Source organism: Pipistrellus kuhlii, unplaced genomic scaffold (assembly GCF_014108245.1).
Source record: "Pipistrellus kuhlii isolate mPipKuh1 unplaced genomic scaffold, mPipKuh1.p scaffold_m20_p_3, whole genome shotgun sequence".
Lineage (NCBI taxonomy): Eukaryota > Metazoa > Chordata > Mammalia > Chiroptera > Vespertilionidae > Pipistrellus > Pipistrellus kuhlii.
Genome location: NW_023425529.1, coordinates 114,000,171 through 114,288,528, shown reverse-complemented (window position 1 = coordinate 114,288,528; position 288,358 = coordinate 114,000,171). Strand labels below are relative to the sequence as shown.

The following is a 288,358-nucleotide window of genomic DNA, read 5'->3' as shown; positions in this document are numbered from 1 at the left end:
TCTGACCTTGTGAGAAGGTGGTGGAACTTAATTTGCTGTAACTCTCCAGAAAGGATCAAACAATATTGAATTCCGCTCATCAAAGCACCAAGCAAAGGCCAATTTTCCTGCCCATCCAGAGTCACTGCTTTTAAAGTAATTAGAACAGATCCCAAGCCCTCCTGCCTTTGAGAACCATGGTCCGATCCAAGGCAAGAGGAGCAGTTGCCGCCTTTGTTCCTCCTTCATGTAAATGTGAGTCACTCAGAAGGCTTCTTCGCTCATCATGCGAGAAGTACAACTGCTCATGATTTGTAGGCGATTTGAATCTCAATTCTTATGCACTATAACACCTCACTGACCCCCTCGCCGACAGGGGATGAGGTGTTCTGTGAATGTGCTGTGTAATGCAGACTTACCGCTTAAAGCACTGAATCATAAAAATGAACAAGAAGACTGGTTGTATTGCTTATTTTCCCTCTGAAATAAATAGTACATTTCATATTTGCAATTTTATGATTCAAACCATCATCTTGAATGAGGATTATATTGTGTGGTTGTAAATTATATGTGGTAGGTAATAAAACGTTAAAGGGAAGAAGTGATTTCGGTCTGCCCGGCTGATACCTTTAATGTAACAGGATTTCTGAGGTATTACACCTTATTAAATTCTTTTCTGTTTATCTATTCCAGTTTTATCAGGGTTAATGAAGGAAGTGTTAAAAAGGCACAGGGTTAAGGAAGGAAGTGTTAAAAAGAAGCTCCAATACAGAGATTGGAAGCTGTTAGCAAAACATTCCCAGCACAGTCCTGACCAAGGAGACCTAAATAAGTGTTCTTTTATGTGATGATGGTGGTGGCCATGATATGGAGGGACAATATAAGAGTTAAGATTCATTGGTGTAAGCAACAGATACAAACTCTGAGAAACCTGAGCCAGACAGGGGATGTATGGGGAGGATCCCAGTGTGGATGATGATTGTGCTCTCAGGAAAGACTGAATGAAGGTTTCTCCTATGAGCTTTCTACCCTGATGCTCCAAGACTGCTCTCTATCCAATTCCAATGTCTGTATGTCTCCTCTGAAGAGTCAATTCCTGGGAAAGAGATGGTCTAATTGGCCCATTGAGGATCACATTCTATCCCCGTGGTCAAATGGAAAGAATCCTGTGATTGGCAGCTCCATAAAAACCACAGAGAATGAAAAAGGAGCATTACTCCCCCCCCCCCAAAAAAAAGGGGGGTGTTGGGTGGACAAAACAACAACAGATGGCCTCTAGAGAGCCTCAATAATCCAAATCTACACACTGTCATGCTTCCTAATGTCTGGTTGCTCCTGATTTCATATGAAAGTGCCTTCCTGTTTCATATGCCTGCTTCCCGCTGAGAGGCCCTGAGAGGCACAGTGCTCTTCCTCCAGTGAAGACCCTGCCCTAATCCCCAGACTCTGTGAATGGGGGACCTTGCAGATGTGATTAACATAGCAGACTGTAGAGTGTGAGACTAGCCTGGATTATACATGCAGGCTAATGTGGTCAGAGAGATGCAGAAGGAGAAGCTGGAGGAATTCTAAGCAATAGAGACTCAATTCCCTCTTACTAGAGGGAGTCATATGAAGAATCTGAGAATGAATTCAAGCAGCCCCCAGCAAGGATCTCTAATAAAGACAGGTCTCTGACTGACAGCCTTCAAGGAGACAATTACCTCAGTCCTACAACTGCCAGGAATTTAATTTAGCCAACAACTGAATGAGCCTAGAAGTGGGCCCATACCCACAGTTTCCAGAAAGGAACCCTGGCTTGCCCACCCCTGTTTCAGCTGTATGAAGCTCTAAGCAGAAGACCCAGTGAGCCACACTGTGCCTACAATTCTGAACTACAAAATTGCATAGTAATATACAATTGTTCTTTGTTTGTTTGTTTTTATTGATTTCAGAGAGGAAGGGAAAGGGAGAGATAGATAAAAACATCAATGATGGGAGAGAAACATTAATCAGCTACCTCCTGTGCACCCCTACTGGGGATTGAACTGCAACCCAGACATGTGCCCTGACTGGGAATCGAACCATGACCTCCTGGTTCATAGGTCAACGTTCAACCACTGAACACACCAGCCAGGCAAATTTGTGTTGTTTTAAGCCACTGTAGTAATTTATTCTGGCAGTAATAGAAAACCAGCTAGGGGCCATAACCATTAAGACCAGTATCTTTTGATTTTCTTGCTGACCATCCAGGGTGATAAACTCTCTGGGTTTATTCACCAGATCATAATTTTTCTGCATTTTCAACAATAACAACAACAAAAAAGTATTTATTGAACAATGTGATAGGTACATTATAACCATTATAGTATACAAACTTCACCCAAAAACAAAACAAAACAAAAAAACACACGTATTTTACAGATTAAAAAGCTCTTCACATCATTGCATCCTAGGACATAGGGAGAGTAATGACATCTACTTCACCAGACTTTTCTAGTGATTGGATAAGAGCAATAATGTTACACAACTCACCCAAATCACAGAAATAGTAAGTGATAGAGCTGGGATTAAAACGTCATCCTGTCTTATTCTAACCTACACTCTTTCTAGCATGCCACACTGCCTCAACATCCCCAACACCCAAGATAGCATGTAGCGAAACGGACAGCTACCGTGTTTCCCCGAAAATAAGACATCCTCCGAAAATAAGACCTAGGGCATGGAAAAATAAGACATCCCCTGAAAATAAGATCTAGCGCATCTTTGGGAACAAAAATTAATATAAGACACTGTCTTATTTTCGGGGAAACAGGGTAGTACCAGCACTCCCTTGTCTCCAGATTCTCCAACACAGGGCCACTAGACCGGGAGTCACCTGACCAAGGTCTCGCTCTCACTGCCAGTAGATCCGTGTGGAGGTTAGAGAACACATGGAGAGTTGCAGCCAGATCTCAGTTCTCCTTGATTCAAAGTTTTCCCGGGTCTCCGCTGGGTCACCTCCATGCACGAATAATCAGCCAGTTAGTCGGGAGTATGGGGAGAACTTCTTCAGCCTCCCTGGAGCACGCCCTCATTTCCAGGACTTTCCCCATCACATTTTTGGCTGGTCTACCACTCACTCCAACCAAGAAGGAAACCTTAGGGTAGCAAAGTCCCATTCGTTCCCAATTGAGCCCTTTGCTCTTAGCCAGCAAAGCCACAGGTCTACACACACACACACACACACACACACACACACACACACACACCAGTCCAGTGTGAGTGGAGTCTGCCCATTTTGGCAGCAAAGTTGCTCCTTTTCACGGTCAGCCCCACGCTTTTAAAACTACAATTCTGGCCATTTGAGCAGGTGGAAGGGCATGGAAGTAGCTCCTGGCAAGGAGGCTACAGACTCCTGCTGATCCTACCCAAAGCTCTACAGCCGCAGGCAGTCATTTTAAAGAATAAAACCTCTTCAATTTGTTGTCTGCCTTTGGTCAATTTACATTGCTTTGAAGTGGCTGTTTTTAACATCTTTTCCAGTTCTCCGCTTGTTTTGTGGAGAGGAAGTGCCAGCTTTTCATGCTGCTCCCACCAGAAGCTCCTCCCACCGTCTGCTCTGGGGACACTGTGTGAAGCAGGGGAGCACTCCCTCCACTGACACCCTTCTCACTGACCAGACCTCCCAAACCGCCCCCATGGGGCGGGTGTCCTTCAGAGGTCCGTGCCCTCCAGAACCATCTCCCAGAAACTCTTCTCTCTTCCCACATTTCCAGCTCTGCCTGGGGATGGGCAAAATGGAGTCGAAATTTTACAACTTGGGTCCATTCCTGTCGTGTAAATATTATCTAATATCAGAAAACACACAAGTCCGGCTGCCGCAGCTCCGGCTCTGACTGGCACTCTGTTTTTCACTGCAGTTAATGAACCAGAACTGCCTCCAAACACTCTGGCTCTCAGACTGTTGGGGCCAACATTCCTAACTGGGTATCAGTTACCATTACATTTATATGAAAGAACAAGGAAGAGCTTTGTTTGTGTGGTTTTGTTTTGTGTTTTTCTGCTCAAACCTCATTCCTTGAAGCTGAGAGCTTAGCCTGGGGCCATGTTGGAGAAAGGACCAGAATGTTTTAGGCTGCTGCTCCTCTCTGTTTTTGCTACATTACCCCTGCATCAGTTCCCTCCTTTTGGAACTTTCAGGAAATAAAGAAAACCGACCGCCCCCCTCCCCCTGCCATGGTAATGGAAATGGCACTCATCTGCTAAGGTGGTGGAGGTATTGTGAGAGGGCAGGGCGGGGTGAGGGGGCAGGGCAGGGTAAGAGGGCAGGCGGGGCGAGAGGGCAGGTGGGGTGAGAGGGCAGGGTGGGGCGGGTCCAGCTCCAGGTAACTGGACCCTAGGCCTAATCCAACCAATCAGGTCAGCCAAGGTAGCGGCACCACCCTCCCTATAAAACCCATTGATATGTTAAGTTCTTTCTCTTTCTCGCCCATGCCCTCGTTGGTGTAGGTGAGACTGGGCTCTGACTAGTCCGAAATAAATACAGGCTTTCTGCAATTGCATCGGATTCGGCTCCTTGGTAGTCTTTGGGGTTTATGACACTTGGGCATTACAATTGCAAGGTGTTCATGAATCTAAATGCTTCATTATTTGAAGTCTGAACAAATAATATAGGTACAACCACTTTTCAAATGCATGTATATCTCCATTCTAAATTGCTGGAATTCTCTAACATTAGCACATTAGCTATTGAATCTATAACTTCTATGGCATACTGGAAGGGGGCAGGTCTATGAAATGCATTGATGTTGAAAAGTATCCTCATTCTCAAAAAAAAAATTAAAAAAAAAAAAAAAAAAAATATATATATATATATATATATATATATATATATATATATATATATATATATATATATATAAAATCACTGCCCCAGAGAACCTGGCTCCCTAGCCTACAGCATCTCTCCCCCTTTTTGGCCTAGAGATGGGGCAATGTTAGGGACACCACTACCTCTGGCTCATGTTCATGGCATTGGCCAGCTGTTGGGTGTGGTACCCTTACAGAATAGGCAAGATCCTGGACGTTAAAATCTTAAATCCCTCATCTATATTCTTGGGCCTCCATTTCATCTGTAAATGATGTCACTAAATAATGTGAATGAACCTTGCAGCTCAGTCATCCTTTGACACAACGGATTGTAATTCTAGGCACCATATACACATCATCCCATCATAAACCCCAGAATGGCCACAGGCCTTTTATAGATCATTGCATTTCCCCGTTAAGTGCTAACAGCCTCTTCACTTGACTAGTGATCATAAAACAAAATGCTCCTTGTCCTGTCCCAAAGGCAGCCAACATTTCCCGAGCACTTACTATGTGCCAGGCACACTGATAAGCACTGTGTATGTATAAGATCATTTGATCCTCACAACAACTTCATGAGGTAACCTGTTATTTATCACCCTTTATGGGTAAGGAAACCCAGACCCTGCTCTTATCAATTCTACATTTTGTTTGCATCCTTTAAATCATCTTCCCCTTATAAAGAAATAAGTTATATACTTGTTCTTAGAATCCTATCTAATAAAGAGGGAATATACTAATGGACCACCACACCCTCACAAAGATGGAGGTGCCCACAGCCAATAAGGAGGGAATATGCTAATTGACTGTCACACCCTCAAAGATGGTGGCCCCCACAGCCATAAGATGGCAGTGCCTAGTCCCCTCAGCCACGCCAGGACAGCCAGCCCAAGGCACAGGTAAGCCTCGGATGTTGGTTGTCCAGCTACCCAGGATGGGTCCGAGGCACAAGCAAGCCTCTGATGGCAGCTGCTCAGCTGTCCAGGGCCACCCGAAGCTCAGGGACAGTCAAGGCTTGCACTGCCAGCAGTGGCAGCAGCAGAGGTGTGATGTGAATGTCACCTTCCCTTGATTACCAGGTCACCTCCTGCCCCTGAGGGCTCCTGGACTGTGAGATGGGGCAGGCTGGACTGAGGGATGCCCCCTGCAGTGCATGCATGAATTTTCATGCACCAGGCCCTTAGTACAATTCATAAACTCATAAGCCCATCACCGTATGGATTCCCATCATGAAATAAAATAAAGGAAAGAAAATAAAGCTTTGTTTAGCTATTACCATTTAGTATTTCCTTCTCTGAGAGAAGTGTCAAATGTCTATGCAATTATCCTTAATGTTCACTGGGAGCAGGAAGCATTCAGTGATTCAAAGTTTACTACTCCTTCTAGTTCATCTTAAAGGGAAAACACATAAAACAGGGAGGAAGGCTTAACCTGGATGAAGTTCTTGGCAACTAGAAGCCTTGAATGATGAGAGAAATCATGACTTCTACAACTGAGTAAATTAGCCCCATTTCTGACCCTGTTGTTGTCTCGCCAGCATTAAATAAATAAATAAATAAATAAATATAAAAATAAAAAACTGGACTCGCCCTCTATACACTAAATTTAAACAAATATATGCAAAGAATGATAAACCACAGAGTTAGCAACATTGCCATGAAAAGCTATTCTCCATATAGAATCCTTGTATAAATTATATATGTATAAATACCAATTGGTGCACAAGTTCTGGAAAACAATATGACAAAATTAAACAATTGACAGCAACCACACATCTGAGTGTCTATTCCTAAAAAAATATCTTAATAAAAGCAAGAGTCATACATGAAAATGTCTGTTGCAACATTATCTACAATAGCAAAATACTGGAACCAACATAAATATCTACATGCACAAAGAAGACAGTTTTTCAATTTCATTGAACATTTATACCATGCCTCAAGATAAATATGGCTCTCCTTGAGAAATGTGCTGAATAGTGAGGCTATTTTGCCTTGTTTTCATCTGTTTACTTTCAACAATTATGAGCATTCTTTTCTAGCTCTCCTGTATGTCACAGGACTGCAATATTAATGACTACATGGCACCCAGGATCTTGGATATGATTTGCATTCTGCCAATGGAACGTGTTAGCACGAGATTTGAAAGGCAGAAGAGAGGCAAGAGGATTTAGTACTCTCCCTTCAGCACCAACAGTGAACACATGGACTTTGTCAGATGTAAGTTTTTGCAGAAACCAGCAAAGCTCTTGCCAACCATCCACATGGGTGTTGTGGGGCAGCAGGGGCTGATATCACAGTTAGCTAAATATTAATAAGAAAGAAGCAAAAGGAATCGGGCATTGTTGAGCCTAATGAGCCTGTTTGCTTCACCAGGAAGCTACAGCTGAACAACCCTTCCTTCCCCCATGTAAGAAGCAGCTCGCTCTCCCTTACAGGATGGGGGGGGGGGGGGGGGGGGGAGATGAATAGAAGGGGGAAGTCAATGGCAGAGGGAGGGGAAGTGCTTGACCATAGAAGCCTGTCAGTCTAACCTAGGAAAGAGATCATTGGCTAGGAGATGGACCATAAGAAGCCCCAAAAAGCTTGGGAAGTTGACTGGTTATTTTGAAAAAACTATTGGTTAAAACCCCAGGGGATCAAAGAGTTCTTTCTCTGGCCCTCCCAGTAACACACTCGTCCATTTGTTGAGGGCTCTCTTACCCAAAAGCACAAGACCATGCGCGTCTAGCAGCAACCAGGGCCTGCAGACCACGTGGGCTAAGCTGTAATTGGAAGCAGAGGTTGGATTTTGCCCATGGCGTGACAGAGATGAGACATTGGGAACCCAGGAGGGGAACTCCTTAGATTTTGCATCACAAATAAATCATCTTGCCACACCACAATCTCTCGTGCATGGGTCTGTGAAATGTTTTTTATGATCCCTTGAAAGAGTCTGATTTCTACCGACAATAGGGCTATTAGCAGCATTCTCATATGTTTTCTGACCTCCACTCTGAGTATGCTTCCTTTTAGAGTCTCTGAAAGCCAGCAGTCAACCTGAAAGCTAACAGACCCAACCCTTACATACACCTACTGCTGACTTTTGTTCCTCCAGCCCTAGTTTTGTAAGCACCTAATTCCCTGTGTTAAATTACTCTCTTATCAAAATACTAGAGTAATATGTATTTTCCTTGATTTTAACTTATTGGAAAGAGACTACAATCTAGAGCAGCACCATCCAGTAGAAAAATCATATGAGTCACACATGCAAGCCACACATGTAATTTAAATTTTTCTAGTAGCCATATCAAAGGGTGAAAATAAAAAGGTGAAATTAATTTAATAATATATTTATTCAACCACTATGTCTAAAGTGTTATCATTTTAACATGTAATCAACATAAAATATTAATTATACCATTTCCTTTTTGTACTGTCTTCAAGATACAGTGCATATTTTATACATATAGCCCTCCTCGATTCAGACCAGCCACAATTCAAGTACTTTCTAGCTACCTGTGACTATGGCTCCCATTCTTTATAACATAGATCTATATAAGAACGAATGGCACAATATGATTGCAGATCATTTTGCTGTGGTTTAAATGAACTTGGGGGCTTGGCGGGGGATCTTGTTTCTGCTACTACAGTTGGCTCAGCTCTCCACCCAGTCCTTTAGGTGTCAGTCTAGTGCAAGCTGACTCATGCCCAGGTTGAATCGAAGGCAGCCTTTTGGATGGGGAAGAATGGAGATCTGTAAGCACCACCGAAACTACACGGAAAATTCCATCAGACAAAAAGGGGTCAGGTCCCAGGATGCTGAGAGAGTCTGACTTGTGTTGGAGAGACCTCAGCTGCAGGGTAGGAATGGTGCTGTTCCTGAGTAGTGTAGCTCTCTGCTGAAACAGCAGACACACTGGCCTGAGCCCTGCCATCTTGGTCACCAGGAGTGGGTGATCTGACAGAAGAGAGCCAGTGACGTGTTTGGAGAAATGCTAGGCGTGCCCAACAGCATAAGCAATAGACACTCAGCTTTGGAGACTGTACCTTACCAAATATGAATCTGAATCACACACACACACACACCCCAGATGTAAGGATGGATTCTGGAGAAACAATAGTTACCATGGTCAGGTCAAGCCAGGATGACGCAAGATGACTGTGGACTACAAGAACACATTGATGACTCAGTAACTGGAAGGCAGGGAGAGATGGAGAAGCCAGGTATGCCTGCCCAAAGGCTAGAATGGCCTATGGCTACCGATACGTTTCTGCTGGCTGCCTTTGTATAGTTTCAGCCTAAACGGTCTATGCACCGCTGACACGTCAACATAACTAATCCCTTATTTGTGAGTTTTTACTACATGACAGGCACGGCGCCAAGAACTTGGCACACATAATCCCGATCACATCCTCTCTGAGGCCCTATGAGGAAAGCACTACTCTTAGCTCCGTTTTAGAGACAAGAAAACTAAGGGACTCGCCTTCCCTGAGGTCATAAACTTAGTAAATGCAGGATCTGCAATTCAAACTCAGCAACCTGAATCCGGACCGGGCGCCCAAGCGCGAAGCTGTGCTGCTTCAGGAACCGTTTGCTGCTGACTTTCCTTGGACTGGAAAGGGAAAGATGTCAAGGCAGGGGGTAAACGGCTAAAGCCCAGTTTTGCCGAATTCACAAATATTGTGTTGAGGTTGGCCCTGGGCAGGGGACGGAGGGAAGCAGCAGGAACGCCACTGTGGACAGCAGCGGCGGCGCCCTCCAAGCCCCGTCCCAGCACCCACGCCCTTGCCCGCGGGGACCTGCTCGCAGGCGGGGCTGAGGGGAGGGGGCGGGTCGCTGCAGATGCCACACTACATCTGAGAAAAAGAAATTCTTAGTTGGAAAAAGGTGCTGTTGCTACGGCAACCACAGAATGTGGGCCCCATCTAAGGAGAGCTGTTTGAGTGCTAATTTGGAGTCTTGGTTTTCAGGAAAAAAAAGAAAAAAGAAATATATATATATAGAGAGAGAGAGAGAGAAATATATATATAGAAAGAAAGAAAGAAAGAAAGAAAGAAAGAGAGAGAGAGAGAGAGAGAGAGAGAGAGAGAGAGAGAGAAAGAAAGAAAGAAAGAAAGAAAGAAAGAAAGAAAGAAAGAAAGAAAGAAAGAAAGAAAGAAAGAAAGAAAGAAAGAAAGAAAGAAAGAAAGAAAGAAAGAAAGAAAGAGAAAGACCCAGAGGGTCCCTGGGTCACGGCGGCTTCCCACAATGGGGCAGTGTCTCCTCCCGGCTCTAAATCGAAGCAGATCCCGGGCCACAGTGCCAGCCGCTAATGAGAGGCCCGTGCCCAGGGTGAAGCGCGCTTTCATACCTGGCGGCCCGGCCGGGCCTGGCGTGGACGCACCGGGGCGGCTGCCAGAGTAAACGCCCGGCCGGGCCACCTTCCTCCTGGGCAGCCCGCCTGGGCCCTCACAATGCCGGCTTTCTCCTTGCCCGTCAGCCAGCATTTCCCCACCACGCCAAGCCCGGCAGCTCTGGGTCCTCCCTGCTCAGTCTCCCTCAGGTCTGCCTGCAGCTCGGCATATTCCCAAAAGCCCCCCCCCCCCCACAGCCCCCCCCCCCCCGCCCCGGTTTAAACAGAGGCTAGGCTGTAAGTCCTCTCCGAGGACAGCAGCTCACTCTGTCCCCCCTCTAGCTGTTCACTGCCCCCGCCCCACCGGCCGGCACACAAACATGCCCTGTGTGCACATCTGGATGGGCATGCCGAAGTCCTACCTAGGGCCTCCCCTCCCCGACGGGGGGGACCCATCACCATGAATCCACCACCCAGAACTTGTATAAACCAGGTCCTGCTCTTCCATTCTCTACCCCTGCACTGAGGTGCCAGCTAAAGCACTCTGTGCCTAGAATGGGGGAGAGAGAATGCGGGAGAGGGGGGAAGAAAAGCAAGAACAAGAACAAAAACTCCTACCCAAACTCTAAAGCTTCCTGAAGCTCAGAAGGGGTCAAAAATGGTGGAGCCAACTAGTTAGAACTCATTGACAACAGTTCCACAATGCTTTGTCTTTACTTTTTTTTTTTTTTTAATATTTTTATTGATTTTTACAGAGGGAAAGGGAGAGGAATACAGAGTTAGAAACATCAATGAGAGAGAATCATTAATCGGATGCCTCCTGCACATCCCTTTATTGGAGATGTGCCTGCAACCAAGGTACAATGCCCTTGACTGGAATCGAACCTGGGACCCTTCTGTCCGCAGGCGGACACTCTGTTCACTGAGCCAAACCAGTTAGGGCTATCTTTACATTTTAACTCATGAATGAATTATTGAAGCAAGCATTAAACAGAATTCAAACTAAATGAAAGAAAATGTTTATCTCATTGTTTGGATCCCAATGGGGTAAACTATTTTCATTTGTCTACATTCAACTGCTGCTGTGTTTCCATCCAGAGAACTTTTACAATTATATTTCATCTGAGGTTTAATTAAGCACATGAGAAGAACAGAGCAGTCATTATTAACCCACATTCCATAAAAGAAGCCCAGACGGCCTAATCAAGGTCAGGGGCTCAGCCTTTCTCTCAAGGTCAGGACCAGAGCTCAATCTCAGTGAGTCTGGGGCCCTATCCAGCTCCTCAGAATGTCTTCAGCAGGCTCGTGTCCTAGGTTGAACCGAAGCCTGAGTGGATTAGGGGGATAGGTTTACTCTCATAACCAGTAACACAAGTGCCTCTAAGGGGAAGGAGAACTGGGTGGCTGAGGGGGAAGAGGACGTTCTTTTCACAGCACATCTCTTTGTGCCTTTGAACTATGCACCATACGCATGAACCAACCATATAGAAAATAACTAACATTTCATTTTTAAGGTTAGTTATTTAAATTTTAAATTTCCTTTTATAAATCCATTTTACCTTACCCCCAAATTAATGGAATTGAAACATACATTATAATTAATTGATCCTTAAGTCTAGTTAGAGCTACCCCTGAATGGGCCCACAGCCAAGTTCAAAGGAAACAGACTTAGAAGGGAAGTGCTGGACATATCATTACTCTTCTATGTCCAATAAAATAGGCAGGTTCTGATTATCTGTATTAAGGAAGGAAAGTAATGGGGGTAGGTAGTCTAAAATGTAAGTAAAGATTTAAAATTATATTTAATTTATATTCAGCATTGGAATGTGCTTATACACTGGAATATGGACCTGTTTTATTCATGAATTTGCAGCACTGCAAACTAAATAAATCCAAAACACAAAGTATTGGGAAACTGTCCGTATTTTCTCTCTGTATCTATTCTAATGTTTTTGGCTGCAGGAACGAAAAACATGACTGAAGCTGACTTAGATGATAAGCAAACTCACTCCCACAAAACTTGAGAGCCACAGGTTGGGATTTGTTGATCTAGCAACTCAGCATTATAATCATGGCCTCAGATACTTCCATGCCGCTGCTCTGCTGTTCTAAGGACTGGTTGCATCCTCAGACTCATAGCAATATGGCAGCAGGACTTTCAGACATCATCTCCAGACATGACAAGGTAGAGGGGAGAATGAAAAACCATCTCCACAGACAAGGAAACCTCTCCAGACACCACTGCGTGCCTCACTTCATCACCTGCCATTTCAAAACCAATCACTATCAAGGGAATATAATAACTGCAGTGGACTTGGACTAATCAAAGGGAGGAAAATAGTTGTTAGTCAAACACAAGATCCACTGTATACACCATCACTCCCCCCAAGAGGCCCCTTTCTGTGGCTACTTTGTGAGAGGCATCACCAGGGAATCGACTGAGATTTTTGACTAACACAGAGCATCCGTATTACAAAGAAATGCCTTCCTCCCGCCTCCTTCCTTTCAGGTTTACTCCTTCTGAGGAGTGGTGAGAAGCTAACTGTGTGTTTTAGTGTCAAGTTCTTTCTACCTATGTGCTGTATGTGACAGAAATAAGTATAAACAAAGATAATGTTCCCATCACTAAAAGACAGCTTTGACTGAATAAGTGGGAGTTCAGTGAGCCATTAAAAGAAAGAGCCACCATGAGGGAACACAATAATCAGCAGCCAGCCCATGTTCAAGGTGAATATGTCTGTTAGGATAGGTATCATGTTCATTGTTGTCATTTCCAGAAGTCTACCTGAGCCAAAGGTATTTCTCAACACTAATGATCAGATAAAGTGTGTAGGATATGAGTTTCAGGGAAAATTCTCCTTGACTCAAAGGTTCCTTGTGCAAAGGTTTCGTCCTTGGCTTCTGCACCCAACCCAGCAACTCAGAAATAGAAACTTGAGGAGTATTCTCATGAAAGGCATAGAATCCCACAGGAGAAGGGATGGGTTGATGTCACTAACTTGCTGAGATAATAACCACCTAGGCTGCACAAAGCCCCAGTCGGAGGTTAAGAAGAGAATTGCCTACAAGCAATTTACTCAGAGCAGCTAAGAAATAAAACGCATGTCAGATGTGCCTCTGAAAACCAGTGTGGTAGTCTGTTCCATTTTCCCCCCTGGAAAGGAACAGGAGGTACAGCCACTGGCTACATTTATTTTTGGAGCATGGAGAAGGGTGAAGAGAAATACATAGAAAACTATGTAGGCATATGGATTGATATGCTTCAATCCTGAAGAAAAATATCCATCTCAACATGTCAGAGTTATAAGAAGGGCCATAGACTCATGATCTTGCCATCAGAACAGCATAATTTGGTCCTGCTTTTTAACAGCAGAAAGAGAAAGAATGCCAGGATGGGATTATTTTGGACTAAATTTTTTACAAAAAAAATAATAATAATAATAAATACTTGACTTACCTTACACAGCCACTCTGTGTTCTAGAGCAGTGTTTTTCAAGCAACAATGTCATGTGAGTTACCTGGGGACCTTATTCAAATGGATTCTGACTCAGAATGTCTGGAGTGAAACCCAAAATTGTGCATTTCTAACAAGCTCCCAGATGATGCTGATGCACAATTTGGGTAACCATGTTCTAAGTTATATGTGATAGAGCGCAGGGTTTATTGAGTTAGCATAGGTGTGGTTCTTATGTGGTTTTAAGATGTATAAATGTTAAAACAAGAAGGAACCTTCAAAAAGTTCAGCTAACAAGGATAATATCCAGTGTGTGTATGTATCTCCTACCATGTTACAACAATGTCAATTTTAAAATGTGCAAAATTTGAGTTGAAAAGATACATAGATGGCCAATAAGTCCATGAAAATATGTTGAACTTCACTAATCATTAGGAAAATACAATCAACCACAATAATGACATATGACTTCACATTTACTAGGGTGGATATTATAAACAAACAAAAAATAATAAATGTTGGCAAAAATGTGGAGAAATTGGAAATCTTGTGCATTGATGTCAAGAATATAAAATGGTACAGGCTCTAAGGAAAACATATATCCATTTCTCAAAAAAATAAACAGAGGGTTCTGGGATGATGACAGGGTAGGAAGCACAAGGAATTTGTCTCTCCATCAAGACAGCAATTTCACTGGCAGAATCTATCTGATATAACTATTTTGGAACTCTGGAATCTATTGAAGGCTTTCAAGTCCAGGGTGGTAAATTGCAGTTAATTTCTGTCCATTTCAGCTGTTAGCAGCTACCCATTCCCCAACCTCAGCCACATAACAAACAACTATGCATGTGTCCTAGAGCCATTGCACACAGATTACTGGAGCCAAAGTAGGTAAAAAGGACCTTGTCCTCCAAATATCTCCAGGAATCTGTGCTGTGATCACTGATCGATGTTTCTGAGCAGAGGTGCAGACAAAGAGGCAGGTAGCCATTGTTGTTGCACCTCCCCACATTGGTGCAATCCCCTCTCCCTCCAACTTCTAAGTGACATCCAGAGGATCTAAAGGACCAATACTTTCCACCTGCCCCCACCTTCATTTTTATCTTTTTCCCCATTTGGAACCCCGGCATTAAAAAATGAGACTTTTTTTTAAACTTGGGTCAGGGGAGGGGAGGAATTAGAAAGTAATCACTGATGCCCCGGGAAAGACTCAGAAAAAACCTACAAAGTTTTAAGTTTACATCTCACACTGAACTTGAGCACAGAGAAAGCCTAGACTTATCAAAAATAAAACAATAATAAAACTTTGGGTAAGAGGGAAAATATGATTTCTAGAATTACATATTATTAGATTCAAATGTCTGCTTTTCCTCAAAAAGTCACAATGCACACACACAAACACACACACACAAAAAACTGAAACAGCCAAAACTGGTTTGGCTCAGTGGATAGAGCGTCGGCCTGCAGACTGAAGGGTCCCAGGTTTGATTCTGGTCAAGGGCATGTACCTTGGTTGCAAGCACATCCCCAGTAGGGGGTGTGTAAGAGGCAGCTGATTGATGATTCTCTCTCATCGATGTTTCTGACTCCCTATCCCTCTCTCTTCCTTTCTGTAAAAAAATAAATAAAATATATATATTTTTAAAAACTGGAATATATAACCCATTCAAGGGGGGGGAGGGGGGGGGGGGATCAACAAAAATTGTTCCTGAAACAGACCTGATGGCAGATAGGCTAGACAAAGGTTTTAAAATAATTTTCTTAAAGTTGTTCACCGAACTGAAGGAGGTTAACAAACTAATGTCAAGAAAATAATGTATGAATACAATAAAAATATATCAACAAAGAAAAGCTAAAAAAAAAAAAAAAAAAAAAAAAAAAAAAAAAAAAAAAAAAAATTCTGGAGCTGAAAAGTACAAGTGAAATGAAAATTTTAGTAGAGGAATTTAAAGGCAGATTTGAACAGGCAGAAGAAAGAATCAGCAAACTTAAAATAGGACAACAGAATCTGTCAAAGCCACAATGACTGTTGTGGCTCAGTTGATTGGGCATTGTCCCATGTACCAACTGATTGCCAATTCAATTCCCAATCAAAGCACATTATCTGTTTGTGGATAATATGATCTTATATATAGAAAATTCTAAAGATTCCATAAAAACTATTAGTTAATAAGTGAATTCAGCAAGATTCAAAGTCAACACACACAAAATCAGTTGCATTTTTATACAATGAGTAATAATGAACAATCTATCAATGCTAAGAAAAAGGGTAATATGCTAATAAGACCAGACGTCTTCCAGACAAAGCCACAGTGGTTGCTGCTGCGAGGGCCAGGCTGAGGCTCAGGCAAGCAAAGGATGGCAGCTGCTGCTGCCAGGGCTGGGCCAAAAAAGAGATGAAAGTCTTCAATATGCCACAGCATGGATAGACCCTGAGAAAATTATGCTAAGTCCAATAAGTCAGTCACAAAACTGTATGCTTCCATTTATACGAAGTACCTAGAGTAGTCAAATTCATAGATACAGAAAATAGAAGGATTGTTGCCAGGGGATAGAGGCATAGGGGGATGGGATGTTAGTATTTAATGGCTGGGAAGATGAAAAAGTGCTGAAGTTGGATGATAAAGGTTGCACAACAATGTGAATGTACTTAATGCCATTGAACTGTACAACTAAAAGTAGTTAAGGTGGTAAATTTTATGTTTGTATTCTTTACCACAATAAAAATGTCATCTAACTTAACTTTTTTCATATATGAAGAAGGTAAGACAAAGGATTCCTATAAGTGACCAAACAGAGAGGCACAGTTGGCTGGTGACGGAGACCAGATGGAACTCCTGAGACCTAACTCCAACCTTAGAACTCTGATGCCGTGATGATCTGGAATGTGAGGAATTGTGCGGTGAAGAGAGAAGAGGAAGCCGAGATTCTGAGGTAGAGTTCTGCCAGGGCTACCGGTGAAACTTTAGACAAAACCTTGACTTCCCTGGGATTAATCCTCTTGCCAGTAAAATGTGGAGATTGACAACATTCTCATCGGTAAAATAAAGAGAATGTCTCCCAAACTACGTTACTTGGAATATTGGTCTCAAGAGATATCGGGGGAGAAAAGAGGGATATGATTTTATAGTCAAATATTTGGGAAATGCTGTAGAGTGTATTTCCTTCTTGGAAAGTCACAAAGCACATTCCCATGTTAAAGTCTCTGGAAAGTTCTGGAGTAAAGAAATGTGCGCATGATTCTTTCCCCAGTTATCTTATTTGGGGCTCCCCAAACAGATGCTGAGGCAAGGATTTGAAGACAAGTAGTTGATATGGGAAGTGAAAGGAAATATGGTAAGGAAATTGAGAAGCAAGACAGAGAAGGGAAGGCAGCTTGGAAGGCTGCATTATTGAGCCAGCTGCCCCTGGGCACACAGCTGACGCTTAATCCATGGGGAAAATTACAGGAACCAGTGTAGAGCACAGGCCTCAGTTATCACAACTGAGGGGCGAGATTGCTGGGATACGTGTTATACATTCACTCTCACCAGTCATCGTTTAAGAACTGCTCAGGGTGGGAGTCTGGCCCCTGGTACCTTGATTTGTTATGTAAGGACAGACCAGCCCGCAAAGACTTCAGGAAGGGCCTTCGCCAGAGTGATGATAGACACAGGCTGCCCAGAATCCATTTCTGTGCTGGAGTGGGGCACCAGCAGCATCTGCTGCATTCTTTATTTACCAAGTTTACATAACCATGGGACGCCTCCTCCCTTATTTATAAATGCCTAAAAATACCCTGCCAAATTTGGGAACTAGACAATCTCTAAGATTCATTCTTGTTTCAATATTCTAATGTTCTTTGATTTTAAGCTACTTAAAACGACGTATGATGATACAATGGGAAAAGACAGTCTCTTCAGTAAGTGGTGAGGGGGAAACTGGGTAGCCACATGCAAAGAATGAAGCTAGACCATTATCTTACACCATGCTTAGAAATTTACTCAAAGTGGATTAAAGACTTGAATGTAATACCTGAAACCAGAAAATTCTGAGAAGAGAACATAGTCAGTAAGCTCCTTGACACTGATCTAATGGTTATATATATATATAACCATTGCTTATGGAGTCATAAGCAATGGTTATATATATATATATATATATATATATATATATATATATATATATATGACTCTATAAGCAAGGGAAACAAAAGCAAGCATAACAAATGAGATAGACCTCAGCAAACTTAAAAAGCTTCTGCACAGAATAGGAAACCATCAACAAAACGAAAAGTCAGCCTACCGAGTGAGAAAAGATATTTGTAAATCATACATCTGATAAGATGTTACTAACCAAAATATATAAAGAACTCACACAACTCAACAACATAATAACAAACAATCTAATAAAAAAAAAATGGGCAGAGGACCTGAATAAATATTTTTTCAAAGAACACATACAGATGACCAATAGGCACATGACAAGATGCTCAATAACTGTCAGGAAAATGCAAATCAAAACCACAATGAGATATCACCTAACACTAGTCAGAAAGACTATTATCAGAAAGACAAAAGATAAGTGCTAGTGAGGATATGGAGAAAAGGAAACCTGCACACCGCTGTGGGAATGTAAACTGTTGCCGCCACTGTGGAAACCATTATGGAGATTCATCAAAAACTTAGGAGTAGTCTCTCTCTCTCATCGATGTTTCTAACTCTCTATCTCTCTCCCTTCCTCTGTGTACAAAAATCAATAAAATATATTTTTAAAAAAAATTAGATGTAGAATTACCATACAACTGGCTCTCCCACTTCTAGGTATTGATCCATAGAATACAAAGACGCTAATTTGAAAAGATATTTGTATCCCTATGTGTTGCAGCATTATTTATAATAGCTAAAATATCAAAACAACTAAGTTCCCTTCTATGGATGAATGGATAAAGAAAATGAGATAAATATATCACTTTTTCTTTCGTGTCTCTGTGTGTGTGTGTGTGTGTCTGTAAATTACTACTCAGCCATTAAAAATAAGAAAATCTTGCCCTAGCTGGTTTCACTCGAGCATCAACCTGCAGACTGAAAGGTCCCAGGTTGGGTTCCAGTCAAGGGCACATGCCTGGGTTGTGGGCTTGATCCCCAGTAGAGAACATGCAGGAGGCAGCCAATCAATGATTCTCTCTCATCATTGATGTTTCTATCTACAATATCTTCCCCTCTCCTTTCTTCTCTGAAATCAATAAAGATTTATTTTTTAGAAAATCGTATCATTTATGGCAGCATAGATGGACCTCCAGTGTTTTATTCTAAATGAACTAAGTTAGAAGAAAGACAAATACTGCATGATTTCACTTATATGTGGAATCCAAAAAACAAACAAACACACATACACAAAATAATACAAAAAACAAACCCCCACCCCGATCTGGGGCCCCTTTCAGGGCAGGCCAGCTGACCCCCACCCATGCACCAGGCCTCTATCCTATATAATAAAAGGATAATATACAAATTGACCCTAACAGCAGAATGACCAGAATGACCGCTGACCAGTCACTATGAGGCACACTGACCTCCTCTTGGTCCCTTTCCCTGGCCATCAGGCTTTGATCACCGATGTTGAATGGGAACAAGCAGTGGGTGGCAGGGGGTGGGGAGGACCAGCTGGGGAAGATGGCCCTGATCGCAGGCCAGGCCTAGGGACCTTACCCATGCACTGATTTCGTGTGCCGGGCCTCTAGTCAAATTATAATGTTGTACATCTGAAATATATATAATGTTGTATACCAATTTTATATACCAAAAATGATTATATCGATAAGTTTCTGTTTAAAAATAAAATAAACAAATAAATAAATTTACAATGCCTGTTCAGGGCTGAATTACCATTCTATTTCTAAGCCTTTGCCCTACTCTCACGTGCTAGGCAAGGCTGACCTCCTGCCAGAGCCAGTGTAGAGATGGACTCCGCCCACCTTGGCAAGTGGGAAACCTGTACCTGTCCCTGTCCCTGTCCCTGTCATTCCCAGATCCATGGCTGTCTTTCTTCCCAAAGATGAATGGAGAAAGGTGAACGTTAGTCTCATCTTTAAACACAACCAGGCCTTTAAAACAGAGTTCCCTTCTATGTTCCCAAGTTTGTCTATTTGACTTTACTATTTCCAGTAGCAAATGAACCATCTGAAATATGTTCTTGTGTTCAAAAACGAGAACTCTTGTCTGAACCTGTGGAAAATCTGAGGTCAGGGACCAGTACTCAGGTCAAATACCATAACTATTTGTAACGAAGAAAAGGAAGGACAAAGCCTTCTCCAGGAAGCGTGGCCAGCCCTCCGGGAAGCGGGCTGTCTTTAACGAAGCTGGCAATGAGTAGGGCCCCCTCCCACCCGCTGCTGTCTCCTCTCTCGTGGCCAGAGAATGAAGGCTTGCTTCAGGTGGAAGAATTGCACTGGCCTTGATTCAAGCCTCCTCAATCTCTTTAGGTGACAAGTCTTAAAAAAGAAATCAACGCCCAGAAAGAGTGAGAGACTTGCCTATATTTTTTTTCCTCACTTTCAGAGGCTTTACTGCTTCTAGGCTTTATCTTGAACTTCCATTTTCAATCTCTTTCTCCCTGAATGAACCTATTAGTAATGGTCCCACTATATACACACACCTGAACTCTATTTACAAAATGCATGTTATCCAGCAAAACATATTAAAACCTTAAACAAACTTAAGGATCTTCATGTGCGACAACAAACCAGTCTATTTCTAAATGCCAAAGCGGAGGAGAAGTCACTCCAAGTCTGTTCAGCCAAGAGCCTGGCGCTGCGCTGGGCGCTGAGGAGAGAGCAGGCAGGACGCTGCAGAACTGCTGTTTTCCTAAGCCCGTGGTCGGCAAGCTGCGGCTCTCGAGCCACATGCAGCTCTTTGGCCCCTTGAGTGTGGCTCTTCCACAACAAGTGGCATTAGAAGAAGTTTAAGTTTAAAATTTTTGGCTCTCAAAAGAAATTTCAATCGTTGTACTGTTGATATTTGGCTCTGTTTACTAATGAGTTTGCCGACCACTGTCCTAAGCAAACAAAGTTCAGCTATCGGCAATTAAATATGGTTCAACCTCATACAGAAATAAGTGACACAAACCCTAGGTTTGAGGAGTTTATGATTCAGGAGGAAAGATGAATATATTAGGACCCCAAGATTGAAACAAAAATTTTTAAAAAGTAGAAGCAATGTGCTGAGGATTGACATGGAGATGCCCTAAGGAGGTAGATTTTTTGCCTTTTGTAAAAAAATAATCAAATATTACAAAAGTATTGAAAAAGGAAAAAGTCCCTTATAGTCTTACCCTTCAAAGGTAATTTATGTTATCAATACTTTAGTGTAGGGCAGCTCAGAGCCTCTGGCTGGTGGGCGGGCGGGAGCGGGAGGGGCAGGTTTTGAGTCCCATCATGGCTATCACACAGTTTCGGTTATTTAAAGTTTGTACCTGCTTAGCAACATTATTCTCATTCCTGAAGAGATTAATATGCAGAACTGGCAGAGGATGGAAATTAAGTGGAGACCAAATAACTTTGCCAACTACAGTTGATTATTCATCAGTTCCAAAACAGACAGATGTTAAAGAATGGACTTCCTGGGATGAAGATGCTCCCATAAGTATAAAGATTGAAGGAGGGAATGGGAATGTGGCAACACAACAAAATGCTTTGGAACAACTTGAACCTGACTATTTTTAAGGACATGACACCAACTATGAGGAAAACTCAGAAAATCATTATTAAGAAGAGAGAACCATTAAATTTTGGCATCCCAGATGGTAGCACAGGCTTCTCTAGTAGATTAGCAGCTACGCAAGACATGCCATGTATTCATCAATCACCTGAATTAGGTGACTTGGATACCTGGCAGGAAAATACCAATGCATGGGAAGAAGGGGAAGATGCAGCCTGGCAAGCAGAAGAAGTTCTGAGGCAGCAGAAGATAGCAGACAGAGAAAAGAGGGCAGCGGAACAGTAAAGAAAGAAAATGGAAAAGGAGGCACAGCGGCTAATGAAAAAAGAGCAAAACAAAATTGGTGTGAAACTTTCATAACAAATGTTGTTCAAATGTCATAGTGCCAGTGGAAGAAATACAAAATCCACAACCCAACCAACATTTGTATGGATCTAAGAGTATTTCCCGAATACAAACACACTCTTTGATTTAATGCATTCATCAGGCCATTCAGGATACTAGGATTCTGTCAAAGTTCCTTGAACTTGTAAGTGATTAAAACTCAAAGGAACAGAAAAGACTTATAAGACAATATTTTCTTCAACATGTTCCATTATAGGACAGTTGGTTGCTGTAAGCATATTATTACAAATGGAATATGCCAGTACCTCTTCAAGTTGGTGTTTCTAGCTGAATAAATGGGTGTAAATGATTTTGTGGTGGAAAGAACTCTGTCATATGTAATGTTCATTGTGCATAACAATAAAATAAATAATTTTAAATATTAAAAAATACTTTAGTATATTTCTAACTTTTCCTATGCCTGTTTTTTTATTTATTAATTTTTAAGAAAATTTATTCATACAACCCATATTGATTTTCAACCTTCTTTTTCTCCACTTAACCATATATCGTGACTATCTTTCCGTGCTATACCAATTTCATTTTTTCCAACCTGCTCCATTGTGAAGGCATCATAATTTCTTTCACTCTCTCCTATGAATGAGCATGTAGGTTGTTTCCACTTGACATTTCAAAGTTGTCGTGAACATCCTTGACCTTGTATTTTTGAATCCTCATTAAATTTTGTTCTAGTTTAGAAACCTAGAAGTGAAATTGCTGAGTCCAAAGATACAGTTTGCATCTAACAAACGATGTCAGGTTAGAGGGGAAATTTTAAATTGACCTTGAGGATCAGGAGGAAGAGGGGAATGGGTTTTCAGACTTAGTGCATTAGGAAGAATGGAGCTGTAGGAGTAAAGTGGCAAGCTGATTCATGTGGCCTACACTTTAGAACAAAGGCAGATGAAGCCAAAAATGTAGTCTGGAAGCTGATTGCATTTGGAAGACCCAGGCAGCCACAGGTCCTCATTGCATCTGTTTCCATCCCTGTGTTTTTCCCTCAAACTCATACCCATTCGAAGGACAATGTATGAGGCTGTGGCCCTGTGTGATGTAGTTCTCCATTCATGAGGAGGAGCCCACGCCAATCCCTCTACCTATCCTGAACCTCCATCCCCAGAGGACTGGCCCTTGGCTATCTAGCCTACAGCAGAAGGTGAGGGCTTAAACTTCCGTTCCAACACTCACTTCCAGTGTGACCTTAGGCAAGCCATCTCCCTCCCCTGTGCCTTGACTGATGTGTGGGATAATGATAGCATCACACTCCACAGTGTTGCCATGAGGGTGAAATGAGGTCGCACCTATAAAGCCTTCAGAAGAGGGCCTGCTGCCTGCAAGCGCTCCAGGATTTTCAGTTCATGTGACTGTTATTAGTCTGTGGCAGGCCATCCTCAGCCTCTCTCCTTTTTCAGACAGTGGTTCAACACCCTTCAATTTGAGGTAAAGGGGAGAACATGGGCTTCAGAATCCAGTGGCCTCAAATGTAAAATATAGATAATAGTCTTTACCTTCAGGGTTATTGTGTAATGCAAGATGAGGTGTGTGAAGGCTGGTGCACCCAGATGGAACTCAATAGCTATTCGCTGTTAATAGTACAATTGCCAATGTTATTGGGAATGCCCCTTTGCCAATACACCTGCACCCAAGTCTTCAAAGGGCATGAATTCCCTGAGCCTCTCTGGGGCGGCAGACAGAACCAAAGTCTGCATGTGATGATGATGATTGAGCAACACAGCCAGCGGTGCTTCAGGTGGACAGGAGCAGGCTAGAGATCCAGGAGTCTGTGATGGAATAGAAGTGGAGGTAGTGGAGGTACAATGATTACTTTCTATGTGTTGACTTGCCTGGGCTAAGGGATTCCCAGATGGCTGGTAAAGCATTATTTCTGGGGGTGCGTGAGAGGTGTTTCTGGAAGAGATTGGCATTTTGAATTCCTCCAATGCAGGTGGGCATCACCCCATCCTCTGAGAGCTTGACTAGAACAAAAAGGCTGAGGAAGAGTGACTTTGCTCCCTTGCCTGGAGCTGAGAAGTCTTCTCCTGCCTGCCTTCAGACATTGGACATTGGCTCTCCTGGATCCTTAGGCCTTTGGACTCAGAACAGGGCTCTTGGCCTTTGGACTTGGACTCACTCCCCCGGCTTTCCTCGTCCTCCAGCCAGCAGAGGCCAGATCATAGGACTCCTGGGCCTCCATCCTCTCATGAGACAATTCCTATAATAAAGATCCTTTTGACCTTTCAATACCTATATATCTATATTATTTTGATTCTGTTCTCTGTAGAACCTAATACTAAAGACAGAGGCAATGGAAACAGAGTTAACAGATGTTGAGAGAGAAAGGAATGCCCTCAAATGCAGAGAATATAAGACAAACGTGTGTGGAGAGCAGCAGATTGGGGAGCCTGAGCCCTGGGCTATGCAAGGGCTTTCCAAAGACTATGTGGGCACAAAAGATTTAGAGGGAATTAACTGCCATGTCTCCATTTCCATGAAAATTCTGTCCTACAATGCATCTGCCTGAGAACATGTCTGTGGCCAAATGTTTTGGAAATTTTCCTTCCCCAATAATCTACCTTCCATTGTTTTGTTGATGCTGCTGTTGTTGTTGTTAGCCATTCCCTATGTGCATTTGTTTTCTATATTGGAGCACAATTTTACCCAGAGGGGTGTCTTCATGACTCCTATTGGAAGAGCAAGGGAAGAATCCTCTCTGTAAATGTCAAGAAACCAGAAGAGGCCCTCGGACATCCGGTGCGGTGAAAGACAGATCAGGCTTTTGTTACACTTTGTCTGATCAGTGTATCTGAAGGGATCCCAACACGCGATGGGCTGTATTTTGTAATCGATGGGAAGTTGTCAAAAGTGATTTTTAAATGAATTGCTTAGCCAACATTGGGCCTTGAGAAAAATTGCCCTATCTTCAGAAAAATCTCATTTTTTTGGAGAGGCAATTTCAGTAGCTAAATATTTGAAAGTAGTTAAATATTTACAGATTCACAACATTAAATATTTAGGTTACCTCTGATAGACATAGGTTATATATCATCAGTCATAGCCTCACAGATTTAAGTATCGCTTGTACCTGCTTCTTTAGTTATTCTTTAAGCCAGTTCAAGTCATCTAGTTGCTCCTATTAATGACAAGGCCTGGCTCCCAATGCTCCATGCCTAGAGCTAGAAGCCTAGTACCTTAACCTTCCCTGTCCTTGGTCCTTTGCCTACCCCACTCCCTGCTTCCACCATCACAACTAACCATCACCAGCCCCAGCCTGAGTTCTCTGCTACTTGTTTCTCCTGAAGTTCCTACTCTCTTCTCCACCTGAAAAAGGAAGGGACAGGCTGCCCTTGTAGGTCTCCTTCCACTGCAGGAGCCAGAGGACACCATTAGGGGCTCTGGAGATTATCTTATAAACTGTTTGAGTCAAAAGTCTTAAGTTGATGCTCAACCACTGAGCAACAACTGGGATCTACTATTTTTCTGTTTCCCCTTGTCCTAGTCCTCTGGCTGGAATGCTCTTTTTCATAATATTCACCTGCTAGAATCCTGGCTATCCTTCAGGATCTAAGATGGTTCTTTAGTTTGGGTCAAAAGTAATAGGACTTCCCTGACCAGTTTTTCTCAGTGGTTAGAGTAGGGGTGTCGAACTCAATCAGAGAAGGGGCCAAAATCTAAAATCCAGCCTAAATCGCGGGCCGAATGGTTTACTGAACAGTCATAAACTGTCATTGTGATGGAAACGCAGCGGAGTGCAGTGATGACAGCGCGGTGCAGGCCACATTGCAAGGCCTGGCGGGACGGATTTGGCCCGCGGGCCTTGTGTTTGACACATGTGGGTTAGAGCATCATCCAGTGGACCAAAGGGCCAAGGATTTGATAGCCGGTCAAGATCACATACCTTGGTTACAGATTCAATCTCTGGCACCAGTCAGGGAGTGAGCAAAAGGCAACCAATCAATGTGTCTCTCTCACATCAATGTTTCTCTCTCTGTCTCTCTCCCCTTCCTCCCTCCCTTCCACTCAGTCTAAAAATCAATGGGAAAAAAATATCCTCAGGTGAGGATTAAAAAAAAAAAAAAAAAAAGTAATAGGACTGAGATTGTCACCCACTTAATCACATTATTTAATCATATATGGCCAAAATAAGTCCTCCCACACACCTTCATCCTCACAACTCATCTTCCCACCCTGATATTAAATATAACTCCTAGAGAGAAACAAAATGAGTTGCAAATAAGGTCTGCACTGCACGCAGAGCTGTGGATTCCAGTCCCTGAGGTCCTGGAAACTACCCTGGTTTTTTTACCTTTCATTTTGCAAATTCATAGCCTTTCAATAATCTTTTTCTTTTTAACTAAGCTTCTTTGAGTTGGGTTTCTGCTCATACGTGGCACACTATAATAATCAGTGGATGTGTATGCAATGTATAAACTTAGATTTCTTTGTAATCGCACTAGAATATCTAAGGAGCTTCAGTTTATTTTTCCATAAAATAATAAGGCCCCTCTGATGTGTACTTCCTGCCAGCAATACACAGATGGGTAAAGTGCTCATTCACCAGATTCAGCAGACCTTTTTATTGAGTGCCTATGTAAGTCACAGCCCACCTGAGCTTGCTGTCCAAAGAAGCTACTCACAGCTAATTATGACAACTGTCATAAGAGAGGAAAAAAAATATTTGCCATGATGGTTCAGGATGAGGACAATGACAACCCATTCTGGGGACAGGGAGAGCTTTACAAAGGAGGAACCATCTTAGTCAGATCCTGAAGGATAGCCAGGATTCCAGCAGGTGAATATCAAAACGAGCATTCCAGCCAGAGGACTAGGACAAGGGGAAAACAGAAAAGCAGTAGATCCCAGTTGTTGGTGCTCAGTGGTTGAGCATCAGCTTATGAACCAGGAGGTCATGGTTCCGTTCCAGGCAGGGGCACATGCCAGGGTTGTGGGCTCAATCCCCAGTTAGGGGGCATGCAGGAGGCAGCCGATCAATGATTCTCTCTCATCATTGATGTTTCTATTCCTCTCTCCCTCTCTCTTCCTCTCTGACATCAATTAAAAAAACATATTTTTAAAAAAGAAAGTAAAGCAGGAGAGTGCTGGGCAAGCTCGAATGTTCACTGTGGGGTGTGTCCATGTGAGCTGTGGAAGAAAACTCAGGAAGAAGTGCAGCCACACTGTGTGGGGACCTGCCTTGCAGAAGGCCAAGAGTGTCCTCTTAATGTCATAGACAACAGGAAGAAGTCACAACACTTTTCTGAGCCAAAGAATGACATGGTCTGAGCTATACTTTAAGAAGATTAGTCCAGCAGTCTTACGTGGGATGATTTTAAAGACAGAGGGAATGGGGGCAGAGGAACTAGTGAGAGAGCAAACAATCATCTCAGGCAGGAGACAGTGAGGGACTGGGCTCAGGTGGTAAAGATGGGAAGACGAGGATTGATGGCTGGGAGAGATACTGCAGCGGTAGAAAACTGACAGGATCTGACAACTCTAAATATAAAATCCTTCACAACAGTGTATATCATCCTTATTTGGTGTTACTGGAGGTAGCCAAGATTTGCAGACCATCTGTCATTGATGCTAAGAAGTCAGATTTTATCCCCATTTAAAGCAGATTGGCAGAAACCCCAGGGACCCCATACTCACAGGGATGAGTTGAGGCTCATCAAAGTGTAGTTGAATAATGTCACAGACAGGCATTGCTGGGGCCAGTCACCCAGTAGCGCAATGCCTGAGACAACATTAGGCTCCTATACACCCCACACCTCCCTAGTGGAACGCCTCAGTAGGTATGTGAACTACCACGTTGTTCATGAGTTGCCCAGGGGTCCAGTAGGACTGCACTGAACTCAGGGACAAACCTTCAGAGCTCCCACTGGGAGGGCAGGGACAGAGGATCAGCTTCAGAAGACAGGAAGCAGAGCTGCCTGCTTCTCCCCTGCACCCTCAGCCCCAGCATGGAGCTTGGCATGTAAATGCACAGTAAATGGATGAAGGAATGAGTGAATTACAGGATTTCCAAAGTGTCCAAGCATTCATTCTATGGAGGCCCAGCTTCTGCCATCTCTCTCTCTCTCTCTCTCAGTCCCTGCTCCTCTTCTGAGGCAGAAAAGCTAAGCTCTCCTGCTGTGGCCACAGCCTGAAGCAGGTGACGGAGGGGTGGGGGGGAATAGAGGGATGAAGTGGAGGGGAGGCGGGGGGGGGGGGGGGGGGGGGGAGAGAGAGCGTTGGGGAGAATGACCTCTACTCTGAGGAAAGGAGAAGCAGGGCAGATAAGCGTGGGGGAGGAGGCCTTGCAGAGACATGAATCCAATGCTACTCCACCCTCAACAACTTGGAAGGCCACAACTGCTTGCTCTCTCCAGAGGAGACAGAAAAACTGACTTCATTAAATAATCATTTTTAATTTAAGTCAGTAAAGCACTTGGGAATATCAACAGTGTAACAACTCTCACAAATAAATAACATTCAAGGCACCCACCACAGTGACTTCTAATGTCTCAACACTTGTTTCCCTCCTTATCATCTCTCTATTGCTTCAAGCCATAATTTGATGAATTTCTGTGCCAGGGAAAAAAAATCTTATTAAAATTATGTTGTCAAATTGTTGTAAATTTACTTTACCTTACTTTTAGCTCTTAAAAGAATATTCCCTTCCCAGTCCTAAGCTTGGAAACAACACTTGCCTCAGGTCCTTCTGGTGTTTTGTTATGTTTTGTGCAAACAGAAGTGTTTTATATAATATTGGGGTCTACAAAGGTCCTAAGAGAGAAATCTCTTGCTGTTCCCCCTTCCTCTGACTATATGTGTGAGGCATTCTGAGATTGAGAAATTAAAGCAATCAGAATTCTGCCTGCCCCCCACCACACACACACATGCTCTCTCTCTCTCTCTTTCTCTCTCTCTCTCTCTCTCTCTGGCAAAAGCTTTGACCTCTATTGAGCTGTGGCCATGTCAGTGATCTTGGTCCTGCAGATGAGCTAAACGGAAGAACTTCAGGAACTTCTAATGTGACCCCATGCAATCCTGGACCATGGAAGGTAGGGGCCTGCCAGTCTTCTTCAGGTGAGAGAGGGCCATCATCGTGGAGTGCGGGTGCCCTCCCCAGAGATCAAGTGGCCACTGGTGAGCCTGGGCCTTTAGACTTTGTGACCAGTGAACCTAAAACTACGCAGAGGTGGGACCAGCCTCAAGAACCAGCTGGTGAAAACACCTCTGGGAAACCTGCCAGCCATCGACAGGAAAGGAAACCAGAGGCTTGGGGCTGCGTGAGCGACAGCACCAAACTAGTTGGCGGCAGAACTTCAGTGAAACTAAAATGAGGAATCACCACTCTGTCTCATCTGTCTCCTCAACCCTTGTATTTCTGTTATTGCCTTGGGTTTCTTTTCCATGCATTACCTAATAAGACACCTTTGAGGAAAGCCCAACCACACTGCAGCTGAATGGAGGGATGAAGGACGCAGACAGCTGGACCAGTTAGCCAATAGCAATCAGGCCATTCCCCAGCCATGTGGAGCAGTGTTGGCCTTAGCAGCAGCTCAGGTGGAAGCAAGGCAGGCTGGGTACGAGAAAAGAGCAAAATGAGGGACCTGGAGGTTAAAAACCCTGTGCCCTCTCACCCACTTAGTTCCTCAGTTTTTTATCTTTGACTGCACTGAAGGATGTGGGGCTGGGGCTGGGGAGGGAGAATAGTGTGAAGACCAGGGACTTTGCATTCGGGCAGAATTGGGCTCAATGACTAAGCTATGCCACACTTGGCTGAGTGACCTTGGACATCATATTGAATATTTCTAAGCCTCAGTTTTTTCATTTGTTGAAAGGAAATAACAATAGTATTTACCTCGTTGTAGGTGTTGCTGGAGCTAAATGAGATAATGTATGTAAAAGTTGTGTCGTATTTTATTGTTCAGTCAGCTTGTCATCCCCATCTTCTCTGGGAAAGCACCCTCCTCTTTCAGGGAACTGTTCTTCCCTCACACCTTCAAATGGTAGCCATGTGGGAGTTGCTAATTTTTTATATGACCTTGACCACAGTACATGATCAAGAGGTAATCACCTCTTCCAAGGTATGCTGAGCACAGTAGACCCCCACAAGCACAGTCATTGTCCAGGGATGGGCATGTGTCCTAAGCACACCACTGGGATGCCTCCCAAGGAACAGGGAGGTGGATGTTAAAGTCCCAACTTCAATCACCCTGTCCTTCGTGGATTGGCTATATGCTAATTCAGATTGTGTTTGTGTCACATGCAACCAGAAGAATCTTGTATAAACCAGAAGTGGGATTTTTAAAGTGACAGATCCCAAAATGTGGCATTTGCTGAGTTAAGCTCAATTTGGTGGTTCTAACATATGCCTGCAAATTCTTCCATCAAAATGTAGAATCTGATCCCTCCTCTTGAAACTTGGCAGGCCTTGGTGGCTGTCTCGAAGAACAGAAATGTAGTGGAGCCTGGCCAGAGTGACTCAGTGATTGAGCATCGACCTATGAACCAGGAGGTCCAAGTTCAATTCCTGGTCAGGGTACATGCCCGGTTTCAGGTTTGATCCCCAGTGTAGGACATGCTGGAGGTAGCCAATTGATGATTCTCTCTCATCACTGATGTTTCTATCTTTCTTTCTTTCTCTCTTCCTCTCTGAAATCAATTTTTTTTTAAATGTTTAATGAAATGTGGTGGAAATGACACTGTATAATTTCTGAGATTAGGATAGAGCTTCTGCTAGTTTATCTTGGGACACTCATGCTGAGAGCCTTCAGCTACCATGTAAGAAGTTGAGATCTCTGAGGCTGCCATACGGAAAAACAAAGAAGAGGGAGAGCTGCCGAGGAGCCCCAGAAGTTCCAGCTCCACCCATTGGAGACTTTCCAGCCCCAACAACCCTTCATGCGATGAAGAAGCCTTTGAGAAGAGCCCAGCCCCAGCTGCTGTCTGAGACACGAATGAGAACTACCTAGCTGAGCCCAGTCAACCCCAGAATCAAGAGCAAAATAAATTATTGCTATTGTCTTAACCACTATTTTGAGGTGGCTTGTTGCGAAGCAACAGATAACCAGAATAACATAGAAAGCAATCAGGATCACTGCATTCTGATAGCAACCTTCAGTAAGAACCAAACTATATGTTAAATGATCACCTGCCATGTCTAAGGACTCGGCCCACTGAGACCACAGCTTCAGGGACTTGAGTGAATTGAGAACAATTAACTGTTCATATTGCCTAAATGTTGTAGGATCATAAGAAGCTACATCTGGAACTGATAAAAAGGAATAGATGTCACCAAAGATGCAAAATTGTGTCTAAAAGTTGGACATGACTTTAGAACTCTTCAGGAATGCTGAGGAAATAAGCATGTTTGTGATTTTGCACAGGATGGCTACAATATATTTGATGAGAGGTTTTGAAACTGTCTCAGAAGGAGAGAGAGAAGCCGGGCACAAACGCGAGTGTCTGTGAATGTGTGTGTGTTTGTGTGTGTGTGTGTGTGTGTGTGTGTGTGTGTGTGCGCACGCGCACGCGCGCATAGCCAAGGGAGTGAACAGTAATGGATCTACTTTTCCCTTTACCCAGGACCCCTCCCTTTTTCTGAGAATAACACTCTCCCCCTCCTCTCTTAGGAGAACTATCCCTCCCTCTTTGCTATAGGTCTGAGGCCGCTATCATTTCACAATAACCCACCTCGCTATCATGATTGACCAAGAGGTGAAAACCTGGCCCAGGCTAGCCACTGTGGGCCTTCTCCAGCACTGTTCATACTTGAGCTGGACACGGAAAGTGGGGTTGGAAGGAGAGACCCTTCCTCTCTAGACTAGAATCTGGAAAGATGTAAGGCAAAATCTGACAGTGAAATGGTCTAGCCTCATGAAGAATGATGCCAGCACACTGAGAAAAGGCTTGGTAGAAGATCTGGGTGGGGGGTGGCTCTGAATGCCATTAGAGTCTCTGCGTTTTCCACTAATATTGACATTGGGCAAAGATGCCCTGCCAGAAAGGTCTGATTCCATCACCTGCAACTGAAAGAATCCTTAACACAGTTCCAGGGACATAGGAAACAGCCAATGAATGCTCTCCACACTCAGCCGTTTCCTACTGCTGTGCAAGTAGAGAAACCAGCTGTGCTTGAGAAAAGAGTTCAAAGCCATGTTCCACTGGGTCTCCATGGGCCAAGAAGTCTGGCTCACCCCATCACCTTGCTTGGAACGCTTGAAATGTAGGAAAGACCAGATCCCACCCAGGCTCCTGAATGTGAATCTTTAGCTATAGGGCCTGGGTGCCTGTATATTGTTAAAATTCCATGCATGTACTTCTGATTTAATAAACACAGGTGTTTATCTCTACTTCCTCCTAAACCTGATGAAATGACAGCAAAAGAATTAAAGAGCTAAAAATATACCAAAGCAAAAAAGGGGGGAGGGGATAGGGGTGAGAACAACAGATGAGAAATCTCAATAACATTTTGTGACATGGAAACTATTTTAGGGAGGCAACAAACAGCTGGGTCTCAGTGCATACAGGGGAAGACACCAGAAGAAAGCCTGTCTGTGCCCCAGGACTCCAGAAAGGCTTAGGACTTGAAAACACTAGGTCTCCCTGAAGGCAGAGGTACACAGTAGGGCTGCAGATGGAGGACTGACTGAAGCCTGTAAAGAAGCAGTTTGTACCCAGGTGCCTGCTCCATCCATGTAGCCAAGTGACAGCCTCGACTTTGCCAGAGTGAAGATAAGGTTTATTCTTGAAGGATCAATAAGCCAGGTGCTAGAAGCTGGAGCTAAGGCACAGGTGAGGACAAGATGGGGTGCTTCTAAGAAAATGAGAACTAAAGAAAATACTGCGCGCTAAAGGTTAGAACTTCCTGCCCCCTTCCCTTCTTGCTCACAAATGCTAAAACTAAAGACAAGAGCATATGGAGAATTCCTCTCTGAGAAAACTAATAAGGCCCGAGGGAGAGATACAGATAAAAAGCATAGAGCAAAGCCCCCACCTGTTGACTTCACCATTCCTAATCCTACCCAGGCACGCAGAGATGTTTAGGGTCTCACACTTAAGCGTCAATGACCACCAAGGATCCCAGACAAGGGAGGAAAACCACTGCAGGGAAAGAAAGACCAAAACCAACACATAGGACAGGGAAACATGGAAGAAATAGAGACAATGCAGGGAATAGAAGAAAACTTCTTTTTAAAAATATAATGAAAAGCTTCACATATATAACAGCAGATATTACATTAATGAAACTAGAATAAAATACTATTTTTAATAACCATTTGAGCCCAGCTGGTATGGCCCAGTAGTTGAGCATTGACCTATGAACCGGGAGATCATGGTTCAATTCCAGTCAAGGGCACATGCTTGGGTTGCGGGCTTGATCCCCAGTAGGGGTTATGCAGGAGGCAGCTGATCAATAATTCTCTCTTATCATTAATGTTTCTATTTCATCCTCTCTGATATCAATAAAAATATAACTTTTAAAAAAAGAAACATTTGAGAACAAAAAATATATAATAGCATAATAAAAGAAGGAGAAGACAATGTTGTGAAAAACTCCCAGAAATAAGAATTTTTTTAAACAGGAAATAAGAGAGAAAAGATGAATACCCATTCAAAAGATATCCCAAAGCATGAAAAGATGGGAACGAAATTAACCCCCCACCCTACCCCCACCCCCAAAGAAAGAAACAAAGAAGAAAAATGTTTAGAACTAAAGGGCACATGTTTCCCTTATCTGATGGTTTGGAGGCAGAAAACCCAGTCTCTAAACCCAAAACACACTGGGTGACTGCTCACTTTCTCTTTACAGTACTTACATTCACAGGCAATACATGTATCACCGAGGGCTTGCTCTGTGCCAGGAAGCAGCTGCATTTTACATGCCTCCTATCTTATGTAGTCTTCATGGCAAACTGTGAGGTAGCTACTACAATTTTTCCTACTTGCAGATGAAAAACAAAACTCAGCCTCAAAGAAGTTAACTTTGGGGGCTATAAATTCAAGCCAAGACCGCCTCTCCTCCTAAACACTATGCTATTCTGCCTCTTGTCTGTAATTGCCAATGACAGTATGCTCGTGCATACACACATGAATACATGTACCATCCCTTTGCTTACTTCTTGGGTAGCTGCTAACAAGTTTTATTATTTGCCCGTTCTGGCTGTTATTTTACTTCTCAGAAAGACTTAGTCCATTGCACTGCTACACATTCTCAAATTTTAACTAAATTGACCATATTCTGTTTTTCATTTGGGTACTTTCCATACTGAAATGTAGAAAATAGGTCAGTCCCTGGAATTGTCAGCTCCTTTGGCCCTTTGACCTCCCAGTTATTCTTTGTAAGTCATGATCTCCCGCGAAAGAAAAAGCCCCATTTGATTAAGTGAGGACGAGCTAAGGAAGGACTTTGCAGGGATGTGGAAGAGTACAGATGCTTGTACTTCACATCCTCTGTCAAATGTAAAGACCAGCTTGGAAGCGCGTACTGATAGATCTTTGGAATAGGAATAAGACCGCATTTCACTAAAGAATGTTTTATTTGAAATTGCAAAGATAACGTCAACAGTGTCTGTCTTTGGGCTTCCCTCTAAAGAAAAAGAAAAAGTTATAGATTCAGCGAGGCTGAGCCAACCATCCATGAATAAAGGCGATGACAAAAACTTTCAAGATATGTTGGCTCTTGTGAGAACATCAGCGTGCATTGGTTCTAAAAAGCCTCGCAAAGTTCATGAAAGAACTCAACGGCTGCAATGCTGCTGCACAGCGAGAAGAGGACTTTCTTCAAACAGGCACCGCTTACAATTCCCTATGTTTTCTCTCCATCCAGGTGTTCTGAGGCGTCCATTTCCCCGGTGCCTCTGAGGCTCCCCTCCCGCGCTGCGAAGGTTCTGCATAACCGATGCCTAGCTTCTCACAGAGGTCACCTCCTCTGAATCGCAAAAGGTGAAAAGAGCACTGAGGGAATCAGAGTTGGCTCCAGCCCAACAGGTGCCAGCTGTGCCCTGCTGAAGCAGACAATAGAGAGACTAGAAAACAGGGGAGTGAACACGACAAAAGGAGAAAGGCGGGTGCAATGATGGGCCAGCTTTCACCAGAGGGGTGTCTCATGAAGTAGTTGAAAACAATTCCGTTTGCTAACATGAGAAGATTATTTTCTTAAGCCACCAAATGCTGATGATGCCACTGGCTACTTAAGGGATTATTAGACTCTTGGAAATCACCTATGGATAGAACGAAACAAATAGTAACATTCAACCAGGCATAGAAATAATCAAATCATTCCAAAGTGGATAACACTTGAGCCTTTTAAATTAATTTTTATAAGTTGGCAAAATAATAAAGTATTTTTTTTAACATCATTTCATTTTGAGCTTTAAGGTACCTTTATGGATGAATAAGTTGTCATGGCTCTCACTATTTTACAAAGAAGGAAACCAAGATCAGGAAAGCTAAGAGGTTTGTCCAAGGGGCCCCACAATTAGTAAGAAGAATGGCTAAATTAATACAGTGCTTTATAAGATACAACACACTTTTAAATAAATCATATCCCATGAAACCCTCCTTAAGACAAGAGTATATGGAGGGAGGGGATGGGGATGAAAACAACAGATGAGACTCTTGTGAGGATAATGTTATTAGTAGGCCCATTTCTCAGAAGTAAACTGAGGCTCTGAGAGGTGAGTTTTTCACAGTTGGTAACATTGTTCCATCGTAGACCCACATCCCAAATTCCAAATCTCACCTTCTTTCAGCTTGAATTCAAACCCAGATGTATTAACTACAAATCCATTGTACTTTCTGCTAACCCACCTGCCCTTAAAGAAGAAGGATAAATAAGTTCTTTCTCTTCTTGATTGGTATCTGTTGAGCCCAGATATTTTGAGAGCTTTAGCATCCTTGGGATCTATGTTGATTCTTTTTTTTTTTTTCTTAAAGATACTTTTTATTGGTTCCAGAGAGAAAGGGAGAGGGGAGAGAGAGGTAGAAACATCAATATGAAAGAGAATCATTGATGGGCTGCCTCCCACACATCCCCTACAGGGGATCAAGCCCACAACCCGGGCATGTACCCTGGACCCTTTAGTCCGCAGGCCAACACTCTTTCCTTTGAGCCAAACAAGCTAGGGCTCTATGTTGATTCTTGCAGCTCAGTGAGTGTTAGAGCAAGGGTCTACCCAATAAAGTCAGTTTGAACTGATTTACAAATAGAAGATGCCCTGGAAACTAGAGAAGTCTGAATATGTCCATATGTAGCACAACATTTGGTATTTTAAATCCAGCCAAGAAAGGCCATGGCTTTAGGACAGCAATGTGTCTTGGTGGCCTGTCACTAATCCCTGAGTGAGGCCAATGTACTTGAAAATATATAGGTAAGGTCGTATCAAATAATGTGACACTCAAGCGGCCATCTACAAAATGTCCAGTTGTCCTGTACACTCTAAACAACCCCCTTTCAGAGTGATCTAAGTCAGAGTTTAATGTGGGAGAGGAGAGTATGTCTACTAACAAAGCCCAAAGGTTATTAGCCTTCACTTGGCATTCTGTCACTTCTCGTTTTTTTCCATTCAAAGTTTACCTTATTTTGGCATTGATTTTGGTGTCTAATATAATTTCATTTTCAAGCAAAATTTAAAGACTGTCATTTCCACACACTTGCACCCAATGAGAAACAACTTTGGTGACAACCTTTTTTATTAAGTTTCCTCATGACCAAACAATAGTGTTTCATTCATCTGAATTGAAAGACAAGGTTGTCAGAAAAATCTGTACTCTTTCCACACCAATCCCCCAGAGCTGTGAATAGAGGCTCTGTCCAGCCCCTCCTGCAGCCTGGCCTCAGCACAAAACTTGGCTCAGTAGGCTTCATAAAATCAATCTTCAGATGCCGTAAATGCCCAGCGGGTTTCGTGTTGACTCTGGATTTACCATACGCCGTATTTAATCTTTTCATGCGACATGCCCATTAATTTAGTTTCCACATTCCTAAAATATTAGAAGTTCCTTGTGTGCTCAGAATGTATACTTTTGAGAAATCAAAATGGCTTATTGCTTTAACAGTTTTATACAAAATAAGTACTACTTTTCCTTTCAACATTTTTACTTTCCTAAACAAAGTGAAGGTAGGGGTGAAAAAGGAAAAACCTAGCATTGGGTTGCAAAAGTCCAATTTTTTTGTTTGTTTCAATTTACTAAATTATGATAATAATTTATAACTGTCCCTGGCCAGGTAGCTCAGTTGGTCAGAGCATTTTCCTGATATGCCAAGGTTGCAGATTCAATCACAAATTGATGTCTCTCTCTCAATAAAAAATAATAATAATAATAATAATTAATTAATTCTTGTGTAACTATGAAGATGGTCTTTGAATTAATACTGAATCTTGATGTCAATTGAAATCTTGGTCCCAGGAGACCTGCTGGGGACTTAAAACAGAAACTAGTTGATACGACGCATGTGACTGGCATGAATCTGGGGCGCAGCTCCTAGGGGAAACTTCCCTTTGAACTGCAGCATGAAAGGCTGGTCTGGTTTTTACCAACAGGATCTTAATAAGAAAGAGCAGGTACAGCAGGTGCCTGTGGTGATTCTCGGATTATGCATTTGATTTTTTGCAATTAAATAAAAAGTTAGGAGCCTCTTAATTGCTCACGTTTGTTTTTGTTATAGCTGCTCCCTGGAGAAACAACATTTTCTCACCTGTGAACTAGCAGTAGCCCAGCTTTTCTCTATGTTGCCCCATGTTATCAGCAGTTTTCTATTTCTTGTTTACTCAATATGCTCCTTTAAATCTCTGGTTGAAGCTAATATAGTATTGTATGTCAACTGTAATTGAAAAATAAATAAATAATAAAATAAAATAAAACTACCTAATTTTTCCTGTGTTTCTGTGTGTTAAGCCCCCCAGCTTGCCTCGGTCTGTCACTGCTGTGTGTCTCCATTTCCCTTTTACTTCAGCATCTACTACGTGCCTGCTCATTTACAACCTCTCAACAACCTTCAGGGATAATTTGTTTGTTTTTATTCTCACTGGAAGGCATGCTTACAGAAAAGGAGAGAGAGAGAGAGAGAGAGAGAGAGAGAGAGAGAGAGAGAGAGAGAGATATGGATGGATCAGCTGCCTTCTATAGGCACCTCAACAGGGGATTGAACCTGCAACCCAGTGATGTGCCTGGATGGGAAATTGAACCGGCAACCTTTCAGACACTGGGTGACATTCAATCAACTGAGCCACTCTGGCCAGTCCAGGGATAGGTTTTGATGTCCCAGTTTCACAGATGACAAGTTCAGGGAGATAGAAAGTGACTAGTCCACAGTCACAAAGCCTACCAGTGAGAGAACTGGGATTTGATGGGTTTGTTCCAGTGTGCTGCTCCTTAAACCATGTGCCACCTCTGCCTGGAGCAGGAGAGGGCTATGAACAGCTAAGAGCCTCAACCCTGTGTGTGTGTGTGTGTGTGTGTGTGTGTGTGTGTGTGTGAAGGTCACAGGGACCCTGAGTGAGACTCAGATTCAGCAGGCCCTCGACATCGTCCAGTGATTCCCTCTACTACGTCCAGCTACCGTTCCCCAGCCTGTGCTTGAGTTTTTATTGTTTTGCTTTCCTTGCGGTAAATGGCTGTGGATCACATTTACGTATGAATATTCACCCAGCGGTTGGGTTTCCACAGCAACGTTCTATTTGGTAACAACTGTGCAAACAGCTGTTCTCAGTGTGGATCGGAGTATTCCCACCAGCAGCGCCAGGCACCCAGGAGAGACCGCAGGGAGGTGTCATCAGGAATTGCGTCCTTGTTGCTGTTGATGTGCTTTCCTGGGACTGACAGTCTTGAAAATGGTCCCCAAAAGGGTTGAATGGCATCCTTTTAAGCTGCACAAACAACGTGAAAAACATAACAGAAATTCGGAAAGAAGAGAAATCCCTCACAATCCCATCAGCAGAACTAATCATCTGTTTTCCTTCTCTTGCTTCCTGCTAGTCCTTGCCCACATGTAAACATGATTTTTAGAGTTGTAATCAAGTATCTATGCAATTTGCTATTCCGCTTTGGGTGCTTAACACTATGTCATAAGCATTTTCTGTTGCTACACAGTGAGCATGATTATAATTGTTAGCAACTATATGCTAGTCCATCTAATTGACAAAACATAATTTACTTAAGTACTCACTCTTAAATAGTTCCTAGTTTTTTCTTTATTATAAATTAGCCCACAGTGACCAATCTTTACTTTTATTGACTTTTTCCCCTTCTTTTGGATTATCTCCTTGGAGTCAATTATTGGTATATTTGTTAAAAAATAAAGTCAGTGGAAATAGATTCTGCTTTTAATTTTATGGTATACAAATACCCAAGTCCTTGGTAGAATTAATATCAGGTGTGGCTGTTCCTTCACATATTACTTAGTATTTAGGTGTCTAACAACTTTGTGTCATAAAGAGATAAAATTCTGCTCTCAAGGAGGTTACTTTCTAAAGAAAGTAAAAAATAGTTGTTTTGATGGTTTTTTGTTTATTTTTTCTATACTTGCAATTACAGCTTTACAACAACACGAATGCACCAGCCAAAGGAAACGCTGCATCGGGTGAGATCTGGATGACACCAGACACAAAGCTCCCATTGTCCTCTCCCTGTGAATTCAAGTAAAGTTTTTTTAAAAGAGTAAAACAAATTTTCAAGTCTCCATCTCAAAGAATTTTTTTTTGTTGTTTTTCTGGGGAGTTTTTTGTTTTTTGGTTATTTTTTCCTTTTTTATGTCTACCACATTCATCTCACTAAAGCTCTTCAAATGCGGGTTTTCAGGCAGGCGGTTGGGGGTCATTGGATATGCCATTCAGACAGATCACATGGGCCCCATCATGGACGGTGGCCTGGTCAGGGTAGAGGAGTAGCAGAGGTCCAGGTAGGGGAGACCCAGCAATAGTCTAGGCAGGACAGGTGGGGCTCTGTGGTGTTGTGGCAGGTGGAGCAGGGATAGGCAGGAGGGGTAGATGCAGGGGACACTTTTTAGAATGATCGGGGCTTGAAGATCAACACAAGTGCACTTATTGGCCAGCTCTTTGAAGATTTTCAGAAAAATGATCCTGCCCCGGGCTTAGGTGTAGGAAAGATAGACTCCTGCCAAGTCCGCGTCCCTTGAGGTACTCCAAAATCTCTGCGCTCACCTGCCAAAACTGCCCCGGACATGAGTCATTCATTTAAGTTGACATCCTGCCTCTCCACCGGCCTCCAGTTACAAGGTGATCTGCTCCTGGATGATGGGCACATGATGACATTATCCACAAGGTGCAGACATTTATTTTTCCTGGTTCTGGAAGCTGTTCCCAGATTTGACTCCTGATAAGACTATTTCATGGCTTGCAGATGGCCCCGTGTCACTGTGTCCTCACCTGGTGGAGAGAGGTCTGGTCTCTAAGATCCACTTTTATAAGAACATGAATCCCACAATGGGAGCCCCACCCTTACAACCTCATCTAAACCCGACTGCCTCCCAGAGGCTCTTCCTTCATACAGCATCCCATGGCGGGGCAGGGCTTCGGCATATATGAACTGGGGGTGGGGAGCACAACACTCAGTCTACAACGGAGCTCTGGGGAACAGAGCACTGAGAGGAACAGGCCTGGATGGGAGGCTGTTGGGGCTCTGAGAACCCAGAGGAAGGTGCTTAAGGATGGTGTGAGCGAGGGTGTGAGTCCTGGCTCTGTCACTTTCTAGAGCTGAACAACCTGGGCAGGTGACTAACGTTGTCACCTCTCAGCAGCCTCCTCTAAAATGAGGAGTCATGATGTTTTAATAAAGTTGACTTAGTGAAAATAAAATAAAATAAATAAAATAAAATAAAATAAAATAAAGTAAAAATAAAATGAGGAGTCGTTCATTCATTGACCAGATACATGGTCATGTGCCAGGACCAGCTCTGGGTGCCGGGGGTAAAAGGGTGAACAAGACGGGCCGGGTCCCTGCCCTCGGGGAGTGTAGGCCCCTGGGCAATGCTAAGAGCATCCTGTGCGTTTGCTCTGAGCAGTGCGTGGCATCATCTGCGTGGCACAGTGCCGAGTGTGTGCTCTAGGATTGTTAGCTGCTATTACCATCTGTTTCGCCATTTTTTTTTTTCCAGAGCTGGCCCTGTTAAGCTACTACATGAATAGAGCAAATGAATAGAAATCAGGGGCATTAACGCAGAGGTTCATTCATGCATCGCATCTGTTGTATTTGCTGCTGTGGATAGAACTTTCAGGGTCACCCCACACTGCTCACGGGAGAAGAGAGCCATGTAACCATTGATCAGTGCTGTTTAACCGTCCTCTGGGCTCCCTTCTCTGATAAGTTCAGAAGAGCATTGCTTATTTAGGAAATCGCATGTTTCGAGTTATTAATACATTCCAAGTATTAAAATTTCAGTTGATGCCCTGGAAAAAATTATGGCCAGATCATAATTTAGGGAGACCAGGTGGCTAATGAATGCCTGGTGCCCAGGAATATCTTGATTCCTCTGCCCCTCTCTCTCAATTAACAAAAGCACTGATGATCTCAGGGCTGTTTCTGGCCAGCTGGGATAAATCAGCCAGCTGGCAGCTGCCCAAATGATGTATTTTAAGGGTACAGGCCATGTGGCTCTCTATCGCAAAGCAATTGGGGTCACTGTGTTTGCATATGGATTAACTTGCTGTGCAGGGATCCTACCCGCTTACTGTGCCCATCTCAGGTTGATGTGCAATAGCTACTCAGTGATGATAAAGAGAGGCAGACCTAATGACCCTTCAGAATGGCCCATCTCCATTTCTCTCCATTCCTATCTTTATTGCTTTCAGCAAAGAGAATTCAATTAGCTTTTCCTGTCTATTTTCACAGTCCCTGATCTTTGAAGGAATTTCCCGCAATTGACAGGAAAAGGTATCTGGATGCATATGGATGGAGAAAAGCATAAAAGCCCATTAGAGAAGGGAATTGAACATTATCAATGTGGCCCGTTTGCCTTAGCGATTCCAAGGCAAGATGCTTGAAGTTATAGTTATTTTGAATAAACTGTTAATTGGATGAGCTGTTCTCTGGGGGAAACCCAGGACAAATTCTAATAATTGCAGTAAGGTGGTCATTGCTCTGTCGTGATTAGTATCTAGAAGTTCTTGAATATTCTGCCTCTCTTCCCTTGAGCAATCATGTGCAACAACAGGGAGATAACTTAGTCCCTATTCAATCATTCAATAGCCGTTAACCAAGGACCTACCATGTGCAATACACCATACAGAACATTCGAAGGGTCCAAAGATGAAAAACAGTCCCCAGCAAGTGTTGGTGTCCTACAAGAGGAATTAGGAATTCACAAGGTAATTTCAACAAAAGGTCGGTTTAGATGCCAACTGCCCTTTGATGCTGTAATCTGTAATCATCGGTCCTGGTTTTCTGCAGCAGTTCTGACACTTCATCCCCCGTGTCCTTGTCCCCGCACACCATTAACGTCCTCCAATTGTCAGAATCCAAATGGCTTTTCTCAGATGACTTCCTCTACGTGGGAGCAAGGCAGAAATCCTCTGTCAACCCAGGAGTTCTGACTTTTAGCTGAAAACGAGGGTCACCATAAAGTGACCATTCACAATTCTGCAAAGGCCACTAACAAGCAGCACGAGCCTTCAGCAAGTTTTTCTGGGAAAAACTTGGGCCTCCTTCCAGCAGGCCCCTGCACTGCTTTTGATTTATTAATTAATTATGCACCTATCAGTGACTAAGACATTGTCCTCCCAGAAGTGTGTGTGACTGGTGGGGAAACGACAAGTGGATAAGCAAAGAGGCAACTGGGAAAGTGGCCAGACCCTCGGATGAGCTTTGGAGGCGTGTGGTCTTTACTCTGACGGCACTGAGTGGTCTCAGGCAGGTGTAGAGGGAGCAAGGCTGGACGGAGGCAGGCAGAGCTGACGTTCCTGTCTTATCTCAAGGACTGGGGACCACATAATGCTCCACTGAGGAGCTTCAGTTCTGAGAGAGGCAGGGTCAGATGTAGCCCACAAGCCGCCTGGAGGGGCTCAGGGGCTGCTGCAGCTCCCGAGATTCACACACCGTCTGCACCACTACACTCTGCACGCCCCTGCACACGCCGCCGTTCAGCTGAGAAGGAGGCAGCGTGGGGACAAGCGGTCAAAGGCAAATGAAAGTTCGTCTATCTTGTGGACTGACATAAATGTAAAAGACTCAAAGTCAGCCAGCCTAAAGGGAAGAAACCCTGATCTGAAAATCCCAAAAGGCAAATAATAAACCAACCCCTGGTGTTTAGTCCTGGGAGGGGACTTTTTTTCTGAAGTGTATCCGCCATGAATGCAATGTTTTTCATTTTGCAAACATAAAATATTCTCTGCACTAGCTCCAAACTGGCTGGACGGCAAGAAGTGGGAACGGAAAAGCAAGCAGAACCCATGCCCAGCCCGGCCCAGCCCGTGGGCGCGGGACGCAGGGCCTCCGCAGACGGCGTTCATCTCCTGTGGAGGGCGCTCCGCGATGCGCTTAGTCCCCCGCATTGTGGACATCAGTGTCGCCATCAGAAGGTCCAGGAAGACTCCCGCTGCCTGAGTGGGGGACTGTGTGTTAGTGACTCTGGGATCCCCTCTCTTTTTTTCTAATTTATTGAGAAACAATTAGCATACATCACTGTATAGGCTTACGGCATACAGCATAATAGTTTGATTCACATATAGTGTGAAATGATTACCACAATAGATCCAGCTAACATTTATCTTCTCAGATAAACACAATGGTGATAAAAGAAAGAAGACAAGAAAGAAAGGAAAAAATGTATACTTGGGATGAGAGCTCTTAGGACTTACATACACACACACACACACACACACACACACACACACTGAGTGGCCAGATTATTATGATCTCTGAACGCATAATAATCTGGCCACTCAGTGTATATCCTATATAATAAAAGGCTAATGTGCAAACTTACTAGTTTGACCAGGAGTTCGACTAGCAGGCAGGCCGGCCAACCGCTCATGTCCTTACATATACACCCTGAATGGCCAGATTATTATGCGTTCAGAGATCATAATAATCTGGCCACTCTGTGTATATATATTTATTGACTTCAGAGAGGAAGGGAGAGGGAGAAAGATATAGAAACATTAATGGTGAGAGAGAACCATTGATCGGCTGCTTCCTGCATGTCCCCTACTGGGTATCAAGCCCGCAACCAGGACATGTGCCCTTGACTGGAATTGAACCCGAGACTCTTCAGTCTGCAGGTTGACACTCTATCCACTGAACCAAACCAACTAGGGTAGGATTTACTCTCTTAACAACTTTCCCATGTATTATAAACCATAATTCCCATTACATCCCTATTACTCATTTATCTTATAACTGGAAGTTTGTGTTTTTGACTACCTGCCTCCATTTCCTCCTCTCCTACCCCCTGCCTCTGGAACCATAAATCTGGTCTCCTTTTCTGTGAGTTTGGTTTTGGTGTTTTGCAAGTTTTTTTTAGATTTCACATATAACTGAAATCATACAGTATTTGTCTTTCTCTATCTGACTTCTTCACTTAGCATAATGGCTTCAAAGTCCATCCATGTTGTCACAAATGGTAGGATTTCCTCTTTTTTATAGATGAATAATGTTCACAACTTGTTTATCCATTCATCCATCAATGGACACTTAGGTTATTTTCGTGTCTTGGTTATTGCAAATAATGCTGCTATGAACATAAGGGCTCTTTTGAGTTACTGTTTTTGTTTTCTTTTGGAACCCCCTCTTTTATCTTTAACCACTTTATCCGTAAGCTGGAACCCTTCTCAACTAAATGCTGGTTGTACGAAAGTAGTCGTGATAGAAACTGTGTGAAAATAGTTACATTAATGGTACTAATGCTGGAGCTCTGCAGTGATTCCCCATCCCTCCCCTGGGAGTGGGGCGGGGGAGTGTCCGTGCACATGGGTTGGAGAAAAGAAGCTGTCCTCCACTGTCCATTCCAGGCCTCGGGCTCACCCTCTTGGAACAAAGTTTACACAACCATTCATACTCGGGAGCACCATGCAAAACATGTCCCCACTTTCTTGTACAATTTCTGCAGTTCCCTCAGTTTTTCTTTCCATCACATCCCTATCATGCCTCCCTCAACTTCAAAATCCACACTATTCTGACACCCTGACCTCGATATCCTCAACTCCTAGAATTGGCATCATCTTCACCCCCTTCTGTCATTAAGTCCACACTTTAGACCATGTTTCTACGCAGAACCTGTCCACTTCTAAGATCTCAAATCCTGGATTTCCCTCTGATTACAGCTCCACAGCCTTGCCTCTCCCGCCCCTTCAGCCACCACCATCACCACTCCTTCCCTCTTCCCCAAACTCATCAGCCCCTCCCTTCTTCCAGGACCTTCCTTCCCAGATGGTGCCCTAGTCTCACCCAGCCCTGGCCTTCTTTCTGCCCTTCCCAAGACCAGATTCAGTATCCAACGTGAAGGTTATTTTTCCTCTTCCCTCCACCCCCAGCTTCATTGAGGTATAATTGGCGTATAAAATTGTAAGATTATTTAAAGTACACATTATGGTGAGTAATATATATATATATATATATATATATATATATATATATATATATATATATATATATATTCCCCCATCTAGTTAATGGTCAATTTTTTAAAATATATCTTCACTGATTTCAGAGAGGAAGAGAAAGGAAACATCAATGATGAGAACCATTGATCAGCTGCCTCCTGCATGATCAAGGATGGAGCCTGCAGCCTGGGCATGTGTGAGCATGTGCCCTGACTGGGAATCAAGCATGACCTCCCAGTTCATAGGTGGATGCTCAACCACTGAGCCACCATGGCAGGGCATGGTGGTTAATTTTGTGTGTCAATTTGACTGGATTACGGAAGGTCCAGATGGCTGTTAAAACATTGTTTCTGGGTATCTGTGAGGGTATTTCCGGAAGAGATTAGCATTTGAATTGGTAGACTGAGGGTGGGTATCTGTAATCTGTTGAAGCCCAAATAGAACAAAAGGGTGGAGAAAGGGCAACTTCCCTCTCTGTGTAAGTGAGATGCCCACCTTTTTTTGCCCTCCATCCCTGCTCCTGGTACTCTAGCTCATTGGACCCCAATCGGGACTCACACCACCTGATTTCCTGGGCCTCAGCTTACAGATGTAGGCTGTGGGATTTCTCAGCCTCCATAATCATGTGAACCAACCCCTCATTTATATATATGTTCTGTTTCTCTGAAGAACCCCAACAGTCACCTCCGACATCACCCAGAGCCATCTGTCCTGCTCTGAGTCGGTCCAGTGCTGTGGAGAGAATTGGCAGCTTCAGGTTCTCCAGCCCAAGTGGTCACTGCTCTTGTAAATGCCATAACCTATTTCTCAGACAACTGCTATGAACTCTTGTCATGCTTCCCGGACCCTACTCGCCCCCTGGCCTCTCTGTCTCAGCAGATGGCCCTTTCTGCTTCTTCGCGGACACCACCAAGCACATCGCCACCTGACCCCTGCCTCTCCCACATGCCTCGTGCTCAATCTCCAGAGTGTGTTGATTCTACCTCCAAGGTAGATCTCACACCCCTTCATTCCTTCCCATCTCCTTCATTTATAATCTTCCTAGTTCTGACAACCATCATCTCTCACCTGCTCCACTGGAAGAGCCTCATAAAAAAGCTGCCCCTTTCATTCATGCCTCCCCCAGTGGAATCATTTCACCACACGGTGGCCAAAACCGTGTTTTTAAAATGCAGGCTGATCGTGCCATTTCACTGTCAATGCCCTTGATGACTTCCCAATACTCTGAGGAAACATTTTAAAGTCCTTACCCTGACCGAGACCCATTTTCGAGACACTGCCTCTCTGCAGCCTCATCTCCCGCCGTTCTTCCTGTGGCTCTCTCTTCCTTCCAATGGCAAGCTCTTTTCCACCTCAGAGCCTTCTGACACACGGTCCCTCCATTTTCCCCCACCCCGACGCTCCTCTCCACCTGGAAAACTCCTGTTCTTTCGGTTCTCAGCTGAAATGGCACGTCCTCAGGTGCTGACCCTTCCCCGCCCGGAGTAGATTACATGTCATATGACAGGGCACCCTGTGCATTTTCCTCCTGTCCTTTACCACAGGGAAAGTAACACCCTTACTCTGTGACTACCTGTTAATGGCTGTCTCTGTGAGCTCCTCAAGAGCAGGGACCATATCTGTGTGCTTGCTGCTGTGTTTCCAGAGCTGGCACAGAACCTGGCATGAGGATTCTACGCTCTTGGGAGTGAGCCTCTGGATTGGGTCCACCCAGAGAGTGGGCCGACGGGAGCGAACTGAGACATGGGCCTTCCTGCTTCCTTACTGCTGCCCTTGTTTGTCTTTTCATAACTCTTACCATCATCATGGAGATATATTATCTTAACATTGTTGAAAATAGGCCAACTTTAGGGAAATGTGCTCAGAGGATGCAACTGGTCTCCCTGCCCCCCCCCCCCCATCCTTGTGCCCAATCAGCCACTGCTGTGCTCTGCTCCGCTTATACTCATCTTCCCCTCAATGCCAAAGCTCTCGAGAAAACGGTCTCTGCAGCAGTCACTTCCTGTCCAGCTACCCACTGATATTTATTCTTTTAATTCACTCATTTTTGAGAAGTTAATGCATGTTTATAATATAGTGTTCAAAACGTCCCAGAAGGTACACAATGAAACATCTTCCTTCCATTGTGTCCCCAAGCCCCACCCTGCTCCTCAGAGGCAAGCTGCTACCACCATCCCGGCTCTCTTTCCAGAGAGCGAATGCCCACGCATATCCTTGTTTGCGCTTTGTTTTCTTTTGTTTTACACAAATGGAGAGGTTTATGCACATTTCCTACCCTTGGTTTTTTTCACTTAACATATCGTAGCGAGTTCTACATGAGCGAATCCAAAGCGGCCTCGTTCTTTTCAATGGCTGCCAAGAACGCTCTGCGGGCAGGTACCATGCATGCTCCCTGTGGACATGGAGGTGCTGCCGCCCTCGGTTCCGGCAGGCATGCTGCGAGGACTCTCCCTGCACATCGGATCTCTCCGCCCTGTGAGCGCGTCTGTGGGCTAAGTCCACAGAAATGAAATTGCATTTGCATTCTGGAATTAAATTGCTCTCCATAAAAGTTGTACCCATTCCCCCACCACAGCAATGTATGGGAGGGCCTCATTTCCCATCAGACCCTCAACAGATTGTTTTAACGAGTGTTTTTATTTTTGCAAGTCTGATAGCTGAGAAAGAATACTTTCAGTTTGCCTTTCTTTTCATGAATGGGGTCAAGCGTTTTTCTTACGTTTAAGAGTCATTTAAATTTCTCCTGCTGTGCATTGTCTGTTCCTATGTCTTATTACATTGTTGGTCCTCTAAGGAACCCTAAGAACTCTCTGTGCAAGACAATTAGTTCCTTGACTGTGCTATGGGTTGCAAATATTTAAGTCACTCTACCACCCTTTGCAATATGTCTTCTGTGCCAATAAAGCATGCAAAACTGTGGTCCTGGTTCCTGTGCACGCCCAACCCTGAACCCAGCGGCCTTCTTGCTTGCATTTGACACTGCTGACCCATCCTTCCCAAACTCTCCTTTTTTCTCTCATCATGACTTTGTCCTGGATCATCTCCCAACCCCTCTGTGACTTCCGTTTATCCTTCTGAAATTCCCATGACAAGTGCCATGGGGAAAAGATGTCTTTGAACTCTGCCCTGGCAGTGCCCTGGGCACCATCTCTTACTGAGTCCTCCTGGAGTTCCCAGCACCTTACACCTAGCGGGATGTGCAGACTAGTGTCGGCTGGTCTGAACCCGAGGCAGGCTCAGGACATCCCGCCCCCTTTCTCCTCCCCTTCCCCCCCAGTCAGGGATCAACATGTCTAAAACCAATCCTACAGTATCCACTCTCTCAAAACTGCCCCTCACAACATCCGCATCTCCCCTGGATTCCTATCACTGGCCCAATCCTCCTAGGGCTTGAGGGGGAGCAGAATTTGCCACCCCAAAAGATGTCTTCTGGGATAGTATTTTAAACTGGCTGTTTTCAAGAAACAAAAGATTCCAGGAAAATGTTTTACCCTCCCCAGCAGCCTAAACCATTAGCGAGAAGGCCTGCTCCAGTAAGGGCAATATCACCATAGATAGCCATAGTTTAAGATAAACTAAGTGTGGTAGACGGGGGGGGGGGAGGGGCCTCATAAGGCCATTTTATTTTATTTTATTTTATTTTATTTTATTTTATTTTATTTTATTTTTTAAAGTTTACCTTTATTTTGTTTTTGTTAATCCTTGCCCCAAAATATTTTTCCATTGATTTTTAGGGAGAGTGGGAGAGGGAAAGAGAGAGAGAAACATCCATGTGACAGAGAGAAACCCATTGATTGGTTGCCTCCTGCGGGAGCCCTGTCCAGAGCCAGGGGAGGAGCTTCTAACTGAGGTGCAAGCCCTTGACTGGAGTTGAACCTCGGACTCTTTGGTTTACAGGCCGATGCTTTATCTGCTGAGCCAAACCCCTAGGGCCAATGACCTTTTAATCAAGTCCTCTCTGTGTCCCATTGTACAAGATGGTGCAGCAAATGTGTTTACCATTTGATTTTCCCATCTCCATGTGAATTGCCATCCTGCCCTTTTGAAGTCACAAACCACGATATCACACACACACACACACACACACACACACACACACCTCCTTAGCTCCAGATGGCATAGACGCACCAACTGTCCCATCTGTTTCCATATTCTTATAGAATCCCCGAATATGCAGACATGTTTTTAAAAAAGTGCTTATTTTCTCCTGATAATCTTTCTCTAGTTCATTTAATTATTAGTCAATCTAGAAGAACTTAGAAATGTGGGAGCCTAAAGCCTCAGTATCCCAGCCTGGTGCCTGCTGAGTCCTGTGGATTCTCCTGTGGAAGGCTTCCTCTCCCCCCACCCAGGGTCATCCTGCTTGTCACAAGTCCTCCCTCTCACGGACATCCACCCCCAAGCAACACTTCCTCCTGCCCACCATCTCCCTCTGCTCAGAAACAGCCCCTCCCACGCACCCCCACCCACCCCACCCCCTCCTTCTCATCAGCAGAGGACTCTGCACGAGCCAGAAGCCAGACTGAATTAATGAAGCGTGGACCCAAAGGAGGTGCCATGTCCTCCTAGTGTGGCAGATTGCATCTCCTGTTACATCCGAAGGAATATATGGAGTTATTCCTTTGGACATACAGTATCAGTGTTTGCAGAAAAGGTTCTGCCACTGTTGTTGGTTTAACTTAGACAATCAACCAGGATGCCCTCTATTCCCGTCTCCCCACTCCTTCCCTCTGCTTGGCCCCACTTTTGCTGCCGCTGTACTGCCCCCTAAGCCTCCTAGAGAAGCTGGTAACCAGGAGCCATCTCTAAGACGTTCTAATAGCAGGGGCCACCCAGCCATTCCAGGCTGGTGTGAACCTGGCACACCTAGGCCAGCGCCCCTGTCCACCTGCAGGACCCTGCTCTCCCCTCTGTCCTGTCCCACCTGCGCCGCCGGTACAGAGACACAGCCGGGAGCACCGCGGAGCCCTCGGACGTTTATTTAGGAGATCCTTGGACAGGAGAAAGAGTCCTGGCAACTTAGCATTTCGTGGCGGAGCACACAGGACTCGGCATCCTGGTCTACGCACCCACCTAACCCCCATCCCCACCCGGAACACATTCTGGTTTGCTGGAATGTGGTTGTTGGGAGGGGAGGGGGGTCAGTAGACAAGAAGGAGAGAAGGTGTGCCCTGGCTGCAGGGACAGGAGGGAGGGGAGCGGGAGGCTCTGAAGGGGTGGGCCCGCTGGGCTGTCCCGGGCGGGCGGACGGGGAGTTGAAAAGCCCGCACGTCGGGGCAGCGGGCAGAGCCAGGGCGCGCGCCGGCCTCGCAGGGTCCCCTCCTGTGACCGCAGCCATGGCGGAGAGCTCGGACAAAGTCCCCATCGCCCTGGTAGGGCCTGACGACATGGAGTTCTGCAGCCCCCCGGTGAGTCCCGGGGGTCCCCGCCCGCGGCCGGGGTAGTCCACTCGCAGGGGAAGGGCGTCAGGGGTTTGCGCCACCGACTGTGGGCGCTGGGAGCGAGGTGGGTGGTGACGCCCCACGAGAGTGGGGAGGGGGGCGCGTGTGCAGGGGCCACCGGGCCCACAGGCAGGTGTGAGGGGAGGGTGACAAGGGTGTCCGGAGGGGCGTCCTGTGGCCGGCGGCGAGTGCAGATCCACGGGGTGGCGGGTGGCCCTGCACCGCGGAAAGCTGGGTTCTCGGGGGGCATCCACGCCTGAGTGCCAGGGAGGGAGCCCGAGAGGGGGCGCCCCCTGTCCTGGCTGGGGGGGGGGGGGGGGGAGGTGCGGCGCGGGGACCTCCGGGTGCGGGCGGCGCAGATGGGATCGGTCCCCTCCGTCCCCGCCCGCAGGCGTACGCCACGGTGACCGTGAAGCCCGCCGGCCCCGCGCGGCTGCTCAAGGTCGGAGCTGTGGTCCTCATCTCGGGGGCGGTGCTGCTGCTCTTCGGGGCCATCGGGGCCTTTTACTTCTGGAAGGGGAGTGACAACCACGTAAGTCTGGGGGGACTTAGCGCAGGGCCAGGGCGGGGAGGCGCGCTGGACCCCAAGGCGCGCGGGGCGGTGGGGTCCTCCCTGTCACGCTCCTGTTCCCCGCTAGGTGGCGCCAGAGGCCGGGCCGCGCGGGGGGGCCACTGGTCCAGGCGTCTGCTTTCCTCTGGTTTTCGGGGCACCTTCTGCCCTCCGCCTTCCAACTCCGCTACTCTGCTTTCTGCTCTCAGGACACATTGCAGAAAAGCAAGTCAGGGCTTTAAAGGACAATATTAAAATGTACCTACTAGCCCTGACTGGTTTGGCTCAGTGGATAGAGCATCAGCCTGCGGACTGAGAAGTCCCGGGTTCCATTCCGGTCAAGGGTATGTACCTTGGTTGTAGGCACATACGCAGTAAAGGGTGAGCAAGAGGCAGCTGGTTGATGGTTCTCTCACATCAATGTTTCTAACTCTCTATCCCTCTCCTTTCCTCTCTGTGGAAAATCAATAAAATATTATTCCAGGAAGGCCCCCTGAGGAGGGCTGTGACTTTAAGAACCTGGGACAAAAATAGTGAAGACCTAGTGTTTGGGAACAAATTTGACCTTCCAGGAGTTTTTGTTTGTTTGCTTATTCCTTTGCGTGTGTCCCATTCGGTAATGTGCTTTTCCACCCTGCTCTGCTCTGAGATGTGTGTGTGTGTGGGGGGGGGGGGGGGGGGAGTAGGGGAGGGGAAGGTTTGGATGTGTAACTTCCTTTAAAGTGGCAAATCTCTTTAAAAATCCATTCTGGCCTACTAGCCTAGTCACGTGTGTTTTAATGGTGACTGTTTCACGGACTGCCGTCCTGCTTTCTTTGCTTGCAACTATTTATTTTAAAGCTCCAGGGCCCTCGAGGATCATAAAAGGTGCTTCTAACTTGGCCGGGCAGAGTTACAGTGTGTTTTCTAAGCAGCCTGAATTTTGTTCACCTATGGAAAGGGGGGCATTTTATCTCTATGACCATCGCCAGGGCTGGCAGAAGCTTATCTGGACTGATGGAAAAAAACTTCATCTCCGGGGCACACACAAAAGGCAGGTTCTTAATCACTGCCCTCACAGGATCTGTGACTGCTGCTCCCCCCCCCTCTCCCACCGTGAAATTCAAAGCGTGAACGAATTCCAGTACTTAGAGAAAATGGTGCTGAAAGCAATTCAACCATTTTACGCATAACATCTTCTGCAGTCCCCGCCTAATTTGTATTTTTAACTCAAATGCCTAATGTAGATAAGCATGCCATTTAGCGTGGAGTCTGTTTTAGAGACTATATCAAATTTACCAGCATCGATTTGTGAGATCAGAACTGCACAGTATTTTGTGTACATTTGAAAAGTGCCTTAATGTATTTGTGTTTTAAATATGGAAGCCGGGCCAGATGCTCATATTTGAAAGCAGCAACTGAACATGGGAACGATTTCAATATCTACATCTCCATTAATAGCAGAGCTTAGATTGTCATCCCTTGGGAAGTTGTATAGTATTTGATGCTATCATTTAAATGACAAAGCCTCAATGCTACAGGTCACTTGGGGATAAAAATAGCTTTGGGATTTTTTTTGTATGTGTGTGGTTTTATTTTTATTTTTTTATTTTTTGGTAAAGATTTTGGTCATGTGATATATGTAAATGAATATCTTTGGCATTCAAGGCAAACACAGCTAACTGACAAGCTTCTAAAAAGAGAGATTGAAAGATCTTACTGAATAACTGGACTCCCTTTTTTCATATCTTTTACTTCCTTGCAAGACAGTTGATTATCTGGTTCAAGAGAGCAGTATTAAATTCTAAGAATACAGAGGAATAGTGTACCATATTTTATTGCCGACAATCAAAGTTATCACTGTTTCCTAGACAAGCAGGAGAATGAAGAACACTGCAGTGGTTTGTTTTCTTTTGTTTTGTTTTTCACTTCGATGCAGATCCAGATTACTTAAGTCTGAAAAACAAATCATAAAATACTAAATACAACAAATTTGGCACCATCTATGCCCAGCATATGCACAGGTTGCTTTCCCTGGATACAAATCTAAGTAGCCCAAACAAAATGTAATAAACAAAGGCAGGTCTCTGTCAACCAAATGGACTACACAATTCTTAGGGATTATCTCTGTTCTTCTATTTTGTTTTTAATACATATTTTTACTGATTTCAGAGCGGAAGGGAGAGGAAAGCGAGAAAGAAATATTATCAATGATGAGAGAGAATCATTGATTGGCTGCCTCCTGCATACCCCCTACTAGGGATCAAGCCTGCAAACCAGACATGTTGCCCTGACCAGGGATTGAACCTAGGACCTTCTGTCTGCGGGTCAATGCTCTATCTACAGAGCCAAATTGGCCAGGGCTGCTCTTCTGTTTTGACTTAACCAGCTGTAATTCACCTTCTATCTCTTTCATATGGGTAAATCCTAAGAGGACAGGTTTACATACTTGAAGTCAGCTGGAGACTATGAAGAATCCAAGTGCTAATAATTAGGGACAAGTGTCTAGGCTCAAATACTGAGGCCATGTTTCAGACATAGAACATTATTGTACACAGAACGAGGCATTGATGTATGGGCAATTCCCACCCATATGAGATAGCTGACAACCCTACCCTGTGGGATAGGGAGTGAGATCATTGCTGGGGCCTTCCTTCTCAGACTGATTTTTCTAGACATTGTCCTAAACATTATGTAATTAATCTCAGAGAAGCCAGGCTTTATTAGAAACTCATTAGCAGGTATCCTTGGCTGCAAAAGGCACCATATCGAGCAGGATTTTGGCAAATAATAAACTTCATTGTGCTTGGATAGAAATAGCCTTAGGTGCCTGCAGCGCCATCAGTGTAGAGGGAATAATGTGATTACTGCTTCTTCAGCCCAGCCTCCTTCTGAGCTCGGGGCCCAGTGCTTTGGAAATAATTTCAGACTGTTTACCACCACTGCCCCATAGCCTCAGGGGGCACAGACCTCCCGCTGCCGCCCCACGCAGGCTGTGGGCTGCGTATAAAGGATGGACTGGAGCTGCAGGAGAAAGGATGCAATGCCTGTGCTTGGCCAGGACGCCTTTGATGGGCCAGGACGCCTTTGATGGGAGGAAGGTGACACAGGGAGTGGTGGAGGGAAGTGAAATTTATGACCACAAGCCATTCTTCTAGTGTGGAAATCTTGTCTCCTTCAGACCTGCTAAAAGGTGGACATCACTGATTCCTTAAGTTTGGCCTTGCTTCCCCAGTGAAGCTTATGGTGCAGTGCTTTCCAGAAAAGAGCCTTGTGGGCCTGAGTGAAGGACGCGGTGCCGGCAGGAACAACAGAGTGCTGTCTGCCGCAGTAGCTGCTCAGAGAACACAAGGGCAGGGCGATCTGCTGTCTAAACCTGAAGAAGGCACTGGCTCAGCCAGAGAAAGCAGGTTTTCCAAACGGGGCTGATCGCATAGGCCACCTGAGCTGCCAAGTGAAACCAGGGTGGTGGGCTCGGCTCCCGCTGCACTAAACCAGAACCGGGGAAGTGGCTCTCTCCTGGGCAGCCCCAGGGGGGCCCTGAGCTGCAGGGAGGAGCTCCGTGGTGGAGCTAGCACGCAGCAGCTTCTGTTCTGAGGAATGAAGGCTGCGGCCTGGAAGGCTACAATCTCTGCATTTGCACTGATAAAATGAAAGCATGGCCTGTGGGTCTTGTAATAATGAGTTCCCCACAAGTCATGATCCAATCACAGCAGATCCTTTCCCTGTGTTTGTTCATGTAGCAGTCATTCTTCACAAGGAGAAACAAAATCAGACTTGAATTGGATCTGAGCTATTTGTGGTAATGACCTACTGACAGTAGCAAATGTCTTTCATCAGTTCTCATCCCTTCCCCCTTTAAAGAATTTATATATTGCATCCTATATAATGAAAGCCTAATATGCAAATTGTCCCCTCTGGCGGTCATTCCACTGGGAGTTCAACCACCAGGGGGCAGCACAGAACATGACAAGGCTCTGGCAGCAGGTGGCAGTGGAGGCCCTGCTGGCCCTGATGGGCCCCGACAAGAGCCGGACCATGGCGGGATGGTGGAGCAGGTGAGCGGGCAGAGCCAGGCCAAAGCAGGTGCAAGCAGGGGCCCAGGTGCTGCCCAGGTCCTGAGGTCAGCTGGGACCTGTCATACCATGCTAGACGCTCGCACTTCAATCACTGGCCAGGCCTAGGGACAACACAAATGCACAAATTTTGTGCATTGGGCCTCTAGTATCATACAAGAGCTATATTATATATAAAATATATATATATACATAGCCGAAACCAGTTTGGCTCAATGGATAGAGCATCGGCTTGGGGACTGAAAGGTCCCAGGTTCGATTCCGGTCAAGGGCTTGTACCTGGGTTGCGGGCATATCCCCAGTAGGGGGTGTGCAAGAGGCAGCCAATCAATGACTCTCTCTCATTGATGTTTCTAACTCTCTATCTCTCTCCCTTCCTCTCTGTACAAAATCAATAAAATATATTAAAAATAATAATAATAAATAAAATAAAATATATATACATATATATGCCTCTAAGTCAGAAAAAGTAAGGAAAGAAGAAAAGAAACCCGCCTACCATTCCACAACTCAGAGAACATTCTAGCAGGCAGCAGCACACTGAGCAGGAATTATTTTTTAAAGTAGAGTACTACCACAACGTCTAACCAAGAGAGTCCTTGGAATCATCTAATTTAGTGGTAAAGGTTTTTTGTTTTTGTTTTTATTTTCTTAAGATTGTACTCAGAAATCCAATAAGTAAAACAGAAGCTGAGTGGCTCTGCTTAAATTGTAGCTGAGCGGGAAGAAAGGAGACTCACAGTCCCACCTGCTCTGCCACCCTCAGCTCTGGACCACCTCTGAAACCTCGGAGCTTTAAAGTCATAAATGAAAAACCACCTATGAGGCCCAACATTTTACACTCAGGGAGACTCCCAAGACCCAGGGATGGGTGGTGTGGCCACCTGTCTTTCTAATTCCTGGACCAGTGCCCACCTACAGTGCCAAGCCTTCCCCCTCCCCCACATATCTCATAACAAAATGCCCTACAACCCCATACGCCCGCACCACCGAGTCATTGAAATGAGTAACTCCCACTTTGAGCTGAAACAGATGTGCACATTGACCTTGCTCCCTGCAAAGGCTGCTCTATATGAGGCAATCCCAGTCTGGTCTGCAGTCCTTCCTATATACCACATCCCATGCCAAATCTTAACCAAAAGATATTTTTTAAACTTTCAAATTGTGCCTCGGCAGACTTGTTCACTTATTCACTTAATATCCAAGTTAACCCTCTACCTCATCCATTTCCATTTATCCATCAACTCTAGCTGCATAGTGGAATTTTCTCTGAGAGAGAGAGAGAGAGAGAGAGAGAGAGAGAGAGAGAGAGAGAGAGAGAGAGAGGAGAGATCTGTGCCCAGGCCCTAACCCTATGGATTCTGATTTGACTGGCCCGAAGGAACCACAGGCACGGTAGCTGGAGATTCCACTCAGATGCTTCTACGCAGAGCCAGGATTGCGAGTCACCAACCTATCTGAATTAGTATCAGAGACTGTCAAAGGTTTTACTTCTTTTTTTAAAATGTGTTCTCTGTGGGAGTTTTTTATTTGCTTTAATATGGAATTTGTTTCATGAATTTGTACATCACCCTTGCTTAAGGGCCATGCTAACCTTCTCTGTATAGTTCCAATATATATAATAAAGAGCTAATATGCAAATGTTGTCACTCCCTCACATTGTAATGGCTCAGACACTCAAAACTGGGGAGAGAGGAATGGGGACCAGCCAGGCTGCAGCCTGGGAGAGGGACAAGCTGCCCACCCAAGGTCCCCTGTGGCCAGCCCGGACAAAGCCAGCCCAGGTCCTGGGTGCCTACAGCTGGCCAGAGGGAGGGAAGCATGGGTCCTGGTATCTATGACTGGCCAGAAGAGGGAATCCTGGGTCCTGGGTTCGGGGCAAGGTAGAGGCAGTTAGGGGAGATCAGGTCAGCAGGCGAAGAGTTAGGGGCAATCAGGCAGGCAGGCAGAGGTGATTGGGGATGATCAGGCAAGCAGGCAGTCAAACATCTTCTGAGAGATCCCAGGTTGGAGAGGGTACAGGCTGGGCTGAGGGAACCCCTCTCCCCTCCCCAATGCATGAATTTTGTGCACCGGGCATCTAGTTTTAGTATATGTGCTACAGAAGCAAGCACTTTTTAAGGTGTTCTTAAAGAATTCATTGTATTAAATTATTAGTATGTAGGTAAGTTCTCATATACAAATATGTTTCTCTCAAGGATGATTTGGTGTATCTCTGGCAAATGTGAAAGCTACCTCATTTACTGCAGGTCCAGAGATAGTCCCTGAGTTGCTCTGAAAGGAAAGCTCACTAGTCGTATGTTCACTTCCAGATTTACAATGTCCATTACACCATGAGCATCAATGGGAAATTACAAGATGGGTCAATGGAAATAGATCCCGGAAACAACTTGGAGACCTTTAAGATGGGACATGGAGCTGAAGAGGCCACTGAAGTCAATGATTTCCAGAATGTGAGTATTGTTCCTGCACTTAGAGAGTTTGACCAGGCAGCCTGGGGGCTTTGCTCACCCAGGGAGAAGCACCTCTCACACACATCCTGTCGGTGACCGGTTCTCATGGCAGATTCTCTCTGAGAAAGGGTTGCTCTTTGTTTTTAATCTTTTCAAAATGGAAAAAAAAACAACAACAACAAAAAAAAAACACTTTGGCATTGAAAAGAACAGTTCTTGGAACTATATGAAGTCTTGGCAGAAACACATACAAGAGCTATTTATTTCCAAGCAGTTATCCACAACACGGTGAATAAAGTACCCACACTATCCGATAGTGGCAAACTCTTTTTTTGAACTTATAGAGAGGATGGAGATTTTAATGACCTAATAATCAAATACCGGTAGAGCCTATCCTATGCTTTTCTCAATTTTGTAGTTTTCCCATTTAATCTATAAAATTAGCATTTTATGTTTTTCATCATAAATTTTCTGATTACTGCCTATAACAGATAGCACATTCTGGTCTCTTTTGAAAAACTCAGCCATGTTTGTTTTAAAAAATTCAGCTTACAGGCAATTTGAGACACTGAGCTAAGCGTCGATGCTTCAGTGTCCATCTGCAAAGCAGTTTGTCACTGCAGGCCGACTTTTCTGTTTGCCGACATAAATACCCTCTTCTCTTTCACGCTCTAAGATAAGGAAGCACGCCGATATTTGTGCTCTCCTGTTAAACCTGCAGCTGGAATAGGTGAATCTTCATAATGAAGACTTGAAAAATAATGTTTCTTCTGATCATTTATTGGTCCACAATCATCTCACCCAACAGTCTTCTTCTGATTGATGAGGAAAACTAGAGGTGATTTTTATCATCGGAATGAAAGAACTCCCCTTGTTGATACCAAAACACATTTCACAGGCCCTTTTGAATACCACACAGATGCCGCATTAGATCCCTGGTGAGGTTAGATATTATCTGATAACGAGCTCTGGCTGTGCTCAGGCGGCTCGGCCCTGGGACGGCACCGCAGCCCTATGGGCCCAGCTGCTCCTCGTCCAGTCAGAGCTTTGCAGTCAGTTCTGCTCAGTGCACAGCGGTAATTTCTCTGGACGTATTAAAGGCTTTTACTGCAAGACGCAGAAAAAGGTAACAGCATTTTTCTTTCTATTACTCAACATAAAATTATAAAGTGTGACTCCCATACACGCATTATTCAATTCAAAACAAAATTGAACACGTATGATGTACCACAATACCAAGATATGCACAACTGGATAAAAAAGGACCCATCTCTATTAAGAAGTATATATATATATATATATATATATATATATATATATATATATATATATATTAGCAATAGACTTTTTAAATATTTTAATTCAAAACCTACACCTCTGTTTTCTAATCCTTTGGTTCTGATAATGGTTCTCTGAGGCCAAAAGGGCCAAACATATTTTATAAATTGATCAATTCTGTTGGATAGCTTCCACATTTCTCTAGATTTTTGTGATGAATAGAACCTCTTCTGGGTTTAAACAAGCCTGGACTTCTTGTTGTTGATCCTCACCTGAAGATATTTATTCATTTTTAGAGAGAGTGGAAGGGATGGAGTGGGAGGGTTTTTGAGAGAGAGACAGGAACAGAGCCATAGATGTGAGAGAAACACAGTGATTGGTGATAGATTAAATTAGGGGTGTCGAACTCAATCAGAGAAGGGGCCAAAATCTAAAATCCAGCCTAAATCGCGGGCCGAATGGTTTACTGAACAGTCATAAACTGTCATTGTGATGGAAACGCGGAGTGCAGTGATGACAGCCCTGTGCGGGCCACGTTGCAAGGCCTGGCGGGACGGATTTGGCCCGCGGGCCTTGTGTTTGACACATGTGGATTAAATAGAGAAGGTAGACCGGGGACTGGGATGGCAGGACACACGGGCTTCATTGGAGGGAAGGGTATCCCTGCCGGCTGCTTCCATGGACAGGAGCGGAAGAGCAAGCGAGCAAGGGGCTTACAAGCACCTTTAAGGATAGAGGGTGGGGCTTAGGGCACTCAGCACATGCTGATTGATTAGGGACCTGGGGACTTAGGAATGGGGGCTTAGGGTATTTGGCAGGTGCTGATTGGTGGTTCAGAGCTCAGGAATGTCTGGCCGCAGGTGGGGTCAGATGCTGACCCTCAACAGCATCGGTGCTGTTGGTGTACACGATGTCTGTCCATCAATTGAGGGAAGGGAGGATCTATTAATTGGTTGCCTCCTGTACACACCCAATAGGGGTCAGGGATTGACATTCGTGCCCTTGAATGGGAATCAAACCCGAGACCCTGTGTTGTGCTGGCCAAAGCTCTGTTCACTGAGCCACAATAGCCAGGGTAAGCATGGACTTTTGAAAACACATGAATCCACCACTATGGTAGCTGCATAACTCCCCAATATTTTAAACCAAATTCAAGAAGCATTTATTGGGACCTACTGTGTGCAAGGGATGCAAAGACGACTGACACTTGTCTCCCACACATACACACACACACACACACACACACACACACCAAAGACCTTCCATTCCAGCCCAGGAGGCAGACACCCACTCAGAGGTGGCCAAGGAAGCGCTCTGACTGAGCATGGAGCAGAGAGCTGTGAGAGCAGAGGGGAGGCAATCACTGCTGATCAGGGGCTGGAGCGGGTTTTACAGAGGGGGCGAAGGTTGGACCAGGTCTCCAAGAATGATTAGGATCTCAGTCAGCAGAAAAGGAGGGGCAGGCCTTTAAGAATGCTGCATGCAAATTCACAGGCCTGCCCTGGAGTTCTACGGAACCCAATGTGCTGAAGGTGGGGAGGGGAGGGGATAGGGTGCAGGTGGGACCAGGTTGGAAAAGGTTCTGAGTTGTAAGTGAACGGCTTCCCTGCTCACTCAGGACCCTGCCGGGATTTTAGTAGAACTGGAGGTAAAAAAAAAAAGACCTCCTGAGAGAGAACAGCACAGAACAAAGGGCTGCAGGTTCTGCGCCATTTAAGAAAAAGCAACTCAGAACATTTGTTAGAGAAGGTGAGGCAGGTTTTATTCAAGGAGAGCTATTGCTGTGGGGTTTGTAGTAGAGGAGAAGGATTGGGCTCAACTCTAAACACAATATAGAAAAATCAGGTTCACAGCCAGAGGTTGGTAGGTGGAAAATTACTAAGAGGTAGACTAATTCTTCACTAAACTGGCCTAACAGGATTTTCTGCTAAAGGCAGGCCAGGCTGATCAGATATCAAGGGTGCTCAGACCAAGGCTGACCCAGCAGGATTCTGGAAAAAAATGGAATAAGCAGGCCAAGGCAGAGCCCACGGTCAGCTCAGTCACAAGGAGGACTCAGGAGCCTGGCAAGAGCCTGTCAGGGAGTCTTCGCCAAGGCCCTGCGGACACAAACGCTGGTTAGTTCATCGCGGGAGAGCTCCCTTCTAGGCAGTGAGACCCCCGACAGCATCGGTGCTGTTGGTGTACACCGGTCCTCTCAGGCCTTGTTTCTGTAACAAAGATCTCGGTTAGAAATCAAGACAGAATAAGCATTTATTCTGTGGATAAATATGGGTGTTCGCTATTCAATTCCTTTAACTGTGTGATATTTGAAATTTTTGTTTAAAAACTAGAGGAGAGACAAGAATCCAAGATGGCTGCTCGGGAAGGCAACTAGCCGCAGCCGCACACAACAATTTCAACAAAATACAACTAAAATATAAAATGGACATTATCCAGAACTACAGGAAAGTCGACTGACTGGAAATTCTACAAGAAGCAAGGAGAAAACCAGAAGGAAGCGCGGAGGAGCTGTAAAAGCCCAAGGTACGGAGACACGCGGCACACGTGGAGACGACAGAGCCGGAGAGGAGGGAGGCCGCGTGCCTGGCTGGCGGTCCCAAGCGGGAAGGAGAGAAAAGCTCCGACTGTGCTGGGCCCAGCTCCAACTGCTCTGAACCCCAATTCTAGCCCAGACCCCGGGGACCCAGGCTCATCCTTAGGGAGCCGGGCTGTAAGGCGGGACTCCAGGGAAGCTGCGAAAGGAGGTCCCGGAGGCGCGCACACTGCGCGCAGAGAAGGGCCGGCCGGCTGTGCCGCGGGATTGCCCTGACGGGAAGGAGACAGGGGCTCCAGACTGCTCTGAACGCCACCTCCAATCCCACTACCAACTGAACTGAACCCCAATACTGGACTCATTGGGGGAGAGCATAGACAGTTTGGCAGCAGGCGAAAATCGAGGGCACCTTTCTCTCAGAGGCGCTCTCAACAAGTACTGAAGGACCCTTGAGTCTCAGGAGTCGCATAGGGCGGGGCTGACGGAAGCCAAGGCTGTAGGCTCCACCCTGAAACCCCGCCTCATCAGGAAAGCTGCCTGCGAAAATGCCTAAACCAAATAGATCACAAACGAAAGAAATGGAGGACAAAAAGCGACTGGATATAGAGTTCAAAACCACACTTATAAGGTTGTTCAAGAATCTCCTAGAAAAGGCCGATAAAATAAACAAGACCTATGAGGATATGAAAAGGGATCAACTAGAAATAATAAGGGATCAACAAGAAATAAAGAACACATTGTCTGAAATAAAAAATATTTTATGGAGTCCTAAAAACAGAATAGAAGATCGCAAGAATCAAGTCAAAGATTTGGAACATAAAGAGCCAGAAGACACTCCTCCGCAGATGCAAGAAGGCCAGAGAATCCAGAAAGTTGAAGATAATGCAAGAAACCTCTGGGACAACTTCAAGCGAACCAACATCAGAATTATGGGGGTCCCAGAAGATGAGAGAGAGCAAGATATCGAAAACATACTGAAAGAAATAGTGACAGAAAACTTTCCCCATCTGGTGAAAGAATTAGACTTACAAGTCCAGGAAGCGCACAGAACTCCAAACAAAAGGAATCCAAAGAGGACCACACCAAGACAAATCATAATTAAGATTCCAAGAGCAAAAGACAAAGAGAGAATATTAAAAGAAGCAAGAGCAAAGAAGGTAGTTACCTATAAAGGAGCATCTATACCACATGTGTCAAACACAAGGCCCAAGGGCCAAATCCGTCCCGCCAGGCCTTGCAATGTGGCCCGCACCGCGCTGTCATCACTGCACTCCACTGCGTTTCCATCACAATGACAGTTTATGACTGTTCAGTAAACCATTCGGCCCGCGATTTAGGCTGGATTTTAGATTTTGGCCCCTTCTCTGATTGAGTTCGACACCCCTAATCTATACGATTGTCAGCTGATTTCTCAACAGAAACCATGCAGGCCAGATGGGAATGGCAAGAAATATTCAAGGTGATGAATAGCAAGAACCTACAGCCAAAGATAATCTATCCAGCAAAGCTATCACTCAGATTCGAAGGTCAGATAAAGAGCTTCACTAATAAAAGAAAGCTAAAGGAGTTCATCACCACCAAACCAGAATTATATGAATTGCTGAAGGGGGTTCTTTCAGAAGAGAAAGTAAATAAAGATAAAAATTATGAACAACAAATACGTAACTATCAACAAGTGAATCTGAAAACCAAGGAAACTAAAAAAAAATCTGAGGAACAATATTAACTGTTGAATATAATAGAATCAGAGGTATGGAAGGGGAGTGAACTGTTTATTCTTGGGGAAAGGGGGAGAGGGGGATGTGGGAAGAGACTGAACATAAACTGTGCACCTATGGATGAGGACAATGGGGGGTGGGGAAAGGGCAGAGGGTGGGGTGAGAAGGGGGGGGAAAGGAACATTTGTAATAATATGAACAATAAAAATTTATTAAAAAAAAAAAAAAAAAACTAGAGGAGAATAAAAGATAAACTACCTACCAGGTTTTATTCAAAAATCATTATGGCCCCCAACGATAAAATAAAGAAATAATAAAATGGAATTCATGTTTTTGTTCTGGGAGTCGAATCACTGTCACTACCAACAGCTGAAAATGTGTGCTGGCAGATTAAATACCAGGTAATCTTCTCAAACTGTGAACAAAAACACCATTTTCTCTCTGTTTTCACAGTAATTGCATTCCCAGGAAAGCTATTGTACATTAAAACTATGTCAAAAATCACTCTGCGTTAATGTGTAAAACTGTGGCAGGTTCTAGGCACAGACACTTCCAACCAGGTTTCCACCAGGACCCACGGCGGTCAGTTCTTCAGGCCCTTCTGGGCTGTGCTCGGGGACCAGCCTCCCTGGGCCGTGGCCACCAAAGGCCTGGGTTTCTGCAGTGTCCCTTGGGGGTAGGACCCCTTGCCCTCCTTGGGAACTTCTGGTTTAAGCCACAAAAATAGATGAGATCCCCTAGAAAGAAAAAATATGTGACTAATGTGAGATTACCTGACTGTAGGTCAGCCCAGGCTGGCTGGTTCAGTTAGTTGGAGCGGCATCTGTGTACCAAAAGGTTGCGGGATTTGATTTTCAGATGGGGCACGTACTGGAAACAAAGGATCAATGTTTCTCACATCAATGTTTCTCTCTCTCTCTTTCTCTTTCTCTCTCTCTCTCTCTCTCTCTCTCTCTCTCTCTCTCTCTCTCTCTCTCTCTCTCTCACTCTCACTCTCTCTCTCTCTCCCTTTCTCCCCCCCCCCTTCCTCTCTCTAAAATCAATAAACTTTATCTCTGGTTGAGGATAAAACAAAGTTAGGTCATTGGACTCTTCATTCGTTGTCTTTGTTAGCAAATTTCTTCATTATCACCAGCCTTGTTTGTTTGCAAAACACAAAAGGTTTGCTTGGCTTTCTTGTGCTTTTCTGTTCCCTCTGTTTACTGTCTTATTATATCTGGCTGCTTGATAAGGATTTGTAGCTGGACGTGTGGTTATTATGTGCGAGTTCTCTCCCACAGAGCCCTCCCTAGGTGTCTCAGTTCTCTCGCCCAGTGCAGACCCTCAGAACTAACTCACTCACTCACAGTCCAGGCTGAGAATCCTTGAGCAGAATCTGCTCTCTCCTTTGGGGACATGCAGTGGCTACATGGTGTTTCATGTGGCCCATCTCACATCCAGGGGACATGAGGGTTTGCAGTTAAGAGGACACATGTGGCAGTTCTCTCCCTCCCCTGCCTTCTGTTTTTCAAACCAGGCACCCCAGATTTCCAAGCAGAATAAGAGCAGTAGACCTTCAGGACAGGCCCAGGAGAGCAGCAGTTCTGAGTGTGTTCCTTAGGCAGCAGCACCTAAGAGCTTGTTAGGAATGCAAAGGGGAGCCCCCCACTCCTGACCGAGTGACTGATCAGTTCCAGGAGTGGGGCCCAACGCTGTTTCATTTAACAAGGCCTCCTGGTGAGAGGGGGTCATGGGAAAGCCTGGGATCAACTGGTACAGAAGAAACTGGGATCCAAAGGCTGTGTCCTAGGTCCACTGGGCGACTTCTAAACAGAAAAGGGTTTCTCGCAGTTCTGGAGGCTGGGAAGTGCAAGCTGAAGGCGCCAGCAGATTGGGTGTCTAGTGAGGGCCTGGTTCCTGGGTCCTCTTTCTCACTGTGTCCTCAGAGCAGGTCCTTTTATAAGGGCCCGAATCCCACTCAGGAGGGCCTCACCTCCCAAATACATCACCTCCAGATGCCACCACACCTCAGGGATAAGGTTTCAACATATGAATTTTGGGGTGACATGAACATCAGTCACTTAAAACTTTAATCCCCTGAACACGTTCCTTCCCCCTGAACAGGTGGTCCACAGCCTGGCCTGGCCTGATCAACAGGTGGGGAACTTTTAAGCACACCAGGGTCTGGGCACACCCCAGCCAATTCCATGGGCATCTCTGGGGAGAGGCCCAGGCACCTGTGTGTTTAAATTCTCTCCAGGCGCCTACGGGGCAGTGAGTCGAAAACCTCCGCGGTCAGCCTCTGAAAAGTGGGCATCAGGCCGCCGCCTCTGGGTGAGAGGTGACTCTGGGAGAAATGGGGGGGGGGGGGGGTGTCACCTGTGGGTACATGGCCAATTAGGTCCCAAGGCAAATCCATGAGGAGCTGTAGGAAGCATGAGCTTTTCCTTCTCCGTTCTCAGAGCGCCACCTACCAGCGTCTGTGGGGCCGCTGGCTCTGAGGTTACCCAGGGTGTCACTTTCCATGGAGACGGCTGAATCCTGAGCCAGGATTCTGGATTTCTAAAGGCTGATCTTCCCCCCCCCCCCCCCCCCCCCGCACTCCTTGGCATTGACATTGGAACAAGTTCTCATCTTCTCAACTCAGCAGGATACTGAGAGGAGCAATCTACATTATTGTGGCAAAAATTTGTAGACCTTTAATGCTGTTCTGGCCACTCGCTAGTGCTGAAGCTGACAGCAGGTGGAAGCCAGCACTCTGGGGACAATGCTGAGCTGCCCCACAGGCTCCAGGCGAGTCAGCGCTGCTGTCAGCCCAGAATGAGCCCGAGGGGAGGCGCCCCCTGAGGCCGGTCCCCACGCAGGCGAGGAGACACTGTTTCTATCTCACAGGGGACAAAACAAAACACCGCGTCCTTGGGTAAGGTCTGGCAGCAAAGCTGAGCTCCTGGGTGTTGTAGAAACCTTTACTATTTACTCTGGGCTTGGTAACTTAGGAGAAATCTGAATTTGTGGAATTAATTCACCGGACCAACATCTTTTGGGAATCTTTGTGAAATTTACCCAAAAGAAAGAGCTAAGATTCAGGTAGCAATCTCAGGAAGCTTATACCTGAGAGGACATTGACAAGGAGCTACCATAGAGGCACTGGCACTGAGCGCCAGGGGAGGGATGAAGACATGGGGTTGCGGGAGGGGGTCAGAAGTCAGAGGCAAAGGAGCCCCCGTAGCCTGCGATGGTGGGAGAGAGCTGCCTAGAAAAGATGGCTTTTCACCTGAGCTTGAGGGAAAGGTGGAGCAATTAACCTACTCCATCTCATAGGAATGCCGCCCCCTGGTGGAGGCCTCCCTGACCCCACTGACAAAAGCCCCATCAGTCACTCCTCCCTCACGCCTGCTTTATTCTCTCCAGAGCACTTACCACCTGACTGTCTCAGCTTCATGTATTTGGTTAAGAATTCTAAGAGTTACGCTCCTCGGGGCCAAAGCTTCCACCGGTTTTGTCCATCCCTACACCCAGTTCCTGGAACAGTGCCTGGCTCTCTGTAGGTACTCAGTACGTGGAAGAAACGTGCAGGTGGATAAAAGGCTGGCTCAGCTTCTGCTTCCTTTCCTAGGGCATCACCGGAATCCGCTTCGCGGGCGGAGAGAGGTGCTACATCAAAGCGCAGGTGAAGGCGCGCGTCCCCGAGGTGGGCGCCGCGGCCAAGCAGAGCATCGCCTCGGAACTGGTGGGTACCAGCCGCCCGGGCAGCCCGAGGGCTTGGCCCGTGTCTGTGAAGGCACAGCCCTTTCTGCCTCCAGGTCCTCGACAGGTTTGAGACAACAATGCAGATTCTAGCTCTTCTCTGCCAAAGGGATTGAACTATGCTAGTTCTCCTGGTTGGTTCTAAGTGGTCATGCTTACCTGATGTAGCACTTTTAATGGTTTTGGAAAATCGTATTTTAAAATGCTTAACGGGGATGGTTTCACATGGCCCATATTTGCCTGATGATAGGGAACTATCCAATCAGTGATCAAGAAAACATGTTAGAATCTTCACCCGAGGGGCCTTAAGCCCATCCCACCCCCACCCCCACCCCCAAAAATCCCAACAGTTGACGCCCCAGCCTCTGCGGGGAAAGAGCCGGAGGCATCTCTCTGCCTTACCTGCAGGTCAGGCAACTTCCTGGGAGGAGGTTCCAACCGTTTTGAGCTGAGGTGGCCTCCCCCCCACAACTTCTTCCCGTTGGTTCAAGTTCAACCCAATGAAGCTAGGTCAACATGTATGTAGTTGAATTTCTTTTCTGTGTGTCAAATTTGTGAGATTTTTAAAAAAAGACATAACTCCTCTCCCATTTATTAATAGCTTGCCTTTGAGCTTGATTTTATTAACACTTATTTTAAGGATTGCACATTTATTTTAAGAGTTTTAAAGACACATTTAACAATAATAGCCTACATTTATTTAATGCTTTAGGGTTTGCAAAGTGGTCACATTCATTATTGTCTTCCATTTGAGTTGTGGCAGCATCTGGTGGAACACGAATGGACTTTGCCGCCAGAAAACAGTAGGTTCACATCCGGCCCTGGCATGCTGTGGCTGTGGCTTCACCTCTGGGAGCCTGTTAGTCATCAACAAACTAGGGGTACCAACACCGCCCCACCGCCCTAGAAGTACCGTGGATGGCAAACTCATTAGTCAACAGATCCAAATATCAACAGTACAACGATTGAAATTTCTTTTGAGAGCCAAATTTTTTAAACTTCAACTCCTTCTAGTGCCACTTATTCAAAATAGACTCGCCCAAGCCATGGTATTTTGTGGAAGAGCCACACTCAAGGAGCCAAAGAGCCACGTGAGGCTCGCGAGCCACAGTTTGCCAACCACGGTACTAGATAATGAATAGGTGGCTGCTGCGATCATTGTTAATTTTATTATGATTACCTTTGGTCCTCCCAGTCTCCCTGAGAGGGGGAAGCCAGCACCAGCTCCCTCAGGCAAAAGAGGAAAAACAAGGGTAAGAAGTGCCTGGAGACTGGCCGGCTGTTGCCCTCCGAGGAGCAGCAGCGGAAGGTATCTCAGACCACAGAACAAAACAAAAGCGCAAAACAAACCAGAGAGGTGTAAAGCTTGTTAGTGTGTCTTCCAGTTTCTTTCCTACTCCCAGTTTCCCCAGCCATTCGTCCTGTGAGGTGGTGCCTGGCCTTCATGGCTCAGTCCCTCCCTCCAAGCTGCCTCCATGTGCCCTCAGAGCCCTGCCTCCCACTGCAAACTCCCAGTGCCACCAAGACCTCATTCTACCCTTGAACTTCTCTGACTGCACTGCTGTTCTCTTAGATCGCTCTGTTTCTGTTAGAAAGCCTGTGGTGGCTGTAATCCTTGGCAGCATCCCCAGGAGACATGGAACCCATGCCTTCCACAAGCACCAAACCCCCAGCTGTACGTTTGCGGTACATATTCTGGGTTTTTTTAAAACAATTTTTGAAAACCAAGATGGCGGCATAGGTAAACACTTGTACTTGCTGCCTCCCACAACCATATCAAAATTATAATCAAAAGACTGAACAACTATCATCCAGAACCACGGGAAAGCTGGCTGAGTTGAAGTACTACAACTAGAGAGGTGAAGAAGAAAGTTCATTGAGGCTGGTAGGAGGTGCAGAGGCGCAGAATGGGCTGACACCCAGGTGTCCTGCTTTTTTAATCGGGAGGGAGATACAAGCTCCCACTTGCTCTGAGCTCCAGTGCCAGGTGAGACTCTGGGGGACCCAGACACATACAAGAAGAAACTGGACGGTCTGGCATTGGGGCAGGAACACAGGGGTGGCTTTCTTCCAGACAGAGGTGCTCACAGTGGTCATTATTCCTGTGCGGGCACCTCCCCAGTGCAGGACTAACTGGCAGCCACTGCTGTTTGCTCCTCCCTGGAGTTTCCCTGAGACTCCACCTAACCCAATTTATATCCCCACCCAAGCTGTGTATAAAGGCTTTTGTAAATGAATGGCCTGTCCTTTCTCAGCCTAAAACCTGTCAAACAAGCTGCAGCTGGGTCAGAAAGCCCCAAAACTATCAATAAAAGGCCCAAAATCCAGCACCAGCACCAGCACCAGCCTGCCTTGCTGCACATCTGGGCCTTGTCTGGGCACTTCCAAACCCCATACAAAGAGGAGAATTCTGCAGATCTCTCTGTAGCTCTTACTGGGTAGCCCCAGGCAGTGGCTGACTTTGCACCTCCCTGGAGACCCAAGTGCCAGTGTACCCAGTGGCCAGTGTGAGACCATACCAGTTTACAAATCTTCACATCAATAAGAGACACACTCAAGGGGCAGACTCAGTAAGCACCCAAGCCCCACTGAAGCAAATCCTGCCACATAAGGGTTTCTCCTTTACAGCAGCTCTTCCATTGTAGACAAAGCTGGTCCCCACAGCCAAATGGCCTGGAGATCAATTCCTCCCAGTGATACCAACAGCAATCAAGTCTCAACTACAAGACTGTGCACATAGCCCACAAGGGGGTGCACCAAGAGTGTCCACAACAGGTAGTTGGGGAGGCTGAGCCACTGTGCCCTATAGGACACCTACTACACAAAGCCACTCTATCAACTCAAGGAGACTTAGCAGCTACCCAATACATAGAAACAAACACAGGAAAGCAGCCAAAATAAGAAGACAAAGAAACATGTCACAAATGAAAGAGATGTAAGAAAGCAAACTACTGGTTATAGAGTTCAAAACCACAGTTATAAGGTTACTCAAAAATCTCTATAAACCTCCAAGGAACTTAGTGAGACCTTCAGGGATCTTAGTGAGAATGCCAAAAAATGGAAAAGGGCCAGTCAAAAATTAAGAATACACTGACTGAAATAAATAATAATACACAGTGATTCAACAGTAGACTAGAGGATCCTAAGGATCAAGTCAAAGATTTGAAATATGAAGAAGCAAAAATCACTCAAGCAGAAGAGCAAAAAGAAAAAGAAAAAAAAATGAAGTAAGCCCTAACTGGTTTGGCTCAGTGGATAGAGCATTGGCCTGCCAACTGAAGGGTCCCAGGTTTGATTCCGGTCAAGAGCATATTCCTTGGCTGTGGGCACATCCAGCACCAGCACCAGCCCTCTGAGGGAGTGTGCAGGAGGCAGCTGATCAATGTTTCTCTCTCATTGATGTTTCTGATTCTCTATCCTTCTCCCTTCCTCTCTGTAAAAAAATCAATAAAATATATATTTTTTGCAAAAAACAAAAACAAAAAATATGAAGATAGTGTAAAGAGCCTCTAGGACAACTTCAAGCATACCAACATTTGAATTATGGGGGTGCCAGAAGAAGAGAGAGATCAAGATATTGAAAAGCTACTTGAAGAAATAATGACAAGAAACTTCCCCCACCTAGTGAAAGAAATAGACTTACAAGTCCAGGAAGCTCACAGAACCCCAAACAAGAGGAATCCAAAGAGAACCACACCAAGACATTTCATAATTAAAATGCCAAGAGCAAAAGACAAAGAGAGAATCTTAAAAGCAGCAAGAGAAAAACAATTAGTTACCTACAAGCGAGTATGCATACAGTTGTCAGCTGATTTTTCAACAGAAACTATGCAGGCCAGAAGGGAGTGGCAAGAAATATTCAAAGTGATGAATTGCAAGGACCTACAACCAAGATTACTCTACCCAGCAAAACTATCATTTAAAATTGAAGGTCAGATATAGTGCTTCACAGACAAGAAAAAGCTAAAGGAGTTCATCACCTCCAAACTAGTATTATATGAAAGGTTGAAGGATATTCTTGAAGAAGAGGAATAAGAAGAAAAAGATAAAGATAAAAAAAATATGAACAACAAAGTGACAACAAATACATATCTATCAACAAGTGAATTTGAGAATCAAATGAATAAAAAATTGGATGAACAGAATAAACTGGTGAATGTAATAGAACTAGGGGCATAGAAATGGAGCTGACTGACAATTCTCAGGGGAAGGAGGTGTGGGGGTGCAGGAAAAGACTGGACAAAGATCTTATATGCATGTATGCAGTACCAATGGATGTAGACAGTGGGGAGGGGGGGAACACAAGGGCCTGGGGTGGGATGGGAACTGGATGCAGGGGAGATATGGGGGAGAAAAAGAGAAACACCTATAATAATCTGAACAATATGCCAAAACCGGTTTGGCTCAGTAGTAGAGCCTCAGTCTGCGGACTGAAAGGTCCCAGGTTCGATTCCAGTCAAGGGCATGTACATTGGTTGCAGGCACATTCCCAGTAGGGGGTGTGCAGGAGGCAGCTTCTCTCTCATCGACGTTTCTAACTTTCTCTCCCTCTCCCTTCCTCTCTGTAAAAAATTCAATAAAATATATTTTTAAAAAATAATAATAATCTGAACAATAAAGTTTAAAAAATAATAATAAAATTTAAAAATAAAAACAATTTTCCCCCCTCTTTTTAAAAACAGTACTTTGGCCCTGGCTGATATGAGTCAGTTGGCTGGGCATTGTCCTATACAATGACAGGGTGCTGGTTCAATTCCCAATCAGGGCACAGTTGTGGGCTCGATCCCCAGTGGGGGGTGTGCAGGAGGCAGTAGATCAATGTTTTGCTATCATGTTGCTGTTTCTCTCTCTCCCTTCCTCTCTCTAAAAATCAATAAAAAAAAGTTTGTTTTTTTTAACTCACATTTAAAAACAAACAAACAAAAAAATAAAAGTACTTAATCATTATAGAAAATTTGGGAAATACATAAAAAAACAAAGAAAATCACCCACAACTGCATAATCCAGACAACTAATGTTTCACATTTTTGCTGAATTTTCTTCATCTGAGTGATATTCTTTTCATAATTGAATTTTTGTGCTGTTGTACATTCTTCTTCTTTTCACTCTCAACTTTAGTCCTTCTAAAATGTAGATTAGAATGGATGTATTATATGTCATCATCTATATATATAAAAGGCTAACTGTCCATCCATCCAACCACCCAACCAGCCGGTACATATAATACGCACTGGCAATCCTATATAATAAAAGCCTAATATGCTAAGTGTCCGACTGTTCATTCAACCGTTCAACCAATCATTATGACATTCATTGACCACCAGGAGGCAGATGCTTCAACCAGTAGGTTAGCTTGCTGCTGGGGTCCAGCAGATTAGGACTGGGCGAGATAGGCCGGACATGCCCTGAAGCCTTCCCACAGTCTCTCCCTGGCCCCAATTGTGCACCCAATCGGGGTCCCTCAGCCTGGCCTGCACCCTCTCACAATCCAGGACCCCTCATGGGATGTTGGAGAGCTGGTTTCAGCCCCATCCCCACAGGCCAGGCCAAGGAACCCCACCAGTGCACGAATCCATGCACCGAGCCTCTAGTTTAAAAATAAATGTTAACTCATGCATGTGTGATACATATAAAGCTCCTGCTAGTACCAATCACACACATGTTTTAATTTTACAATACTACTAGAGGCCTGGTGCACAAATTTCGTGCATGGGGTTGGAGGGTGTCCCTCAGCCCAGCCTGCACCTTCTCAAATCTGGGACCCCTCGAGGGATGTTCAACTGCCCATTTAGACCTGATCCCACCAGGTCTAAATGGTCAATCGGACACCCCTCTCACAATCCAGGACTGCTGGCTCCCAACTGCTTGCCTGCCTGCCTTCCTGATTGCCCCAACCCACTTCTGCCTGCCATCCTGATCTCCCCCTAACCACTCCCATGCCAGCCTGATTGATGTCTAACTGCTCCCCTGCCAACCTGTTTGCCCCCAACTTCCTCCTCTGCCAGCCTGGTCACACCTAACTGCCCTCTCCTGCAGGGTTTATTGCCTCCAACTGCCCTCCCTTGCAGACCTGGTCTCTCTCAACTGCCCTCCCTTGCAGGCCTGGTGCCTCCCAACTGCCCTCCCCTGCTGGCCATCTTGTGGTGGCCATCTTGTGTCCACATGGGGGCAGGATCTTTGACCACACGGGGGCAGCCATATTGTGTGTCAATCTGCATCACTCCAGTGATGGTCAATCTGCATATTACTCTTTTATTACATAGGATATTATATATACTATTTTTGCAGTAATGTAATTACTGCATTATAATTAATTTCCTTTCAATGTGCACGAATCTGTGCACTGGGCCACTAGTCTGATTATAGTTTTAAAAGTCGTTTGTTCAGCTATCTTCAATTTTAACCAATTAAAATAATAAGCCAAAATAACTTTTTGAATATATAATTCACTGTGATGAATAGTTTGTATTGAAATATTTGTCTGCATCTGATTTTCTTCCCAGGCCATAGAATTGAATTATTTTTCTTGTGTTTGATTTGTTTATATGTGTGTGGTGGATCCTCTGAGGCACAAAACCAAATTCAGACAATATGTTCGTGTGACTCAGGAATGTGTTTGGCTGTCACTAACAGAAAACGACACATAGAGTAACTGAAAGAAATAGGATCAGTTTGCTTCATAGTAAGCCATGTGGAGGCTCAGGGACCAGCATCTCTGACTATTTCGGCCTTTCCTTCCAGCTCCAAACATCAGTCACACATTCAAGTAAGAACGTCAGGGGGAGGCTGAGCAGCCCCAGCATCTCCCGCGTGGACCTCACAGTCTAGAACTGCCCGCAAGGCGCCAGCAGCTTCTCCTAAATCTGGAGGGCCTGAGGAAGCAAGAGTCTCTCCTGGGACCAGGCCCACTGCCGCCTCCAGCAAAGCAGATTGTGCTGCCAGGAAAGGGAGGGAGGAGACTGGGGAGACGGCTGTGCCACGGGCTTGCAGGATGCATCTGTATGCATTGTCCCCTCAACCCCCTCTTCCCCCTCACACTTTCAATTATGATGGGGTAGATGTATGTACCACTTGCTTTTGTAAATTTTTCATCAGTTTTGTGTAACTTTAAAAAGCTATTACACCCACAGAGCATTCATTTCCTGGATGGAGCCATTTAATTTAAGGTAAATAACTAGATTACCTGGGAGCCGCTTCCTCTAATAATTCTGAGTTATTCTAATGCAGCCATAAGCCTAGGGGAGAAAGCATAAACCAAGGGCTGCGTTCGGCTCAAAATAAAGAGAAAACATTTTAATTTCTCCAAACTACTGCAAACTAATAAATACATGAAAGGAATAACTTGGCAATATAAATTGGTCTCCTGGGTTATCAAACCTCTCTCAGCATCGCGCTGAGGTGGAAAAGGGGGCCCAGCTTTGAAACCTCCGTGGTGTGCTCGCTGTGCAGAACATCTGAAATGTGTTTTGTTGGAGCTGGGGAAGGGAGAAATGGTTTATGTTAAATAACGCTTTGAACTGATGACATTGAAGAACCAATCGCTTGCTTTTTCCATTGTTGTTCAGTACAAAACCCCAAAGAATTCTCACTCCAAATGGAGCGCCCCTCAGTCCTTTGTAGGATTCCAGGGCCATTCAATTGCTTTTCCTCAGAAACATCTTTGATCAAAAACATCAGATTAACCCGAAGCTCAAAGCTGGTATTAAGTAATTTTCACTTCTACTCAGGATACTATATTCACACATTCCAGCTTCCAAAGGCAGGCTGGCAAGGCGCGGGCAGGTGCTGAATATTGTGGAGAGCTACAAAGAGGAGAGATTAGAATCTTAAGGTGTGTGTGTGGGAGGGTGGGAGGTGGGGGCGGAGGCTGGGGGAGATGGGGTTGGGGGGGGGGAGCAGGTAGGCAGGCATACACATACACCCAGAATTCTCGTTAAGTTTTTACAAAGCCGAATAATCTTTTACCCACCCGTGAATCTTAATACTCAGCATGCTCCACTGCTGTCTCACTCAATGCATTTCATTTTCACTTACTTACAGGAAGGCAAGATCATGCCAGTTAAGTATGAAGAAAGTTCTCTCGTCTGGGTGGCTGTGGGCCAGCCCGTGAAGGACAGCAGCTTCCTGAGTGCCAAAGTCATAGAACTCTGCGGCGACCTCCCTATTTTCTGGCTTAAACCAACTTACCCAAAAGGTAACATTTTGGAGTCTCTTAATGCTGCGTGGAAGGCTGCTTGTCCTGTGAGGTCCCTGGGAGCCCCCGATGGGCCTGAGCTGTGGCGGGAAGGGGATCAGGTGTACGGGCAGGTCTGGGTCATTGGCCCCAGAGCGCGGAGAGAAGGAAGGGCCGCCCTGAGGTGGCAGAGAGGCCTGCAGCGGGGTTAGCAGGAAGAGACCAGAGTCCCAGCAGCTGCAGGGCCTGGTCTCTGTGACACTCCCACGTCTTTCCACTCTGCCCCATCTCAATTTTACATTTTTCCCCCTAAGGCATAGAATCCAGGGACTGAGACGCTGACTCTTTATTATGTTCAAACCTAGAATTATGGGACGGCCAGATGCAGCTGTGGGCAGAGGTTGAGATTCTTTAAGTTCTGGGCTAAGACATCAGCCTCCAGGTTCTGTGAAAATAAATAAAGGGTCGGGGGTTCCGAGCGAGGTTGGAGCACACCCTGCAGCCATTTCTGGGTGGAGGGGGATAGGTGAGCCCCAGGCCGGGCTCGGTCCCCTGCGTTCCGGTCCCCAGGGCTGTCCTCACTCTTTGATTTCCACCACAGTCACCCACTCTGGCCCTCCAAAGGCCGTCTCTGTAGCTCTGGATAAAAGGCCTTTCTTCTAGCACAACTGAGATGGGTATGTTTTCTAAAAGATTTTACTGAACATCAAGATAAAGCAGCATGGGAATAATAATGAAAAAATACAGGCATTGAAACCAGGCTTGGGGGTGAAATGGGCAGTTATTGTTAACGCATGCAGAGTTTCAGTTTTGCAAAATGAAAACTGTTCTGGAGATAGATGGCTGCATAGCAATGTAAATATACTTTATGCCACTGAACTTTACCCTGAAAAATGGTTTAAATGGTAAATTTTATGTATATTTTACCACAATTTATTTTTTAAAACCTTGCCAAGGATTAGAAAATCCAGACTTCTGATTCTGCCATGGCTGACTTACTCCTACAATTCACAAATCTTATTCTGTCCCAGAGCTTGGCAAATAGGATTCAATTTATGCGTCAGTGGCCATGGCTGCCTGAAAGAGTGGGTTAAGGACCCTGCGGCCACAGGCAGGCTCGGTAAGAAAGAGCACCATGAGCAGTGCTTGTCACACTCTTGGGGGCTGGAGAGGGCTGCCAGGTGGACAGCTGCTTTTGTCCTCCTGCTCTTGCCCAATGGGTGGCTTTTGTCCTCTTGCTCTTGCTTGGTGCATGAAACTAAGACTTAGATAACAAATTCATGCACTGGAGGGGGTTCCTCAACCCAGCCTGCCCTCTCTCACAGTCTGGGAGCCCTCCGGGGTGGGAGGCAACCCAGCGATCAGGGGAAGGCAACACCCCCTTCACAACTCTGCTGCTGCCACTGCCAGCAGCATAAGCTTCAGCCAACCCTGGTTAGCTGAGCTTCTGGCAACCCTGGGCAGCTGGGCAGCCATCATCTGAGACTTGTCTGTGCTTCGTGTTGGCCCTGTGTCTGCTGCCCTGGTGGGGCTGAGGGGCCTGGGTGCTGCCATCTTTGAGGGTGTGGCAGTCAATTAGCATATTCCCTCCTTATTGGCTGTGGACGCCACCATTTTTGAGGGTGAGGCAGTCAATTAGCATATTCTCTCCTTATTGGTTGTGGGTGCCATCTTTTTCAATGGCATGAGGGTCAATTAGCTTATCCCCTCCTTATTAGATAGGATAGTCACTCCATTATGAACGCATTGGGCTGTAGGTAATGAAATACCTGACCAGCAGTTTCAGCAAGTACGTGTGGAATGTTTTTCATATAGCCAGAAGTCTGGAGATATGTTCTGGCATTACCGGCTACTCAGTGATGTCATCACGCCTCTTTCTAGCTTAGCATTTTTCTTCCCATGGGACGCTGCTCATCATCCTGTGCCTGTCACCTCTTAACACAGGTCGGCTCCCTTACCCTGAATATCACATCTACAGTCAAGAAAGGGAGACAAGACATAGGAGGCTAAATCTGTCCCCTTTTAACCAAGAAAGCAAAGCTTTCCCAGAATTGCACTAGCATATTCTGCTTCTGTCTCACTGGCCAGTAATGTGTGATCTGGGCACTCTACCAGGCAGGCTCGGGAAATGAGGGGTATTTTACTTTTTTAGCTCCTATTGTAGAGGCAGGCAAAGAAAACAGGGAATTGTGGGCGGATTTTGTCAGCTATCTTACAATATCTACCTCAGGTAGTATTATAAAATCAAATTTTAGCTACCATATGTTTAACTACTAACTCAAGATTAAAACCTGCTTTTATTATTACAAAAATCATCAGTACAAATTTAAGTGGTGTGTAGGTGTATCTGTGTTTGGGTGTCCTTTTTCTGTTTTTCGTTCTGATAAACACAGGCCTTCCTTAATTATTCAAGTAATGGAACTACCTTGCATTTTCATTCATTCATTCATTCATATTTGCAGAAACTCAGAGGGAAAGAAGAGAACTGGTAACACAAACTGTTACAGTCACCACCAGAAGACCACGCAGTGGACCACGGGGCAACCCAGGCCCTGGAAGACTGAGTAACAAAACCAGACCCAGCGTGCAGGACGACTCAGAGCCCCTCAACCCCGACAACCCTTACCACGTGCGTACGCTGCTCCTGCCACATGCTCAGATGAGTGCGTTAAACCTGACACTGGAGTGGTCGTGTTCCTAGAGGTTCCAAACAAGCATTTAGTATCCAACTGAGACTTTTACTCAATATTTTAAAAGTGCGTCTTCATTTGCTTGTTGCTGGGCTGATAAATGGGGCGAGAACAGGTTGAGCCTCTGTGGCGAGAGCCTGGCTGGCTGGAACCCCATTCAACCTGCCTTCCGTGCTCTCCTGTTCTTGAGTCACAAGCAAATCCACAAGACAAAGTCATACCAGAGATTTATGTTAAAATGTTCCCTGGGGTCAGCACACAGAAGGAAAGTATTCTTTCCCCACTTTACACCCACTGTATTCACTCCTTCAACAGACACCTGTTGAGGAGGTGCTTAGCAGGCTCCGTGCACACGGGCAGGCAGGACCTTATCGGTGCTTGGAAGGATGGTGTTTGAAAGGATGATACTAACATGCTAGAAACTTAACAAATCTTCCACAAAATATTATCTATTAGGACTGCACTTTGCAGGAAGTAGAAAAATAAGTATTTATTCTAACTACTTTTAATTGAAAAAATAATACATGCATATACTTTTTAAAAACAGTATACAAGGATATACAATGAACAGTGAGTTTCCCTTCCATATCAGACACCCTCCCCAGAACAACCTATTAATAGCGACTTGCCCAGTTTCTTTGCATAAGTACACACACACACACACACACACACACACACACACACACACAATTTGAACACAAGAGCATATAAAACTCCGGTACCTTGCTTTCCAATTACAATATGTCATTTTGAAGATTGTATCTTCTATATAGACTACCTCCTCCATTTTAATGTCCACATTGTGTTACTTTGTGTGGACAGAGGTACAACTTCACTAGTTCTACTTTGGTGGACATGTAAATTATTTTACTTTTGCGTTAGAAAAGCTGTTAATAGTGCCCCGTCTTGCACACACGTGCCTAATACGGCTGTGGGAAGGTGAATGAGGTGCAGCTCCCGCTCCACATACCGCTTGCCATACGGTACCCATTAAACTGGTCTGTCTGATTTAGCTATCAGTCTACTGCCCACTGTACACAAGGGAATATATCTTTAAAATAAATACTCTTGGGTCTGCTGAATCAATGTAGATAGGAATTTTATATTTTAATAGAGGATATCAAACATATTGCCTTCCAAGAAATTATACTAGCTACATGTGTTCAAATGGTAATAAAAGGCCTCTATTATCAAACATAAAAAGGATCTTGACCAGTTTTGGGGGGTGTAAAATTTATCTACCTGTTTTATCATGCCTGCCTTTAATTATATGCAAGATCGAGCATCTTTTCGTAAACAGATAAGCCATTTGTGTGTACTTTTCCTAAGGAACCTCTTCAGGCCTATTCATGTGCTGCAGATACATTTTCTAATTTATCATTTTAGACTCATACATTCTCCAAAGACTTAGAGTAAAAAGTATTTTTATATAGCCCAAGGCTTATCAGAAAATTCAGGACACCACAGTACTTCATTCCCTAAAACTCAAATAAAAAAGGAAATAAAATCTGAATCAGCAAACAGAAAATTTAATAGTTTATTCCCCAGACAGCTGATTAGATGAATCTGGTTCAAGGGGTAGGGCATCAGCCCCTTGACAGGTGGGGAGGAGGACTGTCTACCTGGCTTCCAGGCTTGACTGTCCATATTCTTTTAAAAACTACAACTACATCACTTTTCCCCTTTGCTTTGTGTTCACCTTTAAGCAGACGCCTCTCCAGGATCTCAGTCCTTCACATATTTCTTTAGGGCATCTTAAAGCAACAACCTGAGATTCCCTAGCAACTTTTTAATCTAACAAGGCTTTGCTGAACCCTCAAGATTAAAAAATGTCTCAAACATCAGGCTTTTTGCCTCCCTGCCCTACAAGAGTCAGCTACAACTAATGAGATGGGTTCCTTCTTTTTTTTTTTCTTTTTTTTTTTTTATCCCAGATGAACCTATTTCAAGAGATAAGCCAAAATGGGTGAGGGAGGAATCTGAAAAATGAAAGTATGAGAGTAAGACAAATATTTTGATGACAAAAACTTAACAGGAATGTTAATTTTGTTAGGTGTGATAATGGCAGTGTGGTTGTGTAGAAAAATATTCTATTTGGGAAGTAACATTCTAATGTATTTATGGGTCAAATATCACAACACTAAAATGAATTTTAAAGTTTGGGGGGGGGGGACAAGCAAATTTAACAAGAAGCTAGCAATTGTCAAATCTAGATGATGTTCAGTATACAATTTTCTTCACTTCCAGTATGTTTGAATCTTTCGTAATAAAAACCGCCATCTCCCTCCAAAAAATTTTGAGTACACTTGTTATGCCAGAACAGGTGGCAGGGTGCTGAGTTCATGAAGCCTATTTGGTGCTGCATCTGCCATGTTCACCTATCTCCAGGAAAGAGGCTCCAATTGAACAAAGGATTTACTTTAACAATAAGGGCTTCTGAGCAATGAAATTCAATGCCATATTAAAGAGGATACAGAAACTATACCCCTAGATATCCATAAAAAGAAAAGCCAGATACGTAAATTTGGCAGGGGGACAAGTTCCTTCCAGTGGCGAGAAAACGCTGTTTTGTAGGTAATTCTTACTTCATCAATATGACTTTATTTTAGTAACTAATTATTGCACACAGGAACAAACAAGGCAGTTTAAGGTCTGGAATTTCACACATTATGTGGCGCCTTTCCCTGGGTGTTACAGACCCGTATGCTGACGAAAGGCAGGAGCTAAATGACTCCAGTGTTCTCGGCCACTGCAACGGGAACACGGTGACACCATGTTGGCCTGTCAGTGAGTACCCAAGTGTGCGCCCGGGAGGTCTGGAAGCCATCACTACAGGAAGGACGAGCTCCTGCTGACTTAAATTAACAGTGGCAGGCATGCTACTGGTGAATTGTGACTCCTTTCCGTTTGCCTATTTAAAACAAGATGAGTCCCTACTGAGTGGTTAGCATGGCTCATTAAAGCATGGAGAAACTTCATCAATATTTACAAAAAAACATACCTTCCTGCAGTGACAGATTAGGCAGGTAAAGTTCCTGGATGTTAGAAGAAATTCTGAACTATAAGGTTATGACTGAAAACTCCTTACAGAAAATTATGCTGATTTCTTTCTTTTTTAGTTTTTCTTTTATGCTGATTTCTCATAGCAAAGAACATTCAGGATCTTTTTTTTAAATGTGTAACGAACGTCTCATTACAAAGAAAACCCAAATAATTCTTTTACTTCACAGCAGCAGGAAGGGGAAGGCGTCATGACGTTCGACCCTAGACTGGACCACGAAGGAATCTGCTGCATAGAATGCAGGCGGAGCTACACCCACTGCCAGAAGATCTGTGAGCCCCTGGGAGGCTTTCAGCCATGGCCCTACAATTACCAGGGCTGCCGGTCGGCCTGCAGAGTCATCATGCCATGTAGCTGGTGGGTGGCCCGCATCTTGGGCATGGTGTGAAGTCACTTCATATGCCAGGGGCTGTAAAGGAAGAAGTAACTCAAGAAACCACCAAAGTATGAAAGAAAACTCTTGATGCTGAAGGGACCACAAAGTATTTTATACTCAATCTGTATAATGTTCTTTGAAACACTGTTAGCAGAATATTTCTCCATTGCTTTACAGAACTTTATTCAGAATGTGCAAATGTACTGAAAGGGTAGACTAAAATGTCATAATAATCCTTTTATTACTTGCTATTTTTTATTTGCTTTGCCCATAAGGCCTGCTCATAAGATTTCCTTCCCAAGCCATTTTGAAATAAACATGAAAATTTACAATTTGTCAAAGTTCTCATGTACACTTGAGTTCTTTTTAATCAAGTCACTAAGTTTTCTGTTATTTGTATAGAATTCCTCAATTGTGCTTAACCTTTACTGTTCTTCCCAGTCTTGCAAATGTACTCCGAGAGTCCCCAGAAAAAAACACAAACAAGCCAGTGTGGCTCCGCTGTCCAGTGCCCTGAAAGGTCTACAGTTCCATTCCCATCAGGGCACATGCCTGGGTTGTGGGCTGAATCCCTGATCAGATGCCATCTCTCTCTTCCTCTCCCTTCGTCTCTCTAAAATCAATAGAACATTTAAAAACAAACCACAAAGAAGGAAAAAGAACAAATAATGGAATTTACCTGAAAGAAAACATAAACCTCAATGTGGTAGCTCATGGGAAATTCTTGAGCTGGCATGTGACTAACAGGTAGCTGCCCTATGCTAGGAGTCACTTCCCAGAAAAGCATTAGGCTAACGAGGGGAAATGCAGCCAGAAATAAGTCAGACTTGGGAAGAGGACATTCATTGACATTCTGAAGAGAAATCTTCACACTCTTTTCAATAAGTGCTCACTGGCATGAAGAAGCGTAATGATTCCTTCCTCTGGAATACAAATCAGGCTGTTGATGTAGTTCAATTACCAATTAGTTACTCTCCTTAGTAATAGGGCTGGCTGCAGCTTGGCAGATACAGCTGAGGAAGAAGAGCCTATTTATTTATAATGACATAAATTCTCTCAGGAACGCTGACAAGAAACAAGGGCTGTCTTTAGAAAATGAAATATTCACATCAGGAAGAGAAGCAGGTATTTCATATTTTTGACATATTAGTTCTGAATCCCACAATCTGAGAGATAAAGAACTTTCTTAAGGAAAATCAGTTTTCCAAAACAAGGATTCAGAGAGATGATAGGTCTTGATACCATGATCTTATTATAGTCTCATATTCTAAATACATCTTAGTAGTACACATTTAGTATTTTCCAATTTGTCTGTAAGATCATACAGAATTTTAAAAATCTGGTTATCAGATGAAGGCTCAGATGCTTGTATTTAAGGAAATACACAGCAAGGCAGGCTTCTGGAGAAAAAGCTACAAAGGAAATACACATACTGAACTATATGTAATGGCACAGTGTTCTCAGCTACTTCCTGTACAGTTATGAATTTTACATGTTTAATCTTTGAAATGGTTAATGACTATCATTCTACAAAGCAAGTATGTGCCAATGGTTCCACACACCATCTCCCACCTCACTGCCCAGCAACCCATATACTTGGTTCTACAACTAAATAAATAAAAATAAAAATAAAAATAAGAAATAAAAAATAAAAAAAGACTGATCCCGGCCTGTGTGGTCTCATGAGAGATACAGTCAGGACTCAGTACACCGAAGGCCTTGATAAAGATGGCAGCACTGGGCATCTTGAAGATGCCTTTGCTAGAGCTTCAGTGAGCACTTGTGAAAGTAACAGAGGAAAGGCTTTCGAGGCAGAGGGAGCAGTCTAGTGAAGCCAGAGGTTTTTAAGTTAACTGATTCACTGAGGGGGAAGGAGGGAATTGTGGGGTACAAGCAGGCAAATGGAGCATTCAGGCTGAGGTAACATTAAGATAGAAATGTAGGCAAAAACTATACCTTATATTGCATGCTATTTTGAATTCATTTATTTATTTGGTAGGTCAGAAATAGGGACCCAATCAAAGATTTCATGCAAAGAAGGGGCAAGAAGAGGGCTAAGTTTCCATTCTATAATAGATGGACCACTTTAGTAGCTCTCCATGTGAGAGCAGGTGTCAGACTTAGCAAGGAAGGAAGCATGTCATTAGAAAAGGTTGCCTCCTAAAAAGATGCTCCCTTTTCAAAGTCCCACAATCAATTGAAAAATCTAGTAGATAAATTACTTCATAAGAGATAAAGCAATTATGTTGTGTTCTGAAAGTCACCAAGGCAGGCAGCTTAGGGAAAAAAGCACCAATGTTTTAAGGGATGGGGAAACTCAAGATAAGTTTAAAGGTAGGAATCACTGAAGACTCAAATTTTGTTCAAAGTAGAAAACTAAAGGCCTACTTTGAAAGAGAATAATCTATATATATAAGATTAGGCGACTGCCCAGCCGACGGTCCAGTAGCTATGACACGCACTGACCACCAGGAGGCAGATGCTCAATAAAGACCTGCCAAGCTGTGATGACTGGGCAGAGGCGGTTCTCAGAACCAGAGAGAAGGGAGCCCAATTCCAGGGTGTGTCACCCAAGAGCTACCCTCTCACAGGGACCCCTCGGGGGATGTCAGAGAGCCGGTTTTGTCCTGATCTACACAGGCCAGGCTGAGAGACCCCACCTGCTAAGAGGGACCCTGCTCCCTCTGCAGAAGCCCTTCGAGCCCTGGCACCATCCTGAGTGTGGCCGGCTGGGGAGGGACCAAAGAGGTTGACTCCAGGGCGTGTCTGGCCCATCTCACCCAGTCCTGCCCCACTGGTCACCTTCTAATTAATTTGCTTTCAAAGTGCATGGATCCATGCCCTGGGGCACTAGTTAGTGTATAAAGGAAGAAAGGACATGCAGAATACAAACTTCACAAATGGGTACTAATCTACAGATTATGCTTTACCAGGCCAGTACAAAAGTGCAAATGTGGCCAGTTAGTTGTTTTGAAAATTGTGTATTTGTTCTATTATAGATAGTCACTTAAATTTCTTTCTTTCTTTCTTTTTTTAATCATTATCCAAGGATAGATTGGTTGCCTCCTGAAAGAGGCCCCAGACTGGACAGGGATCAAAGCTGCATCTGAGGTTTGCCCACTTGACTGGGAATCGAACCTGCAACCCCTTGCTCCATGAGCCAATGCTCATTCCAGCATTGAGCCAAATCAGCCAGGGTGATTTTCATATAATTCTTAGTGGTGTTGTAAAGAAATCCTTATGAACATCACAGGTTGATTTTCAAGGTCTTAGGTCTGAATCAGATTGGAAGGGCTACTGTGGTCTTAGATGTAATAGTTGTTGTGTAAGCACACAGAAAATGAAAAAATGGTTTTGCTGGGTTTTATTATGTATAAATGTTCTGTTACATTGATGTATCTCACTGAAAGATAACAAGAAACTTTTATTCAATTTTAAAAACCTGTTAACCTAATCCTTATACCTCCTTCCTCCACCACTTCAAATAGCTGTTGATACTAAAAAAGTAAACATATTCAAAATAGTCACTTAACCCACTCAACAGTTGGATTTCTTATACCAGATTTATTACACTCTGAAATACAAGCTACATTTTTACAAAATAAAAATTCCTTCTGTGAGTGCAATAATTTTTTTTCTGTATAAGCTGAATATACTGACTTGTTTTATGAATATTTATTTTATATAAATGGTCATAATTTTTTTAAAAGTTAACTGATTTACTGAGGAAGGAGGAGGGAGTTAATAAAAATCTACATGCATAGATAGTCATAGCAGTGTATCTCTAACACAGAGGTATAAATTTGAGAGCCAATGATGCAAACTTTAGCAAAAACATTTTACAAGAAGAATGAGTTTTGGTGTTTATAAAAGAAAGTTGAACTCCTATTAAAGGACTTTTGTACATATATGCATGCTCATATTCTATATGCATACACATTTCACTTTTTAAAAGCCCAATATTAGAATCAAACTTACAGAACAAGTTAATGTTCACTGATTTTTAACAATAAAAGGACTCACCACAGCTGTTAAACTGCTTATAACAAAAAGTAATCAATTTACATATGGTTTTTAGGTACTTACTATGTAAAGGTCAGTAAGTATATCTGTATATACATTTATGCATGTATACCCTAAATCTAGCAAATAGCTGATGTGATTTTCAAGCTTGGCTGACTAAACCTTTTTTACATCTTAATTGCTTTTAAATCAAATATACAAAGTCAGTCTTCATTAGGCTGAGTGATGAAAACAGATAATGGAAATGGAAATAGTATACCCTCTCTCTAAACTATAACCAAGTCCCTAGGTTTAAACATCAAATGATTAAAAAAGCAACATTTGTTCACAAAGTTCTTTCTAAGATTTTAATAATAACTTTACAGATGTTATGTTACATTCCTGTTCTCTTTGGGTCTGCTCCTTTACAAACATTCTCTTCCTATCAAGTCCTATAATTGAACCAGAACCCTTTATTCTCATCTCATGGCTATACAAATTCTAATGGCAACTAGAGAACTTGGAAGGAATAAAATCTACATACATACTTAAAAAACACACACTAGCTTTTGCAAATTTAATTGCAATTATTTAAACACACACACACACACACACACACACCCCAACATGATTTCTGTGGCTTCCTGGCCTTGACCCTTTCATGGTGGGGATTTAATTGCTACAAATTTTCTTTTCATATGACTACATTCCTAGACCAGTGGTCAGCAAACCACGGCTCATGAGCCACATGCGACTCTTTGGCCCCTTGAGTGTGGCTCTTCCACAAAATACCATGCATGGACGAGCACATACGATTGAAACTCATTGCCCATGGGCAGAAGTCGGTTTTCAGCCTGGGTGAGTCTATTTTGAAAAAGCGGCCAAAGAGCCACATGTGGCTCATGAGCCGACTGCTCTAGACTATTATCCATCTTTTTATAATGAATTAGTGTGTATGAAATTTGGGGGGGGGGGGGGGTGGCGGTACCTCAGCCCAGCCTACACCCTCTCCAATTGGGAACCCCTTGGGGGATATCCCTCTCACAATCTGAACCCACTGGCTCCTAATCGCTCACCTGCCTGCCTACCTGATCGCCCCTAACTGCCCTCCCCTGATGGCCTGATTACACCCCCAACTGCCCTCCTCTGCTGGCCAATTTGGTTCAGATTGGCCAGTTTCTATGCCAGTTAGTGTCAAAAGCTCTCCCTCCTATGCAGCCACTAGTTCCTCACAGTTCACCCAGATTTGGTTCTGACTGGTCAGTTTCTATGCAAGTCAGCATCTCTGGGCCTATCAACAGGGCCTGATCAGAAAGGCGGGGTTGGTCAGCAGCCCCGGTGGAGCCCTGGAGAGAAATGGAGGCACGACTTGCTGATCCAAACCAGAGAGAGAGGCAAGTACTGACCAACAACTGCCACACACGCTACAGATCAGACCCCGCTTCTCTCTTCAGGCCTCTCTCTGGGCCTTATTTGCAGCCCCCTCAGCAGTCAGTGCAGGATGGCCATTGCAACCCAGCACTGACTGCAAGATTGACTTCCAATTGGTCGAGCCTGGTTGTGACAGACCCAGGATTTTTTTTTTTTTAATATATATATTTTATTAATTTTTTACAGAGAAAGTCAGAAACATCGATGTGAGAGAAATATCGATCAGCTGCCTCCAGCACATCCCCTACTGGGGATGTGCCTGCAACCAAGGTACATGTCCTTGACCGGAATCGAATCTGGGACCTTTCAGTCTGCAGGCCGACACTCTATCCATTAAGCCAAATCAGTTTTGGCGACCCAGGTTTTTTATATATTAGGATTTGTTTTATACTGACATAGTCAAAGGACTGGAATAAGTCAAGCATGAACTTTCTCTTAGCAACACATTGCTTTTAAAGGCAAGGGGTTTCTTTTCAATTAAAACCATATTTCTACCTGTTATTTAAGTACAACTATGCAGCAAAAATGATATATCCTAACACAATTTACTGGACCTACACAACCAGCACCAAAATTTTAATATTCATTTAGCACCTATGTGTAATTACACAAAGCAACATCTGAGAAGATTCCGGTTACTAACGAAATGGTGTCTCATTTTTGTACTGTGCCATGGCCTTCCATAAATACTGAGCATGCCAGTATCCTCTGCCCCATTTTAAGTAGTATCTCAGCAGTGATAAACTAGCATCTTGTCCAAATATTCTCAATTTTTTTCCTGAATAAAACAGATTTTCTTTCATTGTGCAGTACCACAGTTATATGGATTCAATGCCTTTATCATAATGTCATCGGCTCTAATGACAGAGGAACAAAAAAAATTGTGATCATCTATCCTCTGCCTTTACATCTATGCAAGGGAGAAACAATTCTTCAAAGGAGCAAGTGGCCAAGCAGCTAGTTACTCTTTTCTAAAATGTATTGGAAATGAGGCATTAGAGATTAGTGCTAGCTTCTATTTATTCTCTTTCACTCTTTGAAATCGGTGGTTTTTAAGGACAATGTCCCATGTCACTGCTAAGTCCATATCACCAGTCATTAAAAACAGATTTACTGGGGCCTACCCCAAATCCACTGATTCAAAAGGGAACCCTGCATTAAAAACTTCCCAGGTTAGGGTTATTCATCATTAATTTTCAGAACCACTATCCTATAGCTTATACAGCAGCATATGTGCCCATACTATATAATTTTAAGTTGCCTGATAATTGGGGTCACTATCAGAAGATCAGTACAAGATTAGGGTAAGCTAATTTTAGGTGAGTTAGATCATGATTCTATCACCAACTATCTGTGTGAGTTTTGTTAAAGAACTGTTATAAAGAAAAAGGTATACAAGAATGCTGGGGGGGGGGGGGGGGGAGTATGCACCTGTGAAACCAAAGGTATTTAAAATTTAGTCCAGCTCTAACATTCTGACTTTATTTTTTTGTTGTGCCTCCTCCTATTGACAGGGGATGGAATGCAAATATATGCTTAAGGTAGTAATAGGTACCAAAGCTACTTCTAGTCTTGGCAGATGGCCTATAAAAACATGCCCTGCTGATCTGATTTTTACAATTCTATTAAACATAAAATCCTAAGCAATACTTATTTTGAAGTCCCTGTTCAGAACCAGTTATTCTATTTAACCAATTTTTTTTCTCAGCATCTATTCTGCTGTAACTGTACTTATATTGCAGAACAAGAAATAGCTTTGCTAAACAAGTTTACACTAAAATGTAATATTACCTATAATTTAATGTTAGAAGGAAAAGGAATAAGGTGATTATTGAGACTGAGGGCTTCCCACATACCCATTAACTCATATACCATAACTGAAATTCAGCCACATGAATACTATCAGATTTTCTGAGTAAAACTACATTATAATCCGTTCAATTTGATTTGACTGTATGCATATTTGATACAAAGTAGCAAAAAAAGGACAATGGATAAAGTTTTTATAATACTGAAGACAACAGAATTTTATATTAAGCTGGGACAAGCTCTGATCTTAGCTACCATCATCTCATCTGTATTACTTAGCAAGGCCCTACACAATCTAGGCCCCTCACTACTTGTCTCATCATCAGTGATCTCAATCCCTTGCTCACTCCTGTATCCAGGCCTTCCTTTGCTGTGGCTTCTGCTGGGAGTGCTCTTTCTCATGTATCTGCATGGCTCATTCCTTTGCTTCCTGCCAAGTCTATTCAAAGGTCACCTACTCACTTGAGTTCTTAGTCTCCTATCTCAAATTTCCAACACCTATTGTCCTCTTTGCACAGTGTTCTTCCTTAGCACTTACCATCTCTTAACATACATCCAGTTATTTCCTCCCATAAGCTAAGCTCCATAAAGGCAGGGACTTTTGCTTTGTTCCCTAGAGCCTGGAACAGGGTCTGGCACATATTTGGCACTCAATGTTGATCAATGGATGAATGGGTATACCATGAACTATTTTTCACTTATCTTTATTATTCTATTACCTATATTAAAGTGAAAACCTACTTCAAGAAAGTATACTGCTTTTAACACGGCTAGTGTGGCTTAGTGGTTGAACACCAACATATGAACCAAGGGAGTCACTGTCTGGGCAGGGCACGTGCCTGGGCTTCAGGCTCCATCTCCAGTAGGGGACATGCAGGAGGCAGCTAAGCAATGAGGATTCTCTATCATCACTGATGTTCCTATCTTTTCCTCTTCCTTCTTCTCTGAAATCAATACAAATATCTACACTAGTAAAAGAGAAAGATACAGCCGAAACCGGTTTGACTCAGTGGATAGAGCGACGGCCTGCGGACTGAAAGGTCCCAGGTTCAATTCCGGTCAAAAGCATGTACCTTGGTTGCAGGCACATCCCCAGTAGGGGGTGTGCAAGAGGCAGCTGGTTGATGATTCTCTCTCATCGATGTTTCTCTCTATCCCTCTCTTCCTCTATAAAAAAATCAATAAAATATATTTAAAAAAAAAAAAAAAAAAGAGAAAGATACAACTTGACCATACCTTCATGACACCCACCAGCCAATCAGGAGTGAGTATACATATTAACCCAACAAAGCTGGTGGTTAATTTGCATATGCAGGAGCCAAGTGGCACAGGGCAGAGTGGGATGCTTGTGTCATCGCCATGGCAATGACAAAGGCATTCCACACCGCCCCAGCTGCTTTGGGCGTCTAAGCAGCATGGGAAGGGGGAAAGGCGGCAATGGGATGGAGCAAAGGCAGAAAGGTGGCTCCAGTCCTGGAGCAAAGATGGAAAGGCTGCTCCGGCAGGAGCGAAGGCGGTGCCAGCAGCCAGGGGGAGGAAGACTCATTCTTGCACAAATCTTCGTGCATTGGGCATCTAGTATTTTAATAAAAAGTATATAGCTTTTGACAGAAATACTTCAAGAGAATTAAGAAATAAAATATGCGACCCAATCAAAGAGATTCACATACTATTCAATATCTCAAAAATTTGGGGTGATTTTTCCAGAGAACATGTACCAGACTAGTAAGCAGTTCAAATTCTTGCCAGAAGTTGGAATGCTTATAAATGAAATTGCTTAACTCATTCTTGGTTTCCAGACTTTTCCATATGCCCAAACAAACTGCGAGCCTGTCTTTGTAAATCCCCAACCTCCCTTGTCTACCCAAGTTCCTTGGGCTCAAGATTTCTTCTAAAAAGATGGAATAAATTTTAGTCCTTTTTTCTCTTTTCTTTTATTGTTTTCAGAGAGGAAGGGAGAGGAAGAGAAAGTTAGAAACATCAATGATGAGAGAGAATAATTGATTGGCTGCTTCCCTACTGAGGATTGAGTCGCAACCTGCGCATGTGCCCATTTTTATAGATAAGAAAACTGAGGTACAGCCGAAACTGGTTTGGCTAAGTGGTAGAGCGTCGGTTTGTGGACTAAAGGGTCCCGGGTTCGATTGTTTGATCCCAAACAACCATTAAGCAATACTGCCTTTTCATGCACTTAACAGAGCATTAAGCATATAGTATGTGCAATCACTATTATTTTGTTGCATTATAGAGTATGGTTTTTTAAAGCCCATATATAGGTATTGAAGATTATTTTCCTAACTCCTTTTTAATATATATAAAAAAAAAAATTTGCCGCCGAAACCGGTTTGGCGTAGGGGTGTCGAACTCAATCAGAGAAGGGGCCAAAATCTAAAATCCAGCCTAAATCGCGGGCCGAATGGTTTACTGAACAGTCATAAACTGTCATTGTGATGGAAACGCAGCGGAGTGCAGTGATGACAGCGCGGTGCGGGCCACATTGCAAGGCCTGGCGGGACGGATTTGGCCCTCGGGCCTTGTGTTTGACACATGTGGGATAGAGCGTCGGCCTGCGGACTAAAGGGTCCCGGGTTCAATTCCTAACAAGGGCATGTGCGTTGGTTCCAGGCACATCCCCAGTGGGGGGGTGTGCAGGAGGCAGCTGATCAATGTTTCTCTCTCATCGATGTTTCTGACTCTCTATCCCTCTCTCTTCCTCTCTGTGAAAAATCAATAAAATATATTTTTTTAAAAATTGCCTTTGGGTAAATGGTATTGTTTTTAAAGCATCTTTTTGTATATCATAAGAAAAAAAAATAAAGTCAATGTGATTGGTATGAAGTCTCAATGCAAAGAATTAAAAATTTAAATTTGAAGTCACAGCAATGATAACATTTAGAAGATTCTGGACATGCTGAAATTCAGAATATATTACAATGCTAACATGATTGGAACAAAGGGACTAAACCTGAATCATCCCAAATTTATTGAAGAAATCAGTGACACACTAACCCTCATATATGTATTTAAGAAAAAACAATCTTAGCCTTTATTTGTACAATAAAAACTAGTGTGCGAGTGCCCACATTTAAAAAGAAGTTGATCAGCATAACATGCCAGTCCTCTTAACATCTATAGGAGTTATAAGGGTACCTTTTTCTCTTAATTATCTGAATTTGAGAAAAATAGCACTTTCAACACAAATCAGGACAGCTTGAGGTAAGAGGCAAAAGATTTATATTCCTACTTAGGAAACTTATAATATTCTGAACTTTAAGAATATACCTTTTCACCCCATATATAAAAAATAAACAGCTCAATTTGCACATTATCTTTTTCATTGTAAAAAAGTTGATTTATTAATAATAATCATCCCACACCCAACTCATTTGCCTGAAGTGGGAGTCACAGTTGTTAAATGCATGAGCACTGGAGTTTGACAGGCCTGGATTCAAATCCTAGCTTCCTCCTCACTTATCAGTGAAATGAATTTGGGCAAAAAACTTAACTTTAGCCTCATTTAAAAAAAATATGTACTAACAGCATGCTATTACTACTTTACAATGCTTTCATAAATGAGGTAGAGTACATAAAGCACTTAGTGACACCTGGCACATAAAAAGTTCTAGTACAGAATAGCTACCACTGTTATTGTTCTAAGGAGTTAGCAATATATATGATTTTAGCTGTTTGGGGGAGGTGGGGCAAGTTCACTGAGGTAGGAAAAGAAGCCAAGAGTTAAATTAATTTCAGAAGCAAATCATAAGGATGACTCCAAATAATAATATCTGTAATTCAATATCTCCAGTTTGCCCACAAGTTCTCAGACATTTCAAAATAAAATCTCTTGGTATAGAGATTACTGTGTACAAAATGATCTTACAATAGAATATGCATAGGTGGAGACAAAGGAAATCAGATCAATGTTGATGATCCCGCTTATTAAAAAGGGGAAGAAAGAGTCCTGGTGGGTTCAGCAAGGCAGTTAGAGCCAAGGCCTGTGGACTGAAAGTCACAGGTTCAATCCCAGTATAGGAGGGAACCGATCGATGTTTCTTTCTCTCACATCAATGTTTCTCTCTCTCTCTCTTACCCCCTCCCTTCCACTCTCTAAAAATCAATGAAAGTAGTATCCTTGGGGGTTGACTAACCAAAAACAAGAAGGAGAAGAGATTAAGATGTGCAAACTGCTAGTTATAAAAATAGCCACAAGGATGTCAAGTACACCATAGGGAATATAGTTAATAATATTCTAATAACTATGGTATAGGATGGCACTAGATTTATTGAGATAAGTAAATTAAATAAATGGCTAATCTCTATGACATATACCTGAAACTAATATGACATTGTATAGCAACTGTAATTGAAAAATAAACAAAATTACTTTAAAAATAACAATTAAAAAAATAAAACTACACATGACTCCCTGGCATAGAAACCATTATTTTTTTCCTTTTAACTTTTATTATTTTTTCCTTGGTTTCTCCAAGACAGAGATAACCAAAATCTATATTCATATGGGACTATAATAGCACGAATGAATAAAGAGGTAAACTTCTTTAGGGCTCGTTACAAAGAAAAGTAGCTCTTGTAACAAAACACACACACAGCACCCAGAAATTTTCTAACATTCTTGGAAATGTCAGTAATAGCTATCAGAGAAATGCACATTAATGTAGACTAGGAAGATCCCAATAGAATTAAAGTGCACTGGGCGGGTCACAGAGTAAGTTAATACTTCTCTGGGTCAGTAATGTATCTCAGAGATCATCAATGGTATAAAGTGATAATATACATAACTGGAGAAGAAGAAAAAAAGGTAATATGGGAACGGATAACCAAATATGCAATTATTGAACTAAATTAAAATTAAATTTGACTATTTATAACAATAGTAACATATCCCTATTTTAAATGTTTGTTGAAATTTACCTAGAAAATTTATATGGGACAGTCCAATTTTTTTCTTCCTTGTCCTATACTAGTAGCCTACTAAGAAATCCTCTCCCAAAGTCAGGAAGACATTAACCATAATAATTCAATGTTCTGCAGTCAGTGAATATCACAAATCTGAAACATGAAAATGTACAAAAAAAATTGTAGTTAGCGCAAGCCATCCTTTTCCTACATTTCATATAAAATAGAGAAAGCAGGTTATTTTTTGTAAGTGGTCAGTAATTGCCAGTATTAATAAAGGAATTTATTAATTTAGCAACCAATTACAAATGGGTTAGGATACAAGACAGAATTACTGAAATGGACCCTGATGTTTCAAACCTATATTATAGCCATCTAAGAGATTCCTTGATAGCAGAATTCAAAGTAGTAGATTATTTCATTCTTTGAAGATAGTGGGAAAGTTCTGAGAAATCATCAAGGTATAGGTGATTACAGAAATCAGGAGAATAGATGAAGAATTTAAGATTAAGAAGAAAAAAAAAGGCTTCCAGAACTGAACCTTAAAAAGAAATACTAAGTGAAAAACATGTACATTTCAAAGAAATAAAAGATTAACCAAGAATGCCAAGAGAGCCGAAACCGGTTTGGCTCAGTGGTAGAGCGTCGGTCTGCAGACTGAAAGGTCCCGGGTTCAATTCCAGTCAAGGGCATGTACCTTGGTTGCGGGCACCCAGTAGGGGTGTGCAAGAGGCAGCTGGTCAATGTTTCTCTCTCATCGGCGTTTCTAGCTCTCTATCTCTCTCCCTTCCTCTCTGTAAAAAATCAATAAAATATATATTTTTTAAATGCCGAGAACAAAAAATTGAGAACTGAAAATGGGAATCTAGAAAGAAAATGACACCAATTAATAATAGCTAAGCTAGGATAGTAGAGAATAAGGATAAAGTTACAAGGTTCTTAATCAAAATGAAGTTTTAACTTTCTGGAGGCTTACAAATATTCATTATGTATAACGGAAAAAGAGAAGCAATATTTTAGGACAATAGTCTAAACTACTTCAAATTCCCTTCTTTATAATAAATCTAATTCAGGTATACTTTATAATTTTTTTAAAATTATTTTTTAAAATATATTTTTATTTATTTCAGAGGAAGGGAGGAAAAAGAGGTAGAAACATCAATGATGAGTCCTAGCTGGTCTGGCTCAGGGCATAGATCATCAACCTGCAGACTGAAGGGTCTCGGGTGCGATTCCAGTCAAGGGCAGAGGCCTGGGCTGTGGGCTCAATTCCCAGTAGGGGCAGTACAGGAGGCAGCTGATCAATGATTCTCATCATTGATGTTTCTCTCTCTCTCTCCCTCTCGCCCTTTCTTTCTGAAATCAATTTTTAAAAATAGGGAAAAAAAAGAAACATCAATAATGAGAGAATTATTGATCAACTGCTACCTGCATGCCCTACAATGAGGATCAAGCCCACAACCTGGGCATGTGCCCTGACCGGGAATAGAACTGTGACCTCCACTGAGCTACGCTGACTGGACTATATTTTATTTTAACAAACCTCGCCAATAAACACACTTTATATATAATTTATCCTTTAAAATACAAGAAAAACTAGTACTAAATTTAAAAAACCCACAAAAAACAAAATTTCTATTATAGTATTGTCATTCCTAAGTAAGAAAAAAAGTTATTCTTAACTGGCAAAAATGTTTCTGTATTTAGAATCATGGGCTTCTACTTATAACTCTAAGACCTATAGATTATTTACAGACGCAGAAACTAAATCAAAAAGGCTAAACCTGTAGAAGATTATAAAGCCTCTTGGTGGCAGAGACTTGCCAGAACTAAGATTCTTATCTCTGGTGTAGTGCTGTATTCTTCCCTGACATCACCTCTGCAGCAATAGCCTACCGATCCCTTAGGACAAATGGTACTGAGAAAATTTAACATAGAAAAATTCACTAATAGTTTCCCTAAGGGGAAATTTTAGAATTCATACAATTAAGAACTTACTTGTACCTTTACCTTCAGTGTTCAAGAACAAAAAAATGTAACCTGTAGCTCTAAATGGACAAAAAGGACAAGTAAACACTCTGACATTCCCTTCTCCACCCATGCTTAGTTATAAAAACAGGTTTGGGCATACTCTGGTATCACTCCATCATTTTCCTTATGAATAACCCTAAACTTTATATCAAATGACTACAAGAGACTAAATTCTCACTCTTTTGGAGGCTGAAATGATGGCAAAATTGCCTTCCATTCATCCTATCCTTAGCTATGAAGGCAGAGTAGTGTATTACCACAAAATGTTACTAAATAATACTAAATAGGTACATACTAATTTACTCTCTTAGCAGCTACCCTAAACCACTGAAACCAAAGTAACTATGATATATGAAAAAGTTGTCTAATAAAGAAAAAAAAATAAATCCTACAAAAACCAACTAAAGGAATCCTGGTAAGGCAAAGCAGCAAGTGAAGTTGGGCTTCCTTAAAATCACTCTTTCTCATCTTCACAGGTTGGCTTTCAGTACAGTTAAATTTGCAGCATGTTAAACTCAGGTGTCTGTGTTTTATACAGGAATTTGGAAGATAAGGATTAAAATCCCAGTGCAATTATAAAGACTTCTCATAAAAAGAACCAAATGGGAATTCCCTGTGATAAATAATTTCTCAAAGTTCTCATTAAAAACTTAAGAAAAAAGGTAAATAAGCCAAACTTCTTCACAGAAAAAAATTGTATTTACAATTCAATTCAAAAGCAATTTTAAAGCAAACAATATAACACTGAAGTTGAAAAATCTATACTCACCCAAAGTTGCCAAGTCTGATAAATTATTAACAGAACACTGCATCAAAAATAAGGCAATAACCCAAGATACCCAATGAACAATTTCTCCATTCCCACAACTACTGTAGATAGAACTAATCTATCTAGTAGCAAATGATACCTCACTCCATCTCAGCAAGTCTAAAATCCTTAAGGATAAAGTGATAAAATATGACCTATATTCTTCATTAGACTCTTTGAACACTTGAAGGAAAATAATTTCTAAAGCATAGAGAGGTAAAAAGGTATAGTCCTTGAAAAAGATACTCAGTGTTCAAAATTCAAGAATGCAATATTAATAATACACAATGGGCATTAGGTGAATGTATGCAATACAGTAATAGCAAATTAATTTATTTAGTACTTTTTCCATTCCATATCATCAGGAGGGTTGATTTCAACTTTTCTTTTACCTACATCAGACCAGTTGGTACTCAAAACTGTACCACCAGACTCCATCTGCAATAAGAAATAAAAATAGATTAATTCTTAGACCATATAATCAAAATATTTTTTTCTAGAAATCTTTAAAGCATAGAGTCCCAAATATTAGCAATATGTGGCTCAATAAAAACAAGACCATATTTTGATTTAATTTTAAACTTTCCAGAGAAGTTACCATGCTCTGTAAAATATGAAAAGTTTAGAGTACATAGGTAGGAGCATCATGTTCACATATAAAGCACCATGTCTCCCTTTCATAATCAGCCTGGAGTTACGTGTGGAAAAATTACCTTCAGACTAAAATAAAATGGGCTTCTATAGAAAATGATGATATACTGTAATCTCTTTTTCAAGGACAGTAAAGACCAGGCAAAATAAACTCTACAATAGTTGGACAGAACTTTAAGAGCCCTTTCTTAATGCTCTCTCTGTACCAAATATATGCAAGTATGTGCTGAAATTTATTTTTTTAGATGAAGGTGCACACATGGGTATACACAGCGTTTCGGTAAAGAACTGGTTATCTATTTAGCATCTACTATACTACCCATTAACCCTTGCACACTCTTAAATACCTTAAAATTTTTTCTGGACATTTGTTATCTTAACGCAATACAAATTCATTTACTTGGATCACAACAAAGAACAGTATGAATTATTAAAATCTAAACATTTAAAAAAGATCAGCTGTGTTACTGACAAATGTGTAACGTTACATACCCTACTATTACACTGAAACCTCACTATAGCCGCTGCCCCACACTCTCTGCCAAGCTCCCTTTACATGGATGCTTTTTCATCCCAGTTCTTTATATGTTTTTAGTTATGCTCCAAACACATCATGTCACCATATCTCTGTTGCCTTCTTTGACCCTTATCAGGATTCTACACTTGCAGAACTTGTCTTCTGTATGAGCACAATTACCATAAATAAAACATGTATTGCACTGCACATGTATTGTATTGCACTACACTATTATAACTTTAAGGGTCTGCCTTCTTAAATCTGTTTCCTCCAGCTAAAGATCCTAAAAAATAAGGACTATACTTTACTAATACTTATATTCCAGACCTAAGCACAATGGCCTGGTACCTGGTAAGCTTCAAATAAAATACTGAATAAAACTGGGCAAGTCTACATAATAAACTACTCTTAAGATGACTGAAGGAAGCATACTTAGTTTATAATATGGTCATATTCATTGATCCTTATTTCCCTTCTCTTCTTATGGGTTGTAGTATAATTTAGCATTTTCCTCTGGTTATATTGCACATCAAGCATGTCAAATTCGTGGCTTGTGGGCCGTATGTGGTCCCAACAAATATTTTTGCATCACAGCCAATATAAGGGTATATAAGAAACGTTTTAATAAAAATTGCATGACTTAATTTTTACAATATCCTGTAATACATAACTAGAGGCCCAATGCATAAAGATTCGTGCAAGAATGGGCTTTCCTTCCCCTGGCTGCTGGCACAGATCCGGTCCAGAGCCACCTTTCCGCCTTCCCACGCTGTCCAGAGGCCCGGAGCAGCTGGGGGGTGCGGAATGCCTGCTTCCCACCCCTGGCAGCGCTGGAGCCTGTGTATGCAAATTAACCCGCCATCCTTGTTGGGTTAATTTGCATACTCACTCCTGACTGGCTGGTGGGTGTCATTAAGGTACAATCAATTTGCATCTTTCTCTTTTATTAGTGTAGATTATTAAAAAACTACAACATTCACTAATGACTGATAACTATAATTGTGTTGCATTCATTTCCCTTATGCACCTTACACTAAGGCACATCATTTCTCTCCACTAATAGTAGCACCAATATTTTATCAGCCAATTGCCACACCATTATAGTCTTGGACTGACTTGTTTGGTGTGGGCAAAAGGAAATATTTCACTTTCTGAGAACAAGAAAAATAGGTTTATTTGCGTTACACTTATTAATTTGTGCAGTAATTCAGTGTCTGGTAAGTTAATGTTCAAGAAAAAATATTAATTTTATTAAAATGTTCTATCATTTTATGTTAATGATTACTCATTTATTTTAGCCCTTTGTATTTAGCATGTCTCTATCAAAATAAACCTATGTTTCTATGAAAATTTAAGTTTTGGGGGTTTTTTTTGCAGCCCACGTAAACTTAAACCTTGCTTAATTTGGCCCATGTTAGCATTTGAGTTTGACATGCTTGTATATGAAGGTCTTTTTGTCCCAACTAGACTGGAAGGTCATACATGATAGACCCTATTTTGTTTCTTTTGTATTCCCACAAGGAAAGAAGCAACCCTAAGAATGTTCCAGGTCAATGCTGCCAAACAGATGGCTTGTTTAATGGGTGTACATGGTTCAACTACAATTAACAAAGTTTATGTATGAAAATGGGTGTAGCTCCTGTAATCTATCTTAGAAATTTCACACACCGCTACCTTGTCTGGCATGCTCTTGAAAGTCAATACTGAGACTGACTTGTCCTTCTTGGAGACATGGAGTAAATGTGCTCTTTCCTATTGTTGCCGTTAAGTACAACTAAGAACCTTTTGGGGAGGGGAGAAGAAGGAAGGGGAAGGGAGGGGAGGGGAGGGGAGAAGAGAGAAACATAAGACTCTAACGGTAAAAAGAAAACAACAGATCAACTAGAAACCAGAGACTTTGGGACCCAAGGAACAACATGTGGTAAGTTTCCTGGGTTTCCTTTCTGCCTCACATATTCTAGAGTTGAAGTTAAAGAAACTGGAAATGTCAAAGGGTGAGAACAACAACAAAAAATCCCAGCAAGCTTGATCTCTGTAGCAAAAGATGAAAATCAGAAAGACAGCCTAAGAAGACAGTAGACAATCATCGCTCTACTTCAGCTAACCACCACTAAAAAAAACCTGTGGCCCCAACCCACCCCAGGCCAATAAAGGCTGAGTAGGGAGCCTAGACTTCCACCCATGCTAGGCTGTCATGAACCCACCACCTCTGCTGCCTGCAGTGTCAATGGAAACTTCTGGGCAGCTGGAACTCCTACTCCCAGCACCGACAAGGAGACCACGTGGGGTACCTGAATATCTATTTCCACCTGGCAGTAATGAGGCAGAGCCTTCATTTCCCCTGCCAGACTGGTTATGAGATAAACCCAACTAAGACTGAGGGTTTAAACAAGATCCAGAGTCCCATAGCTTAAGATGAAAATGTCCAGGGTTTAACTGAAAACCACTTGACACTGGTGAAAAACACTGACAAAGTACAGATGTTAGATTGTATTTAGCAAAAGAGAAAACAACAGATATTAACTCTGAGATGAAAGAGATGTTAAAATCATCTGAAAAAGATTTTAAATTAGTCATGGTAAAAAAATGCTTCAACAAGAAATTAGGAACTTGCTTGAAAATAATTGAAAAGGTAAAAAGCCTCACAACAGAAACAGAAGATGTAAAGAAGAATTAAATGGGAAGTTTTAAAATTGAAAAATACAATTAAAATTCAATAAATGGTGTTGGGAAAATTGGGCAGATATATGCAAAAAAAATGAAAGTAGACCACCAACTTACACCATACCAAAAATAAACTCAAAATGGATAAAGGACTTAAATGTAAAACCGAGAAACCATAAAAATCTTAGAGGAATCCAGAGGCAGCAAAATCTCAGGCATATGCCAAAGCAGTATCTTCACCGATAAGCTCCTAGGGCAATGGAAACTAAACAATGGGACTATATCAAAATAAAAAGCTTCTGCACAGCAAAAGAAACCATCAACAACAACAACAAAAAACAACAAGCCAGCCCACTGCATGGGAGAACACATTTGCCAATGACATCACCGACATTTACAGGGAACTCATACAACTTAACAAAAGAAAGATAAACAACCCAATCAAAAAATTGGCAATGGACCTAAATACAATAGATACTTTTTGAAAGAGGACATAAGGAAGGCCAAGAGACCTTCCTTGAAAACAGGCTCAGTCACTAATCATCCGAGAGATGCAAATCAAAATGACAATGAGGTACTATCTCACACCTGTCAGAATGGCTATCATCAACAAATCAACAAATGACAAGTGCTGGCAAGGATGCAGAGAAAAAGGAACCCTCATGCGTGCTGCTGGAGGGAATGCAGACTGGTGCAGCCACTGTGGAGAACAGTGCAGAGTTTCCTCAAAAAACTAAAAATGGAACTCCCATTTGAAGTAATCCCACTGCTAGGAATATATCCCAAGAAATAAGAAACATCAATCAGAAAGGATATATGCACCCCTTCGTTCATAGCAACACAATTTACAATAGCTAAGATTTGGAAACAGCCTAAGTGCCCATTAGCAGATGAATGGATTAAAAAACTGTGTTACATCTATACAATGGCATACTATGCTGCTGTAAAAAAAGAAAGAACTCTTAGCATTTGCAACAGCATTATGCTAGGTGAAATAAGTCAGAATAAGATAAATATCTTATGATCGTAGAATATGATAACATAAACTGATTAACAAAAATAGATCCAGAGACAAAGAAGCATCGATCAGATGCTCAAACCTCAGAGAAAAGGTAGGGGAGTGGGAGGGGAAGGGGAAGAGATCAACCAAAGGACTTGTATGTATGCATGTAGGCATAGCCAATGGATGCAAGACACTGGTGGGGGGAAAGGGGAAGGGCAAGTGCCTGGGCGTAGGGGAGGCCAGAGGAAGGTCAATGGGGGGGAAAAGCAGAAAAGGAGACATATGTACTACTATTTGTAATACTTTAAACAATAAAATAAAATAAAAAAAGACTGAAAATCAGCAATGATATAGAGGAATTCAATCAAAAAAAAATCTAATTGATATTTATGGAACACTACACTAAATAACAACAGAATACATTCTTTTCAAGTAGAAGTTTAGTTAAGATAGACCAAATCCTGGGCAATAAAACAAACAAATAAAAATATGTAATCCATATGGCACACATTCTCAAACCACAATGAAATAATTAGAAATCAGTAATAGAAAGACAATAGGAAAATCTGTAATCACCTGGAAACTAAACAACATACCTCTAAACAATCCATGAGACAAGTCTCAACTAAAATCAAAATACATACTGAACTGAATAAAAATGAAAATACAACTATCAAAAATTGTAGGAGTCAGCTAAAACCCTGCTAAGAATTCCTACATAATAAAAAGCTAATATGCAAATTGTTGCCTCAACCAGGAGTTCCACTGGAGTTCAACCAGGGGGCAGCACCAGTTGGCCAATCGCCCATGGACCCTCCCCCCATAGGCCTCCCCTACCCAGATCAGGGGCAGGGTTGGCCAGCGAACCTCCTGCATCCTCTCTCCCAGCCAGCCCAGGCTGATCAGCCCCAATCAGGGTGTGCTGGCTGGACCCTACCTGTGCACGAATTTGTGCACCAGGCTTCTAGAGTTTATTGATATTTTTGTTGAATTCCTCTATGTCATTGCTGATATAAACCCACACAACAAACAGAAAAGAGAAAAAAAGAGTCAAGCCAACAATATAAGCTCACATATGAACCCAGGAAAGCCCTCACCAGTTTGACTCAGTGGATAGAGCGTCAGTCTACGGACTAAAGAGTCCCCAGGTTTGATTCTGGTCAAGGGCAGGTACCTTGGTTGCAGGCACATCCACAGTAGGGGGTATGCAGGAGATAGCTGATTGATGTTTCTAACTTTTATCTCTCTCCCTTCCTCTCTGTAAAAAATCATTAAAACAAAACAAAACAAAACAAAAAGAACCCAGGAAAAAAGGGGTGGGAGGCAAAATAAACCCAAAGTAAGCAGAAGGAAGAAAATAACGAAGAACAGAAATTAATAAAATTTAGGGGGGGAAAATGGCAAAAAAGTTTTTAAACATCAACAAAGAGCTGATTCTTTGGGGGGAAAAATCAACTAAGTTGACAAACCTCTAGCAAAACTGATAAAGGGAAAGAAAGAGAAAGAGAAGACATACAAATTACCATTATAGGAATGAAATAGAATATCAACCACCAAAGAGATCCTGCAGAAATCAAAAGGGTAACAAGGGAATACTATTATATTAACACTATAAACTTAAACATGATAGACCAATTCCTCAAAAACACAAACTACCACAAGTCATTCAATATGAAGCAAATAATTTGAATAGTCCTATAAGCTATTAGAATAATTAAAATCGTAATTTTAAAAAAAATATGTTTTTATTGATTTCAGAGAAAAGAAGGGAGAGGGAGAGAGAGATGAAACATCAATGATAAGAGAGAATCATTAATTGACTGCCTCCTGTATGCTGCCTACTAGGGATTGAGCCTGCAACTGAGGCATATGCCCTGGCAGAGAAAAGAGCCATGACCTCCTGGTTCATGGGTCAATGCACAACCACTGAACCACACTGGCAGGGCTAAAATAGTAATTTTAAATCCCCTCAAAAGAAATGAACAGACTCAGATGATATCAATGGTTTAAAGATGTTTAAAGAATAATGAAACCTAATTCTATCCAAGCTCTTCAAAAAAAAAAAAGATGAAGCACTTCCCAATCCTCTTATAAAGTTAGTATTTCCCTGACACCAAAATATGATAAAATATTTTAAAAAAAAGAAAAAAGAAAAAAAAGACTACTACAGACCAAGTCCCTCATGAATATAGACAAAAAAATCCTTAACAAAGTATTTGAAAATAAAATTGAGCAATACATAACAAGAATTATACACTATGACAAAGTGGGATTTATTCTAGGGCTGCAAGGCTGGTTCAACAATAGAAAACAATCATATTAATCATATAACGCTAAAAAAAATCAAATTATTATATTGATCAATGCAAAAAAAGCATTCAACAACTCAACAGCCATTCATGATATAAAAGCTCAGTAAAAAATAGGAATAGAGCATAACCTCAACTTGGTTGAGCATCTACAAAATATGCACAACATACTTAATAGTGAAAGACTGAAGATGGGGATATCCACTCTTATTCAACCCAGTGTGCTAGAAGTTCCAGCCAGTGCAATATATTAAGAAAAGAAGATAAAAGGTAAAACTAAAACAGTCCATGTTTGAAAACAATGATATAGAAAGCAGAAGGAATCTATTCTTCTTAGATCAAAAATAAATCTACGAAAAAATCTCCTAAAACTACTAAATTCAACAAATTCAAAGAATATAAGGCAAACATTTTTAAAAAGCACAACTGTATTTCTAGATATAAGCAACAAACCAATATCAAATATATTATTATTTATAATCACTAAAAAAAAAAAAAAAAAAAAAAAAAAAAAAAAAAAAGAATTAAATACTTAGGCACATCTACCAAAACATGTACTGGATTTATATGCTGAAAACTGCAAATGCTGATGAAAGGAATCAGAGAAAAACTAAATAAGTGGGTTGGAAAATTCAACATAGTAAAGATGTCAATCTCTCCAAATTGATATACAGTTCAATGCAATTCCTAAAAGGATTTTTTCTACATATAGACAAAATATTCTAAAATGTATATAGAAAGGCAAAGGAACTAGGATAAAACAATTTTAAAATGAAAAATAAAGTAGGGAGGAATAAATATGCCCAATTTCAAGACTTATATAGTTATAGTAATCAAGACTGTGGTATTAACAAAGGGAGTGAGCAACATGTAGATCAATGGAACAGAGAACCCAGAAATACTCACACAAAATGCTCAACTGATTTTTGAGAAAAGTGAAAAGAAATTTAATGGAGGAAAAACAATCTTTTCAACAAGCATAGTAATAGAATATAAACAAGTTAAACAAACAAAAACCCTTAACCAATGTCTCACATTTTAAGTTAATGGACCATGGACTTAAATGTAATATGTAAAACTACAAAACTTTTATTTTTAAAAAATGTGGGAAAAATATCTTTTGAGATCCAGGACTAAGTTTTAGATTTGACACTAAAAGCATGATCCACAAAGGAAAAAATTGATAAATTAATCTTCATCAAATGAAATACTTTGGCTTTGCAAAGAACATTAAAAAAGTGACCCAGCCAGCTTGACTCAGTGGTTGAGCGTCAAACTATGAACCAGAGGCCAAGGTTCAATTCCCAGTCTAGGCACATGACCCAGATGCCTGCTAGATCTCCAGTGTGGGGCAAGCAGGAGGCGGCCAATCAATGACCCTCTCATCATTGACGTTTCTATCTCTCTCCCTTCCTCTTTGAAATCAATAAAAAGATATGTATATAAGCTATAGGCTGTGAGAAATATCTGCAAACTACAATCTGACAAAGACTTGCCAGAATAGTTGTTTGTCGGGGGCTAAGAAAGGGTAGGAGTGGGAGCAAAGTGGGTATGGCTATAAAATGATAAGGAGGGATCCTGTGGCAATTGAAATGTTCTGTATTTTAACTGTCAACATCCTGGTTGTAATGTTGTATTACAGTTTTGTAAAATGTTTCAATTGAGGGAAACTAAAGGATATATCATTTCTTACAACTGCCTGTGAATCTACAACTATCTCAAATTAAGTTTAATTAAAACAAAAATTTTTTAAGTCAACAGTGAAAAGCACAATCATGACCAGTTACCATATAGTAACTTATGTGGAGTATCTAAACCTCAAACACACCAATTACCTAAATATTAATTAGTAAATATTAATTTTAACATTCTACTGTAAATATAAATGCCTTAAGACAGTAGGTGGCAAACCATGCGGCTCTTTGGACCCTTGAGTGTGGCTCTTCCACAAAATACCACATGTGGGCGTGCACGTACAGTGTGGTGGCCCATGCACAGAAATCAGATTTTGGCCTGGACAAGTCTATTTTGAAGAAGTGGTATTAGAACACTCAAGGGGCCAAAGAGTTGCATGTGGCTCCCGAGCCGCGGTTTGCTGACCACTGCCTTAAAAGAAGAGAGTTACAGCCTGGCCAAGTGACTCAGTTAGTTGGAGGCATAATCTCCTACACCCGTGGTTGGCAAACTGTGGCTCGTGAGCCACATGTGGCTCTTTCGTCCTTTGAGTGTGGCTCTTCCACAAAAAACCACGGCCTGGACGAGTACATTTTGAAGAAATGGCGTTAGAAGTTTAAGTTTAAAAAATTTGGCTCTCAAAAGAAATTTCAATTGTTGTACTGTTGATATTTGGCTCTGTTGACTAATGAGTTTGCCAATCACTGCCCTACACCAAAAGACTATGGATTCCATTCCAGGGCACCTACGGGAGGCAATGGATCGATGTTTCTCTCTCACATTAATGTTTCTTTCTTCTCTCTCTTCCCCTACTCCATTTCCTTCTCTCTCAAAAAAAAAAAAAAAAAAAAAAAAAAAAATCAAACATATCCTCAGTGAGGATTAATAAAAACAAAAACTGTTACATTTTCAATGCTACTGGGAAAAATCAAATGATTACATTTTCAAGCAAAAAATCTACGTAATTCTACAGTGATGACTTGTTATTGAGATCTCAGAACTTGAGGCCTAATATAGACAGCATTTATGCTGCCTGAGCAAAAATCTGAATTTTCTTAATATTTTTTGAGAAATTATTTAAAAACCAATGAATAATAATATCCACTTTCACTTGCCAAACACTTCTGAAAGTTTCCCTTCTGTATTCTTCATCTGACATTGAAATTATACATGATTCTAGAAGGTACACAATGGAAGCTCATTCAGCTATTCTGACAAATCTAACTACAATAGAATAACTCTGTATCACCCACTGTAACCTTGGTATTTCTTAAGCCTTTCCAGTTCTAATTCAGTGATAAAAAAAATATTTGGTGTAAACCATTTGTTTCTTATCTCCTTGACCAGTTTCTGATTTCATCAGTAATTATTCTGAGAAATTTTAGAGCAAAAAGAAATGTTCAGACAAAGCTTACTCAAAAAGAACTTCCAACTAAAGTACGTGCAATTTGGACTCAAATTTTGATCTTATTCTTTTTAAATTTCTGCAATTTACTACCACAATATATATTTTTAAAGTGTATATTCTTACAAATGATTTGTTCATGGCACGTTTCACTTCATCAGAACCATCTGAATAGATCTGTTGAAATAATTTGTTTAAAGCTGCATCTCCCTCCAACTTCTCATTCTTTTCTTCTTCCTTGATTTCTCCAACCAATTTATCCCAATTTCTTGTATAAAGAGATGATGATGGATATAGGTTCTTTACATCTACAGAGAAAAATGAAGTGATTAATTAACATGTGTTGATTATGCTAAGAATATGTAAACTTTGTGACCATGATATAAAGAACACCTTAGCAAATAATAGGTGATTGAATTTCACTAAACTTCATGTTTGAAATAAATATCTTTCTGATAGGCATCAATAATTATATTTACAATTCTAAAAACTTAACATAATGTAAAATATAGCAATCTCTTTTGGACAAAGTAGTTCCATAAAACATAAACTTTTTATACATTATGCGAAATTAGATTAAGAACAGATTCTTCATGTTAATAATAGGGGAAACTAAGTGGAAAGTATATACAAACTTTTATATATTTACAGAAAAGTTGCAAAGATAGTACAATTATAAAATTAATGTGTTTTTTAAGTTGCTTCATTCAGAAATTTCTCTTATTGATAAGATTTTAATGTTAAAAATGTGACCTTTCCCAAGATATTTATATATCTTCCAGGGTAGAAATAAACTGCAAATGTAAATAATTGTCCATCCTATTCAGCAGTGAGTTAATTCATCCATTCTTCCCCCACATTAAAAATATCAGAATATGTCAATAGGAGATAATAAGAATCAGGTCCGTAATATTCAAAAATACTATATGGGATGACATAGAGTTCAATGCCCACACTATGCACACATAGCAAATAACAGTATTTATAGGGTACACTGGGATAAGTGGAGGCCGCTTGCAGGCAGACAGATACCAGCCCAGGGACTCAGGGCACTGTCAAGGATGCCCCAAAGACGAAAGGAATTAAGATTTTGGCACACAAATAATTTAAAAGTAACTAACATACCCAGTAGCTATAAGAGCAGCTCTCTGTTCATTGTCCAATCTACATTAATAAAAAGAATGCAAACTGACCATACCTTCCCAATGCCCACAAGCTAATCAGGAGCAAATATGCAAATTAACCCAATAAAGATGGTGGGTTAATTTGCATATGCAGTCACCAAGCGGCTGGGGATGGGATGCTTGCATCATTGCCATGGCAACAATGCAGGCATTCTGCACTGCCCCAGCTGCTCAGTGCCTCTGGGCAGCATGGGAAGGCGGAAAGGCGGCTCTGGGCAGAGCAAAGGTGGTGCCAGCAGCCAGGGGAAGGAAGGCCAATTCTTGCACAAATCTTTGTGCATCAGGCCTCTAGTAGAAATATAATGCAAGCCACATATGTGAGCCACATATATAATTTTAAAATTTCTAGTAGCCACCTTACTAGAAAGAATCTGGTGAAATGCATTTAAATAATATATTTATTTAACCTGATAAATACAAAATAGTATCATTTCAACATAAAATAAAAGCTTTATGGCATTTATTTCTTTTTTTTCCTATTAAGTCTTCAAAATTTAGTATGTATGTTACACTGAGAGCACATCTCAAATCGGGCTAGTCATATTTCAAGTGCTCAATAGGTACATGTGGCTAGCAGCTACTATATTGGACAATGCAACTACAGAGATTTAAAAAAATGATTCAAAGATTTCCTATCACTATATTAAAACACATTAATACTAATCTAAATGTCCTTCTTCCACTACTGCTTCTCTACATCCCCTTCCTCAAAATAAATGAGAAAACTACTAATTCTTCATTCTATTTTTCCACCTTTTCTCTTCACAGGGAAATGAACTTTCTCCCTGCCTATCCTTGCTTCAAAACAAAACTACAACACACCACACAGTTTTATTCAGGGCAAGCATGCTACTTTTCAAACACTACCTACCTTCCTCTACTAATAATCTCCTCTATCTTTGTATATTATCACAAATAGCCAAAGAAAAAATTTAACTTGCCATGAAAATTGAGAGCCTAGGAAACGTGGATTTAATTAATTCTAATGCAACTTCCCAGAAGGATAGGAACACAGGTTCGAATCTCCACTGCCTACATAGGTTAAACAATGTGCCCTTATCTGGTGTCTACAGCTTGCAGTACACAGGAATCTGACAAGCATATTAATTCCTTACAAAAATATAACAGGACAGGAGGAATAGCATCTTTATGAATATGCAAAGCATTTAGCTTAGAAAAAGTCTGTAAAACTAAAAAAAAGTTTATCTCAGAAAAATTATAGTTGATCTCAGAAAAATTTTAACACCTGTAGGTAGTAGATGAATTACTGAGAGTAACCTAACTTCCTTACTCATCAAGTATAATAAAAGGCTAATATGCAAACAACCAATTGCTATAACGCCAGGGGGCAGATGCTCAACGCAGGAGCTGCCCCTGGGGGTCAGTGCACTCCCCACTCAGCCAGAGCTGGGCTCACAGCTGGCAAGCGCAGAGGCGGTGGCAGGAGCCTCTCCTGCCTCCCCGGGGAGAGCGGGCCTAAGCCTTCAGTCGGACATCCCCCAAGGGTTCCCAGATTACGAGAGGACACAGACTGGGCTGAGGGACCCCCATACACACAAGTGCACAAATTTCGAGCATCAGGCCTCTAGTTCACTATAATATCAAAAAACTGCAAAGATACTCATGTCAGCAGAGACTTTTCATTGTTAGAAAATGAAGAAACAAGCAGTAAAACGTAGGAGGTTAACAAAAGAATCAGCCCAGACTCTTTAGAGTCTAAAGACCTGGGTTTAGACCTAGACAATAAAAAACACTAGGTGATCTTACAACAAGCTGCTTAACCTTTCTGATCCTGTAAACTAGGAGAAACAATACTAGGGTGCTTACTATATAGGGCCATTGTTAGAATTAAATGAGATACTACAGTTAAAGTGTTTCTTTTAAAAATGCTTTGAGCTATATATAAACTTCAGCCCCAAAATCTATGGGAGTCAGCCCTAAGAGAAGCACATATTTTACTATGTCTTTCAAATAAAGTGGGACACAGATGCTTAAATAGCTTAAATACCAACATGCAATTTAATTCTTAATTATCCAGCCCCAAATTTCATTCTTAAAAATTATCTGTTGGTGTCAGTTTCCTAATTTTACTAATTATTCTATAGCTTAGTTACAATATTAGCATCCAGGAAGGCTAGGAGAAGGGTACATAGAAACTCTTATTTCTGCAACTTGTGTGAGAATTATTTCAAAATAAAAAATAATAAAAATGCATGATCTGTTGGCTAACTCAGAGTTTTCTAAAAAGTTCCACAAGGAAATATGTTTTCTGTTATAGAAGAAAGCAGTGAAATATCTAAAAGTAACTGAAAGGGCCCGGACGGCATGGCTCAGTGGTTGAGTGTCAACCTACGAACCAGGTGGGCACAGTTCAATTCTCTATCAGTGTGGGCTGTACAGGAGGCAGACAATTAGTGATTCCCTCTCATCACTGATGTTTCTATCTCTCTCTCTGAAGTCAATAAAAATATATTATGAATAAATAAATAAATTCATTATATTAGACAATATAGTGAAATTAATACTTTATTCAGTAAATCTCTGAAATTCCAGAAAATTAGAGTTGACAATATCAGCATATAAAGGAATAAATAGGGGAGGGGAAAGAGGAGAAAATATATTGGTAAATTACTAATCCATTTAAAACTAAAAAAGCACAAATAGGAAAGGCCAACGCACACACATGCAAAAAACACCCCCAACTGATGTCATAAACTGCAAGGTAAACAATAAATTCAAATTTTCTCTAGGTTTTTGCTGCCATTCATTTGTACTCTAAAGAGTTTAAGAAGTCAGAACCTTTATAAGACAAGCCAATTTGTATTCATTATAGAGCAACCTTATGATACTCGATATGTCTTATATTGGGAACATAAACAATGAAAAAAAAAAAAAGCTTATTACTATTTAATTTCAACTATATAACACGATTTGAATTTAAAGCTCATCGAGGCCAGAAAACAAACCTGCTACAAACTGTTTTGGCTTAGGCACTTCTTCTTCTCGCTCTAGCTTTTCCCATCTCACAGCCTCTGACTTTTTCATTTTAATTTCAATCTGCAGAAAACACCAAATAAAATCCATCGTTCAATGTAAAGTAGACACAAAAAATGCAATTATCTTAAGTCATTAAAGTTTTATAAAAATTAATAGTGTCCTTCAGATAGCTTCCTAAATTATACAAGGTTAAATTTGAAGAATTTTGAAACATTTGTTTTTACTTAAAAGCCCTTCAAAAACATACACACATTATAAAGTACAATTAAGAAGAATCTTGAAATCCTTATGCTTTTTTCTTCTAAAGCAGTGTTCTCAACCAGGAGTCATACTGACCCCAAGAGACATTTGGCAATCAATGTAAGAGACACTGTTGGTCTTCACAACTGGAGTGAGGATAAGGAGTGCTACTGACATCTAGTGAGGAGAGAGTAGGGCAGGCTAAACCATACAAGACAATATTCCCACAACAACTATCCAACTCAAAATAGAACAATGCCAACCACCAAGAAACCCTGTCCTAAACGAATTAGTACAGTTGCATATACATTAACCTGTTTGGAGTGGAGAAAATTCATTCCACTGTATAAAAAATAACACAAAATCAACATTTCACAATCTTTCATGCAATACTTATTAAACACTCACTATGAGCAAGATATAGTTTTCAGGGATATGAGAGATTTTTTAAAATATTCAAGACCTGTTCTTGACCTTCCATGAAAGTTACTAAAGAGGCAAATAAATATTCTAAAAGCTCAGGAGACATCACACCTGTATGTGAGCAGGTAAGGTTTCAGGGTACCTGTGAAGAGTTGTGAGAGGAAGGAGTATCTCCTATGGTGGACAGGGTAGGTCTCCAGAAGCAAAGAGAATAGCCTAAAATTGGAGCCATGAGGTGTGAAGGGGCATCAGGGAATAGGGAGAAAACCAATTTGCCTCAAGACCAGCATTTATGTTAGAGCAGTGAAAAATATAGATGGGGGGAAATGTGTAAGGCAGACTATTAACAGCTCCTAAAAACTAAACTTAAGTCACTTATTCAAATAAAATGTCAACATTATTCTAAAGGCATCCTTTACTCTCTAACCAAGGTTTGTCCCTAAAATCTACACTTACCCTAACATACACTCACATACCTTATATCTACCTTTTTTCCTTATTCAAATTAGTGCCCTCACCCCCATTTTTAACCTAGCAAAAATCAGCATTTATAGCGATGGTAAACAGTAATAATTATTATGCAAACAGTTTAAGAATCAAATTAGATTAAAATAATAATAGTAACAACAAGAATCTAATAAAATAATCAAATGAGAGCCATGGGAGGTTTGGATCAGTGTTGGCTGAGGTTGCAGGTTCGATCCTCAGCCCAGTCACGGGCTTATGTGCGAGGCAATCAATCCGTGTCTCTCTCTTGCACTGATGTTTCTTTCTCTCTATCTTTCTCCCCCCCACTTTCTCCCTCCCTCACTCTCGCTCTCGCTCTCTCTCCCCTCACCACACTCTTTAAAAACCAGTGGGAGAAAAATATATCCTCAGATGAAGAGTAACAACAACAAAAAAAGAATCAAATTAGATTTTATATACTAGCATTTTTTTCATAAGAAAAAGATTACTTTTATTAATAGAAAAAATTTGCCCAGCTGGTGTGGTTCAGTGCTTGAGTGTCAACCATGAGCCAAGAGGTCACCAACTCAATTCCAGGTCAGGGCACATGCCTGGTTTGCAGGTTCAATCCCCAGTAGGGGGCAGCCAATAGAAGATGTTTCTCTTTCATCAAGGTTTCTCTCTATCCATCTCCCTTCCTCTCTAAAAAAAAAAACAAAAAAACAAAAAACAAAAAACATGTTTATAAAAAGGCAGATTTAACAAAAAAAAGGCCTATTCACACCTTAGTTATCTGACTCCTTTAAATGAGATGAATCATTTAAATTAGCAATTACTGGTAATCATTCTACAACCTGCATTTAGTGTGCGAATCCTTAAAGTATGCATTTTAAAATACCTTAACAGCGGAAGCAAGTTTGGCTCAGTGGAAGACCATCGGCCTGGGGACTGAAAGGTCCCGGGTTCAATTCCAGTCAAGGGCATGTACATTGGTTGTGGGCACATCCCGGGAGGGGGGGGGGGGGTGGTGATGGTGTGTGCAAGAGGCAGCTGGTCGATGTTTCTCCCTCATTGACGTTTCTAACTCTCTATCCCTCTCAATTCCTCTCTGTGTAAAATCAATAAAAAATATATTTAAAAAAAAAAACTTACCAAATGTTTAAAATAAAATAAAATACCTTAACAAAACACTTATCACAAAAATACACCTCAATATTTTTTTTTCTAAAATATATTTTATTGATTTTCTTACAGAGAGGAAGAGAGAGGGATAGAGAGCTAGAAATCAGCTGCCTCTTGCACACCTCCCACTGGAGACGCACCCGCAGCCAAGGCACATGCCCTTGACCGGAATCAAACCCGGGACCTTTCAGACCGCAGGCTGACGCTCTATCCACTGAGCCAAACCGGTTTTGGCAGAAACACACCTGGTATGGAAGGGAATGTGGCTTCTGCATAATCTAACTTTTTTTAAAAAAAATAGAAAGGTAACAAAAAATTGTTTCATGAGAAAACATAAAACAAATGTCACTGGGAAAGGAACAAAAAATATAGTATTCTAAATTTAATATATGTTTAAATTATACATAAACAAAAACAATTATTTCATAAGAATCTCTAGAATTCTATAAAATAAACTGTGATTCATTTTTATAAAGTAAAATTTCACCAACATTTTCTCATGCACAGTATTGCACTCTGGTTATTTTAAGTTGTCATTGCTGAAATTTTCCTAAAAGGGATAGCAATTGAATAGCTAGTAATGACAGCAGTAGTACTAAAAAAAAAGGTTATCAATATTATCCTAAAATTTAAAATTGCTATCTTACTCCTTTAATTTTTGGAAATAATCTGGAAATGGAGACCTGGCTAGCAGGATATACATAAACACTATCCTTAACTAGCATCCACCACAGGGCACCCTATATTCGAACCTCATGTTACCATGCGAAGCACTATCTATAAAAGGCTCCTTGTTGTACCCAAAGAGCAAAGCATGCTAGTATTGGCATCTACTGAAAGCCACTATAACCTGACTGACTAATTGTGCAGTCCAAACAGAGAGGCATTTATAAAGCCAGCCAAAGCTTGTAGTAACAACCTGACTCAACTGAGAAACGTTGACCTGAACTTGAAATTATACTTAATCCATTCACTGAAATAGCTGCACATAATAAACCATTTAAAGTATCTTTTTTAAAAGGTAAAAGGGGATTGGGGAAACTAATTTTCTATTAATTCTTTTTTATACCTACTTCACTTCTGATGTTTTAAAAATGAAGTTTAAGTCTTGCTTTTATTAATTTGGCAAATAATTCTAGAATTGCCACCAATTCAATTTCAGATATTTTTAGTGCAACCATTAACAAGTAATTCTATTTTCATCTTAGTCAAAAATAATTTGAGGAGTCAAGATGGCGGCCAGCAGGATGGCAGTGAAGGAGCACGTGTGCAGGATGTGTGTGTGAATAAGGGGCAATTACATCCTGCAAGAGACACGGGGGTTTGGCAGACTGGACTCTACTAGATGGGGAGCCCCTGCTACTGCTGCAGGGATTCCCAGGGCAGCCGCTCTTGCTCAGAAACCATGCCATCTTGAAGGGGTGAGCTGCTGTGACTGGAAGCCCACATTCACCACCACCCAGATTGGCCTCAGACACCATCCCAGACCCTGTAGCCACTCTGGCCAAAGACATGCTACCGCAACTGCAGACCCACAGACCTGGGACTCAGACCTCTCAGGCCACAGGCTCTTGTGAGCCCCGGAGTGCGCTTCCCTCCAACCAACTTGCAGCTTCAGGCATAGGCCACATGTGCAACTCCGGCACTTGGGCACTCTGGTAAGGCTTGGTGCCGGGAACCAGAAACAGGGAACCAAAACCTAGCATTGTCACTGGAGACAAAATGTAAAAAGAGCTAGCCGACCTTGATGGCTCTGAAGGGTCAGAGCTATTAACTCATTGTCTAGTTGAGATAGTGGTGCTTGAGGCAACTTTAATTTGTTAATCATATGTAAATGTAAGTTGATTTTCTCTTGTTGGAACTTCCTCCTTAAGAGATGTCTTTGTTTCAGAAACTCAATAAAAGGAATGGTAAAAGGCCAGAGAGCGGTTAGTCTTCCCACTAGAGGTAGACTTCCCGCCTGGCCCCCATTTTCCCAAATTAACTCTTTTCGAGTCTCTCTCTTCATTTTAGTGTGCGGCCTTCTCCAGAAACCGGACCCTGAGTGGGCCCTGAACCACGCGGGCCGTGTTAAGGGATCCCACACTCGGAATGCACGACCCTTCCGCCAAGCCCCTTGCCTCAGCCACAGGCCCCAAGACACTCAATGCCTGGACACTTGAGAGCAAAAATGGGGAGACAAAAAACCCCAAAGGAAAGAAAAGGAGGAGTCACCAGAATAGGAATTAAATGAAATGAAAAAAGAATTCAGAGTAAGGGTTATATAGTTCCTAAACTGGCTGAATGAGAAAATCAACAACTTACTTAAGAATCAAGAGGAAATGAAGAATACTATGGCTACAATAAAAAACACATTGGAAGGTTTCAATAGTAAACTCGAAGAAGCGGAGGACCAAGTTAGCAAGTAAGAAGACAGGGCAGAAAAACACACCCAAGCAGAATAGAAACTGGAGAAAAAATTTAGAAAGGTGGAGAGCCTAAAGGAGCTTTGGGACAATATGAAACAAAGAAACATACGTATAATAGAGGTACCAGAAGGACAAGAAGAGGAGCAACACCCTACCTGGTTTGGCTCAGTGGATAGAGTGTTGGCCTGTGGACTGAGGGGTTCCGAGTTTGATTATGGTCAAGGGCACATGCCAGGGTTGTGAGCTCGATCCCCAGTGTGCATGAGGCAGCTGATCAATGATTCTCTCATTGTTGATGTTTCTCTCTCTCCCTTCCTCTCTAAAGTCAATTGAAAAAAATTTTTTTTTTAAAAAGAAGAGGAGCAAGAATTAGAAAACCTATTTGAAGAAATGAAGACAGCCAAAACCGGTTTGGCTCAGTGGATAGAGCATTGATCTGCAGACTGAAAGGTCCCAGGTTCGATTTCAGTCAAGGGCATGTAGCTTGGATGTGGGTACATCTCCAGTAGGGGGTGTGCAAGAGGCAGCTGATCGATGATTCTCTCTCATCAATGTTTCTAACTCTCTATCCCTCTCTTCCTCTCTGTAAAAAATCAATAAAATATATTTTAAAAAAAGAAAAAAGAAAAGAAATGACAGAAAGCTTCCCTGATTTGGGAAAGACAAAAGTCACACAAGCACAGAGTCCCAAACAAGAAGAACCCAAAAAGACCCACACCAAGACACATCATAATTACAATGGCAAACGTTAATAACAAAGAAAGAATCTTAAAGGCTGCAAGAGAGAGAAAGAGAGTTACCTACAAGGGATCTCCCATTAGATTATCAAATGATTTCTCAAGAGAAACACATCAGACCAGAAGGGAATGTAAGGAAGTTTACAAAGGGATTCAAAGCAAGGAACTAAATCCAAGAATACTCTATCCAGCAAGGCAATCATTCAAAATTGAAGGGGAAATCAGGAGCTTTGCAGATAAAAAAAAACAAAACAAAACAAAAACAAAAACAAAAACTAAGGGAGTTTGTCACTACCAAGCCAGCAATGCAAGAAATACTAAAGAAGAAATAGAAAGGAAAGGAAGAACACAGGTATAAAGAATAAAAATGGCTACAAACAAATACCTATCAATAATAACCTTAAACGTAAATGGATTAAATGCTCCAATCAAAAGACATCGAGTGGCTCAATGGATAAGAAAACATGACCCATATATATGCTGTCTACAAGAGACCCATCTCAGAACAAGGGACTCACACAGACTGAAAGTGGAGGGATGCAAAAATATATTTCAGGCAAATGGAAATGAAAAAAAAGCTTGGGTAGCAATACTTATATATGGCAAAATAGACCTCAAAGTGAAGACCATTACAAGAGATAAAGCCACTTCATAAAAATAAAAGGATCGATACAAGAGCATATAACTCTGATAAACATAGTACCCAATGCAGGAGCACACAAAAACATTAAAAAAAAAAAAAAAAAAAAAAAAAAAAAAACTTCTGGAAGATATCAAAAGAGAGATTGACAGCAATACAATCATAGTAAGGGACTTTAATACACCTTTGACATCATTGGATAAATCCTCTAGACAAAAAATCAACAAAGAAACAACAATCCTAAACAACTAAGTAGATCAGATGGACTTAATTGACATCTTCAGAACATTTCAACCCAGGTACAGACTATACATTCTTCTCAAGTGCACACGGAACATTTTCAAAGACCACATATTCGGTCACAGGCAAAGTCTCTTCAAATTCAAGAAGACTGAAATCATATCAAACATCTTCTCAGATCACAATGACATAATATTAAAAATGAACTACAATAAAAACAATAAAAAATGTAAACACTTGTGGCTAAAGAGCACGTTGTTAAACAACTAGTGACCCGATGCACAAAATTCATGCACATTAAAAGGGAATTAGAGGAAATATTTTAATATTGCTATTTGCCCTTTCTCTATAATACAATAGAAGTGTCAGAGATGAAAGAAAATTAGTAAAATGTATATGAAAATCTTCCTCCTGTCAGAGTCTGGGGCACGCCATGTGAATCAGAGTCAAGTCCCTGCACACTCACGTGGGCCTCAAAATCACACAGGACCCAGAACTGGCCAGCCCCATCAAGTGGGGGGCACAGCTTCAGGTCGCCTGGCCCCCGGCACCAGGGCGGGGGGAGGGCAAGGGGCGCACAGCCTGACTTCCCTATCAGGCCCTGCCAGGTGCGGAGGCGCAGCCTCAGGTCCCCCAGCCCGGGGCAGGGTATGCAGCCTGAGGTTCCCCAGGCCAGGACAGGCCAGGCCAGGCGTCTCACCGTTAGGTCCCCATCAAGCCCCGCTGGGCGGGGAGGGAGAGGCATGGACTGAGGTCCCCAGTCAAGCCCTGCCAAGTGGAGAGGGTGCAGCCTCAGGTCCCATCACCCGGGGTGTGGAGTGTGGCCTTAGGATCCCTGGCTCGGTGCTGGGGCAGAGGGTGCAAACTGAGGTCCCCTGGCCCAGCGCCTGGGTGGGTGCAGCAACCTGCAGTACCCCATCAAGCCCTGCCAGGTGGAAGGCATGGCCTGAGGTTCCCCAACCTGGTGCAGGGGCGGGGGCGTAGCTTGATGTCCCCCAGCCTGGCACCAGGTAAAGGGGTGCAGCCTGAGGGCCCCTGCCAAGCCCCATGGGAGGGGGGGGCGCAAAGCCTCAGGTCCCCTGCCTTGCCTCAGGTCTCTGCTGATTGCTCATTAAGACTCATTATGGGCCGGGACTGGTTTGGCTCAGTGGACAGAGCGTCGGCCTGCGGACTGAAAGGTCCCGGGTTCCATTCCGGTCAAGGGCATGTACCTTGGTTGCGGGCACATCCCCTGTGGGGGGTGTGCAGGAGGCAGCTGGTCGATGATTCTCTGTCATCGATGTTTCTAACTCTCTATCCCTCTCTCTTCCTCTCTGAAAAATCAATAAAAATTAAAAAAAAAAAAAAAAAAAAAAAAAGACTCATTATGGGAACTTGGCCTCTGCTGTGGGCGCAGCCATCTTGTGTTATGGAATCCCTGCCTCCGCTGTGGGTGCAGCCATGTTGTAATGGTCACATCACATTGTAATGGTCACATATTCCCTCTTTATTAGATAAGATGATTGAGTTACCAAAGAGAGAAAAAAGAAAACATCCTGAAAACAAATGACAATGAAAACACAACAATCCAAAATCTATGGGTAACAGTGAAAGCAGTCCTGAGAAGGAAGTTCATAGCATTACAGACCTATCTCAAAAAAACAAGAAAGAAAAACTGGTAATAAATTATCTAACTCTACAACTTAAAGAATTAGAAAGAGAGCAAGAAAGATAGTCTAGAGTGAGCAGAAAGGAGAAAATAATAAAAGATCAGAGCAGAAATAAATGACAGAGACCAAAAAAACAAAACAAAAACAACAACAGAAAAAAATTAAACCAAGAGTTGGTTCTTTGAAAGAATAAACAAAATTGATGAACTTCTAGCCAGGCTCACCAAGAAGCAAAGAGAGAGGATCCAAATAAACAAAATCAGACATGAAAGAGGTGAAATAACAACAGACCCCACAGAAATACAAAGGATTGTAAAAAAAAAAAAAAAAAAAAAAAAATATATATATATATATATATATATATATATATATATATATATATATATATATATATATATCATGAGCAACTCTATCGTACAAACTTAACCTAGAGAAAATGGATATATTCCTAGAAAAAATATGACCATTCAAAACTCAATCAGGAAGAATAAAAAAAAATGTGAACAGGCCTATAACTATGGAGGAAATTGAAGCAGTAATCAAAAAACTTCAGCAAACATAAGCCCTGGGCAAGACTGCTTCACAGGGGTTTTACCACACAGTCAAAGAACTAAAACCTATCTTCCTCAGACTACTCCAAAAAATTCAAAAGGAACACTTCTAAGCTCTATGAAGCCAACATTACCCTAATCCCAAAACCAGATAAAGACACTACAAAGAAAGAGAATTACAGGCCAATATCCCTCATGAACATAGTTGCTAAAATCCTCAACAAAATTCTAGCAAATCGATCCAGCATTACATTAGAAAGATCATACACCATGACCAAGTAGGATTTATTCCAGGGATGCAACGATGGTACAATATCCGTAAAATCAATAAGTGTGATACATCACATAAACAAATTGAGAGATAAAAATCACATAATCATATCAATTGATGTAGAAAAAGCATTTGACAAAATCCAACACCCTTTCTTGATAAAAACTCTCAGCAAAGTGGGAACAGAGGGATCATACCTCAACATAATAAAAGCCTTATACGACACACCTACAGCTAATATCATATTCAATGGGCAAAACTAAAACCATTTCCCTTAAGAACAGGAACAAGGCAGGGATGCATGCCCACTTTCACCACTCATGTTAGACGAAGTATTGGAAGAGCTAGCCATTGCGATCAGATAAGAAGAAATAAAAGGCATCCAAATTGGAAAAGTAGAACTGTAATTATTCACAGATGATATGATATTGTACAGAGAAAACATTAAAGATTCCATTAAAAAACTACTAGACTTAATAAATGAATTTAGCAATGTAGTAGGATACAAAATTAACACCCAGAAACCTATGGCTTTTTTATATACCAACAATGAGCTCACAAAAAGAGAAGCCAAAAAAAAAATCCCATTTACCATTACAACAAAAAATTAAGATACCTAGGAATAAACTTAACAAATGAGGTAAAATACCTGTACTCGGAAAACTACAGGACATTGAAAAAAGAGACAGAGGAAGACATAAATGGAAGAATATATTGTCTTCGTGGAGTGGTAGACTCAACATCATTAAAATTTCCATACTACCCAAAGCAATCTAGATTCAATGCAATCCCCATTAAAATACCAACAGCATATTTCACAGACCTAAAAAAAACCAAAAATTCATCCTAATAAAAGTAAAATGCAAATTAACCATCACTTCATGATAAATATGGCAGTGCCCACAGCCAATAAAAAGTGAACATGCAGTGTGGCCAGGCCCGGAGCAGCGGTTGCCAGGCTGGGAGCAGCCAGGCCTGGAGCAGCCGGGTCTGGTGTGGCCAGGCCCGGAGCAGCAGCTGCCAGGCTGGGAGCGGCCAGGCCCGGAGCAGCCAGGCCCAGAGCAGCAGCAGCCAGGTCCAGAGCAACTAGGTCCGGAGCGGCGGTGACCAGACCCGGAGCAGCTGGTTGTGGAACGAACCAGAGCAACAGAGGCCAGGCCCAGAGCAGCCAGCTCCTCGCCTGTCCCTGCCCCGCGGCCACCTCTCAGACATGGCTGGAAACTTTTGTGGGAACTTGAGGGTCTGCTGAATCAAGTGATGAAGGCTTAGATCTGGATGTGTTGAGTTAGTATAGGGCTGGGGTGTTGATCTGTGAGTGCCGTGGGTGGGGCCTGGATGAGGCTGGCTGACCTATTTGGAAATGTCTTTTGTGTGAAATGTATCATTGGGCATGTGGTGGTATTATTGATATGAGAAAATGCTAAGTAACTGATTTACTATCTGAAAAGGGATTTACTATCGGGGAAAGGGAGGGAGGAAGAGACTGAACATAAACTGCACCTATGGATGAGGACAATGGGGGATGGGGAGGGGGCGGAGGGTGGGGTGGGAACCTGGTGGAGGGGGGAAGAAATGAGGAACCTTTGTAACAATATGAACAATAAAGACTGATAAAAAAAAAAAAAGTGAACATGCAAATTGACACAACAGAGATGGTGGTGCTGGTTGGAGCCATGGAACTGGCCGATGCGAGTGGGAGGAGAGCGGATGAGAGGCAAAGGCTTGGCTTAGTCGCCCCAGCTGGCTCCATAGCCACCACCCAGACAAAGCCACAGTGGCAGGACCAAGGCAGAGGCAGTTAGGGGCGATCAGGCCAGGAAGGGAGGGCAGTTGGGGATGATCATGCTGGCGGTGGGGAAAGCTGACAGTGAATAGGCCAGTGGGAGAGCAGTTAGTGAGAAGGCCAGCAAGGGGGTGTCAGGTGGGGCCAAGCAGGCCGGTGGGGGGGTGGGGGGGAGCGGGCACAGTAGGGAATGAGCAGGCTGGCAGGTGGAGAAGTTGGGGGTGATCAGGCCAGCAGGGCAGTGCAGTTGGGGGTGATCAGGTCGGCGGGGGGGGGGGGGGGGGGCAGTGCGCACAGTTGGGGGCAAGCTGGGGTGGGGGGCAGTTTGGGGTGATCAGGCTGCTGAGGGGGGCAATGGGCCAGCAAGGGAGGGCAATTAGCGGTGAGAAGGCCGGTGTGGAGGCAGTTGGGGGCGAGCAGGCAGAATGGTTAGGGACAACCAGGCAGGTAGGCAGGTGAGCGGTTATGAGCCAGCAGTCCCGGATTGCAAGAGGAAATGTCCCAGATTGGAGAGGGTGCAGGCTGGACTGAGGGACACCTCCCTCATCTCCGTGCACAAATTTAGTGAACCGGACCACTAACATGGGGGGGGGGGGGGGGGGGAGAGGGCCCCAAATAACCGCAAGAAGAAGGTGGGAGACCACAAATGAAAAGAAAATAGCACTGTGTCTGGCAAATAACTTGAATTCTCTATCAATCTCTTTATCATCATTACTAAAACAATTTGTGTATATTTACTATCTTTGGGTTCAGTTTCCATACATGTAAATTGATAAATACTATACTATGCAATAAATTGTGAGGATTGCATTGGTTAATACACAGCTGTCACCAAAACCAGTTTGGCTCAGTGGATAGAGCATCGGCCTGCGGACTGAAAGGTCCCAGGTTCAATTCCAGTCAAGGGCATGTACTTTGGTTGCAGGCACATCCCCATAGGGGTGTGCAGGAGGAAGCTGATCAATGTTTCTAACTCTCTATCCCTCTCCCTTCCTCTCTGTAAAAAATCAATAAAATAATTTTTTAAAAAAATACACAGCTGTCAAAACAGTTATCTACATGCTATATTTTATATATGTGCATATATATAAAAGAGAAATATGCTAATTAACCGGGATGCTGTAAGGGATCAACCAGACAGGAGGAGTTTGCATGGGCAGCATCGGGGGTGGGGCGGCAGGGGCTCCACATGCCTGCACTGGGGGAGGGCCTGATCGGCACAGGCCACGGCTGCTGCAGGGCCCGGGGAGGGAGGCAGGGCCAGACCAGCAACTTGAGGGTGGGCAGTGCCGTGTGGGCTCCTAGTCTACTATAATTCTCCACAGTTCCACAATAGGAGACTGGCTAAATAAGCTATACAGTAAATGTATACAATGAATACTTTGCCACAGAATATTTAAGGGCATGAAAAAATAGTCAAAACTCATTTCTTGAATGTCCTCCATCTCGAACAATTCAGTTCTCGACCAAGTTGTTCACAAAGAAAATGTCTCAGCTGACCAAAACTTCTGTTTTGCACCTGACAACCTTTTGTGCGGATACCTCATCAGGACAAAAAATGTATCTCGGGCAACAAACAAGAGAGAGAATGCTTCTGTTGCTGGGGAAATCGAGGATTAGAACAATTATATAAACATAGAGATGCCATCAAGAGTGCTAATGGTGTAAAAGTGCTCACAAAACACCAGTCACAGGCAATTGAATAAGCAGAAAAACTGCTGTTGGTGGGATAAATGAAAAGCAGTTAGCCAGTGATAACATTTCAGAGGCAGTGACAGAAATGAAAAATGTGCTTAAGGCTAGCAAATTTCTAGTAATACTACAAGAAAAGAAGTATTAATTTATAGATTAAACAGTACATTAGACATGTACTGTATGTATATAAGGTTAAAACGGAATCATTTTTGGGTCTGGAAGGGATTATTTCTAATGGGAAAAAATGATTTGGCTTTCAAACAAATCGCTTCACAAACAGTCTTCAGGTCCAAGAACTGTACCTGCATTTTTATTTTAGTAAAAATAATATTAATGCATGGCTAAGTTTAAAAAAATAGCTACAGATAGTATGCATAGTAAAATCCTTTTCATTAAAAATATATAAATATACATTAAAGTGGCAAGAATACACTCCAAGATCTTTAATTTGAAAACACCAGCAACTAATGTTATTAAAAAACAACAACAAAAAACCCTCACTATTATCACCACCACAGTATTAAAAAGACAAAACAACAACCCCCAAACCCCCACCTCTGTATATTAAAAAAGGAGTAGCTGCCCTAGCTGTTTTGGCTCAGTGGATAGAGCGTAGTAGGCCTGCTGACCACGAGTCCAGGGTTGGATTCCGGTCAAGGCCATGTACCTCGGTTGCAGGTTCCTCCCCAGCCCAGGCCCTGGGGCTCTTGTAGGAAGCAACCAATTAATGTGTTTCACATACTGATGTTTCTCTTGGCCTTCCCCTTCCCCACTTACCCTAAAAATCAATGGGAAAATACCTTGGGTGAGGATTAACAAAAAATAACCACCAAAAAGCAGTAGCAGTCCTACCCACAGCCACTCCATCCCATCATCATTAGGATTCTATGAATATTAAAAAATTCACTCTGAAACTTGTCAAATTTTAGTGGGTTAAGAAAGGAGAAGGGAGCTATTTGTCTCTAATTAAAGACACACATTTTCATTTCCCATGTTTCTAGTTAAAAGCCATTATATTTTATGTTGATATAATACAGAGAAATTACTTTGACTAAAATAGGAATACAGAAACATTTCCACAAGGGAAAATTCATTCCAAAAGATACTGAGAATTTTAATTTTTTACTTAGAGGGAATGAATATTAATCTTTAAAATTATTTCATAGCATTGCTGTCATTGAAGTTATAATCCTGTGGTTGTGACCAGAGACTATTGTCATGAAATTAACAAGACAGAACAAAAGAACATTACAATTTCTTAATAAAGAAAATTCAATTAATAGGCAGATACATGAAAGCTGGTGTTCAGTAAAAGGTAGAAAAATTATCAGAGATACTGGAAAATATTGAATCCTGCCTTGGAAAAACATTAAATATTACACTGTAAAATATTTAGTTAATAAATGCTATTTCATTAATTTAAGAGTACTAGCTCTTGCCTATCCGCTTTGGCTCAGTGGATAGAGCGTCGGCCTGTGGACTGAAGGGCCCTGGATCTGATTCCAATCAAGGGCATATGCCCAGGTTGCATGCTCCATCCCCAGTAGAGGGCATGAGGGAGGCAGCCAATCAATGATTCTCTCTCATTATTGATGTTTCTATCTCTTTCTCTCTTCCCCTTTCTCTTGAAATCAATAAAAATATTTTTAAAATAAAGTGTTCTAGTTCTTATTTTCATTGCAAATTATATTAATTTTTCACTTGAATTAGTAATATTTAACCAATAGTTATACATAAATATGCAACATTCATTCAATCTGAAAGAAAAGACAAAATTTTCAAAAGCAAAAAAGCCCTTTTAAGCCCAGAGTTTACAGAATCTCTATTTTTAAGCAAATTCTTTTGAGTAAAATGCATCCTTTTCACAATTCACATAAAAGATATAAAAGATTCAAGACATATGAAAAGCAATTAGTTCACTACCTTTCCCTCTTAGTGCCATTAAGTAATTCTCAGTAACCCAGAGAAAGATTTTATTTTCAATATTTTAACACTGTCTCCCTCTGCTGTACAAAAAAGGATTCAAACTTTCATTTCCCTTAAGATATAATTAAGTATGACAGGCCCTTGAATAATGTCTCCTTTGACATCATTTTCTTTTTTTTAAGGCCATTTGTTAATACATATTGAAATCTTTTTATTTATTTATTTATTTATTTATTTATTTATTTATTTTTATTAATCCTCATCCAAGGATATTTTTTCAATGATTTTTAGAGAGAGTAAAAGGGAGTCGGGGAGACACACAGAGAGAAATATTGATATGAGACACATTGATTGGTTGCCGCCCTCACACTCTTGACCAGGCCAGGGATGGTGCCTGCAACCAAGATAAATGCCCTGACCGGAATTGAAACTGAAACTGAAACGGAGACCCTTCTATCCCCTGAGCTAAACCAGCCAGGGTCAACATAATTTTCTTTCTTTTTTAAAAAAAATATATTTTTATTGATTTCAGAGAAGAAGTGAGAGGGAGAGATAGAAACATCAATGAATGACAGAGAATCATTGATTGGCTGCCTCCTGCACGCCCCCTACTGGAGATCGAGCCCGAAACCCAGGCATATGCCCTTGACCTTTATCGATCCTGGGACCCATCAGCCCGCAGGCCAAAGTTCTATCCACAGAGCCAAACTGGCTAGTACAGTGGTAGGCAAACTATGGCTCACGAGCCACATGCGGCTCTTTGGCCCCTTGAGTGTGGCTCTTCCACAAAATACCACAGTGAGTCTATTTTGAAGAAGTGGCATTAGAAGAAGTTTAAGTTTAAAAAACTTGGCTCTCAAAAGAAATTTCAATCATTGTACTATTGATATTTGACCCTGTTGACTAGTGAGTTTGCCAACCTCTGGGCTAGGGCAACATAATTTTCTTATAACTTGTTTATAACAGTATATCAATCACTAAAATAGTTTCATCAGGCATTGTTTTCCTTAAAGTCAGAACCTTTTAATGACCTTAACTGAGTACTTATTATTCAATATTTTCAATCTGGTTCCCATAAAACAGAATTTAAAAACTTGGTAGTCTGAGTAAAACATGTTATCCTTCAGAATACATGCAACCTAATCAAAGAAGCACTAGCTTTATAAAAGTAAAAACACTCCTCTTGGCCAAGACTGAACAATTTAGTAACTATGTGAACTTGGGAAAAGCATTTAAAGCCCATGAACTTCAGGATTTTTTTCATCTGTAGAGCTAAGAATGAAAATACTCTGCCAATATCATAGGGTAACTTCAGACTCCAACTTAAATTCATTCACTAAATAATTAATTATCGAGCACCCACTCTGTATAATGCACAGGACTTGGGTTGCCAAATTTAACAAATGGAACATGTACAAAAAAAAAATTGTTCAATGTTTATAAAGTTAACTGGGCATCCTGTACTTTATCTGGCAACCCCACCTGGAGCATATAAAAGACACTAATATGGCAGGCTACTTATCCTAAAAAGACTTACGTGCAAAGGAAATAAAATGTACACATAAATTAGTATGCAAGAAAGAAAAGTAGTTATATAGCATTTAAAAAAAAAAAAAAAAAAAAGGAGCCGGGACCGGTTTGGCTCAATGGATAGAGCATCGGCTTGGGGACTGAAAGGTCCCGGGTTCGATTCCGGTCAAGGGCATGTACCTTGGTTGCGGGCACATCCCCAGTGGGGGGTGTGCGAGAGGCAGCTGATCGATGACTCTCTCTCATCGATGTTTCTGACTCTCTGTCTCTCTCCCTTCCTCTCTGTACAAAATCAATAAAATATATTTTTAAAAAAAGGAAAGGAGCAAAAAATGGCAAACTAGGGACAGAGTAAAGGGGGTTGGGGAAAAATTAGAATCATTAAGTATTGACAAGGTTCAAAACAAAACAAAATTTGAGAGATGACAGTGCTTAATTACATCCTCAACTCTAGGCACACAGATTTTCCAAACACACTATTCTTGTCTTTTTATTTTCAATTATAGTTGACATAAATATTATGTTAGTACAACATAGTGACCAGAAATTTCTGTAACTTACAAAGTGATCACTCTGAATAGTCTAGTTCCCCATCTGACACCATAGTTATTACAATGCTACTGACTAGATTCCCTATGTTGGCTTTACATCCCAGTTACTATTTCTGTAACTGGCAGTTTGTATTTCATTCCTTTCACCATTTCCACTCATCCCCTCATGTCCTCTCCTATCTAGCAACCTTCAGCCAATCTGTTCTTTGAATCTATCTACAGAATATATGTAGTTTATGAAGTAGCGGGGCAATACAAAATTTTAAGCCATTTAATTAACACCTACTCATACAAATCTATTTACAATTACTTAAATAACTTCAAAAGGACATACATTGACAATCTCTTGATAAAAATATGTACAAAAATGCCAAACTCCTAATTATCTGACCAGTATCCTCCCAAATCTAGCTAGTTTTGTGCTTAATTACTTCACCCTATATTCTTTTATTAAACAAATTCTACACCAAGCATGTCAAACTCGAGGCCCGTGGGCCACATGCAACCCACATAGAGTATTTGTGGCCCAGTCATATAATGGTAAGAAACATTTTAAAAATTGCATAACTTAATTTTTACAATATCCTGTTATATATAATTCTTAATAATGAACTAAAATGTTCGCTAATGACTGATTGCTATAATCGTGTTGCGTCCCTTACATGCCTTATGCTCAGGCACACGGTTTCTCCACTAATACTAGCAGTGAATATTTTACAGCCGATTGCCACACCATTAGTCTTGGACTGATTTGTTTGGTGTAAGCAACAGAAAATATTTCACTTTCAGAGAACAAGAAAAATAGCTTTGTTTGCATTACGCTTATTAATTTGTGCAGTTATTCAGTGTCTGGTAAGTTAATGTTAATTTTTATTAAAATATTCTATCATTTTGTTAATGATTACTCGTTTATTTCAGCCCTTGGATTCAGCATGTCTTTATCAAAATAAACCTTTTTTTTTTTTTTTTTTTTTTTGTAGCCCACATAAACTTAAACCTTGCTTATTTGGTCCATGTTAGCCTTTGAGTTTGACGAGTTTGTTCTACACTATGTGAATGGATGGGGCCAGTAAGACTAAGATTTCATCCCTTTTTTGACTTTGTATGGTCCTAGCAACTCTGTTTCCTCTCTCCCCAATAATCATACAGCTTTGTACTTTATAATCTTCAAATAAACAAGTAGGCAAATCATTTTTAACTAGATGCAAAAAAAAAAAAAAGCTTTACTTTGTACTTCCTGTTCCAACCCTCTGCAGGTGTACTATTCTTTCTGTAGGCCCAGTTACCACTCTCATATCATAGGCTGACCCTAACTCTACTCTATGATAGAGAAGTCACATGTTCTTAGAACTTAACATTCAATAATTAACAACACAACATATTGTAGGATGTGTATAAAGGTGTAGTAATGGAAAAACTCTATTATTTATTCTCATTAATTTATATACCTTCATACAATTTTTTATAGATAAAAGAAATATAGAACTCATTTAGTCCACATCACTCATTTTTATAGATGAAAATTTAATCCTCTAGTCATTTTGTGACTAGGTTAAATTACAGGACAAGCAAAGAACCAGTCAGATTTTTCAAATTTTCAGTTCATTATTTTTCTGACTAAATTATACATCTACATCTTTTAATTGATATTTAAAGTATCAGTTGAATTTGAATTCCATTGCATATTTTACTTATTTTTAAAAGTATAAAAATATCTGAGTTATACACAAAAATTGCTATATAAACTGTTCATTAATCCCTCATATCAAACTAATATAAAATTTAGTTGGACTAAAAAATAAACAAAAGAGCAGATTCATCTTTTTAGTAGTCTATATTTTTTACTGTATAAGGTAGGGTGAGAAAAGTATTTGTATATCAAAACAAGCTCAAGAGAAGAGTCGTTGTCAGTATTTACATCTTTTTTGAAAACCTTTTTATTGAGAAGTATTACACATATCTTAATAAGTATACAGATACCACTGAAATTAAGTAGAATTTTATGCTCTATTAGAGGCCCAGTGCATGAAATTTGTGAACATGTAGGATCCCTAGGCCTGGCTGATTGGAGCCTTCTGGCTGCTGGCTGGGGCCTCTCTTCACTCCGCACTTTGTCAGCACACATCATAGTGAGTGACCAAACACCCAGTCGAATTCCTGAGGAGACACTTTGCATATCAGGCTTTTATATATAGATATAGATTGTCCTAGAATTTAGGGAGGGGAAAATTGTTACTCAAACATAGAGCATCAACCCACACATGGAAGGGTCTCTGGTTCGATTCCTGGTTAAGGGCAAAACATACCTGGATTGCAGGTTCGATTCTCAGCCCCAGTTGGGCGTGTGTAAGAGGCAACCAATCTATGATGTTTTTCTCCCTCTCCCTCACTCCTTCCCTTTCACTCTCTAAAAATCAATGGAAAAAATGCCCTCAGTTGAAGATTAACAAACACACACAAATTATCATTATTTACCTGTCCCTTTTAGAGATATGTAGCTGAAAAGATTTACAAGCTTATAATCACATGAGTAATTAGTTGACCAATGTTTCTATATTTTAAAAATATTACTACTGACAACCCTTTTCAATTTTCTTACCTTTGTTGAAAGAACTTTAAACATGCTCTGTTCTGGTATTATAGAATGAAGAAGTCTCAGATTCAAATTGTAATCCTCTTCAGCAGGAAGTTTCACCAAAGCAGACAACTAATGAACACAAAAGCAGCAGCACATTTTATAAATTTACATAATGAGGGGTAAAATACTTAAACTAAATATAATCACAGAACTTCAATACGTTGCAGAATATTTTAAACACAGATTTATGAACCTCAAAATAATTCATTTTTAAAACCTGGCATCCTTCACATGGATTCTCACATACACAATTAAGTTAAATAGCGGAAAACAATGCTTCAAAACACATACTTAATACTTAACTCTCAAAGAAACAGAAGATAGTGAGCATAATGACACAGTATAAAAGAAAATATTCATAGGCAAAACATCTACTTATATCACTAACTTATACAATATAACTAACATAAAGTTTTCTATTAAATGCTAAGAAACCAAGATATTAAGTCATATTCACTTAATACTGTTAGTAAATTCTAAGATGTATAAATTACACAATAAGTAGACCTTCATGAAGTATATACCACACAAATATAAACAAATCACATCTTATTAACATCTTTTATATTTGTCAATCAAGTTCTGCTTTGAATTAAAAATCTGGAAGAACAGAGATTTACCATATACATACTCTTATCTCAAAACTTAGAATTATGCAAATTGAAACCAATGCTTTAGATTTCCATCAGCATTTTCCACATAACCTCAGAAAGAAAAGACATATCTGATAAACTGCTATAGATTACTCTGCAACATACTATATTTGGAAATAATAGTATTTACTCTCAACATAAAAAATAGTTCAAAGACTAATGACCTCTTTTTCTGAAAATTCCACCTTTATGTCATTCTTCTGAACATTCTTGATCATAAGTGTAATGATTACTTGAGATTCTGTTTGATACCAGTCATACCTATTAAAAAAGAAAAAAGAAACTTAAAACAGAAATTCTAATTTTCTTATTGTTGCTTATCTTTTGTCAAGATAAAAACTACAATCTGATAAACAATAGCTCCACCTTAAGGAACAAACTAGCACAGCAACTAAAGATACACATTTCATGAAACTAATTTCCTATGATCTGTAGTGATAGAACAGTACAGACGGTAAGTATAGGATGCCCCAAATCTTTCCACTGGATTTACATACTTACATGATTTTGGGGTTTTCACTTATATGTTTGTGTTGTGCTAATGTTAAAGAAATTTATTCCAAACAGCTAACAATTATTATACACCATCAATAGTTTCACACACTCGTTCCAATTAATACAAAAAGAAACACTTCTAATCCCAATTTTACGAATGAACTGATATAGTTCAGAAAGGTAAAGCAGTCAGTCAGTGGCAGTTGTAACAGTGGACCCAGGTCAGCTTCAATGATCTAACTGAAGCTGGGAACAAAGAGCCCTGAGCACAGGGAAGCAAAAGCAAATGAGCTGAAATTGAAATAATTTAAACTTTAATTCATCCCGCCAAGTATAACATTAAATACGTTATCTTTTTTCAATCTCAAGGTATGCGGAAAAACTAGTGTGCCTAGAGATTCTGCGTATCTTTCCCACTGAAAGTTCTAAAAATAAAAGAATCGTCACTTTCTAATTAAACTAGATTATAAACTCCTTGAGGTCAAAGATATTTATCTATTGTGCCACTATTATTTTGCCAGGACCAACCTCAGTGCCTGGTACACAGTGTACTTATTAAATCAATGTTGAACTATTTTATGCTTCAAAAATCAAATTATTTCATGTTTATGTATCCTACCCCTGCTGCCGCCACCAAAGTTCCTTGTATACTTGGTACTTGGAGAATCATCCTCTTTCTCCCCACAAAGAACATGAACTAGCCCTGGCCGATGGTTCAGTTGGTTGAAGCGTCATCCCATGCAAAGATTGTAAATTCGATCTGCAGTCCTGGCACATACCTAGGTTGTGGGTTCAATCCCAGTCAGGATGCGTATGGGAAGCAACCGATCAATGTTTCTCTCTTATACTGATGTTTCTATCTCTTTCTCTTTCTATATCAAATCAATAAACATATCCATGGGAAAGGTTTAAAATTTTTACTTAAAAATAAAAAAAAGAATATGAATAAATTATTTTAACATTTCCAAGCCATTTCAAGTAATGAACTTTAAGCATCTCAGTTTCCCTCTGAAATTCGGTGAGGATGCAATGCTCCAAATCAATTCCTTGTGTTTCTGTTACAAGAATACAAGTTGTACGCATGGCTAATAAATAATTTAAAGTAAATTCAAATACTTGTTAGATGCTTATTCACTATTGTAATCAACAATAGTTATTTTCAACTCATAAAAAATTTACTTCAAATATAAAAGACAGGCCAAGTTACAATTCTATCAAGCCTACTATCAACTTATTTACCTATGTTTTAGTAACTTAGTTGGAAAATTCTCTCTTTCATATATGGAAAGGTGACATAACACAAAACAAATTTAAAGCAGACAAATGATCTGAATTTAACATTAATTTAAGTACTAATACTAATTAGTAAACACCCTTGGAATTAGTTTTTCCAGGCTATAATATGATTTTTATAATACGATTTTAAGAAACACTTATAATCACAGGGTAGGGACTTGCTTATTATTAAACAACAGGGTTTTTTTTTTTATCTCCTTGGGCATATTTATCATGCATTGTTTTATGAAAATGAAACACTTACTTGATTTTTGGCTGAGAATTCCTCTGGGATACAGACTGAGGCAAATTGAAAGAGAAAAGATTTTTCCAAGTTAGCTTAGCAACCGTATATCAAATGTACATATTATTAACTTACCTAGTGCTATAGTTTGCTATGGAATAAACTAAATGAGAACTTCCTTCAAAAACAAAGCCTGGTACCATAATTATTAAATAACATTAGGCTTCACACAAAAATTAGAATAATTCAGAATTTTTTAATTTTATAAGTTTTATGAAAACATTCTTCTTTTAAAATAAAAATTTAAAAAGCATACAAAAACAACTTTCTAAAGGTATGATTGAAAAAGGTTACATATAAAATGTCAAGTTCCAAGACTGAGTAACTCTCTAAACTGAAAAAAGAAACTAAAATTCTTTTTTTTTTAGCCTAGTTGGTTTGGCTCAGTGGATAGAGTGCCAGCTTCAGACTGAAGGGTCCCCGGTTCAATTTCAGTCAGGGGCACATACCAGGTTGTGACCTAGATCCTCAGTAGAGGGCAGGTGTGCAAGAGGCAGCCAATCAATGATTCTCTTTCATCATTGATGTTTCTATCTCTCTCTCCTCCCTTTCTCTCTGAATTCAATAAAAATATATTTTTAAATTTTTATTTTAGGTATAACAATGGCAACACTGCTCTGGAACATATGAAGCAACACTTACACAGTGCCCTCTAGACAATATCTTACTCCATTTATGGTGTCTCTACAACAAACATCCTACCTTGCCCATCAGGAAACAAAGTGAATCTTGACCAATCCATACTTCCCTAAACTACGTATGTGCCAGTTAACATGATGTAAAATTGAAAGAATTTGCCCTTTTAGGTGGCCTCTAAGTTGTCCCTAAGTAAAAAGATTCATCTTAGTACCAATATAAAATTAAATTGAACTATAGTAGTAATAACATGCACTGTGACTAAGCTGTTTATGTTACTAGACAGTCTGTTATCCATATTCCAGTGTTGTTTTCAGACACAATCCCAATTCCAAATATTGTAAGACGTGGACAAAAATACTATTAGGTGAAGAAAGCCAACTTTTAAACTATTCCTTAAATCCATTTCCTACCTATTCATCACCCCTAGGAATATGAACAAGCCTAGAGACCTAAGAACAGCCAGCTATCACTCACTTTTGGTGATGTTCAAAAACCTAGTCACTACATATGCACATAACTGGCCTGATGCCCACAACAGCCTGCCTGAGTAGATTAGTTCTATGAGGCCCAGTATATACATGAAAAAAGCTCAGAGGGTAAGTGACTTTCTCAATGTCACAGTGTAATTCTAGAAGACCGAAATGTAAATCTTCCTTTACGAATGAAAAAGAAATACTCTAAAATAGTGGTTCTCAAGTTCCTCATGCTGTGGTGACCCCCAACCATAAAATTATTTTTGTTACTACTTCATAACTGTAATTTTGCTACTGTTATGAACTGTCAATATCTATGTTTTCTGATAGTCTTAGGCGACCCTGCTAGCGGTTCTCAACCTGTGGGTTGCACTGCTGCTATACAGCCTAAAACCATTGGAAAACACAGATATTTACATTACAATTCCTAACAGTAGCAAAATTACAGTTATGAAGTAGCAACAAAAATAATTATGGTTGGAGGTCACCACAATATGAGGAACTGTATTAAAGGGTCGCAGCATTAGAAAGGCTGAGAACTACTGCTCCAAAAGGTTAATTGCCTATGAAGAGTTAAAACCACACACATCTCTGCTAACTCCTTGTCATTTTATTTCTTGACTAATTATGTAAACTATCACTCCTAAAAACCATTAGCCATAATTTAACTATGGTTTTATATATAAACCTAAGTTGGTTAAAACAAAAATTGAACCACTACACCATAATTTTTAATAACAGAAAAAACTTGAATATTTTCATGTCCAAAATAACATAAAACTGAGTTAGAGACAAACATTTCTAAACTTTAATCTTTGAGTTTTAGCATACCATAAGCCCTGTAAGTACAGAAATTACCTAACCTAAATTATTGGTTTTCAGCAGAGAAAACAATCATCCTGACCATACTGAAATATACCGAATCAACTAGAACCACACTAAATGCTTTAAAAGAGCCCAATAATTTTCACGACTATAAATCCCTTATTACCCTGGCTGGTGTGGCTCAGTTGGCTGAGTGTCATCCCATGTACCTAGAGGTCAGGGCAATGTTTGAGTTGCAGGCTCAGTCCCTGGTATGGGGCATGCAGAAAGCAACTGATCCATGTTTCCCTCTCTCTTCCCCTCCCTTTCTCCCTATCCCTCCTCCCTCCTTCTCTCAAATATCTCTAAAATTCTAAAATCAATAAAAACAATAAAAATAAAAAAGTCTATACCTTTTTCACCAGTTATTTCATTGTTATTTCAGTTACTAAATGAACAAGTATTCAAATTGTATTATTTAATACTTAACTGAGAATGATCATTCTGATCTTTATCCTGTCTCAAATATGCACAGCAATAATGTAATTAAAAACATGAAAGATAAAAACTTTGGACTTACCGCCGTTGATTGTAACTCTAAAAAAAAATAAAAAAGAAATATTTTCAGATAACTGCATTTATAGGTAAAGTTATGTGCATGATCTCTATGGCACACACATACTGATTAAGCAAACCAATTCTCCATACATTCTAAATTTTAAAAAAGTAGTTTAATTTTGCATCCTAGTTTAATTTTAATTCCTTAGTAATTGTGTACCAGTGATACCATTGCAACACAAATTCATCCACATCTCCTTTCAACATAACAAACTCAGAATACCTTTGAAGAATTCCTGTCAAGATGGCAATCAGATAAACACAATACTCACCTACTCCCACCACTACATCAAAATTACAACTACAGAACCACCATCATTCATAACTGCCTGAAATCTGGCTGAATGGAAATCCTACATCTGGGGAATTAAAGCAGCAGCTACATCAAGACTGGCAGGAGGAGTGGACATGGCAAAGGGATTAGTCCCACAACTACATGTAGCAGATAAAAATTAAGAGGAATAGCTCAGCTGCAGAAGTCCCCCCCTAGGAGCAAAGGGTCCCAGCCCGACACCAGGATCCCCAGCCCAGAGTTCCTGTGCCAAGAAGAGAAGTTCTCATAACTTCTGGCTGAAAAAAACTGGAAGGAGTTGACATTTGGAGCCCCAGGCAGCTCCTCTTAAAGGCCCTGTGCACGATTCCCTGGACTCGCTTGCTCTAAGCTCCAGGGCAGCAGCCTGAAAGGCCTCCCAGCACAGAGACTTTTGGGAAGGAAGTGAACTGCCTGCAAGAGGGGGGGAAGGGGGGGAGCGTCTATCTCCCAGACTAAACTGTTGGCAGTTGGCAGAAGCCATTATTCCTTTGATGAGCACTTCCCTCACAGATCTGGCAAGCAGGGACCACATCTGAGACTCCATCAACCTGGTTCTCACTCTTTGCCCCCCACTGATAATTCTCTGAGGCCCTACCCACCCACCTTTCTGGCCCACCCAAGCTGTTTTCATTGACTTTTCCAAACGAATGACCTGTCTTTGCTCATTTTTCAGATTTTCCTAAAACCTCTCAAAACAAGCAGCATCTTAAAACAGTGAGCCCCATACCCCTTGCTAAGGGATGCCAAGCCCAGAACTAGCAGTAATCAGCTTGACCTCACCTGAGCACCTCCAAACAAAACACAAATAGAAATATCTGGGTATCACTTTGTAGCTCATACCAGTGACCCCAGACAGAACACAGGTGGTAATTAACCTTAGCCTACACCTCCTGGAGGCCCCAGAGCCAGTATATCCACTGAATAGATTCAGACCACATTGCAGCATTACCACCTAACGATCTCCAGAAGCGAAACACCCAAGGGAGGGACTGTGCAGGCATCAGAGACCCACAGAATTAAGTCCTATGGGGTGGGCCCCTGCACAGCTGATCCTCCATCATGATCGAGGTCGCAGCCAGCCCTAGCAGCAGCATGGGGGTAAGTGCCTCCCACTGACATGTCAACAGGAATCAGACTCAACTGCAAGAGGAAGGTGTATAGTGCCCATATGGTGGGTGTACCTTGACTGCCCAATTTGGGTGATCAGGGAGGCTGTGCTCTACAGAAAACCTACTATGTCAGCCCACTTTACAAAGCTAGAGAGACGCAGCAGTTCTTTCTAATACGTGGAAAGAAACACAGGGAGGTTTCCAAAATGAGACAAAGAAACGTATCCTAAATGAAAGAAAAGATCAGAAAGCCAAAAAAGAACTAAACAAAATGGAGACAAGCAAGCTCACTAAATGCAGAATCCAAATACTCTTTATAAGGATGCTCAATGAATGTAGGGGAAGAGGAGATGACTTTAGTGAAAGCGTCAACAAACAGATAGGAAACATAAAAGCAGAGAAACAATATATAAAAACAAACAACTGTAAGAAATAAAAAATACATTAACTGAAATGAAAAATGCATTACAGGAAATCAACAGTGGAATAGATTAAGCTAAGGAACATACTAGATTTGGAAGATAAAGTAAAAAGCAATCAGAACAGCAAAAGGAAAAAAATATTTGAAAAAAAGGAAGATACTGTAAGGAGTCTCTGGGACAGCTTCAAGCATACCAATGTTCACATCATAGAGGTGCCAAATTGAAAACCTATTTGAAAAAATGATAGAAAATGTTGCTAAATTGGTGAAGGAAATAGACATGCAAGTCTAGGAAGCACAGAGTCCCAAACAATATGAACCCAAAAGAAGCCCACACTAAAACACAAAATTAAAATGCATAATGTTAAAGACAAACAGAAAATCTTAAAAGCAGCAAGAGAAAAGCAGTTAGTTAACTACAAGGGAGCTCCCATAACTGTTAGCTAATTTCTCAACAGAAATATTGCAGGCCAGAAGGAATTGGAAACAAACATTCAAAATGATGAAAAACAGGGACCTAGAACCAAGATTACTCTACCCACAAAGCTATCATTTAGAATCTATGGATAGATAAAGAGCTTCCCAGACAAGAAAAAGCTAAAGGAGTTCAACACCACCAAACCAGTATTACAAGAAATGTTAAAGAATCTTCTTTAAGAAGAAAAAGACAGAACCCAAGATTGCGGAGCAGATAAACACACCTAAACTGCGGCTGTGCACAACAATTTCAAAACTACAACCAAAAGACAAACATCTATCACACAGAGCCATAGGAGGGCTGGATGAGTCAAAGTTCTACAACCAGACGGAGAGGGGAGCATTCAGTGCACAAATGCTGAAAAACTGAGGTACAGGGGCGCGCAAGACGGGCTGGCAGTGGGCACTGCTTTCTTCAACCCAAAAGGGAGACACCCAAGACCCAAACTCCTACGGGGACTGTCTGCCATCGGGTTTGAAAGTGAGGGTCGCTGGCTTGCAGAGTTGCACGGAGGAATAATTGTTTGCTGCACTAGGGCGCAAGATGCAGGGACAAAGTCAGAGGCACAGGATGGCTCACTGCCAGCCATAGCTGTTTGCCATGCCCTAGCCTAGTGTTGTCCTAACACTCTACCCCGCACAATCTACAAACACACCCAAGCTCCAAGCAGCGGTTTTTGCATATGAATGGCCTTCGCTATCACTGCTAACTTGCAAACCGGTTCAGACAGCTCCATAATCTACAAATCCCAAGCAGGGAGAAGAAGACTAGTTCTTCCTGTAGCTCCTGCAGGGTAACCTCAGACAGTAGCTGACCTGCACCCAATTGGAGATCCAGAAGCCAGTGTACCTAGTGGTCAGTGTGAGACACAGATTTCAACTCCTCACATTCACAACTGACACATTCAAGAGGCAGACTCAGTGAGCATCAAACCCCCAGTGAAACAAGTCCTGCACCATAAGCGTGTCTCCAGCGCAGCAGTACTTCCATTATAAACACAGTGGATCCCCACACCCAATTGGCCTGGAGGACAATTCCTCACAGAGTACCAATAGCAATCAAGGCTTAACTACACCAAGACTTTGCACTCAGCTCACAAAGGGGTGTACCAAGACCGTCCACCTCGGGTGATTGGGGAGGCTGAGCTACTGGCCCCTGTGGGTCACCTACCACACAAAGCCGCTCCATCAATACAGGGAAGAAGCCAAAATGCGAAGACACAGAGGCATGTTGCAAAAGGGGGCAATGGAGAAAAGAAAATTACAAGACAACATGGAGTTCAGGACCACATTTATAAAGTTACTCAAGAATCTTCTAAACACTGCTGAGAAACTTGATGAGAACTTCAAGGATCTTATTAATGAGAATGCCAAAAAAAAAAAAAGGACCAGTCAGAAATTAAGAATACACTATCTGAAATAAAGAATTTATAGAAACTCAACTGTAGATCAACGTACTCCAAGAATCAAACCAGAGATCTGAAATACGAGTAAACAAAAAATACCCAACCAGAAAAACAAAAAGAAAAAAAAGATTCAAAAATATGAAGATAATGTAAGGAACCTTTAAGCGTACCAACATCAGAATTTTTGGGGCACCAGAAGAGAGAGAGCAAAATATTGAAAACCTATTAGAAGAAATAATGACAGAAAACTTTCCCTACCTGGTGAGAGAAATAGATTTATAAGTTCAGGAAGTGCATAGAACCCCAAACAAGAGGAATCCAAAGAGTACCACATCAATACACATCATAATTAAAATGCCAACGGCAAAAGACAAAGAGAGAATCTCGAAAGCAGCAAGAGAAAAACAGTTAGTTACCTACAAGGGCGTATCCATACAAATGTCAACTGATTTCTCAACAGAAACTATGTAGGCCAGAAGAGAGTGGCAAGAAATATTCAAAGTGATGAATAGCAAGATCCTACAACCAAGATTGCTCTACCCAGCAAAGCTATCCTTCAGAATTGAAGGTCAGACAAAGAGTTTCACAGATAAGAAAAAGCTAAAGGAGTTCATCACCACCAAACCAAGATTACATGAAATGCTGAATGATATTCTTTAAGAAGAGGAAGAAGAAGGAAAAGGTAAAAACTATGAACAACAAAAAGACACTAAATACATGCCTACCAACAAGTGAATCTAAAAATCAAATGAATAAAAAGTCTAAAGAACAGAATGGACAGGTGAATGTAATGGAATCAGGGACATAGAAAGGGAGTGGACTGACGATTCTCAAGGGGAATGGGGTCTGAGGAGTGTGGGAAGAGATTGGACAAAAGCCTTATACCTACGGATGAAGACAGTAGTGGGAGGTAAGGGCATGAGGTGGGATGGGGTGGGAAATCGGGTGGAGGGGAGATGGGGGGGGGGGGGGGGAGAGGAACACCTGTAATAATCTGAACAGTAAAGATTTATTTTTTTAAAAAAAAAGAGTTGCAGCCAAAACTGGCTCAGTGGATAAAGCGTTGGCCAGCGGACTGAAAGATCCCAGGTTCGATTCTGGTTAAGGGCATGTACCTAGGTTTCGGGCACATCCCCAGTGGGGGTTGTGCAGGAGGCAGCTGATTGATGTTTCTCTCTCATCGATGTTTTTAACTGTCTGTATCTCTCTCCCTTCCTCTCTGTAAAAAAATCAATAAAATATATATTTTTTTAAAAAGTTGCAGAAATTTGCCAAAACCGGTTTGGCTCAGTGGATAGAGCGTCGGTCTGCGGACTGAAAGGTCCTGGGCACGATTCCGATCAAGGGCATGTACCTTGGTTGCAGGCACATCCCCAGTAGGGGGTGTGCAAGAGGCATCTGATCAATGATTCTCTCTCATCCATGTTTCTAACTCTCTATCCCTCTCTCTTCCTCTCTGTAAAAAATCAATAAAATATATTTAAAAAAAAAAAAAAGTTGCAGAAATCTTAAAAAAAAGAGAAAGGAAAAAAAGATCAAAATGGCAATTAATCAACAATTATCTATCAACCATTCAATCTAAAAAACAAAATAAATAAGCAGAACAGAAACAGATTCATAAACATAGAGAACATTTTGATGGTTGCCATTGGGCAGGTGGGTGAAAAGGGTGAATAGATTACAAAGTACAAATTAGTTGTTACAGAATAGTTATAGGGATATAAAGTATAGACTAGAGAATGTAATCAATAATACTCTAATAACTATGCATGGTGTAAGATGGATGCAAGATTTATTGGAATAATCATCATCTAGTAAGTTATATAATGTCTGATCACTGAGGTGTACAACTGAAACTAATATAACAATGTATGTCTACTATAATTGAAAAAAAAAATTTAATGATTAAAAAGTATCTTTAGCAAAAACCAGCTTCTCAGATGCTCCTTGGGAGAGTAGGAGTCAAATGACCTGGGCATTGTCAGGGACTTACTGAAGGGAATGAGGAGAGAACCTGTTCACAGAAACAGGGCCCAAATTGTGTGGTTGCATGACACCCCTCCAGGAGGATGCAACCCATCAACAAAAAGAGAAGGGTCTAGCACTTTACAGGTTATACCTATTTTTTAAAGTCAGACAGTCACTGAAACTTGAAACTTGAAAACATTATGCTAAGTGTAAAGGAGCCAGTCACAAAAGACCATATACTGCATGGTTCCATTTATATGAAACTAGAGGCCTGGCGCACAAAATTCCTGCATGGGTAGGGTCCCTAGGCTTGGGTGGCAAACAGGGCAGATCGGGGCTTTCTGGCTGCCAGCCAGAGCCTTCCTTCATTCCACACTGCCCTCTGGTGGTCAGCGCATGTCAGAGCAAGTAGTCAAACTCCCAGTTGAACTCCCGAGGGGACACTTTGCATATTAGCCTTTTATGTACGTACGTACACACACACACACACACACACACACACACACATTTATGAGTATGCATATACATATATATATATCCAGAATTGGCAAAACCAAAGAGAAAGTAGATTAGTGCTTTCTTAAGGCTGGGGAACAACAGGGTTAGGAGACAGTGGAGAAGAAAGAGTGCTAAAAGTTTATGGGGTTTCTTTAGGTCTTAGGCTATATAGCAGCAGTTCTCAACCTGTGGGTCTCGACCCACAGGTTGAGAATCGTTAGCAGGGTAGCCAAAGACCATTGGAAAACAAAATATTTACATTACGATTCATAACAGTAGCAAAATTACAGTTATGTACTAGCAATGAAATAATTTTATGGTTGGGGTCACCACAACACGCGGAACTGTATTAAAGAGTCATGGCATTAGAAAGGTTGAGAACCACTGCTTTAGAGGGTGTTGAAATGTTCTCAAATTGATTATGGTGATGGTTGCACAAATTTTTTTTGATGGTTGCACAATTCCGTGAATATATTAAAAACCATTTAATTTTACATTTTAAATGGGTAAGTTTTATAGAACATGAATTCTATTTCAATAAAGCTGTTATAAGTTTTTTTTCAAAAGAATTCCTTTGGAAGTTCCTATCTAAGGGAATGTGCATTATTTACAAGTTATAAAGTAAAAGACAAATTTGATTAAATAAAATATGTTGACCATTACTTCTTTTTAAATTCAAAGATCATGAGAAACCTACATACTTACCATTCTGAGCTTCTTGACACCTTTTAATCCAGACAATAAAATCAGCATCCGCACCTAGATAGAGCAAACTGACTATAAAATCAGTCATCTGCAAATCTAACATATAATTCAAGAAATACTTATTGACTGCCTACTATGTTCCAAACAGTGCTCTAGGCACTGGGGATTCAGCAGTGAATTTAACAGACAAAAATACCTATCCTAACAGAGCTTGCAGCAATCCTAATGTTATAGCTATAAATATACCAACAGGCTTAACATTGAGCTGTTCATCCTAAAGAATTCTAAATTTTTTAAATTTAATTTTTACCAGTCAACTTTACCATTTTCCAGATATAACCTACATTTTCCCTCACCCCTCTCCTCTTAAAGGAGCTTCTTCCTCTCTCACAACGCAAAATCAGACCCAAAGGAGATTCCCAGCAAAATCAGACCCAAAGGAGATTCCCAAAGTGTCAGGATGGGATGGAGGCTTAATAACCAGCAGCTGGAAAGTTGTCTAGAAACCTCTCTCAACCCCAGTTTGCTCTCCAATGAAGCTATCTACCTACTCTGTATTCTATTTTCTCAGTGGCTCCTTACCATGCCTATCCTATGAACACCAAGAAGAATCTTACTACTTTGTGAAGTTTTTTCATTCCAAGTTCCAAGGCAGCCAAGAACTATCTATAGTTAGTGAACTGTGTATTTACAGATAGCAATGTGATCATGTATATAAATTATTCACTTCTGAAGGTTCAGAACAATGACAATCTCTAAAATCACAGAATCTAATAAAATATGTTAGGAAAAATTATTAAAAGAACTCTTTTTTTTAAAAAAAATACTTAACTATTTATTTTTTAATATATTTTTAATGATTTCTTATAGAGAGCTAGAAACAGCGATGAGAAAGAAACATTGATTAGCTGCCTCCTGCACACCTCCTATTGGGGATGTGCCCACAACCAAGGTACAAGCCCTTGACCGGAATCAAACCTGAGACTCTTCAGTCCACAGGCCGACGCTCTATCCACTGAGCCAAACTAGTTAGGGCTTAAAAGTACTCTTAAATAAAAGTTTACTAATTCAAACTAATTGCAGGCAAGATAATTCTGAAGAATAAGAATTAAAAATTTCTTACAATAAAGTTTTCTAATAATTTCTAATTCTATAATTTAATTTCTAAGTGGAATGTAACTATACAGGTCTTAATACAGATCCACACATTCATTCTAGTCAGGAATAATTACATCAAAATACTAGATTTAAATAACCTTTTATTCAAAGTAATCACAATAAATAAACCAAACTTCCTACCATATAAATGGGTGGGGGGTTAATATTGTGAGTCATAGCCCTAGCTGGTTTGGCTCAGTAAATAGTGTCAGCCTGCAGATTGAGGGGTCCCGAGTTCAATTCCGGTCAAGGACACACGCCTGGATTGAGGGCTCCAACCCCCATAGGGGACATTCAAAAGGCAGACAATCAATGACTCTGTCTCATCATTGACGTTTCTCTCTCTCTCTCCCTCTCCCTTCCTCTCTGAAATCAATAAAGATATATTTATTAAAAAATACTGTGAGTCGCTGAAACTGGTTTGGCTCAGTGGATAGAGCGTCGGCCTGCAGATTGTAAGGTCCCGGGTTCGATTCCGGTCAAGGGCATGTACATTGGTTGCGGGCACATCCCCGATAGGGGGTGTGCAAGAGGCAGCTGGTCGATGTTTCTCTCTCATAGACGTTTCTAGCTCTCTATCTCTCCCCCTTCCTCTTTGTAAAGAATGAATAAAATATATTTAAAAATTAAATTTAAAAAGTTAAAAAAATAAAAAAATAAAATTTAAAAAATTAAAAAAGAAACAGGGCTTAGAAATCTAGAAGATGAAATGACTCATAACTTTTTAGCAGTTGTTCTCAACGTTTCTAATGCTGCAATCCTTTAATATAGTTCTTCATGTTGTGGTGACCCCCAACCATAAAATTACTTTCATTGCTACTTCAAAACTGTAATTTTGCTGTTATGAATCGTAATGTAAATATCTGTGTTTTCTGATGGTCTTAGGCTCTATAGCAGCGGTTCTCAACCTGTGGGTCACAATTCATAACAGTAGCAAAATTACAGTTATGAAGTAGCAACAAAAATAATTTTATGATTGGGGGTCACCACAACATGAGGAACTGTATTAAAGGGTCGCAGCATTAAAAAGGTTGAGAACCACTGCTTTAGGGTTTTCAAACACACATCAAGGCACTAGATAACTGAACTCTAGAATTTGCTGAGTGATTTGCTAATTGAATAGCCAGCCATATTATTCACATACCACACCTAGGAATAACTCCTATTGCCTAGATCTCTTCTTTCTTAATTTGTAGGTTCCATTTGCAAAATCTGGCCTAATGCCGTTTCTCGAGTAGATAAACAACACAAAAATAAATATTCAAAGCAGTACAGAGTAAATTTTTTAAAATATAATCATACAATACTTTAGAGCTGGGTTTCTCAAGCTCAGCACTACTAATATTTGGGACAAGATACTTCTCTGTTGTGGGGTACTGTCCTGTGCATTCCTACTTACCAGATGTAAATAGCACATTCCCCCCAAACACACACACTTGTCATGATAAACAGAAATCTCTCCAGACATTGCCAAATGTTCCCCAAGGAGCAAAATTGAAATCAGGAAGTTAGGAGCCATTGAGTTAGAGAATTGTGATAACATTCTATTGTAAGATGAAGATAAAATAACAGTACATTATTATGGTTATGTAGTCTACAATTATCTATGAGATTACTTATAACAACTGTCTTTTAGTATTTTGCATATTTTTTGTTCTTGGCTCTTATTACTTCTACTAGAGGCCCAGTGCATGAAATTCATGCACAGGGGTTTGTGTTCCTCAGCCCAGCCTGCACCCTCTACAATCTGTTTCACAAAAAGTGAAAACAGCATTCACTGTTTGTTTTGCATGAGCCATTATAGAGGTAGTGTGCACCCCAAACAGCGAGAGTGCCCTCACCAATCACCTTCCCCAGGAAATACAATCAGCATCAACTTCCCATACTTTTAAACTATGTCTGTACACATCTGTGCTTTATCTCTATTTATTCTGTGTATCTGTTAGGTATTAGAAAACTGTATGAGAGCTTGTAAGGGTGTTTGTGCACTTAGCATAAAACCGAACATAATTAAGGATGTTGATTGTGACGAACAAAATAAAAACATTCTATGTACATTGAACCTGCCTGTGTCCACCACAGAGAAAGAAACTTGAAAGGTGCCAAAGTGATTATTGGTTCTGCTAATAACAAAGTAGCTGACACCCAGTAATAGATGAAATGAAGACTATTGCTTGAGTGATGGGTGTACAAAGTGTGGTGTCCTATTATCATATACTTCATGAGAAATCAGTTGAATCTTTTTGATAAGTGAAACTACTAAGCACAAATATTATTTCTACTTTCTACAGGCTGTGTATTTATCATATAGTCATTGCTGCTTTTACTATCTATTACTATTATGTTGTAGGTGTTATTTGGTATGATTTGGTAGGTTATTTTTGGGGTTGAGAATATTCAAAAATTTTTACACATATATCAATGACTAGAGGCCCAGGGCATGAAATTTGTGCACTGGTAGGGTCCCTAGCGGCTGCCGACTGCCAGCTGGGGCCCCACTCTCTTCCCCCGCTGGTGCCACCCCATGGTCAAACTCCTGGAGGATCCCCCTGGTTGAGGGAATAATTTGCTTTTATTATATAGGATAATTACTTCCTTCACTTTATACCATTTTGGCTTATAAAAAGTTTCATAGATATGGTTCTACTTTCAAATGGCAGGGGAAAGCTGCATTTCTCTAAAAAAGATGACCTTAGCCAAAACCAGTTTGGCTCAGTGGATAGAGCATAGGCCTGCGGACTAAAAGGTCCCAGGTTTGATTCCAGTCAAGGGTATGTACCTTGGTTGCAGGCACAATCCCCGGTAGGGAGTGTGCAAGAGGCAGCTGATCCATGTTTCTCTCTCATCAATGTTTCTAACTCTCTATCCCTATCTCTTCCTCTCTGTAAAAAAAAACAACAAAAAACAATGAAATAAAATAATTTTTAAAAGATGACCTTGGTCAGTGTGGCTCACTCGGTTGGGCATTGTCCTGCATGCCTAAAGATTGCTGGTTCGATTCCCAGTAAGGACATATGCCCAGGTTTTGGGTTCAAGCACCAGTAGGGATGTGCAGGAGGCAGGCTATCGTATGTTTTGCTCTCACATCTTATTTGTTTCTTCTCTTCCTTCCTCTGACTAAATTTTTTAAAAAATTTTAAAAGACATGAAATACAACACTCAAAGCTCCATGTTTCTTCCATGCCCTATATAATTTACTTAAACTAACACTTCCACTTCTCAATCTTTGTTGTAAGATTTCCTGTATCAGTTATCTGAATAAAACTTAAATAGATTTCTGAACATCAGAAAGAATTAAACTTTCACTTATCCATTAGGAAAAAATAGCTTCTAAAGGTAAAGTTTATCAGGGATTTAAATACTAAAGAAAGGCCACTTTAATCAATATTTAAGTAAACCCAAATTCTGCAATCAACACAAAATCCCACTAAAAGGAAAAATAATGGAATTGGGTTTCTATAATTGAGATTACACTAACAAAATTCAGCTACAGTATTTAAGAGAAATAAATGAATTAACATATAATTCCAATACTTACTATCTAATTTCTGTCCTTCTGTAAATGTTTCCAGAGCAGCAGCATAGTTTTTTTTATGATATTCACATATCCTGTATGAACATATTAAAAACAAATGCCACACACACGAGATTATGAAAAATAACATTCTTAAATATATCCTAGTATTGTTTTCTAAAATAATCTATGTAACTTCTAATTCCACTAACATCCAATTTTAGAATCCATATCAGAAGGGATTTCATTATTTTAATTGTATACACTTGCTTATTCCAAAACATACAAAGAAATTAAAGAAGTTTCTTAATTAAAGAAAAGTCCCACCAACAGAAGCAAGCTGGGATACAAAAGTAAGAAACAGACACAAAGTTTTCATAGCACTAAATGTAGCCTCGCGTCCAGCTTGTTTGAGGAATAAACGTTCTCTAGTCAAAGGCAGTAAATTCCAAATAATGAACAGTTTAATCTATACCGTGCAGTTACTTAAATCATCACTATTTTAGAACATACTAAGTATACATCTCCTATTACATATTGTTAATACAAAGTAAAAAAATAAATTATATTTAAAACTGAGTCCTATCTCAGCTATACAATGTATAAACACAGAATTTACTATTTATATAAAGCTTACTACTAATTCATTCAACAATTTAAACACATATCTATTGTCCAGATCCAACAAAAAGAATAGTTGTTGCATACCCTTTTCTCATCATAGCAGTGGGATTATTAGGATTAAATTCAAGAGATTTCTTTGCATCAGCAACAGCATCTATATACATTAGAAAAAAATGTTTTTTTAGTCAGCTTTTTACAGATCCAACAAATATTACACATAAAATTTGAATCAGGTTTAGGTTTGAACAAGTGGTTTTAAATTAAGAAAAGCTAATTAAAGATATAATCCAATAAATATTACCCTCATATCTTCCTATTAGTTTAGTATTTAACTTCCTTTTTAAAGCTCTCAGTCAGTGAATAAAGCTGTGTTTTACAAAGCTCACCTAATTTTCTCATTAACATCATTCATGCAATTTGAGTTAAGGTATTTAATTTTTCCCTATCCAGATTTTCTATCTAGACTAATTAAAGTTAAACAAGTAAGAAATACATTCCTTATAAAAATGCAAATAACATTTCATTTAAATACTCTATAAAACAGTAAATATGATGTTGATCTGTTAGCACACTCAATAACCACAAATGAAATCTGTATAAATTCTCTACCCCCTGAAGGAGGGATATCCATAAAACTTAAATGAGAATTGCATAATATAATATTTGTCACATTTCAGCTACTTCACCTTGTATGAAAGACCAATTTAAAAACCCTCAAAGATAACCTCTATTTTACTTTACTCTTTGTATCATGGGCAAATTTTATAAGTAACACTTAAAGAAGAAACAATATACTTTGTAAGAAAAGTTACCAGAGTAATTCCCAAGAAGGATGTGACAATAAGCTCTTTGACAATAATATTGTGCATCATCTGGTTTCTGTTCCAAAGCCTTAGTCAGCTCCTACAAGCATAAACATATTGAGTGTAAGTAATCTGAATTCTAATATGATTTTTTAATCAAATAAACTATTGGAGCAAAGATAACAGAAACAAGCCAGGAGCTTTACTTTGCAAGAGGATCAATACCTACCCCTCTCCTGCCTTCTCCCCAGTAAGCTCAGTTCTTGGCTTACAGTAGAAAGTCAATAAATGGTAATTATCACCTCATTTATTCTGAAGAGTTTGGCTGATATACACTGACCATCATAGATTTTTCTCCTTCTAATGTGGAGAAGACTCAAAATCATACAGAATTTGAATTGCTTAGAAAATATGAAGCTGTCCAATAAAATAAAATAAAAAAGAGCCCTGACCATGTGACTCATTTGGTTGGAGCAAAGTCAATGTATGGCTATTGAAATTATGGGGGTGCCAAAAGAAGAGAGAGAGCAAGAAATTGAAAACCTATTTGAAAGACTAATGACAGAAAACTTCCCCTACCTGGTGAAAGAAATAGACTTACAAGTCCAGGAAGTGCACAAAACCCCAAACAAAAGGAATCCAAAGAGGACACATCATAATTAAAATGCCATAGGTAAGAGAGAATCTTAACAGCAGCAAAAGAAAAGCAGCTGGTTACCTACAAGGGACCGCCCATAAGACTGTCAGCAAATTTCTCAACAGAACCTATGGAGGCCAGACAGGAGTGGCAAGAAATATTCAAAGTGAAATATTCAAAGGAGTGGCAAGAACCTACAACCAAGATTACTCTACCCAGCAAAGATATCATTCAGAATTGAAGGTCAGATAAAAAGCTTCACAGATAAGAAAAAGCTAAAAGAATTCATCACCACCAAACCAGTATTACATGAAATGTTGAAGGGAGGGGGAGAGGGAAAAGAAGGAAGAAGGGGGGAGGGGGGAGGGGGAGGAGAAGAAAAAGATTAAAAATATGAACGATAAAATGGCAATAAATACATATCTATCAACAATTGAATCTATAAATCAAAATAAAGGAACAAGGAATCTAATGAACAGTATAAACTGGTGAATAAAATAGAATCAGAGACATGAAAACATGGGCCAGACTGACGAATATCAGAGGGAGGGGGAGGGGAGTAGAGGAGGAAGAAGAGATTAACCAAAGATCTTACATGCATTACCTATGGACACAGAAAATAGGTTGGTGAAGTCCTGGGACAGGGCAGGAACTGTATGGAGGGGGGCAATGGGGGACAAAAGGGGACTACCTTTAATACTCTCAACAATGAGAGTATTTTTTTAATGAAAAAATAAATTAAAGAGAGGACTACTAAAAAATGCAATGTCACCCAATAAATTGAATTAAAAAAATAAAATGCTACCCACAGGTAAATAGTTGTTAAAAGCAAAAGTAGTCTTGCTCAAACTGACTGAAAGTTTGAAGTCCTTTAGCTCTGGGTATCCCAATTTGACTCCATTTTCTCTTTTCTTCTAGCCACACCTAATTCCCATTTGTGGATGATAAACAATATCAACCCTTCTCTCTACCTAAGCTATGATGGAGAAAAACCACATAACCATGCAGAACTGGTACCAATGCCTGCTTATGCTAACCAGCTATGCTCTCAACGAAGTTATCTCTGCGTCAGCTACTTCAAAGTCAGGTATCAAACCTTTCATTATATCATACACCCTCAATCCTACCATCTCCTCCAAAAGATGACCCTAATATATTAAACCCAGAGACTTATCACTTCTGAACCATATAACCTTGAGCAAATTAAACTCTTTAGCTTCCTTGTTAGAAAATGCAAATATTCACCTCACAGTTGTTGCAAGTCTTATGATAAGAGTAATTTAACACATTTGGGTACTTACCACCTCCCAGGCACTACACCAAGAACACAATAGCAGTAAACAAGATACACAAAATTCCTGCCCCCTCCCCCTTTTTCTTCTGAAAGAGAAAAACAATGATTTGTTGATCCACTTATTTATGCATTCATTGGTTGATTCTAGAATGTGCCCTGAACAGGAATCAAACCCAAAACCTTGGCACATCAGGACAATACTCTAACTAACTGAGTTACTTGGCCAGGGAAAATTAATTAGGGCCCAAATTAAATATAGGATGATCAGAGAAGACAATAAATCTAAGGTGATGAGCATTCCAAGCAAAACATGAGATAGGACAGGAGAGAAAGAGCATATTTCAGGCAAAAGGAACTGCCAAGTCCAAAGGCTGCTCAACAGAATTAAGCAGAGCAAATTCAAGTATCGGAAAAAAAGCTGGTGTGGTCAGAACAACAGAACAGGGGCCCCAACATATATCTTACATTACCTATCTTCATAAAAAAAAATCTTTCAAAAGTCCTATTTTGTTCCAATTTGTAGAGACAGGAATTGGGATTCAGAGTGATAATAAGAACTTTCCTGAGGTTACAAAGTTATCATGAAACCAGGATTTCGAATCTAGCAGTCTCATTCCATGCCAATTGTTATAATAAATTGTGCTACATTTATACAATGGACTACTACACAGCAATGAAAAAGAATTGGGATTCACATAATATGAATGAATCCCACACATGTTTAAAGCAAGACAGAGTAACTTATAATCAACTGAGTACCTAGTCTACAATCCTGTTTATGTTAGGTTAAGCGCAAGAACAAGCAAAACTAATTGATGGTGATGGAGGTCACAATAAGGTTTGTCTTGTGGCAGAGAATTATTGGCTGGGAAGAAGAATGAGAATTTTGAGGATGAAAGTGTTCTATTGTATTATATACATAGAAGTGAGTGACATACACATATGTATGTAAAACAACTAAATTAGCTGCAGACTTTAAATTTGTGTTATCTATATATGTCATACTTCAATAAAAAGTAAAATAAGCCCTCGCCGGTTTGGCTCAGTAATTAGAACTCCCACCTTCGGACTGAAGAGTCTCCCATTCTACTCTGGTCAAGGACGGTACCTCGGTTTCAGGCTCCATCCGCAGCCCCAATTGGGGTGCATGCAGGAGGCAACTAGTTGATGTGTGTCCCTCTCATTGATGTTTCTCTCTGTTTCTCTTCCTCTCTTAAAAAAAAAAAAAAAAAAAAAAAATCAATGGGATAAAATATCCTCAGGTGAGGATTAAAAAAGGTAAAACAAGTGAGATAAAGACACCAATATCCTTTATAAACACCTTTCCAAAGGAGGCTCTGAGCCTAAGAGGACCATAACAAATTCTGAAATAACTATCTAGCTGACATAAGAAATTGTGGAGAAAAGTTCTCAATAGCTCCTGAAACATATTCTACTACTGATCCCAGAGGCTTCACTAGGAAATATTATAGTACAACTGATTAATCAACCACTTTTATTTAAAGGCCTTCATATTCAGAAAATACATTTTCTGCTGAGAGGCACTAGGACCTAGCTCGGGTTTCCTTTCCTCCTCATCATACTTTTTTCTCCCCTCTCTGGTGGAATGGGTCTTTGCTGCTCCTGGCATTGCCTGGAATGCTTTCTCCAAAGCACCCCAGCTCATTCCCACAGGTTTCTGCTTAAACCTCACCTCCTCAAAAAGGCTCTACCACCATGTGGCAAATTATTTTTAAAAGTTATAGGTAGGAAAAAGATTCGCCTCGCCGAAACCGGTACAGCTCAGTGGATAGAGCGTCAGCGGGCACATCCCCAGTGGGGGGGGAGGGGGGGTGCAAGAGGCAGCTGATCGATGATTCTCTCACATCCATGTTTCTGACTCTATCCCTCTCTCTTCCTCTCTGTAAAAAATCAATAAAATATATTTAGAAAAGAAAAAAAAGATTCTCTTGCCTCAAACTGCTAACCTTAGGTATGTAATAGGATAACAAGAGAACAGTGTTTCCTAGTGTTCAAAGCAAGAAACCCCTGGCTCAATTTTGTGACCCACTGCCTCTGTGCATCTTTAGCTTGGGCTCTCTTTATTACTTTGTATTATTTAATTCTTGCCCTTTTACTTCCTTTTATATTGTAGCTTTATAGCCTTTCACTTCACACAAACACAAAGTGCTTTTTCAAGTCAGTTAAATATATAAATACGACTTTAATCAACAGCAACCAGTGCCTCGCACACATAAACTCCAAAAACTATTGTTTTGATGAAGAAACAAATGAGTCAATAATGAACAGTGGCAGGGCATATACATACAACCTTGCACATCTCCTGGTACATAAGAATGGCAAGGATGACTATCAAACGAAAAAACGAATTAAACATCATCAAGCTTAGATTTCACTTCTTCGTCTAACCAAACGTGATTTAAAAAAAAAAACAAAACAAAACAAAAAAACACCTTCTAGGTCAACTACAGATGTCAATACAAAAATAGACAACGTTTTTCTTAAAGACCTGCGAGGGTGAAGAGATGGTCTGGGAACGGGAGGGTCAAGAACAGGGGTCTGGGTTAACGGTGTCAGTAAAGAACAGAGAAAGAGGAGGCTGACTTTGTCTACACGAGGGCTGAAACAGCCCACACAATCCCAGGAAGGAAGACGTGTGCTGGGAAGAGGCGGGGGGGGAGGGGGGTCGCCGCCTTCCTCACGGGAGAGTAGAGGGGGCTGAGCCGGGTTCTCTCACCTCTAAAGCCGCTTGGGGGTCCTCGTCAATCAGAGCATCTGAGAAGCTCGGGCAAAACCTGCCAAGAAAGCAACGACTTCAGCAGGGCGCACTGACCAAGGAAAGGGGAGCAAGAGAGAAAAATAAATAGCAAAAAAAGAAGAAAAAACACGTACCTTTGATTTGTTGCAGGTCCTGCTGCAGCCGCCGCCATCTCTGCGAGTCAATGTTGTGTTGCTGCAGCTGCTACTACGGAGGTTACCAGCTCCGCCGCCGCCCAAGGGGGAAACTTCTGGAGGGACACGCACCCAGCTTCCGCTCTAAGTAGCCAACGAGCAGCCACGCTGCCGGCGTGCAGCGGAGGGAGAGGACCGGAAGGGAGCATAGGAGGGGAGGGAGGCAGAAAGCAGGCGCGGGGCTCGCCGGGACCTCGGAGGACAGAGTCTCCCGGCCCAGCCCGCTTCCGGTGACCAGCACGCCTAGTCCCCGCCCCTCGAAGCCTTGGTTGTACGGAAGCCTCGGCCGGCCCCCTGAGGCCACGCGCCGGGACTCTGACAGAGGCCTCTGGGTTCGTAGCTTAAAAAAGGGCTTTGGTACTATACTGTCATCGCTCGGGAACGTGTGGCGTTTGGGGGCGCTTAAATGCCTGTTAGTAACAAGCCACATTCGCGCTCCATTGTCACGTCCACCACACTCTCATAGTTACTGGAGACTGATAAGCCTTTCGTGCCCCGTGAAGTCATTTGCTGTTCTGTGAAAGTTCCCGGATGGTAGCGGGTCACTCCGGATCCAGGCGCTGGGAACCCTGAAGAACTCGCCGGAAGTCGTTGTGCCCCGCAGAGGCTAGCTAGACAGACACAAGGCTTTTGGTTCCGGTGCGAAGGGGGAAGGGGAGGGGGGGGGAATGCACGCCGCAGGCGAAGGTTTCCTTCCCAGTTAGCTTCCCAGATTAAAAAAAAAACGAAAACAAACTTGTTCCTGCGGAAGGCACGGAAAGGAAGAAGGTGGGCTGAAGTCTCAGTGCCGCTTTATTTCCAACCTAGTCGCTTAGGCTCTCCCTCCCCGTCTTTGTCCCTGGCAGATCAGGTAGAAGAAGCTTCCAGCAAGGACTCCGGCCAGGGGTGGGAGGAGCAAGGGGGAGTGGGAGCAAGCAGCTCAGCCAGTAGAGATAAACAAGTAAACGAACGTGAGTGTTCTTACACTAAGGTGATCAGGCATCCCGCTTCGGGCGGGACAGTCCCGATTTTTAACAGTTTGTCCCGCGTCCCACAGCTTTTTTGAAAAAGTCCAAAAGATATAAAAGATTCTTTCCAAAACTCGGGACAAATTGTTAAAAATCAGGACGTCTGGTCACTATCTTACACCCAAAATCTAAACTAAGCCTTAGGATTCAAAACTGTTAATGCGCTCCACAAACTTAAACCAAAGCTATTCTAAGCGGTAAAATGAAAGAAGGGAAATAGTCATGTCATAGCAAGGTGGCTCATTTAGGGGAATATTAGATATAGGCATGGATTTCTCAAAGATGTGGAATCCTGTGAGCCTCAAAAGATGAATTAGAATTAATGGAATTGGATAAGATTTGTGTTATAAACTATAATGTGAACTCTGTTTCAGGTGGGGGTAGTTGCTGGCTCAATCCCCGGTTGAGTTCCATCCCCAGTAGGGGGCCTGCGGGAGGCAGTCCAGGGATGATTCTTTTTCATCATTGATGTTTCTATCTCTCTCTTCCTTCCTCTCTGGAATCAATAAAAAACTTTTTCAAAAAAGAATAATTAAAGGGATTCCCTCTGCCCCACCGCCGCCCAGGAGGCTGGAGGGTGGGTGAGGAAGGGGAGAATGATTAAAGGGAAAATGAGAACAGCTGTTGGGAGACCACTGCTGTTTTACAGGGGTGGGGAAGTGGGGGAAATGCCCCTTTCTTTCCTCTAGTTCTTCTGGCTGGCCAAATCAAATTAACAGGAAGCAGATTGACAAGAGGAAATCAAATTTAATATTATGTGCATGGGAACACCACATACAATGAGAGACAGGGACTATGCATACCTGACAGATTCAGAGATAGGAAGGAGGATTGAGGTATATAAGACATCCTGAGCTAGGGATGAAATAAAGTGCTTTGGGGACTTCAAAAGATTATTGCAGGATGATAAAAGGAGACATTCAGTAATTAGTGGTTTGCCCTGACCTATACTAGATAGCTCAAAATAAGTTATTTCTGTTATAGTAGATAAGTCAATAGAAGTTATCTCTGATAATCTCTCATGAGCAAGGCCTCTAATTCAAATGGTGCTTGGGGGAAGAGGGCAGAATTTTCTCTTGAGCCTTAAGCTAAAATTGCCTTTACCTCAAAATAATCTGCATACCACTGCTGACATCTAACTGCTCCCCTGCTGGCCCAATTGCCCCTAACTGCCCACCCTTGCCAGCTTGGTCACCCCTAACTGCCCTCCCCTGCCTGCCTGGTTGCCTCTAACTGTCCTCCATGGTAGGCCTGGTCATCCCCAACTGCCATCCCCTGCTGGCCCAGTCACCCCTAACTGCCCTCTCTTGCCAGCCTGGTCACCCCTAACATCCCTCCCCTGCTGCCCTGGTCACCCCCAAGTGCTCTCCCCTGCAGGCCTGGTCACCCTTATCTATCCTCCCCTGCAGGCCTGCTCGCCCCCAACTGTTCTCTCCTGCAGGCCTGGTCACCCCTAACTGCCCTCCCTGCAGTCCTATTCCCCCCTCCTCAACTGCCCTCCCCTGCAGGCCTTCTTGCCCTTAACTGCCTTCCCCTGACAGCCATCTTGTGTCCACATGGAGATGGCCATATACAGTATGTGTGTTGGAGTGATGGTCAATTTGCATATTATCTCTTTATTATATAGGATTACAGTTTATGTACAATATCATATTAGTTTCAGGTGTACAACTGAATGATTGGACATAACTTACAAAATTATCACCCCAAAAATCTAGTACCTATCTGACACCATACATAGTGTCAAATTATTGACTATATCTCTTAGCTATACTGTGCATTCCTATGATTATTTTGTAACTATCAATTTGTACTTATTAATCCACTCACATTTTTCACCATTCCCCCCAGGCCCCTTCTCCACTAGTATTTGTCAAAATGTTCTCTGTATGAGTCAGTTTCTGTTCTGCTTGTTGGTTTATTTTGGGGCTTTTTAGAATTCACCTAGAAGTGAAATCATATGGCATGTCTTTCCCTACCTAACTTATTTTATTCAACACAATACCCTCTAGGTCCATCCCTGGTTTTGCAGATGGCAAGATTTCATTTTTTTTTAATGGTTGTGTTATATTCCATTGTATATATGCACCACTACTTCCTTATCCATTCACCTATTGATGAACATTTAGGGTGCTTCCACATCTTGGCTATCCTAACAAAAGAGTAATATGCAAATTAACCATCACTCTGCTATACTCACAAGCCACGCCCATCTGCCAATCAGGAGTGAGTATGTAAATTAACCCAACCAAGATGGCTGTGGCCACAGAAAGAGCAGGAGGGAGGCTTGGGTTTCCCCGGGGATGGAGGAAGCCAAGCTTTCCCCATACCCTGGATGGCCCAGGCCTCCAATCAAGGCTATAAAGTTTCAATTATAGAAGAGAAATCCCAACAGAAATGGCTGCTGCCACTGAGCGAGCAGAAGGCTTGGTTCTGCTCCAGGCTACAAAGTTTCAATTGTAGAAGGTAAATAAATCCCAGATATCAGGGCCTCCACTTGGGTCGACAGTAGGCATGGCCAACCTGCAAACCACCATAGGCCCCTCACCCATGCCACCCCAAACCCCAAGGGAACCCCAACCCTGATCCAGGACACCCTTTAGGGCAAACTAGCTGGCCCCTACCCATTCACCAGGCCTCTATCATATCTAATAAAGGAGTAATATGCAGATTCATCATCACTCCAATACACAAGATGGCTGCCCCCATGTGGTCAAAGATCCTGCCCCCATGTGGACACAAGATGGCCACCACAAGATGGCCAGCAGGAGAGGGCAGATGGGAGCCACCAGGCCTGCAAGGGAGGGTAGTTGGAGGTGATCAACCCTGCTGGGGAGGGAAGTTAGGGGTGACCAGGCCAGCAGAGGAGGGAAGTTGGGGGCAAACAGACTGACAGGGGAGCAGTTAGACATCAATCAGGCTGGTGGGCAGAAGTGGTTAGGGGCAATCAGGAAGGCAGGTAGGCAAGCAGTTGGGAGCCAACAGTCCTGGATTGTGAGAGGAATGTCTGATTGCCCATTTAGGCCCGATCCTAGTCAGACATCCCTCTAGGGGTCCCAGATTGAAGAGGCTGCAGGCTGGGTTGAGGGGACCCCCCCCTTCCCATGCACTGTGCACGAATTTCATGCACTGGGCCTCTAGTTGTAAATAATATTCCAATGCACATATCTATTGGACTTGGTGTTTGGGGTTTCTTTGGTTACATACCCAACAGTGGAATGGCTGGGTCATTTTTTGCGTTAAAAAGTCTATTTTGTCTGATATAAGTATTACTATGCCAGCTTTTTTTTTTTTTTTCCATTTCCAATTTCATGAAATATCTTCTATGCCTTGACTGTCAGTCTGTCTATATCTTTTGATCTGACACAGCATATGTAGACATCATATGTAAGGGTCTTGTTTGTTATCCATTCAATCACTGTTTGTCTTACAATTGGAGCATTTCATCTATTTGAATTTCAAATAATTGTTGATAGATATGTATATTTTGCCATTTTATTATTTATATATATATATTTTAATGTAATTCCTTCAATTTTATTCTTTTTCAAAATTGTTTTGTATTCTAGTTCCTTTGCCTTTTTCTACTTTTTTTTCCCTTTTCTTTTCTTTTCTTTTCTTTTCTTTTCAGGTTAGAATATAGCATCCTTTATTTCCCAGGCCCTTGGCCGCCATCCATTGCAGTGAGGAGGAGACGGGGCTTTCCAGCTCGGGCTCAGACCGCTGAGTGGACGGAAGCGTGTTAGGTGCCGGAGTTTCCCCTCCCCTGGCCGAGCCGGGCTGGCGCGGGGGCCGGGCGCGGCAGGGCTGGCGTGTGCTGGGCCGGAGGAAGCTGAGTGAGGCTGACTCACGGGCGGGACGGCCAGGACACACGGGGATGCGGCTCCACGGGACGCCGGGGACAGACATGGGCGACGCCTGGCTGGTGTCCACAGGCCTCTCGAGGCACTTCACCAACACGGTGACCGGGGCCGGGCCCACTCAGCCCCGATGACGGCCACACCTCTCAGCGGGACCCGCAGGCCTCTGCCCGGGCCCTGCTGACCGCCGATCGGACAGTGTCGCAACCTGTGCCCTGAGGGGCCACATGTGTGTGTTCTCCCGTGGGGAGGTGGGGCTCTGCTGGCCGTGTCACCAAAAGCCACGTGACATTGGGCCGAGTAAATGGAAGTCCCCATCCCGGGCCCTGGCCGGCAGGAGGCGGGTCCGCCCCAGACGTGGAGGGTAACAGCGAGGAAATCGCCGTGGACGTGGACTCACACGCATTACACACAGCATTGGGGAGTGGGGGGGGGGGGCGGTCTTTCGGGGGACCGTGTGACAGGTACGAAAGAAAGAGAAGCAAAAGAAAACATTCAGGAGTCCATGTGCTAGGGACACGGAGCACGGAGACCACACAGCGCGGAGGGCCGGGCTGAGGCTGCAAGCTACACTCTTCATATGTGTCCTCTCAGGCCCGCAGGCCGCGCTTCTTAGTAAAATAAAGCTCTCTGTTATTCTAGGATGTCCTGTAGGCATCTGGGGGCTGGCGTGGGAGAGCTGAGCAGGGCCCTTGGGCCTGGAGGAGGACCCTGTGCCCCAATCAGCGGCCACGCTCGTCACCCCGCACTTGGCACCGCCCCGGGCCCCCGGCTGCAGGCCACGAGCCAGTGCGCTCCGGGGCCAGAGGACACTGAGGCCGGTACCCCCGCTGGGGATGGTGCCCGGGCCTGTCCCTGACAAGCCTCCTCGGATCCCAGTCCTGGTCCCCTCGGTGCCCCCAGGGCTGGGGAGGTGGGCGTGCTGTCTAGATGCCCGCCCTCCCCGGGGGCAGCCGCTCTGCAGCATCTCCTGGTGCCAGCACCCCGGGGGAGGGCGGTGCTCAGCCGGGCGCCAGGGCCTGGGCTGCAGGCAGGAGGGTCTCAGGCGCAGGGCTGCGCTGTGGGACCTGCTCCCGCCTCACCCTCGGCCCCGCCCACCCAGGTGCCCGCCGGCCCGGTGGGCACAGAGGAGCGGGGCCAGCGGCCTCCCTCGGCGCGGGGCGGGTGCGGCGCCATCAGGAACAGCAGGGCCTTCTTCTTGAGGTCCTTCCTCTCCCAGAGCGCCAGGCGGTCCAACTCCTCCACGCTCATGCAGAACACCGCCTGGAACCCCGCGGGTGGCAGGTGTCTCTCTAGTCTCGTCCGGTCCACGTCTTTGGGCAGCTTCACTCGGATTCGGTTTGTGACGATGAGGGGGTCATAGGGACAGACCTTATATTCTCTCGTGCCCCAGCTGGCATCCGGGCGGGTCTGCTCCACAAGGCGCCAGATTGGCGTTCCGGTGGTCCAGGCCCTTCTCTCCGTGTCGGGGAGAGGGTCAGATTTGGAACAGGGGAACCGTGAGTAGAAGCTGGCTCCCGGGCCCGTGGGGAGAGGGTCTCGGTGGGCCCCGCTGCTGTGGGACAGCGAGTTGGTCCTGGTGTCCGCGTCCCCCTGGAGGATCAGCCAGCTGCCCTTCTGCTTCCTGCCATCCTGGTCGGAACCGCTGTCCTCCCCGTCCGGGCGCCTCGAGGCGTGCTGCTTGTAGATGGGGGGCTCCCGGTAGATGTTACCTTTGACGCCGGGGTCTGGCACGTGGAAGTGGCGCTGCGCCTGCTGGTAGGTGGCGGGCGGCCTGCCGTCGGACAGCACCGAGAGCCTGGGGTGCTCCGGCCGCTTTCGCTGCCTGGCCGGCTGTAGTGCTGGGGCGACCGCGAGGTCTGGGTGTAGCGCCCGAGGCTGGCCGACCGGGCGGAGCTGGGGCTGGAGGTGCGGCACTGCCGGGAGGAGCGGTCGTCCTGGTCTCCCTCCAGGCCGCTCGGCCGGTCCCCCGCGTGGCTGACGTAGGGCGAGTAGGAGATCCTGTCGGGGCGGTGGATGTTGTAGATGGCCTTGCTCTTGGGCAGGGCAGCCAGGTCCCTGGAGTCCAGGATCTCGTCCCCCAGCCTGGCGTAGATGACGCGGCTGGGGGAGCCCGCGGTGCTGGACGCAGGCACGGAGATGATGCTCTCGGAGGACGTCCTGGTCTCCTGGAAGGCACAGGGGGTGGCACCCGGGCAAACCTGCTTCTGCATCTTGCTCTTGTCCTCCGTCCTGGCTGCTTGTCAGCAGGCGGAGTGCCAGATGGAGGAGCCTTGGAGGTACATCTCCTCGCCCTCGGCGAACATCCGGCCGCGCCGGCCAGGAGCGCGCAGAGCGGGTGGGAGTGCTTCTCGCCGCCTCCGGCACGTGCCCCGCGATGTGCTTCTCGCAGCCGTCACGGCAGAGGCCGAACTCCGCGTGGTGGTCGGCCTCGCAGTAGGGCGGCCCGTCCTTGCTGATGTACTCGGCATTCAGCTCCTTCCCGCAGGTCTTGCACTTGAAGCGGCCCAGGTGCCAGTGCTTGTCCAGGGCCACCAGGGACTGGCCGTTTTTTTACTTCTGCGGTGCAGCGCCCGCAGCTCCAGATGCCCTGGGACAGGGGAACACTTTGGGCACATGCACTCCTTCCCGGTGAAGGCCACGCCGTCCCTGGGCAGGAAGGGCAGCCGGCAGGGGCGCACACGAAGCAGTCAGGGTGGTAGGTCCGGCCCAGCGCTGACACCACCTGGCCCTCGATGAAGCGGTCGCAGGCGAAGCAGCGGGTGCCGTACATACGCTGGTAGTCCTGCGTGCAGATGTGCTGGCCCTGCCGCACGCCCTCTGCCAGGTAGCAGCCGCACACTGGGGAGCAGAGGCCGCTTCAGGGGGACCCTCCCACGGGCGGGCCCTCTCCCACTGGCGGCTCCTCTCCCCCTTATTATTAATATTTATATTTTTAAATCTCTTTTTCTGTTCTTCAAGAAGACCTTTTAACATTTCATATAATACTGATTGGGTGGTGATGAACTTTTTTAGCTCTTATTTTTCTAGGAAACTCTGTATCCTTTTATTCTAAATAACTTTGCTGGTAGAGTAATCTTGGTTTTAGGTCCCTATTTTTCATCACTTTGAATATTTTGTGACAATCCCTGTGGCCTGCAAAGTTTCTGTTGAGAAGTCAGCTCACAGTCTTATGGGAGCTCCCTTGTAGATAACTGCTTTTCTCTTGCTGCTTTTAAGATTCTCTCTTTGTCTTTAACTTCTTGGATCTTTTTTTTTTAAATTAAATTTTCTTTTGATGATAGAACTAGCAGGTTTTAATAGTAGATTATAAATGGTGTGTGAGACAAATAGAAGAGTCAAGAATGAGTCCAGGGTTTTGGGGAGATGATGTTTTGTTTTAGTTTTTTAAAATATTTATTGTTGAAAGTTACACATATGTACCCCTTCTCCCCCCAACCCCATTGACCATTTCTAGACTGCCCAATCCCGGGCCTTCACCAACCTATTGTCTGTGTTCATGGGTTATGCATATATGAACACAAGTTCTTTGGTTGATCACTTCCCATTCACCTTCTTGCATTTTTAAATATGATGTGACTTAGTGTGGGCCTCTTTGGGTTCATCTTTTTTAGGACTCTATGCTTCCTGGACTTATATTTCTTTTTTCCTTAACCAGGTTAGAAAAGCTTTTTTGTCATTATTTTTCCAAATAGGTTTTCAATTTCTTGCTCACTTTCTTTCTCCTTCTGGTACCCCATAATGTGAATGTTGGTATACTTAAAGTTGTTCCAGAGGCTCTTTACAATATCCTCATCTTTAAAACATTTTTTTTGTACTTTGTACAACTTTTATTAAGGGTGAACCAATATAAGTATTCATAAACTGTAAAACAATGGGGAACTGTAAATAGTAGGAAACAGGGATCCTAAATAATAGACAAAACCTCTTAAATTTTCTTATTGCTTATATACATCAATGTGTAATATTTAAGCTTCACTGAACTCCTTATTAAGTAAACGTTTTTTTCATATGCTGACTTTTTATCTCTGTGCCTTTATCTTTTTTTAAATATATATATTTCCTTATTGATTTTAAGAGAGGAAGGGAGGAGAGAAACATCAATGATGGGAGAGAGAATCATCGTTCAGCTGCCTCCTGCATGCCCCCCACTGGGGACCGAGTTCGCAACCCAGGCATGTGTCCTTGGATGGAATCGAACCTCGGACCCTTCAGTCCATAGGCTGACGCTCTATCCACTGAGCCAAGCCAGCTAGGGCTGCCTTTATCTTTTGACTTTCAGCAAACCTACCTGAATAGTTTTATCTTCTGGTGCTATCTCCTGGGCTTCCTTTTCCTTAAAAAAATAAAAAAAAATAAAAAATAATATATATATATATATATATATATATATATATATATATATATATATGTGTGTGTGTGTGTGTGTGTGTGTGTGTGTGTGTGTGTGTATAAGTATATGTATATTTGTGTTGATTTCAGACAGGAAGGGAAAGGAAGAGAGAGAAACATCAGTGATGAGAGAAATCATTGATCAGCTGCCTCCTGCACAACCCCTACTGGGAATCAAACCTGAAACCCATGTGCCCTGATTGGGAATTGAACCATCACTTTCTGGTGCATAGGTCATTGCTCAACAACTGAGCCACACCAGCCAGGCAATTTTTCTTTTTAAAGTACTTTAAGTGGCATTAGGGGATGATTTATGTGGAAAGGACTATGAGGGAAACTACTTGGATGCTGGGTGGTACTTATGCCAATATGTTCAGATGTAAAATTTTATCAAATTAAAATTTTAATTTTAATTAAAAGAAAATAAAACAATCCATTTGAAATTTTTTAAATGTGATATTTACAGTAGCATAAAAATGTTAAGTACTGAAAAATAAATCTGGCACAGCATTGCAAAATGTATACGTTGAGACTTACAAAACATTGATTAGAGAAATTAAAGAACACTTAAATGGAGAGACACTTTATGTTCATGAGTCCAAAGACCAACTCATGTTCATTCTTCCCAAATTGGTTTATAGATTCAACATGATCCCACTCAAAATTGAGTTTTTTTCCATTGTAGAAGTTGAAAAAAAACAGGTTCTGAAATTCAAATGAAAATTCCAAAATTTTAGAATAGCCAAATCAACTTTGTAAAAGAACAAATTTAGGTAACTAACACTACCTGATTTCAACACATCAACCTTCTGTATTGGAACAAAGATAGGCAAATCAATAGAACAGAGTCCTTAAATAGACCCATACATGTAAGGACAACTGGTTTTCAACAAAAGTCCAAAGGTAATTCCAGGTAGGAAGGATGCTTTTTTTAGATTTTTGGATATACAAAAGTAAGAAAGTGAACTTCAAACATGCCCTGCACCATACAAAAATTAACTCAAAACGGATCTTGGAGCTAAATGTAAAACTCAAAACTATAAAACTTCTGGAGGAAAGAAAATTGCTATGACCTTGGATTAAGTAAAGATTTCATAGACATGATACCAAAAGCCAAGTCTTTGATGATCATAAAAGAAGTTGATAAATTAGAATTTACCAAAATTTTAAAAGTTTTTGTACTTTGAAAATATTTGCAAATCACATCTGACGAAGAGTTTGTGTAACAGAGTGAAATGCTTGGTCTCTCTGAGCCCATCTTGTTTAAGTTCCCCTGACCTTCAGGCTAACAGCTTCTGCTTTAGACTTGATAATCATTAGAGGAATTCTGCTTGGGGCTTGAGTTTTTACAACAGCTCTCCTATTTCCCCTTCCCTCAACATAAAAGGAGCCTGGACTCTGTACTTTCTTAATATGGTTTTGAGGACTAGATGTCCCATCTTCTTGGTTGGTGCCTACATGATCAAGAAACCTCTCCTTATTCCAAATTGATGTTTTAAGTTTTAGCTTTTTGAAGTATCAGGCACACAACTTAGAACCTGTATCCTGGATTTATAGACTTCTCAAAACTCAGTAATAAAAAAAACTACAGAATTTTTTAGATGGGCAACAAAAATTTAACAAAGAAGATATATGGATCAGAAAAGAAATACATGAAAAGGAACTCAAAATCACTAGTCATTAGATAAATGCAAATTAAGATTGACATGTTGGAGATATAAGGAGCAACTGGAATAAGCATGCACTCCTGTTGGAATGTAAAATCATTTATCATGACACAGCCAGACCACTCCTAGGTATTTACCTAAGAGATATGAAAATACATGTTCATATAAAGATTTGTACAGAAATATTTATAGCAGCTTTAATCTAATAGCTGAAAATGAGAAACAATCGAAATATCCCATCAACAAGTGAATAGAAAAACACAGTACATCCATGTAATGGGAAATTACTCACCAATAAAAGGAATTATGTACACAACATGGGCGAATATCAAAATAATTATGAAGCCAGATAAAAATAGTACATACTGCCCTGACTGGTTTGGCTCAGTGGATAGAGCACTGGCCTACAGACTAAAGGGTTCCAGGTTGATTCCTGACAGGATTATGTACCATGGTTGTGGGCACATCCCCAGTAGTGGGTGTGTAGGAGGCAGCTGATAGATGTTTTTCTCTCATCGATGTTTCTAACTCTCTATCCTTCTCCCTTCCTCTCTGTTAAAAAAAAAAATCAATAAAATATATTTTTTTAAAATAGTACATTCTAAGACATAGTGACAGGGAGCAGATCAGTGGTTGTCTGAGGGGTGAAATGGGCCAAGAGCAGGGAAGAACAGCAAGAAGGGAGTGGTTAAAAGGGCCACAAGGAAACTTTTAGGGTAAGACTCACTAAATATATGGATAGCTTCTCTGCTTCAGTATAGTGATTTCATGAGTTTGTACACTTTATTTTTTTTTAATATATTTTATTGATTTTGTACAGAGAGGAAGGGAGAGAGATAGAGAGCCAGAAACATCGATGAGAGAGAGTCATCGATCAGCTGCCTCTTGCACACCCCATACTGGGGATGTGCCCGCAACCAAGGTACATGCCCTTTACCAGAATCGAACCCGGGACCCTTCAGTCCCCAAGCCGATGCTCTATCCATTGAGCCAAACCGGTCCCGGAGAGTTTGTACACTTTAAATATGTGTAGTTTATGTCAATTATAGTTCTATAAAGACATTTTTAAAACAAGTTCAATGTTGAGTAGAAGTTGATAAGCATATAGATAGTATTTAGCAATATGAGAACATGAACATGAAAATAGGCAAATACAATATACCTAAGAAAAGAGTGACATGCTAATTGACCGTACCTTTGTGACACCCACCAGCCAATTAGGAGTATGCAAATTAACCCAACAAAGATGGCGGGTTAACTGCATATGCAGGTGCCAAGCAGCCCGGGGCGGGTGGGACACAGGCTTTCCACACCGCCCCAGCCCCTCTGGGCCTCTGGGTGTGGAAAGGCAGAAAGGTGGCTCTGGGCTGGAGCAGAAAGGCTGCTCTGGCCAGAGCGAAGGCAGTGCCAGCAGCCAGGGGAGGGAAGGCCCATTCTTGCATGAATCTTCATGCATGGGACCTCTAGTCCTATATAATAAAAGGCTAAAATGCAAATCGTCTCCTCAACCAGAGTTCAACCAGAAGGTGGGGCCGGCCAGCCAACCTCCTATGTCCCCTCATTAAAGATGAAAAGCATGCAAATTTATTTAATACAAGTTTTATGTGACATGAGAGCCTTCATAAGGAAATGAAGACTCAAAGAAATGGGTTAGCATGAGTGTTTTTATACTAAGTTTGATGAAGAGTGGAAAATTGTAGGGAAAAAGAAGAAAGGGGCGTGAGCAAAGGGTAGTAAACTGGGGAAACTCGGAAAGGTTTGTTCATTGAGGTCCTTCTCAGTATCTCTCCATCTTCAGAGATAAGAATGCACCTTTGCAAATGATATTTTGGAAGAATATTAACTGGTACGAGAAAATCCTTAAGTGAAATTAACTTCTTTATATAGAGGTATAGGACTGAAATTGTAATTTTCCTACATTTTCTGTTTCTCGTATTCTGTTAATCAATTAACATCTAATTTCTAACTAGAAATTAAGAAACTTGTTTTTAAAATTATATTGAATATTATTGCTGAGAACATTTTATTGTTTTCTAATTTCTGGAGCTTTGTAATCCATTGTGTGATGTCTCAAAACTGCCACTTGGCATGACTGAAAGGAAAAATGAGAGGATGTCATTCTGCAATTCTGACTAATGGAGTTTATTACATAAGCATTTACTAACACTATAAATACTAGCAACATTTTCTGTACACTGTTCTAAAGAAACTTTTGCTTGAAAACACGAGAATTTTTATATGATTTATTTAATAATAAACCAATTGCAGATACAAAAATGTTGAGAGGATTTCAAAATTTAAATTTTTGTTTAAATACAAAGTCACTCTGTAATATGAAAACATATAACATTAGACCTCTAAAGAAAATTTTTTCATCTACAAAAATTTATCTTTCTTATACTAGAAAATATGCAGAAAACAATTTTTCTTGTGAAATGTACATTATTTACAGTTGAAAAGTAATCTGAAATTTATTTCAGAAACGTGGTTATACATATATATATATTATCTTTGTATGCAATTCCCCCCTACTCATTTTAAAAAAATCCAAAATATAAATCAATTGTGCTTTTATAGCAACGGACCATTCAAGCAGATTAACCCAAGGCTTGGATGTTTTCTGAGCCTGTAAGAAAGAGTCTAGACTCTCAGAACAGCAATGTATTAGCAATGCATGTTTACTAATGGGCCACAGTGCACAGGGGCCTAAGGAATTAATGAAGAATTCAGTTTCATAGCAATCTTACAGATAGTAGAAATTTTAATTTCTAGGGCCATTATTTTTCTGCAATATTTTTGCTATACTTACATTAGGAAATAAGCTGATGTTTTAATTGATATAATTCTAAAATATAGGAGTTGGAATCATAAATTTAGAACTATAAAGGAAATTGAAGATCATCTAGTCTAAGCCAAATGTACCGTATTTTTCGGACCATAAGATGCACTTTTTTCCCCCCAGAAGTGGGGGGGAAAAGTCCCTGCGTCTTATGGTCCAAATATAGCCTACACATATACTTTAAAAAAAAAGTTTTTTTACTTGCCCGGCTCTGTGTGGTCTCTGTGTGCTTGCCCGGCTCTAAAATGGTTCTAAATGCTGCTGTTTACTTTACAGGGTTGATTACATGTGTTTATGACTGTGATGTTGGGTTTTAATGCACATAAAATATTTTAGGACACTATTTGTTTCAGAATCTTTTTTTCTTCATTTCCCTTCTCTAAAAACTGGTGCATCTTATGGTCCGGAGCGTCTTATGGTCCGAAAAATACGGTATTCCTTACTTTGATGAGAGAACTGAAGCCCAGAAAGAACAGTGGCTTGCCCAAGGTTACAAAACTAGTTAGGAGGCCACTCTTAGATTGCTGCTTTCATACTACCTTGCTTCTAAAACAGGTTCAGCCATCATCATGGGCATATTTCAATTTTAATGTTATATTTTACATTCATAGTTCAATATACTGTTCATCCAACTAAAAGTCAATCTAGTTAAATCATAATTTTAACAAAGTATAAAATAGGTGTCTTGCAGTTGAAAGAGTCAAAACTTAACTTACACAAGTGGAATGAAAATAGTTCCTATATAAGTTTCCTGTTGTCTTCTATTTAAGTACTGTATTTACAACAGAATCAGAAAAGATCAGACATTGTAAAATTTTAAAAGCAACTTTAAAAATGCTTAAGATATAGCAATGAAAAAAAAATCTCAAAAGAATGTCTTCATAGTATAAAATGCCTGTTCTTTCACAAGTGAATTCTGAACATTTGGCGAACAAAGAGAAACCCTTTGGTTTTCCTCATCTAACAAAGTCAAACTAACTCTTAATTATTTTTAAAAACTACAAAAAGGAATATCTTTATAATTTTGTCTTAGAATCAGATAGTTTGCATTCAATTGGAAATGTTAAATTAAAAAACAATCATCCATAATTCTTTTGGAATTTTAATTAAAAAGAGTTGGGTTCCAGCAGTTCATTTTGTTTCATAGCTACCTGAGAAGTAAGTCCATTGGAATTGGAAACCACCATCACGTAAGACTGTGGCTGTTGCTCGGTTTCCTCAGTGTCTTCTTTCAAATCTTCTTCAGCCTCCTTTTTCTCTACTTCCTGGGTAAGAGTTTTTGTGTCTTGAGCTTTGATAACTGAAGTGATTACAGTGCCAGGTGGGTGGGCAACCAGCTGTGAACTGCGAGGAGAAAATGTCACCACAGGGGCAGTAGCACTGAAGGGTGGCGATGAAGCCATGCTGACGGTTCCATTGCAAATGGACTGGACATTGCTGGTAAGAACCTGCTGTACTTGGGCAGGACTCAAGACGATCGATGGAGGAGAGCCCGGCTTCTGAGACTGTAACACCACATTTTCTTTCAGTACTGTCATGGGCTGTGAGGATGGAATGGCTTGTAAAATAAATTTCTGAGACCCAGCACCTGACGATGGATCTGTGCTGGCTATCACTGTTGTGAGTGGCACTGTCTGGAGTGTTACTGTATGCAAATGCTGATTCCCAGGAGACACGACCACTGGAACTTGGGCTGGAGCCTGTATAGTCCTATAGAAATTAAGGAATAAAAGTGAGAAAATTATCATATTCTACATCATTTAAAACATTAACATTGACAAGTCACTTTGACAAAAATACGAGTTATGTCAACATAACACAATGCCAGACTCTGCAGTAAACACTGCACATACAGAAACACCCAAGAAAACCATTAGATAAAATTAAATAACCCAAGGCTTATTAAATAGTTAACAATTGCCAGATCATTACAGGTGAATTATAGTCATGTGGTCTACCACATATGTGACAAATGAAATTGTGGAGTAAAAAAAAAAAAAAAAATGTGCTAGATAGAAAGGTGAAAAGAAGACTCAGTACAATTCAGAAGTTCAAAGGAAGTGGAAAGACACAGGAGGACTTAGACCCCACCCATGCAGGTAAGATGACTGATTCTCAAGTTCAGATTGCCACCAAAGTCACCATGGTCAGGATCAGTCTACAGCAGGATATTAGCAGCTCTTGTAAAGAACGAGATAGAAGAGAATATAAGTTGGGTAATGAATATTTAATAGTGGGGAGGTGTGGCAAAGAATCAAGGCCAGGTGTACTAATATTATTGGGCAGGCAGGGATGAGTTAGAAGGATAAAGAATAACTTTGGGAGCCAGGAAACTTTCCCAAAATGCACTGTGCCTACCTTCTCCTCCTGTCCACCTGAATCAGGATAGGCTGTGTGAAATCTGAGTTAGTGTATGGTACCTCATCCTATAGTCAGATGTCACTTTTTTAAGGTTTCCCATATCAAGAGTTTATGTACATGTACATATTGGTAAAATAGTACTTGGTATATAGTAAGCATACCAATTGTGTCTATAAATACCGTGTTTCCCCGAAAATAAGACATCCTCTGAAAATAAGCCCTACTTACAGGTTTCCTTCAGAGTGAAATATAAGGCATCCCCCGAAAATAAGACCTACTTACAAGTTTCCTTCTGAGTGAAATATAAGGCATCCCCCCCAAAAATAAGCCCCCTCCCCACCAGACTCTGTCTCAGAAACTTTGTAAAACCTAAACTGCAAGAAGTTGTGACTTGCGTGAAGAATTCATGGGAGAAAATCACTGACAGTTGCATTGCAAATGCACTGAGAGCAGGCTACCTTGACAAGAAGTACTCATTTAAAGACAGTGCTATTGCTAAACATGAGAGATTTGGTCCACTGATTCTGAAAGAAATGGAGTCACAAGAAATTCACCAGGAAATTCAGGAATTGGATTGTTATGATGATGTTCCAGAAGATGATGACATGATTGTCATTGAATAAATGAGTAAATTCTTGATACTGTAGGATTCACAGTTTGCCTGGTTTGTGTTGACAACTACTGTACTACCGTACCGTATACAAGTAATAAATTTTCTTTATTTTCATTTAACAATAAATGTGTACCGTATTCTTCTTCATGGAAAAATAAGACATCCCCTGAAAATAAGGCCTGGCGCATCTTTGGGAGCAAAAATTAATATAAGACACTGTCTTATTTTCGGGGAAATGGTATGTATAGCCTTGCAGCTCTGTAAGTACTACCCCATTTTACATATGGAAAAATTAATGCACATAGATTGAATAGTTTGTCTAAGGTTGACCAATTAGATAAAAAGCCATCTGAATGCATAGCTTATGTGCTTAACCATTCAACACACTGTCATTTCCTAAGTCCTCAAATAGCTTCAGCTAAAGATGAATATTTACAATTTTATCTATTACTAGATTCACAGTGCATGAAATTCATGCACGGTGATCACGTAGCATAATAAGGTTGTGTCTGGTTGATTAATTCTTGGTACCAGATATCTTTATATACCAGTGTAAGTACCTGATGTGCTTTTTTTAAAGTTACTTTGGAGCAAAAAGGGGAAGTAATTACTTTTATTTTTTTGTCAGATCAGCATAAATATATTTTTTGGTGTGCTGAAGAATTTCAGTAATTAGTTTATGTTTGCCATAGATGAAAAAGGTTGAAAATTGCTGACATAAATCTAGATGGCACAGCCTACTACATGTTTAGTACTTTCGGTATAGCCTATTCCTCCTAGGCTACAAACATATATACTGCATATTACTATACTGAATACTATAGGCAACTGAATGCAATGTAAGTATTTGTGTATGTGAACATAGAAAGGTACAGTGAAAATATGGCATCATAGATAAAATGGTATATCTGTATGGGGCACTTACCATAAATGGAGCTTACAGGATGGAAAGTTGCTCTAGGTGAGTGAGTGGTGAAATAATGTGAAGGAAAGCCTAGGACATTACTGAACACAACAGAGACTGTATAAATGATGTCCCGCAAACCCTTCCCCTACTTCTTTCCAACAGAGTCAGAAATAGAGCACTGAAACTGTCAATGCTACTCCATGAACAGAGAAGTAGGCTGGATGACTGGAAATATTGAGGAGAAATTAGTTGGGTAAGGCATAGATAACTATAATAGTAACTATCAGGAGGGAGTGAAAAGTGGCCTGAGGATCAGTAGGAATATTAAATCAAGATGAAGAGATAAAGGAACATAGGGGATTATCATGGCAACGTGGTTTTGGCTATTCTGGTCAGATTAAAAATCTTTGTGGTACACACACACACACACACACACACACACACACACACACGGCTGTTTAACATGGAAAGCGTGTAGAACTGATGACTCAATATTTTGACTTTGACAATTTGTTTTTGGTTCCATGACCCTATTTGGTACAAAAAGCTCTTTCTGGCATTGAACTGATGGAAAAAATGAAACCTATCTATACTTTTCTTCATTACAACCTGAAAACATCTCCAAAGCACAGGTACAGGCTGGCTCCACACTGCTACAGAAAGTGTTTTCTAAAGTGTCAGTGACACTTAATACTTGTTAAGGTGGCTCCTGTGGACCTGTGTCCTTGTACGGGATCTTAGGTCCTCAACAAAGAACTTACAGCAGTGTATTCTGAATATGATCAAGCTAGGTTTGGGAGGGTTGTAGCATTGTGGGTACAGGCTCCTCTATGCTGTAAAAGGTCAGTGACTGTCTGCCTGGACTATAATCTACACTCAAAATTGAAGTGCTCTGAGTAGATGGGAATGTATTGCCAAATCCCTCAAATATCGCTGCTACCAGAGGAAAATAATTACTCCTGTACCACATTATCCTTCTATTTCTTACAAAAAATTCAGCTCCATTATCATCTTACTAGTGACCTGGTGCACAGATGCATGCACATTGGAAGGAAGTTAATTAGAAGAAATATTTTAATGTCACTATTCGCCCTTTCTCTATAATAGAAATATCAACCAAATTCATGATAGACAATGACAAATTGAAACACACGCTTGCAATTGGCACCAGCGAGAGCTTCAAATGTACTGCACATGGGTGAGTCAACTTAGCCTGTTATACTATATACAGAATAAACTTGCTTAATTAGACCTGCTTTCTGATATAGCTAAACTTTTTCTAGCTCAGTGAAACACCCCAACTTCTCTTTTAGGTAATTGTTAGCAACATAGCAGTAAATATCAAAACAAATCATATTATTATTGTAGATCACGTAGGGAGAACAAAGGGTAAAATATTTAACTGCAGCAGTGTTTAACTATATTCTGCACAGTGAGAAAACCTAAAGTCATTTTCAAGGTCCACCATGTAACCAATGGGATCTGGAGGAAAATAAAACATTAAAAGGAATTAGAGAGCTAAATAATTACTTCTTTAATGCCAATTAGAGATGTATCATTCCTATCCAAATAAAATGAAAAAAAGTGATCTTTTTATTCCTTGCAAGTCCACTAAAGATTTAAAAGAATTCAATTTTCACGAAGTTAAAGGTTTAAATGGACCATATAAGAAAGATTGAACCACCTAAGTCTATCTTGATCCTAGATAATGTTTGCTTACTGCAAGATCAATTGAACAAAAATCCAGCATTTATATTCTGGAATATAAGACTAAAGTTGACTAATAAAAGTAATCAAAGCCCTAACAGGTTTGGCTCAGTGGATAGGGAGTCAACCTGTGAAGTGACTCGTCCTAGGTTCGATTCTAGTCAAGGGTATGTACCTTGGTTTCGGGCACTTCCCCAGAAAGGGGTGTGCAGGAGGCAGCTGATCGATATTTCTCTCTCATCAATGTTTCTAACTCTCTATCCCTCTCCTTTCCTCTCTGTAAAAAAATCAATAAAAGTATATATTTTTAAAAAGTAATCAAAGAATAATTGTTATTAGATTTTGAGGGGCTCCTACATCTTATTATAATTTATGTACTGGAAATTCATGACAGTAGAAACAAAAATGGAGTATTACCTTTATTTTATCCCTCTCTCCATTTTCCTCATTCTAAATTGGCCAAGACAAGCCCCAAATATCTGCGAAAGACTACTCTGAAGCAGATAGGGTTTTCTTAGTTAACCTGTTGTTTCATATCTTTCCTGAGACTATAAAGCAAATTTGATTTGATTAAGCCAACTTCTACCACTCTGCAAGCCTGAAAAAGAGGACCTTAGATTCTTGGCCTTTCTACCTGTTGGAACTTTGGGAATTAACTGTTCCATAATAGGATTTCCCAAGGAATAATGTTTATATCTTGAAACCCAATACATTCCAAAAATGATTTGTTCATTTTTGTTTAATTTTTGCAGCTTCTGACTCTGAAAATAGATCTGAAACCATTCTCTGGGTTTTCTTATATGTGGATCACTTATTATATAAATTAATTCAGTTATAAAAAGGTATAATGGACTAGACTTAAATTGATAGAATAACATCAAGTCATATCAAAGTGTAAAAATAAAGGAAACATTGATACAATCAGGTGTGATACAATCTGTTGACCAAACATTCTAGCTTGGAATCTGTATCATTTTTAAGACCCACTTAATAAATAATGGCTCTGGATCAGGAAGATCACATAATAGTACACATTGGTAAATTTTAGTTTTCTCACCTAATACTTTGAACTGAAGAATTTACTGTTTCGTCTTGCACACAACTAATTATGGCCGCTTCTCCTTCTGGGACAGCTTGTACTGGCTGCACTACATGAACAGTCCGGAAGAGCGGGGTAGGATATGCAGACTGCGTGGGCTGCACTGTCCTCAGAACTTCTGATGGCTGGGCAACTTCCACAGGATCTTTGATTTTAGTAGCTTTAGAATTCCCTGGTTTTAGAACTGTAGTGGCTCCTCCTTTTATCCCTGGACTTGAAGATACTCTTGATCGTCCTGCTTGGTTCCTGCTTGAAGTGGTTGTTGCTGACAGTGATGGATCTGAAGATTCTATGCTGGAACTTGGATCCTCATCATCTATATAAATAAGATCTTTTGGCATTTCCTTAAACTGATACACCAGGCGCTGACCTTCTACTTTTGCCAGAATACCCCTTTGGTAATAGTACCTATTCAAAGCAGACAATCCATCAATATTTTATTCAATTAAATATAAATGAAAATAATATTCACTAAAATAAAAATTTTATAATTGTGAAGTTTAAAGTTGGGAACAAGTGAGAGAAAAGAATTTCTATATGAAGGGCAATTATTTTATATAAGATAATGTAATTAAAACATTATTTTCTAACTATATGTAAAATACATATTTATTCACAGAGAATAAAGTCCTTATTACTAACTGAATCTAAAAGCAATTTTAATTAGGGGATTGTTAATAAAGTATATGGATTATTCTAGCCTTCACTTTTCTTCCTTCCTCTACCTTTCTGTTAATTTGCTGGAATAATCCAATCTATAGTACCAAACTCAAGAAACTATTTCCCTTCCATATTTTCCTGTAATGTCACTACCAGTTTAAATTTGATTTTGTAAACTTAATTCAGTTTTCTATATAAAATTTAATGATGCACAAATTTAAGGGATTCAAATTTTGTCAATAATTTAAATTATATTAGTAAGCAAAAGTATGTTAAAAAAACATTAAATACACAGTTCTAGCTTAAGGTTATCAAGTTATCATATCATTGGTGTTTTTAACAAAATTTTCTCAAATACATTTGTATCTTGAAGAATAAATGATAAGACCACAGAGAAAATAAAGTGAGTTAAAGAATATTATACTCCAGTGGAAAAAATTTGTCTAATCTTATCCCTGCAGCAAAGATTTATTCTACATAAGATATTACAAATCATACCTGAGGTTTACATATAAAAGTGTACCCCTTAATTTCCTACATCACCACTATTTGTATTTTGTGCTGATTTTAAGTTTAATGGCTCAATACAGGTTTGGCCTATGGTCAATTTATAATATCTGATAATATTTTAACACTTTCTGATCCCTTTATAAATATCTGTTGTTTGCATGAAGATCTTTTTTGGGAGGCAAACATTTTCCCAGATTGAAATAGGATTTCAATTTAAATGCACACTGATCCTAAATCACTCTGGTTTTAGCAATTCAGTAAGTAAAATTCACCATTTTAAAAATTCTTTAGCTTTTAGAAGTTATCAATTTTTATTTTTTTTTAGCATTTAGAAAATTATATTCTTAACATAATAAATTACAAAAACTTCACATACCTGAGAGCTCTTCCCATGGTCTCATAATTCATATCAGGTTTATTTTTGTGCTTCCCCCACAACCTGGATACTGCTTTAGAATCTACCAATTTAAAAATGCCTTTTTCTTTCTGGGTCCATTTGATATATTTAGGACAAGTAGCTTTGTCCTGGAGCAGTGCCAGTAAAAACTCCCAAAGATAAATGGTGTTTCCTGAAACAAAAGCAATTTCTTTTATCAAAATTTCATTTGAAGTGCACAATAAAACATAACTAAAAGTTCCATCTGTAATTATACAAAGATATAATATAATTTGTTACTATTGAAAATATAATGGTTATAATTTTGGGGCCTGATATAGATTTTTTTTTACTAGCCGCATATACGGTATCTCAACAGAGCAATCTTGCCAATTAGATTTGTCATGTTTTAGGGAGAAAGCACTTTGAGATGATTTTTTTCCTTCAAATTTTGGAAACAGTTATTAAAATATTATGTAATAAAATTTCTATAAACTGAAAACCTAACCTGGCTGAACTCTTCCAAGAGACTCATTATTTTATATGAATGAATGGATTATTTGGACAGGTGAGTGAACATCTTTTAAAAATCCTTTTAAAAAAGCATGGTAGTAACATAGCCCAGAAATCTTTTCTGGGCTATGTTACTACCATGCTTTTTATAGAAAATGGCAACTGTATCTCATAAGCATTTTAAAGCAATCTGAACATCATTTGACCCGTAAGTTTTATAGGAAAATTACAATATTACTTACCCTTCCCATCTTTGTTTTTCTTCTTCACAGATATGTTTGGTGTAGTTGCTGGGGAATCTGGTCGTGGTGGTTTAGTTTTTCTCCCTGGAAGCAGAACAGCTCTGCATAAATATTTGCCCTCAAAAGTGTGAGTGGACAATTTAGCTGTAAGTGCCGTTTTGTCCTTTATCCTAATTTTAAGTGCCAAACCCATATATATATATATATATATATATATATATATATATATATATGTCTCTTTAAGTGCTATTTAATGAAAAATAATTTGAGTAAAAACTTTAATGTAATTTAGATCACAAATACATTGAAAATGATATTTTGGCTCATTTGTAAACATAAGGTAAAGTTCAAAACATTGCATCTTGTCTTTGAGTTGACAATGCTGACAGTGCTTTCTTAAAATTCAGGGGGAAATTCTTAATTCTGATAAAACTTGAGCTAAAAAAAAAATCCATATAGGTTTCTAAGTTTTTAAGGCAGGAAAAGTAGATTTTTAGCTTTTTTCTCTTTTAAATATATTGCTGGGTCCATTTGATACATTTAGGACAAGTAACTTTGTTAGTTTGCATAGTTAGTTCTCAAATTGAAAACTTCCCCAAACTCTAGATATAAAAAATAAATGACATTTTGGTGAAACAAAGTAAATTTTTAATTTTCCTGTGTATTTTTAAACATCTCATTTTTATGTATATTTATGTTACAACAGACTTTATATGTTATCCATTAACCAATCTCTAAACAAGTCCATTCCGCCGAAACTGGTTTAGCTCAGTGGATAGAGTGTCGGCCTGTGGACCGAAAGGTCCCGGGTTCGATTCCGGTCAAGGGCATGTACCTTGGTTGCGGACACATCCCCAGTAGGAGGTGTGCAAGAGGCAGCTGATCGATGATTCTCTCTCATTGATGTTCCAACTCTCTATCCCTCTCTCTTCCTCTCTGTAAAAGAAATCAATAAAAATATATTTAAAAAATAAAAAAATAAAAAAATAAAATAAACAAATCCATTCCAAGAGTAGTATTAAACTGTATTTTGTGCAGCTTTAGTCTGGATCAACCAATTACCCTAAAGCCTTCTTGTAATCCTCTTTTGCCACTTATCTAGAATCACAATTGGTTGGCAATGTTCCCTGTAATTTAGGTAGAAATGATCATGCTGTCTCCATCAGTATACGGGTAACAATAAGGACCAAGCATAATTGGATACTTCAGTTAGTACATCTTACTCTAGCATTTTAAGGCTGACTGTCTCAAGGGTGAACATGAGTCAGAGAGAAGAGTGTCAAAGATGTCCCTCTTCAGGCCCCCTTAAGACTACCAAATGTATAAATGTGGAACCTAGTCAGCCAGGTGTCTCAACTTCCATCACTACAGACATCTGCAGAGAACCCATTCATGAGGCAGACACTTCTGGTTGACTGTGTTAATGAAAACAAGTTTTAGAAGCCAAGAATTCTGTTAGCTCCTATCCCTATCACTCATTTTATGCTTCTTATTTACCTGTGTGTGTTTTTCTGATAGATACCATATTCTTTCTTTTTAAAATGTTTTTATTGATTTCAGAGAGAAAGGGAGAGGGAGAGAGATAGAAACATCAATGATGACAGAATCAACGATCAGTTGCCTTCTGCATGCCTCTGACTGGGGATGGAGCCAGCAACCCGGGCATGTGCTCTGACTGGGAATCCAACTGTCACCTCCTGGTTTACAGATTGATGCTCAACCACTGAGCCACTTCAACAGGGCTAGAATTAATTGACTTTTTTTTAGAGAGGAAAGGAGAAAGAGAGAGAGAGAGAGAGAGAGAGAGAGAGAGAGAGAGAGAGAGAGAGAGAGAGAGAGAGAGAGAGAGAGATTGAGATTGGTTGCCTCCTATACGTGCCTCAATTGGGACTGGGGATCAAACCTGCAACCCAGGGACATGCCCTTGACTGGGATTGAACCCACCACTCTTCAGTAAAAGGGCTAATGCTCTAAGCCCTGAAGCACACCAGTCAGTGCTCAAAAGGTTTTATTTAAGGAAATCCCATGCAGCCTGGTTTAAATGTATGATTTGCCAGAACAATTTTACAAGAGCTTCTGTCTGATGTCCCAAAGTTATTGCTAGCCTGGGTCACTCTTATGTAATTTACTTTTTTTGGAAATCCTAAAGAAATTGATAGTTTAAAATCTTAATTATAAACTTAGGTTAAGGCAAGCCTAGGATTATGAATTTTCGAAGGAAGAATTCCTTTTTCCTTCACTCAGAGCCATAGTTTCCTTGATATTTGTCTGTGCCAATGGGCATAGTATTTTTCTCTTGTGGTTATAGCCTTTCAAGGACCCCAATTACATGCTGAGGTCTCTTCCCAGACCCCATCTTGCACTGGATCAAGACTTAAACATCTTGCCAAAACCGGTTTCGCTCAGTGGTAGAGCGTTGGTCTGCGGACTGAAAGGTCCCAGGTTTGATTCCGGTCAGGGGAAGGTACGTTGGTTGTGGGCACATCCCTGGTAGGGGGTGTGCAGGAGGCAACTGGTCGATGTTTCTCTCTCGTTGACGTTTCTAGCTCTCTATCTCTTTCCCTTCCTCTCTGTAAAAATCAATAAAATATATTAAAAAACAAACTTAAGCAACTGCCTCTACAAGGGCAATAAGATCCGATCCACCTAAATACCAAGCCTGACATGTCCTTCTCAACCCTTAAAGGCCATGGTAGTGCTAGCTCATTCTTAATGTTTTCATTGTCCTCTTAATTAAAAACATTTTTTAAAATATATTTTTATTGATTTCAGAGAGGAAGTGAGAAGAAGGAAAGAGATAAAAAACATCAATGCTGAGAGAGAATCACTGATCAGCTGGCTCCTGCATGTCTCCCACTGGGGATTGAACCCACAACCCAGACACATGCCCTGACTGGGAACTGAATCATGACCTCCTGGTTCATAGGTTGATGCTCAACCACTGAACCACACCAGTCAGGCTCCTCTTCAATTCTGGCTCTAGGAATTTTTCCTTCTTTTTCGTGAAGTTAGGTTACTTGGTAGCTAGTAGTGATGCCATTAACCAAGATATTAAACTTAAAATATTAAACAAATTGGAGCAGAATCAGAATAAAATAAAATGGAAAGAGTGTTAGACTTTAAAATATAAGAATGGTCCTAAAGTTAAAAATTCCCTTTAAGCCAAAGGGAATTTGTTTGTCTCAGTGGATAGAGTGTTGGCCTGCGGACTGAAGGGTCCCGGGTTCGATTCTAGTCAAGAGCATGTACCTTGGTTGCGGGCATATCCCCGGTGGGGGGGGTGGTGTGTGCAGGAGGCAGCTGATCGATGTTTCTCTCTCATCAAGACTTTATTGTTTCCCCTAAACGAATGAACCACTCACCTTTCTTCCTCTTAGGTTGTTCTGGTGAGGAGGCTCCTGGTGAGTGTGCATATGTCTCTTGAACCTGCTGAGTTTCCATCACTTCAGGAATCCCATCTAATGTGACGGATACATGGGTGATTGGGGCAACAACAATGTCATCTTCAGATGAACTAAAAATACTATTATCTAATGGAAATAAATTATCATCAACTTTGTATTACAAATCAAAATAATTTCATAAAATAATTTTATGTTTCTATAAAGAATAAAATATACATAAAAACTTTATTTTTTATTTTTTTTTGTTCATAATTTTTTTAAATTAAATTATCTGTGTACATATTTTAACACTGCCCCCCCCACACACACACACATACATACCCTCCCTCCCCAGAGTTTTGTGTCCATTGGTTGTACTTATATGCATGTATACAAGTCCTTCGGTTGATCTCTTATCTCCCCCAGATCTCCCTACCCTCCCCGCTGTAATTTGACAGTCTGCTTGTTGCTTTACTGTCTTTATATCTATCTTTTGGTTCATCAATTTATAATTTTCTTTATTATCCATAAATGAGTAAGGTCATGTGGTATTTCTCTTTCATTGACTGGCTTATTTCACTCAGCATGATGTTCTCCAATTCTATCCAGATTGCTGCAAATGATGAGAATTCCTTCTTTTTTATGGCAGCATAGATGTACCATAGTTTTTTGATCCAATCATCTGCTGACGGGCACCTAGGCTGTTTCCAAATTCTAGCTATTGTAGATTGTGCTGTTATGAACATAGGGGTGCATATATCCTTTCTGATTGGTGTTTCTATACATAAAAACTTTAAATTTAGTGCCTTTTAAAAAATTTCCTCTGCCTGAAATCAGATATCCTACATCAGCACAGGCTTGACAAAACTATTTCAATGTTTCCCTTACTTGACTTCCTATCACCAGTCTCTCTTACTTCTCTTTTACACTCTTCACAGTGCTACTAAAGTTATCTAAGTCTAATCTCACCATATTATTCTTTTCTATAAAAACTTTACATTGAGGAGGAAACCAAGATGGTGGCATAGGTAAACACCTAAACTGCTGCCTTGCACAACAATTTCAAAACTACAACTAAAAGACAAAAATGGACATCATCCAGAACCACAGGAAAGCTGGCTGAGTGGAAATTCTACAACTAGAAGGAAAGAGAAAAGCACACTGAGACTCAGAGGAACTGCAGAAGGTAAAGGTACTTCGTGTGCATGAAGAGGGTAGGCAATTGAGTAGGCAGCTGGCTTTCTCAAGCGGGAGGGAGACAAAAGCTCCCAACTGCGCTGAACTCCCAGACTCATTCGGGGAGAAACTGGACTGTTTGGCAGCAGGCAAAACTCAAGGATGGTTTTCTCTCAGAAGTGCTTGCAGCGATTACCATGGGACACTGAGACACAGGGGCCTTTTAGGGCAGGGCTGGTGGGGAAACCAAGACTGTCTGCTCTGCCCTGAGACTCCATTCCATCCAAGCTGAACACAGAGGCTTTTGTAAGTCTTGTCTCATAAGGGTGTCTCCAGCATAGAAGTTCTCCCAGCGTAGACACAGCTGATCCTCACAACCAACTGGCCTGGAGGTCAATTCCTCCCAGTGATACCAACAACAATAAAGGCTTAACTACAACAAGACTGTGCACACAGCCCACAAAGGAGTGCACCAAGAGTGTCCACCTCAGGTAACTAGGGAGGCTGAGCCCTATAGGACACCTCACACACAAAGCTACTCTATCAACTCAGGGAAGCAGCCAAAATGCGAAGACAAAGAAACATATCACAAATGAAAGAAATGGAGAAAAGCAAATGACTGGATAGAGTTCAAAACTACAGTTATAAGGTTTTTCAAGAATTTTCTAGAAAAGGCCAATAAATTTAGCGAGACCCTCGAGGATATGAAAAAAGAGCAACTATAAATTAAGCATACACTGACTGAAATAAAAAATATTATACAAAGATGTAACAGCAGACTTAGAGATTGCAAGAATCAAGTCAAACTTTTGAAATACAAAGAAACAAAAAACACCCACCTGGAAAAGCAAAAAGAAAAAAGGATCCAAAAATATGAAGATAGTGTAAGGAGCCTCTGGGACAACTTCAAGGGTACCAAAATCCAAATTATGAGGGTGCCAGAAGAAGAGAGAGAGAGAAAGATACTGAAAACCTATTTGAAGAAATAATGACTGAAAACTTTCCCCTCCTGGTGAAAGAAATAGACTTACAAGTCCAGAAAGTGCACAGAACACCAAACAAAAGGAATTCAAAGAGGAACACACCAAGACACATCATAGTTAAAACAAGAACAAAAGACAAAGAGAGAATATTAAAAGCAGCAAGAGAAAAACAGTTAATTACCTACCAGGGAGCACCCATACAACTGTCAGCTGATTTCTCAACAGAAACTATGCAGGCCAGAAGAGAGTGGCAAGAAATATTCAAAGTGATGAATAGCAAGAACCTATAACCAAGATTACTCTACCCAGCAAAGCTATCATTCAGAATTAAAAGTCATATAAAGAGCTTCACAGATAAGAAAAAGCTAAAAGAGTTCACCACCAAAACAGTATTATATGAAATGCTGAAATATATTCTTTAAGAAGAGGAAGAAGAAGAAAAAGGTAGATGAAAATTATGAACAACAAATACATCTATCAACAAGTGAATCTAAAAATCAAGTGAATTAAAAATCTGATAAACAAAATAAAGTGTTGAATATAATAGAATCAGGGGAGTGGACTGAAAATTCTCGGGGGTAAAGGGATGTGGGGGTGCAGGAAGAGACTGGACAAAAATCATACACCTATGGATGAGGAAAGTGGGGGTGGGGTGTAAGGGCAGAGGGTGGGGTGAGAACCGGATAGAGGGGAGCTATGGGTGAAAAAAGAGAAACCACTGTAGTAATCTGAACAATAAAGATTTATCAAATTAAAATAATAACAACTTTATACTAAAAATTAAAAAGAAAATGGCATAGCATGCCATGTGAAGCTTCCCACAGTCTATATCAAACATACCTTTCCAATTTCATCTCCACCTCATCTATACCAAAATATTTTTATCTACATCTGATTCTTTCTTACAGATCTGTGTGTTTGGCCCAACCCACTCCTTCTACTTTGAATGCCCTTTCCGGTTTCCTCTGCCCATTAAAAGCTTATTTGCCCTTTATAGCCAAGTTCAAAGCTCTCTGTCCATAAAGCCTTTCTCTGGAGTTATTAGCTACAGTTCGCTCTCCTTCCAGAAAACATTGTTCTCTCTCTCATGACTTTTATTTTTGTTTTTTGTGGTTATTTACCTAAATAACTGTTTTTAAAATTAAATTGTAAGACTGAGGAAAGAGGCAATATCTGTTCATTTGTATAAACACTATTGTCTAATGCACTGCTGCGCATAGAGTGAACATCTTGAATTGCTGTAGTATTAATTATTTTTGAATTTAAGCACTTTCTTGTCAGAAAAGCCCCAAGAGAACATGAATTTAAAAGCAGATAGATCAAATTGTTTGTGGTGGGATGAGGAGCCCACCCACACATCATAGGGAACTTCGAGTGGCAGAGGTGGTGACATAAAATGGGGCAGATGGAGAACTTGACTAAGAAAACAGATTTATAGGAACCTCTGAATGTGAACTCAGCAACCATAATTTGAAGTTTCATCATTCCCCTTGAACCCTTGCTGATATCCTGACATTTGTGGTCATTAGTGACCATTTTATTTTCCCCTTCCCTTAAAGTAAAAGCCAAATTCAGCATTTTCTCAAGTTGGTTTTTTAGGACCCTTGTCTGCCATCTTCTTTGCTTGCTGGCTTCCCAAATAAACTCACTTTTCTTGCCTTCCTTCCCCCCCCCCCCCGATAAATAAAAGCAGATCAAATGTAGCAATGAATTTTATGCCATGAAGTATTAGAAAACTTTTCAATGGATGTTTGCCTATTCACTAATGAATATCTATAGAGATTAATAAATAATAATAGCTTGGATCTGAAACATCCTAATACTTTCACCAATGAAGTTAAGAGAAGAAATTCTGCATAACCTACTATTTTACAACTATATAAATTACTTTTTATTCCTTAAGGCCTTACTCCACAAATTAAAAGAAAAGTCTTGTTAATTGAACACTTCTGCAAAGGTGCCTCAGTTAGGACTTTATCTTAAAATGTCCTTGGGACAAAAAGTACAAAGCATGGTCTCTGTTTTCTTAATATTTCTCATCTAATAGTGATGGCAAGGATAACTTGTCAAAGTTTATAAACATGAACAATCATAACACATCACCACTCACTTATTCGTTTTTCATCCAGCATAGGGCCAGGGGAATCCATATTAAGGAGTGCTTCAGCAGCCTCAATAGTTTCAATCGTTTCATCCCCATTATGACAGGAAGCTTCAACTATAATACATTGAAAGAAAAATAGAATTAGTGCAAGCTACCTGTTGCTTTAAAACCCCTAGGTTCCGATGTCTTGAACTAGGGTATATTCATTTAGTACTTGTGCTTATATATAATACTTACTTTATATCAACATATAAAATCTATATATGACTATTAAATACTTGTCTTTTTTTTTTTTTTTTTACATTTCACAGATGTAAAAAAAAAAAAAAAAGTCTGCAATATGTGAGGCTTTTGGGTAAAAGAAACAAGCCTTAGATGGGTGGCTCAGTTGGTTGGAGCATCATCCGATACCAAAATTGTTTCGAGTTCAATTCTTGGTCAGGGCACACCTGAGGTTACAGGTTTAGTCCCTGGTCAAGGCAAGTCTGGGAGGCAACCAATCAAAGTTTCTCTCTTGCCCAGCTGGTGTGGCTCATTGGTTGAGCATCAACCTATGAACCAGGAGGTCAAGGTTCAATTCCCAGTCAGTGTACATGTCCGGGTTGCAGGCTCGATCCACAATAAGGGACATGCAGAAGGCAGCTGATTGATGAGTTTCTCTCATCATTGATGTTTCTATCTCTCACTTACTCTCTGAAATCAATAAAAATATGTTTAAAATAAATAAATAAACAGTGGAAATTTTTTTAAAAGAATAAATAAGAGGGGCATTTGACTTGATTAGAAAGGGTTCAGGAGAACAGACAAAATCCCAGGTGTGCCACTAATCTAGTATGTAATCTAGTAAAATTTAATGTACAATAATCAAATTTATTTCAAACTTGATATGAAATAAATCAATGATAAAAATAAAAGTATTTTGATAAACATTAACATTTTAAATCAAGTGTTATAAACAGCTGCAATCATTTAACATCAGGTTCAAACCCATAAAAAATAATTTTTTATTATTGAAAATTTCAACCAAAATCAAAATTATGGACTATAATATAATGAATTCTCACATACTCATTCTTAGCATCAATCATTATCAACATATGGTCAATCTTCTTTCATCTTTAGCTACTCACTGCCCTCAAGGTTTAATTTGAAGGAATCCAAGACACCATATTTTATCTCTAAATATTTTAATATACATATCTAAAAGATACATATTCAAATCCAATGCTGTTATCATATTTTAAATACTAACAGTAAATATTAAAAATAATTCTTTAGCAGAAACCGGTTTGGCTCAATGGATAGAGCATCGGCTTGGGGACTGAAAGGTCCCGGGTTCGATTCCTGTCAAGGGCATGTACCTTAGTTGTGGGCATATCCCCAGTAGGGGGTGTGCAAGAGGCAGCTGATTGATGACTCTCTCATCGATGTTTCTAACTCTCTATCTCTCTCCCTTCCTCTCTGTACAAAATCAATAAAAAATATTTTTTTTTAAAATAATAATTCTTTAATATAGTCTGCAGTGCTATCTAGGATTCAACATGTATAGTTTATAAAGTGTTCTATTCCCATTTCTCTCTTCTCCCGTTGTGTTTCTATTGTAAAATACAGTACTCTTCCCTCTCCCACTCTGGACTAAGAAGGATTACTACAAGGTTCTTTGCTTTCTTAAGACATTGCTCAAACAAGGATGGAAAAGTTAAACAAAGCTGGAAAGTAAGAAAGTTAAGGGAGATGAAATATGCAAAATGCCAATCTGTTTTTCAAGATCTGTTTTGATTTATAGATCCATTTCATACCAGTTCTATTTTCCAGGAAGGAAGCAACCTATCTGTATCTCATCATCAGCTATCTTCAAGTCTAAGCCTAATAGAATGAAGCACTAAAAGGAAGAAGCACTTCCTTCTGCTTTCCTAGGCTCTATTTCTTCTTTGAGGACTAACATCTTTCCTGATGACTAAAATCAGGAAGACCTTAGTTCAAAATCTACAGAGAGTAAGTACCATGTTTCCCCGAAAATAAGACATCCTCCGAAAATAAGACCTAGCGCATGGAAAAATAAGACATCCCTTGAAAATAAAACTTAGCTCAACTTTGGGAGAAAAAATTAATATAAGACACTGTCTTATTTTCGGGGAAACAGGGTAGTATAGCCTTCCCTTAAGACAGTGGTTCTCAACCTTTCTAATGCTGCGACCCTTTAATACAGTTCCTCATGTTGTGGTGACCCCCAAGCATAAAATTTTTGTTGCTACTTCATAACAGGTTGAAAACCGCTGTTGTAAGAGTCTAAGACCATCAGAAAACACAGATATTTACATTACGATTCATTAATAGTAGCAAAATTACAGTTATGAAGTAGCAACAAAAATAATTTTATGGTTGGGAGTCACCACAACATGAGGAAATGTATTAAAGGGTTGTGGCATTAGAAAGGTTGAAAACAACTGCCTTAATACATCAATAATTCAGAATACACTGCAAAAATGTCACTAGCTACACATGCATAGTGGTGGTCATTCAGTTATATAAAACCGATAGATCACAGCCAACAATGAATAGAAACCTCTAACCTGATAAACATAATTCCCTTATCCATAAGGGAGAAACAAATTTAGATTTATCAAAAAACTTCACTGGGTTTCTCTAAACAAAAAATATGAATATAGAAGAACATGCTTTATACAAATAGACAAATTAAGTGCTGTTCATCAATGGGGCTCAGTCACTTGGCCGGTGACTTTAGACAAATCATGTCATTTAACCTCTCTCATTTCAGTTTTTTTTCTGTTGTGAGAATTAATTGAGACAGTGTGTTTTTTAATCAATCATGTTAATACTAGAGGCCCGATGCATGAAATTCATGCAAGGTCCTTGGCACCTGCCCACCAAGGCTTTATCCAGAAGGTCTTCCAGAAGAATATCTGACTAATTAGCATATTACACTTTTATTATTATAGACTAGAGGCCTGGTGCACGAAATTCGTGCATGGGGACGGGGGGGCGGGGGGTGATGTCCCTCAGTCCAGCCTTCACCTGTTCCAATCTGGGACATCCCTCTCACAATCTAGGACTGCTGGCTCCCAACTGCTTGCCTGCCTGCCTGTCTGATTGTCCCTAACCACGTCTGCCTGCCAGCGTGATCACCCCCTAACCACTCTAATGTCAGCCTGATCAATGCCTAACAGCTCCCCTGCTAGCCCAATATCCCCTTACTGCCCTCTCCTGCAGGCCTGGTTGCCCCTAACTGCTCTCTCCTGCAGGCCTGCCCCCCCCCCCTCCCGCCAACTGCCTTTCCATGCAGGCACGGTCACCCCCAACTTCCCTCCTTTGCCAGTCTGGTCACCCCTAACTTCCCTCCCCTGCAGGTTTGATCGCCCCCAACTGCCCTGCCTTGCAGGTCTGGTCCCTCCCACCTGCCCTCCCCTGCTGGCCATCTTGTGATGGCCATCTTTGACCACATGGGGGCAGCCATCTTGTGTGTTGGGGTGATGGTCAATTTGCATATTGCTCTTTAATTAGATAGGATGACACATTGAGGAGACAATGCCATTTTGTTAATATTGTTGCCCAAAATACATTTATCTCATTCCAATGAAAACACATCACACAAAATTAAGAGATATTTTACAATGTCTAACCACTTTTCCTCAAAAATGTCAATGTTATAAAAGACAGAGGAAATCCTTACAGACGGAAAGAGACAGAGAAGAAATAACTAAATTCAGTATGAATTCTGGAACATAGGATCCTGGAACAGGAAAAGGACATTAGTATGAAGTGGGTAAAATACTGATAGATCTAGATTTAATTAATAATATTGTGACTAAGTTAATTTTGTTGTTTTAAATTTAAGAATACTTAAAATAACTTTTGCTTCTAAATAATTGATTTTCTAGCCGAGACCGGTTTGGTTCAATGGATAGAGCGTCGGCTTGTGGACTGAAGGGTCCCGGGTTCAATTCTGGTCAAGAGCATGTACCTTGGTTGTGGGCATAAGCCCAGTAGGGGGTGTGCAAGAGGCAGTTGATCGATGACTCTCTCTCATCAATGTTTCTAACTCTATATCTCTCTCCCTTCCTCTCTGTACAAAATCAATAAATAATTGATTTTCTCAAATACTTCCAACATCTCTGCATGTAAATGTATAATAATAATACCAGTGAATGCACTGATTTCTAAAACTGAAGAAAATAGCACTAGCATAGTAAACTCTTCAAATTTGAAAAGTCCTCCTAGTTCTGACTGAATCAGAAGAGGAATCTTCTTTAGTAAACCTCAGCACCTTATACTACATTTGGATCATGGCCTCCTATTTTGCTTTATGTGATGGCAATAAAAAACAAAAGAAAACAAAACTTTCCTTTTTCTCTACTAACAACTTCTCACTGTTATCAGGAATATAGAGCTAGGTACATAAGTGCTCAGGGAAGACTTGATGAATTGATTTGGTTTGGTTACTCTTGCATGTATTCTTATTTTGTCACATTCTTCTCAATATACTTAGGGAAGAAAGGAGAGGTGAGAAAGCACTAAGAAACATAGGCAGATGAGAAAGAAAAGGTTAATTTATTTTTCTCTGCAGGGCTCTAGCTTCTGCAGGTAATAGTTATTCAAACCAAGTTAGGAACCTGAATGTCCCCCAAATTATAGGGCTTGGGCATTGCCTAAAACTAGGCTGAAGTAAGGGGCTGCTGGAGGCACACACACCTACCTGTAAGGGTGATGTTGTCATCATCATCATCATCTATGATTTCTTCTTCAGCAACATCTAGGGAGCTCTCAGTAATCATGTCATTGGGCTCTTCCACACAAGCTAGACCTGCATAACTATTGAGAATATCAGCACCAGGAACATGCTCCACAATTACGGCAGGAAAAATAGCTGCATCACCAAGCTGGGAGAGGTGAGGAGAAAAAGGGATCAATAAAAATTTTCTTTTGTTAAATATAACCAAAAATTATTTACATTTTACAGGGCATGATTTAGTTTTTACATCATCAATACTTGTACTTGACAATCCTTCTAGGCTGCTGTGAATATTAAGACCACATAATTTTCATTATTAATCTTGAGTCTTAACAACCAAGTTTTCATAGGAAAAGTATATTTTTAAACCATATTAAATTTACCAATATCATTAATGCCTGAGAAGTTGCATACAAATGTCTGATGAAATAAATTCTCAACAAAAGGTTCTTTAAAGAAAAATATCTGTGAGTTTAAATAAACACTAGAGGCACAGTGCATGAAATTTGTGCATGGGGGGGGGGATGTCCCTCAGTCCAGCCTGTACCCTCTCCAATCTGGGATCCCTCTCACAATCCAGGATTACAGGCTCTCAACCACTTGTCTGCCTGTCTGCCTACCTGATTGTCCCTAACCGCTTCTGCCTGCCAGCCTGATCGCCCCCTAACCACTACCCTGCCAGCCTGACTGATGCCTAACTGGTCCCCTGCTAGCCAGACTGCCCCCAATTGCCCTTCCCTGCTGGCCTGGTAACCCCTAACTGTCCTCCCCTGCAAGTTTGGTCGCCCCCAACTGCCTTCCCTGCAAGCCTGGACCCTCCCAACTGCCTTCCCCTGCTGGCCATCTTGTGGTGGCCATCTTGTGTCCACATGGGGGCAGCCATCTTATGTCCACATGGAGGCAGCCATTTTCTGTGTTGGAGTGATGGTCAATCTGCATATTACTCTTTTATTAGATAGGAGGATTACACTGTCACTTGCACACAGGTTGTGTTTAACAACCGCTTTTGACTCAAATGGGAAAATTAACTTTCATTTTATTTCTAGTTATAAGATCTTAAAATTTTAGAACTGAAAGGACTCTTAAGTATAATCTAGTCCAAGTCACCTCATTTTACAGATGAGGAAGCTGACCCAGAGAGAATTTTGAAAAACCTTCTCAAAAATCAGTTGTTTATGAAAGAATTCAATGTTGAAAGTGAAAAAACTTTTTTGAATATATTGATATAAAATATACATGAATCATAATGTAATAATGAGGGCTGTCTATAAAATAATTACTTTTCAAATATAGTAAAAATGCTTTGATATTTATCAATTCTTTTTATATTGTTTTATCTGTCATTTTATAATGGTATTATTCATTTGCTACAGTTTCATATTAACATTTCTCTACAAATCATCATCCTCCAAACCACTGATATTCAATAAACTTATTTATTTATTTATTTTATTTTTTTGCTGTATCACTTTATTTTTTCCCCATTTTTTTATTAAGGTATTATATGTGTATATATTTTACCATTGCTTCCCCCACACTCCACTCACATTCATGCCCTCACCCCCCAGCGTTTTGTGTCCATTGGTTATGCTTATATAAATAAACTTATTGATACAAAAAAATCAATTAATTAGTGACAAATCTCATTAAGTTACTATCTCCTTTTTAAAAACAATTTCAGGCTTAAAAAGGTTCTAAAAGTAGAAAAAAGAATTCCCCTACAAACTTCATCCACATTCCCTGAATTTTTAACACTTAATCGTGTCTATCATTCTTTCAATATTATTATTTCTGCATATATATATATTTTTTTTTTAATTAGATTTTTTACAGAGAGGAAGAGAGAGGGATAGAGAGTTAGAAACATAGATGAGAAAGAATCATCGATCAACTGCCTCTTGCACACCCCCTACTGGGGATGTGCCCAAAACCAAGGTACATGTCCTTGATGGGAATCGAACCTGGGACCTTTCAGTCTGCAGGCTAACGCTCTATCCACTGAGCCAAACCAGTATTGGCTACATCTATATTTTTAATGATTTATTTGAAGTGGTAGACATTTTGGTCCTTTAACTAAATATTATATTTCAGGGTATGTTTCCTAAAAACATGAATATTATCTTATATAAAGATAGCACAATGATCAAAATCAGAAAAGTAATAGCGATATAGTACTATTATTAAATCCACAAGCCTTATGCAAATTTCTGCAAGTGTCTCATTAATGTCCTTTTTTAAAAATGAAAAAAAAATATTTTTGGTTCAGGATCCAATCTAGGATCATAGGTTTCATAATGCTTATGACAACTCTTTTTTTTTTTTTAATCTTTATTGTTGAAAGTATTACATATGTCCCCTTTTTCCCCTCACCAGTCCCCTCTCTTCAGCCCACCCCCACTACCCCACCCCAGGCCCTCACCAACCCATTGTCTGTGTCCATGGGTTAAGCATATATGCATACAAGGTATGACAACTCTTTTAATATGGAAAAATTTCTATGCATTTCATCTAGAGCAGTTCTTCAGTTTTTCTTTCTTTCATGCTCTTGAGACTTCTAAAAAATGTTTTTTATTGACTTCATAGAGAAAAGGAGAGGGAGAAAGAGATAGACACATCAATGATGAAAGAGAATCATCGATCAGCTGCCTCCTGCTTGCCCCCTACTAGGGATAAAGCCCATTAACCTGGCATGTATTGCTGACCTGGAATTGAACCGTGACCTCCTGGTTCATAGGTCAACATTCAACCACTGAGCCATACCAGCTGGGTGCTTTTGAGACTTGAAAAATACAGGTAATTTGTTTTGTAAAATGTCCCCCAATTTGGGTTTGTGAGATATTAACTAATGATTACATTATTTGCATTTTTTGGCAAGAATGCCAAAGAAGTAATGTGTTCTTTCTGATACATCATACCAGAAAGTTCAAACCAGCTATTTGTCCCATTACCGGGGACATTAACTTTGAACACTTAGTTAGGGTGATGTCTACCAGGTTTATCCACTATGAAGTTATTATTTTCTGCTTTGTAATTAAGAATCTTAAGAGAAAATAGCTCAAGAGTATGGATGTAATTATCCTGTTTCTTAAACATATCCCCATAAAGTATTATCTTCTTAAATGTAAGAAAAAGTTACTGCCCATAGATAATTTCAGGTACTTTGCTATTTTCCTTGAGTAAGTCTGCTATATTAAGAGTGCTATTTATGGCTTCATTGTAACTAAGCAGCCTCAATTTTTAAAAAAAAATTTGTTTGTAGCACTGTACATTGAGGTTACTATTTCATCAATTATAAAAAGTTAATTGCTTAAATTTATTACATGATTAGTGTAGGTGCTAAACAGATATTATTAGTGCTTCCTTGAATGCTATACTCTGAAATTTATAGGTAATAACCCTAAAACATATTAGGATCATTTTATTTCAAAATGTTTCTTCCTATTTCAGAAAAGAGGAAGTTAGAATTAAACTGGCTCTCAAAATCGTAAGTTTTAAACAAAAAGTACCTCAAAGATTACACTGTAACACACACACACACACACACACACACACACACACACACACACACACAGTAAAGTATCACATAAAGTGTCCAAAGCATAGTTGATTCTGGCCTTCCCTTTCTCTTTTTTGAGAGTCAAAAACTGAACATGCAATACAACCTAGTACGAACAGCATGCGATTGTTAACACACACCTCTTAATAGTTCAAGTTAAGCTCCTAATATTCTAACAAAGCTGAACCTAGAATTGAGTTAATTTTTACATGACTTCAATTACATGGCACAAAACCCTATGTGCCAGGTAAGAATAGGGCTTACCATTTCCATCTATTGGCAGGTGAGAACTTAGGTTAAGAAATTCACCTAGGATCACCCACTAAGTCAGACACACACAGATGCAATTCACAGGAGCAGTTCTCACCTAAATGAAAGCAAAGTATTCCTCCTTACCCAAATCTAATTGGCCCCTGAAATTTGGGTTAAGTGTAAAGAGTGTGGCTATCACATAGCATAGCTCCAAAATTTTATCTGAATCTATGTAGTTTCAAATAACTACAGATATTTGCTACTACATTCCTCCTGATCCTACTCCACTAATCTAGAAGTGAACTGGAGAAATTGCTTATCCTCCTGAATTAATAGGTCTCAGGAGCCCCTTGTCACATACCTTTATACTCAAAGCCACTTCTCTTCCACTATTTGTGTCCCTTCCCAGAGGAAGCCACTGTTACATTTTTGTTCCATCAGAGAGACAGTATAATCAACCATATACTAATTTGCTTTAAACCACATGTGTCAAACACAAGGCCCGGGGGCCAAATCCGTCCCGCCAGGCCTTGCAATGTGGCCCGCACCGCGCTGTCATCCCTGCACTCCGCTGCGTTTCCATCACAATGACAGTTTATGACTGTTCAGTAAACCATTCGGCCCGCGATTTAGGCTGGATTTTAGATTTTGGCCCCTTCTCTGATTGAGTTCAACACCCCTACTTTAAACAATCATTTTTTCCCCATTTATATAATAATTTAAAGCTATTTAAAGAAAAATGTCAAACACACAAAAGTAGAGAAAAAAATAGTTTCCTTTGAAACAAAGGCTTAATTAAAACTGAATCCAGCCTAGCTGTTTGATTCAGTGAATAGAGCACTGGCCTGTGGATTCAAAAGTCTTAGGTTCGATTCCAATCAATGGCACATGCCTGCATTGCGGGCTCAGTCACCAGTAGAGGGAATGCAGGAGGCAGTAGTTCTCTCTCAGTGATGTTCCTATTTCTCTCGCCATCTCTAAAATCAATAAAAATATATACTATATTTTTTAAAATGAGTCCAGCCCTAGCAGGTTGGGCTCTGTGGTCAGAGCATCAGCCCTAGGACTGAAGGGTCGTGGGTTAGATTCTGACCAAGGGCATGTACCTGGGCTTCAGGCTCAATCCCCAGCCCTGGTTGGGGAATGTGCAGGAGGCAACCAATCGATGTGTCTCTCTGTCTCTTCCCTTTCCTTCCACTCTATCTAAATATCAATAGAAAGCCAGGCCAGTGTGCTCAGTGGTTGAGTGGTGACCAATACATGAATCAAGAGGTTACCAATTTGATTCTGAGTCAGGGTACAAGCCTGGGTTGTGGGCTCAATCCCCAGTAGGGCTTGTGCTGGAAGAAACCAATCGATGATTCCCTTATCATTGACGTTTCTCTCTCTCTCTCTCAGCCATCCTCCCTCTCTAAAAATCAATAGACATATTTTTAAAAAATAAGTCAATAAACATTAAAATAAATGGAAAGAAATTCTTGGGTGAGAATTAACAACAACAACAACAACAAAAAATGAGTCAACAAGGCCCAGTGATTGGATCTGAAAAATAAATGAACAAGTAAAACAAAAACAGACTCAGATAAAGAGAATAATTTTTGATGACTGTCAGATAGGGGTGGGGGTTGGAGGGATGAATGAAAAAGGTGAAGGGATTAGAAGTACAAATTGGTTATTACAGAATAATCATAGGGATGTAAAATACAGCATAGGGAATATAGTCAACAATATTCTAACTATGTATGGTGTCAGATGGGTACTAGATTTATTGGGATGATCACTTAGGAAGTTATATAATGTCTAATCACTGGGTGTACACCTGAAACGAATATATAATATTGCATGTCAACTGTAATTAAAAAATAAAAAATAGCCCAACTAGTGTGACTCAAAGGTTGAGCACCAGCCTATGAACCAAGAGGTCAAAGTTTGATTCACAGTCAGGGCACATGCCTAGTTGTGGGCTCAGGGCCAATGAGTGGCATGCAGAAGGCAGCTGATCAATGTTCTCTCTCATCATTGATGTTTTCTATTTCTCTCTCCCTCTTCCTCTCTGAAATCAATTAAAAACCATATTTTAAAACAATAAGAGTAAATTTTATAATATGTGAATTATCCTAATAAAAGAATAATATGCAAATTAACCATCACCCCACTACACCCACAAGCCATGCCCACCAGCCAAGCCAATCAGGAGCAAATATGCAAATAAACCCAACCAAGATGGCTACAGCCGTAGAGAGCAGAGGGAGACTTGGGTTTCCCTGGCAATGGAGGAAGCCAAGCTTTCTGCCTGCCCTTCCAGGCCTAGGCCTCTGCTCAAAGCTACAAAGTTTCAATGATAGAATATACATAAATCCAAATAGAAATGGCGACAGCCACAGAGCTGTAAAGAGCAGGAGGCTAGGGTTGCCCAAGGCAATAGAGGAAGCCAAGCTTTCCTCACACCCTGGTCAGCCCAGGCCTCCACTCAAGGCTACAAAGTTTCAATTATAGAAAATACATAAACCCCAACAGAAATGGCTGCTGCCACCGAGCAAGCAGAACACTTGGCTTCACTCCAGGCTACAAAGTTTCAATTGTAGAAGATAAATAAACCTCAGATATCAGGGCCTCCACTTTGGTCACCAGGGGGCGTGGTCGATGTGCGAACCACCACAGGCCCTAGCCCAGGCTGCCCCATGCCCCAAGGGAACCCCCACCCTGATCTCGGACACCCTTCAGGGCAAACCAGCCGGCCCCCACCTGTGCACCAGGCCTCTATCCTATCTAATAAAAGAGTAGAATGCAGATTGATTATCACTCCAACACACAAGATGGCTACCCCCATGTGGACACAAGATGGCCACCAAAAGATGACTAGCAGGGGAGGGCTGATGCCTGCAAGGAAGGGGAGTTGGGGCGATCAAGCCTGCAGGGGAGGGCAGTTAGGGGCAAATAGGCTGGAATCAATCAGGCTGGCAGGGGAGTGGTTAGTGGGTGATCAGGCTGGCAGGCAGAAGCCGTTAGGGGCAATCAGGAAGGCAGGCAAGCGAGCAGTTGGGAGCCAGCAGTCCTGGATTGTAAGAGGGATGTCTGACTGCCTGTTTAGGTCTGATCCCACCAGATTAGAGAGGGTGCAGGCTGGGCTGAGGGACACCACCCCACGTTCATGAATTTCGTGCACCGGGCCTCTAGTATGTCAATAAAGATATTACTTTTAAAAAGAAAATGGGAAGAATATAAAAGGGTGATTTGTGAGAATCAAGGTGCATGTGGAGAAGACTCTGTAACCTATAAATGACCTATGAAACGTTAGGAAGTGTTATTTATGACTAAAGCAGGTAGTGTTTTCTTGGCACAGAGGTTAACGTCTAAAACAACATCAAGGCATAAAATGTATGTGTTTCTATCAATCACCTCATTTCTAAACGGTTCTCTGTCTTCAATATGCTTGGTTTTTACAGATTATGTATCTTCTATAAATGTAGATAAATATGATGTTACAGCCAGTGGCTTTTTATGTATAAGGGAAAACTGATTCAAATATCTGGTAATTAACATAGTCAAAGTACTTCCTTAATCTAATTAGCAAAAAATCCTATATAGCTGAAACAGGTTTGGCTCAGTGGATAGTGTGTCAGTCTGTGGACTGGGGGGGTCCCAGGTTTGATTCCTGCCAAGGGCATGTACATACATTGGTTGCGTGCACATCCCCGGTGGGGGGTGTGCAGCTGGTTGATGTTTCTCTCTCATCGATGTTTCTAGATCTCTATCTCTCTCCTTTCCTCTATGTAAAGTATCAATAAAATGTATTTTTAAAAAACAAAATTAAAAAACCAAACCTAGTTTGATTTTTTAAAATATCCTGTGTAATAAAAGGCTAATATGCAAATCGACTGAATGGTGGAATGACTGGCCGCTATGAAGTGCACTGACCACCAGGGGGCAGATACTCAACATAGGAGCTGGCCCCTGGTAGTCAGTCCACTCCCACAGGGGGAGCGCTGCTCAGCCAAAAGCTGGGCTCAGAGCTGGTGAGTGCAGCATCATGGCGGGAGAGCAGCACCATATGTCCAACTGATGGTTTAGGCCCGCACCCCATGGGATATCCTCCAAGAGCCCCGGATTGCAAGAGTGTGCAGGCTAATCTGAGGAACCTCCCGACCCCCGAGTGCATGAATTTCACTTAACTATTTCATTATAATGCTGTTAAGTACCCTTCCTATCTTATCTCTGAGACTTCTTTAATATAATAGTATACAATAAAATAGAATAAAAATAAAATAGCATTGGCAGTGGTACAGTGGTATTGATGATGATGATGATGAAAGTAGCTACTATGTTAAGTAGTTCATATAGTTTATCCCCACCACAGAATTCTGTTTTGTTGGTACTGGTCAACCAGCTAGAAAGAGGCAAAGCTTCTGCACTCAGACAATCTTACTCCAGAATCCACAAGCATAACTACTACAATATCTCAAAGTACTGATCCTACATATAATTACAGTCCTCTAAAAGTTTTATCTTACCTAAAGCTTGGGTTTAAAATACACATATGCTTGAATACTATATTAGAGCTACAGCTGAAAAAGTTTGTTCTATTTCTGTTGGTTCCAGTGGAGATAAGTGTTTCTGAAGAAGCCTAGCTAATCTCTTGCACAATACCATGAAAAATAGAAAGGCCTTAGTGATATGGTCTTTTCTCCAGATTTTCTCAAGATAATGTTTAAACTGTAAATCCCTGAGGAGTTGATTTAGCTGAATCTAATCCCAATTCAGGTCTTTAATCACAACTAGCCTTCTTTAGTCTTTGCCCAGATTTTTCTTTTTTTATAGTTAGGCTAAATTACAACTTGGCCATGAATTTCAAAAAGTAAAGTAGCCACTGAAAACAATCTTAGTTTTGTTATTAGAGTGCCTTCTTGAAAAGTTCAGTATATTGTTGGTTACGTGTGTGTGTGTGTGTGTGTGTGTGTGTGTGTGTGTCTGGATAAGTTACAAGGTTGTAGAAAAAAGGTAGATTTTGGGAGGTGTAAAAAATTTTAATAGGTTTACATGATAACTTACAAACTTATATCACAGCAGTCACTACCATATTGATAAATGTTTTTTAACATGCATATTCTATATACAAATAGTTAAGTAAGATCACAATTAAAGAGGCAATTCCTACTTCTAAAAGATAAACTTTGACAAGAATCTTATACAAAATCATTGAATATGTACGAATCATTGAATAAAATATGCAGCAGAACATTCCTGAATATAGGTAGTTTAGTTACAACAAAGTCTTTTCCAGAATAAAAAAAGTCATACTAGGTAATTGATGATAGGCAATGACAGAAATGAGTCATTAAAAAAAGAAAATCTAACAACTCCATGTTAAACTATGTCAAAACAAAACATGTTATAATGTTAAAGGAGAATTCTCCCTCACAGATTGACTCTGCAAAAAATTTTAAATCCTGAGTTACAAGTTTATTGCTTAGTGTAGAACCAAGGCAGTCATTTTCAAATATCAGAAAAAATAATTAGAAAAGAAAAGCCAAATGATTTTATCTAACTAATTTTATAATGAAGTTACAAAATTTGCCTTCCTTATTTCACATATCCAAAACAATCGAGTAATATAAAAGTACATAACTGTACACAAAACACTTTTACATTTTTAAATTTAACTTATCATTACTACAATAACTGCCACATTTATTTTTTTTAAATATATATATATATATATTTTAAAAAATTGATTTTAGAGGAAGAGGGAGAGAAAGATAGAAACATCTATGATGAGAATCATTAATCAGATTCCTCCTGCACACTCCCTACTGGGGATCAAGCCCCACTACCTGGGCATGTGCCCTGAATGGGTCTCAAACATTGACTCAACTGATTCATAGGTAGACATTCAACCACTGAGCAACAGTGGCCTGGCCGCTCCCACATTTATTGACTACTTCCTTTGAACGAGGCTCTTGCTAATGCTTTACAAAAATATGTAAAGCTCATAAACTTGAGAGATAATTCTTTTATTTTTGGTGGAGGAGATCAAAGTTCAATGAAATTTAAAATCTTGTCTGAATTCACAAAGCTAGGAAGTGGTGCCTCGTTCCCAACTTGACATTCCTCATGTCACATCACACAGACTCTTAAATCAACAAGAAATATCAACTTTTAGAGATTAATAATATGTCAAAGAACAAATAAATAACTTTAAAAAAATCCCAGGTTAATCTTAAATACCAAATTATTATTTTTAAAAACTATATATATTTTATTGATTTTTTTACAGAGAAGAAGAGAGAGAGAGTTAGAAACATCGATGAGAGAGAAACATCGATCAGATGCCTCCTTCACAACCCCTATTGGGGATGTGCCCGCAACCAAGGTACATGCCCTTGACTGGAATCGAACCCAGGACCCTTCAGTCTGCAGGCTGACACTCTATCCAATGAGCCAAACCGGTTTCAGCACCAAATTATTTTTGAATGTGCTATGAGTTGGGGCAGGGAAGTGAGGAGGGGTTACCAGTTACTTCTGCTTCCTAGTAGCTGCTTTCTTAAATATAAATGGAATTTTTCCCAAATGTTCTTAGTTTTATTGCCCATATCAGGAGAAAATGTGTAATGGGAAAAGTGCACAAGTCATACAAAACCATAAATATAATAAATCTTGAAATTGTCACCTAAAATATAATACTACCTTCAGGAAAAGAAAATTCTCTTCCCTAACTCCAATCACCACAAAATACAGGCAACTTCCCTGGGCCTGTCTCATACCTTCAGTGCTCAGTGTCATATTAGGTGGGAACAGAGGAAACATATTAAGCTTACAAATGTATTACCAGTCACTACATTATAATCCATCTTTCCAAAACCATATATATATATATATATATATATATATATATATATATATATATATATATGATAGCTATAATATTAAAAATCATGGCTACTGTGTTTAAAAATCCTGTCTATATGCTAACTTATTTAATATTGACATATGACATATGACATTTATGAACATTATTGAGGACACCACTTGTTAAATTCACTCTAACAAAATATTAGCAATTAGTTTTCTTTTTATTTCACTAAATCAAAGGACATTATTTCTCAACATTCTTTGAATAGTGTTGAAGGTGACCCTGACTTAAAAAAATGTCAATAACACAGTGATATTGTTTATATAATGATGTATACTTTAGGTGTTATGTGTTAAATGAAATGGAAAGGAGGCAAAATTTTTAAGATCGCATAACTAAACTGAGATGCATCAAAGGCTAATTTCCTATTTTCCCAGCAAGGCTACTCTAGGTGACTGAGAGAAAACAAGAGTTCGAATTAACCAACACAGTCCTCATTAAAAGAATAGCATTTGAGGAAGATATACAGAATGAATAAAAACAAATATTGATTCCCTTCTTTGAGATTCACTTTCCTCTTCTATAAAGCAGAAACTGCTGCTCTCCCCTGCAGGTCTGATCACCCCCAACTGCCCTCCCCTGCCGGCCATCTTGTGGTGGCCATCTTGTATGAGGGTGTGATGGCCAATTTGCATATTACCTCTTGGATGTTAAATGTTTTGAGATATATTAAGGGAGAGAAGGCACTCCCTTTCTTCAAGTAGTTGAGCACTTATCTAGGGAAATTAGTTATATATCCTATCTAATAAAGAGAGAATATGCTAATTGACTGCCCCTCAAAGATGGTGGCACCTAGAGCCATTAGGAGGGAATATTCTAATTGACTGCCCCTCCCTCAAAGATGGCAGTGCACAGTCCGCTCAGCCCGCTGGGCCAGCAGGCACGTGGCAAAGTCAGGCACAACTTGCATGCTTGCCTCTGGAGTTCCCCCAGTCCCCGCTGCCCCCAGCTGCCCAGGGCCAGCCCAAATTACAGACAAGCTTCGGATGGCAGCTGCCCAACCACCAGGGCTGCCCAAGGCTAAAGTAACCAAGGCCGGCCGAGGCTTGAGCTGCTGGCAGTGGCAGCAGCAGAGGTGTGATGGGGCATTGCCATCCCCTGATTTCCAGGTCGCCTCCCGCCCCGGAGGGCTCCCAGACTGTGAGTGGGGGCAGGCCGTGCTGAGGGACCCCCATCCAGTGGATGAATTTTCATGCACTGGGCCTCTTGTAACTAGATATATAAATAAATTTAATATGGAAAATGTGTGACATTGATAATAAGTAATACATGAACAACAGGATAAGGTTAATTCCTAAAAGAATGATTTTAGAATAAAGTTCTGGGATAAATGGGTTTTGTCCTAATATCTTGAAAGATGGATTAGAACTTAAAAAAGTAACAGGTATAAATGTGGAAGATCAAACAATAGGGAAACAGTAAAGTATTTGGGAAAAGTATACTGTAGGCTGACAAAGTTAATGTAGTAAGAAGAAGAAAAGAGCAGCCCTGGCAGGCTGCTCAGTTGGTTGGAGTGGCATCCTGAACACCAACAGATTGTATCAGGGCACAAACCTAGGTTTCAGGTTCGAAACCCAGCTGGGGTACATATGAGAGGCAACCAATCAATGTTTCTCTCTCACAAAGATGTCTCCCTCCCTCCCTCTCTCCCTTCCACCTTCCTTCCCTCCCTCCCTCTCTCCCTCCTTCCCTTCCTATCTTTCTAAAATCAATAAACATATCCTCTGGTGAGGATTTTCTTTCTTTCTTTTTTTTCTTTTTTTTTAGGTGAGGATTTTTTTAAAAAGAGTAACAGACACACTGTGAGAAGCTTCTAAGCATAAGTTAAGGTGTCTAGATTGATTATATAGTCAAGAGAAATTCATCTAAAGTTTTGGTACATTCTGTCTACAACACTTCTTCATTTTCTATATAAACTGAACGCTCCTTCAAGTTCAAATTTAACTTCCATAAGTTGCAAAGCACTCTGGGCTTACATGTGTCACAGTGAGTTCTAATTCCCAAACAGTCCATGAGAATTACTGTGAAGCTCCTTAGAAAACAGAAAACAAATACAAAAAAAAACCAACAAGGCACTATTTACCTTTTAGCCCCTCTGCAGTCTGAACAAACCAATTTACATCTTAAGAAGAAATGTCATAAGACCACCTTCTTATATTGTGATGAAATTCTATAAAAATATTTTGTTTTTACTTTCCCAAGCATGTCATTAACTTCTCATAAGTGAGCTAAGTCTGCTAAGCATAAATAACTGATTTGCTAAGATATACTTTTAGAACCAAAAAACATGATCTATAAAAATTATAAATGATATATCAAGTGATATATCAAAATTATAAAGCATTAATCAACTGACTTAAATTAAATTAAATTCTTGAATACTTGAATATAGTCAAGTTTCCTTGTCTTCTCAGCCTTCAGCTATCTTATTCCCATACATTCACCAGGAAAACCTTCAATAAGGTCAAACTGAGGTGCCTTCAAGTAAAAGTTTACTACAATTCAATTCTGACAGCGTTGCTTTCCACAAAAGTGCTTCCCCCATTCTCAGTTACAAATATTCCCAGTTGAGAATAAATAGGAAAACAGATTTTTAAGTGTTGTTAGTACCAACAATGTTGACATCTTCTTTTCAAACACCAACCCCCAATCCCTGCCTAAAGGAGTTTTCCAGGCAATTCTGAGAAGAATAGGAAATGATTTAAAAGAAAATTATCAAAGTGGTGGCAACCAGACATTAATGAGTCAGTTTCTTTAGACAACTACAGTTATAACAATAGACCATAACTGGAAAGAGGAAATATATTCTAATCTGGAGCCTTCAAACAGTGATTTTATAAAGAACCAATTAATAAAGCTAATATAGGACTATAAAAAAGAAAACATTATTTTAAGAGACAAAAATAATTTTAAACTTTGAATCATTAAAATCCCAACAGAGTTTTTATGTAACTTCAAAAGATAGTTTTAAAATTTATTCAACACTCTACCACCTAAATTTTTTGGTGGGTGATTTCTTTTCTTTTCTTTTTTTTTTTTTTAAATCAGTCTTTATTGTTCATATTGTTACAAAGGTTCCTCATTTCTTCTCCTCTCCACCAGGTTCCCACCCCACCCTCCGCCCCCTCCCCATCCCCCATTGTCCTCATCCATAGGTGCAGTTAATGTTCAGTCTCTTCCTCCCTCCCTTTCCCCGATAGTAAATCCCTTTTCAGATAGTAAATCAGTTACTTAGCATTTTCTCATATCAATAATATGGTGGGTGATTTCTTATCAGATGTCAAACCTATAAAGTGATACTATGAAAGCAATGAAATAGTGGCACAAAAACAAAGTTAAATGAAGTAGTTCACCAGCAAGTTCAAAACTGAAGTCTCTACATATGGTAATCCTATATAATAAAAGCCTAATATGCAAATTGTCCCCTCGCCTGGGAGTTCAACTAGGGGGGTGGGGCCAGCCAGCAGCTCCTTTCCCTGGCTGGCCCCACCCCAGACTGCCTCACACCCAAATTAGGAGCAGGGCTGGCCAACCAACCACCCACATCCTTTCCCCCTGGCTGGCCCAGCCCCAATTGGCCCTGATCAGGGCTGGCTGGCCGGACTCCACCCATGCACAAATTCATGCACTAGACCTCTATTTTATTATATAACAAAGGTGGCAGACTAAGTGTGAAAATCACAAAACCTTCAATAAATGGTGAAGGGCCAATGTCTCCATTTGTGGGAGAGTCCTCAGATCCCTACATCTTTTCTGTATATATAAAAGCCTAATATACAAAGTGTCCCTTCAGGAGTTCGACCAGGAGACCAGGAGTTTGACCAGGAGACCAGGAGTTTTATTGCAGCTGGGGAAGGGAAGCCCCAGCTGGCAGCTGGCAGCCAGGGAAGGGAGGCCCCATCTGTCCTTACTCAGGCATGAATTTCATACACTGGGCCTCTAATATTCTGTAGAAGTAGATTTCATCTGAACTGAAAATAAAACACATAAGATATACTAGAAGAAAATATTAAGAGACTATCTAATGACTATCTAATAATTTTAAGGGTGAGGAAAGCTTAATAGACATAAAAAATGGTAAATTTTATACCATAAATATTTAAAATTTCTATAGGGAAAAAGATATGTTAAAATATGGTAGGGACAAAATCTCAGCCTCATGTCACAAAAAGAGTAAATCATTGCCTATATAATAAATTAGTTAGAAGACAATGATACTGATATAAAAGCCATAATATATAAAAAAAATTATCAGGCAAAATGATATTAGTAAGTAATTTGAAAGAAACTTAAATGAAAGGTACTTATAATTAACAATTCAACAACCTCTCTGCTAGTAGTCAAGGAAATGCAAATTAAAATAGTAAACTGTAATTATCAACAAAAAAGACTGACCAAAAAGAAAATTTCTGATAGTGATGCTTTAGGAAATATACTATTGGTGGTAGTAGAAACTGATATAGCCTTTTGAAAGAATGATTTGATAATATGCTTATGCTTTTAGTAAACTTAGTACATCTACTTTTAGAAATCCTATAATAACCATACAAGTATTGCAATAACTTTATACTATTACTAGAGGCCTAGTGCATGAAATTGGTGCACAGTGTGATCCCTAGGCCTGGCTGGCAACTGAATCACAAGTGTCTGGCGAGGAAGGGCAGGTTCCAGCTGACCTCTGGGCCCTAGGAAGCTCCTGGGCCCCCAGTCCTCCACACACACCCCTCCACCTGTGTCACGGCACCACGCACCCAAGTCCCCACGTGGAGATGTGGTGAGCCTGGCTGGAAGCTGCAGGGTGGGGCGCAGCATGGGCCACTGGGCTGCCTAGCAGTGCCACACAGAATCCAGGCGGGCAGTGCACTCTCTCCTGGCCAGCCTCACAGACCAGCTCCTTCACAAACCCACGGGAGCCCAACTGGACGCTGTGGTCCCAAAGGCTGCAGCCTGGCTCACCTGGAAGAGACCACGTGAGTGTGGGGTGGGCTCCTCATGGGTGCCCAGCACCTGAGCACAGGGGCTTCTTGGCACGCAAGCCCTGGTGTACCGGGGGAGGGTAGAAGGGGGAGTGAGAGCAAGCTTGGCAGACACCCCGAATTCCCACTGCACCTGTATACCCATCACCCCTGCCTCCAGGTAGCCAGTAAGAGGTCACAGACCCACCCGGGCACTGCGAGAAGTTGGTCGCTGTCACCCACCCCCAGTTCTCCGTCCCAGCCTGGGACCTGGCCCCAATCAGGCAATCAGGGCCTGCTGACCACTGGTCACCATCTGTGGCGCAATCAGTTGGAGCTGGGTCCCCCACCTGGGAGCCAAGCGGTAGTCCCAACTTCCCTCCCCTACTCCCCCACCCCTGCCACTGCTGGTCACTGTCTGCGGGAAGATTAGGCTCCTGCTCACACCTGCCTCGGCGTGGCACCACCCATTCACCTCTCCAACATCCCACTGCAGTCCCACTCTCATCAGGGCCCATTGGAGCTGGCAGTGCCTCCACTGCCGCCCACTCTCAGTGCTGCATTGCTGACACCCTCCATGTTCCACGCTGCCCCCTGGTGGTCAGCGCATGTCATAGCGAGTGGTTAAACTCCAGGTTGAGGGGACAAGTTGCATATTAGGCTTTTATTATATAGGAAGGATATGATTATACATACATACATAAAGTTGCAATAAAAAATGATACTGGGTAAATATTAGCTATGTGCCAAACATGGTTTATACACATCAATTCGCTTCATGCTCATAACAACCTTATAATATTAGGTCTGTTATTATTATCTTCATTTTGTAGATAAGGAAACCAAGGACCAGAGAGGTTAAGGAACTTACTTAAGGTCATAGAGGTGGCACAAGGATTCAGACCTAGGTGTTCTGGCTGCAAAATCTGAGATTTGAACAGCAGCCAAACTAAGATGCTTATTTTAATAGTAAAGGCCTGGTGCACAAAATTTGGGCATTGGAAGGGGTCCCCTCAGTCCAGTCTGCACCCTCTCCAATCCAGGATGCCTCAGGGATATCTGACGGCCGGATGTACCCAGGATCAGGCCTTAACCAGCCGTCAGACATCCCTCTCACAATACGGGACTGCTGGCTCCTAATTTCTCACTTGTGTACCTGATAACCCCTAACTGCGCCCCCTGCCAGCCTGGTTGCCCCCAACTGCCCCCCTCTGCTGGCCTGGTCACCCCACGCAGCTTGCTGTTTTCAGTTGTTACTGTGACAAAGTCCCAGACAATTTGCATATTCCTCTATCCTTAGTATAGACTGTTTACAATAGCAAAATACAGTACTGTTAATAGCCAATTGTACATGATTAGACTGGTATGTGAAAAATAAATGATATATTAAGTACAAACAAACAAGTCACAAAAATGGCTTCACATACTTTCATTTCTATTTTAAAAACAACTTCTGGGTGTGGGTTTGTATATACACATAGTATTCTTTCCTTTAGGCCTTTGTCTAGAAAAAATTAAACATCAAATAGCAAATACTAATATCTTTGAATCAAATTAAGGAATGAGAAGGAAGTAAGACTTGCACTATTTTACATATTTTCATATTAGGTGACTTTGTTTTATAATTGGCATTGTACTATTTATTTAATTTAAAACAAATTTAACAAGTGAATAAACAAGCTAGTAGAAGCACCAGTTAGATAAGATGCTAGTAAGATTGACACTGCTAGATCTACCCCCATGTGAATCAGTTATGTTTACTGTGCCATAGATTAAAGAACTCTAAATCTGTGCCAATTGTTCCAAACATTGTACACTGATTATAATATAATAAGATTGGCATTTATCATTGCAACAGTGTTCAATATTCTTAGTGGGAGTCAAACTGCTGGGGTTCAAATGAAGCTCCACTATGTACTAGCTGTATGGCTTTAAGCAAGACTCTGAACCTCTCTCCATGTCTCATTATAATAAACAGATAATAACATTTGCCGTATATGATTAAAATATTTGTCAAGTCCTTGTAATAATACTTGCACAAAATTAATATATATTCCTTTTGCTAGGTAAAAATAAATAACTTTAGAAATGTACACTCAGATGTTAAGCTAAAAGCACTATCTCCTGATCCAAAGACATTAGTAATCTCTCCAAGATAAACTAAAGTGCACCATACATAATAAGAGGAAATAGTATTTTACAAAACTTTTTTAAGGCTATGTAGCTACATGTATGAATACTGTTCCATAATATAAAATATGTTTCTCATAGTCAAAAGTGTGTCAAAGCTACTGCACTGAAGCACATCAGTGAGTGGCTAAAGCTTTATCATCTGCAACCACATCCCGAGAACAAACCTCACCACATCAAGTCTGGGATCTTTCATCGAAAAGGGCTGCACAGTAAACACTATTTTCAAACCTTAGCATACACAAAAATGTCCTGCTTTAAAGCAAATTCAAAACACTTTCTCTTCCTAAAATATATTTTCTTTTATCTCTATATTAAATCCAGATAACTATTAATGTTTTAAAATATATTTTTATTGATTTCAGAGAGAAAGGGAGAGGGAGAGATAGAAATATCAATGATGAGAGAGAATCATTGATTGGCTGTCTTCTGCATGCCCCCTACTGGGGATTGAGCCCACAACCTGGGCATGTGCCCTTGACCAGAATCGAACCTGGGGCCCTTTCATATGCAGGTCGACGCACTATCCACTGAGTAAAACTGGCTAGGGCAAGTATTAATTTATTTTTAATTGGGACCAATCAATCCTCTCCCTCAAACTTTTTGCTGCCCTACCCTAAACTCATCTTGACTTTAAGGCACCTTAATCCAAATTCTGATCTTTTGTAGGTTTATTTATAATTTTTAGAATTCTGTCATTTCAATACACAATACAATCAATCAGCTAAGAAAGTATAATGTCCTGCCAAAAGTGGGAATTTATTTTATTACCTGTAGTAACTGTACTTCTAGAATAAAAACATGATATATTATAATTGATCTATTAAAGTTAGATACTTGAAATTAGGTTTATTTCAGTATATAAATCAACTTTATTAGGCAGATTTTACACCTACCAGTCCTCAAAATATTTCCCCCAGTACACTGAGTCTCTCTTATACCATTTCTCCCACATCATGGCCATACAACCTGTTTAAATGAAGTAAATTATGAAGTCCCAAGAACCCCTAACCTATCCCCACCCAAAATAGGAAGGCTAGAATTAACTTAGATCCTTTTCTTAATATCTCCTGGTTCCTTCTTACATTCAAGAAACAGTACATTGTACATCTTGTATAAATTCAATAAGAACCAATTTAGAAATTCTTCAGTTTAATCCCTTCACTCAAAAGATTATGAAATCTAGATCTAGAGAACTTCCTCAGAGACACATGCTTTGGATTGAAATGACATATGATTATAGAACTGCTAACATCTTTTCATCAGCTTGAAAAAGTAACCTAGGGTTATAATATTAATTAACCATATACATTAAAATTATGTAACTACAAGCAACTATTACATCATGTACTATTAAATATTTTACACGTTTTGTTAAAATGTCTTCCAGAACTTTTCAAATAATTACTTAAGATATTTAAATCTCATTTTACAAAAAAAAACAAGCTTAACTCCAAAAGTAATACTTCCTTGTTACCATGTCACAGTTAAGGTTAAGATTCTTTAACGAATTAACCAGTACTTAAAATATAAGATCACAATTACTTCCATATTTTTAATATCTAGATTTCTATATTAATAAAGTTTTTCATACTCTCATTTAAAGTAAGTAATTTCTGATACAAATGAAGAAATCACAACAATAAATTTATTAAAATCCAAATTTTTTTCTGGGTCTCATACCTGTTGTTCATCCTCCATGACGTTACTAGCAAACTCAAATACCAGGTCGTTCTGTTGGACAACAGCAGCCATAATAAAGCATTCCCCTTAGATGCACATTAGAAAACTTCCAAACAGGTTCAAGTATCAGGCAGCAAAATCCAGTGACAATTTGGGTAAAAAAAAATACCCCAAAAACAAAAAAACTAAGTCTGTGAAGTTACAGTATACACAGGTTTTCTTTAGGAAAGGAGCTTCAAATTTTCTTGGTTTCTTTAGGAAAAGTGTTTCAAATTTTCTGATATGCTATTCAAACTGAGGCAATTTTTCTGAAATTTTTCTTCTCCAGAACTTCTTGGCCTGAAAAACAAAAGTTTAAGTTAGTAACAAAATCATACCCACTTAGAATATAACAAATGATACCAAAGGCAGTGTCTCCAAAGTATTTTTGTTAATATTTTTAAACAAAAACAACATGACTAATGAGCACACTTTTTTTTTAAGTTAGGTAAATAATTTCTTTGACGATTCCATTCTTGCTAAGATAAAATCACCTCATTACTGAAAATTAAGCCTTTCTCTCTAACCTCCAGTTAAATTACTGTTAAAGTTATATATATATATATATATATATATATATATATATATATATATATAATCTCCACCTAGCAACAGCTAGGTTTATAATTACAATAAAGGGCATATAAACAATTTTCTTCTTTTCACTAACTCAGCAAACCACATACACTGGAAATGCTACTCCATGAGTAATTTTATAATGTATTATTTTTGCCTTAATAGAAACATTCAGACGTATCTCTATTATATCTAATATATAAGGTTTTAAAAATCTGTCTAATACCTTTAAAGTTTAGTAAGTACTATTTTAAGAGCTTTTAAAAAAATAAGAAGAAATTAAATCCCACTGTCTGTTCTTTAAAAAAGTTTCTGATAAGTAGAATGCTTTACCATGCTTAAGCCTGTCTTCAGTGGCTTCTTTTTTAATGCACTGAAATGTATCCTTATCTCTAGCACAGGCTTGCAAGCAACAGGAAGGAAACAGCACTTGACCACGTCATGGCAAATTAGAACATGCAAAGAACTGCACTTTACAATAGTAGAAAAACAGAAGCACAACTTAAGAGTGAAAACAATTTCACAGTGGAGGGAGAAATGCTTAAAAAATACTATCCAAAGATGTTTGCCTGTTTTTAAAAAAATTATCACTACTAACAAAAGTAAAAGGAAAATTTTAATTTAAAAAGTTTAATTTAAAAGTTTAATTTAAAAGTTTATTTTAATTTTATTAAATATTGTATCACATGCTTATAGCCATAAACGAAAATGAAAAGACAAAGATATAAAAATATATCACATTAAATAGCATCTAATTCTTTGAAACAGCATTTATTTACAATTTAATTTTAAAGAGACAAGTTCAAGAATGAAACTGAGTTGCTGAATGTGTTTCCCTGAAAATTTAAATCCAGCTAGAATGTGCTAGCCAAATCATACATTCAGTTTCCTTATTCAGGAAAGCCAATTCCCCATATATTCTGGACTCTAAAGATCATCATAGATTACTGTGTAGTCCCTAACGAGTTATTAAAATAAAATAAGGGTTAATAATTCAATTTAGGTGCTATTTCTACGGACTTAAACTGAATTTTAACCCAGCAGTTTCCCACATTCACTCAATCCACACCTTTTAATAATGAATTAACTCCAACATTAGGTATTCTTAGCACATTCAGGTAGTTTTTTAACAATGCACTATATCTAAAAGAGAGAGAGAGAAAAAAAAAAAAGCGCTTTGACCTAAATTGATCATAGACAGACATACCCACATATGATCTTAGACAAACATTACTTATAATCTTTTCCTTTAAATTACCACCCGACCCAATTCCTCTATCCTAGGCTTGCCCCTCCAAATGGTCCTCCACAGAAACTACTGTATTTCTTGCCTCCCTTCTCAACTTCTGATATTCCCATTCCAGGAACACCTATCCCATTTCTCAGCACCCATTCAAACCTTTTCCATTCTTCTAAACTGAAATACCATTTCTTTCACAAAGCTTCCTAACCTCTGTGTCTTGACTGATATAGACCTTTAAATACAGCACTTACTGACTATGCCACAAAGTTAACATTAATTATACATTGTTTTACATTTGAAAATTATGTCCCCCTAACTAAACTGAATAAATGTTCCAGTGCCTACTATTTGCAAAACAATGTGCCAGGAACCAAAAAAATTAAAGAAAAACTTCTCTTGATTCTTTGGGTAAGCATTGTCTAAAATTTTTTCTGTACCTACCAAATTGTGTGCCCATAGTAATAGCAGAATTATATTAATGACAGATACTGTTTTATAAGTCAATCATTAGATATTTAAACTATTTCTATATATTTTCATTATAAACAATGACTGCAATACTTTTAATAATAAAGAAACCAGTATCCTAATAAAAATGTTTCTCTATAGAAAGTTAAATTCCAAAATGCATTTGTTCATAAATACAAAGTGACACTGTACCAATGACCAATATGAACACACCTATGTAAAGTTAAGTTTCACTTTCTTTTCTACTGCAATACATACTTTTTCTTACTAGCTCTTCCATACTGCTACTATGCTTTAATGTTTTTAAAAATCTCTAAAATAAAGATAAGCACTCAACATACACCTTATAGTACACAATAACAATGGACAGAAATAAACTAAAATTGAAATGAACTGCCCATTTTCATTAAACCATGTTAGGATAGAGACACTTTTACTCTGGTCAGTAGCTTTTGTTCATCTATAATAATAAAAGTGTAAAAGGCTAACTGAACAGCCAAACAATCTTCCAGATGTCATTCTGGCCATCCTTCCAGAAGGAGGCAGAGGCAGAGGCAGTTAGGGGCTATCAGGTAGGCAGCCAGCAGTCCCGGATTGCGAGAGGGATGTCCCGTCACTGCCGGTTTAGGCCATATCCCGTAAGGATCCCTGTGAGATCTGGCCTAGCCCAGCAGTCAGACATCTTCTGAGGGGTCCAGGATTGCGAGAGAGTGCAGGCCAGGCTGAGGGACACTCCTCCGCCCATGCACAAATTTCATGCACCAGGCCTCTAGTTTAAATACGAAAGTTCATAAACAGAAAATGTGTCAGTAAAGTTCTTCAACTATTTTATTGGATTAGGTCTTTGATTCCATTTTTTCACTCCCCTTTTTGCTCTTCCTCTTCTCTGAATAATTATTTAACCTACACCAAAGGTATCACCAGAGGTATCATTTATACATATTACAGGTACTTAAATAACAAAGCTCTTAAATAACAAAGGCCCCGTGGATTAAAATGTTTTTGGTAATAGATAAGAGTGAAAATCTAGATCAATAATTCAAGTTTTCATAAGTAAACTGAGTCTCTGTGCTCAAAATCCCAGTTTGAAAGCACAATAGAACTACAACTAGAACCCTCATCCCCTAAATCAGGGCTCTGTCCATAACTACATTATAAAGCCTTGCCTCTAAATCTACCCAAATATGTTATGCTTAGTAGTTTAGAACACAGATTTCTAAGTAAAAACAGATATAAAATGGAGAAAATACAAAATTCCATCTCAAGTTCAGCTCCTGATCTCAAAATCCACTCACTGAGTGGTATATTAGATAAATTCACCTCAGTGTTCCTTCAGAGTAATGTGTCTAAAACATGTCCAAACTGAACTTATCATTTCATTCCTTAAAACTGCTCTTGTATGAATATGCATAGATATTCAAAAGGTGGAGAAATAAAGGCCACTGCTTTACTCTACAGATTATAAGGTCTTCAGTACACTTAAAATTTGTTTTAATTTACTAACCACTAGCTATATGCAGTATATCTGTGAACACTCTGCTGTGTTAATATTTTTCAAACACATTTCATTTTCAAAGGGTCACTTAGTCTTCAAAAAGTAAGAGAAAAAAATAAGTGAAAACTGTTCATTCAACACAGAGACATAAAGAGTTAACTTATTTTCACAGTTTTGTGAGGTCATCTAGTTGGGCACTGCCAAGTAATAAAAACTTCCCTATCTGTCTCTTTGACTTTTAACTAGGTCAGGACCATATTCTTATTCTTCAAAGAGATATGCCAGAGGAATGTCTCAGAAATAAGGTTCCTAACTTCTTATCTCCAAAAAAAGCTTAAGATTTAAGGTAAAATAGTACAGCAAGCAAATCAAGAGCATAAGCTCTAGACTAGAGTCAGACAACTTGGGTTTGAAACTTCTGCACTGTGACCTTAAACAAGTAAGTCAATGTCCATCTCTTTTGCAAAATAGACATGAGCCATAGTTGCCTCATTTTGTAAAATGGGTATAATAGATAACACCAAAATCTAGAATTGAAAAGATAAGATGTGCAGAATGCCTGGCATATAAAGTTCACTCAATAGACATTAGCTTCATTATAGTCTAAGTATATTGCAAGAGATGTAACAGGTGCCTTCCAGGTAACTACAATAATTATTCCTTAAGTTTCATTTCCACACTTCCTAGGAGTCTTGTTTACCACAGCCATTTGCCAGACTCCAACAAAGAACACCAGAGCCCATTACCAACAAAAGTATAATTCCATTCCAGTGCCTAAAAAATTTGACAACTATCTGATAAACCCAGATGCTTTAGGGCTAGGACCTCACCCTGTCTGGCAAGCTTCTCTTAACACAAGAGTTCCATTATGCCTGTTCCAAACAAAATGAATTTACTGGATTGTAAACATAAAACCTTGAGCCACATTAGCTACTATAACCAATCAAGTACTTAATTTGTATTTAATGTGTTATAAAAGATTTCAGGCATTATAAAAATATATGATCGGCCCTAGTTGGTTTGGCTCAGTTGATAGAGCCTCGGCCTGTGGACTGAAAGGTGTCAGGTTCAATTCCAGTCGCGAGCACATGCCCAGGTTGCAGACTCAATTCCCAGTAGAGCACGTGCAGGAGGCAGACAATTACCATATTTTTCGGACCATAAGACGCACTTTTTTCCCCCCAGAAGTGGGGGGGAAAAGTCCCTGCGTCCTATGGTCCAAATATAGCCTACACATATACTTTTAAAAAAAAAGTTTTTTTACTTGCCCGGCTCTGTGTGGTCTCTGTGTGCTTGCCCGGCTCTAAAATGGTTCTAAATGCTGCTGTTTACTTTACAGGGTTGATTACATGTGTTTATGACTGTGATGTTGGGTTTTAATGCACATAAAATATTTTAGGACACTATTTGTTTCAGAATCTTTTTTCTTCATTTCCCTTCTCTAAAAACTGGTGCGTCTTATGGTCCGGTGCGTCTTATGGTCCGAAAAATACGGTAATGATTCCCTCTCATCATTAATGTTTCTCTCTCTCTCTCCCTCTCCCTACCTCTCTGAATTCAATTAAAAATAAATTAAAAAATATATATGATTGTCAAAGTCAGTTTTAAATACTTCAAACACTTTTCTTAATCCCTGACTAAATGCAAATTTAGGTTTTCTGCAAAACGGTTTTAAACACAGGCCAAGGTCTAAAAACCCGTTAATTAATAACTATATTAAAAATCACTGTTACTCTTTGAAAGCAACTAGGCCACCAACTCATTATACTCCATATAAAAATTGATAAATAAAAAGAACCAAACAAACAAAAAAGCAAAAAGGGTTTTATCTAAGACAATTATGGTCCAAAGAAGGTAAAATTCATCAATTTAGAGCAAAGAAATTACTACTTTTAATTTGAATGATTTCTTCTCATAAAACATTCAGATAGTGTTTGTGTTTAGGAGTGTGTGTGTATGTGTGTGTGTGTGTGCACCGCGCTTGTGTATTTATAGGGTTGGAAGTATCTAGAAAACTGGAATTCCGTAAAAAGCCTAGATGCTAAATATCTGAACAGAAAGTATTTTTACATTGTGGTAATCTAATAACCCGTATCACCCTATAGATATACCTATTATAGGTAGGTGTATTTGGGAAAAAAACATTACATTGAAAGAAATGCAACAGAAATTAAAGAAAAGTAGAATAAGAAAAGTGAGACCATAGTTAGTCTTTTTTTATTTTCTATAATAGTATGGTAGAATGCTTTATGAAAATAATAAATGAGTGATATCAAAATAAATTCTGTACAGCCTTCCAAGGGGCTGCCTATTATAAAAGAATAGAATTACACAATTTTAGAGCTGAAAAAAATCTAAGAATTACTTAGGACAATGCATTCGTTGAACAGCTAATTAATTTGGATTAGAGCACTCTGATTTGCCCAAAGTCAAACAGACAATTAATGGCAACAAAAGTAATAGAGGCTTTAATTCCTAGTCATGCCCCTTTGTCTACATTAATAGAATTTCATTAGTATTTTTCTTTTGTAGAATATCTGGAAAAATAAGGATTCCCTTACACAAATATATATAGCAACGGTCTCTACAATATTTCATGCAACTTCTTGATTTCTGTTATATAATTTTCAATATTTTTACCTGAAAAAAATAAAGGAGTTTGCAGATTTTTCTCATATTGCTTTAAAGTTTAACGTTTTACTATTGTACTTTCCCAAGTACTATCATATCAAACCATCTTGCTTTACATTGACTCAGCTTAAAAAAATGAAAAGGAAACATTACTAAGCCTTTTTATAAAGCTACCACAACTTAGTAACTCTTTTAAATACTTTAAATTTCCAGTGACATTTTTATTGCTAGTTCTTTAACATTATTGTCACTTACATTTAAAAATTTGTGGATCTAGAAAAAAGACAGCCATACCAAAATGTGGTTAGTTGTGAAATCAGATTTGAACTTCCCCAAAAAGGATAGTCTCTCAGTTCCTACTAAGGAAACAAACAAAAAAAGAAGCCAGTTGTAAAATAAATCTCACTATATAGCCCGCTCTAAATCAGGTGCTCTATAAACAAAATAGAAGGGGGAAATACAAGTTAATGTCACTAGAGAAACGAATTGCAACTTAATTAAAAAAGAAAATGTTTCTATACACTAACCTTTAAATTACAATTATTTTAAATATTCAGGAATTTAAGAAAAAAAATAACGTTTTAAAATATGTTCTTAGAATCCATACAACTACTACCCTGTTTCCCCAAAAATAACACAGTGTTTTATATTAATTTTTTCTCCCAAAGTTGCGCTAGGTCTTATTTTCAGGGGATGTCTTATCTTTCCATGCACTAGGTCTTATTTTCGGAGGATGTCTTATTTTCGGGGAAACATGGTATATATTACCACCAATATCTTTTAAGTAACTATCCTGCTTTAGGTATCTTTCATTGCAAGTGTGGGGGGCAGGTAAGGGGAAGTAAAAGTATCTGGAACTTTTTCAAAGACAAATTTATTTTTGTGTGAATGAAACACAAATTTATGTTTTTAAATAGGAAGTCTCAGTTAAGCTTCTGGTGACATATGCAAAACTGAATCAGGTCTTGGAAACCTGAATAAATTCACCTTATTTCAATAATGTTAGAATTTAAAAACAACAACAGCAACAACAAAAACCCACAAAGTCAATATGATCAAGCCAAACAGGCTGACTTTTCTATGCTTTCACCTTTATGCTGACTCCCAAATAAACAGTTCCAGGACTCTGAGGGCAGACCTGAAATTCCAGTTCTTTCACATTGTTCTCCACTTTCCGTCATTGGCCACTTGGGCTTACCTGGTGTCAGATTACACTCTGGTAGCATTTATAGCACTTGCAGAACAGCCAAACAGATCACATACCTACACCTGTCCATACCTGTGGTCTCAATATTAACCCTTCTTTTGAGCATGTTCTGAAAACAAAAGAATTTAAAATCAAAGAGAAATACTGAATGGTAAGCAGATACTGCTTTAATTTTGGCCATGAAAAAAAGTTTAACTTCTTTCTGAAAAGGTTGAAAATGATAATTTTCACAATGTTATTAATTGGTGCCTTTTATTTTGCAAAAAGAAACTTTCTTCTCTCTAGCACCCTAAATCAAAAACACACCTATCAAGAAAATACATGCTAAAATATGCTTTATCACAATAACCTATCTGGGTATTTAAAAAGTTTCTCTCTATAACATACAAGAATCAACCTAGAAGGAAATTGTTTCATTTCTATGGTTATTTCCCTTTTGAATATTTTCATTTTCTTAGAAGATAAGCTCTAGTGCAGTGGTTTTCAACTGGTGCGCCATAAGAATTTTTAAACTATGCAATACCTAACTATTTAGTCAGAGGCACTGACCTCTTTTCTCTCAGACTGTCAAATAAAAAATAAAAAAAATGACAACAGCCAACACAACAACAGCCATTTGTTGTGAATGAATCAAAATTATGGTTTTCTTGTCAGATTGGTAAAAATATTGGTAACAAGATTTTAATAATTATGTGTGCTATGAGATGAAAAAGATTGAAAATTGCTGCTCTAGTGCAATGATTCCCCCATCTGAGAACAGCAGATTCTCATTAGTAATAGTGTTTCACTCTGGCCCCAATTGAAGGGGAAAAGCTAGAGATATGTTGTTCAAAATCCCCTACGAGATTTGGCTACCTAACATAACTCTCCCAACTCCCATATTACACAATACTCTTCTAGAAGAAACTCTATTAAATCATCAGTACCACTCTTACAAAGAAATACATCATAAGCTGAAAGCAAAATATAAAAGTCATATAAATAGCTTAATGGACATGAATTCACATTAAGTAATAGTTGCTGTTCATCGTATTCAATTGATGGGTTCTTACTACTTTTACTCTCGCTCCGCTCCAGTGGCTTTTCGCCCTATAGGAAGAGTGATTTACCAAAAAGGAAAATACAATAAACTCACTCCTGTACTTAAAGCTAATCAGTGACTTCCACTACCTATAGGAAAAAACTTTATTTTTATTTATTTATTTATTTATTTATTTATTTAAAATATATTTTATTGATTTTGTACAGAGAGGAAGGGAGAGAGATAGTTAGAAACATCGATGAGAGAGAGTCATCGATCAGCTGCCTCTTGCACACCCCCTACTGGGGATATGCCCGCAACCAAGGTACATGCCCTTGACCGGAATCGAATCCGGGACCCTTCAGTCCCCAAGCCGACGCTCTATCCATTGAGCCAAACCGGTCTCAGCTAGGAAAAAACTTTAAATCCATTAACAGGGCTTAAGTGGCTCTTCATGATGTTGCAAAAGGTTTGAGAAAAACATGTCCAGCCAGATTTGTAAACAGGATATCTGAACATCTAGGCTGTAAAAGTAGACAGGAATCTTCTTTAGAACAAGCTTAAAAATGTCACAATTTTAATACTCTTAACTTCCATCTCAAAATCAGGTATTACAGCATTTCTGTATTTTATAGTCTCTCGTGGCCCCCTACCCCAGTATTAAAGAAGCCAAAGCCAGCCTTGCCCCAGTTCCCCCTAAAACCCTGTACTGTAGTGCCCCCTTCCCAGGTTTCTGTCTGTGCTCATTGCCATGTTCAATCCAGATTTCTCCATGTATTCATGGATGATCATAATCCTTTTCTGTGGTCATAGGGTTCTCTTCCAAATCATAGTGGAACCAGACTTAAATTCCAGGGAAGCAGAACATTTTCACCTTTTCCCAAGTTACCAACAAATTGGAAAGACTTTAAGATTTCTTGTGCACAAAACTTCTGGCTCACATATGTGAGAATGCCCTACTATTTCAGAGTGCAACCCTTTTCTTCTTTAAATAATAAGCTATTGTCCTGGCTGGAGTGGCCTCAGTTGGTTGGAGCATGGTCCCATACACCAAAAGGTGGTGGGTTCGATCCCTTTCATGGCAGGAGGCAACCCATCGATATTTCTCTCTCACATGGATGTTTCTTTTCCACATTGATCTTTTTCACAATTAGGGATGACCAGCCCTGCAGGGGAGGGCAGTTGGGGGTGACCAGGCCAGCAGGGGAGGGCAGTTAGGGGCAATCAGGCTAGCAGGGGACCAGTTAGGCATTGATCAGGCTGGCAGGCAGAAGTGATTAGGTGCAATCAGGCAGGCAGGCAGGCAGGCAAGTGGCTGGGAGCCAGCAGTCCTGGATTGTGAGAGTGATGTCCAACTGCCAGTATAAGCCTGATCCCGGTGGGCAGTTGGACATCCCTTAAGGGGTCCCAGGTTGGACAGGGTGCAGGCTGGGCTTAGGGACACACACACACCGTGCATGAATTTCATGCATTAAGCCTCTAGTTTTATGTAAGTTTTCCAACAATTTCTGGTACTCCATGTGAAGATCATTAAGATGGGATTCTTCCTACAATCATCTTCACAACTCTCTGGCACTTACCTAATATAAACTCAATGGCACCAAAAAAACTAGAAGTACCGAAACTATAACATGAGAGATGAAAAGGAGAAGTAGAAAGCAGGGCTAGTATTGTAACATATGCTTATTACAATACAGATATGTAGTAATTATAAGTTATACATGTTAAGTATATTTTCCTATTGCACAAATCTTAGAAGTAAACATTAAATAGTATTCATAATATGAAAATTTATAATACAGAAGTTAAAATTTTAGGTCTTTAATTTTTCATAATATAATTTCTCAATCAATTTTTAAACCATTTTAATCTATTTCAGTTACTATTAACTAAAAAGTTTGTCAACACCCCTTGCTTTGGTTTTTTTCTAATAGAAAACACTTTTATTATACTTAATTGATATATACCAACAGCTAATCAAAAGATCCCACAGTATGCATTTTCTAAAGAAACTATGCTTCTATTGATTGACTGGGTGGTAAAAAGTTGATGAATATTTATGGCACTTTCCCTAAGCTCAATACTATGGTAAAAAAGAGAGAAAGAATGCATGAACTTATTACCATAGAGTTTAAAATGTATTTCAGGAAATAAGACCAAGACAGATGATTTAATATAATGAAAGCTAGTATTTCATTAAATGCCTAAGCTGGTCAGTTCTGCCAACATTTCAGAAGAGGGGGCAGTCATACAGGCCAAGAAAATACTTTCCAGATAAGGAAGGGCCAAAACTCAACCTTAAAGGAAAGTGGGGTGTGCACAGGTGGATAGTAGAGAAAGTAGGGAAGATTGGGGGGAGGAGGGATTGCTGGTAGAGAGGGGGTCGGGGAGGAGAGGAGAGATTGGAGATAGTAGCTTGACAAGAGCTAAGAGCTGATAATGGGAAACAGTAGAAAACTCATTTAGTAAAGCAAAACTAAATTATGGAGAAGTAGAAAGCAGGGCTAGTATTATGGAGAACCTTTAAAGTCAGTGGAATTTAGGCTTGCCTTGGGAAGTGGAAAGTTCCTGGAGGGTTTCAAATAGATTGCAACAGAATGTGGTCCCTATGTTTACAAAGCCCAAAGCAAGTCACATATGTGGGGATCTGGTAACTACCATCCAAAAATGATGAGAACAGCTTAAACAAACATTCCATAGCTTTATTGCTACACTGATAGCTTCTAACCACCAAGTGTATACTACCCTCCTTAAATTCTTCATTAATTACTTATAAGAGACTATCAACAATGGCTTTAAACTGCCCAGAGCATGGAAAATTTATTTAAAACAAACAAAAATAACTTAACTAAATTTACTTCAAGTTTTTGTTCTTTACCTACAGATTAGAAAAAGAAAAATAAAATTTTCAAAAAGATATGATTCATTACCATATAACCTTTCTTACAGGTTATTCAACTGAATATCAAATTGCCATACATCCCTTTGGATATTAGTGAAACCTTGAAATACATGAACTAGTTGCATCTATAGATAATTATATCTTATTTCGTATTAAATATTTTAAATAGATAATGGTGATATAGTTACTAGTACTCAATGAAAAAGATGTGATATCCATGACAAATAAAAGTTTCTTAGTTACTTAATAGAGACTGCTATAACCAACATTCAAGGAATTTTTACTTTCTTCTAGGATGTTTAGAGAGATGAAAATATCTAGTTGATCAATTAAGGCTGTATTAAACCTGATGCCTCATTGGAGGCATTTTTCTGCTTTATGGCATTGCCTTACTCTTGGATAATTTAAGAATTCAAAGTTGCCTTTGTAGATATAACCAGCACTAATTAGATTTTTTAAAAATACTTCAATATAAAGACAGCCCCAGAAATTGTACAACAGCACAATAAAGTTCATTTGTTATCATTCGTTAGTAATACCTAATGTTTAACATGTGTTTTACAATTTACAAAGCAAAACTTATATACTACTTTAAGAACCACTGATGTTTTTGCAGATACAAAAAACAATAGCATCCTTAAGGAGCTTTAAGTAAGAGGTGATAGTAAGTTAGAAAATAAATATGTAGAAGAAAGTAATAGCTACCCTTTACATGTGCCAGGTCCTACACTGTATCTGTCATTTAATCTTCAGATCAATAAAATCAACTTCACTTTATATATATATGAGGATATAAGGATTGAAAGAGCCAACAAAATAAGGTCAGGGACTATGTCATGGTCATCATCATACTCCCCTATTTTACACAGATGGTCCCTGATAAACATCTGTCAAAGGAATATACAAGGTGTTCAGAGGGAGTCTGGGCACTTGTCCAACTTCAGCTCATGCTCATTCATTTATTCACCCACTCAACAATACCCACTCAGTTCCTACAATATGCCAGGCTCTACTCTAAATGCTAGGGACACAGCTGTGAACTAAACAGAACAAAATTTCTGCCTTCATGGGGTTTCTGATCTAGTAATCCTAATCAGAACAGTATGTTCCCCCTCAAAATATTCTGCATTTAAAATGTGGGATTCTCAGGCAATACTGACTGTTATTTCACAACCTATGAATATAAATTTCTGCCAGTCTCCTTCAATGTCTCTCCCATAGCCTCTCAAACCCTGATATTGAACACAGAAATGTGACCTTTCCTACCATAGTGGAGAGTAAGAACTGTGGGAGAAATGCTTTACCTTTCAGACAGCATGTAAGTACATAAGGAAAGGGGGAAAGGAATTCTGGGGAGAGGTGGGATAAAGCTAAATCCAAAGGCAGATTTCCTCCAGGCAATGTTGATTAACCTAGAGGCACCTCAGGGCCCCCATTTCACTTTAATTTGTTGATGTTAATACTTAATTGAGGATATTTTTTCCATTGATCTTTAGACAGAGTGGAAGGGAGGGAGAGATTGAGAGATGGAGAGAGGGGGAAAAGGAGAGAGAGAAGCATCTTTGTAAGATAAACACATTGATCAGCTGTTTCCTGCACGTGTCCCCACCAGGGCTGGGATGGAACCTACAACCCAGTTACATGCCCTTGACTGGGAAGCCAACCCTCTACTCTTTGTTTCATAGCCGATGCTCTAACCACTCTGGCCAGGGTTCACTTTAATTTTAAATTAGACTTTGAATGAATTGAAACTTAACAACAACAATTAAGAATATCGGGAGTTTTTAAAATTCCCTTTACAAATATAAACACTTCAAAGAAGAAGAGAAAATTCTTCCTTGTATTTGTTTTTTTCCTATATTAGATGGCCTTCAGAAAGTCTTTATCTGTGCTGTTTATATTCTTTTATTTATTTAGCAAGTGCTCACTAGGAACCTGTCTACCAGATAGGAAAGAGACAGTGGCTAAGACATACAGAGTCTTTCCCTGTGAGCAATCACAGTCCATCACATAATACAGTAGAAGTGGATACAAAACTTATTCTCCCATGTTATTAGATGATTATTTACTATGCCCCATCTCTTAAGATTATAAACTTCTTGAGAGGAAAAGACATTTACATTTTTTTCTATATGTTCATTATTACCTAACATCATTTAAGAGAATATTAAGAGGGTGGAGTTGGGAATTAGGTGGAGGGGAGTTACGGGGGAGGAGGACAGAAAGAGGAATACCTATAATAATCTGTACAATAAAGATTTATTATTTTTTTTAAAAAGAGTACATTGGGTTGAAAGTCAGATTAGACCACATGATCAAAGGTTACTTACATTTGTTAATAGAAAATACTTACTTACTGAAAAAGATTATAGTGTTTTCAAATATCTTTTTAGCATTTTATACTCCCTTGCTAGAACAAACGGATTCTAGGCTTCCCTGACTATCTGCAACTGATACATGCACATGTATTTTCTTAATCAAACAGAGAAATTCACCCACACCACCAACAAATGGCACAAAAATAGTAAGTCCACATTTAAAAGGGCACTCAACAATCCTTATGAACTATTTTCCACATCTAGCCAAAATCAGGCTTCAACAAACAAACTACTTAGTTTATTCTTTTAAAACTCCTTAAAAATGAAATTCATATAGCTTTATAATTTTTACTTCAATCTTTAAAAAGCATATTTAAATCCTTAGATTTGACTTTATTTTTCATTTGATCATTTAAAATTTTATTTTTAAAAATAAGATAGTAACATATCAATTTTCAGCTAGCAAAACTATTAATACATGAACTTTTTAAACATATATCTAGCATAGGCAAGTCCAAAGTTTTCCTTGCAAAAAAATCTTGCTCTGTTAATAGTAAGACTATAATTTACAAGCCAAAAATCACTGAGGAACATAAGGCTTAGAAACAAGAACAGAGAACAATCTAGGGAGAAGCAAATAGTGTTAAAGGGAATCATTCCCTCTATTCAGTGAAGAAATCAGAACTACAATGAAGATCTAGACATTTTCTTCAGATTGATCTAAAGACAAAAGACTTTTTTGATGCTCATCAATCTAAGAAACTAAAGTATTCTCAGATACACTTTTTTAGTGGGCCAATATATAGAGTGTTTCCTCCCCCCCCCCCCCGCAAAAAAAAAAATAAATAAATATACACACACACACACACACACACACTTTGAGTAATTATAAAGTTAGTGTTTAGTAAAATACATTTCATTTTCAAAATTGAGCTATCAGCTGTTACAATGTATATACATTTTGGGGGGATACCCTATAATATCACCACTTTTAACTAGAATGGAAACACTAATAATTTCACTAAGATATTTGATTTCTATAAATAACAAAAACAAACGGGAGGGCAAAAGCAAGAAAGAAATCAAAATGAAATTATTTCTTACAATTAACCATAAAGGAATACTGTAGAAAAGAGCCACGTTACAGTTCTTTAATCAGCCTGTCAATTTTAAAATGAAGGAAAGCAATTTGGGCCATGTATTTAGTCATCCAATAAGTATTTATGAAATCTACTATATGCTAAGTATTGGGTATACAAAAATAAATTAGTTCACTGCCTAAAAAAGAAAAGAAAAATGTAAACAGATAAATACAGAACAATGTAAATTAGGGGTGTCGAACTCAATCAGAGAAGGGGCCAAAATCTAAAATCCAGCCTAAATCTCAAGCCGAATGGTTTACTGAACAGTCATAAACTGTCATTGTGATGGAAACGCAGCGGAGTGCAGTGATGACAGCGCGGTGCGGGCCACATTGCAAGGCCTGGCGGGTCGGATTTGGCCCGCGGGCCTTGTGTTTGACACATGTGATGTAAATAAATAAGTCAATCAAGTAATGAAGGAGTAGAGAGAAAGGAAAAATTACTTGTGAGAATCTGAGAAAACTTTTCTAAAAAAATTACATGTGAGACATTTCGTTAGGAGAAGATCATTTTTTTCAAAGTAAAGAGAATGTGAGGGGGGGAAGTAGTGAGGCAGGGGAACATTCCAGGTAGAAGGAGCAAAAGTATACTTAATAGATTGAGTCGCTGAATAATAGATGAAATAGCAATTTATTGAAAAACAAACAAAAAACCCCACAAACCTTTTCTTCCTAAAAGGACATAAGATTTAGCATCAGAAGAACTGCATTCAAATCCTAGGTCTGGCTGGGTCAGTGTGGCTCAGCTGGTTGAGCATTGTCCCATGCACCAAGAAGTCATTAGTTTGATTCCAGTTCAAGGCACAAGCCCAGAGTTGCGAACTCTACCCCCACTAGGGGATGTACAGAAAGTAGCCAATCGATGTTTCATTTCATTGATGTTTCTATCTCCCTGTCCCTTCCTCTCCCTCTAAAAACAAAAATCAATAAAAACATATTTAAAAATAGAGAAAAAAAGAAAATCCTAGTTCTGTCATTTACTAATTATATTTTCTTATCTAAGTCAACCCTATGACTTCTTTCATTACTTTAAAGTTGTACCATAAAATGCTTTAAATGTATTAAAGAATCATGATACACCCAAATACAAAAATAAATACTTAGAATACTAAAATTTCAAGATCAAAATATTAGCTTATCATTTCAATTGAACCTATACCATATACAAAGAGCCAATTTTTTACAGCCTATAAAAATTTCACAAAAGTAAACACATTCTGAATTATGCAAGTTATGTTTTCTATATATAATACATCTAATTGTAATATAATATATACATTCCATAGAATACAAAATAAGCCTACAACATACCCAAATTAACAAGTGACAAAAGTTTAATGAAACAAGCTTTATACTTAACTGGTCTCACTAATGGGAAATTAAAGCAGCAAGTGTACAGCTGTGTCTCTGTTCCTTTCATCGTGGTTTAACTGACAGGAAGCAGAGAACAAGATATGGTATACAAACGTCAAGTATTTCCTGCCTTCTCTGCTACATCTTTATGTCTTGTTTTATAAATAGTCCAATAGGTTATGTGAAAATGTGTCAAAATATGGTGCCAGAAACATAACATACAAATGGTGAAGAGTGTTTATGAAAACAAATAAAAAAGGTATTTTAAGGTTGGGATCCAAGTTCATAAGGCACACAAAGATTCAGTTTAATGAAAATGTGTTCTTAATAGTAATTATCTTACAAATAAAGACTTGAAAATCATAATGATTGAGAGAAAAAAAACTAATGTCTGAATAATAGAATAATCCCTCAAACTAGTTCACCTTAGTACACACTTAGATAAGTAACACCTGACCACTCCCTCAACCTCTGCGATTACCTCTCAAAAAAGATAAGTACCACCCCCACCTGCCAACCCTCCCCCCCACAAAAAAGCCTTCAAGCAACTGATTAAAAAAAACAGGACAGATAGCTTGCCTCTTTGATCTTTGGTCATTTTTACCATGGCTTGTCAGCAGTCTTCTGATAACTTGTATCCCCCCAAACAAACTATATCTCTACTCCTTTGCCTACTTCCCTATGTTTCCCAAACTTTGACTCACATCATTTATTCACTTACGTTCAACTTTCAACTATACACAAACCAAATAAAACTCTATTTTCAAAAGGTGCATAAATCATGTGTAATGTAAAGCATGGTGACTACAGTCAATAACATTGTAGTGAATATTTAAAAGTTGCTGAAAGTAAATCTTAAAAATGCTCATCACAACAAAAATGCTTTGTAGCTTCTTATGATAACTAGACTTATTGTAATGATCATTTCCAGTGTATACAAATATCAAATCATTAGGTTATACACCTGAAACTAATATTATGTTATATATTAATTATACTTCAATAAAAAATAAAATTAAACTTAAACATTTTTAATTAAAAAAATATTTTAAATGAATTCTTACTATTAAAGCATTTTAAGTAAACTTCTAATTAATTACAACCAAAACAGAGGTGCTCACTTTCATTATGCTAGCTGCCTCCCAAACTAATAATTTTTAAGAAATCACCTCAATTATACCTCATATTCTATAAAACTTGGGAATAGTGCAACCACATTCTCTATCCATACTGGTCAATACTTACCTAAGCTGTAAATTGCAACAATTATAATTTCACCAAGTTTAGTGCAATTCCTCTCTTAGTCAATATCCAAAAATGAATCAATATTTTACTGCACCTAAGACTATGCTGAGCTTCCTGTGACCTCTCTTTTCTAAACAGAACTTAATACACACCTAATAATCATCTTTAGCATGGCATCATGCTCCTAAAATAAGTAATATTTATTTATTTTTAATATATTTTATTGATTTTTTACAGAGAGGAAGGGAGAGAGATAGAGAGCTAGAAACGTCGATGAGAGAGAAACATCGACCAGTCGCCTCCCCGCAACCAACGTACATGCCCTTAACCGGAATCGAACTCGGGACATTTCAGCCCGCAGACCGACGCTCTACCACTGAGCCAAACCGGTTTTGGCAATAGTAGTATTTCTTAAATGAATAGTTTGGAAAAGAATTTCATTTTTACCTAGAACTTTCAATGGAAGGGTCTAATTCATTCTTTTCAAGAGTGTAAAAGTTGTTATTATTACTAATACCTTCATAGCATATCTTTAGAATACTTCTTTCTGCTCATACTTATTACCTCAACTGTCCCAAATCTCTAGGAAAAAGTGTTCCTAAACCCTGAGAAAAGTAGCATTTTCTTTTCACATTAGGTTCCTTCCCACTGCCTCTGGTTCTGATGGTCAAATTACCCTGAAGAAGTGGTTCTCAACCTTTCTAATGCCATGACCCTTTAATACAGTTTCTCATGTTGTGGTGACCCCCAACCATAAAATTATTTTCGTTGCTACTCCATAAATGTAATTTTGCTACCGTTATGAATATATCTGTGTTTACATATGTAAATATCTGTGTTTTCCGATGGTCTTAGGCTCTACAGCACCAGTTCTAAACTAGCAGGGTCACCTAAGTAAGTCCCTATACTTCTGATTGTACAAACTAGTTGGGATTGTGGCTGAGTGAGACTGAAGGCCACTGGAGTACTAGGCATTCCTCTTAAAGGGCCATCAACAGATGTACCTGCTGTTGGACTCATCTGTTCTGAGCTCCAGCACGGGGCAGCAGTTGGAAAAGCATCAGGGATATATGAGGAGGAACTGAATTGTCTGGCATCAGAGCGAGGACTGGAGGAGCAACTTTCTCCCCAACAGAAGGCTGGCAGATGCCATTGTTACTTTGTTGAGCCCTTCCTCCACCCAGCTGGCTCGGGCAAGTGCCAAGTGAGAGTCTCTATCAACGTGGTTCATTTCATTAGCCCCACCCTGGTGATTCCCTGAGACCCGGCCCCACCCAACTTTCGGGCTCACACAAGCCACTTCCTGCAACTTCTCCATACAAATGGGCAGTCTTGGCTCCTGCTGTGGACTTTCCTAAAAACTCTTAAAGGTTCACAAACACCAAACAAGTGGTGACTGGCCTGTGCATATCTCATACTTCTTACTACACAGCACACCAAGCATTAGTGGCAGCCTGCCTCGATTTGCAAATTAGCCTCTCCCAGGCATCTCTTAAGCCCAGAGCAAGCAACAACCCTTTCCAAATCAGTTATAGATCACATAAAGTGGCCCAAGCTGTGCACAGGTAGCAGCTGACCTTGGCCTGTACCAGAGCAGCTCAAGAGGTCTGAGAACTAACACATCCAGTGGCCAGCTTCAGACCAAACCAGAGCACCACCCAACCACCTACACAAACAACACAATCAAAGGTTAGAATTGACAGGCACCAGAGCCCTGCTAGAACAACTCCTGGTCCATGGAGTCAGACCCTGCCCAATAGCTCCTCCACTATAGTCACTCAGCGTAAAGGTCAATCTCTCTCACCAAAGTGCCAAGAGCAATCAAAGCTCAACTATAACTAGAGGGCACACACAACCCACACGAGAGACACACCTGGAGCACCCAGATCAGGTGCCAAGGGAGACTGTGCCACTGGGCCCCACAGGACACCCACTACACAAGGCCACTCTACCAAGACCCGGAGACATAGCAGCTTTACCTAATACATAGAAACAAACATAGGGAGACAGCCAAAATGAGAAGATAAAGAAACATGATCCAAATGAAACAAAAGAAAACTCTAAATAAATAACTAAACAAAGCAATCTACCAGGTGCAGAGTTAGAAACACTGATTATAAGGATGCTCAATGAACTTAAGGAAAGACTAGATATACTCAATGATTACTTTAACAAAATTATAGAAAGCAAAAATCAAGATAGAAAACATTCAAAAAGAACCAGTCAGAAATGAAGAATATAATAACTGAAATGAAGATTTGATTAGAGAAAATCAAAAGATTAGGTGAAGCAGAGGATTGAATCGGCAATTTGGAAGATGAAATAGTGGAAACACCCAATAATGAAGAACAAAATGAAAAAAAGAGGGTAGTTTAAGGAGCTTCTGGAACCAATCAAGCTCAGCAACACTTACATCATAGGGATACAAGAAGAAGAGAGCAAGAAGTTGAAAGCCTATTTGAAGAAATAATGACTGAAAACTTCCCTAACCTACTGACAAAAATAAATATACAGGTGCAGGAAGCTCAGAGAGTCCCAAGATGAACCTAAAGAAGTACACACCAAGACACAACATAATTAAAATGCTAAAGGTTAAAGACAAAGAAAGAGGCTTAAAAGCAGGAGAAAACCAGTTAACTACAAGGGAGCTACCATAAGCCTGTCACTGAATTCTCAACAGAAACTTTGAGGCAAAAAGGGATTGGCAAGAAACACTAAAAGTGATGAAATGCAATGACATACAACCAAGATTACTCTACCCAGCAAAGCTATCATTTAGAATTGAAGGACAAAAAAGAGCTTCTTAGACAAGAAAAAGCTAAGGGATAAAGGAGTTCATCACCATCAAACCAATATTACAAGGAATATTAAAGGGATCTCTCTAAAAAGGAGAAAAGTAACAACCAAATATATGAATAATAAAATGGCAATAACTATATACCATCAATAATTACTTCACACATAAATGGATTAAAATGCCCCAATCAAAAGACATTAAGTGGCTGAATGGATAAAACAAGACTAGGATACTGCTTAAAGAGACTCACTTCAGATATAAAGACACACAGACTGAAAGTAAAGGGATGAAAAAAGATATGTCATGCAAATGAAAATGAAAAAAAGAAAGCTGGAATACCAATACTTATGACAGAATAGACTTTGAAACAAAGGTATTACAAGAGACAAAAGTACCCACCAATTTTACTTTTGGGTATTTATTCTAAGAATCCTAAAATACTAATTTAAAAAGACATATGCATCCATATGTTCATTTCAGCATTATTTACAATAGCCAAGATATGAAAGCAACTTAAGTGGCCATCAATAGATGAATGGATAATGAAGATATGGTATATATATTACACAATGGAATATTACTACTCAGACATAAAAAGGATTTAAATCTTGACATCTGCAAACAACATGGATTGAACTACAGGATATTATGCTAAGTGAAAAAGACAGAAAAAGACAAAAACTATATAATTTTACTTATGTGTGGTTTCTAAAAAACAAAATAAATGAACAAATAAAATGGGGAAAAACTCATAGATACACAGAACATTTTAATAACTGTCAGATGGGAGGGAGGTTGGGGTCATGGGTGAAAAGAGGAAAGGGATTAAGATGTGCAATTGCCAGTTATAAAAACAGTCACAGGGATGTAAAGTACACATAGGGAATATAATCAATAACATTGTAATAACTATATATGGTGTCGACGGATACTAAATTTATCAGGGTGATCACTTTATAAGATATAAAAATATCTAATCACTATATGTTGTACACTTGAAACTAATATATGACAACTGTAATTAAAAAAATTAAGTAACATGCACAAAGCACCATATGTTCAATGATATCTCTCACAAAAAAATTTCTTTCTGCAAAAAGATAGTTCACTTTAGAGATGCCATATATGGAGATCTTTTAATTTTTTATTGATTTCAGAGAGGAAGGGAGAGGAAGAGAGAGAGATAGAAACATCAGTGATGAGAATCATTGATCGGCTGCCTCCTGCATGCCCCGCATTGGGGATTGAGCCCCCAACTCACATGCCCTGACCAGGAATCGAACCATGACCACCTGGTTCATAGGTCGATGCTCAACTACTGAGCCACACCAGCTGGGCCATATACTAATAAGAAGATCTTAACAAGAAGCCTGTGGACCTAACCTCAACAATCTCTTTCTGACTGCCTATACACGTGTCAAACACAAGGCCCAAGGGCCAAATCCGTCCCACCAGGCCTTGCAATGTGGCCCGCACCGCGCTGTCATCACTGCACTCCGCTGCATTTCCATCACAATGACAGTTTATGACTGTTCGTAAACCATTCGGCCCGCGATTTAGGCTGGATTTTAGATTTTGGCCCCTTCTCTGATTGAGTTCGACACCCCTAGCCTATAAAGTATCATCTCCACTGACACAGTGATGGTTCCATTAGCATGAATATGTTCTAAATTTCTATAAGAAAATCTCTGGCTAAGTTTGTTTTATAAACTCACTTAATTCACTCTAAGGCTAAGGAACACACAGTAACTCCAAGTTCTCCCAATTAAGAATAATAATATAATAAAAAAATGTAAGTCAGATAATGTCTATTGAGGAATGCAATCTATAGCAAGACATTAATTTGACGGTATACTTCACCTATTACTATAAACATATAAAAATTATTGAAACCAGGGCCAATTCCTTTTACTGTGAAAATTAAACTTCAAAGTTACCATAGACTGGAAGAGGCCAGTAACTGCCTTCTTCCGCCTGCTAATTTCCCTTTTCTTAATCACAAAGTCACCAACTACATGGAAATACTGAGGCTCAAAATGAACACTTACACTTTCTTTGAGAAATGTTGGTTTTCTCATTAGTTAGGCACCAAAAATAGAAAAATACTGTATAACAGCTTACATGTAACATAAACTTTAATAAAATTGTATCCTATCACATAATTGTGTGGAAGTACCATCATTTATTTAACCAATTCCTATTTTTGAACATTTGAATTATTCCCAATGTTGCACTATTATAGTGTAACCTTGCAATTCTCTCACATGTGATCCTTGGACCCACAGAGGGTCCAGAAACCCTTTCAGGGAATTTATGAGGTTAAAACTATTTTCATAGTAATGCTAAGGTATTATTTGCCTTTTTTTTTTTTTTTTTTCCATGTTTATATTTCCACTGATGGTACAAAACCAAAGGCCTTTGTATGAATTGAAGCCGTGTCTCCAAACCACACTAGTCATTGTATTTCCACTAGGTACTTACATTTTTTAAAAAGTAGTTTCACTTTTTTTTTGTTAAATCTCAACAATTAAATACACCCTTTAGTATTCTTATAAAATGTAAAGTACAGTATATATTAAAGAATTTCTGTCAAATACTAAAACAATCATCTTGAGGGAAAGCACTAATGCTATTATTGTTAAACCCACTTCTAGGAATATATCACAATAATTGTGAGGTAATTAGCTGCTTTTTTCAGGGAATACAATTTGTACTTGGGGGAAAAAAGGTACTGATTCAAAATTGCATATTTGGCAGATATTTTCTCAAAAATAAATAAAGTGCACCTATCAATTCAAGGAAAATAATTAACAGTATCTCTGACCAATGATAAAATGTAAGCTTTCTACTGAAAAGCAGAATTTTAGAAAACTTGTGCCCACTACTTTGAGTTTATCAACTTTCCAATATTTAAAAGATTTTCTGATAAGATTGGTGCGATATTGTAAAAATGTGATTTTTAAAAAATGTCTAAAAAATTGAAAATAAAATAGCCATGGGTTATCTTTATAAATATAATTTTTTTTTTGTAAGTATAGGCTATTATTTACTAAACCTGAGGCTCAGTGCACAAATGGCCTGCAGGATCGGGCCGAAACTGGTTCCCCAACATTCCCCAAGGGGTCCCAGATTGTGAGAGGGCACAGGCCAGGCCAAATAGGAGCTGGAGAGGGATTCGGGAGGTTGGCCAGCCGGGGAGGGACCACAGGAGAGTTCCAGGGTATGTCCAGCCAGACTCGCTCAGTCCCAATGGGCCGGACCCCAGCAGCAAGCTAACCTACCGATCACAGCATCTGCCCCCTGGTGGTCAGTGCACATCATAGCGAGCAGTTGAGCGGCCTTAACATATCATTAGCATATTACGCTTCGATTGGTTGAATGAATGACCAGGCACTTAGCATGTTAGGCTTTTATTATATAGGATACCCTTTAAGGGGTCCTTTCTCAGAATAGTATATTAAAAATTCTCTGAGTTACATTTTTTTTCCTTGATAAAATAAAGTTATTAAAAAATAAATTCTATTATACTTTCCTCATCTCAGTCAATCACAGAGCACTTTTAAGACCACTATGTCATTTTTTCCAATCTTTATGTACATTAGATATATTTTAAAATAGAAGTGAATTATTACAGTACATATATGCAACTTATGAGTCAAGTTTGTATATTTTGTTTACTGCTATATTCGTTAACTTCAATAATAATGTCTAGCAGACAATAAATAATTGCTAGATGAATCAATAAAAATATAACAGTATAGGAAACCCTCAAACTATTACTATTATATATTGACTTAAAAAATACAACTATAAAATCCTATAACTTCTACTTTGATTTCTTCTTCATTATCTCTGTCACTAGTTACCAAAATAGAGTTTATTTACCATTTTTCAAATCAACTTTATCAAATTAAACATTATTTGTTATTATGTGAAACAATTTTTTTTATTTCTAAGCAAAATTTATTATGAAATACTTCAACTGAAGAGAAAAAGAATACATTCTCATACCCATCACCCAGCTTTACATTAATATTTTACCATATTTTGTCTCAGATTCTTAAGGGGGGAAAAGTCATAGTTAAAACCTCCTATGTGTTCCTCTACAATCTCATTTTATCTCTCCTATATTCTAAAGTGATGTGGCCCCTGTCTGTCCACCTTTACTACATATGTATTAATAAGAGTATTGTTTTATGTACATAATTTGGACTATATTGTATCTATTTTATTTCTTAATTTTTTTATTGAAAATTATGTTTGAAATAATTGAATCACAGTTAACAAATGACAGACACTCAACTATTTAGTGGTCAAATATATATATGCCTACAACTTACTGTGAAATGTATCAACTATCCATCATTTAGGGTTTTGAAGGGTTTTACTCCCCTCCCCCAGGGTATTAGAACAGTAAAATGCTGAATGAGTAAAAAGTCATCAATAGTAGGCATTTTGTTTCTAGGAAAGATAATGAAAAACTAAATCATCATAAGCTACCCATTTTCTTCATAGTCTTTGCAAAGTCTTCACATACTTCAATGTGATGACACTGCCCCAGAGAACTCTTGCACATAAGTTTCAGCAACCAAGTGCTGAAACAATATGTCATCAACAAGAGACAATGAACATAGCACTACAATTAAAATTAAAATAAGTCCCAAAGAGTTGAATGGAAGTTACTACAGAATATAGTACATGGCGTGATTCTACTAACAAAGTTTAAAGGGTTAATGAGTTGTTCCATTATAATATTAAGCATCCATTTAATATTTTGATATAAAAATGTGATGCATATAAGCTAATGATTAAGCCAACAACTCATTTTTATAGTTTTACTACAAAAATGTTTAGTTTTATTATTATAGGACTATTTTCTAAAACACAGAAAATAACCAAATTTTTTCATTTAGATTTTTTATATTGTACCATACAACTTTGCACAACCACAATGACCACAGCATCCATCATTTAGAGCACATGTGTCAAACACAAGGCCCGCGGGCCAAATCCGTCCCCCCAGGCCTTGCAATGTGGCCCGCACCGCGCTGTCATCACTGCACTCCGCTGCGTTTCCATCACAATGACAGTTTATGACTGTTCAGTAAACCATTCGGCCCGCGATTTAGGCTGGATTTTAGATTTTGGCCCCTTCTCTGATTGAGTTCGACACCCCTAATTTAGATAATGAACTTTACATGGCTTTACATCATGTAAGTTCATACTGGTTCCTCCTACCTTGAAGAACTTCAAATATATAGGGTAGAAAACAAGGATAGATCCAAAAAAACACAAGTTTTATAAAATAAAAGAACTTATCTAAGAAATGCCTGCCTCTAGACAGCAAGACTGAGAATAGGAAGGAGTAGAGGAGAAAAGCCACTTTCCCTTACAGGCTCTTCTATTAGATTTTAAACAAAGTACATGTATCACTTCATAAATATATTAGAGGCTCAGTGCATGGATTTGTGCGCCGGTGGGTTGCTACAGCCTGGCCTGAGGGGATCTGGCCAAAACTGGCTCTCTGACATCCCCAGAGGAGTCCCAGATTGCAAGAGGGTGCAGGCCAGGCCAAGAGACGCCACCAGTGCATGATTGGGGCCCGGGAGGGACCTCAGGTGGGCTCCAGGGACTGTTATTGCCTGTCTTACTCAGTCCCGATTGGCCAAACCCCATCAGCAAGCTAATCTACCTGTTGAAAAGTCTGCCCCCTGGTGGTCAGTGCACATTGTAGCAACTGGTCAAATGGTCAAATGCAAGGTTGGACTCTTAGCATATTATGCTTTTATTATATGGGATATTTACATTTATATTTTATTAATTTCAGAGAGGAAGGCAGAGGGGGAGAAAAATATCAATGATCAGAGAGAGTCATCGATCAGCTGCCTCCTGTATGTCCCACACTGAAAGTCGAGCCCAAAAGCCTGGCATATGCCCAGGAATTGAACTGTGACCTCCTGGCTCATAGGTCAACACTCAGCCAAGCTAACTTTTTAATGTAAAAATTATTTTTTAAGTATATTTTACTGATTGTTTTTTACAGAGAGGAAGGGAGAGGGATAGAGAGCTAGAAACATTGATGAGAGAGAAACATGGATCAGCCGCCTTCTGCACAAGCCCCACTGGGGATGTGCCCACAACCAAAGCACATACCCTTGACCAGACTGAATCCAGGACCCTTCAGTTTGCAGGCCAACACTCTATCCACTGAGCCAAACCAGTTTCAGCTTACTGTAAAAATTATTAAATCAGTCTTCATACAAACTCCAGGAAGCATTCATATTGTTTATAGCTCCTTTTTTTTTTTTTTTTTTTTTTTTTTTTTTCATGCTAGCAATCAAACTCAGGCTACGAAATAAGGAGTTAAGAAAGAACTGATACCATGCTGCTCACCAATTAAATGAAAGAGAAGCTCTGAATTCCTATAGGGGGAAGAGAACGACAGTGAAAAGAAAAGTTTAGGAACAGTTTTCTGATGAGAATGGCTTTAATTCAGATATATATAACTGGAAAAAATGAAATCAAAATTGTTCTACACAAAAATTTGTACAAACAAAGCTCAGCTGCATAATTTCTTCCTCTCTGACAACAAAGCAAAAGAATGAGATGTCTAGACATTTGTAGTATAGATCAACAGTCATTTACATTATAGTACACAGACCACTGAACAAGACGCAAAAGTAGAGATGACACAAAATATTTTTCTCTTTAGGTTTTCCATACTAATGGGAGGAAAAGATTGCGCCAATAGCCCAAAACTGCTCCCATCATTTGAGTTGTCTCAGTGGTATTACTAATTTAACTTCCAAGCAAAAGAGCAAAATACTCTGGTGGAGATACAATTCATGAAAGCAAAAATTATTTTCAGACCATTCAACTGATGGGACTCTTCTTCCCACTCCTACAAGAGTCTGTGAATACTTTGTCCCATTAGATGGAATGTAATGTAAGGCCAGTCTACAAATATGCAATCTGTGATATAGTTAAGTGTCCAAAGAAACCTAAAAATTTTTATCCAAGTATCACATGGGGGGAACATATTACTCCCTCCCAGACTCAAACAATTACAAATAATAATAGTGTATTACCCTGCAGAGAAGGTTTTCAAAGACTGTAAATGTTATCATAAATCAGGAAGGGAATTTCCCCCCCACTAGAACTTCAAAGATAAGGAAACAGAGAGAAACACCATACAACACCAAATAGAATTAAAAAACAACAAACTAACGCTGGCAGAGTGATGGTTCACTGAGATGGAAAGCAGGTCAGTTACACTGGAAAAATAAAAATAACTAGTTTCATTTTATATTGTGGTCAACATGGCAGCAGGTTGGGGAGCAGGAGGGCGAAAGCAGAATTACATAAGAGGAAAGAAGGAAAGCCACAAAGCTGAAAGACACAACCACCATAAAATGGAATAAAGAGATAATAGGGAGAGGAGGTTAAATAAGTCCTAATATTGGTGATAAACTACTGCAGTCACTTTTCTTACTAGGGGCTGTAGGCTTCAAAATACAGGGGTGGGCAAAAGTATAGGTCTTCGGTTGCTTGTATGGAAAAATATGCTTACTGCTGTTCTGTTGCTTTAAACTTCAAATACTACAATGCTAAAAAACTGATTAATCGCTCTTTCTAAACCTCTAAATTCTTTTTCTGAAAGTGTGGCCTGTATAACAATCATTTAGGGTACTTATTAAAAAAGAAGACTGATAAACCAAATTCTAGGCCTAATGAATCAGAATGTCTTCAGTTGAAGCCAGCTGATTGTTACACCAAAGGTTGAAATTACCATTTTAAAATGTTTAATACCAGGTAGATGTTTTTACTTTGAATGGTTACAATGAGCAGACACCAGACAGAGATTAAGCTGAGGGTCACATGCCTTTTAAAGTTTGCTATCCTTAAATTTAGGCATCATATTAAATAGTATTTGCCCTCCTAAAATTAAAGCAGAAACAAACCTGTCTTTGTATCTAGAAGTTCAAAGTAAATTCCCAACTTGTTAGGTTTTTACCTCCCTTAGGCCCAATTTAAATAAGCAATGTCACAAAACACTGTTCTGACTATGAAAAAATTCTAATAGTGAAAAAATTTTTTCAGAAATTAAACAAATATATTATCTCTCTGAAAAAGGAAACTAGTTTGAACGCATTTTCAAAATCATTGGTTAATTTATTTGGCTGCTTATCACCAAATAATTTAATTAAGGCTTTATTTAGTCTTAAGGATCTACAGACCATTTCAAACAAAGCATTACTTGTTGGCGTGGGCAGCTCTGGGTTAGCACAGCACAACCTTGAGCAAGTCACAGGACCTGGTTGGGCCTGCTTCTTCAGTTATAAAAGCGACGCAGTTGGGCGATCTTCAGCCTCTTTTAGTGCTAAAGTTGTGTAAATCGGTAATTCTAAGTTTAATTCTGATGACTCAGTTTAAACTTATATTCAACCTTCTGAAAGGAAATAGTGGGTAGGGGACTACCTAATAAGTTTTAGGGACCCGTCCTGCGTCCATGCTTTCTTTTTCCTCCCTTCTCGATTGGCCTTCTTTACATAATAAGAAACTAAAATAAATGAACAGTATCTATCTTATTTAAGTTGCACCAGAATCTTAATTTTAAGAAACTAAATTCTTCTACTTCTTTTTAATAAATAAAATCTTAATTATTTGCTTATTTGTGTACCCTTTGATTTTTCTTCTATGGGTCACTGGCTTTTAAAAAGGAAAAAAATTTTCTTAAGGCAAAAAAGTTTCATTAGATTTTTCACATAAATCACATAAGAAGTAAATAAAGCCTTGGTAAATGGTAAGATATGTACACATATAATACCTTAACAAAAAAAAAACAAAAAAAAAAGAAAGGCAACACATTGGCCAGAAATACATATGTAATCAGTATATATATATATATAAAAAAAAAAGCAAACAAAGATGACAGCAAATGGCTAAGAGTAAAATGTCTGCAGTGCCTTTCTTATTGGACCACAAAATTGATCTGTTAATATCAACAATCCTTTTAAAAGATTAAGAAGTAATAACTGACTGCCTTTTTATCTTCCCTTTCATCTGACAGGCCTTCAAGCACTTACAAAGTTTATAATAGCAAATTCCCAAAGAGCTAGCTAAATATAATCACAGGGGAAAATAATAATAAAACTTGGCAAGTTTTATTTCTAAGAACTTTATTCATAATCATTGAATATTCTAACTTTACTTTTAAACTTTAGTTTCACAAATAACTTTAATAACTAAAATACTACTATTTTACAGCTTCTTAGAGTACCTAGAACTTCAAGGCATCCCAGAATGTACACTTGCCAAAATCTCATAATTTCAATAATGATAAATACTTCAGGAAAAGCCTGGACAATCTTTTCTTTATTAAGGATATTAATTGTTGTGTATTTTCATATTTATATTTTTTCCATTGAGAAGTATTTATATTTCATCTTTTTTACCATCATTTGTCCCCCATACCATCCTCCACCTCCACCCACTCCCTTCCTCTACTCCCCAAACACTGTTGTCCCTGTCCATGAGTTCTTTCTTTTTTTCTTTTTAAAATATAAAACAAGCAAATTTTAAGAACAAAAGGAAAGCCAATACTTTTTAAACAAACTGAAATACTATGTTTTCTTAGAAGCTAGTTAGGCTTTTAAGGCTATTACTCCAAACAAGTTTCCAGTATGAATTTAAAAACTTCATTATTTTTTTCTAATAGTAAATGAATCATTCTAGTCTTTGTTCCTTTTTATTTGAGTCACTTTTACTTATTAACTAAATGGCCATTCATATTACTTAAACTTCTATTTTGTTTTCAAAATTAAATGTTTTGGTATCATTTCATGAACGTAAGAAGAAAGGATAGAGCAGTCAAGGAGCAACATCTATAACAGTTGTCCCAAAACTTCCCCTTAACTAAATGCCAAAACAAAACCATTGTTCTTGATTTTTTTTTAACACCCATAACACGCATAAGTACAGTTTCTTGAATTCTAACTTCTTGCTACCTTCAAAGTAAAATTACATTTTTAAAAATTAAAATATGACCTACTTTGCTTTGTGATCTAAAAAAAAAGAAAAATCTCCTTTATTCTCAAGTCATACAGTGGAGAGGGAAAAATCACAAAAAATATAAAGAAAGCTTTACCAAAAAAGCCCTATAACTTTCCAGAATTTCAACACGTTCTTTCCCCTTACTAGTTCAGTGTAATCAGGCATGTGACTGACTGATTACATTTTTTCAGAGAGTTAAAGAACACACTCAGCCATATTCTTCGACAGGTAAGAACCACCCTCCTGTTTACCAGCTCAGGAAAAAGCCCGAAGCAAACACCCAAAAATATAATGTTACCTTCAGATATTTTCATTATCTTTAGATACTGTCCTTTGGGCTTGAAAATAAAAAGCAACCCGGCAAGTTTTATGCTGTTAAAATGGCTCCTGTAGATTGGGGAAGTGGTGTCTGTGCTTCAGCTTATGAGTCATACATGAAACTAAGTGTTTCTAAGGGAGGCACGCCCATGTTGCTGTGGACCCAATTATTCTGCTAGGTCAAACATGCAAATCTACAGGTAAAAATGGGGGAGTGGTATAAAAAAAAAGAGCAAGGTAGAGCAAAGGAGCAAGATCTACCTTGATTAAACCATTACTCAGCTCATACTAATCACCATAATTTAAAATTGACAATAAAATGCAACCAGAATCTACAAGGAGGCAAAGTTAAAAACATCATATTGTCTTAAAAAAGAAAATCTAAATTTTAAAAGTAATTTTAATATATCAAGTAAAAAATATATTAAAAAAAAAAAAAAAACATGGGAGGAAATGAAAGGGAAATAGCAAACTATCTGGCTTTTAATATAACAATGAACTGGTGAGTCTAACCTGGCTACTCATTAACCTTTATATAAAAGGGGTATATTACTATGTAATCTGAAAAGCCAGCAAACTGCAATATCAGATGTAGCTTTATAAGTCCACTAAACAGATAATATCCACTAGAAAATTCAAAGTTCAGTGGAAAAATAAGCGGGACTTAATCTGGTTTATAGTAAAATAATAATAATAAGTGCAGGGTTAGAAAGAAATTGAAGTTCAATATAACAAAATGATTTTAAACTGCAAACTTCATAAAACCCTATTTTAAATAAATTATCAATACAATCATGGTTCATAATTCTACTACTTCCAAGAGATAGCCAAAGTTTTCTTTACCTTTCAAACAAAATTCTCCACAAATAAAAGCATACCACGTGCCAAGCACTCTGCTGTACCACACGTGTCTAGCTCGAGGGTACCAGCAAAAGATGTGGCTAGTGAAGTTTTGCTCTTCAAGCCACCATGATCTGACAAGGTGCCCAAGCTGAATCATTACTACAATTACTTACACTGTGCCCTGGGTGAGCATTTATTATTTTATTATAAGAGCTTAAATTGATCAAAATGGCTTGAAAGCTAATGTTTTCCAAAAGCGCTTTAAATGACCAAGTCCAAGTCACTAGCTAGCCTTCATCTGAATATTTTACAAAAAGTAAATGGGATTTGGCAAGGTGCTCTCCCTTTTAGTTAATTAGTTGGAAGTGATTATTCTGCTTTAATAGAGGCACAGCTGGGAAGACAAGTTGTCACTGACATAGACAGGAACTTTACAAACTGCTATGAAATATGACTTGCTGACTATTAAATACCTATTTATTTCATTCTGAACACTGCTTCATTTGCTTATCTTTTTTATTAAAATAATCCCCATAGTTAAATAACTTATTAATAAAATTATGCTAGAAAGAAAAAGCTCATTTATCCAGAATGACTACCCAAACACCAAGAAAAGAGTCCTCTGAGTAGTCACAAGAAATGTTCACTGGAAAACTCAAGTCATTTCCCAGAGCTGAAACTTAATTTACACAATATCCATATAAACCTAGTAATTTGATTATCTTTTAGCTAATTAGAAATTATAAGGAGTGAAGAGAGACTAGAGAATAGATTATGTCAAAACAAATAAGTGGCAAAGATGATAATGAGAGAATAAAAATTTAAAAACCTATAAAACTATAAATAAATATAATTTAAAAAGTACTGAGATCTGAAGCTAGCCTGTAACGTCAATACATTCTACATTCTCCCTAAGATGTATATCACCATACAGTTAAGTGCCTTGAAGTCAGCATAAATTATGATAAACACTTTTAAAGGACAAAGTGAGTAACATCTAGTGTGTAAAATTTTTTATGAAATATTTATACTAATAAAAGGGTAATATGCAAATTGGTCAGGACACCCTCACAGTAATGACCAAACAGCAGGCTGCTTGGGGCAACAAGGCCGGCAGGGGGGTTAGTGAGGGATGACCAAATGACTGAACAGTAGGCTGCATGGGGCAACCAGGCCAGCAGTGGGGCAGTTAGGAGCAACCAGTCCAGCGGAGGGGGGTCAGTTAGGAGTGACCAGGCCAGCAGAGGGGGCAGTGAGGGGCGACAAGACCAGCAGGGGGACAGTTGGATGTGACTAGGCTGGCAGTTGGGGATTACCAGGCCGACAGGGAGGGGGGCAATTGGGGGCAACCAGGCTGGCAGAGGGGCAGTTGGGGGTGACCAGGCCAGCAGGGGGATGCAGTTAGAGGCAACCAGGCCAGTGGGGGGGGGGGGGGGAGAAGTTGGGGTGACCAGGCTGGCAAGAGGGCAGTTTGGGGTGATAGACTGGCAGGGGGGGAGTTAGGGGTGATCAGGCCAGCAGGCAAAGGTGGTTAGGGGTGATCAGGCTGGCAGGGGGGTCAGTTAAGGGCAATCAGGAAGGCAGGCAGGTGAGCAGTTAGGAATCTGTGGTCCAGGATTGTGAGAGGGATGTCTAACTGTTGGTTTAGGCCCAATTCCGGGGACATCTGGCAGTTGGACATCCCCCGAGGGGTCCCGGATTAGAGAGGGTGCCAGCTGGGCTGAGGAGACCCCCAACCCCCTGCACGAATTTCATGCACTGGGCCTCTGGTAGACACATAAAAGGATAAGCTTCTGCTACTGAGAAAATCCATTTATATAAAACACATTACTTGAAAATGGCAGATATTTGGACAGTATTTAAAAGAAATATTTTTGGTCAGATATATAATAGTATAAAATGAAGTTAAAGACAGAAAGTAAAAATAATTACTCCTCTTCAACAGAAACAAGTATTTTAGCTGTCCCTAAGGAGATTATTCCAGAGTTGCTATTAAAATATGTTGCCCCTTTAATGAAGAGCATCCCTATTAGCATTATTTTACCACCCACAGAATCTAGATCTTGGTTCGATTCAGAGCCCCAACAAATCAACCCCCATAGGGAAAAAAGCAACACAAAAACAAATTAAAAATGGCAAAGCAGCACAGGTTCTAGAGCCAGTCTACTTGGGTTCAAATTCCACCTCTGCCACCTATTAGCTATGTAATAATTCTGGGAATTACTTAACAACACTGTGCCTTCACTTATGTAGTACGCACCTCAAAGAATTATGGGGAGAATTAAAATCAGTCCATGTACTACTATCCTATGTAATAAAAGCATAGTATGCAAATTGATTGAACAGTGAAACGACCAGTCGCTATGATGCACACTGACCACCAGGAGGAAGATGCTCAACACAGGAGCTGCCCCTGGTGGTCAGTGCACTCCCACAAGGAGAGCATCACTCAGCCAAAAGCTGGGCTCACGGCTGGTGAGCACAGCGGCCACCTCCACTGCATGCAGGTGATGAGGAGTGAGGGGTGCTGGACTGAGAGAGCTCCAGACTGCAAAGCCACCAGGCCTAAGCCGGCAGGCAGACATCCCCTGAGGGGTTCCAGATAGTGAGAGGGTGCAGGCCTCCCTCTATAATAGAAGTGTCAGAGATGTAAGAAAATTAGTAAAATGTATATGAAAATCTTCCTCCTGTCAGAGTCTGGGGCACGCCACAGGACCTAGAGTCAAGTACCTGTCCATCCGTGGTGCCTCAAAATTGTGCAAGACCCAGACCCAATCAGCCCTACTCCCATTGGGCGACATTCAGACCCAGTCGGCCCCACCCCTGTCAAGCCTCACCAGACAGGAGGCACAGCCTCAGTACCCCTTCCAAGCCCCACCAGGTGGGGCATATAGCCTCAGGGCCCCATCAAGCCCCGCAGGGTGAGAGGCTCAGCCTCAGGTCCCCCGTCAAGCCCTGCTGGGCTGGGGGCACAGCCTAGGGTCTGCTGGCCCAGCGCCAGGGGGATGAGAAACAGCTTCAGATCCCCCGGCCCGGGCAGGAGGAGCAGCCTGAGGTCCCCCAGCCCAGCACCAGGGTCAGGGGCGCACCTTGAGGTCCCCTGTCAAGCCTTGCCAGGTGGGGGAGCGTGGTCTGCCCCAGCCCAGGGCCAGGCAGCCTCAGGTCCCTGCTGATTGCTTATTAAGGCTTATTATGGTAACTCGGTCTCTGCTGTGGGAGCAGTCATCTTGTGTTAAAGAAACTCCACCTTTGCCGAAACTGGTATGGCTCAGTGGATAAGCACATGTGTCAAACACAAGGCCTGCGGGCCAAATCCGTCCCACCAGGCCTTGCAATGTGGCCCGCACCGCGCTGTCATCACTGCACTCCGCTGCGTTTCCATCACAATGACAGTTTATGACTGTTCAGTAAACCATTCGGCCCGCGATTTAGGCTGGATTTTAGATTTTGGCCCCTTCTCTGATTGAGTTCGACACCCCTAGGATAGAGCGTCGGCCTGCGGATTGAAAGGTCCCGGGTTCAATTCCAGTCAAGGGCAAGTACTCTGGTTGTGGGCACATCCCCCGTAGGGGGTGTGCAAGAGGCAGCTGATCGATGATTCTCTCTCATCGATGTTTCTAACTCTCTATCCCTCTCTCTTCCTCTCTGTAAAAAATCAATTAAAAAAAAAAATTAAGAAACACCGCCTTTGCTTTGGGCACCATCTTTGGGATGGCATGATGATCAATTTGCATATTCCCTCTTTATTAGATAGGAAAGATGATTCCATTTGTATAACATTCTGAAAAGGCCAAACTAAAAAGACAGAAGTCACATCAGTAGTCGAAACAGGCTGGGAGAAAGGGGAGGTAATTGCCTACTAAGGAAAAAAGGAAACAAACTGTTAGAGGTGATAGAAATATTCTTTATGGTGATGTGGTATTGTTATGTGGACCCTGAGAAAGAAGATATCTACACTAAGGGCACCTCATGACTAACTGGACTCAAACTTATTAAAAAAGAGCCTAGCAGCCTTTCTACACAGGGGCCTTTCACACAAACTGCACTTCAGGGAAAAGCCTGAACAGAACTGCCTGCCTGCACTGTTTCTGCAATCTGAGCCAGCCCTTACAAAGGAATTTCTGAAATCCTATTTCAACCAACAGGACTGAGGCTTTCCATCCAATTGAAGCTACAACTATATCCCTCCGCCTCCATCCCCCCCATCAACATCTTCACCAACTAATCAGACCAACTTTTCCTTCTGACCAATGAGAAAAGTGCCTTTGGGACCAATCAAACTGCATGAGGACAGACCAATCAGAGACCAGGAGAAGGGGCTTCTGACTATACAAGGCAGCACCCCACCCTGACTATGAGAGTGGACTTTTCCTTTCCACCAAAGCCTGAAGACTGGGTTTCCCTGGCTGAGCTGAAACACCAAAGCTGTCTCACTCAGCAGAGCAGAACAGACCAGACCATGAGAAGCAGAGCAGAGGTGTCTTATTAGAGAGAGGCCTGGCCCCAGGGCCACCTTACAGCTTTGCTCTTTTCACAGCCTGTGTCACATTATAACTGAGTTGTTTTGCACTAAATAAACTTTCCTTTTTCACTGCATTCCAAATTGGGGACTCCTGTTAGCATTGTCAGTTGTTAGTTCTACAGATCATAGAACTGTACACCTAAACAGGGCAAACTCTACTATATATGAAATACTAGAGGCCCGGTGCATTGGGGGCAAGGGGTTTCCCTCAGGCCAAACTGCATCTTCTCTCCAATCTGGGACTCCTCAGGGGATCAGGCCTAAACCAACAGTCAGACATCTCTCTTACAATCCGGGATTGCGGGCTCCCAACTGCTCGCCTGCCTGCCTGATTGCCCCTAACTGCTTCTGCCTGCCTTGATTGTGGGCCAATTACCTGGAGCTACCATAAAATTTCAATTTTCTTCTTTGTTAAATATTAGTAAAATCTAGAGATCTTGTAATTTTGAAGATCCATTTCAGTTCTGACCTTTTATGATTCTACTAGAGGCCCAGTACACAAATTCATGCACGTTGAAAGAAAATTAGAAGAAATATTAAAAATTGCTATTTGCCCTTTCTCTATAATAGAAGTGTCAACCAAATTCACAAATGACAATGACAGGTTGAAATACACACATGTGACTGGCACCAGCAAGAGCTTTATATATACCTACATGTGCAAGTCAACTTAGCCTTTTATAGATATGGAATAAACTTGCCTAACTAAAACTGCTTTCTGATTTAACTAAACTTTTTCTAGCCCAGTGAAGCATCCCAACTTCTCTTAGAGGTAATTGTCAGCAACACAGCAGTAAACATCAACATGGAACAGATTATCATTGCAGACCACGCAGGGAGAACGAAGGGTAAAATATTTAACTGCAGCAGTGTTTGACTATATTCTGCACAGTGAGAAAACTTGAAGTCATTTGCCAGGTCCACCATTCCTTACTTCTTTTCATTTGGGTAAAATTTCTAAGTTCTCTAAATCTCCATTTCTGGCTAAAGAAAATAGGATTCCACCAAGTCTCCTATTTACCTACTCCAGGACTTTGTGAGGATCAACTTAGATGAGGCACAGAAAATGCTTCACAGACATTTGGTTAAAGTGTGAAATGTTTGCACCTGGCTATAAAGCAAGTCATATTCCTGGGCTAAAGAAACTGCAAGGAGGCTAGTAGTAGCTAGGGAGAGGAAGATGGGAGTTGCTACGTAACATCATTACCCAGAGCCACAGCCACCATTTCCTGGCTGGGCTGAGCTCTGGGCCACATTTTGTGCCAAGGGTTCTTGGCAGCAGCAGCTCCAATTTGGTGGGCTGTTGCTCCAGGGTGGCGGTGAGGCCTGTGTCCATCTTAAGGGAAGCCAAGTGTTGCTTTGTGGGCACCAGGTCCACAGTGCCGTTTCTCTGTGTGCATCATATCAGCTCCTGCATTGAGCATCTGCCCCCTGGTGGTCAGTGCATATCATAGTGACCAGTCAGATAGTTGGACATTTAGCATATTAGCCTTTTATATATATAGATAGTCTCTCTAAGACCTTTGAACAGTGCTTAAGGAACTGAGGATAAAAATCACATTAAGACTATGTTTTTAAAAAATGTCTCATCAAATTTTTACATTGCTTATTGAATATTACCACATATTCAGGGTAACTTGAAATTTTATAAAGTCCTCCAAAATTGAATTACACTTTACTAATAAAAAGTAAAAACAAAAACACAACCACACCCACAAAATCTAAAATATTCTATCAATAGAAATATTTTTTTATCTTATGGCAGTAAGATATTTAAGCAAATGGTCTTCTATCACAAGTCCAAAAAAGTTCATCTTAATACATCAAAACTCTATGCTCTAAAAAGAAAGACATCTTTTGCTATTACTAAAACTTAAGACAATGTAAGTTTCTTATTTTAAACTAGCCTGATTTACCTCTGGCCAGGGAGCTCAACTGATTAGAACATCATCCCCATATGAGAAGGTTGTGGGTTTGATAGCCAGCCAGGACACATACAAGAATCAACCAATGAATTCATAAATAAATGGAACAACAAATTATGTTTCTCTCTCTCCCTTCCTCTCTCTCTCTCTCTAAAAACCAATTGGAGGAGGTGGGTGGGGAGGAACATTACCTGGACTTGTGTTGTGAAATCTTTCTGAAAGAGAAAAAAATAAAAAATAAATTAGCCTGACTTAGACTATGTCTGTATTTATTTGATATTTATTGTTTATCTTAAAACAATTAAAACTGCCAAAACTGGTTTGACTCAGTGGATAGAGCGTAGCGCTGCGGACTGAAAGGTCCCAGGTTTGATTCCGGTCAAGGACATGTACCTTAGTTGGGGGCACATCCCCAGTAGGAGGTGTGCCAGAGGCAGCTGTTCGATGATTCTCTCTCATTGATGTTTCTAACTCTCTATCCCTCTCTCTTCCTCTCTGTAAAAAAATCAATATATTTTAAAAAAACACAATTAAAACCCCTATTTACAAGAAGATTAAGGAAAAGCTTAGTGTTGCCATTTTAATTCTTATAAATGGATGCGCTCAATGTTAATTTGTAATTTAAGGTGCACTGATAATTTACTTAGTTTGGCCTTTTGCTTTAAGACTGAATCACAGAATGCTTAGCCTTAAAGACCAAAACCCACCAATATGAAAAAATACTTTGCTATTAATATTTTTGCTCTCTAATAAAAAGAACCAAATATAAACAGAATAATTGGGGAAATATTAGGATGTTAAAGAAGCAAATAATTCAATTTCTTTTAATTACACTGTTGAACAAAACAGAAATGAAGAAAGTAACATTAGCAACTAGCCACACAGTCCAATGGTTAAAAGTCCAATTGGCTTTAAAGTGAGTGCCCTAGGTTTGAGTCCCAAGTCCACTGTTAATCAGTTGTATGACCTATAACTCTAAGCCTATTTTAACTTATGTAAAAGAAATAATGATAATCCCTATTTCACTCCAAAAGAAATCACTTAAATTGCTTATTATAGTGCGAACATAATGTGTTCTCAACCACTTATCAAAAAAGGGGAGATAAATAAACATACTGGTAGTATATCCATACTCAACAATAAAATGGGATGAAATGATAAACACAACTTGGATGACTCTCAAAAGCATTATGCTGAGTGAGAAAAGCCAATGTCAAAGGGTTACATACTATATTAGTCCATTGTATGACATTCTTAAAGAGATAAAACTGTAATGATGGAGAATTGGTCAGTGGCTGCAGATATATGACTCCAGAAAGGATGTGACTGTAAAAGGAGAATACCAGGGACTTTTGAGGAATTGTGGAATTATTCTATATCCTGTTTATGGTGGTGACTACACAAATTTATCCATGTTAAAATTGACAGAATTATATAAACCCCCATCCCTCAAAAAAAGGTCAATTTTACTTTATGATCATTAAAAAAAAGATCTAAAAAATTTCAATATCCCAAAAATCCATTACTCCAGTCCATAATCACTAGGAATATAGACAAAATCATATTGAGGGACATTCAACAAAATACCAGACCAGTACTCTTCAGTGTCAAGGTAAAAAAAGACAAGGCACCATCACAGATTTTGAGAGAATTAGGAAAAGACAACTAAATGCAATGTAGCTATATTCTGGATGGATCTTGTAACAGAAAAGAGACATTAGTAAAAACAAACAAACAAAACTATGAAAATCCTAATAAAGTTAATAGTATTGTACCAATGTTAATTTCTTAGTTTTGTTCATTGAACTGAGATTGATGTAAGATGTTAACATTAGTGGAAGCTAGATGAAGAATATACAGAGATTTTCTATAGTATGTATCCAATTCTTCTGTAAGTCTAAAACCATTTTTAAATGAATTTTTTAAAATTTAAATGTCAGAAAAAAAATAGTTTGCAGTAGTTTCATAAAGCAAAAATAATTTTTTCTCTTTCAAAAACAAACCATTGCCATCCTGCATATTTTCATTACCTCAAGTATAAGCCTGATTAGCTAGTGTAGATTTACACCTACACTAAGATCAAATATATAATCTGAAAGGAATAAAACAGGCTCTACAATAAATTACATGACTTATTAGCCATGCTTGTTCCATTGTATATGTTTTGACTTTAAAGATCCTATCAATATTTGATTTCTCAAAGCAATCAGCAGATAGCTGCTACTTGTGCTAGACTTGGAAGTGGCCAGGTAAAGACAAGCTGAGAACCAAAGCCTGCCAGGTTGATGGAGTCTCAGATATGGTGCCCACTTGCCGAATCTGTTGGGGGAGGGCTCAGAAAAGGAACAATGGCCACTGCCAGCGTTTCTGTCTGAAAGAAAGGTCCCCACTACCACCACCACCGCCCACTGTTGCACTGATGTTGGACAATTCCGCATGTCTCTTGTGTCTTTCAAGCTGCTGCCCCAGCGCTGGAGCTCAGGGAGTGAGTTCATTTAGTTCATATGCAGGTCCTTTAAGAAGAACTAACTGCCTTGGACTCCAGCAGCCCTTCATCTCCCTCAGCCTAAATTCCCACTGTTTTTTACAGCCAGAAGTTATGGGGACTTCTCTTCCTAGCACTGGAACCCTTGGTTGGGGGTGCTGGCGTGGGGCCAGGATCTCTCTGTAGTAGAGGGAGACTTCTGCAGTTGAGATATCCCTCCCAATTTTCAAGTACTGAATGGGGGTGTGAGACCAGCCCATTCCAAATCTTTTCTTTTCTACCAATGTTGATGTGACTACCTCTTTAATTCTCTAGTTGTAAGACTTCCATCTAGGTAGATTTCAAGCAGTTCTGAATATGGTTGTTCCGAATATGGTTGTTTTGTTGTAATTTTGGTGTAGTTGTGGGAGGATGCAAGTACCACATTTACCTACACTATCATTTTGGCAGGATCTGGTGGGACAAGTTTTCATTGAAGGACCTTGGCCATTTGTGATAAAGTGGTATCAATACCAGATCTTCCTGGGAATAGTCCCTCGGCTCCTGAAAGCGTTCTGGTATTCAAGTTCTGGTTATGTCCTGATCACTAAACAGGACAGGACCATTGTGAGTTGGTTCTGTGGTTACATAGGTACAAATGGAATTGCTGGATCATATCATAATTCTATCTCTTGAACAGCCATCTGTTTTTATTGTAGCTGCACCATTTACATTTCCATGAACAGTACCTAAGGGCTCCAATTTCTCCACATCCCCGCCAACACTTTTTATTTTCTGTTTCTTAATAGTAACCATCCTAATGAGAATGAGGTGGTGGATTTGCTTTTACACAAATTTTATGTGCTCTCTTTCCCCCACAAATATGTGGTAAAAATAGCCCTCTTAAAATATACTCTATAAACTAACAAAAGACATTTTGATAAGGTAGTGAAAATGGGAAAAGATAAAAGTCTTTCAAAGAGTATTTTAAGGGACAATAAAATTGCAATTGGTGTAAAATGGCAAAAAATAAAATAAAATAAAATAAATAAGGGAGAACAAATAAAGGAAAGACATTCCCACTCAAATCTTAAATTCCCTGATGCTAACTGCCTGTGTAGAGTTTTGAGTTACTTAAGCCTATGTTCTTTCTGCCTTACATCAGATTATTTTCCCTCAGCCCTGCCCCCATCTGTGTGCTGGGACTTTGACCGTGGTCAATGCCTTCCCATCATACTCTTCCTTTCTATTTAAGCTTTGCAACTGGGTCAATGCCCACCCTATTGAGTGGGTGATTGAATGGGCAGGGCCCCATCCTTCCCAGTTTATAGGGTCATCTGTGTATCTTGACATAAGGTATCAGTGATAAGCACTGATGTTTGGAAAGCTGGGGTAAAACTAGTCCCAATACGACCTTGAAAGCTTGAATTAAATCCTGAAAAAGATAAAAAGCTTCACACAAAGCAAGATATCAACACATCTAAATCAGAAATGTATCCTGGTCATGGTATATTGAATCCAAAAGAAATTTTAACTCAACTAAAAGATTAAACTAGAATCAAAGGTATTTATTTAATAATAGTTTGTTTTTAAATTTAAAAAAATAATTAAAATTTGCATACACGCACCCAATACATATACAAAAATTATGGAATAGTTGTTACTACTTTGTCAAAATTCAAGTCATGTATTCTGCAATTACTTTTCAAAGAACAAAAGGTTTTATATTTTTATTTGTGAAAATGAATCCAAGTGTGAAAAGTAAAGGGTATGCTAAGCACCATTAATCCTAAATCGTCATTTTAGCACAAAAGGCAGCGACTGTGAGACAACAAAGTTTCTTAAGTATAGGCTAAATATTAGACTAAAATTTCTTTCTAAGTTCAATGGCATTTACAGATTTTTCGTTGTTGTTAATCCTTACTCTAGGATATTTTTCCCATTGCTTTTTAGAGAAAGAAAGTGGAATGGAGGGTGGGGGAACAGAAGTGGAAGAAACATTAATGTAAAACGACATAGCAACTGGTTGCCTCCTGCACACAGTGAGGATCGAACCTGCAACCCAGGTACATGCCCTCGACCAGGAATCAAACCTACAACTCAGTAGTGCTTGGGCCAATGTGCTAACCATTGAACACACTGGCTAGCTCTACAATTTAAAAACAGTATGATAATGAAACCACTAAAGAAGATTAGAAAACAAATATAGCTTATTGGCTCCTAGTTCCAGTATTTAGGAAAAAAGCAAATAGACCATGAAGTATCGTATTTTGAAGTTACTTCTCTTAAATAATACCTAAATAATACTGTTTTTTTAAAAAGGTAAGCAAACAATTTTATATTAATAATAAATACAACATCAAGCATTTAACATTAGTGGCATTTAACATTTTTAAATAATAAATGCAACTATTTTATATAGAACTGTAACCATTTATTATACACACAAGTATATCAGTTCCTTTTGTTTACAAATGCTGGTTATAGATAATATGGAATGTTACAGTACCATATTGCATAAAATTTTAGTACACTTTGTACTTGAAAAAGGGCACAAAAACACCAGCCTAATAAATCTAACTGAAATATCTTTTCTTTCTTTTTAAAAAGTACATCATTAACACATACATCAATAATACTGTTTTTTATGTGGCAAAGCTTATGGGCCTACCTAAACTGCATTGTTATAATTCATAACCTACTTAGCTTAAAATTACACAATATACATCAACTGTAGAATATAAGATATAAATGTAGCAAAAAATAATTTAGACAAGTCACTCACAACCGCATACATTAACTTGGAAAAAGATAAACCAAACATTCAAAGTATATTATCATGTTTCTCATGCTGCACTTTTGAGAAAAACTCAGAAAAAATATTTAAATGTTTAAAATTATTAACATTATGGAGGTGAAAGACCTGTACTCTGAAAACCACAAGAGAATGAAAAAAGAGATAGAGGAAGGCATAAACAAATGTAATAATATACCGTGTTCATGGGTTGCAAGAATCAACATCATTAAAATGTCCATACTACCCAAAGCAATCTATAGATTCAATGCAACCCCCATTAAAATACCAAAAGCATATTTCACAAATCTACAACAAACTCTCCAAAAATTCATATGGAATAAAAAAACAAAACAAAACAAAACAAAAAACACCCCAAATAGCCACAGCAATCCTGAGAAAGAATAACAAAGTTGGATGAGTCACAATACCAGATATCAAGCTATATTACAAAACTGCTGTTCTTAAAACTGCCTGGTACTGGTACTAGAACAGACATATAGAACGGAGAACCCAGAAATCGATCCAAGCCATTATGCTCAATTAATATTTGACAAAGAAAGCAAGAGCATACAATAGAGTTAAGATAGTCTCTTCGATAAATGGTGCTGGGGGAAATGGGAAAATTGGACAGATACATGTAAAATAATGAAACTAGACCACCAACTTACATCACACACAAAAATAAACTCAAAATGGACAAAAGACTTAAACGTAAGATGGGAAACCATAAAAATCTTAGAAGATTCCATAGGCAGCAAAATAACAGACGTATGTTGTAGCAATATCTTTACCTAGGCTCCTAGGACATTGGAAACTAAGGAGAAAATACACTAATGGGATTACATAAAAATAAATACCGTATTTCCCTGAAAATAAGACATCCTCCAAAAATAAGACCTACTTACAGGTTTCCTTCTCAGTGAAATATAAGGCATCCCCCCAAAAATAAGGCCCCCGGTAGGCTAAACATAAGAGATTTGGCCCACTGATTCTGAAAGAAATGGAGTCACAAGAAATTCACCAGGAAATTCAGGAATTGGATTGTTATGATGATGTTCCAGAAGATGATGACATTATTGTCATTGAATAAATGAGTCAATTCTTGATACTGTAGGATTCAGTTTGTCTGGTTTGTGTTGACAACTACCGTAATACTGTACCATATACAGGTAATAAATTTCTTTTTTTTTCATTTAACAATAAATGTGTACTGTATACTTCTTCATGGAAAAATAAGACATCCCCTGAAAATAAGACCTAGCGTATCTTTGGGAGCAAAAATTAATATAAGACACTGTCTTATTTTCAGGGAAACAGGGTAGCTTCTGCACAGCAAAAGAAGCCACCAACAAAACAACGAGAGCCCATTGCATGGGAGAACATATTTGCCAAAAAGGGCCTAATCCCTAAAATTTATAGGGAACACATACAACTTAACAAAAGGAAGATAAACAATCCAATCAAAAAATGGGCAAAAGGCCTAAAAAGTTCAAAAGAGGATATACAGAAGGCCAAGAGACATATGAAAAATACTCAAAGTCACTAATCATCTGAGAGGCGCAAATCAAAATAACAATGAGGCATTGGCCGTTTTGGCTTGGTGGATAGAGTATCAGCCTGTGGACTGAAGAGTCCCAGGTTCAATTTCGGTCAAGGGCACATGCCAGGGTTGCGGGTTGGATCCCCAGTGGATGACTTACAGGAGCTCAATCAATGGTTCTCACTCATCATTGATGTTTCTCTTTCTCTCCCTCTTCCTTTCTCTCTGAAATCAATAAAAATACATATTTAAAAAAAAACACACAACAACGAGGTACCATCTCACACATGTCAGAATGGCTATCATCAACAAACCAACAAGTGCTGGCAAGGATGTGGAGAAAAACGAACTCTCATGCACTGCTGGTGGGAATGCAGACTGGTGCAGCCACTGTGGAAAGCAGTATGGAGTTTCCTCAAAAAATTAAAAATGGAGCTCCCATTTGACCCAGTGATCCCACTTCTAGGAATATATCCCAGGAAATCAGAAACACCAATCAGAAAAGACATATGCGCCCCTATGTTCATAGCAGCACAATTTACAATAGCTAAGATTTGGAAACAGCTTAAGTGCCCATCAGCAGATGAATGGATTAAAAGACAGTTGTACATCCACATAATGGAATGCTACAATGCTATAAAAAAGAAAGAACTCTTACCATTCGCAACAGCATGAATGGACCTGGAGAGCATTAAGCTAAGTGGAATAAGCCAATTGGAGAAAGATAAATATCGCATGATCGCATTCATTTGTGGAATATAATGAACAACATAAACTGATGAACAAAAATAGATCCAGAGTCATAGAAACATCGATCAGACTGTCAAACCTCAAAGGGAAGGCAGAGGAGGGGAGAGTAAGGGGGAAAGATCAACCAAAGGACTTGTATGCATGAATATAAGCATAATCAATGGACACAGACAGTAGGGGGTGAGAGCATGTGCTGGGGTTGGAGACATATGTAATACTTTAAAGGAGACATATGTAATACTTTAAACAATAAAGAATTTAAATAAAAATAAGTAAAAATAAAATCATTAACATTATATCTGAAAAATCTCTCCATTACCAAAATGTAAAGATTTTAAGATGAAGTATCAGGTAATTTAAGAGACTACGAGTTCAGTGAATACTCATCCATTCTATTCCTCAGCCTGGATATCACAATTAGAAAGAACATGTAATTGCTGACATCAGAATACTACTGCAGCCATTTCTGCCTAACTGGTAACACAAATTTCAAATGCTAAATCCCCACCCCTCCTGACACCTCTGGGGATACAAGTGCGCAAGCCACTTACAACATTAGGCTGTAAAAACAGCTCATCTGTTGGGAAAGTAGAACCATTTCCTGAATTGCAGAGAGCAAATAATTCTTTCACAATCACCATTTCATTTTTAAAAAAATATTTTTATTTATTGATTTCAGAGAGGAAGGGTGGGGAGAAAGAGAGAAACATCAGTGATGAGAGAATCATTGATCAGCTGCCTCTCACTCACCCTACTGGGGATAGAGCCCCCACCCAGGAATGTGCTCTGACAGGAATCAAAGCGTGACTTCCTGATTCATAGGTCACACTCAACCACTGAGACATACCAGCTGGGCTCACCGTTTCATTTTGATTCAAGCTAGTTTATCAGTTAAATTTCTTTCTTTTTAAATATATTTTTATTGATTTTGTACAGAGAAGAAGGGAGAGAGAGATAGTTAGAAACACCGATGAGAGTCATCGATCAGCTGCCTCTTGCACACCCCCTACTGAGGACATGCCCGCAACCAAGGTACATGCCCTTGACCGGAATCAAACCCGGGACCTTTCAGTCCCCAAGCCGACGCTCTATCCATTGAGCCAAACTGGTTTCGGCATATCAGTTAAATTTCTTAGCAGACTGCCCTTCTAACTAAATAACATATAGTGAAATCTGAATTGTTTACATAATTACAATTTGAATTCATCAAATCATGAAGGATTTTCTGCTTTTATTTATTTACTAGAGGCCTGATGCACATTTGTGCACAGGGGAGGGGGGTCTTTCAGCAGGGCCTGCTCCCTCTCACAGTCCGGGACTTCTCAGGGGTTGTCTGAGCAGGCTTAAGCCGGCAGTCAGATATCCCCGAGGGCCTAAGCCGGCTGTGGATACCGATCCGTACCCCCAGGAGTCCTTGGCACTGCCATGGAGGCTGGAGAGGCTCACACCACTGCCACCACTACTGCTCTCTCCAGCCATGAGCAACACTCACCCTGTGGGAGTGCACTTACCACCAAGGGGCAGCTCCTGTATTGAGCGTCTGCCCCCTAGTGGTCAGTGTGGTCATAGTGACCATGTCATTCCACCGTTTGTCGATTTGCATATTAGGGTTTTATTATAATATATAGGATCTTTATTGTTGAAAGCGTTACAGATGTTTCCCTGGCCGGTTGCTCAGTAGTTAAGAGCATCAGCCCTCAGACTGAAGGGTCATGGGTTCCATGGGTCAAGGGCATATACCTCAGTTGCTGGCTCAATTCCTGGCCATCAGCGAGAACATGGGAGGCAAACAATCTATGTGACATCGATTTCTCTCTCCCTTTGCTTCTTCCCATCCCTTCACTCTCTCTAAAAATCAATAAAGAAGTATGCCATTTAAAAAGCATCCTTTACTTTCTTTGTAATTTTTAAGCTACTGATTATATTTTAAATTCTGTTTACTTAAAACACCTCAGAAAACAAACTGATTTCAACTTTCCCTTTAATAAACATACCTACATATATCAATGAAGAACCATAAGCAGTTCTAAAGTACTGAGTTTCAAATGAATGAAGGTGTATTTATAATTTTGAGGGGTTTGGTTCTAAATTATATTGTCCACAGGGTGGCAAGTTCACAATCTTAACTTTGTCTCTGAATTCAATGCACAATTACAGTGTTCAAAAAGCCACATACACATACACACAGGTGAGCATTAAAAATTTACTGTCTGATCAACCCTAGGAAGGAAAATTGCCTGTCCTCTAAACATTAAAAATAAAAATCTATGCTTTGTAACTTCTCTATTTCTTTTAGGAGTGTTTACTTCCTGACATCTTAAATTTTTTCTTAAATGTATCTCCTTTGATCCTTTCTATTTTGCTAAAACTACCTTATTTAGGAAGAGATTAGAAGAAATAAGAGCGAGAAGATTATTACTGTACTATAGGAGACCCCGACTTTGGTTGAGGCCTAACCCAGGGAGAATGAGAGCAACAATAGAAATAAGAAGATAGGAGAGGACACCACAGACAAAATCCTTCCACCCTTCAGTTCACCCTGCATACTATCACCAAATTAACTTACTTATCATATTACCAGAAATCCTTTCTAGCTAAATAAATTCCTTATCTGCATATTCAAGGACCTTCATAATTAGAACTTTCCAAAATTTTCTATCTAAATGCTCTGCAAGAGTCAATGGGATTTGTAAAATAAACTTCACTGTGAATGAACCTTGCAACTTCCTGGCTTTCATTCAAATATTTTCTAAATACTCACAGGGTGCCAAGCACTATTCCAAGTGCAAATGATACTGAGGGGCACCCGTCAAAGCCCCTGCTCTGAAGTTATACTACAGACTGGACAGTCTTTGGTTGAGAACTTATAGTGGAAAGGAAATAACCCCCCAGACATTGCCAGCAGTGTTCTTCCAATGGCCAGATATAACAAAAAGACACAAGAGATCTGCCAGCACTAACATTGTCTGCTATAGACCCGAATGTATTTTGTAGCCTTATTTTCCATTCTCACATTATTTGTCCCCTCAGTTCAACCAAAATGTGCCAAGCTAGCAACTGTTTTGTGTGTTTTTTAAATATTTTTATTGATTTCAGAGAAGAAGGGAGAGAAAAACATCAGTGATGAGAGGGAATCATTGATTGGCCACTCCCCTACATGCCCCCCACTAGAGATCGAGCCCGCAACCCGGGCATGTGCCTCTGACCAGAATCAAAGCCAGGACCCTTCAGTCTGCAGGCTGATGCTCTATCCACTAGGCCAAACCAGCTAGGGCTAAGCTAGCAACTGTTAATGTGCCTTTGGCTCCTGACTCACCTCCTACCATCTCCACCGGCTAAAGGATAACCTGACTTCAAAGCCCACCTCAAATGATGCTTTCTAAGAGACTCTTCTCCATTCCCTTCACACAAATCCAGATATTGTGGAGACCTTCAAACTCTTGTAACCAACCCTTAACTTAGTCCCCTCTGAGCATTTATCCCACTATGTATAATTAAAATACCTGTATATTTTAACCTCATTCAGCAGCTATTTAATACCCACTTGCTACATTCCTGAACTATCTAGGAGCTACAGTGGCAGTACTAAATTATTCCATATTTATTTTTAAATATATAACATCCAAATGATAAATGTAAAATGTAGAAACAAATATTCTATATGCTTTTTATTGCTTCAATCTTTTTCTAGTTTTATTGAGATATAATTTACATACCATAAAGTTCTCCCATTCAAAACGAGAACTTTATGGTATGTTTACAGAATCATGCGGCCATCCAATCTAATTTTAATCACTCTTAAAAAAAAAATCTTATCCCTACATTAGCAGTTACTTCCCATCCTCCTATTCCAGCCCCTCACCCCAATCCTAGATAACTAAAATCTATTCTCTTTCTCTATAGATTTGTTATTCCAGAAATGTTATTTTAATGATACCATACAATATGTGGTATGAGGCTTCCAACATCTGTACTGTTTGAATCTTATAGCATAAGAATAAGCTCACTATACTTAACACCTCATGGAATTTATATCCCAGTGGAATAACATGAGAAATAAACATGAAGAAAAATAAACATGTCACCTTTAGATAATAATAAAAAGGAGGGGGCCAAATATATGGTGACATAAGATGATCTGACTTTGGGTGGTGAGCACACAATGCAATATATTGAACATGTACCACAGAAGTGTACACTTAAAACTTATATAATCTTATTAACCAATATCACCCCAATAAAGTAAAATAAAATAAGAAAAAGAAGAAAATAAAACAGGGTAAACTGAACAGAAAATAAACCAGAACAAAAGGAAGTCTCTAGGTAGGGTGGTCAGAAAAGACCAATCTGAGAAGATAATTTTGACCTAAGATGTAAAGAACTGGAAGGGGAATATCCCAGGCAATGGAAACAGCAAAAAAATAAATAAATAAATAAATAAATAAATAAATAAATAAAATTGAGAAAAGAACAAGTCTGGAAAATTCAAGGAACAAAAGGAAGTCAGTGTGACTGAAGTATAATGAAGAGGCAGAGAAAGTAGATGAAGTTGGGGGTGTAAGCAGAGGCCAGATAATCTTGGACCTCAGAGCATACTAAACTCTTTGGATTTTAAAATGCAATCACTTTTAATACCTTATATTTCTTTAAATATAGGTGTCCATCTATGCAAACACTTGTTGAACTTTTACAGCTCTTCTAAATACAACTAATAATAGTGAATATTAAAGAGACTACTTGAGTAAATCCATGGCATTTAATTAGTTATCACTTTATTTTATGGCCCAAAACAGAACACCTAAAACATGAATACCAATAGTGTTTTGGTAGTCCTGTATATGAATTATAAGCATATGAATGCATCTTTATACATTTATTATCTAATCTTAACCAAGTAAAGTGTATGCCTTACTGACAATAACTAGCAGCTTTGTCTTAGAATATTAAGGTCATTTTCAAAAAAGCAAGCCAAAAAAAACATAGTTGTAATCAATTTCATAATTTAAACCTAGGCTTCATTTTTTTTCATTGGTTTCTAATTAACTGACTGCTTTTCTCCACTCTACTAATTAAAAATATCTCATTGCTAAACACAAAACCTATGGACACAAAACATTCTACATGTTTTTACATTGTTTTAATCTTTTAAAACAAGCATTTTCACATATTACTTCTACATTTGGTTTTTTCAAAGAGAAAAAAAAAGTTCTTAAAACTCTAGAGACATAATAAATGTCACCTTTGATAAAAGAACATGTTATCTAGCCCCAGCTTCATCTCTATGCTCTGCCTTCAGGCACTGTGCGCTGCTGCAGAACCAGACTACTTGCCAGTCTCATACTTGTTCCCTCACCTCAGCTTTTTGATTCACATTCCCCACTGGGAGAAATCCAACCAGTTCTTCCAGGTCCAGGGCAAACATTCTCCCTCTGTGTATGTCTCTTTCCCAGTCCTCTTCCCTGAGCAGAACTGTTCTCTCACCTCTGCGCTTCCACAACTCAGATGCAACCTTACTGGGTGCTGCCTGGTACTCCACAATGATTCTGCATCCTGGTCAGAAACATCGTCACCAAACTACGCCCTTCAGCATACCCTCAAGTGGATGAACAGAGTAAAGCTTTTTGAATTAGTGGATCTCAGTAAAAACCACATGCACTTTGGCACCATTTGGTACAATATGATACAAGTCATTACAAAATGCAAGGTCAAGAATTAAGCCCTATTTGGAGATATTTAAGGCAGTGCAGTCTTTACTTCCTTCCAAGTTTGGACATAATTTTTTCTAATAAATGGTTACTTAATAATCACACAATTCCACTACTTAAATGAAACTTTTCCACTCTCATAACCTATTTAAGAACTGTTCAACAAAGTGTGTGAGTGTTATGTGTTATCAAGAATTGATGGCTTTAAACCCAGAGCACAGAAAAGATGAAAGATCTACACAAGTCATACAGCTAATCACAAGGGCTAAAATAGGATCCCATTCTCACTCTGTCCACTGCCTCCTAACACGAAGGACCTGAATGAACACCAGTAACTTTCAAAGGCATCTAATTTTGTTTGGTATAGAGTAAATGTTCAAATATTTGAGTTAATAAAGATCATTTAAGACATCTTCAGGTGTGGAGGTTTATGTACAATGTAGACATCATCAATCCTTCATCGTGCAGGTCATACTAACAGGTTATTTCAAAGCATACCAATAACAAATCTTCCGTTCTTAAGAATGGCACGGGCCAGAAACCCTCCACCAGAGCCGCATTTTCCTTCTCCGTTTGTTCCCAGGGGCACAATAAACATTCTATAGTTCACCCCATTTTCTAACTTCAGCTTGCATTTTAAGATAAAGCTTTTGTCTCATGTACAGCTCACATGCTGCTGACACAGCTGCCCCTTCTTCGGAATAAACACAAGGCTTCTATATTTAAAAACACAGTGAAACTCTGTTATTAGCATCCCCTTCCCAGTCTGGGGCCAACAGTCTCTCCCAAGCCCCACCTCCACCCCAGGAGTATCTCTCATCGGCGCTCCAGGCGCTATTCCTTCAGAAAGTCCATTTTCTTTTTTCTTTTTTTTTAACACATCTCATCGGAATGGCATTTTCCTTTGCTCGTGTGTGTGTGTGTGTGTGTGTGTGTGTGTGTGTGTGTTGTGTGTGATTTTAAAAAGGAGGGGAAATACAGGATCCCCTTCCCACGCAAAAGAACCTGCGGGGCTGTGACCTGCAGCCCGCGCCCCGGGGTCCAGGTGGGACACACTCGCCGGCGGCGCGCGGGCTCCGCGGGGGACCCCGGGGCGGCGGGGCCGGTCCCCCGGAGCCTGGCAGCCGCGCTGACAGGAGAGCTCGCCCGCGGGCACCCGGGTTGGTCGACTCGCCCCAGGCCAACTCGCCCCGGGAGGCTGCTCTGTGCCGGGAGGGGGGTCGGTACCACCCGGCGACGCGTTCGCGTGGGCTCCCCGCAGGGCGCAGGCCCCGCCGGCCCAGGGCAGGGCACACCCGCCCGCGTCCCTCGGGGCGGTCGGAAGGGGGCGCCGAGGAGGGTGTGGGCCTGAGCGGCGTGCCGGGAGGAGGTGAGGCGAGGCCGGAATTCATCGTCCACCTCCCGAGCGTTTGGACGGGACGCCGGGGACCGGAGCGGCGGGGGCAGCCCCACGGAAAGTGAAACTCCCTCCCGGCGGCCCAGCCCCGCCGGCCCGGGCGCACCCGCTCCGCAGCCCGCCCGGCGCAGCACTCGTGACTCCCACAGCCCAGCCCGGGGCACGGCGCGAGCAGCCAGTACACCGTCTCCTTTTGAACACCCTCACTGGTGAGGGGAGCCAGTCATTAGGTGTCCAATAAGTTAGTTGCCCAAGCCTCTTAGTAAAATAAAAATAAATTTTTTTTTAAAAAAGTGTAGGACGTTCCCATACCGGGAGTCGAACCCGGGCCGCCTGGGTGAAAACCAGGAATCCTAACCGCTAGACCATATGGGAAGCGCTGGTGAAGACGCCGCAGTGACTCACCTGACAAGCGCTCGCGCCCGCGTTGCCTCCTCCACGTCCTGCCGCCGCGGTTCCCGCCGCTTCTGCGCCACTCACGCCGCTCCCGCCGCTCCCCACGCGCTCCCGAGCGAGGGAACCAGACCGGCACCGGCGGCGCGCGGACGGCGCGGAGGGGGACGCGGCCGCGCCGCCGCCTCGGGAAAGTTCTGAGGCGAACCCCGCAACTCGCGGCCGCGAAACTAGCGGTTTCACCTTTTTTTTTTTTTCTCTCTCTCTTTTTTTTTAAACTCCGCCAGCGGTCCCCAGCCTACGGGTCCGGGTTGCTCCGCTGGTCAAAGTGCGTGCGGAGTAAGTTGGCAAAGTTGAGGGCGGCGACGTCGCGGGGAACAGCTGTTTGTGTTCGGGGCGGAGGCGGCGCGCGAGCTCCCTGGCGGCGAGCCGGCGAGCCTAGGGGGTGGAGGTGGAGGTGGAGGTTCTGGGTCCCCGGGGAGGAGGAGGGCGGAATGCCGCGGAGACCCGAGGCTTCGGGGTAGCGCCCGTCGGCGAAGGTCCCGTCGCGCCTAGCCCCTTCTGGGTGACCTCAACCCCTTTATACCCACCCCGCCTCTCAGGAGCCGGAGTCCCGCCCCCGGGGGACGGGGGGCGGGGACGAGGAGGAGATTCTGCGCGCGGATTGCGTCCTCCGGGCACCCGTAGTCAGGAACCGTGGAACCCTGGTCCGGGGGGGCGGGAGGGCGGCGTCGCGGCTCCGAGGCTCGGGTGGGCCTCTCGCCGGCTGGGCTGCTTCTCGCCCCGGGAGGGGAGCGCGAGCTTGAGCCGGGCCCGCGGGCGACACGCGCGGAGCGGCTGGTCCAGTCATGTGAGTTGGGTCTCGGGCTCTAAACAAGGACGCGTTGTTCCCCGGGGCGGCCCTGCCTCCCTCCCGCCCGGCTCTCCGCCGCCGCCGCCGCCGCCTGGGCCCCTGTGCGCGCCCCCGCCCTTCGGTTGGAGGCGGGATGGGCGCGCTCCTCACTCGCCGCGGACCGGCCGGACCGGTTCTCCGCGCGGTGGGAGCCCTGCCCCGGGGAGCGCCCGGGGGCGCGCAGGGCGGGCTCTCGCGGGGGAGGGAGGTCGGCGGCGGCCGGTGGAAGTCAGACGGCGGAGGGCTCCCGCCGCCCGCCGGCGGGGTCGCCGCAGCCTTGGGGTGTCTTTGGCCTGAGCCGGGAGGCTGTGAAACGAGGGCGGGACTGCGGCCGCCGCTGATCCTCCGCCTTTAGAGCGGCGGCCCGGGTTTGGGGAATGGTTCCCCCCGTCCGCCGGCTGAGAGGTCCCTTGGTTTGCCAGCTCCCTCCTGCCCGGAGGCTCAAGAACAGATTGCACCCACTGATGGTCCCGGAGGAACCACAGCCTTCCAGAGGAGTCCTGTGCTTTTGTTTGTTCTTCTGGTGCAAGTAACTTGACGTAAAGCAAGCTTTATGTATGAGCTTATTCAGACCTCCGTTACAGCAACCTCTCAAAATGCCAGAAAGGGAAAGACAAATCTTCCCTAAGATGTTACTTATTTCTTCACACTGATGACATGAACAAATGGGAGGGACGGCTTTTTTTTTTTTTTCTTTTTTTTCTTTTAAGCTGTTTTATCTGAGGGAGTTTTAAAACCGTTGCAGACTTTTCTACGTGAGTGGCAACACTTTTAGACAAATGATAAAAACGGTGCTGTGTGTATACAGCAAGACAAGATTCAGTAGCAGAGGCTTACATGTCAAATTCTACGATGTAAAGCATGCAGAGTTTTACCTTTTTAACTTATAAGTAAGCTTAGACTTATTTTTCTCTTTTTCAGGGCCGACTACTGGAAGTCACAACCAAAGAAATTCTGCGATTACTGCAAGTGCTGGATAGCGGACAACAGGCCTGTACGGCAGTTCCACTGATAGATTCTAATAATGTATTTCTGCAAAGTGTTCCCTTTTTTTATCTAAACTTGGGAGTTTACAAAACATTTTCATATGTATTGCTCTAGATCAGTGTTTCCCAAACTTTTGACTTATGTGTACCCCTTCTATAATTTTAATTTTCGTAACGCGAGTACCCTCGTACTCATGAGAACGTAGAATTAGGCGCAGCTAGGCACGGTGCAGTGCATATCCCCACCAAACTCCAGTGCAACGCGTACCCCTACCAAACTCTTCCTGTACGCCTGGGGGTACACATACCACACTTTGGGAAACACTGCCTAGATGTTTCAAATTTTTCTATTATCTTTTTTTGTTGATAATCCTCATCCAAGGATATTTTTCCTTTGATTTTTAGAGAGTGAAAGGGAGGGGGAGAGACAAACATCCATTGCCTCCCAGTCCACAGAGCAAACTGGCTAGGGCTTCTGTTATCTTTTCGTTCCTTGTGTGCCTTCTTCCTTTTCATCGGCCTAAATTTGTATATATATGTATTAAGCCCAATTAATTCACTATGGCCCTGCAGTCAAATTTAGGAAATGAACATTGAGTGTAGGTAATCTCATCTGTGCCTATGAAACATCCAGTTATGATGGTATTGTTTTTAACACTGTCACATACAAAGAAAAGTGGAAAGCCCTTAATGTGTAAGAAGAAACGTTGTAGTTTTTCTTGTAAGTTTTTTGCTCTAGAGATAATAAAATATACTTGATGCATAGCTTTATGTCTATAAATGCTTAAATTTGAAAAAACATCATTACCTCTGTCGTGGAATATGAAAATGGCAACTCTTTTTTTTTTTAACATATTTTATTGATATTTTACAGAGAGGAAGGGAGAGAGATAGAGAGCTAGAAACGTCAATGGGAGAGAAACATTGACCAGCTGCCTCCTGCACACCCCCTACTGGGGATTTGCCTGCAACCAAAGTACATGCCCTTGACCGGAATCGAACCCAGGACCTTTCAGTCCACAGACAGACGCTCTACCACTGAGCCAAACCGGTTTCGGCTGAAAATGGCAACTCTTAAGTAAATTATATTACTGTGTCTCTTAGTGTAGTTTCAGCCTTTAAGACGTGAAACAGAAGCAGCAGCATTGTCTTTTTTTTTTTTTAACTCCTCTCATGCATGTCATAGGATTGTGTACATTAAGCATGTCAAACTCAAAAGCTAATACAGGCCAACTAAGGTTTAAGTTTATGTGGGCCACAAAAAAACAAAAGCTTCAATTTTCATAGAAACGTAGGTTTATTTTTATAGAGATGCTGAATACAAAGGACTGAAATAAATGAGTAATCATTAACATGAAATAATGGAAAATTTTAATAAAAAATAATATTTTTTTCTTGAACATTAACTTGCCAGACACTAAATAACTGCACAAATTAATAAGCGTAATTCAAACAAACCTATTTTTTCTTGTTCTCTGAAAGTGAAGTATTTCCTGTTGCGCACACCAAACAAGTCATACAGTAGGTCCTCGGGTTCCACGTAACATGATTTTCGCCGGAAGTCGGAACCCACCTAGATAAGCACGTATGTCACTCACATGGAGCACATACACAGCAGTAATGAAGTGAAACAGTAAAAAAAAATTTTTTTAAAGATAATTCTTGACCTTGTGGTAAACAAATAATAAAAAACATAAAGCACATATGTACATCGAAATGACGGAACTTTTTTTTTATATAAATAAATGGGAGATGACGATGTAACCATGAAATGACGTAAGTCAAGTGTGAGGTAACCCGAGGACTGCCTATAATGAGGTGGCAATCGGCTGCTAAAATATTCGCTGCTAGTGTTAGTGGAGAGAAATGATGAGCCTGGCATAAGGTGTGTAAGGGAAATGAATGCAACACAATTATAGTTATCAGTCATTAGTGAACATTGTAGTTCGTTATTATAACAGGATGTTGTAAAAATTGTTATGAAATTTTTATTAAAATGTTTCTTACATACTGTTATATTGGCTGGGCCGCAAAAATATTTGTTGTGAGCCGAGAGGTTGACATGCTTGCTGTACATAGTACCTATAGGCTTGGGTATTTTAAAAATATATTGCATACTCATATCCTTTCTTTTTACTTGGTAGAGTTGGATGCACAAAAGAATAATAGCCCTGTCTGTAACAACGTTTTACTTGTTTAGTAGACATTTATTTACTATTGTCTGCAAAAGTCAGAAACATCAATGTGTCTATAAGGAGTTTGGGTTTTTCTTTCTTTTTTTTATTTTTGGTCTTTTTGAATAGTTGCTAAAGTTCTTAACTATCTTGTTTGACTTAGGGCATCCTACACAAATCACTGATAGTATCTTCCTTGGAGGTGAAACAGTTCAATGAATCCCATGAGTTATGTAGAGTAAACAATCTCTCTAGAATAGTCTTTCTGCATCTCCTTGAATTGTTAATACAACTGTAACCTTTACTTAGAAGCAAAATTAATTTATTTTTAATGGACCTGTAACAGTCTTTGTGGTGTATAATAAATTTTAGAAAAATTAATATGTGAAAAATAAAGGATGAACATTTGCCCTAAAAGTCACATTTTTAAAGAGGAATTCACAGTACTTTAGAATAGATCAGGTAATGCCTTGTGTAAGATTTGATTTACAAAATTTATTTTGCAAAGTTTTAGCAGATAATTCGTATGTGTACAACCATAGGGAGTATTTCTGGCTGTTTTAAATGTGTGATAACATTCAATCATCCACCTCTGTTATTCATCCAAGTTACCATCATTCCTCATAGATTACCACTTTTCATTTTCTTGTCTAGCTTCTATTGTTTCTATATGTATATAAATTCTTATTCTAGCGTACATAAAAGGTTGCATACTATATTGTACCATAGTTTTGTTGTTTTGGGGTTTTTTTTTTAAATAGATTTCTATTGACTTCAGAGAGAAAGGAAGAGAGAAACATCATGATAAAAATCACCAATTGGCTGCCTCCTGTACGCTTCCTACTGGTGATCGAGCCCACAACCCAGGCATGTGCCCTTGACTGGAATCTATCCACAGGCCAATGCTCTATCCACTAAGCCAAACCAGCCAGGGCGTTTTGTTTTACTTTTTAATTGAACAGTATATCCTGAAGCTCTCTCCACATTAATTTTTAGGAAACTCTAATGGAGCAGTTTAATTTTGATAGATTATTCCAAATTGTTCTGCATAGGAGTTTCACATTTTGTACCACTACCACATTATATAAGAGTATTTGTTTATAATTAAGATAAAATTTTTAATGTCTGCTTTTCTCCCAATATGGAGAAATATAGTTCTAAGGATCATTGGTTATTGTCTCTTATCTAATGTGGCAAGTAGAGCAGTGTAAATTCTAGAGACTTACTGGTTTTGACACTACATTAAGAGATGTTTCTTGAAGTTAAGATTTTTTTCCTACTGTTTTGGCTTCATGTCTTGTTTTGGGTCCTCATTACAATCATAGTCACTAGATTAGTCATCAAATGTTCCTTGTATTTTCCTTCATTAATATGGTAATCAATTATATTTTAAGCACCAAAGGAGACCTAGTCCGGCTTAATAATAAATAATGTAGTTCAATTCTATAGTATCATTTGGTAGAAGGGCCAATTTGCATTCAAGTTGTTTTGTATCTTTTCTGCCAGTCATTTTAGTTTTAATTTTGTTATATTTCATTTTCAAATTTACTGTTACTTGAATATGAACATTATGATGTTTATGTGGTATTCCTTTGTATTTTCTTTTTTCTTTTTCTTTTTCAAGAGTGTTGAATTTCATGAAAGAGGGAAGAATCATAAGGAAAATGTTGCAAAGAGGATCAGTGAGGTAATTTACTTTGTTTCTTTTTTTGCCAGTTTTTCTATGTAAATATCAGTCTTTTATTTAGCTTTCCCTTTTAAATGTGTCTTACAAAGATTAAACAGAAAAGCCTGGATAAGGCAAAAGAAGAAGAAAAGGCATCAAAGGAGTTTGCTGCAATGGAGGAAGCTGCCCTGAAAGCATACCAAGAGGATTTGAAAAGGCTTGGCTTAGAATCAGGTAAAAAAAAAACAAAAAAAAAAACAAAACATGTTTTAAAAGTAACATCAGTTAGCTTTTATTATCCATAAAGAGGTTGTACACTCAGGGTATACTATTAGAGTTTTTCATATACATCATAGCCCTGTTTAGATTGTGGAAGTTTGCTCATGCACTTTTGTTTTGCTTTTAAAGCTTCAGATTTAACACCTTCATTCACAACAACCATACTACCTGGGTGGTTACCTAGTCCTAGCTATCCTAGGTCAGTGATTCATTTCAGAGACATTTGAGTTTTCTAGGTATTCTAATTATTTGGCTAAAAGGATCTATTCATTAAAAAATAAGTATCCTATATAATAAAGAGCTAATATGCTAAGGGTCATGATGCCCTCACGCCGTAATGACCAATCAGCAGGCACGGGTGGGCGGGTCTGCATATACAGGGAGGTGCATGCAGGTGGGCGGGGACCTGACGATGCCAAGTCTGGGTCTTGGGTCTTGCCCAATGGGGGTGGGGCCAGCCAGGTCTGGAACTCTTCCATTTTAATGTGCACGAATTTCATGCACCAGGCTGCAAGTTGCATTATAACTGCAGCTCACTTTATTCCTATAGTAAAAACTGAATCATATTTATATGGTTGAATTATAGTGAATTAGCTTTTTATGGACAAATTAACCAATTATTGCTAGAAGGTAGATACTTCTTTTTAATTTTTCATTGAATATATTTGGTATAAACATTGTATAAATTTAAGGTGTACACTGTGTTACTGTGATTCTAATCCTATATAATACCAGGCTAATATGAAAATTGTCCTCTCGGGAGTTTGACCGACCGGGAATTCAACCACTTGCTATGATGTGTGCTGACCACCCAGGGGCAGTACTGAATGAAGGAAGGCCCTGGCTGGCAGCAGGGAAGGAGGGGCAGTGCTGAACAAAGGAAGCCCCAGTTGGCAGCCAGGGGAGGAAGGCCCTAATCAGCCCTGATCACTGGCCAGTCCTAGAGACCCTACCCATACTCAGATTTTGTGCACTAGGCCTCTAGTATGTTATAATCCTACTAGAGGCCCGGTGCATGAATTCATGCACCATGGGGTCCGGCTGGCCTCACTCACAATTGGGGTTATGGGCCAATCAGAGAGGGGGGCGGGGCCACGGGAGGTTGGCCACCAGCCCTGCCCCCAAATAGAGGGGCAATCGGGGGCGGGGCCAACAAGGGGCTGCAAGAGATTTGCCAGCTGGCCCTGCACCTGATAGGGAGGGGGCGCAGGCATTTGGCAGGCTGGTCCTGCCCCTAATAGGGGGAGGGGTCGCAGTGCGCTGGCCAGCCAGTCCAGCCCCCTGGTCAATCTCCAGGTCGAGGGGACAATTTGCATATTAGCCTTTTATATAGGATTATATATAATAAAAGTAATATCACATTACATAATTGTAGTACAATATTTTTATCTATATTCATTACTCTATTTTGGCAATTTTCAACTGTTTTTATCTTATGGCACTATAAACTAAAATACTGCAGCACACCAAAAACATATTCTATTATTTTTGCCAATCTGAGAAAAACCATAGGTATAATTTTGATTCATTTACACTAGACAGTTATTGTGTTGGCTGTTGTCATTTTTTATTTGACATTCTAAAGGCAAAGAGGTCAGGTTTTACATGTTTTATAAATTCTTTGGGCACACCGTTTGAAAAATCACTGCTGTATGCATTGCAACCGTCACCAACCAGTGGTCCGTGAGGCTGGAAAGGTTGGCAACCACTGCATTAGAGCTCTGTGGATTATTTACTGCTCACTGCAAGTTTGTATCCTTAAGTAGCAGCAGTCTTACTCTCCCACCCCCCCATTTCCTGGTAACCACCATTTTACTCTCTGTTTTTTATAAATTTGACAATTGTTTATTTATTCTAATGAGAATAAATAAACCAGAGAGCTGCAACAATGAGGACTAAATTTGACTTTTTTTAGGTTCCACATAGGAGCTATACAGAACCTGTCTTTCTCTTTCTGACTTATCTCACTTAACACAGGGTGCTGAGGGTCCATTCATGCAGTCAGAAATTGCAGGATATCCTCCTTTTCTGTGGTCGAATAATATTCCTTTGTGTGTGTGTGTGTGTATATATATATATATATATACACACACACACACACTACATGGTTTTTTTTCTTTTTGTTTTAAAATATATTTTATTGATATTTTTACAGAGAGGAAGGGAGAGGGATAGAGAGTTAGGAACATTCATGAGAGAGAAACATCTATCAGCTGCCTCCTGCACACCCCCTACTGGGGATGTGCCAGCAACTAAGGTACATGCCCTTGACTGGAATCGAACCTGGGGCCTTTCAGTCCACAGACCGATACTCTATCCACTGAGCCAAACCGGTGTCCACATCTTGGTTATTGTGAATAATCTTCCTATCTAAATAAAGAGGTAATATACAAATTGACTATCACTCTAGCACACAAGTAGGCGGCCCCCATGTGGACACAAAATGGTCAGTGGAGAGGGCAGTTAGGAGGGACCAGATCTGAAAGGGAGAGCAGTTGGGGTGACCAGGCCTGAAAGGGAGGGCAGTTTGGTGGGACTGGGCCTGCAGGGGAGGGCAGTTGGGGGTAACTGAGCCTGCAAGGGAGGGCAGTTGGAGGTACCAGCTCTGCAGGGGAGGGCAGTTGGGGGTAACCATGCCAGCAGGGGCGGGCATTTATGGGTGACCAGACCAACAGGGGATGGCATTTAGGGGCAGTTGGGCTGGAAGGGAGTGGTTAGGCGTCAATCAGGCTGGCAGGGTTTGATGAGGGATGATCAGGCTGGCAAGCAGAAGCAGTTAGGGGCAATCAGGCAGGCAGGCAGATGAGCAGTTGGGAGCCAGCGGTCCTGGATTGTGAGAGGGTTGTCCAACTGCCCGTTTAGGTCTGATCTCACCCAGATTAGGCCTATACCAGCAGTCAGACATCCCTCAAAGGGTCCCAGATTGGAGAGGGTGCAGGCTGGGCTGAGGGGACACACACACACACACAGCCCCTATGCACGAATTTTGTGCATCAGGCCTTTAGTAACAGGAGTGCATATATCGCTTTGAGATCCTGTTTTTATTTCCTTTGGGTGTATACCCAGAAGTGGAATTACTGGAATCTATGATAAATCTATTTTAATTGTTTTAAAGAACTTTCATATTGTTTTCCATAGTGATTAGACCAATTTACAGTCACATCAAGAGTGTATAAGGGTTTCCTTTCAACATACTTTTGCCAACAAGAAAGTAAATAATTTGAGGGTTTGAAGATACTCAGTTCCAGATAAAAAGCACTTATGTAGCCCAGCCAATGTGGCTCAGGGGTTGAACATTGACCTATGAACCAGGAGATCACAGTTTGATTCTGGTCAGCATAGATGCCTAGGTTGGGGGCTCAGTCCCTAGTAGGGAGCACGTAGGAAGCAGCTGATCAATGATTCTCTATCATTGATGTTTCTGTCTCCCTCTCCCTTCCTCTCTAAAATCAATTTAAAAAAAATTTTTTTTAAAGCATTAAATTTAGGCTTTAAGTGGGGAGGTTTTTGTGAACTTTTTTTTCATGACAGATCATTGTCCTTAAACCAGGCATATTGCAAGTCACAGTTGTTGATCTTATATAATTGTGTGGTATTCAGCATGGAATGGTATTCTTTAATAAAAACTGCTTTCAGTTAAGTTTTTAAGCAGAATAGCAGTTAATTAACCTTGCCCTTATTGAATAAAAACAGTTGTAATTAGACTTTTAAAATGTCATCCTGGATATTGCTAGTTAAAATGGGGAAAGCATTATTTTTCAAAGATAAAGCTATCTATACTAATAAAAATGTAATATGCTAATTAGAGCAGACGTCTTCCAGATGTCTTTCCTGGCAAAGCCACAGTGGCAGCAAGGGCCTAGGGCAGGCAGCCATGGCAGCAACTGTGAGGGCCCAGGTCAGGCCGTTGTCCTGAGGCAGGCCATGGCCGTAGCTGCTGTGAAGGCTGAGGGCAGGCTGCCACGGAGGCCAGCAGTGGCAGCAGCAGCGGGGTGATTGGAGTGGCACCTTCCCCTGCTCGCCCAGTCACCTCCCACAGAGGGAGGCCCGAGGCAGCAGCAGTGGCTGGGGTGATAGGGGCATGCTTTCTCCTAATTGGCCTGGTCACCTCCTGCAGAGGGAGGCCAGACTGAGGCTTAAGCCCGCACCCCTCGTGGAGCAGGCCTAAGCTGTCAATAGGACATCCCCCCGAAGGGTCCCGGATTGGAGAGGGTGCAGGCTAGGCTGAGGGTCTGGCCTCCCTCTGCAGGAGGTGACTAGGCCAATTAGGAGAAGGCATACCCCCCTCGCCCCTGTGCACAAATTTTGTGCATTGGGCCTCTGGTACATTTATAAGGGGGAAAAGGATGTTGGCATTCCTGCAGAATTAAAGAGTAATAGTCATCTCATCAAATATATGCCATGGGAAAATTCAAAATTTTGTAGCATTTTCCTGAATGAGGTATATATTTCATTAAAAGTACAACAATTCATTATAAAGAACTTTAAAAATAAAGTTATACATTTTATGTTATGGTCTATTTGTGGAGATTGTTTTATTTTTTTCTTGCAATATGTCAAGTACATTTTTTCTTTTGAATAACTAAGGATATACAGAGTGATTAGGAGCACAGGTTTCAAGTCAACCAGAATTACCTCTTACAAGAGGCCCAGTGCATGAAATTTGTGCACAGGGGGAGGAGTCCCCTCAGCCCAGCCTACACCCTCTCCAATTTGGGATCTCTCAAAGGATGTCTGATTGCCCCTAACCGCTTCTGCCTGCCAACCTGATCACCCCCTAACCACTATCCTGCCAGCCTGATTGATGTCTAACTGCTTCCCTGCTAGCCTGTTTGCCCCTAACTACCCTCCCCTATAGGCCTGGTTACCCCTAACTGCCCTTCCCTTCAGGCCTGATCCCCCCTAACTGCTCTCCCCTTCAGGCCTAGGTCCCCCCCAACTGCCTTTTCCTATAAGCCTAGTCACCCCCAACTTCCCTCCTCTGCCTGTCTGGTCACCCCTAACTGCCCTCCCCTGTAGGCTTAATCGCCCCCAATTGCCCTCCCTTGCAGACCTGGTTCCTCCCAACTGCCCTCCCCTGCTGCCATCTTGTTACGGCCATCTTGTGTCCACATGGGGCCAGCCAACCCGTGTGTTGGAGTGATGGTCAATTTGCATATTACTTTTATTAGATAGGATTAGCTATACAACCTTCAATTTTTACTAAAATTAAGCAGTAAAGTAATATAGTGGTATAAATTGCTTATTGCAATGACACTTGTAACAAGTGTTTGATCCTATATAATAAATAGGTAATATGCAAATTGACCTTCATGCCCTCACAAGATGGTTGCCTAAGACCAGGCTGGCAGGGGGGTTAGTGAGGGATGACCAAACAACTGAATAAGCAGGCTGTGTGGGGTGACTTTGCCAGCTGGGGGTTAGTGAGAGACAACCAAATGGCCGAACAGCAGGCTGCATGGGGTGACCAGGCTGGTGGGGGGGAGAGGGGGGCAGTTGGAGGTGACCTGGCTGACAGCGAGGGGCAGTTAGGTGCAATCAGGCCAGCAGAGGGACAGTTGGGGTGATCAGGCCAGCACGCAGAGGCAGTGAGGGGCAGTTGAGCCAGCAGACGTGGGAGGAGGGGGGGGCGGGGCAGTTAAGCACAACCAGGCAGGCAGGCAGGTAAGTGATTAGGAGCAAGCAGTTCAGTATTGTGAGAGGTATGTCCGACTGCCAGCCTGTTTGGCCCAACTGCCCTCCCCTGCCGACCTGGTCCCCCCCCAACTGCTCTCCCTTTCAGGCCTGGGACCCCTCCTCTCCCCCCCCCACCTCCCCCCATGCATAAATTTCATGCCTCCCAGCTGCCCTCCCCTGCTGGCCATCTTGTGGTGGCCATCTTGTGTCCACATGGGGGCAGGATCTTTGACCACATGGGGGCAGCAGCCATATTATGTATTGGAGTGATGGTCAATCTGCATATTACTCTTTTAGTAGATAGAATTATGATTTGATTGGTTGATTCTGCCATAGAGTCTATTTGCATATTACCCTTTTATTATATAGGATATTATGTTTTATCGGGCGGGGGGGGAATGGGCAAGGGTTGTTGTATTGTCTACTTCACCCTTCTCTAATCTTTCGTCTAGAAATTTCAGAACCAAGCATATCACCTAAAACCAGCACTGTCTCACCCATCTCTGTCCCACCCATCTCTGCATCAAATCAGCAGAAAGAAAAGAAGAAAAAGAAAAAAGACCCTTCAAAGGGCAGATGGATAGAAGGCATAACCTCTGAGGGTTACCATTACTACTATGATCTTATCACAGGAGGTAAGTCATGTATGCATAGAGCTGCAGAGTATAACTGACAGTTTATTTTGTCTTTAGACATCTAGTTAATGTTGGAATATTTAAACAGTGAAATACTGTAACTTTACATTTTTTGCTATTAAATAATAAGATATAAGTATGTGCCCTTTAAAAAGGTACCCTTCTCATAGTGACTGTTTTAGTTAGTTAAAGCATTAATATTGGGTTCCTTACAAATAAACTAAAGCTTTATATTTTTTCAATAGAACCTTCTAGAACAATGAACTACATGTAAATAAAGCATTTTTTGTGAAATAAAGTTATTTCAGATCCACTTCATAAATTGCAGGGTTTTTTTTAAATAAAATATTCCAGCCCGGGAGCCCCGAGGGGAGGCGGAGTGAAGTGCTTTCCCTCCGGGACCCCGCTCTCCCTGGGCGTCGAGTGCAGAGGGCACTCTCCCTGGGAGGTCCGCCTCCCGGGGCGACTGCACAGCAGCTGTGCCAGGCCAACCGTGGAAAGTTGGACCTACCCATGCGGTTGTGTATGCTAGCAGGCGCCATGCAGCTGCCATAGTTTAAGTCGTCCTCAATGGAAAAGCGAAGGTAGCGGGGATCAGAGTTGGCCATGTCGGCAATGGAACCCCAGCTCCCTGCCGAATGACTGGAGCACACAGACCTCAACAGCCCTCAGTCACTTCCTGAGCAGCAGTCAGCCCCAACTGGGGATCAAACCTGAAACCTAAGTAGGTGCCCAGACAGAATGGAACCCAAACCTTTGCTGTGGCAGAGGAGCTCCAGCCCACAGCAGGGGCTAGGGCACGCCAAAGGAGTTTTGTTGAGGGGCTCTGACAGGCAGCCCGCAGTGTAGTGGATTAGAGCCTCCTCCTGATACTGCAAGGTTGCAGGTTGGATCCCTGGTCAGGGCACAGACAAGAGCAACCAAAGAGTGTATAATAAATGGAACAACACACTGGTGTTTCTCTCGCTCCCTTCCTCTCTCTAAAATAATAAAAATTAAAATTAAACCCTCTGGTTTGCAGAGTTTCTAAAATAGTTAGAACGCAAAGTCTTATCCCTTCCTGTTCATTCAACAAATACTTCCATACTATTTCAGTCACACTGGGGATGGGTATTTGTTTGTTTGTTTGTTTGTTTGTTTTACTTAATCCTCACCTGAGGACATTTTTTTCCATTTAGTTTTTTATTTTAGAGAGTGGAAGGGAGGGAGAAAGAAACTAATGTGAGAGAAATCAATTGGTTGCCTCTTGCTGAATCCCTGACCAGCACTCCAGATTGAGCCTTCAACCCACATGCGTGCCCTTAATTTGAATCCAACCCGGTCTTTTTCAGTCCACCTGCAGAAGCACTATCCACTGAACCAAATTAGTATTTTTTTTCTTTTTAAGTCCTCTTTTAAGCATTTTTCCCCCCCACATTGATTCTAGAGAGAGAGGAAGGGAGAGGGAAAGAGAAACATCGATCAGTTGCCCAAGCAATCCAACAGGAATGGAACCCACAACCTGTGTATGTGCCCTCACCTGAAATTGAACCCATGATCCTTTGGTGCGTGGGAGGACACTCTTATCTATTGATCCACACTGATCAGGGCCTGGAGGTATACTTAAAAAAATTTTCTGATCTGCCCTGGCCAAGTGGCTCAATTGCTTGTGTCTCAACCTGTATACCAAAGGATTTCCTGTTGGATTCTAGGTTAGGGCACATACTTAGTTTAGGTTAGATCCCAGTGGGTCAACAGGTGCAGAGGCAGCCTACTGGTATTTCTCTGTCACATGGATGTTTCTCTCTCTAAAAATCAATTTTAAAAACATCCTCAGGTGAGAATTTATACACACATACATATATAGTATACACATATATTTAAAATTTTTCAGATCTAAAATTTTATTTGGTTCTTTTTTAAATTTTAATTTTCATTTGCAGTTCACATTCAATATCTTATCCTATTTAATAAAATCTTAATATGTAAATCAACCAAACAGTGGAATGACTGGTCGCTATGAACTGACCACCAGGGGGCAGACACTCAATGCAGGAGCCAGAAGCTGGGCTCATGGCTGGCAAGTGCAGCAGCAGTAGCAGGAGCCTCCGCAGCAGCACTAAGGAGCAGCAAGCCAAACAGTAGGGAGCAGCAAGCATGTGGGCGGTAAGGAGCAAGGAGTCCTGGGCTGAGAGAGGGATGTCCATCTGCTAGCTTAGGCCCACTTTCGGTAGGGAGCAGCAAGCAGGCAGGCAGACATCCCCTGAAGTGTCCCAGACTGTGAGAGGACACAGGCCAGGCTGAGGGGACCCCCCCCCCCCCCATCCCTAGTGCACAGGTTTTGTGCATTGGGCCTCTAGTCTTTAATAATGAAAGTGTAATATGGAAATCGACCGAACAGGAAGTTGACCTACCAAGGGAAGCTGGGCTGCGAGGGCCGAGGCAGCTGCAGCTGCGAAGACCTACTCTTCCACAAATTTCGTGCATCGGGCTTCTAGTGACTTTATAAAAGGTTGAGCCCTGACTGGGTGGCTCAGTTGATTGGAGCATTGTCCCTTGCACCAAAAAATGGTTGCAGGTTCAACTTCCATTCAGGGCACATACCTAGGTTTCCAGTTTGATCCCCACTCAGGAATGTACAGGAGGCAATCAATTGATGTTTCTTTCTCTCCCTCCTCCAAAAAGTCAAAAAATGTTTTTGGGTAAGGATTTTTAAAATAAAGAAGGCTTGAACGTTTGTGGAATAGTTATCTGGTAGAGGTAAAGCATAAGGTTCTTTGAAGATGACATGGTAGAAGAGCCTGGAAAAATATATTTGGGCCATATCATGGAGGACTGAGATGATGATGGTTCCCTTTACTGAGATATGAAATATGGAAACACAAGTTTAAGTGAGATGGTAATTAATTCAAATTTGGGTTTGTTGCGGTTGAGATACCTATAGAATATTCATGTGGCAATTTTCCTAACTCCCAACTCTGCTTGATGATTGAGCCTGATGATTAGAATTGGGAGTTAGGAAGATAAATTGAGTCCAGGACTATAGATAATATGTTAACTTTTAGGAGTATGTGAGATCACAAGGAAAAAAAAAAAGAACAAAAAGTAACATGGTGGGTAGTACGTATATTAAAGGAATGGATAGAAGAAAGCCAGGGGAAAAAGTTATGAATGGAAGGCAGGAAATGAGATCAGAGAATTAATCATGAAGAAATCCTTGGGCTATAAGTAGTAGTATCATTATTATGATCTTTAGAATCATGATCAGTTTCAAACTACATAGAAATAATACTCAGTTTGCACTGAGCCGTAGTCAAGTGCTTGTTATAGTTTAGCAGTGAATCATAAGTTATTATATGCTAAGGATTATACATTTTTCAAATTTATATGGAAACTATTTTGTCTTTTCTCCCTTCTAGTGCCTACTGCTTGCTTCCTTTTTTCAACATCCTTCTTTATGTACTCTTTCTCAGCAATACTTTTTTTTAATTCCTGCATACTTCATCTTGTTCCTCTTTGAATCATTTGTCCTATATCTCACTCTCCCTTCCCAAGATGTCAAAAGGCTATGTCATTCCTTCCAGATTTTTTCAAGCCTGAATTTTATAGTCTTTAAGAGAAGGCCTACCCAGCTCTAATAATTCCTGTGGAAGTACCAGTAACTTGTAATGATTTTGTCCTTCCTTGGTTATGTAACATTTACATGTATTGTTCTGCACAATGCTACTGGATGCATGTTGGTTCTTTTTATTTTTCAATTATGTTTTTATCTCTAGACCTTATTATTTTGTACACATTGAATAGCTTGTAAATTTTTGTGTAAGTGAATTTTTTGGAAACTTTTTTTAAAGCAAAAGGATTTTATAAATGCATTGTATTTTGTTTTAAGCAACTCAGTGGGAGAAACCTGAAGGATTTCAAGGAAACTTAAAAAAGGTAACTGAAGTACATTAATAGTGTCTTTGATTTATTCTTTAAAATGATTGGCTTCTGGAGTTTTGGTAGAGTTTTATTAAGCAAATTTACTTTTACATAAGCCCCTCCTCACCCAAGCTCTTTGTTCCTTTTCTTCTATAATCCTTTTGTTAGTAGGTTGGGTAGAGGTTAAAAGTGATGTCTATTCAAAAACTCCATACAGGGTAAATATTATTAGTTGCCATTCACATGTCCCCTGTCCATCTGTGAAAAATAGTTCCTAGCTTTCAGAGGTGAGACATTCTCTTCCTGAAAATTGGCTTCTGATTAACATAAACCAAGCTTCCTGGCCATAATCTGTACCACCATCCCTAACCCCTAGATTTCAAGAGAAAAGGAAAGGGTGGCTAATTCTGCCTTAGTTATCTAATATATAACTACATTGTTTTCCATCTATGCTGTTTTTCCCCCTCTCATTAGACAGCAGGGAAGGCTGTTTGGGTAGAAGGTTTAAGTGAAGATGGTTATACCTACTATTATAACACAGAAACAGGAGGTAAGTATTACCTTTGATCATTCTAAGTATCTGAAATTATATCTGAAACTGCTGCTTAGCTTGCTGATGAATCATCTAAACTAGAGAATTTTAGTACCTATAGTGATAAGCATATTTTTATAACAAGTGTATATTACTTTTTGTAATTTAGAAAAACACATTAATTCTCATGGAAAAAAGGATTTCTACATATAATATACTGCACTATGCTATATAATTCTCATTGATACTGCATTCATAAACTAAAAATTTAATCATTTTTACTTCCTCTACCATTACTAATTTTTATTTTGATTATTTTAGAATATAATCATTACCTTGGAAAGTACCTTAAAGATTACCTAGTCAACTTGCCTTTTCCTTTTTCAAAAAACAAAACTGATGGTGTTTTTACAGAGGCTGAGGTTATCAAATTTTCACTTTTATCAGTTTAATAATGCTCCAGTTATATAAATATTTACAAAATATGCCTAATGTTAACTATTACATTTTTCATATTAAAAATTTAATTTCATAAAACTGCCTTTCAAGTAATGATTCTTGATTTCTCTGCAGTTAAGATCAAAATAGCTATAATATCAGTGCAACTTTGACAAGTTTTTGTTTTGTTTTAATTCCTATTAACCAAAGCCTTCTTTATAACATTAAATCTTATAGGAGAAAAAGATCTTCTAACCTTTAAGTGGATACGTAGCCTGCCCAATGATAGCAATGGTTCTATCTCAGTTAAGTTGAGATACTGAATCTTAATAGAGATTAAGGAATATATAATGTTGCTCTAGACTAAGAGCTGAATTTAACACATGACTTCTCTCTTTACCAGGTATATGATTGAGGGCAAGTCATTGAGCCTATAGGTCCTCTTAAGTAAAATAGAGACAGCCACTTATTCTGTGGGGTCATGAGAATCAGGTGCCTATAAAATTCCCAGAACAGTATTCCCAGAAAGTTTATTATTTATTTCCTGGAGATTCTTTTCTTATTTATGTGAAATAGAGATCAAAAAGAATAATTAAAAAAAAAAAATTTTTTATTGATTTCAGAGAGAAAGGGAAAGGAGAAAGAGAGAAACATCAGTGATGAGAAAGAATCATTGACCAGCTGCCTCCTGCATGCCCCACACTGGAAATGGAGCCCTCAATCTGGGCATATGCCCTGACTGGGAATCAATTGTGACCTCCTGGTTCATAGATTAAGAATCAACCACTTAGCCACACCAGCCAGGCAGTAATGTTTTTATTTGTGCTTGAAAGTATCCTATATTAAAAAAAGGGTTGTACGTATTGATTTGTCTTCAAAAGAAAATGGTTTATGTCTAGACCAGTGTGATTATTAATAGAGCCTTTCCATTCTTAAAGCTTTCCCAATTGGACAATAAATGTTAGGATCCCTCTCCATTTTATTAAACTAAAAATATAGACTAACTGCAAGATAATTAGAAATGCTATCATTTTACTAAAAGCCCAATAGACCACTAGGTGGCAGTAGAGTTCAATCGAGGTGTTTTTTTTTTCCTACTAGAAAAATAACAAATTATTTTCATTTAGATTTTTACAATATGATTTCTCTTTGTAAATATCCTAGGAAATCTTTGTGGTAAGTAAGTTCCAGGAAATCTGATGTGTGCTCGTTATTACCTACATTTCCTGAAATCAGTGTCCGTTAAGTTCTGGTAATCCTTAAAAAATATTGTCTAGCCGGGACCTGTGTGGATAGAGCATCCGCCTGCAGACTGAAAGGTCCCAGGTTCGGTTCCGGTCAAGGGCATGTACCTTGGTTGCGGGCACATCCCCAGTGTGCGGGGGAGGGGTGCAGGAGGCAGCTGGTCGATGTTTCTCTCTCATCGATGTTTCTAACTCTGTCCCTCCCAATTCCTCTCTGTGTAAAATCAATAAAATATATTAAAAAAAAAAAAAAATATATATATATATATATAGTCTAGTTCCTCTTTCTATCAGAGCTGTAGTTGATACATCTAGTGAATCAAGGTCGTTTAAAATAAATTTCTAAAAGATACAAGAGTAAGAGCTAACAGAATTCTTATTTATTATTTTCTTGACCGGTGATGGTATAAAATAGATGCAGAGTTGTCATTTAACAATATAAGTGATGGGAAGCATTATATTGGGAATTACTTCTGAATTGAATTGGTAAACAAATAATATGACTACTTTAATGTGTTGGCTAGAATCCAGATGGGAAAAACCTGATGATTTTATTCCACATTCTGGCGATCTGCTGTTTAGTAAAGCCAATGAAAAGTCACTTGGCACCCTGGAAAAATCCAAATCATCAAATTCACATAGTGATTCTGATGGGGAACAGGAAGCACAAAAAGTTGAGCTCTCTACAGAAACACCGAAGCTAAAAATAAAGTTTAAGGTAGGTTCTGGATTTACTCTTTACAAAAGTTTATCAATTTATAAGACTCCTTAGGCTTTCTTAAATTTTCTGATAAAAGAGACATAAAACAAGACCTGTATTTTGGTAACTGGATAAGTAGCTATACCATTTATTGTTATCTGTTTTGTAGCAAAACAATAAATTTATTTTTAGACCTTCTAAACTTGAACTGCCTCTGTAATATTGAGAGAGAGCTGTCTGAACATGCAAATCAGAATGTCTAGGCTACAAGTGCTGAGTATCATTAACATACTGGTAGTAATTTAAATCTCAGAATGGGTACAGTAATCTAGGAAAATAACCTTGGAGAACACTAAACATTTAAGTGGCAGACAGAGAAAGAGGAGCCCATAGGTAGAATGAGAAAAGAGTGATTAGGAAGGTGTGCAGAGAAGCAGAAGAATTTATCTCAGAAGCCAAAGGAATAAAGAGCATCCAGGATTAATTAGGCCTAGAAAAAAGAAAATGTCCATTGAATTTTGCAATAATGAAGTCCTGGATAACCTTCTAGCAATTTCATAAGAGTTTTGGATGGCAGAACTCTGATTACAGTGGTTCATTATGTAGTTATGAAAAGTGGTTCATTATGTAGTATATATAGTTTGAATATGAAATGAAAGTAGAAATTAGTTGATAGGATTTTGGCTACATGTTAATCATGAGAGATTGTGGTAGTGATATTTTTGTGGAGAGGGACCTCAAAGGAGGTAGAAAGGGAATACCAACAAGAATAGGTAAATAGGTTGGTCTTGAACAAGGAATAATCTCATTTTATAAGACGATAAGGTTTTCATTTTCTAAAAGAAGGTATAACTATGGATGAGTTGGTATCAAGGAGGAAATTGAAAGAGTCATGCCACTTAGTCTCAGTTTACTCATTCATAAAGAAACCAAGATTGCTTGTTGAGAGTGAGGAACTGTGAAGAACTTGACAACATTTATGAATTGAAATAAATCACTGAGCTGGGATGGGAGAGGAAATGAACCAGGATTGACAGGCTGAGTGCCCAGCCATGATAGGAAAATAAAAAGATTTACACAATATTATTAGTCCTCTTGCTTTTATGACCTTCCCAGAATCACTCAGAAGCCCAGATTCCAAAGTAAACAAGATACATTGCATTGATCCATGGTTGAGATTGCTGGCCTGAGAGGCAAAGAAATATTGATGATGCTGGAAAGGGTACTTTGAGGCCACAGCTAGAATTCTGTCATTGCCTGAAATTTCTCTACCTACCCCATAAATCTTGGTAGAACTTAGGGCAAGAGATGTATCTAATTTGTAGAGGAGCAACAGCAAAGATCTTATAGCAGTAGCCATCTCAGTGTTTATAGTCAAGTTTAGGTAACCCAGCATTCAACTTGGGACAGAAAATTTCAAGCAAACAAAATATTATAAAATTTAGTTTAACAAGGACAAACTATTTATAAACCTATCATATATACCATTAGGTTGCTAAATACAGGCATACCTTATTTTATTGCACTTTGCTTTATTGCACTTCACAGATGTTTTCGTGTTTTACAAATTGAAGGCAAGAGCCTCCATCAGCCGAAACCAGTTTGGCTCAGTGGTAGAGCGTCGGTCTGTGGACTGAAAGGTCCCAGGTTCGATTCCGGTGAAGGGCATGTACATTGGTTGCGGGCACATCCCCAGTGGGGGGTGTGCAAGAGGCAGCTTGTCGATGTTTCTCTCTCATCGATGTTTCTATCTCTCTATCTCTCTCCCTTCCTCTCTGTAAAATATCAATAAAATATATTTTAAAAAAAAACCAAAAAACTCCATCAGCAAAAATATTTACAAGACTCACTTTGTTGCGGTGGTCTGGAACAGAACGTGCAGTATCTCTGAGGTATGCCTGTATAGTAAAGATCAAAATCATTGGTTTTGAAACTCGAAAAGCTGAGGCTAAGGAATTTTTAAGCTCTAGGATGATAAAAGTTTGAATAGAGAACATGGTGTCAGAGTTGTCACAGTCATCAGTGAATATAGAGTAGTGGTCAAAGGTCACTAGATCATATAAGGAGAAACAGAAGAGAACACTATAGATGGAAGTATTGTGAATCTCAGAAGAGGTGACATTTATTGCATGAGAATCAAAGTAAAAATATTTTATTTTTAGTAAAATAAAAATACTTTATTTCTAAAAGTCATGGCCTAGAAGCAGTTAAGATTGCTAAGAGAAAGCAGGTGCTGACTTCTAGTTCTATGATACCAATAGAATAAGGGAATGAGCTAATTAATATCCATTCAAAGAATTACAAACAAAACAGTATCCCAGGACTGCCACCCATAGTTGTGCAGTTGCAAAGAAATCTAGTCCATAGTCTACTTGCTAAGCTGGGTCACAGGACTTTGTTATCCCAGATGAAGGGGTGCCATAAAACCACCAGCCCCATCTAGGGACTGCCATGGGGGCTGCTTATCCCTCCAGGGTGTGTCTTCTGCTTTCACATAGCTTCCAGTTGTAGAGGACACTACAGTTCTGGCAATGTAGTCCATGTAAAGTTAAGGCTAATAGGTTAAGGGAATTCTTTCAATAGTGGATGTAGAAGGGTCCAATGACATGGCAGTAAAATCAAAAGGAGCACAGTATAAAGGGAGGTCAGTGTTGGATATATAAGCAAGGAGATACAACACACACAAAAGAGGATAAAAAAAAAACCAATGTTGCCCTGACTGGTTTGGCTCAGTGGATAGAGCATTGGCCTGCAGACCAAAGGGTCCCAGATTCGATTCTGGCTAAGGGTACATGCTTGGGTTGCAGGCTTGATCCCCAGTGGGGGGTGTGCAGGAGGCAGCCGATCAATGATTTTCTATCAACATCGATGTACCTCTCTCCTCTCCGTTCCTCTCTGAAATCAATCAATAAATATATTTTTTTAAGCCAGTGTATGTTTTTAATTATAGAACATTAATATGATCATGTCCTATTTTAAAAAGCAGCCTTGGCTATGGTGTGATAATATTTTAGATGTGATTAAAAAAAAAAACCTTATAGACCAATAAAGTTTGTTTATGTACATTTGTTGTATTATGTGCAAATTTAAACTATTAAAAGAGTTAATGTATTATTATTTAGAAATCAATAATAAGATTCCATTAAAGAAATTTTGTTTCTGTCCTGATAGTACCTTATTTCTTGACTTTGACATTTCAGGTAAAAAGTAAAAACAGTGATAAAAGAAAAGAACCTGAAAAACAGAAAGATAAAGGAAATGTACCTGAAAAACAGAAAGATAAAGGAAATGAACCTGAAAAACAGAAAGAAACAAATATCCAAGAGCAGAATTCATCAGGTTCAAATGAAAAATCCAAAGCTCATAAAAAATCAAATCCATATGGAGAATGGAAAGAAATTAAACAAGAAGTTGAGTCTCAGTAAGTACCTGAAATGTAATCCCAGTATTTTATATTGAGTACTTCAGTAAATAATAGTAACTACTTTGAAGGATAAAGTGCTCATTAAAAGTGTAGCTCATTTATTTTATTTCTAGAGTGTTTGTTTGTTTTTAATATAAGTCAGGGGTTATTTTAAAAAGTAGGATAGTTATTATTTTCATTTCTTCCAAAATATGACATTTCTGTTGAGCACACATTCACACATTAACTAACTCAATTATACACACATGAGCATTCTCACACTCATGATTATTATTCTATCAGAGAAACAAATATCTGCATGTTCAACAAATGCTGCATAAATACATCTAAAAGCAAGAAAAAAGTTCTGTGCTGTCTTCAAAATGGCTTATGACAAAATTTTTAATTGAACAAGATCATGGTGAGATGTTACCTGATTTATATTATTAGCTTATGTGATCAAGTCAGTTATTATCTTAGAAGCATTTACACAATGAAAGGAAGATCTCACTTTCAGCTTCACTGATTAGTGTTTCTTTACTGATTAAAAAAAAAAAATCTTCAGGTGGGAAAAAAGTATCAGTTATTCTCTAAAACATTAATGTTTTGAAATGGTAATGAAAGATGACTGATCTGGTGATACTTGAAATTATTGTTAAAATTGTATTTTAATGAAAAGGTCATATTTTTTCACAAGATAAAAGTAATACAAGTTTTGGACAACTTTATATTCCTATTCTAATTAGAATTGATTCTCTAGGGGTAACACACAAGAACTACTATTAAAATGTTACAAGGATGGAATTCAGTCAACATAGTGGCATAGGTAAATGTGATACTCAAATCTTCCCACAACCACATCAAAATTACAACTAAACTACAGAACAACCATCATTCAGAACTTCCTGAAACCTAGCTGAATAGAAGTCCTACAGCTAAGGACATGATAAAGCCACATTGAGACTGGTAGGAGGAGTGGAGACTCAGAAAGGCTGGTCCCACTGATAAAAATTGGGAGAGATACTTCAGCTATGGGGGGGTCCCCCTGAGGAATGAGGGGTCCCAGTTCCATACCAGACTGCCCACCAGATACTGCTTGTTTGAGAAATTGGTTTCCAGTAACAAAGAGAAATTATAACTTATGGCTGTAAAAACCAGTGGGGATTGTGGTTCAATGAGCTGGAGGGCTGCTGGAGTCCCAGGCATTTCCCTTAAAGAGCCAGTGCACAGACTTCCTCAGTTCACTCACATTTCCAGCACTAGGGCAGCTGCTTAAAAGGCACCAGGGATATAAGGGGAGGAACTGAATTGTCTGCAGTCAGGGCAAGAGCTGGAGGGTGGTAACTTTCTCCCATACAGAAGTGCTGGCAGAGGGTGGCAATAGGAGGATGCTCATTTTCTGAGCCCTCCCTCCATAGATCCAGTAGGTGGGCACCATATCTGAGTCTCCATCAACTTGGCTGTCATCTGATCCCTGAGACCCAAGCTGTTTGCAATGGCTTTTCCATATGTATGACCTGTCTTGGCTCATAACTTCAGACATTATTAAAATTTCTCAAGCAAGCAGCATCTGGCATCTGCTTTTTTCTCTCTTACTTACCTTATGCAAAGTTGCCACAGGCCTAGCACTAGCAGCAGCCAGCCTTGGTTAACAGATTGGCCTCACTTCAGTACCTCCAAGCCCAGCACGAGTAGCAGCTATCTAAGGATCACTTTGTAAGTCATGCTGATGGCCTTGGGGCACAACACAGGCAGCAGCTGACCTTGGCCTGCATCTTGCAGGTGCACCTGAGCCAGCATACCTGGTGCACAGCATCAGACTATGTTGAAGCACCACCCCACTGCCTCCACAAGAAACAAATTCAAGGGGTATACTCTAGGCTCCAGAGCCCGATGAAGTAAGTCCTCCTCCATGGGGTGGGCCCATGCACAGCTGATCCTCCACGGCGGTCACAGCCAGTCCTTATAGCTAATAGGCCTAGGGATAAATCCCTCCTGTTGATGTGCCAACAGCAATCAGTGCTCAACTACAACAGGAGAGTGTACATTAAGCATGTCAAACTCAAAGGTTAACACAAGCCAAATAAGGTTTAACTTTATGTGGGCCACAAAACAAAAGTTTCAATTTTCGTAGAAACATAGGTATATTTCAATGGAGACATACTGAATACAAAGGGCTGAAATAAATGAGTAATCGTTAACATAAAATAATAGAACATTTTAATAAAAATTAATATTTTTTCTTGAATATTACCAGACATTGAATAGCTGCACAGATTAATAAGCATAATGCAAATAAACCTATTTTTCTTATTCTCTGAAAGTGAAGTATTTCCTGTTGTGCACACCAAACAAGTCAGTATAAGACTACTGACATGGCAATCAGCTACTAAAATATTCACTGTTGGTATTAATGGAGAGAAATGGTGTGCTTGTGCATAAAGCATATAAGGGAAATGAATGCAACACGATAGTAATCAATAGAGGCCCAGTGCACAAAATCCATGCACTGGAGGGTGGGGTCCCTCAGCCTGGCCTGCACCCTGTCTCAGTCCAGGACCCCTTGCTCCTTATTGCCCACCTGCTCACTCCTTACCGCTCGGCTCGCTGCTCCTTTGCAGCAGGCTCCTAGCGCTGCCGCAGAGGTGGGAGAGGCTCTTAGCGCCACTGCTGAACTCAACAGCCGTGAGCCCGGCTTCTGGCTGAGCTGTGCTCCCCCTGGGGAGCGGCCTGACCTCCAGGGGACAGCTCCCCATTGAGCATCTGCCCCCTGGTGGTTAGTGCACATCATAGTGACCAGTCATTCTGGTGGTCTTGATTAGAGACTTCAATCCATTTAAATTTAGAATAATATCTGGATTTACCAGTGCCATCTTATCAATTGCTTTTTGTCTATGTTGAAGTTCCCTTTTTCCTTTTTTCTCTCTTACTAAATTGATGTGATTATGCACAGTGGTATGCTTTGATTCCCTTCTTTATACCTTGTGAATCTGTTTTAGGTTTTTGTTTTGTGATTACCATGATGGTTATATAAAACTTCTTATATATATAAAACAGTCTATTTTACACTGTCTGATAACAACTTCAATCACAAAAGTATATTTTTACTTACACCTGTTTTATGTCTTTGATGTCAAAACTTAAATATTTATATATTGTGTCCTATTAACAAATTGTTTTAGCTAGTACTGTTTTTAATATATTTGTCTTTTAATCTTTATATTAGAGTTAAGTAATTAGCACACAACCCTAATAGAGTCTTTGTTTATTCTGACTATATGCCATTTTGGGGGTCTGTTTTTTTTTTTTTTTTAATATATTTTATTGATTTTGTACAGAGAGGAAGGGAGAGAGATAGAGAGTTAGAAACATCGATGAGAGAGAGTCATCAATCAGCTGCCTCTTGCACACCCCCTACTGGGGATATGCCCGCAACCAAGGTACATGCCCTTGACCGGAATCGAACCCGGGGACCTTTCAGTCCCCAAGCCGACGCTCTATCCATTGAGCCAAACCGGTTTCGGCTGGGGGTCTGTTTTTATGTTAGGAATTACCAGCCTTTCATTTCAGCTTAAAACTCCTTTTAGCATTTCTTGTAAAGCAGAATAACCTCAGGTTTTTTTGTTAGGGTAAGTTTTTATCGCCTTCATTTCTGAAAGACACCTTAATGGCTAAGTAATATTGGTTAGCATTGTATTCCTTTCAATACGTGAAATATATTCTCTTCTGGTTTACATTGCTTGCTGAGATATTCTCTGATAGCCTTATGAAATTCTCTTGTATGAGTAAAATTTTCTTCACTTGCTTTTAAAATTCTTTGTCTTTGATTTTAAAGTTTCATTAAAATGTGTTTTGAAGATTTTTTTTTATTACAGATATGAGGTGACCTATATTAGCTTCAACTTGATGTACAAATCTCTCCCCACTTTTGGGAAGTTTTCAAACATTATTTGTAAGCTGTGGGAGGGGCAGGAATTGAGCTGGGCCTCAGGAATTACTGACCAGGCCTAAAACATTGGCAGAATTCTCCATCTCCCATCCTAATCTCTGTAGAACTCCTTTCTCTAAATAGGTAGGATATGTAGTTCACAACAGTTTCTATATATCTAGCCACTAAAAAGTTAAACATAATGATCATTTTGGTCCATGTTCAAAAAGCTCAGGGAATGGAATAATGGGTTTATTATGCTCATGATAAACAGATATTGTTCTGTGGACTAGTCAGCTGAATATTTATACTAACCATGTGGATGGTTGAAAAGCTAGGCTAGTTCCTTAGTAAAAGGGTGCTAGGCAAACAGCTGCGTGGAGTCTTTACTACACTAGGACACTGAGATTCCATGGTTTTCATCTTGTGCTGTGTGAGCCCCCATAGGTCTTGTCAGTCCATGGCAAAATCATTTTTCATAAATACATCTCACTTATTCACCTATAAACTGTAACATAAGCACAATCATTTCCTTAAACGACACGTTTTGTGCAACAGGAATAAAATAATTTTTACTGGTGTATCCACCTAAATAATTGTTTAGTATCTTAAATAATTTATTGTAAAATAGTTTCCTACTCTGAAATGTCTAATTTCCCACTATTAGAAAGATGATCTTGGGGCTTTGGTGGACCCACCAGTTATGTGAAAGTTTGTCTTACTCTTTGTCAAGTAACAGTTTTATTTTTATTTTCTATTCCAGTGAGGAGGTAGATTTGGAACTTCCAACCACTGAAAATGAATATATATCAACTACAAAAGCTGCTGTTGGTGGGGAACCCAAAGTAGTTTTTAAAGAAAAAACAGTCACTTCTCTTGGAGTTGTGGCAGATGGAGTGGCCCCAGTATTCAAAAAGAGAAAAATGGAAAATGGAAAATCTAGAAATTTAAGACAACGAGGTGACGATCAATAATTGTAAAAAGCTTTTGGAACAGGATGCAGACTACACATCTTAAAAGCTTTTCTGTCTTATTTCTAAATACTTTAATGCTAAAAATTTAGATTTATTCTAAATGTATTTTATGTGAATTTAAAATAAATCATTTTTTATGTGAAATTTATTTTTGTTCCTAAAATGGGAGCCTACCACCTTGCATTGTATTACAGTGTATTATGTTCAGTGTCTAAAAATGCTAATTGTATAATATAAGATGCTATGTATCTGTTACTTAAAACCTGGAAAAGAAAGGCCTTTATTCCGTTTTTACTCATTTGAATATATCCTGCACTGAAAATGCATTAGTTTCATACACTGATATTAACTGTTATCCAAGAAATAAGAATCAGATGCCATA

General features: G+C 40.4%; 5 protein-coding genes, 1 non-coding gene and 2 pseudogenes across 18 annotated transcripts; 3 read left to right on the top strand and 5 right to left on the bottom strand.

Annotated features, from left to right (window-relative positions):
• Positions 1-20,934: 20,934 nt before the first annotated feature.
• Positions 20,935-21,967, top strand: LOC118730383 (annotated as a pseudogene).
• Positions 21,968-50,454: 28,487 nt separating this feature from the next.
• Positions 50,455-81,595, top strand: CNMD (chondromodulin). 3 transcript variants are annotated; one of them, XM_036457806.2, is made up of 7 exons: positions 50,455-50,610; positions 51,035-51,175; positions 57,561-57,701; positions 66,829-66,942; positions 75,000-75,153; positions 77,595-77,761; positions 81,056-81,595. In XM_036457806.2, the coding sequence occupies exons 1-7, from the start codon at positions 50,539-50,541 to the stop codon at positions 81,269-81,271; spliced, it is 1,005 nt and encodes a 334-aa protein (XP_036313699.1). In that variant the 5' UTR covers positions 50,455-50,538; the 3' UTR covers positions 81,272-81,595. The 3 variants fall into 3 exon arrangements, with proteins under 3 accessions (XP_036313699.1, XP_036313698.1, XP_036313702.1); XM_036457805.2 differs by having other exon boundaries at positions 81,053-81,595; XM_036457809.2 differs by lacking the exon at positions 51,035-51,175 and having other exon boundaries at positions 50,465-50,610; positions 81,053-81,595.
• LOC118731001 lies at positions 56,785-56,882 on the bottom strand (annotated as a pseudogene).
• A 14,961-nt stretch (positions 81,596-96,556) lies between the features above and the next one.
• Positions 96,557-153,237, bottom strand: SUGT1 (SGT1 homolog, MIS12 kinetochore complex assembly cochaperone). The gene is made up of 13 exons (XM_036456497.2): positions 152,653-153,237; positions 152,498-152,555; positions 147,839-147,929; positions 147,111-147,180; positions 146,427-146,497; positions 141,731-141,784; positions 134,796-134,812; positions 132,261-132,295; positions 130,390-130,486; positions 129,534-129,641; positions 110,631-110,721; positions 106,607-106,788; positions 96,557-96,695 (listed from the first exon to the last, which is right to left on the bottom strand). The coding sequence occupies exons 1-13, from the start codon at positions 152,688-152,690 to the stop codon at positions 96,594-96,596; spliced, it is 1,014 nt and encodes a 337-aa protein (XP_036312390.1). The 5' UTR covers positions 152,691-153,237; the 3' UTR covers positions 96,557-96,593.
• A 4,332-nt stretch (positions 153,238-157,569) lies between these two features.
• LOC118729629 (actin-binding LIM protein 2-like) lies at positions 157,570-160,129 on the bottom strand (the record flags this gene model as incomplete). The annotated part of the gene is given in 4 exon segments (XM_036457089.2): positions 157,570-158,986; positions 158,988-159,046; positions 159,049-159,747; positions 159,793-160,129. Coding segments are annotated over 4 exon segments (1,461 nt in total), but the record flags the coding sequence as incomplete, so codon positions are not given.
• A 7,437-nt stretch (positions 160,130-167,566) lies between these two features.
• ELF1 (E74 like ETS transcription factor 1) lies at positions 167,567-261,073 on the bottom strand. 7 transcript variants are annotated; one of them, XM_036459044.2, is made up of 9 exons: positions 260,562-261,073; positions 207,408-207,746; positions 187,826-188,009; positions 183,118-183,225; positions 178,828-178,995; positions 175,466-175,549; positions 174,711-174,975; positions 173,123-173,572; positions 167,567-168,187 (listed from the first exon to the last, which is right to left on the bottom strand). In XM_036459044.2, exons 2-9 carry the CDS (start codon positions 207,477-207,479, stop codon positions 167,584-167,586), a joined length of 1,935 nt encoding a protein of 644 aa, XP_036314937.1. In that variant the 5' UTR covers positions 207,480-207,746; positions 260,562-261,073; the 3' UTR covers positions 167,567-167,583. The 7 variants fall into 7 exon arrangements, with proteins under 7 accessions (XP_036314937.1, XP_036314933.1, XP_036314939.1 ...); XM_036459040.2 differs by lacking the exon at positions 260,562-261,073 and adding an exon at positions 238,195-238,336; XM_036459046.2 differs by lacking the exon at positions 260,562-261,073 and adding an exon at positions 238,195-238,336 and having other exon boundaries at positions 178,828-178,923.
• Positions 260,460-260,531, bottom strand: TRNAE-UUC. Its single transcript has one exon. It is a non-coding gene; the product is annotated as a tRNA-Glu (tRNA).
• A 163-nt stretch (positions 261,074-261,236) lies between the features above and the next one.
• Positions 261,237-288,120, top strand: WBP4 (WW domain binding protein 4). Of its 5 annotated transcripts, none has more exons than XM_036459049.2 (11): positions 261,237-261,399; positions 262,363-262,435; positions 266,226-266,288; positions 266,378-266,501; positions 272,675-272,857; positions 276,726-276,772; positions 277,232-277,307; positions 279,496-279,689; positions 282,872-282,890; positions 282,951-283,092; positions 287,766-288,120. In XM_036459049.2, coding segments are annotated over exons 1-11 (1,134 nt in total). In that variant the 5' UTR covers positions 261,237-261,397; the 3' UTR covers positions 287,977-288,120. The 5 variants fall into 5 exon arrangements, with proteins under 5 accessions (XP_036314942.1, XP_036314941.1, XP_036314945.1 ...); XM_036459048.2 differs by having other exon boundaries at positions 282,872-282,899; XM_036459052.2 differs by lacking the exon at positions 287,766-288,120 and adding an exon at positions 283,772-283,790 and having other exon boundaries at positions 282,872-282,899.
• The last annotated feature ends 238 nt before the right edge of the window (positions 288,121-288,358 follow it).

Bases quoted from the DNA above. Each gene is read 5' to 3' on its own strand.
- WBP4 (XM_036459048.2), top strand. The intron at 266,502-272,674 runs GTAAAAAAAAAA...TCTTTCGTCTAG, and splicing joins AAGGCTTGGCTTAGAATCAG to AAATTTCAGAACCAAGCATA. The intron at 276,773-277,231 runs GTAACTGAAGTA...CCCTCTCATTAG, and splicing joins TTCAAGGAAACTTAAAAAAG to ACAGCAGGGAAGGCTGTTTG.
- SUGT1 (XM_036456497.2), bottom strand. From the start codon at position 152,690: ATGGCGGCGGCTGCAGCAGGACCTGCAACAAATCAAAG. The intron at 147,930-152,497 runs GTGAGAGAACCC...TTATGCTTGTAG, and splicing joins ACCCCCAAGCGGCTTTAGAG to GAGCTGACTAAGGCTTTGGA. The intron at 146,498-147,110 runs GTATGCAACAAC...ATGTTCATACAG, and splicing joins ACTGCTATGATGAGAAAAGG to GATATGTGAATATCATAAAA.
- CNMD (XM_036457805.2), top strand. From the start codon at position 50,539: ATGGCGGAGAGCTCGGACAAAGTCCCCATCGCCCTGGTAGGGCCTGAC. The intron at 50,611-51,034 runs GTGAGTCCCGGG...CCCCGCCCGCAG, and splicing joins TGGAGTTCTGCAGCCCCCCG to GCGTACGCCACGGTGACCGT. The intron at 51,176-57,560 runs GTAAGTCTGGGG...GTTCACTTCCAG, and splicing joins GGAAGGGGAGTGACAACCAC to ATTTACAATGTCCATTACAC.
- ELF1 (XM_036459044.2), bottom strand. From the start codon at position 207,479: ATGGCTGCTGTTGTCCAACAGAACGACCTGGTATTTGAGTTTGCTAGT. The intron at 188,010-207,407 runs GTATGAGACCCA...CACCTCTCCCAG, and splicing joins TCATGGAGGATGAACAACAG to CTTGGTGATGCAGCTATTTT. The intron at 175,550-178,827 runs GTGAGTGGTTCA...TTCTGCTTCCAG, and splicing joins ACAACCTAAGAGGAAGAAAG to GGAGAAAAACTAAACCACCA.